This window comes from Vidua chalybeata, chromosome 3, assembly GCF_026979565.1.
Source record: "Vidua chalybeata isolate OUT-0048 chromosome 3, bVidCha1 merged haplotype, whole genome shotgun sequence".
Taxonomy (NCBI): domain Eukaryota; kingdom Metazoa; phylum Chordata; class Aves; order Passeriformes; family Viduidae; genus Vidua; species Vidua chalybeata.
This window is the reverse complement of record NC_071532.1, coordinates 68,419,529-68,707,886: the sequence shown is the minus strand read 5'-3', so window position 1 is coordinate 68,707,886 and position 288,358 is coordinate 68,419,529. Positions and strand designations below refer to the sequence as shown.

The 288,358-nt window shown below is 39.6% G+C and overlaps 4 protein-coding genes and 2 long non-coding RNA genes across 18 annotated transcripts; 3 read left to right on the top strand and 3 right to left on the bottom strand.

Annotated features, from left to right (window-relative positions):
* Positions 1–10,454: 10,454 nt before the first annotated feature.
* LOC128785809 (uncharacterized) lies at positions 10,455–12,968 on the bottom strand. Its single transcript, XR_008430041.1, has 3 exons — positions 12,907–12,968; positions 12,234–12,766; positions 10,455–11,057 (listed from the first exon to the last, which is right to left on the bottom strand). It is a non-coding gene; the product is annotated as an uncharacterized LOC128785809 (long non-coding RNA).
* Positions 10,966–21,478, top strand: LOC128785808 (uncharacterized). 4 transcript variants are annotated; one of them, XM_053938630.1, is made up of 3 exons: positions 10,966–11,120; positions 12,211–12,541; positions 21,271–21,478. In XM_053938630.1, the coding sequence occupies exons 1-3, from the start codon at positions 10,966–10,968 to the stop codon at positions 21,409–21,411; spliced, it is 627 nt and encodes a 208-aa protein (XP_053794605.1). In that variant the 3' UTR covers positions 21,412–21,478. The 4 variants fall into 4 exon arrangements, with proteins under 4 accessions (XP_053794605.1, XP_053794602.1, XP_053794604.1 ...); XM_053938629.1 differs by lacking the exon at positions 21,271–21,478 and adding an exon at positions 11,870–12,012 and having other exon boundaries at positions 11,030–11,120; positions 12,211–12,891; XM_053938628.1 differs by lacking the exon at positions 21,271–21,478 and adding an exon at positions 11,870–12,042 and having other exon boundaries at positions 11,030–11,120; positions 12,211–12,891.
* A 24,494-nt stretch (positions 21,479–45,972) lies between these two features.
* ARMC2 (armadillo repeat containing 2) lies at positions 45,973–117,223 on the top strand. 7 transcript variants are annotated; one of them, XM_053936799.1, is made up of 20 exons: positions 45,973–46,118; positions 46,363–46,415; positions 48,924–49,171; positions 49,783–49,855; positions 52,041–52,212; positions 53,355–53,565; positions 65,871–65,941; positions 69,640–69,732; positions 72,571–72,749; positions 74,037–74,139; positions 76,596–76,816; positions 80,823–80,968; positions 83,160–83,259; positions 95,457–95,772; positions 97,214–97,336; positions 99,112–99,225; positions 100,561–100,693; positions 102,687–102,844; positions 106,942–107,116; positions 116,935–117,223. In XM_053936799.1, the coding sequence occupies exons 3-19, from the start codon at positions 48,954–48,956 to the stop codon at positions 107,073–107,075; spliced, it is 2,565 nt and encodes an 854-aa protein (XP_053792774.1). In that variant the 5' UTR covers positions 45,973–46,118; positions 46,363–46,415; positions 48,924–48,953; the 3' UTR covers positions 107,076–107,116; positions 116,935–117,223. The 7 variants fall into 7 exon arrangements, with proteins under 7 accessions (XP_053792774.1, XP_053792773.1, XP_053792772.1 ...); XM_053936798.1 differs by lacking the exon at positions 116,935–117,223 and adding an exon at positions 114,876–114,961; XM_053936797.1 differs by lacking the exon at positions 116,935–117,223 and adding an exon at positions 112,519–112,605.
* Positions 110,366–188,936, bottom strand: SESN1 (sestrin 1). 4 transcript variants are annotated; one of them, XM_053936804.1, is made up of 10 exons: positions 188,575–188,936; positions 119,959–120,024; positions 118,873–119,073; positions 117,753–117,935; positions 116,337–116,579; positions 114,941–115,088; positions 114,001–114,113; positions 113,567–113,757; positions 113,191–113,335; positions 110,366–111,503 (listed from the first exon to the last, which is right to left on the bottom strand). In XM_053936804.1, the coding sequence occupies exons 1-10, from the start codon at positions 188,836–188,838 to the stop codon at positions 111,417–111,419; spliced, it is 1,641 nt and encodes a 546-aa protein (XP_053792779.1). In that variant the 5' UTR covers positions 188,839–188,936; the 3' UTR covers positions 110,366–111,416. The 4 variants fall into 4 exon arrangements, with proteins under 4 accessions (XP_053792779.1, XP_053792780.1, XP_053792781.1 ...); XM_053936805.1 differs by lacking the exon at positions 188,575–188,936 and adding an exon at positions 127,501–127,599; XM_053936806.1 differs by lacking the exon at positions 188,575–188,936 and adding an exon at positions 125,418–125,480.
* Positions 157,860–173,222, bottom strand: LOC128784907 (uncharacterized). Its single transcript, XR_008429673.1, has 3 exons — positions 173,015–173,222; positions 159,345–159,502; positions 157,860–158,108 (listed from the first exon to the last, which is right to left on the bottom strand). It is a non-coding gene; the product is annotated as an uncharacterized LOC128784907 (long non-coding RNA).
* Positions 188,937–194,878: 5,942 nt separating the features above from the next.
* On the top strand, positions 194,879–213,441 carry CEP57L1 (centrosomal protein 57 like 1). The gene is made up of 11 exons (XM_053938161.1): positions 194,879–194,931; positions 202,385–202,529; positions 204,302–204,481; positions 205,072–205,193; positions 205,612–205,728; positions 205,998–206,075; positions 207,786–207,884; positions 208,608–208,685; positions 208,788–209,017; positions 210,622–210,766; positions 212,941–213,441. The coding sequence occupies exons 2-11, from the start codon at positions 202,388–202,390 to the stop codon at positions 213,154–213,156; spliced, it is 1,407 nt and encodes a 468-aa protein (XP_053794136.1). The 5' UTR covers positions 194,879–194,931; positions 202,385–202,387; the 3' UTR covers positions 213,157–213,441.
* Positions 213,442–288,358: the final 74,917 nt, after the last annotated feature.

Sequence of the window (288,358 nt, the reverse complement as noted above, 5' to 3'; positions counted from 1 at the left end):
GTTTTTCTCTTGTAGAATGTGTTTAGAGAATTGTTTACCTAGAGTGAGCTCTTGGTTGGATCATGGTGGATTGTTTGGGCCTAAGAGCCAATCGGATCCACCTGTGTCTGAACTCTAGCGAACAGGGTCACGAGTTGTGAGTTAGTTAAATATGATAGTTAGAGAAAGTAGCATGTAGTATTTAGTATCCTCTTTTATATAGCGTATTAATGTATTATAACATAATTATAATAAAGCAATCATTTAGCCTTCTGAAATGGAGTTAGACATCATCATTCTTCCCATTAGGTTCACCAACATCTACAACATTACTTAAATAATTTGTGGCTACTACAGCAGGTGATAAATGGATTTTTTTTTTTTTTTCAGATTGGTTCTGTAAGTTTTAGAACTAAAATGTTGAGAAGACTGCTCAAAACCAGCTACACTAGCCAAATTGCTTTTGTTTGAGCTCTGGACACCTTGAGCTCTCATTTCAGTGTAGCCCTCTGCATATTTTCTAGCACTGCAATGGGTCTAGGATTCCATCCTTTTTCTCTCAATGGTTCAAAAATAATAAGAAAACCTAGGGGTGAAAGCAAAATCCTTTTGCAGTTAAATTATGTTGACTAGAAATGTGAATTTAAATCAGAACTAGAATCTATTTCTGTATTGGCTTTTGTATATGGTAGAATTTAGCAGATTTTTTGAGTAAAATTTGTAAATTTTATTCAGAAAAATTTGAGTTAAAAAGTTCCTTCAGTCCAGCAGAAAACAGAAGATCAAGAAGTTGCCATTGTAGAAGTGAGGACTGATTACTCATCGTGGACTGAGTAATCAAGGAGACAGTATATATCTATCTTAAGTAGGTATAGCTTGCCTCCCTAATTGCATTTTGCAGTGGGTATAGAGCCTTAACCTTCTTCCGTATTTCTGATAAGTAGAATGGAATTTTATCCATATCTTCATAGGACAGAACGATAGCAAAAATATTGCAATACAATGAAGTTATTTCAAAATACTTGTTCTCTCAGTACTGGGTGATTCCTTGATAACCATAAATATAAATATTCAGGAGAGAGTAGTGTCAACAAAGGAACATCATATCTTATGCCCTGGGAGTGATTTAAAGTAAGCAATTTTATTAATAGGATTCCAGCAGTAGCCTATACAAGGTTTTACCACTGTCTTTAGATGACACTCTGACATCACAAACACAATATATTATTAATTATAATTGGCTTTTAGCATCCAGGTGTCCCACTTCAGACCAGGGACCTTTCCTCTAGGCACTGTAAAAATTCATTAGAAATGTGTCTTGAAAGATTAAGATGAGTATCTGGCTACATCTTGGCCTTGATTGCAAAAGAGCACTGTCAAGCATCTTAATAATGTATTTACTGATGTTCAATTAGATGCTAGAGAACAAAATTGATCACCACACTTAAAAATATTTGCTGCTGCCTTACAGCAGTGAAAAATGTTACTATTCATCGTGCATATGGCAGAACCCTTGGCTTAACACCAGTTCCTGCAATCATCCTCCACACCTTGTGGAGGAGCTGCCAAGTGCATCCAACCCTGCTTCTCCTCAGCTACAGTTTTCCTTGTATCCCTGAGCAGCTGTGACAGGGAAGGCTGTTGAAGTCTGAGAACAAAAGCCCCCCAAAAAACGATGCCCTTCCTGTCCATCTACAGGTTAACAGATCCAATGGTCTCTGTTGCTTATCAATGATTTTTAGCATGACATTGAACAACTGCTTTACCTTTATTAGTAGATTTGACCAATGAGGATAAAAGAGGGGAAGAGAGGTGCAAGTAAGAGTCAAACTATGATCAGACTATTCTGCATACTCACCTTCATCAACCGGTATCATGTTACCAGTAGTGCCATAGCTATCTCCTCTTATGTTGAATTTTTTCCCTTTTGGCTTTTCTGAAGGTGGGGGAGAAGCCTGTGAAGCAAACTGTTGTTTTCCTTTAGTGCAGTGGGTATTGTTTGTTTGTCTGATATTGGCTTTCTAGCTTTGATTTTGCAATGTTTTTTAAACACACGCGTTGCCATGCCTTTGTGCTGAAGGAAGACAAACCAAAGAAACATGTGCCACACTTAGAAAGTAGTAGTAGAGTTTCACATAGCACCATGAGATTTTTTTTTTTTTTTACATTTTGTTCCCTGTCCCTTTCTTTACAATTCCTAATGTTTTGCATGCTTTTTGAACCAAAGCCAAGCTGTGCATTGATGTTTTTGTGGCAGCATTTATTGGAGCCCCACGAAGCTGTTCTGGAGGGGTAGGAGCCAGGCAAGACCCCTCTGTGTATCACAGGGCATTTATCCACAGCAAGGCTCATCTGCTATTTTCTTGCTCAGTCACTCCGTTTTAAGGCCTCGTCCCTCATCCTCTCCTCATGCTCACAGTAATCTCTGCACTTTTATTCTTGCCCCTTCATGGAACATTTCTGAGCATGCTTGTGGAAGGGCTCTGCTACTGGACTCCTATCACCACAAAAAGTGATCATTTGTTTCTGACCTTTGCTTCTTCTCTTTAGTGTGATGTTTGTCCACGTGAGAAGCTGTCTCTTTGCCCGTGCAGCTTAAGGTTTTTGAGAGCCTCTGGTAAAAGATATCAAACATCTTTTCTTAATTCTTTTTAAGCGTGTCGACCAGATCTCCCCTCCCCATAGAGGGACTTGTGAGGCATTGCCTCCCTTTGCAAAAGCTGCCTGCCTCTTCCCTGTGTCATGCTGGTTTTCTTCAAAATACTTTTTTGATACAGTTAACAGTTTATATACATATATATATATATATATATAACCAGCCAGCTAGATGCCCTTTTCTGATTTCTCTATTTGGGCATAACTTCAGGTTTTTAAAGGATGCTTTTTAACTTGTAGCAACCCGGACCAAGTTGGTTAGCTATGTTCACATTCTTTTTAAGACTTTATAAAACCTCCAAGATATGATTAGCCCTGGGCTGGAATAGAAGTGAAGTGTAAAAGTCTTGGAGAAGTAAATTGCAGGATTTAGAGACTCTTATATCTATGGTCTTCTCAGCTATATGCTGAAGACTCTAAGAAAATCCATGTTTTACTGTCTCTGTGAGTGAGCTTCTCTGTGAATCTTTTAGATGGAGAAAATGGCAAAAAAAATTAAGTTTTGTTCTGGGTTTCTTTATTTCTGGGTGGGCAAACTTGGTCCTACAATCCAAGCGCAAGAGCAGTCACCTCAACTAAGATTTTAGAAGTAATGAGAGTTTAACAGGAGGAAAAATTGGGACTGCCCATCAAAAACTTGGATGCAAGGATGTGTGGGATAAAAGTGGGTAAATAGAAAAAAAGAAAAACACTACAAAGCTTTCCTAATAATAGATTACAGCACACTAGCCAGACATTTACAAAAACACACCAAACCCTACTTTCTACATCAAGGAAGTGAGTTGACCTAATCTGACTGGACTTCAGGAAAACATTTGTTAGTATACTACTTGAAAAAAAAATAAACTGAGGAAAATAGCAGTTGCTAAATTAACTCTTAACATGAATAAAAGCTTGTGAAGTAGTTTGGAAGGGAAAGTCTCAAGCAGCAGAAAGTTTATAGTGAACTTCCTTAAGGAATGATCTCAGACAGATCTTATTAGTTATTTTCACTGACTACTTTAAATTTGGAATGATCAACTGAGGATACAAAGCTGGGGTACTGCCTGCACAAAGTGGGACTGGAATATTGTATAACAACAGGCATGAGAGTCACTTTACATGATACGCTTGACTCAGTACCCTGGAACTCTGCCTATACCAAACTTAGGAAAAGTTCTTCAGTATGGTATTTTCACTATAAAGACCAACCAAGTAGTCAAGTTTCTCAGTTGTTCCACAGGCACAGAAGTAAAATATATCAAATAAAATTGCTATATAAAAATTCTACAATACAAATGCCATGTAGCCAGTTCCAAGGGAAGGCAAAAAAAAAAAAAAAAAAAAAAACCAAAAAAAAAAAAAAACAAAAAACCAAAAAAAAACCAAAAAAAAATTCACCTATTTTTGATTGTTTAATTAGAAACAGTCATAATGGTATCTAACTTCCACAAACATGATGAAAATCCTCCAGATTCTTCTATTTAAAAAAAGCAAAAAAGAAAATTCTTAGTTTTAGATGCTATTCAAGAGTGCCACACAAGTCTTGTACATCTGTTCCTCCTTCAATTTCACAGGCATCACACGTTAACTGGAGATTAACCTACAAGATCAATAGAAACAATATAATGAGACACTAAGTCCATCTCCTCTGTTGTTCCTATAAAAATATTTCAGAATTTGGCCTCTTGCTCCCAGAGCTGTCAAATGAAGCCAGTGTAGGACAGCGAATCAGAAGTGCTGTACAAATTCTGGAAGGCTTACCTGAACTAACACACTGTGATGTGCTGGAGGTAACCTAATCCTAGAGACAGTTCTGTTTCATGAGCCAAGCTAGCTCACCTGCAGTGCCCTGTGCTGTATTGTGTGCGTGTGCCAGCTCACATCCATGGTCGTGCAAAGTGCAGAGATTCCCAAACAAATCTGGACATGCCGGGAAATTCAGGGGAAGCCCGTGGCTTGTATGAAAGTGATGACACCCTTTCATAAAAAAAGCCTTTTGACACCCTTGTCATGCAATACCACTATGATAGTGCAAAGGTCAAGGTCACAAGCTAGGAATGAAGAATGTTTGCTGTCAGTATCCATAAAAAAAGGGTAAGTTGGATGTTTCGGTCAGTCCTTAAGCCTTTTAAGATGTTGAAAGCAGATAGCTTTAATATAAAAATAAATTAATTAAAAATCAAAATATTTGTTGCTTTGTATCTAGGAGGCATAGGAAGGTATTAACAGCACCATAAGAGGCACTAGCAACATCTCATCTGGATCACTGTGCTTACTTCTAACCCTGCAGATTAAAAAAGATTTACTTGAAGTGGAGGTAAAAAGGAGGGTTAGGAGAACGGTCGGTGAAAAGCACTCTTCTCTGTGATAGGTACAGCACAGCTGGTTTGGCTGAACTGAGGCTGAGCAGGTTTTGGCAGTAAACTGAAAAACTCAAGGGAGGACACACGGGAATGGACTTTATACCGGGTGAGAGAAATGCTCTTGAAACTGAAGTCGAAGACCTTGCAGAATGTGAGAGGTTCAGCTGGTCATGATATACATGATCTGAAATCTTTAACCATGAAGAGGAACAGATAAACAGAGGCAAGCTGATGGCAGGGGTAGCTTTAAGATGGAGTCCAGTGTCTCTGCATGTTAAGTTGAAGAGTGCAACACGTCTGCCTGCGATAGAGAGGATCAGGCCCCACAGTAGAGGAGGTCTTCTCCAGTCCTGCCCACTTTGTCAAGGACAAAGCTGGCTATGAAAACTCTGACTTTCAAAATATGTATCAAATTTACCCATTTGTCACCAGCCAGTTTATCACCACCCGCTATCTTATATTCAGTAGTGTTACACAAGAGTGTAAATTAATGTGGAGTGCAATACTCCTAATTATTACAGTTGGGGAGCAAATGGGGCCATGCATATGCAAATATCTAATTAGTCACATTGTGGTTGTCTGTCTGTGGAAATACTCTGTGTGACTATGAAATCATACTCCCTGCTTTGGCTTATACAATGATGTGTGTTGCTGTGAGTCTTGCATAAGGAGAATTAGTCCTTCTGTTTTAATAATACTGCACCATTCTGCTCAATTCTGAGCCCTTAATCTTGCATCACAGTGAAACATTGTAACAGCAACACATAATTGTCTATTTTTACAATTTTCTGTTTTGTAAAATGCTAATTCCTGACCTCTGCTGAATGTGTACAGTGGCCTACCTTGACACAATATTAGATTAATCTTAACTGAAAAGAGTTTCAGTGCAGCTGTAATAGAAAAAAGAGTATGACTTCACCTACCCAGGAATTTCGGGTTTCGGTCTTCTTTTCTCAGAAGAATGTTATCGTTTCACTATGACACATTTGTAGTTTCATAAGTTCTGTTTGCTTTAGCCTGAGATGACCTGGCCTTATTAGTTCCTTCTATACCCTCCAGTTTTGGTGGGGTCCCAAGGGCCTCCTTAGTGGTATTGCAAAAGGAAATCCCCATAAACCACATAAATCCCTAAAAAAAGCTGATGGCAAAACTGACCAGATCTCTGTTCGGGCAGGCAGCGTCCTCCCCTTGCGCAGCGCTGCCACGGGTGTCAATCGCAGCCCTGCAAAGAGACAGAGGACGGCACAGCAGCCCGTAGGTTCTGCTTGCTCTCCATGACTGAAAGGCCACCCTCACCCAGAGCACTTCTTCTGTATTTGCTCAATTTTAAGATACCTCTTTGCTGCAATTTCCAGGGCAACATCATCACTGTGGTGCTTCTGTAATTTACAGATAAAGGGTGACAGAAATGTGGTTTGGAGGACTGGGCACGATATAGGGTTGTGTTCACTAAGGCTGGCAAGATACCTGCCTTTCTGCTCAATTTGTAGGGCTAACTGGTTTCCGAATTATTACTACTTCGTTTTGAGGAGCATCAGCAATGGATCAATAAAAAAATGTGCTTCTGTGGTTTTATAAATACCTCTACCTTTTCTCCAGAATGCAATAATTCCTTATCTTACTGCTTATACACAGCAATTAAAATTCCTCCTAATTACTAACTAATTTTATGATTAATTTCACCTCCTTCCCCCTCTCCCAAAATGCAGACATGTATATTCTTATGTACATACGCATACCTCATCAAAATTATTTCAGCATAAGCATGAATACCACGAACCAAAAGTTTGGCATCCCTGCTACAGTGAAAGATGACTGCCACCTATGGGTAAGAGCTCATGTTAACATATTTAGATAAAATTTTAATATTGTTCTTTTTAGTTAATTCAGTTTGTAATTACCTACAGGAGAGAGTTCTGATTCATTTGCTTATATTTTGTCAACAACAATCACTGAAAATCATCCTCTGAAAGTTAGGTATTAGACCAACTCCCTTACGAAGGAGCATCAGCTTTACGACAAATAAAAAAATGGGGTAAGATGTTCTTATTTTTCTTATTATGAATAAAGACTACATAGAAGTGCTCTAATTCCCTATGCAAAGAAAGAAGACTTATTGCTATGCAGCTAGGTACAGCATATTAGATAAAGCTGTATTTAATGACGACTATAATTTTAAAGTTTAGCCGTCTCAAGGTTTTAATATTTTGCTTGCTGTTTCTTTTACTAAATAGATACAAATAGCTTAGCTGTGCAGTTCCATGAAAACGTGTGTATAATCAGTATGTCATAGTAATTTTCTTTTAAAAATTTTTCATTTTTCATAGTAAAATGAAAGCTAAGTGGGGGAAGGGAGGCAGTAGAAAAATGTATGTCCCGATTACGTAAGCCTCCATTTTTCTGATAATCAATCTGCACAGCATTTACCTTGAAAACTCAAAAGAAAGTACAGACTGGAAAGCCGAATTTATCATATCAAAAATACTTTTTTCTGATTCAGTTTTCAGGTATTTAAAAGCAAACAGCCTGACAAGTCTGTATATCTGACTACCAAAGAGAAAAGCGCTCGATTACGGCTGCTATACTGTGGTAAGCTGCATTAAAATGGACACTACAATCTCTTTCTCAGAAATACCATATGTAAAAATTGCTGGAAGTCTAGCAAATGAATACATGTATTTCAGTTTGGGAAAAAATAATTTTTCTCCAGTAAACAGAAGCTAATTGTAGCCATAATATTTCTCCCTTTTGGGGCTGGGGCACAGTATTTCTGAAGGAAGAGAGACAAACTTAACAAAAGAGAAAATTATATTAAAAGAGAGAGCAACTAATACAAACAAAAAATAAGTGCAATACTGTTTTTTAAAAAAATATCCCTTTTAAAGTGATCTTAGTCATGGGCCTTCTCATTCGTATTGTATTTTGCTAAATATGATAATCGGCCTAGCTAAAAAACCCCAAATCAGTATTACACTAGTGCTCACCTCCTCCATTTTCACTACATAAAATTAATACTAAACCTATATTATAAATTTGCAAAATACTGTAAAAGTGGTCAGTAAATGTTGCTCAAATATCTGAGGTTCACACATCACCATTTCATGCTTGCTTTCTAATGGCATTGGTACCCTTTATAATCTACATAATTCAGACGCCTTCAGTAAAATCTTTGAGCTTCATAGAAAAAAGCCTTCTTCTAGGTAAAGTCACTGCTCCACAGTACTATATTAGTGATGTATTTTCCTGACATATTTTAGGCCAAAAATAGCATTCTTCAATTTACTTCTTTGTGTCCACTTTGGCTACCGAATCAAACGGTCACCGGTCCAGTAACATTCCCCTGTATTTTCAAACCACAGTTTAAACTTAAACCACTCAGTCTCCTTTGATGGGAACTTCATATCAGACAGAAATTATTCCTTAGCACGTATGTTGAATCCAGCTTAAAATAAAACACCAGAACTGCATGAACATCTGTGACAAATGACTTGTCTCAGTCATCCTGCTCTTTCTTATTTAATCTCCCACTGGAGTACAACTTCATAGGTAAACTGTTTTATAGTGCAGACCTCCTCCCACCAACCTACTGCTTGCAAAAGGAATTAAAAAAAATATTTTCTATGTGTCATACCAAAATCTGAACAGATTACATTTTAACCTTTCAAAATAACTAAAAGTAGGAGAATGGAAATAAACAAATAAGCTAGTACCTCAAATTTACAAAAGCAACAAAAAGGCAAAGAAATGTAGAAATGCAATAAAGGATTGTTAAACTAAAAGATCTGCTAATGGACTATGAAACAAACTCTCCTTTCCTGGTGACACATTGCTGAGTTACTACCTGCATAACCTACAAGTAAAAAGGAAGAGAAAATATTTTTAAGTATAGTCAGTATGACGAATTTTGAGATATTCCTATTTCAGTCTCTTTAAAACCAAGACCATCTTAAAAGACAGAGTACTCGACAAGATCTACATGATATTGGAAAACCCAGAAAGGTTTTTCCTGATTTTTTGCTGCCGAGGATCTCTGTGTTTTACAGAGGGAAAAAAAAAATTCCACAAATCAGGCAGTGTTCTTAATTCTCTGATGTGCTTGCTGTTAATTTTATACCCTTACAGAATGACGAGTAAAATTCCACTTTCCAAGTAAAGAAATACAGAACGTCGTACCATAGCTTTTAAAAATGATACTTTCAGTTCTATATAGATGTCTCATCAATTTCACTTGAATGCTGTTTATACTGTATAACACAGATTTTACTTTAAATAATAGTACTTAATGCCCATATGGATTTTTTGTTACCTAAAAGCTTTGCTAAATTGGTCATGGATTTTTTTACCGTGCTATGTATTTTTTCGGTACTTAGTTATATGCCTGCATTTTCCAACAGACATTGAAAATACTACTGCATTCTGGTCTATTCCCCTGTTTTGACACTGAAGTGCATTCAGATACCCATAATGTCCTTATAGAGGCAAGTAAAGAAAACAAAAAAACCCAGGTTACCTTCTGATGTTCTGGAATGAATGGGACTTTATTCTAATGGGAGAAAACCTGTTTGTTCACAATAACTTAGTTTGTAGCTGAGAAAGAGAGCAACAGCCCTGGAATCACCTCACTGAAAATTCCAGAAATGCAAGGAGCTTCACAAAAAGTCTGCAGTTACCTTGTTTTTAAAGTAACCATGCAGAGCTGACAGCTATTAGCAGTAGGAAGGACTTGCATAACAAGGACTTGGAGGAAGGCTTAGTACTATCCATGCCGGAGTGATTTAAAGAGAATGAAGGCACGTATTTCTTTATGATGCATTATGTAACAACAGAGAGGGCAATGTGAGGCATTCAAAAATCTACAGGACCCACACTTGATCTCATTCTTGTTATTTATCAGACAAATATTTAATAGTGCTTCTAGCAGAAGGCTTAGGAAACACCAAGCGTAGGAATGTTAACTGGTATAAATTAGTTTGAAATGTTTTAGGTGACGTAGTCTATGTTTTGTGCATCTTTAGGAAAATGTAATAGGCCCTATAATTCATCTGCTTCAAATTTCTGCAATACATGCAATCTCAGATAAAAATGTCAAAATCAGTGATAGCTGGACCTTCTGGTTTACATTAGTGAAGAGAAAACTGCTGTTGAGCTGACACATTGATAGATTACGAGTTCTGCTGAAGAATAGCTAAAAATGGTGATTCAATCTTGTCGCTACTATGTAAGAAGAATAACAGAAGTGGTGATGATACTCATGATATCATGTCTTTTATCAAACTCCTAAAGGGTATTGGTGCATCGGACACATTCTCTTCCTGAGAGCTTCTGGTTCCAAAAAAATACCTGTGTAAGTAAATGAAACTAAATAGGCCTATTAAAAGCTGGGATCACTTTGTGTCCTAAATTTATTTAAACACTGATATAAATAGCAGATTGTAATAAGACTTTTTTTGCTTGGTGGGGGGGGGGTCCTCTCTCTTTCTCTCTCTCTGTGTTTTTTTTTTTTTTTTTACAGTAGAGATGCTGGTCTTGTAATGACGAAATGGAGAGCTAGGAGGATTATGAAACACAAGTAACATGAAGGGCAAATCTGGCTGAAAGAGAGGGAGAATATTATTCCAATTATTTAAAACTTCACTGTATTTCTTTACTAACTTAAATCAATACAGGTCGCCTGAAATCTATATGGTGATACAGATGCATCCAAGATGCATATAAGATAATGCGGATCATCATCTTCTGCTAGGACAGTAAATAAAAACACTTGTATAATCATCTTTTCTGAACAGCTCCCGAATCTTTAGTTATGCAAAAAAGAACTTTTAAATGAGGCACCTTAAGTGCTTCTGCTATTCTACCCCTGGTCCTCTGTTATCTGAAACTTATGTGGTCGTTAATGCAGAAGTGAAGTCAGGTTTAAACACTGACTTCTGTTCCTCAGTGCTTCATACTTCCCTGTGCTGCTGCAAATCACCATGGAAAGCTCAAGATGGAGGGAACGGGGCCTGGGTGGCTTGTGCCTTCCTCCCACAAAGATCACAAAATGCTCCCGGCGCTTACTTCCGACACATCCAAGGAGTTCTGCAACAACAGAAGGGGAAACAAGGCTTCACAGTCCTCATCTTTCACTGACAGGAAAAACAGGTAAGAAGGAGGAAACAGAAACATGGGGGAGGATGGGGGTAACGATTTCATTTTAGAGGCTCCTCTTTTCCAAAGGGAAATAAACCTTGACACAAACTTCATCACATCACAGAGATGTAGACAGGTAGGCACCTCAGATTTCTGATAACTCGGTGGGATTGTTTCAGGGAAAGATTAAGCATTCATTTGATTTTTAGTTTTACATTTACTGGGGCCTCTATGGCAAGAATTTGCAGCTTCTCCTGCAATAATTAATGTTTCATGTTGCATAGGAATTTCTGATTACATAAAAAAACCCCTCTCCAACAAAACTGTGACTTAAGCTGTGTTCTTAATTTGATGATGAATGGGGAAGAAAAGCAGCAAGGCAGAAAGTTTATCACCCTACACTAAAATGTAGGGGGAACCATAAACCGAAATCAAATTTAAAAAACCAAAAAGGTCTCAGCCTTGTTCCATGTTTTTCCTACAATTCTTACACATGCATTTGCCTTTTGAGTATGCAGGCTGACATCTTTAGGATATTCAGGCAACGCATTAACACACTGTAGATACGGAAAAGAAGTCAGAAATATTTGTAGAGTGTGAAGCAGTAAACAGTATCCAAGAAGAAATGTTTTACGTAATGCTATCATGGCTTGACAGCAAAGTAGATTTGTACCATGTTCTTCAAGCTAGTAAGCTTGGTAACAAGTGAAATGGATTAAATTTTCTGAGTTTGGAATGCAATTGATTTGTTTGTTCCACAGTGCTACGCAGCTCTTAAATGTACGAGCTCCTGCGGATGAAAGTCTGCTTTTAGGACAGGCCCCGCAGTGACAGGCTGCGGCATGGCAGGGAGAAGCCCAGGCAATTCTGGCGGGGCAGCGGCTGGCGATGCAGGACGCAGCAGGTACCCAGCCATCCAGCCAGCCCGCCTTACGTAAGGACTTCATTTTCGTTCGGCTACATCTCGCCGCCGCGCGAGACACGGGAGAGGAGGCTATTCCATCTCCCCGTGCAGCCCCATCCCCTGTGCCAGGCCCAACGACCGCATCCTCGCATGTTTTAATTTTTTAATTTTTTTTTTTTTTCTCTCCTCTCCAAACAGCACATCTACACAGTGGCGTTTACCTATTCGCTCGCGCCGTGGCTGCCACGCAACCTATCTGGGCGGCGGGCTGGCACAGCCCGCGGTCACCGGAGCGATGCCGAAGAGGAAACTCCCGGCCCCTCTTCGGGCGAGGGGCGCGCTGCGGGCCGGCTCCGGGCGGGCAGCTCTCCCTCCTCGGCGGCGGTGGCGGCGGCGGCGGGTGTGCTCCGCTCTGCGGCCAGCGGCGGGCAGCGTCCATTGCAGCTCGGCGGGTCCGCGTCCGGAGTCCGGGGGCTCCGGCAGCCAGCGGGGGCACCCGGCCCCCGCTCCCCTAAACACCGCTGGCCAGGTGCGTTTATTTCTCATCCCGTCCTCTTCCCACAAATCCACCGTCTGCGGCCGCCGAGCCCCAGCAGCAGCCCGGCCAGCCCCCGAGTCACCACCGATCGCTCTCCCCTCTCGCTCTCTCTCTCTCTTTCCCTCTCGTTTCAAGCTCTCCCCGAGGAGGAAACAGCACAGCGGGGCCGCTCGTCCTGCATTTCACCGCGCGGGAGGCGCCGCCGCCGCCGGAACGCTTAAAACAAAGCGGAGAACAGTCACTTTCCACACTGTTCCCTTCCCTCCCCGCGCCGAGTAACGCGGCTGGATAGGGGAGCTCGCCTAGCAGGGATGAAAACCAAGGGGGGGGGGGGTGGTGAAGGCAGGAGAACCCACCCGCCCAGCCCGGAGCCCCCCGGCTGCTCCCCGTTCCCGGCGCATCCCGGCGCACCTGACAGCCCGCCGCGCGCGCTGTATTTCCCTCCCTTAGCGACAGGGGAGGCGCGCGCCGGCCGCGGCCCCGCCATTGGCGGAGCGTAGCGGCGCGGCGCGGCCATTGGCTGCGGCGGCGACCAATGGGGCGCGCTGTATCCGGGAGGCAGCGGCTGCGGAGCTATTTAAATCCTGCCCGGTGATGTCAGCGCGGGGGGAGCGCCGGGCCGGGTGTGTGGGAGCGCCGGCGGCCGCCGCCCCGCCTGTCAGGCCGCGTTAGGCGCGGAGCAGCGCGGCCGCCGCCCCCTCCGCGGGGAGTGGAGCGAGAGGGGCCCGGCGCACCTGCACGGCCGGCCCCGCCTCACAGAGCTGGCAGCGCCCCACTCCCCTCCCCGCTGACCTGCCACGGTGTCGCTCCTGGAGGGTGCGGGTTAATCCCGGGGTGCTGGGCGCGATCTCTGGTTGCGCGAGTGTCGCGCTAAGCCCTCGCTCGCAGAGAAAGCAGAATGGCAACTCTCCGCGCTGAAAACACTTCTGCCAGCTGTTCGGGGGGGAGGTACCCTCCCTGTGCTGTATTTGCACCCAGTGCCTCTCTGTGGCACTGAGCCCCTCCACTCAGGAAGGACACTGAGGGGCTGGAATGAGTCCAGAGAAGGGCAATGAAGCTGGTGAAGAGTCTGGAGCATCAGTCCTGTGAGGAGCAGCTGAGAGAGCTGGGGTTGTTTAGCCTGGAGAAAAAGAGGCTCAGGGAGTCCTTATTGCTCTCTACAGCCACCTGAAAGGAGGGTGTAGGCAGGTGGGATCGGTCTCTTCTCCCAGGCAACCGTGGCAAGATAAGAGGGCACAGCCTCAAGCTGTGCCAGGGGAGGTTCGGAGAACATGAGGAATTTCTTCACAGAAATGGTGATTAGACATTGGAATGGACTGCCAAGGGTCATGGTGGAATCACTGCCCCTGGAATTGTGATGGAAACTTACCCATGATGTGACCAAAATGCAGGCATCTTACTTTACACAAAGGTGTGTCACCCATGATGGGAACACACAGCTACATGATTTTCTCAGTTTGCAGATGGATGTGTGCTGTGACTATAGATTTTTGGCCCATATAACTACAAGCATTTTGGTTGCCCAAAAATGCGAGTTAAACTATGTTGCTGCAGAAGGACTTATGGTGAGGTGACATGTGGAAGTGGTTCCCTAAAAGCAATTCTGTAATATGGTTAAGATAAATGTAGAGGAGGTCACTGAGCTGAATTTTGTTGATACCAAAAAAAAGATCACGAAGAAATTAGGACCAAAAGCCAGGAAGAAGGAGGCTGTCACTGAAAGCATGTTTGTTTCTTTGCTGTGGCAAGGTATGGCAACAAAGGTAGAGGACAGCAGAAGAAGGCTGATCATGGAGGTGACTTCTGTGAGGTTAGGGATGGCATGTCATAACTTGGGGTCCTCAAGATGAGTCTGATATTCTTTTAAGGACACTCTTCCACTGAGAGTCAGATGGAAGAATGCAAGAGCCTCTTTCAGGAACTGACTCTACATGCCTTTTCAGTCCCATTGGCATTTCCTTGTTTTCCCTGTTTGGGAGGCTTCTTGGAATAAAGATTAACTCACTATGCTCAGTGTGTTGTTTATGTATTGTATTTGTCCATTAATGTCACCATACTCCAGATTTTCTGTGAATTACCAACAAGACTCAGGAGTAACATTTAACATTTTTTGTTGTTTTGACTGCACTTTCCCCCCCTGGTTCCCAGCTCTGTTACTTCCAGGGTGTTACCTTCCTCTAAAATATCAAATCAGCATTAGCAAGAGATGAAAAGCTGGGCAGAGGTTTTCATGGTGGCCCTGCTCTTGACACATGCATCTTGCTCAATTGCTTAGAACTAGTGATGAGATCTGATTTAAGAAGAACTTTTTCTGTAATGTGGCCTGTTGCATTTGAGGTTAAAAAAAAATGGTAAGAGGGAAGCATTCACCCCACTCAGCAAGATGGAATGTGGTTAATTTTGTAAAAGAAACTTGGGTATATTGGAGACAAGAACTTCTGGACAGAGCCCTGACCCTGGAACAGTATAAACCTTAAATCTGTTGGCAGGACGGTGGAGTGGAAGAGGTTAATATATGTAAGTGGAAGACAAATGATATTTCTGGACTTCACAGCTATGGCATAAACTTACAGGGGTGGAAAGGAATGTGAAGAGTTCATCTCATCTATCCCATGATTTTACTACCATAAAGCATGATCCAATCTTCCCATCTCTTTCCTGGTCAATACCCAAATTATGCAAATACATTTAGGGATGAAACTTAAAAACCTCCCCACGCATCTGTTTGAGCTCTCTGCTTTCCTAAGCTTAGGACAGTCTAGTTCTCTTTTTATGACCCTGAGAGACTGGAATCTCTGACTCTTCCCCACTTAGTTCCACACATCTGCTTAAGAAAAGTCTGGAGAAAAAGGCCAGTAGTTATGTCAACATTTCCTCATGGTTTTATTTTTTTTTCTTCCTAAACAAGCATGATGAATTAACAAAATTAATGGCAGGTGAAGTTTACAGCCCTGGGAAAGTAGCACACACTGCAGGGGAAGATGGATGGATGGTGATGAAGTGATGACATCAGCTCTAAAGAGAAAGGTAGGGACAGCTGGGTGCAGCTCCACTGAAAAAAGGAAAAGAAAAATCCCAACCTCCAAATTTTAGCATTCTTAAGGAAAGGGATGCTGAATGATGAGCAATAAAATGCTGCTGTAAATTATACTGGACATTACAGTGTGCAGCAGTACCTCAGCTTCAGAGTTTTGAAGGGTGTACAAAGATCACTGCTGGAGCTAGGTAAACAGAGACACGGAGAAACTAGAAGGCATGTGGGTAGCTGAAGCTCAGATGAGGCAGAACTCATCTGGAAATCCTTTCCCAGTCTAGACACTGCTTCTTCCTGGCCAATCTTTAGAAATCATTCCTGCTCCAGACTAGTGATACATAATACTGTCGTTTTTCCTGTTAAGAACACATTTTGCAGAAGGGTCTATAACATGGTGTAGGATTCAGCTGAATTCAGGCTATAAGATGGGGTCACTGCAGCCCTCTGCTTTAAAACATGGCCAATAAAAATCTTACTTTAAATTTTCTGGTCAGGACTAGTGAAGCTTTTCAATTTTTAAATGTGTTTTGTGTGAAAAATCCCTCTGTTAAATAATTAGCAAATGCTCTGAGCATTACTGCATATTTTATATTTCATCTGCCTGGAAGAAATGGACAGTTCACTTGCTATAGATTAACCACAATTTATTTTGTGATACTCTGACTGCTGGAAGAGAGAGACTTCTTATTTCTTCTTATTTCTCTTGCATCCAATTACTCAAGGAATGGGGCTGGACAGAAGAAGGATTTAGCCATACCTTTTCTTCTATTCCCCATCCCAGTGGACATTTGAGTTTACAAAAAAAAATTTGCATAAGCTGTAAATGTGAAAACCAGAGACTGAGTGGTTCAGCAGTATAAAGAATTCCAGTGCTGGATCTTATTTTCTTGGCAGGCAGTGGCTAGGATGGCTTGTTTATTTTACCTTTTACAAAGCCTTATTCCACATTTTAGTGTAAATTTTCCTCAGGCAGAAAAAAAAAATCATTGCTGTTGCATGAATTAGTCTTAGGTACCAATAGACACTAATTGTGTTTAAAAGGAAGAATTCCACATAAAATTCTGTTCAGATTGAACCTTTTTTCTCTCAGAAGTGGTGTTACAAATGACTCTTTTAATGGAATGAAGGATAAGATTACCTTTCGAGTAATTCTGATGGTCAGATCTGTGTTCCTGAGGCTCTTTGAATGGGAGGTTGTGTCAGAATTGTGGCCCTTGGCTCTGCTCTGGGCATTTCTCTACATCTCACTTCTGTTAGGCTACACCAGCAGGCCTTGGTGTGACAGAGTGATAACTGTCACACCTGTTTTCCTAGAAAGTTGTTTTGTCCCATCTTCTTTGAATTCTGAGATCGTTTTATATCCCTAGCACTGCAATGGGCAGCACCATTCCTGAAGGAAAAAATGCTTCAATTTTCATGTGTGTTGGACCTAACAGCCCTCCTGGCAGTCTGCAGGAGCCTTTAGTCTGCCAGAAAATGCAGGTGTGGGTTCCTCAGCCTGAAGGAATTGCTCTAGATTACAGAACATAGACAAACATTGATTAACCAAACATGCCTACAACACACAAAAGCTCTCTAAGAGTATAAGCTAACTTCCTAGTCTTTTCCCATAGTGTAGCACCAATAGCTCAAGTCTCTAAGCAGACCTCTACTTAATTCCACAGGCACTGCTTAGGTGGCTGCTCCAGTTTGGTTTGTAAGCTGTGTTATACAGAAAGTGGTCACCTGTGCGTGCTCTCTCTGCACGCACTGGGGCTCAGTCACGTATTTTGCCCACATCAGTTTCTTCCATGATGTTGCCTGGTTAGCACTTGCAACAAGCATCCTGTGAAGCCTTTGGAAAAGTCTCTTCCAGCTTGCTGGAACACACAGGATGCTGTTGACCATCATGGAGTATAAAGGGGATGTTTGCAGTGGTACTCAGTGGTCTGTTAAGGACCAGGTCCCTAGTCAGGCCAATGAGGATTGCAGGGAAGAATCAAGGGCTTGGATAAAACTAATTCTCCAATCTGGCAATCAGACTGGGGAAATGCGTGTTTCCTTGCAGCCCTGCTGCAGCTTGCGCAATCTCTTCTATCTCCAAAACACTGCTGAGACTGATGCCAATGAAAATAACAGGCAGAAACATTTTTAACATTTATGCTGCTCATTTGCAATTTGAGTATGGTGAGCTCCTGTGTGCTGAAAAGCAGGGAGCAGAATAGAATGGACCAATCTGTTTATGAGGACTGGAGAAGTTATTTACCATCTCTGAGATTTAGAGGATTGTTTTAATGTTATTGATCAGCATTTCCAAAATAATCTTGAACTGTAGCTTTCCTGTTGTGATAAAGCTGAATGACTACGATCTTGATGCTTTCTTTGTTAGTAGGTTGGCTCCAAATATCAAAAGGCATGGGACACCAAAGAAGGCTGTAAGAATGTGTTCAAAATAGCATAAGGAGGAATTCTATGTAGTATTTCCTAGGTACAATGTTCCTAAAGAAATGAAAAATTTTATTCTTTCACAAAACTTACCTCTATGTGTATAACAAAGTCTGTTTTTAAGTATTGGCTTCTTTGAGCAACTACTTTTAGATTTGGGATGAAGTATAATGTGATGTGATATCATGTCAGTGGGCAGTATTAATCTCTGCATAATTTTCCATAAAGGGTATGGAACTTGAGAGAAATGTCCTTTTACAATCCCCTATAATGAAGGGGGAAGCTTGTCAGCTGATTTGCCCAGTATGTGGATTATTTTTGTTTTTAAGAGTTAGCTGTCACATTTCACTGTGGTCTTTCTTCTCCTCACAACCCTGAAAAACAGATTATTCAATCACTAGCATAAAATTTTAAGTCCAGAGATGACTCTTACAGTAAATACCAGTGTGACATTTAATATAAATTCTTGCCTAAAAATATCTGCAATATATCTTAGATCCTATAGGTATGCATATGTATGTATTGGTACTAGAGGATGATGTAGTTGGGGGGTTGAGCACCATGTTCCAAAAAAGCAAAGCCATGTAAACTACTCATCACCTCTTCATCATCTGAGCATATGTAGACACCTACCATTTTTGTGACACTGTTTTAATCCTATGTGGAATGTCTTCATGAAGGCAGCTGCATTTTTAGCATACATGGAAGATTACTGAGCTCATCACAGAGCTATTTCCAGTCAATAATGCAAAACAGCAGAGATGGTTATTGTCCACTTCTTTCCTAATGGATATATATTTAGAGGATAGAGGACTTGGTGAGGAAATCAGACTTTCAGCACCGTCAGACAACAATTCCCACTTATTACATGACAGATTTCACCTTAGTGGCATGAGTGGAATCATGACACATCCTCTTCCATGGTTTTCAGAGTTGATTTATAGTCTCTACCATGCTTGCACGGGACTGTTTTCCTTTCTATAACCACTTAAAATGCCATTCTCCTCTAGTTTCTGTGGAATTCAAGGTTTGTAGTAAGGAAAGGGATAATTTTAACACAAGAACTGAAATTGTGTCTGACTTGTGAGTAGATAGAGAAGAATATCTCTAGTGCTATTTCCATAGGTCTTTAATTTCTAAGATAAAACTATATATCTATTCTCTGGTACCAACTTCTCTTGCATCCTTTAAATAACTGTTCTGTTAGGAGTTTTAAAGCACACAGTGCTTTTCAATTCATTCAATTCAGCATGAGGGAGAAGTGTGTATAAAACTTAAGGACCCAAATGGAATCATCAACCACTCACAAGGCAAGAAAGCATTTACAGCTTCTTGTCCTGGGCAATAATACAGAACACTGACAAGCTACTGGGTTAACTTGTCACACCCAATACAGGAGCCCCTGCAGTGAATCCAGCATTACTTAAGTATGAGCTGTGTCCATGTGTCTGATTGGTGTGTTGTTTTGGTTTTATTTTTCCACAGGAATCATAACTCATTTACACAAAGAATCCCTTGTCCATAATGAATACACATACCAGGATTTATAACAGATAAATTAAATGAGATGTGCTCAGGAGACAGCAAAGCATGCAGTAGTAGAAAGGGAAAGAAGTACCCTTTTCATTCTGCCTGATAAGAATGATCACTCAGAGCAGGATATAATTTTAATTTCTAAGTTATCCAAATGCCCACATCAAAAAAGGAAAACAAAGAGAAAACAGGTCATTATGGGCACATTGGTATCACAAGTGCTTTGGTATCTTGCTTTTGTGTTGCATTCAATATCTGATTGTAAATCATACAGCACTAAAGCACACAGCATTTATAAAGATGTCATTAAAGAATGTGACAGTCTAGGCTGCAGGAGACAGAAAGAAAAAACCTGTTTCCACTTAATCATTTGCCTGAATCTTACATGACTTTTTTCCAGGGCAAGAAAAACAACTGTTAAACAAGTGGCAATTGAGCTGCTGCTCAAAGGAAGGGGTGCAACTCTATATGGCATCATTAAAAAATGAGAGCCAAAGAAGTTGTGATCTGCTGCAGACAGCTGAGGGTGTGTGTTACTCTTCAAATTAATTTAGGTAAATTTAATTTATCAGTAAATTAGCTATGATAAGATGCTGGAGAGGGATAACCATGTTGTAGGTGTGGGTGGGAATAGTAAGCACAGCAAAACAAGCTGGTTAGGTATGTGGAGAAGTTTGTTGCTGGACCATCCTGTGAGATGCTTCATCTAGCTGAAGTATCGTATATAAACTTGTGTCACGTGCTGTTGATCAGGCAGAATCCAAATGCTGAAAAATCTGAGCTGTGGCAGTCTCTGGCTTTGTGTGATTGCCAAAAAAACCCAGTGTGGAACACTTGGTAGCATCCTAACCTCTAGTTTCTACTTGTTACGACTACATGGTGCTGTTTCATGGCAATTTGGAGGTTATTTTAATTACTCTGGAGAAGGAAGACTGAATGGCATATGGCATTGGAATGGACCCAGCAACTGCTGGAAGATGCAAGAGGATTCACAGGGGAGGAGAAGTGCAGAGGGCAATGGAGAGAAGCCAAAGTGAACAAGCATGGAATGCAAAGAATGAACAGAGGGGTACCATCATTTACCATTATGGTATAGTTTAAGATGTTACCTAGGGCTCCTTGGACCTGTGGGAAGCTGAAGAATCCTCTTTGCTTAGCTTGGCAGACCTACTTGTCTATTTATTTTATCTGTGGTATTTCTAGAATACAAGTAATGTGCAAGCTGTACTGCAATGTGGAGATAAGTAATAAAGGCAATTCATCTGCTGGATCTGCAGATACTGATGTCCCTCATAATCTTGTATGTGCCTGGCAGGAGAGGAGGAAGTGTAGTAGAGTCATAGTGCACTTGGTTCCATGGTTCAAACAGCTACAGCTGTCAAACAATAGTGCTTCTTGTTTTGGAGTTAGCTTGGGTTAAAACTCTTCAGGCCTACTTGCCTGGGGCAAGCCTCCAGGCTACAATGCTGCTAGGAATTCACAGCTTAAATCTCCTTGGCAGCAGTTGCCATTTTTCAGCTTTTGTGGCAGTGGAGCAGGTTCCTGGGAATGGTAAAGGAAATCTCAGAAGATGGTTGTGAGACAATCTGGGAGATACCTGTAGGGGTAGGGAGGAAATCTGTGAGAAGCCAGCAGGATGTCATGGGTCTGTGGTAGACCTGCAATGAAGGGGAGGCTTTACTCAGTTTCTTTCCCTTCTCTCAATATGTTCTCATCTTTTCCTCCTCAGGGGTGGCTCCTTGTATTCTTGGGAGATTCAAGCTGTTTTCTGAAGCCCACAACTGTCTACTTCCCACATTATAGCTGTCTTCCTCTATCAAGTCAACTGTACCTTGAAAAAGCCTTCCTGTGGCTTTGCTGTAGCCTCTAATTAATCTCTGCTGAAAAGAAGAGAATGCTGGTGTGGCTCCTGTTACAGAGCAAAGAGAAGGCAGAAGGTGAGTGGGGATTATTTAGGCCAGAACAGCAGGTTCTGTATCCCAAGGCACAGTCCCTTACAGTCTTCTGCCCCTGCTGGGCTGACCACACTCAAGTAGTACAACTAATGTCGGAGGCTCACAGTTCAGTCTTCATTATGTTGCTGTGTAGTTGTCAGGGATTAACTTTTGTTAGGTAAAGCATGAGCAGGCAAGTCTTATTAGGAAAACATGATGGTAGCAGTAGCAGAAGTAACCCAATACAACAACACTTGCCCAGTGACTCAATGTACCCATCATCAAGCAACACTAGAATGAAGAATGAAGCTACAGCTAGTAAAAATCAGCCAACCTGGATGGTGCTCTCCACCTCATGAACCTCATCTTCCTCAACCTAAAGGGCAATAACAGAGCCCTACCTTCAGGGACATCTGTGACCAAGCCTGTGTAGCTGGAACCTGCTAATAATGCTGCTCCTCCCATCTATTGACAATCGCTGGTCCTGTCAGCAAGGAGAGGGGAAGTAGAGATAGCCACTCTTCCATAACTTTGTAGTGTCCTTTGCATTATTAATCACTCTTTCATAGAGGTAATGAATAGTCACAATCCTTCCCACATATCCAGTTATTGCACAATAATTAATGTGCAATTCATCCTGACCTAAACCACAAGATGCCGAAGTCTCTTGAGTCAGTTTAAGACTGTCTTGTAGGTTTCTAAACCAGGATCAATTAATGGTAGGTATTTTTCTGCATGCTCTCTGCGAACTCCTGTCCCAGTTCCTGTCCTTTGCCTTTGAGGTCTGTTTTCCAGTGCAGTGGTGGTCAGGCAGTGATGGCTATTGGATACACCAGGACCATAACTCAGTGGAAAGAGCCCTGATGGACACACCAGCCTCTTTATCTCTACACCTTTGTGTGTAAGTAGAGGTTACGTTTATATAGCTTTGCATCTAGTTTAAATGTGCAATATCCACTTGCTAACTGAATGTGCATGGATGGAATAAAACATTTTCCTCTTCATTCCAGATCTGTTTTCTAGCCAAACTAAAATCTTGGCCAGTTGACATATCTACCTCATGGATAATGTCCACTGTCTCCTGCATAAATAACGCACAGCTGTATGTGTTTCCTGCTAGTTAAACTGACTTAAATGACTAATCATCTCTTCATTCATGTATTGCCTTTGGTCCTCATAACCTTGCAGAGTGTAAAATTGGGTGATTTTCCCACTAAGGTATCCCTAAAATAGTTCAGCCTTCTTGAACAATAGAAAGTTACCTTGACTTTATTAATGGAAGATGAGTTTCCGTTTCAGTGTTTGGAGAAGCTCTTCGTTCTCTTTCCTGATTTTCAAGGAAGCTGGTTCCTATCTTTGCTCAGAATGCTTCCATAGTGGCTTGTCTATTTGAGTTTCAACTCATGCTACAAAATGCTTTCTTCCTCACTAGTCATGAAGTCTGAATAGTCCTTTACAAACAGGTAATGTAGGACATTTTAAATATTATACTTCCAGTCACTCTCCAAAGCTATCTGTCATGATAGGCCTATCATGGCTGGAATTTAGTTGCAGACATTCCGGGATTTATACTCATCAAACGTCTTAGGTTGCAAATGCAAGATGTGGCTGGAGTGTGTATTCTATTGCCACCAGTTAGAACCAGGTGGGATGGTTTTCTTTATCTCTTCCACAACCCATCCTCCCTCTGGGGAGATATCTTCTGTTAATGAGCCATTGAGTCTTACTGATAAAATTACATCATCCCATTGTGAGATGCTCTACCCAGGGGGAGGGACCAAGCCTATATTCCTACCTGGATATAATCTGAGATTTGGAATACCTTTTGGAATTTCCTTTGGAAATCCAAAGGATTTCCTCTGGGAATCCTTTTCCACTGGATTCCCAGAGGAGCAGCCTTTTTTCTACTGAATTCCCTGAGGAAGACCAGGCCCATGTACACCAGCACTGGACCTTCAGAGGAAAACCACACCCTTCTACAGAATCACTGCTTCAACATCTATCACTCCAGGAGGACTGCAGCCACCATTTAATCAGGCTGCTACCAACACCCTGACCAACAAGGTGTCAAGTCATATTCTGTCAGTGTTGTTTTGTAATTCTGCATTTTTCTTTTTCTTTTTATTTTTCCTAATACAGAACTGTTATTCCTACTCCCGTATCTTTGCCTGAGAGCCCCTTAATTTCAAAATTATAATAATTCAGAGGGAGGGGATTTACATTTTCTATTTCAAGAGAGGCTCCTGCCTTCCTTAGCAGACACCTGTCTTTTCAAACCAAGACATCATAGTAGCTACTTCATAAATACCATCTTTTTCTACCTCTGCATCTACCTCTCCTTTTCCTAATAATTAAATTGCAAAATCTTTGTGACTGAGAACGTTGTCATGTTGCTCTCTATTTAGAGAGATGTCTATTACAATTGGCTTATCATTCATGACTGGAATTCTTAGGCAGTAGTGAAACAAAAATTTTAAAAAAAAATTAATTATGTATTCATTCAAAAATACCATGTGTTATAAGGGAGTATTTTAGGATATTTGAGTGGAATATTCTTGAAAATACAAAATGTCAGTGATTCAGGATTCTATCTATAAAATGGTTTCTCTATCACTCCAATTGCCATGGAGTTCTTCTTTTTACCTTGTTTGTAAAGCCAATATTAAACACTTTTCGTGTTTTTCTGGACTCTCACCACAAGACCATAAACTGGATCAACCTTCACTGTGGGAATACAGTGATATTAGGACAGAGCAGTTTCAAAAGCTCAGCAAATGTGTATTCTTTTAGATACTTAAAGTAATAGATTTTTCTAAGCTGTATAATCTCACCAGATTCTTAAAGGACACCATCTGTCTGTACCATCACAAAAGTCCAAGTATGCCCTCCCCCTCCCAAAAAAATGCAAGATGTTTTTTAATCATAACTTTTGAATGTATTTTCACAATTCAAGAAATTTAACAATGTTTCTGAAGATGAAAGAACACCAACAAAACTGAGAAAGCAGATTGTGGGACTTTCCTCCCTAGATCTGATGGGAATGTGGAATTTGAACAATGTTTGTCCTCCTTTGTTCCCCCAACTCAGGAACACCATTCTTCCTGTACTATGGACAAAAATCATAATACAGATCTTTCAATGCACTGTGGGAACAACAGGGCAGGAAACAAAAGTTAAATATTTACAACTGACCGAGTCCTACTCTGTTTGTCTGTACCCTTGATAGCAAAGGAGCCATTCTCTGAATGTTGTGTTCCTGGTCAGAGAGGCTTCCTATGCTCTCGGACACCATCATTCCATCTCCTTTCTCAATAGTACCATTAAACTGTGTGCTGGCATGGATTTCTGTGGAAATCCCTCATGCACATAAATGAGTAGAACAATAATGACAGCAAAGTGCCTCAAGCTGAAGTATCAGGATGCAGTTTCACAATTCGCCTACACTGCTCTTAGTCCATTTTGCCATATCCTTCCCCTGTGCCCTACACCTGCCAGCAGCAAAAGTGGTCCTACAATTACATACAGACTGGTCAGCCACGCTAGACATACAAATCTGGCAAAGCCAGCTGATTTTGGAGAGGGAAGAGTCTGTTTTCTGTTTAGGTGGATCCCTTGCCCCCTACACAGCCCTGTGAGAGTCAGCACCCACACATAACAAGGGGGCAAGGGCAGGGCATAAGGGCAGGACATAAGCTTGTCCGTATCTTTAGCAGCAATGCAGATGACTTAAGGTGGCAAAATCTCCCACTAGAAAAGGCATTGGAACAGACTGATAAAAATGAATTTAGAAATTGCCAGGACTTGACAGTATCTATTCTTCAATTTCAGCATGGTTAAAATATGAAACTGTTCTATTACTTTTTGTGGTGTACCACTTGAATTGGGTGCAGGAATTGAAGGTGAAGGGTTTGGGATATTTTTGGTAAGCATAAGCCAGTATGTCTGATTTCTGCACCAAGAAAATAAACTAAAACTGTAACCAAAACTAGAACTAGTGTATACAGCAGGTGGATAGAATATGAAGAGTCAATATGGCTTTATCACAGGGAAGTTGTACTTCAGAAATCTATTAGAGTCCTTTATGCTGAGTATATGAAAGTAAACAAGGAGCTGAGAGGGGATCCACTTAGGCTTTGAAAATACTGTTGACCAGGTCCCTCAGTAAAAGCTCATTAAAAAAATAAGTTTGATGAAGCAAGAAACAAAATCTGTTGGTTAGTAACTGTTTAAAAGCTGTGCAACAATGGATAAAAATACAAGTGTTTTCACAAAAAAGATTTGTTACAATTCCACTGTTATTAGTTTTCATTAACCAATGAAAAGGTGAAGAATACTATATAGTGATGAGGTTTACTGATGATACTAAGTTCTTTAGGATACTAAAATCAAAAGCCAGGTATAAGGTGTTGCAAGAGAGCAGCATGAATTGCTGAATGAGAAAAGAGCTAACAAAATTAGGTTAATGTAAGCACATCTTAACTTTTCAATACAGACTAATGGTTTCTAAATATCACTAACATTCAAGAAAGAGGCTATAGAATAATTTGGACCAGTTTGATTAAAATAGTTGTAATTCAAAGGTAACCACAAGGAAAGAAACTGAGATTGAGCAGAAAATCATTGTTAAAGCACTCTACTTTTCTCTAGCTCATATTTTTCTAGGTTACACTGAAGATCAAGAGGAATGATCAAAGGTGTGGAACATTTCCATCTGAGGAGATAGTAAATGAAAAGTAAATAGACAAAGATGTTTCTATTTGGATAAAGGGTAATTGAAGGGATACTATGAAGGAAATCTATGAAATGGGGACTGGTATTAGTGCAGATAGAGAGCAATCACATACAACTTCTCATAATAAGAGAATTGAATGGGTGTCTATAAAATTGTCATTTGGCAGATTCAAAGCACAAGGAAGTAATTTTTTTCCATAAAATAGAATTGAATGTAGAATAAACTTGTTGTTACAGTAATACAAATGAGAATGGGTTAAAAAAGGAATCAGAGCCATCTTGGAGACAAGCCTATTGAAGACTATTATGCAGTGGTCTAGAAAGAAATCTCCAGCTTGGAACTGTTGGGAGCTACAGGATATACCCTGGAAAGAATTGATTTGTATGTCTAATGAGCTTTTCATAAGTATCCACAGTTGGCCACTGTGGGGAAGAGGGAACTGAGCTACAAAGACCTCTGGTCTGTCCAAGTACAGACATTTTAATCTCTACTTTCCAAACACAGAAAATTACTTTAATGAGGCTTCTAATATCAGCCGCATAATGTGAGGTTAGCACAGGTAGGCAATATTTTAGACATTACATCTAATTCCATATTGCCTTGATTAACAGCTATGAAATATCCAAAGGGCATTCTTCGGCATCATTCAAGTGGAACTGGTCTTATGACATGGATGCAACAAACCTCTATATGAGACCAGAGCACTTTCTTCTGGTAAACACCATGCCATATGTTTTTATCAGGCACTAATTTGGGGGAGAATTATTTTTTATAAAGTTATTACATTAGAGTGTCCTAGTTATGTCAAAGTATAGAGCTGGGGGCTTCTTCATTTATACAAATGTTGCTAAACATTTAATTTCATATTTTCAGTCTGGTGGATAATAAAAAATGACTACCCACCAAACTTGAAGCATTAAATTGAGGCTGTGTTTTTGGCAGCTCATCGTAGAGGGATTAATATTACTGGAATAGCTTTGTTTCTCAGCAATACCTCCTTAAAAACAGCTTCCTCTGAACACATATTTCTATTTTATTGAGAAAAGGAAATACAGTATTAGAAATCAATGTTTTTAAAGGGTAATTTAAAGAAATCTATCTTGGCAGATGCTGAAATATTTTCAATTTAAAACAAATAGTATTTCTGTCATCCAGTTGGATTTTTTAAATTAGACCATTAGTCCTTGATAAGTTAATTACAAAACAGAAAGAGACTCAACCAATCTAAAAAAGCATATTGATGAAAGTATAGAGCACATGTCCAAAAGCTACTTTTACTGATTTATGGGTGAAATTTCAGTTTTTATATGAAAAAACCTTGTATCCAACGTCTTAAATCATAGGGAAAAATGCTCAATTTTTCACCCTATCACAACTAATGTTTTACATTGGTACACTGATGGACTATTGTTTTACTGTGGTACCATCCATTATAAAAAGTGACAGCATCATAATTGAAATTATTTAAAATATGTTGCATTTAGATAATTCTTTACTTTGCTATAAATATGACTACACAAGGAATGCTGCTACTGGAAATTGCTAGGATGAGCTACCAAAATGGAATTATTGCTCAGTAGGCCATATTCCTCTGGGAGTAGGAAATGAAAAATATCAAAACCTCCTTTGAAATGCAGAAAGGTTAAAGGAATGGAATGAACATTTTTTGTTGTGTCTGAGATGCAGACAAGGGAAGCACGGAGTATGTTGCAACCATGGTTTAAATGTCTCCAGATCCATCAGCTGAATCCTGGTCTCACCAAAATCCCTGACAAGTCTTTCAGCTGAGTGAAGTCACAATTTCACCCCAAAGATTTTGGGGTAAAAGGAAGTAAAAGTCACCAAAAAAATTGTCCTGTGTGATTAGCTTCGTAATCTCTGCCCATGGATGTCCCTGTAACTGTGATGCCTGGCTGCATTTTGTGCTTTTTACAGTAAGAACTTGCCAAGTTGCCCAGTGGGAATCCTTCTGGATTAGTGCTGGGGTCTGAGTCAAAGTCATGGCAGGTATCAGTCTAAGAGTTTAACAAAATGAATAGTGGCAAGCCAGAACCCAAACTAAATGCCATCTATGAGTAACTTACCTGTATAGAAACTGTCCCACAGAGCCAACAGATGTTGCTGTCCTAAAGTGAACAGGCAGATTTAGCATTTTCAGATACTGTAAAATTTTACAGAATTTCACAGAACTGGCCAACTGGTGAAAAAGAACCTGGCCAACTGCAGAAAAATGGCAGAAATAACAAATCTTTGGATGTTGTGTCCATGAAACTGTACAGTATCTGAAAAGGCTAAATTTCCTTGTCCACTTTAGGGCAGCAACATCTTGGGGTAAGAAAATATTTATCATATTATAAATACATTCAACAGAACTGGCCCTAGAATTGAACCTGGAGGAACACTGCTGGTGACTGGTCGCCAGCCAGTTTTAAGCAAGCCCCTTTAATAACAATCCTTAAACTGTTCAAGGCCAGGTGAAATCATAAGAAATTTTAACAAAAAAGCATTCACAGAAGACTTCTGTACTTCAAATACAGGAAAGAAAAAAAAAAAAAAGGAAAATAGTATGGGACACAACAAAACCCCCAAATTTCAATATACTGTCCACTTGTAATTTTAAAAACCCAGAACTTTTGAAAAAACAGGCAATTTCTTTAATTAGATGTGAAGCCTCCTTTATACAAAGCTTTCCATATTACTGCTCACATCAATACTATCTCATAGATAACAGCAACCCATAAATTACAATATTGCTTACTTTCCTAAATGTGGAGCAAAATTTAGGCAGATGCTATGCCTTGGTTGTGTGTATGTGTTGTATGCCTCCATCCCCTCCTTCTGACAAACAGCAATACAAGTACCACTGTAAAGTTTGTAACTTTATGCTGTTACATGAGAATAATCCAGGGACAAATGATCTCCATTATCAGAAAGCATCCAGCTGTGTCCAGCATCATCTCCAGATGTTTAGCCACACCTACACCTCAGTGTATGCTGTAATAGGAGATCTAAGATTCACGAGTCTGGCCATTTCTTTAAAAGCTGTATAGCAATGGTGAACATATTTTACCATGTATACCTGCAATTATGAAAGTAATTAAATAGCACAGGTAAGCCCAAGAAGCCCCTCAAATAAAACCCCCTGGACTCACAATGTTATTGTAATTAGCTGTCTGTCTTTGTAGGTTGTCTGCTTTTTCCATCTGCCCTGTGTGCTAGGAATGACAACCCATAATTTGACAAAAAATATTTTACCTGATTTCTTACTTAGTTGAGGACTTTTTTTTTTTTTTTTTGCAGTTCTTTTTTTTCCTTTGCTTTTAATTACAAATATTCATGGCAGTGAGAGACAAAGTAATGATCTTCACTCCTTCTATTTAAAGAGAAAACCTGTCTGGTGATGTTTTTTTTAATCTTTACCTTACAAAGTGACATAGTCTAAGGACCCTGAAGGACAGGCATGTCAGCTCTGTGGTTTTGGTTTGGGATTGTTCCAGGTTAGATAACTTTTCAAATACCCCTAATTACCACTGTGGAACAGTTTGCATTTTGATATAAATTAAATCCCTGTCTGTAAGTGTGGACTTATAATTTCCACAGAGGAAAAATGGAAGTCAGAAGTTGTATATGAAAAATAAACATAAGCTGCATTGAAAATTGGACTTTGGATCATTATTCAATGGTTCACATTAACATGCATTAGGGAAGTTACTGTGAGCATGGTAGCAGCATTGTGAGTCCAGGTTCCAGTTCTGTCACTTGCTTGTGGCTTTTCAGCAGGAGTTTCTTGTGTTGCTTCATGGTGGAGCAATGTGCAAGGTCAAGTGGGGAGTGTCACTGAAATTCTGTATTAGGGACTGTGCCTGGGTTAGGAGAATGTGGCTGAGTCCATTATCAGGGATTTGACTCCTTTATTTATCATAGTTATTAATGTACCAGCTCAAAAGGTCAAGTGACTCACATGAGAATCTCACTTTTCATTTGAAGAAAAATGTGTCCCTAGCCTTGTGCTTATGGAGAAAAGATAAAAATGTAAATGTGCAAAGGCTTAAGAAGTAGAACGATACTTAAAAAATCATTAAAAGACACACTAAACATGAAGAGTTTTTGATCTGATGTTATGATCTGGGGGATGAATTCATGACCTTTGAGTCAGGGATAGAAAATACTAGAACGGACAATAGAAAAAGAAGTGGAGCAATTTCCCAAAATGCTATTTATTTAAAGAGCAGTTCTCATGTGTTTAAAACTTGAGATAATATTTTATTGTCTGCTGCTGTAGACTATGATCCTTCTGGCTGTTATCTCACTTCAGTCAGTTGCAATTTTACTGACCAATAACTTGACATTTGCTGCAAAGTAGATCCACAAAAGACACATTTGTCCATGCAGCACAGAATTGCTCTTCCACAAGGGCCTCAAGACCTGCTTCAGGGCTGGTGCCTCTCACCAATCAATTAAATACATTTATTTTTATTTTAAAAATGAACCCAGATTTTACATGAGATACAGGAGAGCTGTGTGATACGGTTTGCTGTGCAATAACTATCCATGCTCAGGCTTGAAACAATGTTTTGGTTAGAGTTTGTTCTGAATAGTGAAATGCTGGAACAAAACATGAAATAGTTTAGTGAGCTTTCAGCTACTACAAAGAAGATCTAGTAGAAAGAATAGAGGCTGAAGAACTTGACTGTGAGAACTCTTTGGGTAAAATTTTCACACTTGCTCCTAACTCCAGCTTTTTGCAAGTGCTGAGTCTCTTGGCACATCTCTAACTAGTCTGTTGCTGAAAGCATTCCTGTTCCATCTCTGAGTATCCTGTCAAGAGTTTCCCATAGGCTTGGTGATGGAAGCATGGGGTACAAATCATGGTGTCTGGCACAGTGAAGTGTTTTCATATTAGAACTTGACTTTGCTGGCCGAGTATGAAGAGAGAACTTCTCTATCAAACTTGATGACTTCAAAATTCCCTTTTGATCAACCAGTGGTTAGATTTTGAAGGGAAGGACGTAGCTATTTCAAAAGTGAAGTTTAGTGGTTCTTCATAAATGCCTTCCATTTCACATCCTTTCATGTCAGGCAAAACCTCAATATCTCAGAAGTTTTCAAAAGTTGTTTTCTAAAATTCACATAATTAGAAGATTTTCTTTTAGTGACTATACATCTGTACTTTTCACTTTGAACCACTTATCTGTGGTTCAGCTTAATTTTTTTGGTTCATCTATCACTTGCAGACTGATAACACCCTGGTGTCCAGTCATGGCCAACTGGGTCTTAAATAATGTGAGATGATGTATAAACACACTTAGCAAAATGATGTTCTATCCCAGAGACAACTGTTGTTGAAAATAATCCTAAAGACTGTAAACCTGAGAAAGGAAAAGGATTATTGGTCAATAGACTACCATAAAACACAACAGACTGTCTTTAGCTTGGCAGAAAGTTATCTTTTGTCACATATTTGCAGCCTTGGGGTTGCAGCTGTACAATAAAGATACTTATTTGTTTCTTACATTTATTAATATTATGTTGTTCTACCCGCATCATAGCTGGAGAGTGTTAGAAAGTATTTGAGAGCCTACTGAACAAAACTCCTTCTGCTTTTCCCTTGTGTGGGCTTGATCCAGGAACAGTAACTGGAGAGCTGAAAAGTAGAAAAGAACTGTCTGAAAAAGATGTGTGATAAAAGAAGATAGCTAAGAGAAATACTGGAACTTTTAAACCCCTCCCACTTAGCAATGCTGTTTCTTGCACCTTCAGTTTCATCTGCTTCTCACAGAGTATCTATCCTACCAAATATGCCTACCTTTCAAAATTACCCCAGCTTTGGAATGGAGGTAGCAGCAGCTGCAAGACCCCATAGGGTGTGATTGTCTCCTGTTGATTATGTTTAAACATATGCTAAACTGTAAAGGTCATATTTTCTAGCATGACTCTGGAGTATATTTAATGATAGTCTTGTTACCAACTGACCTCCTGTACCTGACAGAGATGAAACATCTTGAGCAAATTTTCATTGCTTGAATCCATGCCAAATCCTTTTAATTTGTGAAGGACTTGATCACTTTTAAACTGGTGATGTAGTACAAGCAAGATTCAGTTGTTTGATGCCAAGATGCCTGCTTGATTTTTGCAGTAAAGGAACAGAAATTCATAACCACTACGGGAAGAGAAAAAGAAAACCTATCTGTGCAGATCTTTGTTGATAGCCTAATCTGATTCCTCAGTACATCCTGCCTGGACAAGGTTGAGTGATGCTGCAGCAGCCAGCAGTACAACGGCCATGCTACCTCATGCTACATGATGAAAATACATTTTCTGTGTCCATGGCTTATCATCAGAAGCATAACCTCAGCTTTCAAAATAAGGGATATACTTTTTAAAGTGTTCATACTGAGGAAATTAAAGTAAATTAGATCATGTTTTAGTGTTGGTTTTAGCAACTTGTACTTACTCTGCTTCCAGCATATTTAGACTTAAACATACCTGAAAAATCTCACTAAATCTACAGTAGGGCTATTTTCAGGGATTCTTTTATGCTCCATTGGCTATTAACATTTCACAGCATGTCACAACTGGCCATTCTGATTCTATTGAGCCTTGCTGAATGGGAATTTTTGTATTATTTAAGAGCAATTCATGGCACTGCCTATATTCTATATCACCTCCTCAGAAATAGGAATGATGATAGGTGATGTCTCAAAAGATAAGGAATCTTCCACTACATACCCTCTGTCTACAGTGAGTTTTCTAGATGCTGTGCATGTGGTTCACCAGGAAATTTCATCATGGCATGTTACCTACTTTATTTACCATTCCACTTGATACACCTACTAAAAATAGCTGTTCTTAGATGAATGAGTCTTGCACTCTCACATGTGTCAATCTGCAGGATCTAATTCTGTAGCTAATTTTACAAAATTGAAGAGTCATAAGATGAATGGGCTGCATTCACCTACTAAATGGGAAACTGTATCCTCCAGGGATATTTTGATGATTTAAAAATATCTTAGGATACATGTCAATTAAAAGGAAAAAGGAAGAGAAAGGATTCCATACACCCTTTCATGCTTATTTCCTCTTTTTCATTGCTGTTTCCCTTTTATTGCATCTATCCTCAGATAAGCTTTCTGTTACCAAATCAATTTTGCCATTTTATATATTTTCTTTTGTCTTCTTTACTTTTGCATCTTTGTTGTGGTTTAATCTGGCAAACAGCTAAATATCGTATAGTCACTCACTCACTCACTCACTCACTCACTCACTCACACACTCTTCCCCACCTCAGTGGGATGGTGGAGGGAGTTGGATAAGAAAAATAAAATTCATTGGCTGAGATAAAGACGGGTTTCATAGGATAGAAAAGGAAAAAAAATTAAAAGAATATGCAAAACAAATGTTGCACAATGCAGTTGCTCTCTACCCGCTGACTGATACCCAGCCAGTTCCTGAGTAGCAGCTCCTGGCCACCTTTCCCCCTAGTTTATAAACTGAGCATGACACTATGTGGTGTAGAATGTTCTCTTTGCCAGTACAAGTCACCTTGTGCAGTTGTGTCTCCTCCCAGACTCTTGTGCCCTCTGGCCTGCTTGCTGGTAGGATGGCGTGAGAAGCAGAAAAGGCCTTCCTTGACTTCGTGTAGCAACAACTAAAACATCCCCATGTTATCAACATCATTCTCATCCTAAATCCAAGCCACTGCACTGTGACAATTACTAGGAAGAAAATCAACTCCATCCCAGCTGAAACCAGGACAATATTCTAGGTTACACTACTACTATGTGAGAAAATATGTCTTCTTATTTCCAGGCATTTTCTGTATTTTTATTATTAATGACAATGAAATTGGAACCAAGTTCAGCATCAACCAATAGCTGGTTAGTATTTCTGATAAAAATGAGTGGATAACAGTGAAACTGTGAAGGAGAGGGTAATGATTATAAAATTTTGCTCACGTTTTGAGCTTTTGTTGATACTTTAAGTAGAGAAAGTAGATGGCTGAATTTAACAGCTTCTCAGCACTAGAATGGTTTTCTTTACACCATGACTAAAAACTGCACTGATGGGAGGCCACAGAAAAACTTGCAAGACCTAAGCTTTAGGTTTAACATTGGCTTAACATTTAAGCCTGTTTTAACATTGACAATAAATGTTCTGTGCACTGAGACAGAAAGAATGGGACAAATTGTGATTTGCTGGGCACAGGAACAAGGACAGAAGGAAAAATTAGGTCTTTCACCCAGTCTTTCCTTTCTGTCCTCAGAGGCAGGTTGTAGAACACAAGAAAAACAGCAGCTGCAAAAATACTGAGCAGGCCAGCCTTTCTTTAGAGGTGGTGCTGAGCAGGTCAGCAAGGTTGCAAACTGAGGTGGGTTTAGAACAAGTATGAAAAGAGTACATCTGCAACAGTCACAAGGTCATGCAAATACCACTCAAGTATCCATGAATATTTGAACTGCAAGCACTGCCAGAAATTAAACTGGTTTTTCTTTCAATGTAATTCTACAGGTAAAAACATATTTTTGTATGTAGGATCAATCCACACAGGAAAGTGCATGTTCCAAAATAACAAAGAATGCCCTTTTCCTTAGTTTATTTATAATGGAATAGAAGTGTCCACACAGACAGCTTTACATTCATAATTATATTGTAAGATTTTTAGTGGCTCATTTTTTTCAATAAGTCTCAAAATGATTACTTGATGGAAAACCCCCAAACCTTTGAGGAAGAACAGGAACAATATTGATATTGCTGTGTTCTGGAGATGGTACCCTTGTGTGCAAAATCCATTGCCCTCTTTGGGCAAATCTGGACCATCACACAAAGCACTGTCAGCAATGAAGCATTGTGATTAGCAATTTAGGAGAGAAATGTGATGCCATCAGAAAGGAACCCAAAGAAGCAACAAAGATGGTAGCCAGAAAATTATATATCAGCAGTACTATTTCTAAAAATAATGGTTTCCAAACTTTTCCACGAGGCATTAACAGCTCTTTAAGGGATAATCTTTATTGCTTTGTAATGTACAAAGCAATAAACAGCTGCTCAGATTGATTAATAGCCAAAGCAAAGTTGAGGCATGTAATCAATCTAAAAAGCCATTTATTGTGAGTATACTACAAAGCAATAGAGATTATTGCTGTTGCACAACAAACCATAACAGAAAACACACAAACACACACACACACACACACACAGTTGTTTTCTTTCCAAGGCTTGCAGTGCTATGCTGCCTTTTCCCTGAGCTTTTCTCTTTAACGAAGGCAGGCAACTGGCTTTATAGCAAGCAATCTAATGGGAAAGGTAATGCTCTAAGAACTTCAGTGTTATCTAGAGGAGAAATAATATTTCGTTTTTTAGTTCTGTAGCTAGAAATACAAAATTCCACAGGTATTCCCCATGTCCTTGGTAGCGGTACTGCTATTCATATTACCAGGAAAAACAAAAACTTAGCTTACCAGTCAAAAAATCATCTAATTCATGCAAATGCAGTGCTCATTTAGAAATGAAGGCTGTTGACTTTTGTGGGGTATTTTCATGAATGGCTACTAAATCACTTCAATTTTTTTCAGAATAACACTGATTGAAACAACTGGCTTTCAGCTCCAGCTATTTCCAGCAACTTCCCCACCTCATTCTTTTAATATAACTTTAATACAGCTCTTATTATAGTTTGGTTTTTGACTCCTCCATTCTTCCTGGGAGGCTGTTTCAGAATCTTACGTGTCTACTAGTTTTAAACCTTTTTAAAAAATTGCATTCTGATTTTTCCAGGTCAGATAATGCTTATTTGTTCCTGAACATAAATAAAGTATAAATTGCTTTTTATCTTCTTTAAAGAGATGATATGAACAGAGTCTCTCACCCTTCCCTTTGGCAGAAAAAACAAGCTGTGCCACTGTAACTTTGTGGCATGAACTTTACAGGCTTGTCCCTGAATCAGTCTCACCATCCTCCTGTACACTCATCCCAGTCTCAGTCTCTCTCCTGAATGTGGATGCTCTGGAAGGCACTGAGCTACAGAGGGGCTCCCAACACTGCCTCCTCTTGACACACACTCGCCATCTCTACTGGAAATATCCAGTAGACCCAAGGATCAAATCTGCCTTTTCCACATCCCCTTAACATTTGAAGCCAGTGGTTAACTTGCACTTCCAGGCACAACTCGCATATTTCTGTTTCTGAACTGATGACCTTGCAGCTTATGACAGAAATTTGTATTAGTACAGAAGGGCACAAGCTTGCAATTTGCGCCATTAAGTTTCAGTCCATTTTTATTACTCTAGTTCTCAAGGTTATTCAGGTCTTCCTGTATCATATTGCCATCCCTTTCCTTATTAACTATGTCTCCCACTTCCGTGTCATCAGCAAATTTTATTAACAAACTCTGTCTTCCTATTCTAAGGTAATGAATAAAAATATGACTGAAGAGGTATCCTTGAGGAACTCTTGGTAAAATACCACTCAAAGTCAGGCATCACAACAGTAGGAACTGAATTCTCCAATTTCACATTTACAGGAAATACAATTCAGCTCAAAGAAAATTAATTTTTGGATCCTAGTGGATCTAAACTTTCCAAACTGTTGTCTTCAAAAATCTGATACTATTTCATATCTGCAATTACCAAAATTTTAATAACACCTACTTAAAATAATAAAATAAGGATTTTCATAAATGCATGTACATACCTCTTTACAGATATAAAAATTTCGAGTATAAGAATTGTACTCATGATGTAGTGGTCCCTTTGGTTGTTCCTAAGCATTTGACTCTGTGAAAACAACTGTTTTAAAGTTATTATTGCCATAGCAGCCAATTTTTCCATTTATTCAGCCTTATATTTAATTTTTTATCACCTTCATACTATTCCTGCAAGTCACAACTTCCCTGCAGAAGACCATTTCCAGACTTGAGATGACATTCTCCATGAATTCCTTTTCTCTGTGGGTCTGAAATTCCAAATTTCCTCATGTTTCCATTTTCAGCAGCCATACCATTCTTCTTTGAGGAAATGCTGGACCTAGATTCATGACCTTCTTAGCCCTTCTCTACTTTTTATACTATTTTTTTTTTTTTTCCAGCTGGGGAGTTCAGTGTCAGCAAAATCAATTAAAATCTTTCTATAATTATCAGTGATATTTCTTTTGTTCCTGCTGGTATTTATTTGCAAAGGTATTGTCACTGAAGTACATGACCTTTTGTCAAAAATTTTAGAGAAAATTCCCACTTACAGCAGCCAAACTGAAGCTTGTACCTATCTCAGCTGTGTCTAACCCTACACTTGTGCTCAGGAGGCATCCTGACGCTGTGCACACCACTGCTGCTGCTGCTGCTGCTGCTGGCCTTGTTTGAACTAGAAAGTTCTAGTGGCAGAAATTCTGGTGGCATGTGCCACTGACATAGCTGTTTTGGCAGGATGTGTTCACATTTGGCTGTTTTTTAAAGATGCAGTATGTCCTCAGATCATCAGGCTTTTATCAGCAAGAGAAATCGGGTGCTGTGGGAGGTTAACCCAGAGTACCTTGTGCCACATTTTGTAGATTGCTTTCTGGTAATTCTTTGCAGCATGTTGTGGAGCTGCACTGTATACTGTGAAGTACAATGTCCCATCCTAAAGTCTGTGTAAATATTGGTTCAGATTTAAAAATGCTTTTTTGCCTTGTACAATAACCTATTATTATATGCATTGTTTCTCCATATTGCAGATTTCTCACTGCCAGAAACCCAGACTGTATCCAACAGTCTTGTCCATTTAGGACACATGAAAGAATTCTTTCATATCCAAAGAGGAGCTTAAAATATTGGGTACTGTGGACAAGTGGGATATAAAGACAATGAATGATAGCTAACTATTTGCATAAAGATTTGCTGAACTACAAAAACAAATTGTAGTTTCGAGACATATTGTAAACTGTGGATGAGGGAAAATTTCAGGGTTGGATGTGAAGTGTTATCCTCACAGCACATTCACTCTGAGTTAAGAGCTGCTTAAAGCAAAGACAGTGGGGAAATAGGTGGTGCCAGCATTCTGGAAAGCTGTGCCAATCTGGGCATTTTGGCATTATTTGAGGTGCTCAGACTCCAGTAAAATACACAAAATTAAGTATTTCCTGCTGCACAGTCTTTTCATGCTGAGTAATGTACTGGAAATCAGAGATGAACTTGATACAATAAGCTTTGCTGATTGTAGTAGAACAGTAAATAAGGTTTATGTCCAATTCAGTCCCATCTTGTTTTGAATACATAAAATGAAAGCAGTGCTTCTCAGTGGTGATTCCTCTGGAGAACATTTTATATCAATGTTGTTTGTGAGAAAGCCCATGCTCTCCTTCCCATCTATACTGTTGTCATTAATAGAGCTACAAAGCCAACCCTGGCAGCAAAGAAAAGGCAGATCTGGTTGGCAAGGTGTTTGTGCAAACAAAAACGCTATAACTGGAAAAAATAACACCAACCCACAAACCTTTAATTTAGCAGTCTCCTGCAAAACACATGAAGGGTCTCATAGGGTCCCTGCATTTCAGTGGAGTTTCATCCCGTTTCCTGAATTCAGCACAGAGACAGTGAAAATGCTTTGTATATTTCCATAACATTTCCAGATATTAGAGACAAGTGTGTGAGAGACGGTCCAAAGTTTCCTTCATTTGCCTCACGGCCATCGCAAGAACCCTGAAGACCCCTGACAGGAGTTCTGGCCTGGCCGAGGTGGACGCGGACGCTTGCCAAGTGACTGTTAGCAGGTGCATTTGCGGTGCTTCTACAGAACATTGCATTTGAACAGGTTGTGACAAGCGGTGGCTTGTCCCTGCATGCCAGCACCTGCTTCACAGACCAACGGGCTCTTCACAATGGCCCATCAATCTTCCCCATCTTCTGGCCAGATGCCACTCGCTTCGGCTAAAGACTATATAAACTGTAACTTTTTGGGAAGACTTTGGTGCACCCTCATGGACGACGGCGAATCCATGTGGCTGGCCCATTGAGGACCTTGTCTCAGCGGTGGTAGCTATAATTCCCCTTCCCCTCTTTTCTCTCTATTCTTTACTTCCTTTTTCTGTCCCCTCTATCGCATTTGCTGTTGGTACCAAAATAAAGGTGCAGTTGTTGTGATTAAACTGATGGTCCCCTGCCGTTCGCCTTTTTGCACTTTTGGGATTGGTTAACGAACTATCACGACACCCCGTACGAGCAGATCGTGACACAAGTGGATTCTTTAGATAGCTATCACACATGTAGAATATACAGCTGGATAGAGCTTAGAGACCAGCATGGAACCTGCTGGACTTGTGCATAACCACACCTGTAAGGCAAGTTCCAAACAATGAGACAGACATGTTAAGGACCTGCAGCACCTGTGGTCTGCAGGCAGCCTCTGTGTACATGAAAACAGGCTGAGGGAGTTGGGGTTGCTCAGCCAGTAGAAGAGAAGGCTCTGGGGAGACCTTAATAGCACTTTGCAGTACCTAAAGAGGGCTACAAGAAATCTGGAGACGGTCTTTCTAAAAGGGTATGTAATTTCTAACCCCCATGTCTCAAGTGGATAAGGGGGAATGGCTTTAATCTGGAAGAGAACAGGTTTAGATTAGATATTAGGAAGAAACTCTTTACTGTGAGGGTGGTGAGACACTGGAACAGGTTGCTCAGAGAAGTTGTGGATGCCCCACACTGAGAACACACTGGGAGTGTTCAAGGCCAGGTTGGATGGGGCTTGGAGCAATCTGGTCTAGTGGAAGATGCCCCTGCCCATTGCAGGGAGTTGGAACTAGATGATGTTTAAGGTCCCTTCCAACCCAAACCATTCTATGATCCTATGACTTTTTGAACTTTGGCTGAAAACTAATATTTCAGCAATTTTAACGTGCTCTCCCCCCAGATACAATTTAACAGGAGAATCTGTTTGGAGGAAAGGCAAGGAATGCTGATGAGATACCTTGAGAAAGCAAGTAAGATCACCATGTTAATGCACCAGCTCTATTCAGTGAATCCCCTTTCTCTATTAGCTCCTTAATGGGTTCTGTGTCTCAACAGTTTTGACTTTATCCACATCTCTGTGCCCAAAAATCCCTTCCAATTTAGTCAGTTCTTGGTATTCTTCATCACAGGCTTCTGTGAATTTTAAGTGCAGTGTCCAAATTCATTACGCTCCATAATGCATGCACAGCCATCATAAGTTGTGCACAACAAAATGCTCATGAAAGAAACACCTTGGATCACTAAACTGAAGGTTGTGTCTTCTGACAAAAAAAAAAGAAAAAAAAAAAGCCCTTTCTTTTTCAGCCTTCACTGGTTCTTAATTTGCTCTTTAGGCTCTACATTGGATTGCAACCTTCAGTGACCTTCACATTTTTCTTCCAAATTTATTTATTCTTCAAAAAAGGCTGTTTCTCCAATATTTCTTTGCCTGGCTTGAAGAAATTTGGGTCTTAAATTGACAAGGAGCACCAAAGTCATGGGGAGTTCTGTTTGTCTAGCTGTTTCAAAAGGCAGAGTAGAGGAAAATGAAGCATTTCACTAACATGGCAGGGATTTCCAGTCACTGGCAGAGGCAGCAGAAATATCAGTAAATCAATGAAAGCAATCATTTATGTAGGGACAATTGCATAGTGGGTGTGCAGCTGGTAGATTGCTCACAATGCTTAGTTAGCTGGTACAAGAAGTCTTTGCATGCTGTGTGTCAGCACAAACACAGATAAAACTGAAGCATATTTTACTTGGGAAGCTGGAGAAATCTCAGCTTTTGGCTGGAGGGTTGAGCACTGAGCATGGAGGGAATCAACTGCTGGTCAGAGAGAGGGTAAGGGGCAGAGTTTTCAGAATGCAGTGGTCAAACCACACTAAGCAATGCAAGGTAAAGATTGATCATGGCAATTTCCAAAATCTAAAATTTCAGCCAAATCTGAATAAGATTTTAAGAATTTTTTTTTTAAATTTACATCTATCACAGAATATTTAAGGTTTGAAAAAATCTCTGGAGATCACCTAGTCCAACCCCCTTGCTCAAAGCAGTTAACTAGAGAAGGTTGTTCAGGAAGTTTTTCAATCAAATTTTTAATATCACCAAAGATGGAGACCATACAAGCTCTATGAACAACCTGTTTTAGTGCTTGAGATGTTTAGAGATAATCATTCTCATCACAGAAATTTAGTTTTATGGAGTTCCATGTATTTCAATTTGTGCCTTCTTCCTTTTGCTCTTGCACTGTGCACTACCAAGAAGTCTGTCTCCATCTTCTTTGCACCCTTCCTTCAGATACACATGGATAAGTTCTCACCAGAGCCTCCTCTTCTCCAGGCTGAACAGTCCTAGCTCTCTCAGCCTTTCCTCATACTAAAGATGCTTCATTCCCTTAGTCATCTTAGTGGCCCTTCTCTAGACTCCAGTATGTCCCTGTTGTACTGGGGACACCATGACTGGACCCAGCACTGCAGCTGCGGCCTCACTGGTGCTGCACAGAAGGAAAGGATCACTTTTGTCTACCTCCTGGCAGTGCTTTTCCTAATACAGCCCAAGAGGCTGTTGGCCACCTCTGCAGCAAGTGGCACACTGCTGGTTCAACTTATGTCAGCTTGCATCCCCAAGTCCTTTTCTGCCAGGCTTCTTTCCAGCCAGTTGACCCCCAGTATGTACTGGTGCATGGGGTTATTCCTCTCGAGGTGCACGACTTCACATTTCCCTTTTTTATGCTTCTTGAGATCCCTCTTGGCCAGTTCTCCAGCCTGTTGGGGTCCCTCTGAATGGCAGCACAACCATCTGACGTACTAGTCACTCCACCCTGTTTTATGTCATCTGTAAACTTGCTGAGGGCACACTCTGAGGATGAATGGTCCGCAGCTGCATTTTGTGTGGCCAATCTCAACCCTTTGAGCTCTGCAGTTCTGCCAAATTTCAGTGCAGCTCCATATCCATCCTAATAGCCCATGCTTCATCAGTTTGTCTGTCAGAGTGTAATGGGAGACAATCAAAAGCCTTATTTAAGACAAACAGCGTACATTGCTCACCCTTTATCCACCAACTAGTCATCTCATCATATGCCCAGCACTCTTTCCTGTGACAGATTTCCCTGCTACATGTAATGGAGATCTCCATAAACTTGCTTTATTAAGACTTATTAGGCCACTTGATATAGGAGTTGCTTCTAACTGCTATAAAATGAACAGCTCCACCTGCCTTTGTAATGATCTACAAGTGATAGAAAACATTGAGCTTATTTAACAGCACATACCAGATGGTTTATGCAAGGTTGAATATGACAGGAAGATTTTTGTCCAGATTGGGGGTGGGACTGTTGTTTTTATTTTGAAAAAGAGGAAAGGAATACGGACAAATGGGGGCTGCATTGCCACTTGTGTTGCTCAAATTGCACTGGAGGCTGCTTTTACAGGTCAATGAAGACTCAGCAAGCAAAGTGCTTAACATTGTAAACTAATTCTGAATGGCACTGTTATGTTTGGATATTCAGGTAAGTTTCATCTCTAGACAGATTTAAGTTAGTCAGACCAAAACCTGAAACTGGATACCAGCACAAAATCCCTTTCATTATTTTCAAATCAAACAAATTTTTTTTAAAAAAGCAATTTGAATGAATATGACATAATTGAATACTTTTTCATTGAATATTTTTTTCATTAGTGAGGCAGAAATGTTCAGAACACACTGCTTTTACCTTAGCAGTACTTCTGCAAATACTAGCTTACCTAGACCAAGTCAATTTATAGGTTTTGAAGATATTTCCATCCTAAAGCACTGTTACTGCCAACAAGATTTAATTATGTACCTGCATTTAAAAGTGGTGCTGAGAGAGTTCCTTCAATAAAAAGCACAGGATAGAAAGGATTTAAGTGAGAAAGTTATAACAGTTGAGACATAGCAGAGAGATCACAAAAGAAATATTTGCTATAATTGCCAAAGCTCAGAAAATGAATAAAATTTAACTCTTCAATTTGATGACCTAGAAAATAGAGAGGAGAAATAATGTGCATATGAAAAGGATTAAAGAAGAAGCCAAGAAAGGAGGCTTAGTGGGTTTAACTGGGTGGATTTAAAAATTGTTTAAAGAATGATAACAGTAAAAAGAAATTCAAACTGGCTTTACCAGGAAACACAGATCTACACATTTTTTCTGTGAAACTTCCCTTGTATTATTTCAATAACAGAAAGGTTCAGAAGAAAGTAAAGAAAATGAGCTAACTGTGAATGATCTGAAAATAGCATACATACATGCACGCACACACATTCTTTTGGCTTTTAAAGAAGAATATACAGAGAAAAGTGGGTACAATAATAACAAGCTTTTCATTACTTCTGAGGTATTGAACTTGGCTGCCAAAAAAAGAGGACTAGATGTCTAATAATTAGAGATAAAGTAGAAGCTAGCAGAGATAATGGCATGTGTTATGTAAACCAGGTAGCGTTACACACGGAGATCTTTTTACTGCTATCATAAAGTCTGTCAGAATCAAAAAAAGGAACTAGAAGAGGGTATTTTTCTAGAACAGAGGGGCATAACAAAGCTTGTAATAAAAATCAGAAAGACAAATTAAATTTAAAATATCCACAAGGTTCTTATGTAGCAAACATGAAAAAGTAAAAGTTACATTAGCAAGCGATTAGTAAAAGGAACTTCAAACTGGTAAGAGAGAGATATATATTTACATATAAATATATGTAGAGGATGAATTTATTCAGGGAGTGCTTTCAGATATAGCTGAAGTATATAACAAAGGAACAAAGGAAGAAGTTTGGTCAGATGGAGCTGTGTTTGTTATGCTTTTCTATTATTCACAGAGGTAACAACTATCCTCCTACAGCAGTTTTTAGATAAATTTCAAAACGCATTCAGAGATAGCAAACAAAGTCAGCCACAAACAACCCACTTGCCACAAAAGGCCTGTCTTTGTTGTTGTTACATGTCTGGAGATTTTCTGATACAGGCTGTGATCACATTACTCATTGCAGCAGCAGGAGGCATGCGAGGGAGCTGTTCAGGGAGCATCTGGTTCACCTGACCAACAGGACCCAAACCTGGAGGTGGATGCATTTTTGGTGAGACCTTGCCAGGAGGCAGCCTGGGGTAGTCACTGCAAGTGACCCCTTTGTGCCACTCCAACAAAGCCATCTGGCCTGTGGCACCCATGTGTGTGAAGCTCTGCTACAGCCAATGTGAAAATGTCCATCTTTTGGCCCTCCTGAGAACAGGAGGCAAGTGGGAGATGTGACAGCACTTCTGCCCTGCCAGGGAACCAGTAACGTGAGCAATCCAACCTTCACTGCCTGACCAGAGTGACCCAGGCACAGGACAGGAGTTTATGGCTGCGGCTACACCGTGTCTGAGACCCTGGATTTTTACTTTGGAAAACTTTCAATGTCTCCATTTTGGACCCGTAAATCTGAGCTCAGAGAGAAGGTATTACAATGATACTGACACCTGAGGAGTCAGAAATAGCCAGCAATTCATTCAGAGAGTTACAGAGAATGAGAAGGCTGTTGGGAAACAGAGTCTTGCCTTATCAGTGAAACAGGCATCATAGCTTTAAAGGACTGACCCTGAACAAAGGATCACCTGGGCTTTTATCCAATAATCTGGGGTCATCCTGTGAGTGTTCAGCTCTTGCTGTGTCACCTGTCTGTCTATTGACACTTGCTGAGTCTCTTGTCACCTGTCTGCCCACAGGTCCAGTGCCCTTTACAATGCAAGGAATCAGTGCCAGTTCACAGCCTCTTGATTCCAGCCACCGTGGAGACTCAACCACCACTGACCACCAACTCAAGAAACCCACCAACTCAAAGGAAGAGAAAGATTGAGTATGAGAACTAATTAGCACGAGAAGGAAGAAAATCATTAAACCAATAAAAGGTTAAATACTAATAGAAGAATTTGCCAATGAACGGTGATTTGTTTGCTAAACTGTATATTTAGTGTAATTGAAATGGACTGCCCATGGCGGTGGTGGAGTCACTGACCCTTGGAGGTGTTGAAGGAAAGACTGGGTGTGACACTTAGTGCCATGGGTCTAAGTGTCATTGAGTTCATTAGTCATTGAACTCAATGACTCCAAGCTAATCGATTCTGTGATTCCGTAAATTTTTGAGAATCTGACTTGATTTGTGTAACACTTCCACCTTGCACCCTGCACAGAACAAAGAACGTCTCCTGGCTAAACCGGACCCCGTGCTTGCATTTAGCGTCCCTAAATTGTCAACAACAGCAGGTCACCCCGCGTAACTTCTGCCAGCTGTGCCCTGGGCTTGTGCCAGCCGCCACCACGCTGTTCATAAACGTGGGCCAGGACTGGCCACGGGGGAGAGCTCTCCACCAGGAACCCACCGTCCTGCGGGCCAGCGCCGCGGCACAAGCCAGCACGGGCACTGCCCCTGGGATCTGGGCACGCCATCACTTGGACGCGGGCACGCCATCCCTGGGATGTGGGGACGCCATCCCTGGGATCTGGGCACGCCACCCCCGGCATGTGGGGACGCCATCCCTGGGGTGTGAGCACGCCATCCCTGGGATCTGGGCACGCCACCCCCGGCATGTGGGGACGCCATCCCTGGGGTGTGAGCACGCCATCCCTGGGACCTGGGCACGCCACCCACACCAGGCAGCGGCCGCGCCGCGCACGCGCCCGCAGGTGCTCGCGCGTGCGCTTCGGGATGCCCGGGCGGCCCCGCGGGCGCGGCGGCGGCAGCGCGGGGGGCGCGGCCCCGCTCCGGGCCCGGGCCCGGCGGCGCCGCGGTGCGTACGGTTGCTATGGGAACGGCGGGCGGCTGAGCGAGGCTGGGGCCCTGCGGAGGCGCTGGCGGGTCCCGACCGAGTCCTCCGGGCTGCGCCCGGTCCCCCCACCCCCGGCCGTAGTGCTCGTGCCTGGGGGTGCCGCCTGGCCGGGCGGGGGCGAAGGGCCGGACTGTTGCGGTAAGTGGGGCGGGAGGCTTTGGAAAGCGGCCGGAGACCGATAATCCCTGTGCCGCTTCCCGGCATCTTTCCCGTGCTCGGGAGAAAGGCGTGATTGCCAGGTGTGGGTTGGGACAGCGTTTACTCCACAGGTGCTGCTTATTTGGGGAGTTCCTCTGGGACGTGTAGTCCCACGGTTGCGCTGGCAACCTAACTCCGCTGAGACCTCAACCCTCGTAACTTCGTTCTTGTTTCCTTTTGATAGCGGCTTCTCTGCATCAAAATTTCACCGGGGTGAAAGTGCATCAGTTGTGATTGGTAAGTTTCTGTTAATCAGAATTATGTCTAATAATAGCTATAGTTTACATATTCCTGAAAGAAGGATGTAGTGAGGTGAGGGCCTATCTACCGTGCCTGCAGTGAAAGGACAAGAGGAAATGGCCTTAAGCTGAGATGGGGAAGATGGCAGATTAGATATAAGAAAAAGAAAATTCACTGTAAGAATGGCCATGCACTGGAATAGGTTGGCCAGGAAGGTGATGGAGTCACCAACCTTAGACATGTTTAGGAGGCGTCTGGATCTGGCACTAGTTGATGTGGTTTAGGGGTTACAGGGCCAGTGTAGGGCTGGCTGTTGGACTTGATGATCTTAAAGGTCCCTTCCAGCTTCAAAGATTCTGGGATTCTTACTAAACCTGTACCTGTGTGCTGGCTGTTCTAGAGATTTGCTAGGGCGGACAGAACATGGAATCAGATGTCAGAGAGCAGAGTTCATAGCTTGAATACAGGGCTTCTCCTCACTGTACTTAGTGATTGCAAATACACCCACTCTGCACCCTGGCAATTAAATGGCACCAGTCTTGAGATGGGAAAGAGGATGGCAGAGGCAGTGTGAGATGGCAGATGCCATATCTGATGTAGTCAGCCATGCTTCTCTCATCTTGATTGAACTGAGATAAGAGCTGTGAGAGTACAGCTGCCTCACTTCTGGACATTGCTGGGATTAATGTGTGGATCCTGTACTGCTATCTACTTCTTTAAAATCTTCCTGTACAGCAAAGACCAGACTTCTGGAGTGAACAACTGGGGAATAAAGACAAGAGCCCAAGTATGGCTTTTCAGACACTGTTGTGATACTCTTCTACCTCCCAGGAGGCAGTCATAGAGGAGCTCTTGACTTGTGCAAGTTAAAGGCTATTTGGGAAATGGTGATAGTAGAGAGGGACGAGGTCTGTATGCACCAATTATGCTGTCCCCATTGACACTGCAACCTTCCCTCTATCTGTTTCCTGCTGGGACTGGGGAACAAAATTACAGAATCACAGAACAGGCTGAGTTGGAAGGGACTCCAATGATCATGAAGTCCAGCTCCCAGCCCTGCCCAGGACCATTGTCAACTGTATCAGACATAAGGCCTACAGAGAAGACCTTCCAGTTAAGGTCAAAATTCTGGCTCCCAGTATCTGGGGGAATAGGGAATGATAGTCTACCTTGCTTTTTCCAGAGAGAACTGACTGTATACATTTTTCTAAACAGACAGCTGCAGTGGAACTCTTTACTGTTTTTTTAATCACATTTTAATAGAGGGAAGAGTAAGGAGCAGAGAGAACAAAATTCAGTCACAGTGAAGACAAGTACTATATTAATGGTAGTGGGAAATACTAAAAACACTGATAGTCTCAGGCTTCTGATCTGTTCCTGAGATTTTTTTAATTATGTATCATTTAGTGAAAGAGGTTGGTGCAGTTCTCCTTAGCATCCAATTTTATGTTGGATGTGCAACAATGAAAGACACTGCCAGAATGTGCAGGCTCTCAAAGAAAGAAGAAGCAGCTGGAAAAGTTAGACTGCCGAACAGGAGGAATTGAACTAAGAAACTAAGGATAGAAGATTTTCCTTTTTACTCCATAGTTTAGAAATAACCCAGATGATGGTGTCTGGTCTACTGTCAGTTCATTGTCATAAACTGTGTGAGAGAATAGAAGTTACCAGATGGTCTGAGTCACAGTGCAGAAACGTATTTTTGTTTTTAGGTAAGTTTGAAAGCAGAAGAGGAATTTTGCATGGTGTAAGACTCAAGATGAGTTTGCTGTAAAATTACAGGGATGATATCTACAGAGAACTGCATCATGATAGTGGTGGGTTTTGTGTCCAGGGGGTGATGGAGCAAGTCTGTCACTGCCCACCGCATTTCCCAGAAACTACAGCAGGACAGAATGCTGATTGGAAGTTTGGGTTTATAACTTTATATTAGTGTTATCTTTCTTTGCCTTTGCTTGGGGGTGGGTTGGGGAGTCGTTTCTTTCAGAGGAAAAAAATTGATTGCCTGTTCTTCCTTGTCTCTGCTTATCAATTGCTGGTAACTGTGCTTCAGTTACTGATAATGATGCCTCTGACATATTAGGAAGCTGCATTTGGTAAGGTCGATAATATATATTGGGTTTTTCCTAAGTTGGAAAAACCTGTCTCTTTGGAGCATATTATTGAATTCCTGTTTTGGCTGTGGTGTTTCCTAAGTAACTGGGTGTCAAGAAACAGATTTTCTATGGAATTGTAGAGGACCACATTTGGCCCATGAAGCACAGTGATGTATTTTAGCATCCTGTAAAAAAACTGAAGGTAGATCTTCCATGCCACATGCTTTCTGTTTTTGAGTGTTTTCCTACGGAACTGAGGAATAGAGAGAAAATGCATTATCAGTGTACCTTATTTCCCACAATTGCAGCACTGTCTAGGATTTACTGTGGTAGCATAACCAGTGATGAATTAATAGTTTGTAATTTAAAACTAGCATAATACTTTGTGCCATTCACATATATTTTCCAGTGTTCTTCCTGTCCAGTACTTTGCAGAGGAATGCAAGCTTCAAAGACTGAAAATAGAAGAAAAGCAGAAGCATTCTACTGGCTGTCAGCAGCAAAGCCTAAGACCAGTTCTGAGATTGTAAATGAAGCCAGAGATGCTCTACGAACAGTAAAAACTCAAAGACCATTCACACCTACAGATGAACAAAGGAAACTTCTTGGATCTCAATCCTCACAATGTCCTCAAAATAGATGCCCTGTACTTTTTAGGTACTGTGACTTTAAGATTTTTTCGAATATCCTTTAGCAACAAGAGATTTGGTTCTGTAATTATGCTTCCAGTGGTTATTTTCCCTGTGTTCCTAATCTGTATTCCTAATCACATCCTTTGCCTTCTTCTAATGATCTTTACTGTTGGTGTTAATCTAGATGTCCAGGAAGTTTCTCTGGATCAGAGCTACCAGAGGCCGTCATTACACTAGTTTTCTATGTGGAGAATAGTATAAGAAAATAGTCTGTTACTTACTTTTTCTTGAGACAATTGAACACTTCTAATTGAGATAGTCTTCAGCTTTATTCCTAGAACATGTGAAAGCTTGCTTGTTTCCTATAACCTATGTGCTAGATCTTTTTTCAGAGCCTCCTGAGATCTTTCAAATGTGGAATTTTAGGTCCTGCAGTTTGAAATGCTCACTTTCAAAGCTTTTCCTACCTCAAAATTATTTCTAGGTGGAGTTTTGTTACCATGAAGTGCTCTTCTCACTTTTCCTTTCTTCCTTTTCCCCATATTCACTGGCAAAGGGAAGAAGCATGCAATTAAAACAGCTGATCACACAACTCTGGGTCTGCTTTATTCTAACTATGTTTCATTTCTTCATTAGTCTTGATACATCCAGTTTTGATTCATCTGAATCAAGACCGAATTCTGGTGTTCGTCTAAGTCCACTGACTCATGTAAGTACTCTGGAAATAACTCATGCAGTACTGATATAAAAATATGTACCTTGATAGTGTTAGGAAAATAAATTATTTAAAGACATTTGGGAAAAATGGAGGCTTGTTGTAACATTAGTCTGAGACTTTTAAAGTCAGTTTTGTCATTTTTCCCCCAAAAGAAACCCCACAATAATTTAACTACTTAAATATTGCTATATTGCTTTGTGGTTCAAAGTGACATTAACAAGAATCGGAAGACTGATAGTTGAATCAGCTTTCTTGTGTAAGTTTACTAAAATAGGTGAAGTTCATGAGCATGAACATGTGCCAACAGCGTGCCCTTGCTGTTAAGAATGTGGCTGATGGTATCTGGGGCTGCATTAGGAGGAGTGTTGGCAGCAGGTTGAGGGAAATGGTCCTTCCCCTCTACTCCACACTGGTAAGGCCACACCTGGAATGCTGTATGCAGTTCTGGGCTCCACAGTACGAGACTGACACAGAGCTACTGGAGAGAATCTGATGAATGGCCCCAGAGGTGATGAAGGGACAGGGAGAGATGAGAATGTTCAGCCTGGAGAAGACCAAGGGAGGACCTTATCCATGGATGTAAATACCTGAAAGGTGGGTGCAAAGAGCATGGGATGAGCCTCTTTGCAGTGACTGGACCAGTGGCAGAGGGCACAGACTGGGACACAGGCGGTTTTCTCTGAACCTTAGGAAACAGTTTTCCTGCTGTGACAGTGATGAGGCCTCAGCACAGGTTGCCCAGAGATCTTCAAAAGCTTCTTGGGCATAGTCCTGGGCAACTTAGTTTAGGTGGCTGTAGTTGAATATGGGGCTTGGACCTCCAGAGGTCCTTTCCAACCTCTGTGGTTCTGTGAACAGTAACTTGAAGGTAACTAGGTTGCTTTCTATTTGGCTTACATTTCTATAAAATGTCACGATTGTAGTTTATTTCAAAACAGATAGAGGTCCTTTAAGAGCCTCTTTTCTTCCTCTGCGAAAGCTGTGAATTGCTTTCAATTTATAAGTGTATCTGCTCTTTCACAGTTTTTTTATATTTGGTCTTTAAATATAAGATTAAGTCACGACTGTTTGTTTAGTACCTGAGATAACAGAGCATGCTATAGCAATTAAATGTGCTTGCTGTATACATTGCTTTTTCCAGACAGGAACCTTTAGGAAATTCTTTAGGAAATTAGGAGAAATATCCAAGAAATTTTATGCTTTAGTAATTTGGATAAGGCAATGTATTTACATGAATCAAGTTTAAAAATTCTGAGCATACTTCTATTTAGATTATTTATATCTACATTTGGATTTAAGAACTGGTGTTAAATATTCATGTATTTTGTGTGTGAGAGTGGAAAAAAATTAGAGAAAACTACTGACCAGTGCAAAACCTGCTTTTTTTTTTTTTTTTTTTGCTTTATCAATGGATGTAAGTTAATACACTGTAAATTAAGAGTTTGTATTAATCATGGTGGTTGTAAGTAGTCAGTCTCACCTGTTGGCTCCTTATTACTATGGAGAGCTCTGAAGGATTGGCTGGAGACTTGCTAGTGGATTCTTTATTTTAAGGAAATAGGTATTGATTTTAGAGGTCAGTGCTTTTGTGTAGGTCAAGGACACAACAAGTGCTTGGTACTAGAGATCCAGGGACTTGTTCACCTCCTCTAAGATGCACCATACTGACATAAAACTAGGACTTTCATGTTTCTGGATCTGCATGATTTGTCTCAGTGTGACAGAAAGTAGAACATATTTGTAGTGTTTTAGAAATACTGTTTTAATGCCCAAAAGCAAAACAAAGAATAGATATATCTCTAGAATTGTTAGCAATAGTCATTGGCACAATATTTTCTTTGATAAATAAGCTTGCTGCAGATGTAGTTAAATGAGTACTTATGAGGAATAAATAATTCTGAGTTGTTCTACTCAAGCTAGGTTTTGTTTTCTCCACCCCTGAATGTTGGCTTTCTGTGGTGATAATGGTATAGACATCTGGTTTGTTTGGTGGAATGGTATCATTAGATTCAGGATGTGAAAATTTCTTAATGAGCAAGCCAGTGTAACTTCTGTTCTATTTTGAACTTAGCCTTTGTTAGAAGTTATGTGGGTTTCTTTTTTTAAAATTTTTTACTTAAGTGCAAATTAAATTATTTGTGCTTTTGTTTAAAAGTCTTCCTTATTTTTGTCACAGAAACCAGTAGTAATAATTTCTGAAAAAAAAGATGAAGCTTCTTCTGTTTTCCATCCAACACCACCTGCTGATGCTGCAGAGGTTAGAAAAGTCAGCAGTGCTTGCAAAGCCTTATTTAGAGCAACTTCTCTGAAAGATTTATTTTCTGCTAAGGTGGTTCCTCTGGATCAGAGTAAGAATGCTTTGATACATATTATTTGCTAGAAAGATAACTGCATGATGGGTTTTAATATTGGTAATACATTAAAGGACTTGTGTGTCCTTTCAGTGTGAATTCTGGAAGTATTTAAATGGGTTTAAGGCAGTTTTGAAACTGTGGTTTCCCAAAATTATGCTGGCTTGCACTACTGAAAATGAGTTGAAAATTACTCAGGTGCCTCTTCTTCCTATACGTTTCCAAGTAATGGAATTTTACTGAAAGTTGTCATCAGTGAGTAAAATTAACATTAAATGCTGACATGCTTAAAGAGATTATGAGATGCCATCATCTAAGGAGACTCCCTGACAGATTATTGAGCCTAAAAGGAGGACTAAAAAGGAATGATATGTCTTGACAGGCCTCCAGCTACATCATATTTGTTGTTAAGAGTTTCTTTAGTGGAGATTTAATAAAGGTCACCAAATGTGGGATTTAAAAGTAATTTTCTTGAAGATGGGAAATAGCATCTTGGCTTCCTGCATGTTGGCTCATAATAAAGTGTGCTGGGACTCTGTCTTTATTTCAGAAGACTCATTTATAATGACAGTTCTTACATTGTCTGGGATTGTTACTTTACATGATAAACGGAATATCTCACTTTTTACCTGCTAAACTTTACTTCATTTTTATGTATTTATTCTATAAATATATATTTATAGAATGTGTCACTTCATGTGGCCTTAATAAGCTGATGTTACTAATTGAAGAAGTTGAGAAGCTAGTGTATTTGTAACCTGCCTTGGTCTCTTCTTGCCTTTTGGGATCATGCAAATGTTATGTGAGGGGTTTAATTTGTGGAGGTTCTTGTTGTGTGTACATAGAAGCTACTTTTTTCCTGAGTTCCTTCATAATATTCAGGTCCTGAAATACAATCACTTTTTTCTCAAGGTAAAATCCATCTATTTGTAAAAGGGAAATAAAGAAGATGAAATATTAAAACTTTAAACACCAGAAGATTTCAAGAAATACTGTTCATAAGAAGACATTGACTACCTTACTCTTAATAGACTTAAGCTTTCTCACCTTTTAAATTGATACAAGCAAATTTTGATAATGTAACACAACAAGCAGTAATTAATAACACTTGAACAAAATGTTCTCTTTGACCATTTCAGATGAAGTGAAGCTTGATTTTGAAGAGCAAACTACGATGATGAATAATCTTGACAGAAGTAATAATAACTGCTTAGCAGAACAAAAGTTGTACACATCATTTAATGATGAGTGTAAACAATTAATTTGTAATGAACATACCATCAGATCAGGAAGTGAAGACGCCATGGAAGGGACACCAGGAAAATTTTCGCTGCAGCTTCAAGGAGAAAGGTCAGCATCAGTCAAGTATGGTAATGTACATCTTCCATACAATCTTCTTCCTAGATACTCAATTATGCAAGTATAAAAATGCTTAAAATTAATGTAATTTGAAGATAAAATTATGTTTCTTCTTTTAGGAAGTTTCTGCATTCAAAGGAATAATTTGTAAAATATTGTTGGTAGAAATTTGTTCGATATTATTTGTTTGATCATTAACATTTCAAAACCAAGTCTTCTAAACAATGTATGTAAAATCCTCAAGTTTAAATTTGATGTGCTTGCTTTTGTAGTTTAGTCCTGTTATTTTAAGGTCATATATCATCTTCACTTAGCTTGGCAGATGAGTAGAGCCATGCTTTCAGTTCTGGTATGTGATCATACACCAAAACCAGGCTTAAACTCTTTAGCAATAGAAGCAGATTTTTTTGTGACTTGGAATTTTGAGTTCTTTTTCTGACCAAATAGGTGTAAGAGATTAATGCAACTTGCATGCCTGCAGTCTGTTTTTACTGGATCTGGAATATCCTATCCATTCTTTAATTCATAATCAAGTTACTTGTTTTTCTTTTGATTCAGATGTGAATTCTTTCACAGGGAGGAATAGTCCCATGGCACTATGTATAGTTGGTGTTTCAGCTGCTGCATTAGAAGTCAGATGAACAACTGTTTCTTGCTAATAACATTGACAGATCTGGCAATCTCAGCAACAAAGAATGAAAAACACTTCATTTTTAAAACACATCCTTGTAAAACTGGTTCACTATTAAAAATACGTACTTGCCATTAGGTGTCTTCTTTCTAGCATGTTTGTATGCTTAGGGAAAAGCTATTTCCCTGGATATTCTTAAGCACCTTTGATATTAAAGATTATGTTCTTAATTTCATAAAATGAAAGGCCATTCATTTATTGACTTGATGATAGCACTTAATAGTTTAAGAGAATGTTGTCCATTGAGGCTGTTATAGTAAGTGATACATAACAGAGTTATCACAGCCCTCTTTTATATTAAACTTTAAGCAGGATTTTAAAAAAAGACAGATTCTAAAAGAATGAAGACTTGTAGCAAAGAAGAAATTCCATGAGTGTAGAGGAAGAATGAGAAAATAAGAGCAGAATGAAAAATGTAGATTAAAAAAAAAGTTAAGCACCAAAGAGAATACTTTACTGCAATATAATTTTCTCTCTTTAAAATCAGTGATCTAATAACTTCTTAGATAAAAACTAGTTGGATTATCATACTACATAAATTACTGTAGTTTAAATTTTATTTAATAAAGGTGTGGTGTGAAGTACTTCAGTGTTGCAGTGGAAATGGGTAGTTCCTTTTGTGGAATATGTATCCTGCTGTGTTCAGTTCTGCTTTTTGTTTGGGTTGCTGTTTTGGTTGCTGGTGTCCAAGTGTCTCTAACAGGAAAGGATCAGTTGATATTTCGCTAATTCAAAAGAATGACCTTCCTTTTCAGTCATCATTTTAAAACCTGAATGTATAATTGAACAGCTCACCCATTAGGCATGCTTCCTGTCTGTTCAAAATTGTACACTTCTTTTTATAAGAACAAGAGCTCTGCAAATTTTTGGTTTTGCATTTTGTTACTGGTGCTTTTTGCAATCATGAATCTCATACATCAGTTAAATTAGATCTCAAATTACTGGCCTTAACATAATACAAAAAATTGCTTTCCAATATTGTTCTGACTAGTTTTCTCCAAAATGGAAGGGGAATATAACATCCCTTCATCTTTCTGTGTTGAAACCAAGATCTGTATTTTTGAATGGCCCATTTTTACCTCTCCTGTGAGTTGTGGATGATTTCTTGAGTCACAGCTGGTTTTTGCCAATGCTTAGGAAGCGAAGCTTCCTGACACCATTTAGGTGCTCATATGGCTTAGAGCACCACATATATCTGCAGTGCTGCAAGATGCACAAGAATAATACAAAATGCTTTCCCATTAGCCACAGACAAAGGTCTCTCATCTCTATCAGCCCAAGCAGTTCATGCTATCATGTGATGGGATGGGTGTGGATAATCTCAGCTGCTCTCATACGTTCTAACTCCTTGCTATGACCAAAGAGCACATAGGTCCAGTGTTTGTGTATGATACTACCCAAGTCAGGTGGATCTACAGGCAGACCTTGTACTGTGTGCTTCTGTGAGTTCAGAGATGTCATTCTTCATCTGACAAGGCAGTTGAAAGGTACCACAAACCTAGCCTTCCATGTAGTTTGTTGAGTTTGGTCTTCATGATAGTTGTATGTAAAAGGTTCCAGAACCACAGAGGGGCCATTGCAGTGAGAGATTTGGAATTCTTTCTCAGTAGAACATGTTTACTAGATGATTGTAAGGTTAGATTGTATCTGGTTCTGTATCATAAATACTTGAGGCATCTTGTGTAGGGTTACAAGATGTTTCCTATTTAAAGTACATTGCATTCAGGAGTAATAGGATGAAAGCTTAAAATGTCAAATCTTTTATTGTCTAGTGTCCTGTCATTCTCTATATGAAGCAGGTGTCAACCTCAATTCTGAATTGCAGTGACTTAAAATCCTTGCAGGAATTAAGCAAGGGGATTGTAGAAATAGTACACTTCATACAGGGGAAGGCGTGTGGGACTCCTTTTCCCTACAGTTCCTGTACATGTACTGAAATAACTTCCCTAATGAAACTGTTTTCCTGCTAATGAGGGAACAGTAGAGCATGGCAAAATAGCATGGCAGATTCCTGCCATCAGTGCTATTATATTTATTTTAAAGAGAACAGAAGGGAGGTATTCTAGTCCAGCAAGAGACTTGATCACTTTCTATCTCACATTCTTTTGTTGTCCCAAATACTGAAGAAAGGAATGAACAGTGTTCATGAAATCACAGCTGCCTTATAAAGGTACTGGGGGGAAAAAGAAAAGGACCTTTTGAGGAGAAAAAGTAATTTGACATTTTGTTTGCAATTCTGTTTTGCAAATAACAATCTATATGTAATAGAATAGGTATATTAATTGAAACAGATTGAATTTATTGACATGTTGCCTCAGGAAAGCTAGGAACAATTTCTGGCAATCATAAGAAAGCTCAGTTTTGTTTACATCTTCCTCTAACCATTGTGCCTTGCCATCTATTGTGATTGCTATAGAAGTGAAACTTCTAAAATGTTTTCTGCATTCATATATTTCAAGAGAAGTGTCAACAGTGATGGCAGATTTGCTGATGAAGAGCAACAGTTTCCTGGGTGTGAAAGAATGATGATTTTTTTTTTTCCTACTCCAATTTCTCAATATTCTGAAAGCTTAGATGTCATTCCAGGACTTCTTAAAAGCAGAGGTGCCTTGAGTGAGGAAGAGTTTGGAGGCAAACAGTTCATTCCCAAGTGGCCTGTTCTTTTTTTAATAAGTGAGTTTTATAAAGATCCTACAAAAGGATTAGCAGGTACTGTAAAGAAGATATACTGTGCCCTGTTTTCTCTCACAATTGCTCTATTTATTAAATGCCTGTTTTACAGTATCCTTGAAATATATTCATCTTCCATGAGAGTAGTTTCTCTTTTTTGTGCTTTTTTAGAGTTTTGGAATATTTCAATAGAAAATGATAAAAGCAAAGGATTAAATGATAAAATGAATCATATATTCATAGAATAGAGTGGATTGGAGTGGAACGCTAGAAATTACTTCTCTCTGGTTGCTTAAACTACCTTCACATCTGCACTCAAAATACACATTCTTTTTCTCTGCAAAGAAAAGGGTTCCCACAGAGGAGAGAGTTTTTTTTTTCCTGAGGGCAACACCCATTCTGTTTTGTTCTGGATGATTTTTTTGAAATGAGTGACATGGTGTGGCTATTGGTTTGAAGTATGGTGTAGCTGACTCTCCAGACTTTTTTCAGTATTTTTATCTTTTTCTTTTTATTTTTAAATTATGTATATTGACAGCTTTAGGAATTCTCATAAACACAGGGAAACAGGAAATTAACCTGCTCCCAACTAATCTTTATCTATTTCTGCCTCAGTTCCACTGGCTATTTGGACCACTGATTTCAAAAAGAAACAATTGAGTGGTGGGAAATCCTTCACAGGTGGAGCTTTCTACAGTGTTTTCCAGATTGTGACACCTACCCTTTCAGGAAGGTAGAGAGTCCTTAATACCAATTGAATTGCAATTCTGGAATGGGCAAGTGTGCTATGCAAAGGGTAGAGAAGGAATGTCAGTTCAGTCTAGGTAGACCTGTAGTAACAATGGATTTAAATTTATTTTCTGTTTAGAAATGCAATGTTTATTCAAGATTCAAGTTAGGAAGATGATGAGGATGTGGTTTTCAGCCTCAAATATATTTAGGCTAGTGTTTTAGATATTTTTTATGGTTAGAATTAGACTGTCAGTTGTCTGGTTGCCTGAAGATTCTCTGTTACAAATAGATACTGTTAATATTTTCAATATTAGACAGAATATGCAAAGACTGTGAAGAATAAAAAGGATAAGGATAGAGCTTTTTCATCAACCTTGATTATTCTTTTAAGTCGTACAGTTTAACATGTGCATGAGGTTCTCCATCAACAGCCTGCATAAATACAAAATGCTGTATATTTTTATTGCTGGGGTTGTCATACGAAATGAGTGAGCTATTCCCAAGGCTGTGTTTACAGAATTGTTATTTACTCATCTTTAGGATGACTCAGAGAGTTGGTCTATTTGTCAATATATTTTTACAAATTATGTTGTCTTTCTACTAGTTATATTTTCTCATATCAGTGGTATCAGTTATACACTAGATTATAGTTTTCACTCCCTTTGTTTTTTTCTCTTCTTACGATGTTCCTTATAATCCTCTACAGTTCCTGAAATAATTTCAGGACATCTATATTGCTGGTTTTTAAATTATTTTCATGCTTTTCAGAAGTTTGGTGGATGAGAAATAAAACTAACTCAAATTGTGTGTAATTGGCTTAATACTTCATTTTATATCTCTTTTAGCTGTCTGCCAGTAATTTTGTCTCCATTGTTTTTTTGAAAAGGAAAATAGTCTTTAAAAATTGAGCTATTATACTGTTTTTTTTTTTTCTTTGAGGCTTATTTCCAGATTGTGTTTATCTGTCTTGTTTGTTCCTCAGATGACATCACAGAATGGAAGTTTCCGTGGTAGCTGAGCAAAATAGGGACAGATTCTCTTAAGTGGCTCAGTGGAGGTCAATTCTTTGTCTAAAAGAATAGGGTGCTTTTCAAGTGCTAAGTTATGGGTCAGGAAGGAATCAATCGGTTTGTAATAAAAAACATATTCCCTACTATTCAAATAATGAAAGACAATACCAGAAACTAATTCTGATGTCCTTCTGGCAACATAAAATATCTGGATAGTATAATGAAATTGAAATAAAGGGATTAATGAGAAATGCAAATGTTAATTGGTATGTGGAAAAATTAATTTCTGTGAGAGTAAATGACAAAACTAAACACTAATTTTTCTCATTTTGCCAAAAGCTAAAAGCACTTCCTACTAGTTGCTTTGGCAAAAATACTGGAATGTTGCTTATACTTCTTTTCAAAGTCTACAGGGCAATGTCGTGTTGTCAACATCAGTAATTTTGGTTTAGAGTTAGAACTCTTGTTTCTTGGTCACTAAACACAGTGGAGGAATCATGGTAGCAGGGGATTTTGTTCTGAAGCAGTGGCTCCTAAAAGCATTGTGTAAATGAGCCTGCTCTGAGAAGATTCTTTGCAGTTTCTCGCACTTGCTGCAACTCCGCATCTGACTCCTCCCCTTCTTTGCCTTGGGGCCCTTCCACCGCTTTGTCCCTTGCTGCTGACTCGGGGTTTACTCCGATGTCTTTAGTGCCCTAATTCCCAGGATCACCATTAGTTCCTTTAACTTTCCTTGGAGCTGCTATTGTTCTTTTTGAGACAAAGCTGCTGAGTTTGGCTGTGCCTTGATAAACTTGGTCTAGAGCCCTACATATCTTTGCACAGTGCTCCACAGTGCTCCTGCCAAGAGATCTGACGGGCTGTTCATGAGACCACAGTTCTGAACAATATTTTAAAAAGTGCTAACTGGCAGTCAGTAAATGAACAATCCATTGGCTGATACACCTGAGGGTTGTCCAGAGGAGCCTCAGCAGGCTGTAGAAATGGTTTGACAGGAATGTGATGCAGTTTAATAAAGACAAGTGCGAAGTCCTGCATCTGGGCAGGAACAGCCCCAGGCCCTGGGGAGCGATATATATATATATATATATATATATATACACTGGGAGCAATCCAACTGGGAGGCAGCTTTGCAGAAAAAGACCTGGAGGTCCTGGTGTACACCAAGTTGATAGAACAGCTCAGGATAGGAGAGATCTCCGAAGATTGTCTGCTCCATCTCTTTGTGGAAAAGAGAGTAGATGAGATTATCTAGCACCCTGTTCATTTGTGTCTTGAAAACCTCCATTACACCTGGGCTGCTGGGCGAGCTCCAGACTCCCCAGTGCAATAGAGATATTGAAATGACTGGAGGAAATATAGCTACTAAAATGTGAAGGAATCCTTTGTATGAGGAAAGGCTGAGAGATCTGGAACTTTTTAGCGTGGAGAAGAGAAGGCTTGGCAGGGGTTCTTATCAGCATCATTCAATACCTGGAGGGAGGGTGCATTGTGACACCATCACTGATTGTGTGACAAGAGCTCTTTCTTCTTCCCCATGGCAAGCACTCAAAACAGGCAAAACTATTTACCTGTGATGGTTCTTTTTAAGGATTTATTGGTTGTATATACTTCCACAACACCTCCTTGCAGCTTTTCCCTTTGTAGTCCATATAGAATTGTGAATCTTGTGTTGAAAGAAAAGTGCTCAACTGCTTAAATAGCCATATGATCCTTATCAACATAAGGCATGCCATCCTGGACAGTGCTGGCAATAAAAATAAACCCAGATTACAGTGTAGATGTGTAGTTACACTCTGAATATACAGGTGAGTAAAATCTCAAATATTTAACATTCTTTCTAAAGGTCTGTCTGTTTAAGGATTATCCACAATCAAGGGAACTGAACTCTGATCTAGTCTGGAAGAACACCTTTGTGCCTAGTAGTCATTTTGATACATCTGGCTTGCCTGAACAGGCCCCCAAGATCTACTTAGCATTGCTTGAAATCTGTTCTTCCTAACACTTAGTGAAATGTCTTGATTTTTGGGTGTAGATACACCATGTCTGGCTTTCCAATGCACACAACGTATGTTGGTAAAATCAGATGTTCAGTGCTTGTATTTATGTATAAACAGTCTGCATCTACTGCAGTGCGTACACTTTTTTTAGAGCTTTGTGAAAAGTTAGAAATTGCTCTCCTAGACTTTTGCAAACCTGAAAACATTGATATATCAAGGATCCAAAATAAAATTTGTAAAAATTTCAGTCACATTTTTGGTTTTTAAGTAAACTAGAAAAAGGAGTTTTGTGGAAGCTGAAGGTGATGTAATGAAGGAAAATATACTGGGGAGAAACTGAATGACTGTGAGGGGAAAATGGAAGAAAAAAGGCTTGTTTACCTTATCAAAATAAAGACCAAATATAAAAGGGCTCTAAGGTTAAACAGTTTAAACTATTTAGAGCTTAGATTTGCTTCTGAGGAAGTAACTTAAAGAATGGTGGTTCTATAGATATAGAAAGGGCTCTGCAGTTATAGATGTGTAGAAATCATGTGCTCATGATTAGAGTTCTTTGGCTTAATAAAAAGGGCATGTTTAAAAATGGAAAAGAAATCTGTTTCCAGACATCAGATCATGTCTACAGTCTAGGGCTTCCTTACAGCATTTACTCAGGGCATACTATGCAGAGTCTGTGTGTTGGTAGCTCTCTGCCTTTTTAAGAATCTCTTCAGGTTCTGGTTTACATGGAATAGTCCCAATTCCTGTCTCTAATTTAGGAGAGGGTCCATAGATCCAGTTTATGTGGGTGCAAAAGGAGAGGCTCATAACATCTGAATGAGCAAAGTTGTGTGAGACCTTGGAGCTTGCAGAAGGAGATACTGTGGGGCTTATGATGTTTTCCATCCCCACTGTCCTCATCTTTTTCTCATTCCCCTTTATTTCTACTCTTCTCTTTGATAAGTAACCTGTATCTTCTTCATTCCTTATTACACTATTTCAGTTACTGTGCTTCTCTGTTCTTCTCCTACTTTGTTGTCTAGTTTGGATTCCCAAAGCTGTAAGGATATGTAAGATGTTACAGGATCCTTACTGTGAGGAGAGGGTAATGTCAAGAGGGAATGCCTTGAAGCTGGACAATTCAGAAAAGGTGGTCATGTTCTTTTTTTGTTCTAGTTGAGCTTTGCTACCTCGCTGACCACAGGTGCTTGATAGATAAAATTCTGAAGAGAAGAATTCACTTGTTAGTATTAGGCTGTATGTCCCTCTCAACTGGTACCTAAATAATCAGGGGCACCAGCCATACACCTCTACCAATAATTAATAAAAATTAAACAAAGGAGTAAGTCTCTGGCTTGGTGGCTATCTGCAGTGTCATAGGCTATAGCAATACAATGAAACTATTTTTAATTGCCTCCCTATTTTTAATGCACTTAAGGTAGTGTCTGGGAATGTCCCTACCTCTGCTTATCAGTGTCCTGTGCTCTGGCATTTGTTAAGGAAAATATCCCCTTTCCTGGGCCAAAACTGTAGCAGGGGTGATGCTAAGGGTCTAAATCTGTTGGACAGTGTGAGACAAAGTTCAAGCCCCTTGCCAGACGCTGTTTGGCAGGTAGGGAGGTAGCCAGATTCTCAGATGTTTAAGGTGCAGTATGAGGAAGGAGCCCAAGCACTGTTCCTTCATTGGGATCTTACTTTCACATTTGTGATTCAAACCTTGCTGTTGTGTGCAGCTTCTTTGGAGATTACTAGTTCAATTCTTTGCCTCTGGGATACAGTTCATAGAAATGTCATTTGCCCTGGAATACCATGGAAGAGTGAGAGTTTGCAGGTTTACTATTAAAAAGAGGCTCATGGCAAGAACAAGCAGATAAATGTCTAAACATGCAGAGTTTCTTAATAAATGCAGCTTTCACTTAATTATCCATTCTTTCACCAGAAAATACTGAACACATATTGGGTCTGGCTGAGAAGGAGTCGATTTTCCCTGGAGCAGCCCTCACAGTGCTGTGCTTTGCGTTGAAGAGTGCTGTTGATAACACACCAGCAGCTGGCTACTGCTGAGCAGCACTCCACAGCATCAGTGCTGTCTCTCCGACTTCAGCCTGTTACCAGTGGGCTCAGGGTGAGCAAGGTGTTTTGAGGGGACATAACCAGGACAGCTGGTTCTGGTTAGACAGCTGGTGCTGTCTCCTCAGCAATGAGAATTAAGACAAAGAAAGTGAGGGGGCATTTATTATTAAGAGATTTGTCCTCCAGAGCAATCACTGCATACTCAAGCCCTACTTCCTTGGAAATGGCTGGACATTGCCTGCTGGTGAGAAGTTGAGCAAAAATCTTTTGTTTTTCTTTGCTTCTGCAAGTGGCCTTTGCTTTTGCTTTATTAAACTGTTTCTGTCTTGGCCCATGGGATTTTTTGTCTTCTTTCTACCCTTGGTCCTGCTGAGGAGGGGAGTGAAAAGAGTGGTGTGATTGGGCACCCAACATCTGTCCAAGGTCAACCCAGCACACCACACTACTCCAGGACTGGCTCGCTTTCCCTTTGGAAGTCCTCACACTGTGTACATTCAAGAAAGCAGTGCTCTTCATTGAGGCTACTATGATTTCTTTCATATGAGAAAGACAAAAGTGATCCAGTTGCCAAGTTCTTTTTCTTCTGTAAATCATCAGAGCCTCTGTCAGTTGATTTCTTGATGAGGCCCTTGATCAGATTTCTGCCAATTGTTTCCAAGGCAACCACTCTTGACAAGCCAGTTCCCTTCCATAGTAGGTGACTTATTTTTTATAATAGGTTGATTATATTTTAACTGCATTGTTCTTAATAAGATACTTCTATTTAAATTTCAATCCTAAATGAAAATGTAAAGATAACAAACCAAAAGTCTGTGTAACTAAAATGAAGTTGGCAGAGTGGTAAAGATACATAAAGGGATTTAATAATCTCTCACAGAATTCCTAAATTGTACATACTCCCTAAAGATAAGCCTGCCCATGAACCATTCCCATTTATATAGGTATTCAGTGTATTCATTTTCTGAAAATAATGGAAGTTTGGGTGACTTACGAGGATGTTTCTCGAAAGCATAGATGGTTGTACTGCTGGTATTCACAGGTATTTGCTTTGCTACTAATTTAAGTCTCTAAAATGGTTGATACTGGTGTTTAAAAAACAACAGATTCCAGCTGCTGTATAAACCCAGCTTGTTTTCATGCTCAATTGACATGGTGTTACTCTGCATCTCACACATGTGGTGTTTCTGGTAAGTTAACTCATCCTTTGCTTCAGTGGCTTTTTATATTAATCTGCTTTTGCTTCCAACAAAAATCATAGGATTGTGTTTGTTGTGTTTCTTGGATTCATCCTGGATTTACATTTTCAGGGAAGAGGCACAGACAGGATATAGTTACAAAACTCTTTCTCTGAGGAAAGCGAATTCAAACATCCATATACATATAGGCATGTAGTATCCTCATGCCTACACACAATTCTGAAGGTACTGATTTCTGACTATAGCTATGTTTAGTATAAGGTGACTGAAGTTGTTCTCCTGCTTATCCAGTGTCCTTTCAAGTTGTAGTCTTGATTTCAGAGATGGCTTGTATAAAACTTGTATAAACTTGTATAAACATTTCTGAAAATTTTAAAATTTGTAGGACAAGGCATTCACAGAAATAGAATCAAATTTTTGTTTCTACCAATACACTGAACTGTCTGTAATGTGTGCTCTAAACCCCTTCTTTCTTAGAGATATCAGACAATTTTAGAGAGGCAAGCACTTGTCTTTTCTGTTTTATAAAGTATTGCTTCCCCAGAGGAGTAGAAATTGCTGTATGTGAGCTGAAATAATTTCAAGGTAGTTTGTGTAAGCATTTGGATTTTGGAGCACTTAAATCCTCATGCTGTAAAAATAAAGCATTATTCACTGTTAGCCATAATGAAGCAACTGGTCCTCTGTAATGTGATTGCTTGGGAAATTTCTCACTGATCACAGTGAGCTATCCAGTCCCTTATGCAGGGAACTGATTTTGCAAGAGCTTTGTCTTTTATTCTGTCTCCATCTGTTGATAGGATGACTTACATCTTCTGTCTGGACTGACAGACAGGATTTAGGCACCAATCCAGCAAACTATTTAAACAACAGTTTAGTTTTAAGCCTTAGAGTAACTAAATTACCTGGTTAAAAAAAATTGAAATAACATTGCTAACAGACTACAGTCATCTTTAGAATGGAGTTCAGGAGATTAGATTGTATTGATACATGAACTTTAAATGGAATAAGGAGTGTTAAATTAAACATACACTGAGAATAGAAAACATAGAGTAAGAATTTCCTCTTTAGTTCAGGAGAAAAGATTCCAGTTTGATAGCAGAGAGTCTATATCTTGTATATTTCTTTTAGATCAGTGCTGCTTGAGTGTGTAGCTAGGCAAACAGAATAAATAAATTTATTATAGATGTATGTAGTAGTTTCCTCTGTCCAAAGACTGATCATAAAATCAGCAGGAGTTATAGCATTACTTTGTAAAACAATAGAAATGGCAACATACCTGTTTTACTGACAGAACTAGTGACCACTATGCAGTTAGCAATAGTTCACTGGCAGACACAGAAATTCTAATATATACTTTAAAGGTTACTCGGGTGTTTATTTCTTTGAAAGGTCTTCTCATTAAATATAAAAGTATCCATCCTGTCAGAAAAAAATACTGTCCTTGTGAATGGATGAACTTACAGTTTTATGCTAGTTGAGTTTTATATTAATTTAATGAAGCTGATTGTAAAATAGAAATTGTCTCTTTCTGAATTTAGTTTGTTTCATCTTTCATTTTATTGAGCAAGCAGAAATGCTTAGTTTTTGTGTTCCATAATGGTGACCTCTTGTGGTGTGAATATGCCAGTATTTCTGAAGGAGCTTTCTGTAATACAGAGGGGAGGAGGTTGTATTTACATGTAACTTTTAATGAGCAGCTAACTTACTAACTTAGTAAAATAACATCATCTTTTCTAATTAAACATACACTGAGAATAGAAAACATAGATTAAGATGTTCCTCTTTAGTACAGGAGAAAAGATTCCAGTTTGATAGCAGAGAGTCTACATCTTGTATATTTCTTTTAGTTATTAATATGCACAACTCAATGCATGTGAAGGAACAAGCATTTTGAGCACAGTTTTCTGATAATGCTTTTGCGTGTTCATATTGTATCTTTTAGTGACCAGATGGAAGAGCCTGGCAAAAAGTCATCACAGCTGAGGTCTTCAAGCCAGAAGAGAAGAGTAACAGGTACAAGGGATTTCAATCTCCATTCAAAAAATGTGAAATGCAGTCAAATAGAAATAATCTAACTCTTGTGATTTTTTCAGTATTGTTCTTTATTATTCACTGATCAATATACTGTTCTTAGTGAAGAGAAACAATATTCAAGAGATCTTTACTCTAAATATCTGCTGGTATTTTCTATCTTGCTTTCCCCATATCTAGGCTTAAGAATTTGCCAATCCATTAGTACCTTATTTGCCCATCACTTTTTGTAATCTGTCACAGTTGCAGAGAAACTAATAAAATTATGCCAGCATGTATTATCTGAAGAACTAGATTTTGGATTGCTGTGTAGGGATGCATTTTGCTAATTTTACATAACAGATTTTAATAATATTTCCTCATAGCTGGCACATTTCATATATCACAAGTGCATATTTGAGAGTCTGATATGGAAACCTGAAGTTTCTATTGTGCTATTATTGTGCTTTATTACTATTTTTCTAGAACTGAGGAATTCTGTTATTCCAGATCGTTCTGGAAAAGGCTATACTGTACTCTGCTCTCATTTCCTTATGAGGAGCAGAGAGTATTTACCATACCATGAGAGTTTGTACACTTACAAGCCTTTTAATTTTTTTGTGGTATTTTATTGGTGTTACTGAAAATATAAATGTGTTTTTAGGATTGTTTCTTTTTATGTCTACTTTTCTTAACATTATGTAGCATCCTTAGTTTGTGCATGCTTCATCTTTTATCCCACAGTAAAGAGTGGGATAGCACTAGGAATTCTCCATCATTTCTTCTTTGCAATGGTGTTATGAGTGAAGTGTTCATTTACAAATTATTTTTATTTTCTGATATGAATTGTGTTCATAGTTTGACATTTTAGAGAGGAGGTAGACTGTTTTAATATTGATCTATTCGTGGCCACTCAGTATTCAGTGAAAAGGCTAAACATTATAAGTCAGGCAGTACTCAGCTTTTGAAAGCTCAGTGTTGCTAAGGCTCTTGTGTTTACATGCTAAAAACAGCAACCAATAAATGTAGACTGATTAGTGATTTTTTTTTTGACCAGAATGCAAAGCAGCGGTTAAGACCTATGAAAAACTGAGACAACCAACTTGAACTTGCTGCATTCTTTTGCTTGAGTATTTTTTTCTGTTGAATTGTGGTTTGCTCTGTTAGAAAGTTCTAGACAGCTTCTGCAATATTTTAAATATAGCTTGTACCCTCACTTCATCAGCAGCTTAAAAAATCTCCCAGGACTGAGACACGTACAATTTAGTAATGTTGCTTTACTTTATAGTCATGTATTGTCTAGTCCTTCTTACTGCTAGGATTAATGCTGTTTAGTAAAAGCTGATTATCTTCTTTTTAATTTAGGTATAAGAGATACTTTTTTTAAAAAAAATTATGCCATTATGACTTTCAGTTTGCTGTATTCTTCTGATGAATATTAGGCACGTGAAGCAGAGTAGTACAAAAAAGCATCTGTTCTTTTCATTCTGAACTGAAAATTACATGGATTTGGTATTTTTTTTTTTTAAGTGAGAAGTTTGGCTCTATCTGCAAATGCATGCCTGAAGTTTCTATTTCTTGCCTAATGAAGTTAAGTATCTGTGTAGTTAAAAAGTCAGCCCTGTCTTTCAGTTTGAGAGAGGTAGCTACAGGTAGAAAATAAAAGAAATAATTGAGTCAATATGTGGGTTTTGTGGCAGGAAGGAAGAGTGCACACAATTGTAGTGTTCTCATTTCAGCTGTACTTTCACATTATCCAGAGCAGAATTTTCACTTCATTGCAAACACTGCATAGTGTTTTATTAATTAGGCTACTCATCAATTTAAATAAGATTGTCAACTCATTTGATCTAGAAAATAAAGATGCCAAGCAAAATAATAAGAATAATAATATTTGCTAATAACATGTATTTTTATATATATATATATAACAAGTATAGTGTATTACTTATCAAATAGCAGCATTTTTTATAATCATGTGAAATAGGTATATTTGATAGATTAATTGTGTGTAAGATGTAGATAGACAGTTAATATAGACCAAAAAAAAAAAAAAGAGTCTGGATTATTTTCTAAAGGGCAAGCTTCTAAAATAGGAAGTTTTTGATTGTTTTACTGTTCCAAGTAATGCCAGTAGACTGTCACTGTTTTAAGGTCTGAGATACTGTTCTTGTGATGCAAACCTCTTATTATTGGTGTTCTCAGGTAGTATAGTAGTTTGTGTGTTCTTTCATATTTCTTTCATGTTAGGAATTTACATTGCCCTTTAAATGCAAGAGCTAGTAATGAACAACAGGAGATATTTTCAGACAATTCCATCACTTAAACAAATGTGTATAATCCAGTCTTAATGGCTTTCTTAATGTTATTTAGTAGAGTTGTGTGACTTTTATTTCCATATTAAAAAAAACTCAAAGCAAAACCAACTCAACAAACCAGACCCTGTCTTTATAACAACTTTGTTTGCCTGCAAGATAAAGAGCTTATCCCCATCTTGAACTCCAAACACTTGCCTATGTGCACCTTGTAAGCAACTGTTAGATCCTTTACATCTTGAGTTTCACAGAAACTCTGGCTCTCCATCTGTAGTGGCCTAATGGTCAAGGCCAGAATTTTGCCAATTCACAAAATACTAGGTGGAGGTGTAAAGGATGTTCAGCAAGTCAGAATAATTCCCAGTGATACTGCATCCATATGAAAGTGAATCTTGATTTCCATTTTTTAATAAACCGTGTTTTCACCATCTTCCTTGTCCAATCTGAAAACAGATCCCAGTCTTGTTTCCAGAAAAATTCTAGTCCACTGGTTTTTAGGTCCACCAATTTGTGACTTGATGTCTGTGATACTTTTTTTTTTTTTTTGTATTTTCTTTTTGAAGCCAAGTATAAAAAAAGCTTAAATATTTTTAAAAACTCTCTTTGTGAAGTGGGCAAGGTTTCTGATAGTGAAGAGTAGTTTTCTCTGAGTCACAAGGGTACTTGCCTGAGAGCGGCCAAGAACAGTGGGAGTTGGTTGCCTTCAAGATTTCTGACATGTTTTTTGGAGGCAAAATATCTTTCACATATCTATAGTTTACTAATAATGTCACAGATTGCTGTGTGACAAACTGCTGAATGCAATGAAGAATAGGAAAAACCACACATTTTATAGAAGTTTAGTTATGAAGTTCGCAAAACTAATCGCATGAAGTAGTTGGAATTGCTAACAGGATGTAATAACTAACAGGACTTTTCCCTAACTGACCAGTCAGTTAATCGAGCTTAGTGTTGTATCATGCATATGTACTAGATAAAATTCTACAATCCTAGAGGATTGTCTGTAGTATGCATTTTTTTTAAACAATTAATAAGCTGTCACGTGAACACAGAGCTGAGAAATAGTAGGACACCTTGATGTTTAAGTAGTCATTACCTTCCAATTCAGTGATCAAATGAAACATTAATGTCAGCAAACAAAAGCTTTACAGTACAGCTTTACGTATCAAACCACTTATCCATCTAGTTTTGTTTGAAATCTTTGGTTTTGAGAACATGTAAATAAAAAGAAAATCTTTAATTCATAGAATAACCCAGAATATAGCAAAACGTGACATTTTAAGATTTTTTTTCTGACTAATGAATAAAGTATTTGTAGCTATTTATTACTATAGAAAGTGAAACCTTCACTGAATGTGTGCTTTTTTTTTTGAATGTATTTTGAAGGCTTAAAGGAAGAAACAAGAATAAATGAATGGGAAGAGGAAGATTTCTTTTGGCATACAAGGATTCTACCAATTCTGCGTGAACTGGAAAAAGGTGGGTAACACTGCTCTTAGGTGTATTTTCTGTACTGTTTCTTGCAGGAAGCATGTTTACTACAAAATAATAACAGTAATTGGGATATGTGGCCTTTTATGCTTTCATATATTCAGTGACTTCACAGTGTAAAATCGGCCTGGGCAGTCTATGTAGCCCTGCTTGAGCACAGGGGTTGTACCAGATGACTTTCAGAGGTCATTTTCAACCTTACCCATTCTGTGATCCCGTAAAAAAACCCTTTAAAAAAACTGCTTTAGAGAAGATCTTCTCTTGTCTGATTAAATCACCTTATTTTAGACAACATAGCTCTGCCAGCTTAGCAGTCAGTGTTGAGCTAATAATTTTAAGAATAAATTACTGCACAGATTCACTGCTTTAACCATAGACTGTATTGAAGGTCTCAATCCCTTTTAAAAAACTAAGGAAATCTAAATGAAAATTTCCATTTGTGATTAAAGTGTTAGATGTGCCAGAAAAGTATGTAATGACTGAGAATACTGAAGCAAAAATGAGTAAATTAAGTATAGCTTGAAAGGTTAAACTCTAGAATCAATTTTTTATTGAAAAAGTTGCTCAGTTGCCTTCTGTAGGCACTGTATTTATCTGAATGGTAGGAATATAAAAAGTAGATTTGTTTTTACAAGTAGTTCTGTTTTACATGATCTTTAGCAGTGTTTGTGATAGCATGGTACAGATTAGAACTTTTTTTGCATAGTTTTGCAGATGTTCATGAGTATGAAACACCTGTACAGTGCTAAGTGATTCCCAATATATGTAATTGTTTAAAAAAGACAGGATTCTCTTTCCCACATCTGTCACTGATGTATAGAAAACAGTGATCAGGAAATTTAAAAACAGCTATGTAACTTCACATTTTGCTTGCTTAATGCTAAGATTGTCAAATATCAGCCACTGAGTTACGGTTTTGCATGGTGAGATGTTCTTTATTTGCAAGCAAAATAAAATTTAGAGGTAAAATCTAATCATGTCTTTCTCTTGTCATGAATGTAGCTAAGGAAAATCAGTTTTCATGCCCCTTTTCCTCAGTCGTCACTTGATTTGGTTAGTGTACTGGGGTTTTTCTAGCTTTTATAAAAACCTGATTATGGCTTAGTTTTTCTAATAATAGATGACATTATCTAATGATACTTTCTCACCAGTTGGTTGAATGTAGTACTACATACACCTTAAGACTTGAGTTCTGCTACTTCTTGAATATTAACACAAATTGTAACTGAATTGCATCATTGCCTCCTGCAACTGTGTGATATATTGCTTTCTTTAGACTGTTTACTGCATAATTCTTATGAATATTAGAATTCCATAATTGAAATGCTTTGAATGGGTCTGTTGGTAATTTAATGTTTTTTAATTTCATGTGCAGTCATTTGCTTTGTACCTTTTAGCTAATTCCCTCCACATGCACTTTGGTTGCATTTAGTTTTTCATGTATTAATAGAGAAGCCTTTTTCTTCACCTTCCTCATGCAAAAATATTTGCAGAAGCCTTTCCATGCAAAAACAAATCTGAAGTTAACCTGGAACTTATTTATTGCCTAAATTCTTCTGAATATGATGTTCTTGAATTGTTCATAATATGACAAAAGAAACCCTGAAGTCTCTTTTTCTAGAAGAACAAATAATTAATTTTGTTACATTCCAATACTCATGAGGTTAAGCTTTAAAATGCCCCATGGGATGAGTGATGAATAATTTTTGTTGTTAATTTTGGTGAAATGGAGTGTAAGACCTTTCAGTTTTGATTCCTTGCCACTCCTGTTTAACAGCTTACTGGAGCAGAGCATTTAGAATCATGATAAATTTTGTTAAATTTTCTGTCACTATGGGAGTAGAAATGGAATAGTCATTGCTGTTCCTTGAGTGTGATGATTGCAAATTGAGAGCTTCCAATTTCTTCTTTTTCTCAGCCTGAGAGATTGGTCCTTGAATCTGCCTGCAGGTTTGGGGCCTCAGACATATTTTTTGTTGTAATTTCCTGTCCATACATATTTAATCACAAGTGCTTTGCCTCCTTGAATATGACTTTATTAGCTGTGAAGTACACCCTGAGTAAATGTAGAGTTTATACTGCCAGTTCATGTGGATTTACATGGGGCTTTGTAAGCAAAATGTAAGCAAATGTAAGAAAATCTTAAAAAAATCTCACTGTTTAATTTAAAAAAATAGGTGAGACTTTTCATTTTCTTTGTAAAGTAAACGTGTACATGATTCCATTGTGTTGAGATGCAGTTTTTGTAATTCTGTTTTATTTTTGTGTATTTTAAACAGTGTCTCAGGGACTTGGGTGAGGAAGTAAATCACTTTTTTGTCAATAGGACAACATTCCACTCAAATATGTCTTGCACCTTTACATTGAAGAGGTCTAGCAAGTTTCTACATTCACTTTTTTTTAATCCCAGCAAGGTTTGATGTATAAAATTACGTATATGGGGAGAAAAATGCTCCTTAACTATCCCTTTTTCACATCTAAAGTTTTGGTGGAGTGCTTTAAGGAATGTTTTCAGAGACACAGTTTACTAGTAGACATTTGGTCAATCTGATTATTAAGCATCAAAGGTGAGTTTCATTTTAGCTGTAGGTATTATTTTGGCTCAATGATTTCTTGGCTTGAGTCTCCTTTTTTTGTCAAAACAGAATAAAATTATTTCTGGGGATCACGTTATCATGTGAAGATGTTTATTTGGTGCCTTATTTTTGTTGTTGTGCAACCTGTTCTTTGTTTTGTTCTTCTGTGTCTTCATGTATTGAAATGCTCTGGATAAAGTGGCATTGATAATTATTTTTTATTTTTCTCTCCTTTCCTACACCTTTCAAGGAGAAGACAATATAGAACACCTTTGTCTAACTTGTACCAAGCTCCATCAAGCATTGGGTGAGGGAAATATGCTTGGAAAAAGGTTTAAAAGAAGAAACATCCTTCTGAAGACATTATATAAACTTGTAGACATTGATTCAGATCCACTTTCCCTGAAGCTGGCAAAGATTATTTTGGCTGTAAGTGTTTTGAAATGCTCTTTGGTAGAATGTGAAGCTCAAAATCAGGAATTACAACTTGCATTTAATTTTTCATTTCATACTTGTAAACTGTGTCTAAACTAACCCTTTCCTAAGTGCAGTTTACTACCACAGGGATACTAGTCTGCCATCCATCTAGATCAGCACTTGTAGCTTATTTTCTGCAGAGAAATTACATCTTGGAGAGGAAGGAGGGGCACAAAATAGAATAATTGGTGTATGGTGGCAGGAATATTGTATAGGCATGGACAAGACACAGTGTCCTAAACTGGGATATACATGCAAGTATTTAAAAAACCCAATGATTATAAAATGTACACATGGAAATGAAGCTTAGTTGTTGAATAATATCTTGACCTTGTTCTGAAAATACCAAAATGGACAGGTTTTTTTTTTGAAGGTGAGTGAATGTAAATAATCTTTTGCTTTAACATTTCTGGTTAAAATTCTCAGTTAAATTTTGTGCTTTAGAACTTCTTTGTTCATGTTCTACAAAGCATGTATGGACAGTCACTGGTGAAAGGATTGCCCACTAACATTGTGTTGTAGGCATCTGAGTAATGTGTGTGTGTGTTGAGGGAATCATATTCTCCTATACGGTAGTGGAGTTATTTTATTGAGAAGGTACAGTTACATACTCAGATACCACAGAGATGTTAAGTGGTGCTTATTAAAAAGAAAGGTTCCTTTACAGGCATGTTTCTGTGTAATCTTTCAAAAAGCATGAACCTAGAAGAAATTGCCCTTGAAATGCAGAGGAAAGGAAGAGAGATGTCATTGTATTTTACCACCTTTACTTCCCTTTCACATTCTTTCATCATAAGATTGTGTTTTCTGATAGCTGAGAGTAAATTTCATTATGATATGTACTGTTGTACTGGAGGTCTTTGTGGTAGGGCCACAGATGCCAAACCACAGATTTCCATACAGAATTTCTTTGTAAGGGAATTGGAGAAAAAGTCCTGCAAGTTATTGATATACTACCTGTTCATATTAATACATTAAAAGTTAAAAGCAGTTATTTTAAAGCTGGCAGAGTTTGCTAAATAGAGTTTAAAATATCTGAGTTTCAGATTATTTCAATTTCCTTTAATTCTTCATACATCTTCATACATCTTGTTTTAATGTATTGTTAGGATTTCAGCTGTAATTTAATAGTTCTGTGAGAATACAAGTTTGCCATGGTGTCTGAACTTGTAGAATGTTATGGTGCATTTTTGCATGCAGATTTTAGTTGTAATTTTATGTCTTTTAATTTCCTTGCAGATGAAAGTAGATGGAAAAAATCTTCTTAGTGTTTGCAAGCTAATATTTAAAATTTGTAGGAATGAAAAAAATTATTTCATCATTCAAAATGATACATTATTGGGTATGTATTCTTTTTTGTCTGTAAGTTAGATGTTGAAATTCAACAGTTAAAGTTGTTAATCTTTGAAAAAAATATTTTCAGAGTTAACTTTGTCACAGACTAAAAGTTGCCTGCCTAGGTCAAACTAATGTTTGGTCTAGTCCAGTATTCTCTAAGTAGTGATGGGGATGGGGAATGCTGTTCAGGGGGAGCACAGGAGCCTGTGTGTTTTCTGTGATCTGTTTCCCCAGCACTACTCCAGCATCCAGAACTGTTCTATTCTGTTAGGGACATTGGATGGTGCATCCTTACCTAATCCCTTTTTTAGTCTCTGTTTATACATCTTTTGTTAATTCGTTTGCCTTTTTGGATTTTCTGATTCTGTCTCCCTCTACGATGTCATAGAACAATTTCCAGAAATTCTGTGTGCTGTTTTAAATCTATATATTTTTCTTTATCCCCCTGCTTGTAGTTTTGCAGGATACAGTCAACTTACCTTTCACCTTCAGTACTTTTAAAAAGAAAGTCTTACACCTCTGTCTTCTCATTTTCAAGACTGGGGCATCTCAGCCTCTTAGCTCTATTAACAGATATTGTGTTATTCAGTTGTTTTATGAGTCCTTTTCTGTACCTTCTCAAACTCCAGTGGATCCTTCTTGACATTTATGATAGAACAAAACTATCTATAGAATTCAAGCTCTGTCTGCACCAAATTTTATGGAAATGAAATAATGCTGACTCTGGTGTTGGCCATCATCAGGGAGGATCTTGAGAATCGTCATTGTTTTTTAAATATTTTATAGCTGCTGCTGCACATTGAGCCAATGGTTTTGCAGAACTGTCAGCAATGGCTCTAAGATCTTTTGAGTTTGTGTCATGTGCACCCCTCCCACCCCTTGCAAATATGAGAAATATGAAGAAAATGAAAGTGTGCGAATGATACTCAGTATTGGTTGAAAGTCATTCCTTTCATTAAAACTTTAGTATGTTTTATTAATGTAGGCCTTGATCTTGCAAGGAGTTATTGCATGTGAATTAGTTAAGGCATATATGTATATTTGCTTAAATAGTTGAGAGTATTCCTGGTCTTAAAGTTTAATACACAATTGTCAGAAATGAAGACCACTTTCACGTGGTAAGGAAAGGACTCACAGGAAACAGAACAGCTGGGTTAACTCTGGATGCTGAAAAGTACAGTTTTGTAGAGATAGTATCATACACAGCATTTGAACAAGTCACATTTTGCTCTCACATTTCCATCCTCATTCACTTTTCTTTCACTTGCTCTTCTTTCCCTGTATTTTAAAAACTAGTGAAGGAAAGAGCATTGGTAGGTGTTGTTTTATTTGTTTATTCACTCTTTGTCAACACTAATAAATACATATACTTCCACCTTGTCCTGGAAGAAGACGTGACCCTGGCCTATCATCACAACTGCCCAGATCCCTGTTGCTGTCACTGGGTTATAGATTCAATTTCTTTTTCTTCTTCTGTCCCTGTGAACTAGTTATGTGCAGTGCAGCAGCTCCAGTAGAAGAAATAAGTTAATCCTTCATCCCAGAATAGACAGCTACTGTTCAAGACCCTGTTTGATACTGTGCAGAGCAGGAACCTGAAACTGAGTTCTCACATTGCCACAACCCAAGTGATTTAATTGGTGAAGGTGGGAGTTTGGACAAAAGCCTAGAGTGTGTACTTCATTCATATACATATATACGTGGAGAAACTTGCAGCTTCAGTTGAGACAGAAAAAAATTTTTAAATCTCTTCAGCTTAATTATATAGGAAAATGTTTTTCTTCAAGTGGAACTGAATGGAACATAGGAAGCAGAAATAAATACCTCTTTGAATCAGTTACTATAAGTTTAAAAGTATAATATTGGTTAGGATTACTCATTTGTTTAAGATACCCCACTAAATTCAGAATGTCTCAATTTGACTGCAAAAGATACCTTGGCCATGTGTTAACTGTAAATTTTAACATTTCAGATGTCTCTGACAGTGGTTGCACAAAACAAAGCTTCTATGTCAACTTTGCCTACATAAAAAGTAAATCTAAAAATATTATGAGCAGATTTCAAATGTGAGAGCTGAATTAGGCCCCTGTGCCTTCTAGTGCTCCATTTGAGATGCCTTAAGACATTTGATTTTTAAGGAAGTAATGGGAAGTACACAAAATTCCAGGCACACAGAATCACTTTTGCAAATCTTGACTGAGGATTTCAATGATTCCTGCTATGTGTTTTCAGCTTACACTGGCTCTTGAAGTCTAGGAGAACAAAAGTCAGTCTCATTATCTTATTCATCAATAATTGTTTCTTGGTTTCAGTCCAAATATCCAATTTTTCTAGCCCACTTATTAGAAATGTAAGAGTTCAATCTGAGGGTGTTTTCCAGTTGTTAATCTCTTTAATGACTGGACTGTATCAAATAAAAATTTTAATATTAGGCTTTCTGAATAATGATTTTCCTTTTAGATTATTTGTTGCAGGTTCTGTGGAATGAAGATCTACAAACAAACCATGAAGCTCTTGTCTATTGCATGGCAGCTATAAAAGTCATGTCTGAAAAGGAAGTACTTCGTTTTAAAATGATCAGCAAAGGAGCTGTTGAAATGTTTCTGGAATTAATGAAGCAGATTAATAACATAAAAGAACATGACACATATTTCTCCAAGTTGGGCCACTTATTAGTCCAGGTTAGCATTTACTTTTATTTCTAAAAGTATGTACTTCAAGGGCAAATGAAAAATTTAATTAGAGGAGATAAGCTAACCCTGTGTGCTACTGACAGAGTTGTACCTATATTTCAATAGATTTATTTTTAAGAAATTAAATTGTTCAGGACCTAATGTAATTACTACAGATGTTTGTGTGTAGTCAATTTTAAAGGCTTTAGGAATTCTGAAGTTAATAGAAATATTTTTATACCTAATAAACCAGTTTCTCATTACTACTTTATTGTGCTGACAATATTCTGGATACTGTAGTAAACAGATAAAAATGTGTTCTCTATCTAAATTCTTGAAACTGAAATAATAAATACAAACTGGTTTTGCAATACTCTAGGAGATTACAAAAAGCTTATTACAAGAGTAATGGCTTTTTATTAGAAGAATAATATATTTTTAAAATGTATAGGGAAATACAGCTTTGTAATGTAAGGAAAAAGTAGTTGCAAAAGCGAACACTTTTTGTATTTTTTGAAGGCAGCAGGCTCAAAACTGTTTTCACATACAAAGCACCTTGATTAAGTGGTGGCTCTGAAAACTAATCATTGTTCCTAAAACTTTTTAAACCCATATATTTTAGAAACACCGTGGGATGGATATTGTGTTTACCATTTGCCAGGTAGATTCCTGGCATTTGTTTGGAAGTTACTGATGTAATGTTTAGCAAATGGTTGAATTGTAAACTTTCAGGTACTTAATAGGAAAATACATTGAACAACTTTCTGAGGTAGCATTTACACTAGGTTTGTCAGCTAATTATGCCAGATTTCTTTCATTCTCTACTGATTTATAAGCACAGGATTTTATACTTCTTGAAATTATATGAGAAAACAGATAGCCTAAATCATCACATTACTATTGGTGATTTTTATCTGATTTTTTTAGTCTTAGTAATAAAACTAATGAATCAATTTATTTCCAGGATTTTGGCTATCTGCCTGATATTCCTCACAACTTTGCAGGAATGTTTTTCTTCCATTATTTGCCTGTGGATAAATTTAGGTTTTTTTTAATCAAGGGTTTCATTTGCAAATGTCTAAAAGGAAAATGTTGTATTTTATGCTTTCTTTAAAAAATCCCTCATATCTCTGCTTTTTTCAGTACAAATGGAAGTATAGCAAAACTGCTTTGTACTGTTTGAATAGACTGGCTGTTTCCAAGACGTTCTTGAGTGTTTTGTGGAGAAGTCAGTACTGACAGCTGTCTCTTATTGAGATTGCTCTTTCACTTGTTTGTGTTCTCTTCTATAATAGTACAGATACTTCGGTTTTGTTCCTCTTGTGAGAAAAGTAGCGATTCCTACTTCTATGGAATTCCTGTGTGACTTTCTCATATTGGTTCCTTCAACAAATCCATGTGCACTACTTCCTTCATGTGAGTTAATTGATCAGTCATCATAGACAGATGAACAAGTAGTTCTGTTTTAGGGAAGGTTGAAGAAAGTTTCTTCTGTGATCAATGTCTTCAGAATAAAGTTTTTGTAACATACTGCATCTTGTAGCAAGAGATCAAATAGCCAGTGATGTACAGAAATAATGTCTTCAGTTATAGAAAGCAAATTATATTCGAGGAGAAAAACACTTTAAATAGTCACAGTGATCTCTGAAGGAAGCTCAGCTATCTCTTAGCCTTGGTAACTGAGGTATCCCATTTAACTGGGACCAACTCTTCATTCTTTAACTGTATAACTGCACAATCACCAGATGGCAGTGTTATACATAATCTTGCTAGATCCTTTTTGCGGGAATAAAATCCCTATCTAATTTCTTCATTTTCATAGCATTTGTCAGCAGTTAAATTTTCTGTTTGGGTAAATTTGATCTTTCATATGGCAACATAAGGATTTAGCAATCGTGGGGATTGCTAAAGACAATTGTTATGCATTTCTCTGAAACATAGGGTCTGCTTGAAGCAATCACAATATTTCTAGAATTCAGCTGCTGTCTGGCTAGCTTCTATTATTTTTCAAACTGTACTCTTCAAGTTTCAGTTGCACATTAACTGTGTTTTGTGGATATATACTTCTGAGAACTGGTGAATGCTGTTTTCTTGCACATTTAAGTGTATGTTATTTTGCATTGCTTTTCCTTTCCAACCTGTCTTTGTCTGAGGATGGCTCTTGATAGAATTTACTCCTTGAGGATTTTGAACCATCTAACTGTATCAAGCATCAAAAAATTTTACTCTCTTTTTGGAGACCTCTGTACCATCATCTATTGATATATTTTTTTCCATTATCCAATATGTGTCTTTGCTGCAGTGAAAGCTCTTGTCTGGGTTTGAACACTTTTAATATGTGGCTTGTCCTTCATTTCCTTTATTGTGTGTATTGAAGCTTAGCTAGAATTCAACAAATATTATCCTAGGCTGACTGTGAATATCTTGTATGTAAGCACTGACAGGAGTCGCCTGTCTCTATTCCATGTGACAGGAATTTTTCTACCAAAACTTTTGAACAGCAAAGTATTTAATCAGAATATATTTATTAAAATGTATCTCTAGTATTGTGTTTATTTTTGAAGCATCATGACTCGAAAAGGAATGTGCATCTGAATTTTTTTTTTTGCGGTTGTTCAGTTAAAATAATAAAAACCTCCAGGTGTCTTTTTAAAATGAGTGATATGAAGCAAATAGCTTCTGTAGGTTCAGATTATCTGTATTATGAATATCGTATAAATTGCATTTTTAGTGCTGAAGTTAAATCCATTCACATATCACATTATCACATTTTTGCCCTCTATGCCTTGCTTCTCCATTTTGTCATGTTGCATCTCTTGTTGCTCCATTACAGAGCATCATGGGGTTGCTGAAGAATTGTACTCTGTCAAATTTGTTGAAGTAGGACAGCAAATTTGAAAGCTGCTGGAGAATGGACAGACTACATAGAGTCCTATGTGCAAAAGCTGAAACACAGCATCTTAACCTGCTCTTTGTCTAGAGTTTTTCTTTAAAATTAGCAATTACATATCACTGGATAAGCAGTCCAATTTAGTGATAAAATGCTTAATTTCCAGAGTTTTTTGTGATAAGAAACAATTTGAACAGATAGTTTTTGTGCCTTATCAAACTACATCCAAAACCAAATCGAAGTTTATAACTTCACTCTGAATAAGAAAACTTTGAAGAATTCCCATATTCACATAAGATTGAATGACTTCACATTCATTTTGTAGTTAGTTCTGGATTAGATCAAAATTAACTTAAATGTCATTGCCTGTCTGACCTTGTCATTTGAATACTCTTGCCTTGGAAGAGAACCAGACTATTGCAAAATACGCAATAGGTGATGCATTTTGTACATCTACAAGTCTTAGATTATGCTTTTAGCTCCTTGAAATAGAACAGTATCATGTGAAAATATTTGGTTTCTTCAACTAGACTTGAGCACTTAAGCCTTTCATTTTTATGTTGGTCAAACAGTGGATTTCTTTTATTAATATTAACTTTAAATTTTGTAATTGGAATAAATCTGATTGTGTTTTAAAATCAATTCATTTTAGTATGCAGTTTACAGTTATCATGAATATATATATTGATCATGAACATTAAGATCATGAATATATTATTATTTTCAAGATTTAAAGATAAATATGCAATACTAAGATTTATTGAAGAATTATGCAAAAAATTACTTTAACCATCCACAGCATTTCACCTAATTCCAGTTGGTACATGGCTGTATACATTGCAAGATTTTAAAGCATATGTAAGATCATGTGTTCCACATAGAAGGAGGTTACATGCAGGCAAAGACCAGTGTCAGTCTTATATTTTCAGTTATCCCAAATGCACCATCTTGGTGCCTACACATTTCCTGTTATTTATTGGTTTATACATACCTGCAGAATGTTAATGGGGCATGCAGACTGCTTTAGGTGTTAGAAATGAGAGCTGAGCTTTACTGAGTTGTCCCAGCAGTGCGTTGTGCTGTGAGCAGCTGTGGTTAATAAATGTTCAAACGCTCCATGTGCAGCTGACAGCCACTCTGCGGATCCTGGCTAACTGCGCCCTGTCCCGGCGCCAGCTCAGCCCCAGCGGTGCCATCCCCGAGCTCTGCGTGGCGCTGGAGCAGCGCAGCAGCGACAAGGACGTGTGCATCTGGATTGTCAGCGTCCTCAGGTACGTGGGAACGCTCTTCTGTGAGCCGGCAGGTCCCTCTTACAGGCAGGTTCCTCTCAAAGGAGGCAGGACCAAGCACTAAGATAGGAAGATTTACATTGAACTCTTTTTTAAAAAGCTCTGTGTAGCTTTTAATGACATTCTAAGTTAATTGTGTCTCTGTTAATACTTACAGAATTGTTTAATTGTAGCCATACAGACTTGGATTCATCATCCCCATGAAAAATATTTTGTTGTATTGTGTCATTCTTTGATCCCACCAATTCTGATTGAGTTTTTTAAAGTACATTTCTTGTATTTTAAAGCTGTATAAATTATTAGGTATTTACTAATGCTGGTAATAAGCCATGTTTGAAAAAAAATTAACAAGAGAAATTACACGAGGAAGTTTGTATTGTGAAATAAAATACACAAGAGGGAAAATGTGACCAGTGTTCATTGTTTTGAGCTATTACAGAGTGTTTGAGGAGATTAATCCCTGGGATCGGGGCTTGAGTGTGCAGATGAAAGTGCTGAAAGAATCTCAGTTTTATGAGCAGTTCCCAAGTTGTGCTTTTTAGAGGGAGATCAGTATGAGTTAGTCACCACAAAGATCATTTTGTAGTCTGAATAGTTTCTCAGTCAAAAGTCTTCCAGTTACGAAGCATCAGCTTGCAGTATTCAGTGCTAGATGGACTTGCAAACAATGCAAGGATTTGGAAGAAGTTGTGAAATCAGCTGTTGGTAATTTCAGGAATAGTAGGATTATAAGTGCAGTTTGTGAATGATGTGCTGGATGAAGTGTTTGCCATTGCTGCTTTGTTACTGCATTGAGTCATGTTGCCTGTGGCTCTGTGTTCAGTAAGATTCTTTTATGGACTTCTCCTCCTGTTCAGGTGCTCCAAATTATCCATCTTGTTCTTCTTTCTGGATGAGGTTGAGTTGTGCTTTGAACAGTGGCTACGTAAGGAGCTGGCACTCCTTCTTCCCCCCAGCTGAAACCAGGCAAATCTGCTCCTTTGCTGTTTGTGCTACCTGTAAAGCATGTGAATGGCTTCCCCAATTCCATGCTACCTTGTTCACATCTGTCTCTAGTTGTGTTCCTAAAAATGAGCTCTAGCAATGATTACAGCACTTTGAGCATATTTACTTCTTCTGAGGAGGGAGCATTTCTTTTACTTGGAAAATGCCATGAAAAGTGGGATAATGAGTTTGTAATTAAGTGTAATTGATACTTACACTGTAATTCTGAGAAGGACATTTACTTGGTATAGAATTCAATATCAAGAAAAAATAACTTACCTTACTTCAAGTTTCCTACTGCTTAATTTTTTTTCCTTAAGATTAGAACTACATGCTCCAAGAATACAAATTAGCCATAAAAATCAATTTAATTAGCTTCCTGGAAATTGCAGTCACAAAAAAAAAATATACTATGCAGTAAAGAGCTCAGATTTTAATTTTGTTTTGTCTTCTAGTGATACAGAATGATTATTCTCTCAATCAACTTTAGGCAGCTTCTTTGTAGAGAATGTGTTCAATCTATTCAGATTATTAATTCAATAAGATTGTAAATCTTCCTGTAAGAAGTTGTAATTGAACATCAACACAGATCTTTTCTGGCTTTGACTACATAAGAAGTAAGATGTTATCCTAGCTTGTTCTGTTACTGCATTTTTATGGTGTGACAAAAGCATGTCCAATTCCCTGTTTTGGCAATGGTCAAGGTGAGCAGCGTAGGACCGGAGCAGCTGTTAGGAAATGTGCAGAGATAAATCCTGCCTGCATGGAGGCACAGTCTCTGTATTTGCTGGTGAGAGATGTATTCTCTTAGTGCTGTTGCTGGGCTCTACTAGATGTGCACTAGGAAGGGACCCTGATTTCCTCTCGTCTGACTTCCCACATCATCGTGAAATTCCAGTTCTCCCCTTTAGCACTAAGACTTGCTGGTGTTAGCATACTGTGCCCATATGGCAAGCAGGTTGGGAAGCTCCTTATGTTTGCTTCTTCCCATGATTCACTGTGGCAAGGATAGCTAGGCTTCTGTTGTGCTCTTATATAACTGCACATGCCTCTGCTAGAAGTCAGAGTATTGGGGTTCACTTCATTTGTTGGAAAATACAGCTCTGAGAATCAAAAGTGACTTTCTAAATAATGTTTTGTGGAAAAAAGTCCTTTCACTCATTTACATTTTATTTTTCTTTCTTTATAGCAAACTTTCTACCTACAATGACTTCTGTGCAGCTTTAGCGGACTGCTCCAGATGTTACATTGTATTTTTAGCCCTGCTAAACAAATACCAGAAGCAGCAGGTCAGTTTTTCATCTCTTGATTTTTGTATATTAATCCTCTGATGTGTCTGTATTATTGTGTATAAGCTTGTTTTCAGTGTCCTACTTTTATGCATTTACCAAATAAAAATTTTAAATGGTTGACAGCATTTTTAAGTAGTAAATAATTGTAATGAAATAATTTAGATTAAAAATTCAAGGCAATACAGAGGACAGTTGATTAACTTGTCTATCCATGTGTAGGAACAGTCCTTTGAGTACCTATTTTTGGTCCTAGTTTTAAGAAATATTTTTTAAAGCAAAAAGCTATTTGAATATTTAATTGTTGGAAATTGTTGGGCTTCCTCCCGTCTTCCTTACCTGCAAAAGAAGTGTGACTTTTCTAGAGCTAAGCAATGTGAAAACAGAGCAAAATATGTTCTTTACTGTCATGTAAAAAGGGGAGATTTACTCAAACCCTTTGTGTTTAATTAGTCTGTCAGAGCCCCAGGAAAGCCGTGACCCTTGTGCCCAACCAGTCTGTCGTTGTCCCATTATGGGACCCTTCACTAAGCAGTCCCACTGGATCTGTTCCACTGACTTATTCAGGGTCACACACCTAACAGAGGAACTCCTCTTGAGTCTCCTCCTTTACCCACTATGGGCAGAGGTTAGTGCCCTTGGAGGACTCACATTAACAGTTTGCAGAATAACACTCTTTATTAATAGAATTGTGAAAGGTTAAGGTTTAAGACTTGCCAGTGGTAGTATCAGACTGCAAAAAATATATTCAAAGCAATATACTAATTTAAAGCAATGTACTAACATGCTCTAATCCCCAATAAAAGCTGGTCTGAGACAATCATTCAGCATGTAGAGATTACATTTCTTACACAGTAGGTGTCCCTATGAGGGAGAAGACAGATTCCGCTTGTCAACTGATCCCAGAAGTTACAATGGAGTCTTCCCCCATTTCTCCCCATTCTTAACTCATTTTTATACTATTTCTTAATGTTTAGATGGAACTTGAGTGGCTTTGGTCACACCTCTTAATCAGTGAGGGATGGTTGTACTAGGGGGTGGATCTCTCAGGATAGTACCCGAGATAACCTTGGGATGGGGACATGCGTTAGTCCAAGTAGAATGATTTCATAACAGTTGCTGATTCAAGAGCAGAACATTTTCCTTTATCTCCCTTGGTTTTCAGCTGCTATGGGGCTTATCAACTAGAAAGTACCACTGAGTTCCCTCCTCTGCAAGGGTTTCAACACAGTGCCTGGCCATGGTGTCTCCACTCTGCTCCACCCTCTGTTGGGTCCCCCTTAGATTGCATAGTGTGTGGGAGGTCAGATATGCTGACCATATTTCATCCAGGGAGTACAACTGTATTTTTCCTTGTGACTTCAGTACCATTATCTTTTTACTCTGTCATTTTCCCATACTCTCTAACTGTGTAAGATATCAAAATGTATCTCTCCTTTATCAGAGAAAACCACATGCCTGGAGTACTGCATTTGGGATGTTCATGTAGAAATAAATGTTTAGACTTTGTCAAAATGCCTTGTATCAGGAAGTAAAATTCTGAGTATAGTTGCTGCCAACTTTATTAGAACTCCAAGGGTGTTGCTCTATTGTCCTGCTGTATCACAGTGATCTTCCTTACATTTACTGAAGCACCGGGTTCTCAGAGCTTGGTACAGGATCCCGGTCTTACAGATGGATGCATTGGTAAGAGTGGAGTGCCCTGTGTAGGGCAAATTACTCAGCTCTATTGCCAGGTAAGTTTTAAGAAGAATATAATTTTTATCTAAAGCATAGATGTTCAAAGGTGGAACAAGATTTCAAACAGAGAATATTAAATTACATTAAGATGAGTCTTAAAAGTAAGGAACTTTCTTGGCTGGTCCAGCATCTAAACTAGATAGAGATAATTTAGTTTTCCTATACAATTTAACCCAGGGTTAGTAAATCTTGGGGATTTGTTGGAAGGAGGTCTTTTGGGTTGCTATCATTGAAGGTAACTAGATTGGTTATGCTGAACAATATTCTTTCTCCTGCCAAATACAAAAATAATTTGTTCCTTTCCTGTTTACCAGCATCCCTGTTTTCTGTGATAATGTGCATGGAAAAGGAACAAAGATTAAGTTGTTTCTCTTCTTCTAAGTATCTGCTGTAGCATATCTGAATATTTCAAGGTTCAGACTGCTCTTGCATGGTTTAATCTTCAAAGACACTTTAGTAAAATACCATGTAAATACTATGTAAATAACATGAAAAATGTCAAAGGCATTATATTTTCCTAGATTTATAGTTGTTCTTCCTTATGACCATTGTATTAAAAACTCAACAAATTATGGAACCAAGAATAAGGATCTTTAATTAAATAACACCTTTCTCCTAAACTTAATCTGTCATTTTGAGGGTAGCTTTTCTAGGTTCCTGAGATAATAGCTTTGTGTCATAATGAATTGTAGGCTCATATCTACCTCAAATTGTTTGCTCTGATTTAGTATTCAGAATTTAGCTTCTTATTTGTCTATTAAGTGGTCCTGAAATACATCTTTCTTCACAAGGTTAGCATTGCATTTTGTGTTAATTATCAGTTGTTTTATCAAATTACAAATGAGTAAAGGAGTAGCTTGTGTATTAAAAAAAAACCTTAGCTATTACCTTGTGTTGATTATATACGCAATGTCTTCAGAATAATTATTTCTTACTGCAGTTTTGAAACAAACATGCAATTGTCAGTTGTCAGCTTAGTGAAGCCCTGCAGACAGAAAAAGAAGGACATAGATAATGTAATGCACGACATTTTCTGTAGTATATAATAAACTCTTGAGCTGTGTGGAGTGCAAATGTTTTTCCTGAGGTGTAGTTGGTACTGCTAATCTTTTTTTTAAATGCCGACAGCTAATGAGTTACAGTATGAGTTGGTATGTGTTGAAAAGAAATTAAGTAACAGCAGTGTGAGTAAAGTTGTCTGCTGTGGGAAGAATCAAAGGGAAGGAAAAATCATCATTATTAAAGCATTAAAAATCATCAGGACTAAAAACTGATATGTGAAGAAAGGAAGTGTGCGTGTGTTTCTGTGTGTGCGTGTATTTTTCTGAGTTCTCAGGTTGCAGATTTTGTGGGATCAGGTTTTTTACTGGCAGTCATAGCAGCTAGAAACACAGGGGAAGAAATAGAGGAAAACCAGCATTCAGACTTTCTCAAGGGCTGTCATAATTGTGCCTTTAAAGATAATTATTTAATACTGTGAAAGTAAAAATGGGAGCACTGGAAATAGGCTTAATGACTTGCACCCACAGCACATACTGAATTCCACAGTTGCAACCCAAATAATCTCTGTTCTTTGCTCCACTGCAGTTACAGCTCTTTTCCATTTTTTTCTCAGCTCATTTTCTCTCTTGGGTGAAAGAGTCCAAAGGAATGGAAGAGTAATGATTCAACTCTATGAGGCAGACTTTTGGGGAAATTGAGTTGGCAAGACTTGATAATACCATGTGTCATAGTCTTAGGTAGGGAATACAGAAGACTGGAAAAGCTGAATCTTCAGGGCAGGACTGGGGAAGTCAACTGGACTCTTACATGCATCTGAAGTATGTGTTCATGATTGGCTTTGGACCTTACTTGTGTGGAGTAAGAAAAAAATCCTTGGTGGTTGCCACATGCTGTCAAAACTGTCAGAACTGTTTGTGTAGAGCCTCTGTCGTGCAGGATAAGCTTTGCATGATTCTCTTTCTAGTCAGTATTGTAGACTTCTGCCTATCTCAAGAAATATTCTAGCAGGGTTCTGTTCCACTTTCCCACATCATTATCATCCCTAAGCTTTCCAGATAAACTGCATAAAGAGTGACTTTCTCAGGCTGTGGTTAATGTCACAAGTCACAAGTAGGCTATGCTTTTGGAACAGACATTGACTAAATAGGACAGTAGCTTCTGTCAATAAATGGGGCACTACCTGAGCTTAGGTGGCATTTTGGGGCCCTGCCAGCTTCCATGTAATGTTTTATCAGTTAGGAGTCTGTTTTCAATCCTAAAAGCACAAACACAGGGTGCAATACTAAAATTTGTATAGGAGCAATCTTACGCCTGTTGTATAGAAAGATCCCCTTACACTTTAGTGTATCCTAATTTTGAAATTGGGAAGCATTTGTTTAAGAATCTGACATCACTGGATGCAGTAATTGCCTATTCAGCAAAATGATAATTACATTGGATCACACGAGCAGTTCATCCAGCCTGCTCTTGATGCTTGGCAATGGTGAGATTCAGATGTCTGGAGAACAGTAAAAATGGAGCAGGCTTGTATCGTACTTCATGTGTGTACTTACCAAACCTCCAACTCTTTCCAGTTTGGAAACACCCTCAGCCAGCTGTGTATGAAATAAACCTTAGCTGACTTCTTTTCTATGAAATTCTGCAGTCTTTCTTCTACCCCATATGAACTTTAAAATGTTAAAGATTGTTGACAACGAGTTGCATAGCAAACAATTCCTTTTGCCTATTTTGAATTTTGCCTTTACTGTCTTTATTTGATGCCTTCTGGGTCTTGTATTGCAAATGTGGTGAAGCCCATTGTTCATTTCACAATGACCTTGCTTTTCTAAGTGTTTATCCTACCCTCTTCAAGTTACCTCTTTTCCATGCTGAAGAATCCTTGCTTACTTAGCCCTTTCTGATAGAGACTGTTCCATGCCATGGTGTATCCATGTTACTTTTCTTATAACATTTTCCAATCCTGATTCCTGTCTCTGTTTTTGAGAGGAGGAAACCAGAACACAGAATTTAAGATGTGGCCATGTAATAGATTTACGTGCTTGCATAAATCTATTTCCCAATAATTCTCAATACTTTATTTGCTTTCTTGATCTGTAATCATTAAACTCTCTCATTAACTCCAAGATTGTTCTATAGGTGGATATGATTGGTTTAAAGTCTGTAATTTTAAACATGAAAATATGTTTGCTCTGTTCTTTTCCATGGATCCTTTCATGTATAAATTCATGCATTTAAATTTCATCTGCTATTTTATTACCAACTGACTACAATTCTTTTTCAGCTCTTCAGTCAGCCTTCATCTTTGGTACTTTGAATATCATGGTGAAATCCTTCCACATTCTTCCATATCACTGCTGCTGCCCATTTTCTGTGTTTATGGACAAATTGAATACAACAGATCCCAGCACAAAACCTCAGGAATTCCACTGATCATCTTCCACCATTGCAGAAACTGCTAATTTACTTGGTTTTACATCCTCTAATCATTTATCTATACCAGGACATTCTCCCTTACAGCATGATTCCTTAGTTTCATAAGGATTTTGGTGAATGACCTTGTTAAAAGTCTCCTGAAAAGTCACATGAGTGGTATCAGATGGGTCTTTTTTATGCATGTTTGTTAATCCCTTCAAAGAATTCAGTAAATGCATGAGTCAGAAATTAGAAGTCTTAAAGCTGATTGTGTTTATCTGGCTGTCCACTCTTTTTTTTTTTTGTTCTTTTTTTCTTTTGTGGTCTCTTCTAATTTATCTGGTCCAGACACCAGACTTGATTCTCACTTGGTATCTTTTTCATGTTTGTTACAGTTTTAGGAGGTTGTGTAGTGCTGTTAGTAATTAAGCTGTTCAATTAATTAGTTCTTTTAGAACTGTTGGATAATTATCCAGTCCTGGTGATTGGTTACTCTTCGTTTGGTCAGTTTGTTCCTTAAAGTTGTTTGTGATCGCTTCAGTTTTGGACAGATGGCTCTGATGAGCCTTCCCTGGAGAATGCTGTCGCATTGAGATCTCCCAGTTGCTTCTAGAGTGGGCATGAATCAATGCAAAGAGCTCATTTAGCTTCTCTGCAACTACATTTGCTTCTCTCAGTGCTCCTGTTTTATCCTGATCACCAATTAGTTCTTCAGATTCTGGCAAACTTCCCAGTCCTGATAAATTTGAAAAGATTTGTTATTATTTTTGTATCTCTTGCATCAGCTAGAAGAACTGCACTTATTTTCAATTATAATTTGCACACTGCTTTACCTGGTTGATTCAGCAATCAGTTTGTCAGAAACAATTTATTAAATGAAGAGATGTTGTCTTGTCATCCTCTGTAGGGACTTGTCCATATTTATCAGGTTCACTGTGCCTGCGTCTGCCCAGCTTCCTTCCCAAATGCTCTACCAGCTAGTGGCTCCCAAATCAACTTATTGTCTTCTGTGAGCAAGCAGGGTTTTGCTTGTGAGACTTGCTCTTGTCTCCCCCAAAGAAAAAACCTTGTTTCAGGGCTGTTGAATGTCCTTTTTGCTCATGGGAGTGCTGCTGTGGGGAAGGTTGTCACAGGTGAGGCCTCTAAGTGCAGGGAATTTTCCCACTGTGTTTCTGGCTTTATTGATTAGGCAAAGGCTTATCTGCAGGTGGTGATGACTGGTCTTTCTGGCTGGTTTTGGTTGGTTTATGGATAACTCTGTGATGAGCTCCCAGGAACCCACCATCTGTCTGTTTCAGTCAGTCATAGAACATAAATCATGTAGTGCCCAAAAGCATCCACAGGCTCTTCCTTACACAGTGTAGTGCTGCACCTGTGTTTAGTTCAGGTACACATTTGCCTTTTAAATACTTTGAGAGTGTTATTGGTACTCTGCTTAGTGCCATCAGTCTTCTGAGATTCCAAAGGTGGTTTTTTATTTATATTGTATTGGGGGCAATGGTGTGTTCCTGTGTCTACTGCTTGCTTCTAAATAAATGGTTATCCTGTGCTGACCCAAGTGCTCTTTGTGTTTTGGTTACTCACTTTTTCCTCTGTGCCATCCCTCATTTGGACTGAGGACAGCTGTTTGTGTGACAGCATGATACATGGGTCAGAGAACTGACCCAGCTTCCAATAACCCTAAAACTGAAAAGAAGAACCCCAGTCCTTTCCTGGTTATCATCTGCATTACTTTCCTGTTTAGTTTGTTGAACAGCCATACAAATGCTTCCTTGATCCTAAATACTGAGGCAGCAGTGTGGGAGAGGAAAAAACTCTACATGGAAAGGAGATTGAGTGCTGTTTATGCCACCACTTGTGCTGAAATGCTTGTCAAGGTAACCCTACAAAGAACTTGCATTGATAATGTGGTTCTTTTCTCCTACATTTACTAGTACATATTTTCAGCTGTATTCCTCCTCAGTATAGCTCAACATTATAATAGTGCCTAGGACAATTTAAAAAAGGAAATTGATCAGTAATGTAATTGATCATTAAAGAGCAAAAAATACAAGATTTTTCTCTAGTGTTCTGTGTATGTACTTGCATATTCATAACTGATCAGTCATTCTCTCTAAATTTGCTTTTTGTTCCAAGAAGGAAGTAGCAATTCTAGGATAGATATTCTGACAACTCTGAAGGAATTTCCCTGCTGGTAAAGGTGAATAACTACAAAAGGTCACTCCTTCCCTACAGTATGATTTCTCAGTGTGCTGAGCTGGAAAGTGTATGTGCATCTTCCTAAAGCTTTAGTTATGATTTTTTTCTTTTTTGGCTGAAAGAAAAAGCAAAAATATTAAGAAAAGTGCAGAATATTTCATCTGTATACTGAGTGTAAAATTATCAGAAATGCAGTGTTCAAAGTTTGTAATGAACCAGTCTTCATTGGCATGCATCATACCAAAACCTGCTGTTCTGGTGTATCAAAAGATACAAGTAAATGTATGTAATTACTAGATAGGTAAACAATAAAATATCAATAATAATAATGTTACTGCTTAGTGAGACACACTGTTATGAAAATATGTTATTGTACTTTTTTATTTAATTTCTCTAAACGATGCTGAAAGCTTGGGAGCACCTCTAAAAAAAAGCTGAAAGAATTACTAGAGTTGAAATGCCCTGAGGAGATCAATTTATCCATGACAAAGGTCAAACCATTAGCAAGCTGCCTATTAATAGAATCTGCACAAGGAAGATATTTCTGTTAGAAGACCAGTCTTTAATATAGAAAAAAAAAAGGGCTGATAAGAAATAGGGGCTAAAGTTGTTCAAATTTAAAGTAGTAATAAGAATAAAGATTTTAACCAGGGAGATCAGCAGTCATTGGAGCAATACGATGGAGGATATGGTTTTCAACTTTTTTTTTCAATTAATTTAATTTTTGAAAAACACAGCTTTTCATCAAATATTGTTCTGGTGACAATGTGCTTGCTTTTCTTCTTTACCTTTCCCACATCTCCAGGTGTCCACAAATAAACTTAAGCACAAGTTCTTGATTGCTGAAATTCACTAAGTGCAAATGAAGCATTTTCTGAAAAGTTTAGCTGAACGGATCAAATTTTGGGATGTAGAAATTATGGGGTAGGGTCCTATGCTGTGGATACACTGAAGTATGATTGCATTTTATTAATGGTCTCTCCTTCTCCTCAAATGCATTAATATTTGGGGGAAAGGAGGGTCTCTTTACTGACAAGGTACTCCCTGCTGTCACTGTGGCAAAACTTCTCCCTGCTCCTTATTTCACATTACTTAGTCAGGAGGTTCTCTATTTGTTTTTGATACTTCCAGTGTGTTCTGCACCACTGCCCTCTCCCCCTTTTTTTTATTATTTAAATGATGTTCCATATTGTGACAGCTGTCATTTCTGGGGTTGAACAGAATTTTTTCCAGCTAGAATGTCACTTCAAGATGAATCTTTACTGTATTTGGAAGAGATTAGCTCCAGGCTAGTATAGCTACAGGAATTTTGCCTATAAGTAGACTATTAAACCCTGCAAAGAAAACTCCCAAGTTTTCTTTCCAAGGTGAATAATAAAGCAGAAATACAAATTTGGATGTGAAGTGCAAATTAGAATTGAATGAGAAGCAGGGCAGGTGGTAGAATTTTGACTAACTCCACTGAAATCTGTGTAACATGGAGAGGAGATTTCATTTACAGCTGATGATTCAATAGGAACTCAGCTGCTGGCATCTGACCTTTTGGTTTTTTTACTATCCCACTCATTCTGAGGGCCCAGACACCAAATAAAATAACAACAGGTACTTGGCCAGCATTCACAGGTTCTAGATTAGACTGTCCTTCCTTATTGATCTTGTTTTATTTAGAAACTACTGACCTAATTTGCTTTCCTCCCTTACTGATAAGGACACCTGTACAGTCTGTACCTGTGCTCATCATGCTTACACTGAAAGGCAGGTGTACTTTAATTGCCAAGATAAACTGCTGTCAGGTTCTGTGACTCAGCAGGTCCATGGGGTACCTTTGCTAATTGGGCAGTGCAAGGAAGAGAGTTTTACATGTAGGTAAGCAAAAAAAAACTTCCATATCCGTGATGATCAAGTGTTTTTGTGTCAGTTGCCAGAAGAATAAGTGTTAAATGCTGATGGAGTATGTGGTGCCACTACCACCTTAAAACCCAAAATATCACAGTTTCTTCACAGACAGGAGGCAAATAAAAAGATCTCGAGATTTTCTTGATTTGTTTGTTCAAATTTATTTGTGTAGGTGAAGCTGTGTGCTCTTGTATATAGCCTTTCACTCAGGTTTTAGTACACTCTATGTTCATCGTGTCTCACATGAATGCCTCACTGTAAAAAGATGAAATAACTGAGTGTAATTCCTATCTTTAATCTAGTTTGTCTTTAGTGCAATACATGTTTAAACTTCTATATGATATAGATTGATCTGATAAATGTAATTTTTCTGTAAGTGTGAAAGAATGTCTGAAATTCCATATGCACTTAATACTCCAAATATGTGGAAATGCACAGTAATGTCATTTATTGTATTGAGTTTTTGCTATGTGCAGAAAGGCCCATGGGCCTTGCACAGGTTTAGTCTTGCAAGCAGTTTCAAAATATCATGTAGCTTTGCATGTAATTTTTTACACAACCATTCTAAGATGGTATTTCTTACTCTTGCAGTCCTTACCCATGAGCATTTAAAGAAATATAGCAAAAAATATTACAAATCCTTGAGCATTGTACTGCTCAGGAGAAGTTGTACAGCTTTCCTCTTTGACCTTGCTAGTTAAATTTTCACTGGAAGATAATGCAGCTTCAGTACTATTCTATTAAAGCCGGATGTGCTTAGCTAAAAAAGAAGTATTTTATAAGTTTGTTTTGCTGGGCTGTAGGTGGAAAGCACAGCTGAGATCACATTTCTCAAAATATCAGTTGATTGCTGTGCGGTACCTGTTTGTCTCTTTCCTGATTGGGTAGAGCTGTTGCTGGGCTGATACCATTTTGACCAAAATTAGAAAGTCAATATAAACGAGTCAAACTAGATTGCCTGCTTTTTTCAGTTCTCTCTTCTGATTCATCAGTTGTTTGTTTCAAATTTTTACAGCCTTTGTGAGTTGGGTGTTGTGCCAGCAAAGGTGAAAGCTCTTAGTGGGTAGTCATTAAGAATATTCATAAAAAATTGTCGTGATGACATTTAGATCCTAACAAAAACGTGATGCCTACTTAAAAAAAAGTGGAAGTGGATCCTACAGAATGATATTATTAAATACATGAATGTGAAAACAATTTCCTCACAGTCTCCTGACTGCTGCTTCTCATGTTCAGGCATAGCACTCGTCTTCCTGAGAGGATGTTATTGCCAGTGTCTTGTGGCAGAGCCTTAGGACCTGCAATTTACTGATGAAGGCATGTATCAAAGGAGGAGTTGCTGCCTAAACATCTTTTTTCCTTCAGTATTAGCTTGTACACTTCAACAAGTTAGACTGTGCCTGGTTAACTTATGTTACTAATACCAGAGAGGGTTAGAATATGTGTAAATATAATTATGATATTTGAAGAAAAACAGCATAATAATTGTTTAGTAAAATTCTAGGTTAGTGCAAGTACAGCAGGTTAGCAACTAAAGGTAGATGGTTCTCATGTACTTGAAGAAATGCTGTTAATTTACCTGCACCATTAAGCTAAATCTACAGACTTTTTAAAAAATGAGTTGATTTTGATGCAAGTGACAGAGGGAAATGTTTCAAGTAGTTTAAACTTGAGTTACTTTAGACTTTCAGATTTTTTTTTTTTCTTGTCACATGCTGGTGGTAAGAAAAAGATGCCATTCAGTCAGAATCCACTACTCTTGCCACTAAAAGGTTGTATCTCAGTATGTACAAAATGAAGGTCAGGCTAGAAAGTGCTTTAGGAGAGCAATTTGGTGAAATCATGAGATCTCAAGATACCTTACAAAAATAGAAAGTAGGTCTCAGGAATTATAAAAATAAAAGGGTAGGAAGAGCATATAAAATCAGAAAAAAACCCAAGCAGAGTCCAATATGAGGTGCAACTACAAAGGGACACAAAAAGAAACAAAACTTTTTGTAGTAAAGGGAGAATACAACAAGGAAATAACTGCTCTGGTGTTCAGAAGAAGCTGAGCATTACTGGCAGATACTGTGAAAGTGAAGTGTGAAATGCCTCTTTTTTTTTTTTTTTTTTTTTTTTTTTTTTTTTTTTGCTTCTTTTTTCTGAAAGGGTTATGTATGACCAAATGAGTAATCTCTACCTTAGCCTGGATTCTTTTGTCACTAAAAAACAAGCTGAAGCATATTAAATGTCGTCAAACCAGCTGATGAAATTTACCTTCTGGTGTTTACAAAAGGACAGAAAGGGGATCCCAATCTCTGGGATTCTTGAAAAGTTATGAAGAATTGCAAGGTTTTTAAAAGGAGAAAGAGAAGGAACTGAGGAATGACAGACCAGTCAATTTAGATTATATTTCTGGTAAAAATCAGGAACAAATAATTCAGCTATCTGTAAGCAATTAGAATGAACAACAAAATGAATAAAACCTAATTTGGATTTAAAAGTAACAAGTCAAGGGGCAGGAGTTTAACCTCTACAATGGTTACCAGGCCTAGAAAAGGAAAGATTGTGGTCTCTTCCTGTCACAGCTGACACTTTCTTACTTGAAAGATTAGTAAATTCTGGCCGTATGATTATTCTAGTTATATAAAGTGTGGTTTTAAGATGTTTTAAGATTACTGTGGGCTTGGTAAAAATAGATGACCTCTACTAAGTATATCGCATTAGTAATTACTCCAGTGGTATAGTAGTTCTGTCAGATGTTTTTGATTTCTTCTGCAAATCAGGTTATGAAAATTGGTAGCATAAAAAATTATTTCTAGCTGCTGTGTTTGGCATTCCTTCAGTTGTTCTGGATGTGCTGTTATCTGAATTGGGGAGCAAATTAAGTATTATCTTCTTTTTAAGCAGCTGCCACCTTCTGATGTTTTCCATGTAACGTGGTTTGTTTATTTATTTTGTTACAGGATTTGGTTATCCGTATCATCTTCATTCTTGGTAATTTAACAGCAAGGAATGACCAATCCCGGGAGCAATTTTTTAAAGAAAAAGAAAGTGTTGACACCTTGACATCATTATTCCAAACCTACTATGAACTTGATTTGAGTGCACTGACATGGCACCATGATAGAAAAGGAAAAAAACACCTAAAGTATCCGTCAGAAGCAGAAGATGTTCTGATAAAACTGATAAGAGTGCTGGCCAACCTCTCCATTCACCCTAGAGTAGGCGCAGCTCTGGCAGCTGCCCATCCTGTTGTAGGATTACTTGTTACAGTACTAGGTAATAAAATTTATGTTGTGTTTGTTATCTTCGTTCAGCCTGTAAGGAGAGTTTAAGACTTTCCATTGCAAAAACCCCCAAAGTCAATTGGTTGATATTCATAAACTGTTTTATGTAGGAGGCCTGCTTGAGATAGTGGAAGCATTGCTACTTTGTACTGACTTTTCAGTATCTGGGGAAAGATGTTGTAGAAGTCTTTAATTCAGTAATCAGATTTGCAGATAGGATCATTAAAGATAAGAAAACAAATTTTATTTTAAACATTTCACTGAGAGTTAATATATAAGGAAAGTTTGTTCTTATCAGGTGGTATATAGATATGTTTGGTGGTGGCTTGTTTTTTTTTAAAGGTTTGCATTTTTTGTGACTCTTTTGGATTACGTATTGTTTCTCTTCTCTGTACCCATAACTTTCAGCCTCTTCAAAGAATTTTCTCTTACTTTTTTCCTTCTTTTTCAGTCTTCCAACCTTTTATCTCTTTCAGATTGGAAGAGTGTCTCCCTCCAAATGGAGGATTAGGATTGCAGTTCCTTTACCACTTACTGATCCTCTTGTAAATCTAATTACAGACTAGGGCTGGTCTGTTCTGCCCATAACAGAGTTTAACTGTGACAAGATACATGTTAAACAGCTCAGTATATTTTACTGTGTAATGAGAACATTAAATATTATGTTAAGGTAATCAACCTGATTGTACACTGTCTTACCAGTCATGAGGGAAGAGACAAGTCAGACTCACAACTTGGTTCTGTCTCATGGGTTGAAACTGTCTTAATGATTTTGTGAGTGCTTTTGACCTTCAAAGCTTCTTTCTGCTACCCTTTCCTCTTCTGGAGCACTCTAGCAGTCAGTTTACTACAAAATGTTCCGTCTCCCTATGAACTTACCCCTCTTTTATTTCCTTCACTCTTGGCTTCTGAGGCCAGAGACCTCAGACAAATAAGTCTTTCAGACTTTTACACAGGTTAACATTCTGTCAGAAACTCTGTGAGAAAAATCTTTCAAATATTGTTGAAGGGATTTTTTTACCGTTTTTTTTCCTAGATACCTGACAGTTCAGTGGCAGTTCAGTTCAGTCCTTGGCATTTCTCTATGTCTGTCACACAGCCCTGTTTCTGCATCTGGACTCTCTTCAGCGCCATCTTAAAACAGCAAAGAGGATTTGTAAAATGTCTTAACTAATTTAATTTTAAACTTTGTTGCCTAAGTCACAATGACTTCTGTAAATTAATAATGGGAAAGAATGGTTTTGTATTGCCATTCTTGGATCAGGTGTTCCTGTTGGCTTCTGCCATGTTACTGAACAACAGAAGGTTTGACTCTAGTAGTGGCTGTGTAAACTATTACTCAGTTTGCTTCTGGGATCTAATGCATTGCAAAATTAGACACATATGTGTGTTTATCTGCATATGCATAAGTTTTGGGTTTTTTTTATTCTTAGAATACAAGTCAGTCGATGCCTGTGAAGAGCTGGTCATCAATGCTGCAACAACAATCAACAATTTGTCCTACTACCAAGTGGAGAATTCTGCAGTTCAAGACAAGAAGCTACACATTGCTGAAAGTAAGGACGTTTAAACAAGTACTTTTTGTATAGCTTTTAGAAAGTAGAAGCATTTTGACACAACAGAATGTAAAGTCACGTAATATTTTGTGGTATTACATTGCAGGAGTATAAAGTTCATAGGGCTAAATTCTTTCAATAATGATTTCCCATTTTTCTTGAAAACTATGACTTATATGAAAATAGTTGGGTTGTTCATGAAACCCCTTCTTTTCCTCCGTAAAGGAATTTGCTGTACTTTTTTTTTTGTTCAGCAATTTTTGCCAGATTTTTTCAAAATCCATATACCTGAGCCAAAATAATCATGTTGTTTTTTCCTTCTAATCACAGTATGGCAAGAGGTTTTTTCTTCTTGTGAATTTCTATACCTGTAAAATCAGATTTCTGTCTGTTTCTGGCTTGTAAATCCATTGGCAATGTTGTATTGAGTAATTCTCTCCCCTCTGACATTGTGGACTACAATCAGTTATGTGTAGGAACTGTCCTGACTTCTGGGACTATTGTGTTAATGTTGTACAAAAGGTAGAGAGGCTGTGTCTTGCACATCTCTCTGTCTCTATAGACCAGACACTGGGGAGAAACAGAACCTGAAGTTCACACAACAGGTAGAATGAGGAATAAGAAAAAATATCCTGGCTGTCAGCCCAGTGCCTGGACTGGTAGACATCATATTCTCTGTAGGTAACATCTCTGCTGTTCTGTCACGACTTATTTTATCACCTATAAGCCAGCTGCCTCTTGTTGCTCATTGGAAACAAATTACTTCTGTCCTGTTTGTTGGCATGTGGAGTTAGTCCCATCACCTTCCTGAACTGAGGAAAGAGGAAACCTTTTGTTGCAAGACCAGCAGGCTTTCTGCTCCTGCAGGCATTTTGAGAATACTTGCTGTTTGATATGAGTGGTAGTAGACAAAATCCCTTCAGATGTCATTTAAGACAAGTTCAAGGTGTGTTCAGGATTGCAACATCCAGAGGCAGAAGTAATGAGGACAAAGCCAACCTCCCTTCTATATTTTTTTCTCTCTTCTGTCATATGAAGGACTAAGGGTTGACTTACTTGAATCCTCTGTGTGATGGACTGATTTTAGTGTTTTGCTTTGTACTCACAGAAGACTGATAAATGTAACTTATGCAACATCACTCCTCTGCCGTGCACCAAAATCCTCCATGATGGTAGCTCTTTTTAGGAAGGTCTCATTCCTACTGCTGAAGCACACACTGATCATATGTGAAACTGCTAAGCAGAAAAGCAGCAAGGAAGTGAGTGCTTCAGACTGGGACAATATTAAGTAGCTGTTCGGAGAAAATGTGTTTGCTTGTTACAGCAGCACTGAGAGGAAAGAGCTAATATCAGAAAATAATTTGAGCTTTAGGAGACATCCCACCATAAGACCATCTGTTCAGGATTTAAATCAATTCTCTTATAACATTTTTTAAATTATGTCTTCCTGGATTTTCACATGAGCCCACTCAAAACTGCATAGCAAAACTGGCTCCCGTTATTACAACTGTGCTTAGATTGTCTCCATAACTCCTCGTTTGTTCCTTTGCATTTAGTCCTATATTGGAGCTCTTTGTTTTATCTTCAAAGCTGTACACAATTTTGTTCTTGTTCTGCCATCAGCTCACCCCCTTTGCTGCCACCAGACAGACAGACAACTGCCCCCATTTATTACATTTATTGCTGTTGCTGTTTGCATTTTGATATTCATTGATAAAAAAGAGCCACGTATTTGTGATTTACAAATTTTAATTAATTTCTCTGCAAACCAACAGTGCTTTTGAAGCTGTTAATGAGTGACAATATGGATGCAGTTGTGGAGGCTGTCAGAGTCTTTGGCAATCTTTCCCAGCATCATGAGATCCGTGAGTTCATCACGCAGAAAAAGAGTGAGTTACTTTTGCATTTGTAGGAGGTCTATTTTTAAATGTCCATGGTTCTAAAAACAAAAGATTGTTAATAAGTTGTCTCAGTTAAATCAATCTTCCCTGATGTTTTGCAAATTAGGCAAACATTAGAATCCAATAATAGTCATTATAAACAGCATTTTATTTCAGTTTCATTAAAATGGAAATATTGGGGTAGGAAAAATATACCATGGTACTTTCACAAGGTAAATGCTACAAAAACTCTGGTTTTCCCAAAGTTTCAAATTTGAAATTTCCCTTTACTCAAATAGCTTTTCAGATCCTGCAGGTTAGTAGTGATATGATATAAAATTAAAGTCCAGCTGAAATCTCATTTATGTTCATAATCTCCGATTTTTGATTGCCATATTCGACAGCTTGTTAGCACTTTGTAACATGTGGCTAGGATTTGACTGCCTCAGCAAAGACCTCCTGTTTGCCTCGGGGTGAAGTAGGATGCAAGTCTTCTTTGCTTTGGGTATCTGAAGAGCTTTGGGGAAAATGGCAACTCCTAGCTATCCACAGAAGGTGCGTCATCAGCTTAGACACCAGTTCACTGTAAATGTTTTGGTTTTTTTGGTCTGCCTCTTGGTGCTGAAAGTGAGGTGATCATGTCACAGTATGCAACTCTTTGTTCCAAGGGTGGCACATCACGTATTTGAAGGGAGAAGTGACCCTTAGTAGCTGGTTCCTGGTGAACAGTCTCAGTCAAAGGACTAAATTTTCCAACTGGGAGAGACTGGTGTTTTTGTGCCAAGCTCAGGAATTGCTGAGAGGCTTCCTCACAGTGAGGCCAGCCCAGCTCCCTGGCTGGGGCTGGCTCCACAGCTTCGCAGTCAGTGCCAGCAGGTGTTGTGGGATGCTGCTCCCACAGGAGCCCCAGGCTGCTGCACTTGCAGCTGGACTTGGTGCAGTCTGGGACAACCCTGCACTCACAGCGGAAAGAACTTCCCCCTCTGAGTGCCACATGCCAAATCCTTGCAGTTTGTGCTGGGATGGAAAGGGGGGGGTGATACTTTCAAGAAATAAGCTGCAATTCAATTTGGTCAACTTAGCCTCTTCTGATGGGATTTTCACATTCCTTTGGTGTATTTTTATTACTAGAATTTCTGGGTTGTTGTTTTGCAGGAAACTGGTGTTCAGCATGATGTTGCTCTGTCATGCGCCTCCTCTACAAATGTCACAGTAATACGCTACAAGGGTGACTTTTTGGGTAGCGTATTCTGCATTTGACTGCTTTCTAATTAGTGTGTTGTAATGCCACTTGTATGGTTAATCCATCTTCCTAGTAATATTGTTTCCTTCTTTATAATCCAGTATACAAGTTCATGATTGCTTTGCTCGATTCCAAGAACCGAGAGGTGTGTTTTCCTGCCTGTGGAGTTCTGCTCAATCTCACAGTAGATGAGAACAAACGAGCTTTTCTCATGGAAGAAGGAGGAATTGGAAAGTAAGTTCCTCATTGTGCTTGAGAAAAGGTAATTTTGAGTAGTTTGGCCAAAGTTTCAATTGGATGGTTTTTTTCTGGGGCCAGTAGCTTGTAATAAAGATGCCAGCATACTTTAGATACTTAGTATCTAAAGTTCTTGGAGAACCAGCTTTTCATAGGCGCCCAACCCCACAGAAAAGTCTCACAAAGACCCCCTGTGATGTGATTCAGCAGAGGGTACCATAGAAGAAAGCAGCTCAGGTCTGGCTTTTCAGCAGCTGCTTGTGCTTGGCTTAACTGGATCCTAGGTGGGCTACAGTGAACAGCGCAGTCAGTGTGTGTCTGGGGCAAGTGTGAAGGTACTTCAGGAACTGATAAACCACATGGTCCATTGCAATTTTTGTAACCACTTGGTTCTGTAGAGAAAACTACCTGATGTAGCCATGGTTGGCAGGGAACAGCTTCAGAGTCTCCTCTCTCTGGGACTTCAAGTTTAAGGCACTATAACATTGTAAAGGACATTAGACCTTGAAAAACCACCGTGGATGCAACACTTGTGGCTTTGATGTTCAGATAATAGCGGATCCAGCTTAATTGGAGCAACATGAAAGATCATGTTCCTGTGCTTGTAAAACAGTTGGTGCAGCCCAGAGTTATGAAACAATATGCCTCACTTTGAAATGCTTTCCTGTTCATACATAATATAATTACTTTTTTATACACTGTAAACAATGCATAGTCCTCTCGTCCTTCCTTCCCATGTTCTAGTTAACTTTCAATATAAAGCTGGCAAATTGAATAATAAATGTGAGAAATCTCTATTATATAGAATATTCTGTAGCCTATAGAATCATATAAATTCAGAATTTTCTATACCGTGTCTGAAAATTTGTGAGGGAAAGAGCAAAAAACAATAACAGCATAGAATGAATCAAGAGAATTTGGAAGTGATTGTTAAGGAGATCATCCTGACTGTGCCAAACCAGCTCTATAGATTTTTGGAACTGAGGTTATTGTACCAATATATAGTGGCCCAAAGAAAATAGGGAATTAGTCTTTTCAGAGAGTTAAATTAAAAAAAAAAATAGTGCAAGTTCTTTTGGCTTTTCATTAGATGCCTCCTGTTGTGCCACAAGGACTGCCTTCAGGGAGGAGAAAGAAAGCAAACCTCTTTTTGGGTGGTCTTCAATGTAACTGATACTTTCAGCCATACCTGAATATAGTAGTTATCCTTTACTAATCAACAGATTATAAATCTCTCTGTGAAGCGGAGAAGTGAGGGAAGGAGGGGGTCCTAAGGTTGAAGAAGAGAACAGCAGTGAAGGATTACTGTTGGAGAGGTCACCAGGGACACCTTAGTAAAACAGGCATTTCTGAGAGGAGTCCCTTGGGAGTACAGCCCGAGGAGATGCAAGAATGGGTGAGATAGGCAAAATTGTGAGACTTCATTGAATGTGAAAGGTAATTCTTTGATCATGGAAGTAGCAAATTCCTTTGGATTTTTTTTTTTTTTTTTTTTTTTGTATGATGATTTGATGTGTAGTCAGATGGGTATTCTGAAGCTTTTTCTGCATTCCCAACACCTTTTCCAGATGAATCACTCATGCCTGATAAAGTTTGGCTCGGATTGCAATCTCTGCTTTAGTGGTAGCCACAGATTTGGGACACTCACATACTGTAATGAAATTTGATGGAATTTTAGTGACTTTGAAATGGTTACATTTGCAAAGTATGTGAGTGAAATTGATCAGGTGGGTTAGAAAGTTACAGAGGATGGGCAGCTGCAGGCAGGCACACACATGTGTAGACAAAAGGCATGTCCACAGCCTTGAGGAACTACACTAAATGAAAAGGGGGAAGTTACTGAGGAAGAAAGTAGCATCTGAAGTTTATTAATGTAAAATTTTCCTGCAAACTTCCATGGAGCTTGCGTACATTTCTAGACTGCCAGCTTTTGAATAGCTGAGGAGTAAATTCCATGGAACAAACCACTGGCTTTGTTTGGTACTGTCAGGTTGGTTGACTGCTTACAAGACTTTGGGCCGGCAGATTGGCAGCTCTCGTGTTTGATCTGCAAAACCCTGTGGAACTACAGCGAGAACATGGTGAGCATGGCCTCCTGCTTCGGAGGAAACGCCAACGCGCTGCTGGTGCTGCTCACAGCGCTTCTAGGTGAGACTCATAGTCTTGGTCTCTTTTCCTCAATAAAAGAAATGGAAGGAGCAAAATTAAAGCAGGATTAGTTTGGGTGGGAAGTCTGTCCTGCAGCTTTCAGAGGGTGGCCAGTGTGGACTGTCCAGCAGCACAGTGGCCCCTGTGCAGCACACACTGGGCCCCTGGGGATCGTGGCATTTCTGGGGTGCAGCAGGCTGACATTGCTGCCTGGCCACCTTTCTTGGCTCTCCATGGTCTCCTTGTGGGCAAGGACAGCATCCTTACAATTTCTCATCTGCTCCCTAAAGCCAGGAAGGGTGTGCTCATTGCTTCACAAGGCTGAAAGGTTAATGTAAGGACCTTCATTTGCTTACCCAGTGGGATCTTTTCATCCGGGCATTTACTTTTACTTCAAATTTTACATAGTTCAGTGGCTGTGTAATAGTCTTGTAGTCAGTATATGTAATTTTCCTCCTTTCGTTTTTGAGCAATGCTTTGCTTATGATTTTATTTTGGGTAGGTCACTTGCAATTATCTTTAAAAAAATCTTTAAAACATAAATCAAATTGAAGGAAACTAACTATATTTGATATGGTTTTAATTGGGAATTGATTAAAGATGTGTACTTATGTCAGACCCAGACAGAATGTGAGATCTCATGGTCTCTTTTGTTGTAGACAATCAGAAAAGTGGGTGGATTTGTGAGGATTTTTTTCCAGTTTTACAGCAGAATTACTGATATTCACTGCTGTAATAGTTCCTTTTATTACATTGTTTGCTATGATGGACTTTATCTTAATATGTGCAGTAATTCCATCTATTTATCTGAAAATAGCAGCGTTTCAAGGTTATTACTGCACTTCTTAACATTCTATAAGAGATCTACAAACTTTACAGCCACAATCATGCGTGAATTTTCTGGCACACAGCGAGGGGTATATATCTTTTTTTTAGAAAGTACATGCTTATGTTTTCCTCTGCATTTAACACTGCTTATTGAAGCAAATCATTTGACTGCAGAGTTCAGGCTGGATAGGAGTTGTAACTCTCACTGAATAGTATAACTGGAAGTTACACAACTGGAAGTTTGTGTACAATTGCAATTGCAGTTACAGTTGTGATTGTAATGCAGCTGTATTGGTAATTAATTAGGAATAGATTAGAATTAAATCAGAAGACCAGTCTTTCTTCAGAGTCATTCTTCTTTAGTAAGAACAGGAGCTGTAGAAAAAGCACATCTTATTCATTGGATCTGGTTCCTCTGTGTGCAGAGAGCCAGCAAATCTTAGTAATAGCAGCTGGTTAATAATGTCCTACATCTTCCTCCTCTCATTGTGTCCAGTAACAGCCTTGAACTGTCATTGCTCTGATTCTATCATTCAGGAAGCAGGAGGCTGACAGCCAGTGAACTGTACTTGAGCGTCAGCACACCCTCAGGAAGCGGAAAAAGTGGAGCATGGCACAGCAGACACCTCGCTTCACCTGCTGTGCTTGGCCTCCTCCCCTTTATTTTTCCCTCCCCCATCTGGCACAGGATGACAAAAGATACAAGAAGCAAAAGGGAATGGAAGTGGCCTGGAAAGATGTTGTGCCCAAGGGAAAGGCTGGACAAAGGGCACTATTTGTTTTTCTTTTTCCCTGCCTGATCCCAGCAGCCTGGGATGTAGTGGCCCTGCTTTCCAATGACACTTGTCATTCACCTTCTTTCAGCTGCTGGACTTTCATGTCACTCTGCTGGCTCAGAGCTTCTGGAAGCTGCTGTTCCCAGGCCCCTGGCAGCAGCTTTGCCTTGGCCCAGGCCCTCACGAGCAGCGGTGGAGATGAGCTTCTGTCTTGGGAACATTCTTCTGTTTGGTCATTCACTGAAAATAAAGTTTCTCCCTCTCTCTTCAGACATTTTCTTGTGCTGACTTTTACCTTCACTATCAATTCCAGGAGGTTATTTGGGAATCTCAGTCCATGTGAACTCTTACATGACATGACAGAGCTTCCAGGGCTGCCAGCCCCTATCTTGCTGGTGTTTCAAGGATGGGCAGCCCTTGCAGACTACAGGAGTCTGCACTCCAGTCTCCAGTTTCCCCCACAGTATGCAGGCCCACTGTGTTTGTCTTGTTCCTGGGCTTGCAGCCAGCACATATGCTCTTTGGCCAGGACCCAATATTGCTGGTTTTTGAGGAGAGTCGTGGGAAAATTAAATTATCTGAGGATGCACAGCTTGCATGCGGAACACTGATCCTCGCTGATCCCCAGCGTTACTCACGTTCTGCTTTGGGGAATTTACTGTTTCAGTTCAACACTTCAGCTTTGAACTGCTTCTGACCTTTGTTCTTGTAGGCTGGAATTCTCGACCTCAGTGATTCCATAAATATTCAGTTGAATTCTGGGGAGCACAGCTGTCTAATAAAAGGGAGAAATGCCTCTCTGTGTTTGAACAGAGTTAATTTGGGTGGAAAAAAGCAGGAGTAGGCAAAGCAATTCTCCTTGAAAACAAATCCCATAATCCCTTATTTTCCACTTCAGGGTCTCTGGCTTCTCTGCTGCTGAGATTGATTTTAGGTATGTTGGGTTACTGTGCCATTGATAGAACAAGAGCTAGAGGGCACAGGGCAATAAGACAAAATTCCAGTTAAACATTAGGAAAAGAGATTTCCATCATGGTGGAACAGGCTGCTGTCCTAGAAGGTGTTCAGTACTCAATAGTATACAGACTAGAGCAAACTGATACATGGTGACTCTGCTCCAGAGATGTTTTCCAACCTAAATTGTCCTACAACATCATCAAATGATGTTGATGATGTCAGAGGCTGGATTTTGTCTCTGATTACAAGCTTTCTTCCTGCAGGGATATGACATCCTTCTTGAAAGAATGGGTGTTCATTTCCTCTATTTTATTACGGAAAGACTCTAAATGTCATCTCCTTACAAAAGATTCCCTTTTGGAATCTTTCTCACAATCAGGCTCTGTTTAGTTTTGGTAGTTGCAGTGTAGTGGCACAGGAGCCAAGTACTATTTGCAGTTGGTGGTAACTTTGTGTGAGCTGGAGCCCATCTCCACACACAGGAATGTCATTTCCTCCTCCATACCTGTCTCAGCTCAGGCCATCTGATCTGCACAGGCACCTTGGCATGCTTTTGGATGGGAGTAAGTGCTGTTGGAGCATCGCTTTTCTACATAAAGTTTGACTCAAAATGTGGGTAACTGAAGTTTCTGTTCAGCCCCAAGTTGCCTAAACCTGCTGTGACTGTGCAATAAGGTCCCTTACAGAGTTATTTATTTAACACATTGTGAATCTGGTGCTTTTTCATACTGTAGGCCAAGGGTTAAGTATTGCCCTTTTGGAGCAGGATTCTACCTTCATTTTAGGTCTGTTTATGGCCTAAAGCCTATCAACTATCCTTCTGTTAAACTGTGTGAAAACATTTGTTCACATTATCAGTTGTGTTTGTGGATTCCTGATTCAGCAGAATGCTTCTGATTGAAGACTGATTTGTATCTTCTCTAAGAGTTGGTCTCTTTGCCATATCCAATGCTAAGAAAAATGGAGGGGAAAAAAATGACTGATGACTTCCTTTCATCCCTTACATTGTCTTTAATAAAGACTGTCCTGCTGTTTTATTTTTGAAATTTGCAATGAAAGGAGGGCATCAGTAAATACAGTAATTAGCATGGCTCAAGTTCCTTCAGTGTGAGAGCAGATACAGTTTGAAAGAGTCTCTAGATTAGTAGAGCAATTTGAGACAGGAAAAACATAGTTGTAGTTAGATGACTGGATTGCTTACCTCAGCAAAATTGCTGTGGGCAATATTGAACCCTGGCTCCTTTCCAGACTGGCAGTCACAGTAAATGATCAGTCTCAGAGATACTTTTTGTCTCAGAGACACCTGTGAGGTGTGAGAATAAAAGAACTTGCAGTACCATTTTCACTGTTCTACTGACCTTACCATCCTTTATTTTCAATTAAATCTAAGATCCTCAGAGAGTGATGCTTAGCTTATCTCAAGTGCAGTTGTTTTTAAGCCATCAGCATACACAGCTGGTAAGCTGTATGTGTTACAAAATATGTAATTTAGTATATTTTTATTTGGAACTGATGACAGTGTTTCCTTGATTACAGATGAAGAGGTAGAGTTGGAGTGCAGCCTTGACAGAGATATAAAGGAATGCCAAAGAGTATATTGGGAAAGAGAGTTCAAACCTGTGGCAGAAAAACTTCTTGACAGAATTCAAAGCCATCACTCTTCCAGCTGAGTCTATCACTCCATTTTAATCAGTTGGGGCGTTTTTGTCAGGTAAACTGTATATTTCTCATACACCTGTACATTGCCAGTGGTAAGCTTGTTGGAGAGCATGACTGTTTAAAAAAAAAGTCAGAAAAGCCTGGCATTTATGTACTGGATGCTATCTTCTGAAGAGCTTGTATGAAATCTTTGCATGTGTAATTACTTTTTACAATATAACTGAGCTGATGTAGCAGCTGTTCAGTGTGACTTGTCTAGTGATTGCATTGTTTCTTGACTGGAAAAATGAAACAAAAAATATTTGCTGAACTTCTACTTTTTAAAAGGTAAGTTATGAGTGAGTACTTCGACTCTGTGGTATGAAAAATGCTGTGCAAACGAATGTTATGTTACAGGAGTCACATCTCACCTACAGACTTTGACATGCTTTTACCTTAAGGAACTTCTGTGACAGAGTAACCCGGTGCTGTTGGGGCGTTGTCCTGTGTTCCTTCATGAGCTTCACTCTTCAGATTGAACGCTGTCGGTGGTCAGGGAAAGTCACCCCCTTTTCCTTCTGACACTGGGGGCTAGGGTCTAGGGTATCCCAGCTAACCCAGCTGCTGGCTTGATGCTTGTGGGATGTAGGTCCAGCTGTGCTGGTCTTTCTTGAATTGGGACTTCCCATCTTTAGGCAAAACACCCATATCCCTGATGTCAGAGAAGATTTTACCTTCTTTCAGTTGGTCCCATGCTCCCAGGAGCCACCTGTGTGCCTCTTCTTCTCAGATTTCTTAGCCAGCTGTCTCCTCTGAACCTGTCTCTCCATCTGTGGGGCCATAACAAGCCTCTTTCTCCCTGTTCCCCCTGACTGCTGCTGGCTTGTTTATTGCTCAGTTTTCATCCTTGCAGCGTGTAAAAGTCCCCGCTTGTAGCGCATGGATTAGCTCAGCAGGCGCATCACTGGCCTCAAGCACTAACAGCTCAGTTGGCCACAGCAAGCTTTCCAGACCTGACCCATTTCTCTCTTTCCTGACCTCAGATTACTGAGAATAAGCAGCTCTGCAGGGGCTGCCAGGCTCCTGCTCCCACGGGTCAGCAGCATCACGCTGGGCCATGCGCAGCAGGAGCGGCTCCAGCTCCTCTCCCGGGAGAGGCTGGAGGAATTTATTGGGAGGCAGCAATTCGTAGCTCCCTCAGTGGCACTGTTCTCTCCACCTTTGGTAGTGCCCAGACCTCTGCTTCCAGGTGAGGAGAGAGGCTGGGAAGTAGTGCCATGGTAGAAGGGCAGCGAGACTTCTTTCCTAGTTTAGATCCCTGCTTTTATGGGGCAGGGAAAGGGAGATTTTGTGGCCCAGGTTTTGGGAGTGGTGAGGAGGAAACTTCAGTGCAAGTGATATAATTTGCTCCATTCTTTGTGTCTCAGCAGCTCAGGTGTTACTTGTGCCCAGCAAGGCTCAGCCCTGCTTTGGGAGCTGGTGTGGTGGCAGCCTCTGTCACGGCAATCCGTAGGAGAGAAGCGCTCGGCATTCAGTGTGGTTTGGCTCCAACAACAGCTCTGCTCAGCTCAAAAATATCTCAGTTATCATCCCTTCTTTCGCCATTTTAATTTCAGCTGAAGTTGAAGGGAAGATAAATGGCTTCAATGTCCCAATTTTTTTCTGGGAGAAAGAATGGATTTGCTTTGAGAGAGTATTAAAGAAAGGATGATGGGTAAGTAGTCCCTGTGGGGAAGAAGCTGGAGGCATTTGTTCCTGGCATTTGTGTCACAGCAAGGCAGGCAAACATCCAACTGTGCAGGGCAGGGCCGGGGCACTGGAAAAGGCCTCTGTGGCTAAGCCCTGTTAGCAGGACTAATCAGAATTGACAAGGGCTGAATCTGTATCAGAAAGCAGCTGATACTGATGGCTGGCTCAAGTCAAGGTGGTCCTTGGACAGTTAAGATGTGTTCAAATACAACATGAATTATGTCAGTTATTACTGATCAAACTGTAAACAAGAGCCTGAAGCACTGTGTCTGCAGCTGGGCAGAGCTGGGGATCCTGGGGCAGCCACCAGGTGTGAGCTCTGGCCTTTGTACAGGAAGAGACACGTTCAGAGGAGCTGATTGAGAAGAGAGGGTGGCAGAGGACTCTTGAGCACCCTTCCAGTTGAACTATACCAGCCTCTGTCTTTCTCTGGAGAAAAACCTGTGAGCAGTAAGAAGCAGCCCCAGAATGCTGGATTTCAGGTGTGTTCTTATGGCATAATTTACCATTTGGGTATCTCTGCCACAGACCTCAGTGCAGCAGCTCTCTGGTGTCCAGGAGCCCATTCCTGTTCTCCCCTGGGGAGAGCTGCCAGCTCCACAGCTGAGGTACATGAGAAGCTGCTGCACTTCACAGCCAGGGGCTGGGGCTCTGCCTGAGCTGCCCGGGAGTACTGGGCAGGGAGTTGGGATCAGGATTGCCTGTAGGTCGTGGCTTGTGCTCTGATGGCAGCTGTGACCAGATGAAGCCACTCACACACAGATCCACTGCAGTGTCTACTGCTTGAAAAGTGACAGGGCACTTGGATGTGGCTGAGAGCATAGGATGGAAACGGCCAGTTTAGGTTTCTTGGAAAAATTAATGTCTACCTTTGACCTCAGAAAGCACATGGAGACTCAAGCACTGCAGAAACTGTTCACAGACTGGAAAGGCACAGCTCAGCTGTACAATGCCCTTAAGACAGGAAAGTTTTGCTCTGTTTTTGGAACATTAAAAATCCTGTATTTTCAGTTAAGAGGAAGCACCAGATGCTTCCTGTTAGTCACAATTTTTGACAGTTTATTAATCTTTCTCCCCTAGATCTTTTTAGATATTTTAGCTTCTTGGACTGTAAACTTAAAACTGTTCTCAGAAGGTTCTGTAGAAAGAGAAACCAATCTGAGCTGAGACTTCAGGCCAGAGGACAGAAATTAAACTGCTTATGGGCTTGGGAAAATTCATTTCACAGAATCACAGAAAATCATAGAATCAGCTGAGGTGGAAAGGACCCATCAGCATAATCAAGTCCAACTCCTGGCCATGCACCAGACACCCCAAGAATCACACCTTGTGTTTGAGAGCTTTGTCCAAATGGGTGAAAATATCAGCAGTACAGAAGAGGTGTTCCCACTATAGTTAGTGAATCTCTAGCTCTGTTTTTAAACTTCTTCTCCCACCATTTTAGACTCAGTTAAAAAAAATCATGGTTCATGATTTTAACTGTTTTCTCAGTTACTGTTTCAAACATCTTAAATGGTCTTAGAACCAGTAAGAACAGAAGCCTAAAGTTAAACCGCACAGAAACACTAAGAGAAAAAGTTGTTACCTTTATTTCAAAAATACCAGTAATACTGACAAATTTAAAAAGCAATTCACACTCATACAAAAGTATTCATGTGTTCTCCAAAACCACTATATATTAAACGTCAGCATTTTAATCACGTTTTGATTTACTAAAAATAGATGGTTTTTAGCCTAGTTATTTAAGCAACTGCAAAAATCATTAAGACCAGCGTTGGGCATGTAATACAGTAGGACTGTTTGGCAGTCTAGAACAACATTCCCACACCTTTTCCTAGCTCCTTCTTGGTTCATCCATGAAAAGGAGGACAAGAAGGTACTCAACACTTTGTGTAGGTAGATCTCTAAGAGGCTCTGAGGACTCCAGTCCTCAGATTCTCAGAATCCTCCAGATTCTTTCCATAGGAAGACCATTGCACTTTGGAGCTCACAAAATCATGCTGAACAAACATCCTGTTTTTAAGGCTAAACTAGTTGAGAAAATTGACTGCTATCTTTCAAATTATCAGTGTGGACAGAAGAGGTTTAGTTCTGATTAAACAGGGAATCTAAATAACAAGGCTTTTTTGAAACCACACACAATAAAGGCTCAGACAATAGCAGTGCTCACTTTCACTTCTAGCTCAACTGGAACAGCCTGGGTCTGTTCACCCCACCTGCACAAATAGCAGCATCAAGATTTTCTAAAATTATTCTCGTAGGGAAAGCAAATGTCATCAAGTCCCGTTCTTTTCACACTCTGACTCCCACAGTATTTGCCTTAACACAAGATCTATGTATCTATGGTTTGCTATATTGCCACAAGTTCAGAGAATGTCCCGGGCTGTCTAAAGCCAAAATACCATGAGCAGGCAGTACTTCTGCACAACCCTGTCTGTCAACTGCCAAGCGTTCGCTGCCCAGAGGCAGCAATGATATCCCAAACATGGAAATAGCTGAAACTAAAGGAGTTATGGCACAATGGGCATCTTAACTTATAGCTACTGTTGGTCCTGAGGCTTCGTATCTTCCTCTGCCATACTGCAGCTGCAGAACATTCCAACGTCGACAGGCAGCCAGAGACATCAGGTCATATAGCGAGTAATAGCTCTCAGAGCATAAAGTAGTTCGGCTTGCATCCGAGCTTCTACCAGAAGCAAATTTACATGGACCTTCAGGAGAGAGAAGAAGTTCCGCTTTAGCACCGTGCTCACCACCACATGCTGCAACCAAAGGAAGCCTGGGGGCTGTGGGTGTTGTGCTGGTGGAGCAGCAGCAGGGGAGCACTGCCCGTGTCACCTGCCAGACCTCGCTGTGGAGCTCACTGAGAGGAGCAGAGGAATCAATGCCACACTCGGTACTGTGGCACTGGCTCACGGGCACACTTACAAAGGGCCAGGGCCATAGGGAGAGGAAATCATCTTTTATCAGACTTTAGCTGGTTTAGCTGGAAAAAATAGACAAGCTTTCAAGCACACAAGCCCTTCTTCACCAGCACAATATGCACAGGTTTTTCAATTTCAATGAGGCTAATGATTAAAGGCAGAAGGGCAGTGAGTATCTGTGGAGCAGAGGGGGGTGCTAGCAAAGGTAGAGGTGATAAGGACATTTGCCCCTGGGGACAGAGAGAAACACACAGGCAGCTTCCACCTGAACAACACAGAGTGGTTGGCCAAGGTGAAGCACCAGAAAAACTCTCAAGTGTCATAAACCCTCTATCTCTACTGAGACACTGGTGTTCATTAAAGAATTTTAGTTTCCCAGATCATCTCAATACCTTTACTGCATTTGTTTGAGGATGAAATCAGAAATTTGTTGGGAGGAGGGTGTGAAAGTATTTTTTCACTGACAGCAGGTTGCTCTGAGTTTGCTCTGGCATGTGAGCGTTGTGTGTGGTTTCATTTGCATGATACCTGTGAGGATGTATGGTTATTGCGCTCAGTGACACATACGTGAATGAGCCTTGGCTTTTTATGGCTATGGAGATGCAAAGTTTTGGGCTTTAAAGAAGGATTTGTGTGCTTGGAAAGTTCATCTATCGCAATTAGTCTAACCAAAACATAGGCAGTGTTTTACTTGAACAATCTTAAATCATTGTAGTTACAGGACCCTGCTTTAAGGGGTTTATCAAGAACTAGAGCCTTTAGTAATATGAGCATTAATGATTTCTGCATCTTTATGTTTCAGCATTGACTTTAAGTGAGGCCAAGAAATACCTTTCCAAAGAAAAACTGAAGGATATAAACTTAATGGATTCAATATCTGGGAGTTGACAGCAGGAAATGTGACTGGGAGGTGTAATTCAGGCTGTAACCCAGCAGCAGGGCTTTTAGGCTTTGAAAAAAAATGTTTTGGGGCTACCCATTCCAGAAGGACCAGGGGACTGGAAAGACCCTGGGCCAGCCAGAGAGCTGTTCCGGATCTGCTGCCAAGGGATGGATGGATGGATGGATGGATGGATGGATGGATGGATGGATGGATGGATGGATGGATGGATGGATGGATGGATGGATGGATGGATGGATGGATGGATGGATGGATGGATCGTGCACCACTTTTCTGCCTCTCTGGGATACAGGCAGTACTGACTGCAGTTGAGGTGAAGCTGTACCATTCTCATGTCTAACCCCCTGTACTGCTCAGAGCTTGCCCACTCCATGTCAGCTGTTAGCCAGCACACAGGCAGGAGGAAAGTGGAGATTATTTCAGCCTGGGAACACGACACTTCCCACTGTTCCCACTTGACTGTGAACAGAACCCCAGGAGCACCAGCTAAAGCTTAAGCTGTGAGGCTGTGGCTGCCAGGGAGACACTGATCTGGGGCCCGTGGCTGTCCCTCAGCACACACACCAACTGTACCTTCTCAGAGTGTTCAAACTGTCTCCAGAAGCTATCATACATTCTTTTTGTGGTCTTTTCAGGAGTGCAAACCACAGTCTTGATATAAACTTTAAAGCTGCGGTCCAACAACTGATTAATTTCACCATAGTCATAATCATCGTATCTGTTTGGAATTGAAAGAAAAACACTTCCATTTTCTATCAGCAGTTATTTCACTTGCACTGTTTCTAAGTTCCTATGGCAAAACAAATTATTGGGTAAGTGTAACACTAGTGGCCCTCCCCCATAAACAAAAATATATTAAAAAATATATGCATGCTTGCTTAATAAATAGTTCTGGTTCAACCCAAGCAATAAAAGCCAATGTGTTTAGAACAAAAACAGTAAAACTGACCTTATTCCAAACATACAATGAATATAATTCCAAATAGCTCGTCTTAGCATTGAGGTATCCACATCTTTGTGCATGGCCATTGTGTTGTAAGTCAGATTATAAGCAATATGGAACTTCTCATCAAGTAGCTGTCCCACATCTGGATAAAGACGATTAACCAAGGAATAGCCATGGTCTTCCCAGGAATAATCCTTAGAATAAGTAAAAATGCAGAATGGAGCATTTCAGAAATGAACTTGTGAAGACCCAGAGCTTTAGTATAGTTCAAGATCCCAGGGCAGATAATCCAGTGGGGGTGGGGGTTGTTCATTTGCTGGCTTAATTTAAGCCTCACCCATGGGGGCAGTGAGAACACAGCCATTTCCAGGTTTGGTATCTGGCATAGTGAGCAGGTTGTTCCCTAAGCCTCCTGATGGCAGCCCCCAGCCTTTTACCTGAACACGGAAGGTGGGCACGTGCATTCCGTGTCTGGAGAAGTCCTTGTAACCATAGCTCGTATCCTCAAAGTGGCGAGACACATCTCTTGTTGCTGCAGATTCTTCATCTTCTGTTAATGTCAAATAGAATTTCACACAATTTGGAAAGAACAAATTGGAAGTGTATGAGCAGAACACCTGTAGAAGAATGGGTCTCTGTGCTTTTTAATCAAAAAAACATTTTCACTGGACTACCTGTATTAAGATTCTCTGGTACAGCTCTGTGACTGCAGCTATGGTGTTCAGAAGCAACTCCATGAAAAACACTCAGGTTTTTTTCTTACAGACAAGCATCTTTTTTGCCCTTCTGTTGTACTGCAGTCCTATCCCCTGAATCTAGGGGACATTTTCTCCCTAACTCAAGAGGTCTGTAAAACTGTCAGGGGAAAAACCTCATTTGGAACAGAGAGCTTATTAAAAGAGAGACTTTTGAGACTCTCAAGCCAAGTATGTCTTAGAGGAAATTGTATTGAAGAGCCCATTACAACCCTAAACTTTCAATAGATTAAGTATTGTCTCTCAGTCATCTGAAAAGTAATGTTTCATACACTTAAATACCAAAGCATGCCAAGTGTCTTGTTTTTAGAGCATCTTGCATCTCCTGTGAAACTTCTAAAACTCTCAAGAGAGAAAGTCCATTTCTTCTGGAGATTTCTATTAAACACAGTTTTGGTCAGAGAGTGTTTTGGTGTGTCTGTGAGCAGCCACAAATCTTGGCACTACTTTGCTTTTAAGTGTTCCTGAGAGAAAACAAGGCATCCCTAATCATAATTCCTTCAAAGAAATGGTAATGTTTCTGTGACATCTAATAGCACTTCTTTCCCCTTCTGCAGGAATATTTCTACAAATAATTTGGAAAAGTCTTAATAAATACATATACAGACTACATCTGCGCTACCTGAAGAGCACACAAACATGCTTTCTCTCTTCTCTCTTTCAAAACGCGTGGCCATCTCTTCTTGGCTGGCTTCCTCTTCATCTCTGCACTCCTGCAGCTGCTTCATCTTCTCCATAAGAGCTTCAACTTCACAGACAGACTCTGTAGACTAAAAAGAAGAGAAAGACATTTCAATTTCATGCAACAGGAACTGACAATGATGGCAGAAATTGCCAAGCCAGAAAGTTTAAACACAACTGAAGTCCTTTACATCTTTAAATAAAGATTTTTCAAGGAACACAGTTTTTGAAAGAAACCTGTACTGACACAATGGTTTAGATTTAGTCATCATCTTTTCTTAATTAGACCCCTGTGTTTTGAGCATGATTTAAAAATCACAGCATTTTGGAACTAGTTGTTCTTACACTAAAATTAGTTTCTCTTAGTCTAAATGTTCAGCAACTGAAAAACAAGGAGCTGTAACAGAAATTCTGATAGAGGAAGTAACCACAATTTACCACCCAACTGTATTTTTCTCCTCCTCTGCTCACAAAGAAGAAACATTGAAGGAAAAAGGAAGGTGAGTATAAATGCAGATTTAAGGAAGCCTCAAAAGAAAGCCAGTGCAAGATAATTGTCTTTCACAAGAGTTGTTTTAACACCACAAGAATTCAGTAATTGATCTTGTAAACATTCATCAGCACCAACGTAGAGTAAAATTATCTTTAATTTATACAGTTCTGCCCCTTTCCTCCCTGCCTTTTGCAGTTTGGTCCTTCAGAGAGCCAGCAAGCTCCATCAAACAAATTTAAATGCCAACCACACCACTGCAGTAAAATATCACAGGCAAGGATCTTGCAGTGAGAACACCCTCATGGCTGTTCCTAAACCAACACTTAGTTCACATAATTCTTTTCACCAAGGGAAAACAAGTCCAGATCAGCATAACTGCTGCAAGCAGGAGAGAGTGTTTTAAAGAGAGTCTCAAAGTTGTGAATGATCTGGTAAAAATGGTCTGTGTGGTGCATGACAAACACCTCCAGGCAAAGAAGTCAGAGCATGAAATCAAAGGAAGAGCCAACTTTCCACTGCACCGATGAAAAAAGCTTTCCTGGCCACTGCTGCTCAGGACACGTGTCATGAACTAGCTGAGGCTGGGACTCATCACAGTTCACCTTTATGCATGACAGGCAGAAAAAAAAAGACAACAGAGATTGTGTCTGCTTCTCCCTTTGGTAGCTTTCCCTAGCTTCCCAATATCATTTCAGCTCCTCCTAAATGCATTTTTTCAACACCCACACCTGGATTAGGCTCATCAATCCCACTCTCAAAAGAAGGAAAAGAGACAGGCCACGTATTAAGTTTACAAAGAAATGACTACCGTTGGAAGAGATTGTTTGTTCAGACAGACACTTACTGGAATACTTCCAGCTGGGCTGGCATGGATTTCATCCACCCCATGGTAACCATTTGTTATATCACATATGCAATAGTTACTGACAGAGGGGGGCCTGAAGGTGTGACCCCCTTCACAGTCGATCTCTGGGCTGATCCCACAGCCAAACGTGAAGGAAGCAAGGGAGTGGTAGTGTGTAAGGAGAACGACTGCATGGATCAGCTCTGCCAGGGACCAGCTGTTCTCTTCTGTCTTCAGAAGTTGCTTAAAAATAATGCAAGACAAAAGTATTAAAGTAATTCATTTGACCCCACCTTAACGCAGTTTATCAACACATTTCTTTGTCAGGTGAAATTACTTTTCTGACATCCAAACATGCTTCCTAACTCTCTGCTGCCATTAGTGTGCTCGCTGACCTGCCAGACACAGACCTGCGTGGTTACACCACAAAGGACACAATTTCTCTTCCCTCCCTGTCCCTGGGCAATTGAGTAAGTTGGGGTTTCTCTTTTGCACCATGTGGTTTCTATCGAGGCCATACTGACTTGCATTGAAATTTCACACCTCTGATGAAGGTGCAACCACAACTGTTACATGTTTGTTCAAATTGTCTTTACAGCATCTGAAAACCCAGGCAACTCCTTGCAGATCAGCTGTGTAAAAACCTGGCACAGGCTCCCTCCATCTTGTCCCTGTGGGTGGAATGCTCTAGATTCGACAAGAAGCTTCAAACCCCAACTTCCCCTTCAGGCAGGAAAGTGTGGGAGGTTTGGGGCCTTCTGGCAGAGCATGTGCCCTCCCCCACGGCACAGCGTCCTGCCTCAGCTGGACCTGCCACCACCTCTCACCCGGCCAGGCAGCACGGAGGAAGTCCCAGCACCCACGTGCTCCTTGCTACAGGCACGGAGGAGAGCAGAAGGGGTGGAAGAAGCAGCCCCTTAGTGGTTTGTTGGTGCTGCAGTCCTGGCTGTCCCGTACCACCACCACTCCACTGGGCAGCTCTGCCAGCCTGTTCTCTCCATCCCACCTGAAAACTTATCACTTGAACTGGCAGCAAGCAGACAAAAATGTGGTGGTTGGTGTTCTGCCTGGCCTCTGGCAGCATCTCAGAAACACCTGGGGATTCTGGCTACTGAAAGCACACAGCTTGAGGAGGGAGGTGCACACCTGAGCACCTCGTCACTGCACCAACAGAATTCCAAAATGACAGAGAAATTTCAGGGTGTTGTAAATTAAATTTGTTACTCATTTAACAGCAGTTATCCTGTTAGTTTTATACAACAGGGCACAAGTGATACTAGATCATGCAGTGATGTAGCACTGAAATCAAAGTCATACCACAGAACATCTTTCACCCTGTCTGGCTCTGAATCCCAAGAATCTGTGATTACTTTACTGAAAAGAGGGGACATTCACATTACTCCATGAAAGACCTACCTCAATATGTTCCTTGGTGATAAGCCAGGGTCGGTGAGCCAACATTTTGTTCAGTTCTCCTAAATTTTGCAATTTTTGAGGTGCATTTTCCAGACCATTCAACCATTTCGGGTCTCCACCGACATGAAGAAAGTCATTCACGTGGAGGTTAACAAGGTAAGAGCACTGATGTCGTGCTGCAGCCTAGAAGGGAAAACAGTGTGATACAGAAAACAATTACAGAAAGTTAGTGCTTTATGAGAAATACCATGAGGCATAATTTTCTCAAAACATCCAAGAATAAGATTTGCACTGATCAAAGACTCAAGTAAAAAAAGATTTCTGAGATTAACACTTCAGCTTGTTTTGATTATTGTTCTCGCAACACAAATATCCCTTGTTCATATACACCATCGTTATGCTGGCTACAGGTGCAACATGCCTATACCCAGGGAGAAATACAGGCATGGATTTATTGCATGTCCTGAAGCAAGTAATCCATACTGCATCCCACTCCCCAGGGGGAAGAAGCTGTCTCTAGATGCATCTTTACCAGCAACAATCAAAAGCAGGTTTTAGATTGCATGTGGCAAGAGAGACTATGGGCAGCTCCTCAGCAAAGAAAGGCCCAGTATCATTTACTCCAGCCCTTTCTACATCAAATTAAGACACAGCCCAAAACTTTAATTCTACTTCAGCAAGCAAAGATCATTGAACTGGCAGATTAAAAGTTAGAAATCAACCACTTTTGGCAGAAAACTTGCTCAGAATTTACATACTCAGAAATGCACAATGGGACCAGCTACTGAGTTAAAGAGAAGTGTATGTGACAGGACACAGACACAAAAACAAGCTTTCTTGAGAAACAGTTTCTGAGATAGTAAGGAAGCCAATAACAAACAAATTATCTCATTTCTATAGCATGCTTTTCCTCTTTTTCTCACAGTCCTACCAAATCTATGAACATAAAGTGCTGATCTTCTGAAACCATCTGTAAAGCAGACACCAACAAACCTACTCTGCTTTTCCCTTAGCTGCTGGTGAAATGCCTTTCCAGCTAGAAACTGCAAAACACAGCAACAGCTGCTGTCAGACAGGGCTGGAGCCGCGGCCAGCGTGGCAGTTTCTGCCGGGTGCGTACCATTATCCCGATGTAGTGCCGGTAATGGAGCGGGAGCGGGCCATCCATTTGCAGGAGATAGTGCTGAGTTTTTAGAAAGCTTTCGAGATACTGCGGGTGGAAAACCATCACCAAGGTGACGTTGTCCAGTCGGCCCAGCGTGGCAAAAGACTCTGCAAACAGTGTGTGCATCGTGGCGTCCTCCTTTCCCACCTGAATTGTCTGATTGGAGAGAAGGAGCAATGAGCAATATTGTCCAAGTACCACCAATAAAATAGCAAATACATACATTACCACAGAACCCAGAGGCCCCAAGTGCAAGGAATTATACTATAAATCTATTACTGGCGTTAAATCAGTGCACATAAGGCACATTAAATCCCTGTAATACCTCTCATTTAGGAGATCACAAGTGGTTATACCAGCAAAAGGAGATTTTTGGCTTTAGTCTCTCTCTAATACAACACTGACTTCTCATTTTTAACTGTCTCACCTTCACTTTCTTGAATACCCCAGGTTGATCTTAGTTTATTATAACTAAAAGCTAATTGAATCATCATTTTTACTACGGGAAAAAAGGGAAAGAAGCAAAAAGCTGGCTAAGATGACAAGAGAGAAAAAAAAAGGAAATTTAAGAAGACTAAAATTCCTAGAAAACCACAGGCATATTACTAACTTTTCCTCTGCTCCAAATTCTCTTACCAGACAATCAGGAGAGAAGCAGCAGAAATGCTCATCCACAGCACTCTGAAGCTTCTCAAATTCTTCAGAGTGGTAGAGGCAGCTCAAGGAAAAGCAATCCCAGAGCAGAGGGGCAGGTACCTTGTGGACCAGTAGGAAATTACATCCGGATGTTCACAAGGAAACAGTATTGGGTTTCTCTCATACTAGATAGCAGAATGGGAGGGGTCATAACTATTCCAAAGCTCCCCAAGGCTCTCACTGTTCTGTACACTAGAACTGTGGCCAAAGTCTCAGGACTGAATGTGATCACTCCTGAAAATGTTTTGCAGATCAGCAGCTGTCCTGAAACCACTGTGGGCTACTACTAAAATGATGTTCCTTAAAAGCATAAAGTTCACTATGTACTTGAAAACACTACCACACCTCCTTCTCAGGGATGAATCTGCTTGGTCCGTGTCCCAGTGGTCTAGGAATTCTTATTCCAAGTTCCTAGAAAAGAAAATTACACCACCTCAGCATTTAGTTATAAACAGCTTTTTAGCTGTGGTTGCAAGAAAGAAAAGAGTTCTCCGTTCAGAGCTGGGCTTATTTGGGTACTTGTGGTACTCTTGCACGGGCACTTTTACTAGTACTGTTTGTACAAATGCAAATCATTTTTTATACAAGTGCTTTATAATTAGCTGTACTTGTTTACAGCACACTGCCCCACTCCAGCAACAAAAAGTTCAACAACAAAGGCCCTGTCAACCAAAGAAAACACACACAAATTTATATGCATGCACACACACAAACACACTACAGGCTGGTTCACAGAAAATTCTGTATAAAGCATATTTTGGCAGGGTGTCCAGGACAAGGAGTTCCGAACATGCCGGCTGCTGTGTGGTTATGCCACTGATACAAAACGAGGCTGCTGTGTGTGTGTACATCCGCAGTTCGCCAGCACACAACACCCTGTGCATCTGTCAGGAAATGAAACAGCTGTAACCCTAATCAGATTTCTTCTTCCCAACCTCAAAGAGCACTTAAACTGCTGAAAGTACCTGATCTACATTTGCATCTGCTTTCTTTTCAAGATAGGATAAAAAGCTATTCACATTTGCAGGGAAGGAGGGAGGGAGGGGAATTTACTTCATCAGAACAGCAGCAGCCACATCTTTGCACCCGCTTGTGTGGATGTGTTGCCTTGCAGGGAAGGTGGAGGCTGGATAACCCTGACAGTTCACTACTTGTCCTCTCCTTTGGCCAGATGAAGTTTTCTGACAGGCTTATGGCACCGTGGGCCTTTCCTGCAGCCAAGGAGCAAACACATGGAAGACTTGGGTGCATTTGTGTCCTGCCCATTAACATGGTTCCCTTCGGAAGGGGGGGAGCCGTGTGTTCCGGGGCAGTCTCTCTAGCACAGAGCAGCCCACTGAGAAGGCACAGCAGGTTCCAGGGGCCAGGTACCAAAGCAGGACATGGCCTCACTTCACACTTTCACACATGTCCCCCATGCCATTGCTGCAGAGGCTCCTCTGCCGTGTGTGTGGCACTCGCTGCAAACCAGCTCTCCTGAGGGGATTACTCCCCAGTGAGCAGTTTGGCTTCCCCAGGAAAGATGGGAGCCCTGCCAGCTGATGGCATGGCACTCTTACAGATGGAGGGAGAGCTGGGATTAAAGCTGAGGATGGAGCTGAGTGCTAAACACTAGGCATTATATAAACTAATGGTTTAGGCTCCTTACCTGTGCCCTCTTTCCCAATCATCTTTTAGAACGTATGCATTGCCTGTGTTCCATAGCCAAACCCACCCATTTTGTGACCATACCAACTTCTCAAGCAGGTTTAGATGAATAAACACCAAGCACTGAGCCAGTTCAGCCCACACAGACCAGAGGGGCACCTTCACCTGGTCCAGGCCTCAGAGCAGATTATTCCCCAAGAGCTGCCTGCCAAATGCAGTTGTTAACTTTATCACATTTTCCCCACATAGGTAAAGGCTGTTATAAACATTCAATACTTAGTAGTGGTTGCACTCACTACTGCACTTTTTTTCTCTTTAGCTGAGGTTTCTATTTGCACAAGTTTCACTGTACAAGAAGCAATTTTATTAATCAGTTACTGTTTCCTGAACTTTCCCCTAAGATTAAAAAATAACTCCAGAGACCTGGAAACAATGAGTTCAGGCCTAAGTGGCAACTGCCAAACTCTTTAGACTCTGACAGTCTCCTTAAATCCCAAAGACAGATGCCTTCATTTCTCAAGTCTTACTTGGATAAAATAAGATCAAAGGGCATCTCTTAAAAACAGTCTTTTCACTTTTTCCCTTCAGTGTAGCTTTTTCCTGCTGTGTCCCAACACACACAAGCAAATTTTGCCTGTCAGTCAAGCAATGCCACTTGTAGGATGGAATTTATCAACATCTCTTTAAAACTTCAGCAGAGCTTCTTATTTTGGCTATAACTACGCTCGAGAAACATCCTATAGCCAAACAACAGCAAGCAAAAAGAGAGATAATTTAAATTGTAAACAGGATTTAATTTAGCAGATGTCTGCAGTTTGCCAGATCAAGCCCTCCAAGATAAATACCTTGAAGTTCAATTCTTGAACAACTGTTTTTCAGTTTTTCCTTTTCCCAGAACAGTTAGAGGAAGGAAAAAACCTCCAAACCCAGATTTAAGAACCTGAGATGAGCAGACTACTGATGTATTTTGCTTCACAATCTAAAATACATCACAATCAATGCATTTCTATGTATTAAAGCATACAGAGGTCAAACTTAAAATTGCACAGCACATAACAGGTTATATTACTCAACTATCCAAACCCTCACTGCAAAGTGACTTAAGAGATTTTTTAATGATTAAATGAGTTGCTTTGTTTTCCATCAGGAGAGGGATCATCCCCCTGATATCATGGCACCAGCCTAGTACTTGAGAATCTTGGGGTCAAGGCTCTGTTGTGACAGAGACGTAACAAAGGATTTGTGAAGATGAGCCTGTTTCTCATCTGCAAAATGGGGGTTTCTTCCAGAGGGTGCTGAGAACAGAAGCAACTTGCCATGAGATGCATGCTTAACACAGTCATGAGAGCTGTGTAAAATGTGACCCATTAGAAGCCTTTTGAAAACTTGTTCTTCAGTTACAAGCTATGGCAGACCTTTCAAAAACTATTTTTCTCTCTTTTTTGGAAGCAGCATTTAATCAAGTTCTCCTACTACTTCAGAAATAGCTGTGTGCTTCCAGCATCCCAGCATTTCAAATACTCAATAGCACAGTAATAATTCTCCAAACGGTCCTAGTGAATCTCTCCTTTGTCCAGAACGTATGTCTATGCTTCATGATATCCTTCATTAAACCTCCATCTTCCAAATACACTCAACTCAGGGAGCAACACTCTCCCTCTCAAAGGCAAGACCTGCATCCTGACCAGATCCTGACACGCCACTACCTCTCTCTCCTGACCTCACTCCTCATCTCACCTTTCTCTTAAAGCACCATCTCACCTGAAGCACCAACAAGCACTTGGTGAAGCAGTTGTGTCTAGGACAAGCAGCAGCTGGAAAAAAGCCTGTATTCCTTTTGGTTATTCCAAAAGTATAAGCAACTTTCATATGATTCCAGACCACAGAATTGCACACCAAAGTGACCTACTTAGTGACATATTCTCTGCATCGAACTTCTCCTGGCTCCTTTCCTCCTGTTTGTCAACCTCACCACACCACTTTCATTCAGTCTAGAAACTCTGCAGCTGAAAACAGCTCAAAGCTCAGCAGAAAGCCAACCACAACTGAGGCTTTAGGTGCAAATAAATAATAACAATAATAACAATAATGATGATTGTGATGCATCAGACACGCTCCATCTTCAAAGCCAGAACATAAAACTAAGGTGGCTGCAAAGCTGCGCACCAAGGGTGGAACACCTAGAAGCTCAAGCTAATAGAAGGAGGTGGGCCTTGCTGGATGGCAATCCACTTCACTGCTCACCTTCTGGACATACCTTGACAGAAAAGCAAGACTTTAGCCATGTAAGTGCTGTATTGCTGCATTGACAGAGACAACCTCAAAAAACACAGAAAAGCCTCCCCTTCCCCCTTGTGTAATGTAACTTGTATTTCTGTACAGCCACTATTATTATTTCCATGGGAACTATGCTCACCAAGTACCCATCATTTCTCAATATACACATCCCTCACCACTGCCATATCAGCCCAGCATCACATCTCATGCAATTAGATAATGCAAGATTCCTGTAAGGTAGGACAAGCACATTATCTCCCATCAAGGAGAAAAAAATCCCTCAGAAATGAAAAAGCTACACATCTTAGAGAAGCTGCTACAGAGCTGAGTTCTCTGAAGTCACAGGCTAATGCCCTAATTATCAGACTGTGTGCCTGTTCAGAGACTTCTCAGCCAGGAAATGCTTTATGCAAATTTACACCAAGAAAAAGCACTGCAGAGCTGAGACAGAAAAGTTAATGAGACAACTCTGCAAGCTTAATTATATACTTCCCAGTCATCACTTACTCTCACCAGTCTGGCTCAATTAGCACATCCAACTCCACAAGGACAACCAGACCAAAAGCCTGTACTGCCTGCACATACATGCTCAGAGAAGACCACTCTAAAGCCTCAAACATGTAAATTCACACAATGTAGAGCTTTTCTGTATCTTACAGCTGTTGATCCAGCCCAATTATTAGATAGCTTTTTTAAGCCTCTTGACAGGAACATCATTCCTGTCAAATTTATGTAAAAGCCTGAGATAAAAAACTGAACTGCAGTAGTGTAGAAGAGGTTTGTAAACACTTACAGTACAACACACATTACCTCTGCTAGTAATAGAACATCATCTGCTTTGTTTCTGAATCTCTTTAAAAAAAAAAAAAAAAGAAAAGTCACAGTCTAAGCAGACACACAGTATCTGAAATTTCACCTAGAAACACAACTAAGCTACAAGCTGGGTCACAGAGCCTGTGGAACAGGAACATCTATCTAACGTAAGCTACAGTTCTTCCTCCATTGTATGCCTAAAATGCTTTTTTAGATCCTTGTTCATCCCTCACTACTGGCTCCTTGCAGCTAGAGCTCTGCCCCTTATCACAAAACCTCTCACAAAACTCCGTGGTAGTTTTGTCCAATGAATCTGGGGACTGTGACCAAACTGCTAATTTTCACTCATTCAGGACTGATGAGCTATGATCCACAGTGCTCACTCAGACTGCTTCCCTGGTGTTAGCACAGTGAGTCATTTTGCTCCCCTCAAGTACAGTCAGTACCACTATCAAGTCTACCAGATTTGTATCTACCAGAAAGACTTATTTACATACTTACTTACCCCATCTCTAAAGGGCAAGGGGAACATTTTATCATAGACAAGCCACAGGCAAAGTAAAATTATAATTATCAATTTACTTCACTAAACTACATTTGAATTAACATCTTTATCTGAATCATCTATGTCCTGATTAAGCACTAAGTGCTGCTAGATTCAAACAAAATTATATGAAAATCACACCCCATAACACAATATAAAACAATCTAAGGTAATGAACCAGAGAAGGGAAATGAGATTGAGGTGAATTTTTTGGAGTTCATATTTTTTCTAGATAACCAGTCATCATTTTACATAATCTAAGTGCTTTCCTACCCAAGCTTAGGGTTAAGAAAGGCACAATGAGCTGTGAGTTAAAAACTCTTCAACACAATCTCCTGGTAGAATTAACTCCTCCAGCATGCCTGCGCTGAAAATTCAACTTAGTATAATATGATGAGCATTTGAGGCATGGGCATTAAAAACACCCATTTAGGGCTTTATAAGCTTATAGGATGCAATGCCCCTAAGCATATAAGTGTCCAAGAAGGTTGTGAAGCACTTCCAAGGGAGACTTGGCACTTACCAGTCTAAGAGGCTTCATGCTGCTCCTGCTGCTGTGCTCACTGTGAACTGTCTGGCTCCTACTTCCTTTTTAAAGGCCACCGGCAGCAAAACCTCACTGGTGGTGACACTGAGGCTACAAGTGAAGTTTCCTTGTTTAGGACCTTAACAACAAGGACTGGCACAACTGGGCCCACAGGACAAGCTGTCCCCAAACTGATACATACTCAGCTTAAAAACTGTATTTTCAGTTCTGCAAAATGCAGTAGCTACTGTAGTTTCCATACTGGTCAGAAAACATTTAGGAAGGAGGGAATTAAGAACGAAGAATGGTGATTAAATATATTTTTTTTCCTACACACAGAGAAATCCTACATATTTTCTAAATGTGGGGCTATGCAGAGCTGGCCATTTTTCCTATTTTATTTGTTTACTTAATCCTGAAGTAGCTGCAATTGTTGTGGCTTTCCCAAACAAACCATGATCCACATTAAAATGACAGGAAAAAATTATCCTAGAAATGCTCATGTACTTTAAATTTTTGTACTGGTTCCGTTTGCTGGGTATTGCAGACTGTCATTCAGCTGAAGCAATAGACATGTCTCCACTTGTACGGATTTAAAGAACCGGGAACAAGCACTCCCCCTCTGTTACAAAGCGCTTTGTTACACAGACCTAGCGCTCTTCACTGGAATTAGAGCATAGCAAATGCTGAACTGTTCCTCTTTCATATAGAGTGTGTTATTCTTACATGAATTTAAAGATGCAAATGACTTAAATTTCATTATAATTTCTCAGAATGTCTCAAAGTCTTTTGAAGTACCCGATTTTAAAAACATCCCCATCTAGTTTATGTGACTTGATTCAAGACAGAAATCAAGGCAAGGGAGAGTGTGTCCAAGATCACACACCTTGTTCACAACGGAAGGAATAAAAGCAAAGCCCAGACTCCTCTGTCTCCATCTCTAGCACCTCTTTGGTCATTTTCTAGGACTGAGCAGTACAAGCAGGTTCAGCTGCAGTAGTCTCAAGGTGCCTGCCTGTGTGCTACCTTACACTTACTCAGCATCAACAGCTCTTCCTGAAGCGGTTTTGTGACACAACTGCCTAGAGTCCACAACCCAATTTACTTTTGATATGAGCTCACTGAAACTGAGGCTGTTTCAATGATTAGTGCCTAGTTTTTTTTTATATGGCACTTCTGTAATGAAACAGAAAGCATTAAAGGGCAAAGGATTTCGAATGAATGCCTGCAAATTCCCTGCTGTAAACACTATTTACATACCAATAAATTGGTGACACAGAAGGAAACAGTCTAAATGTGACAGTAACCGTTTGCATTACATAGACTGTACTGCTGGATTATGTCAAAGCAAAGCCTATATCCATATATCCATATATATGTATCCATATGTATCCATATGAAGTACTGGGTTACTCTAAATCAGAGAAATACAAAACAGGCTCTGCCGCAACCTACGCCAGTTCTGAGGATTTAAAAGTTTCCTTTAAAAGAAGGATCTTAACTTGGTGACACTAAGAAATTTACAAGAGTGATACAAATCAGCAGGTTTATTCCTGCCCAAAATAATGCTCTTGACTGGCATTTGTTTATAATTACAGCCCTTCTCCATGAGAAACACAGGACCAGCCATACTGTTTTCAAAAGGATAACCCAAATCTATGCAAGAACGATGTAAACGCCTGGCAATTCCGAGGCAAAAACCACCTGAACGATCCCGAGAACTCTGCAGAAGCACCCGGTTACCACACACACCAGCGGAACACAGCCCTCCTGGGAGCAGGGGAGTCGCGGAGGATAGCGACAGCATCTGCACTGTCACCGCAGGCAGCAGCTGCTTATCCCGCGGCTGAAGAGGACCTGCGAACCCCGAACGACACCCTCCGAGCGAAGAGCCCGCAGGGAAACGCCGCTGCTGCCTCCTCAGCCCCGCGGATGATCCGCAGGGGGCTGCCCGGCTCCCGCCCCCCCCTTCCAGCAGGGATTTCTCTGGGGGATGCGCCCGGGGAGAGAGACCCCCGCCCCTGGGGGCCTCAGCGCCGCGGGGACAGGCGGCGGGGGCACCGCGGCCACTCGCGGGTACCTGGTGCTGCCGGCCCGGCCTCGCCACCATCCGGCCGGTGCTGCGGGGCTGGGGCCGGGCTCGCCGCTCTCGCAGCCCCGCTGGGCTCTGCCCCAGCGCCGCCGGGGCGGTCCCAGCCCCGTCCCGCCCGCCCGGTGCAGGGGCGGAGCGGCGGCCGGGGCGCTGCCCCGCCGGGGACCGGAGCTCGCCGCGACCCCGCGGCTGCTCCCTGCGCCCGGGAGTGGCACCAGATGCCACGGGCGGGGGCACAAGAGGCGGCAGCCCCCGTCCAGTCCACCCTGGCCCGGCAGGGCAGCCTCGAGCCCCGGACCCCTCGGCTCCGTTCCGCTCTCCTCCCCGGCACAGAGACGCTCCTGGGACGATGCTTTCCGCTCCCCTCTCCTGTTCCTTATGCAAGAGTTTCTACCTTTTCTTTAAGCAACAAAATAATTACGGCTTTTAAACCGAGAAATCGCAGGAGGTTCGCATTTTGCAGATATTTGTGTGACTAATTGCGCTGCTGCTGCTGCAGAAATCTGGCCGCCTGCCTATTCCCAAGATCATAACAGTCCTGGGCAAACATATGTTTTGCAATCGTATCAGCAAAACACTCGGCCTTTGTTTGCAGCAGGCTGTGCTGTGCCTGCCGACCCCCCAGGACTGTAAACTCTGCCAGATGCCTCGCATCTCCCACCTCTTTTGGTCTGGGATTTTATGTCACCAGTTATTTCAAAAGAAACAGTCCCTGAGCTGACCCATGTGATTTTTACTTCTTTTTTCTTTCACAACATTTTAAGATCTATAAAGCTACATTCTGTTAGATAGTTTTACTTCAAATAAATTGAATTAAACTAAAATATGGTAGACCCCAAGAGGAGATCTTCTGTTGCAGTTTTCATGGGAGAAGGGCCAGGACAGCTCTGAAGCCCTAAACATACTCACCTGGGGGAGGAAGGCTTCTGCCTACAATTCAGGCTGTGTGGTTTTGATCTGTACCAAGTTATCTTAACAACCAAGCAAGGAAATTCCGTGACACTGAACTTTACACTTCTGTTAAATGTAAAACTGAACACTGCAAAATTGCACACAAACTGTTCCTGTTATCAAACCTAGCAGCTAAATGCAGAAAACACTGAGGACAGTGCTCTCAGGGGAACATGGCAACATGATGCAAGTCAGCACTTTGCACATCTCTAATTCCTGAGCCTTAAAGGCTTTCTTTCCTCTCCTGTTTTCAAACACCACCAGGCCTCTGGGTCATGCAATTAATGCTGGAGAACCAAGAGATACTCTACTGCTCAAGGCTCAGCAGCAGTTACAAGATTAAATTACCTAGAGATGTCCAAGTTCCACAGTTCCATTCTTACCTGGGGCCTCGGCTTGAAGCTGCTAAGTTTCTCCAGAAGAAACTGAGTGTCCTTACCTACTTGCACTTTATAAAATGCTCAACAGAATCATGGAGAAAGAATAATGCAATACTGGCAGAGAAGATTCCATTTTGTGAGCTAATAAAATAAACTAATGAAGAACAGTGTTTAATTCCCACTGCTTACTTCCTTACTTCAGGACAAGTTATAACAAAAAGGTGGCATGGGCTCCTCTTTCAGCAGAGGCAGAGAACTGGCTAGCACACAGAAAAACTATTGAAAGGGAGAGAAATTACCTGAAAGCTGAAATGCAAGAAGCCTCCCTGGATGCTTCTTGCTGAAATGCAAGAAGCCTCCCTGGATGACAGACAAATGGTCATCCCCTTCAATGAATTTGTTAATACTCTTGGAAGAAGGGATGGGGGAGGAGGAGAACTCCCTCACTTCCAGAGTGGTTCTATCCCCCCTTGTGGTCATTTGTACTGCCTGGGTATTTGTGAGGAAACCTGTTTATATTAACAGTTGTTCCTATACAAAGAACTTTGGCAGATACAGATTCTTTTCTGGCATCATGCAAGGGAAATTCTCTCTCTTTAAACAACCAACTCAACAACAGAAGGTAGGAAATTGTATCATGTTCTCCGCTTTCTCTGTCAGGAGAGATGGAGGCAGTGACAGCATGTCAGAAAAACTGTGTACAAAGGGGAAGAGGAAGTTGCACAGCCACAGCAAACAAGTAATAATGGACTTAAAAGATCTCCCATATGGCCAGAGTACACAAGCCCTGCTCAGGCCCCAGGTATGCCTCTGCCTTAGCAGAATCCCATCACCCAGTCTGCTGCAAGCCCTTTTTCCACCCCAGCCCTCACACAAGTATTTCCAAAGTGCAACTCCTCCAAACTAAAGAGCTCACACAAACCTGAGCCCCCTGCTCATCTATAAATCAGTACACAATTGCAGACTGAAATTATTCCTATTTGTGAGCTAGTATGACCAGTTACATGAGCAATTTCGTAACAGAATATGGCACAGAGCTCACTTGGGTACTGATGAGTGCAAACTGCAGTGCAGCTGGGGAACACGGGGACAGATCCATGGTCTGGTTTGCATAACTGGAGCGTTCCCCTGGGGAAACACAACAGTATGTTTGACCATGTATCGATGTAATCAAACAGATCTAGTGAAATGCTCCTATGGGAAAACACAACCGATGTTTAACATGAAAATATTGATAGATACCGAGTTCCTTTCACCCAGAAAGAGTGAGATATACTCAAAGCAAACACCACCTACAGCATGGAAGCACACTTTTTCATAGCAAGCATATCCATAGAGGTTGGCAATTAACATCCATGCACTCTAGGTTATCAGAAATGCAATTTTTCCTTATTGCTACATTTAAAGAAAGGCCCTGGGGCAGCTAAAATGAGACCAAACAGCTACAGTGTGCAAAGCCTAATCCTGCAAACAAAAATGTCAGCATTTTGCTGCTTTAAGTTGAAACAGTTCTGTTTCAGCCCAATAGGGCAACTTTTTGAGTTAAGTTCAGCAAAAACATATGACTCCAAAGAACTGGCAAACCTAGATCTTAAATTCTTTCCATAGAAAAGCCATCCAGGCAGGAGCACTCGAAATGCCAGTTATTGCAATGCCCTGGATATCAAATTAGTATCTTGGAGGATGATCAGATGATTCTTTCCCTGGAACATTTACAAGCAAAACCAGGTAATTCTTTGGGGCTCTGAGCTGATTTGTATTAGTTTTACCTCCACCTAATATGGTGCCTTAATGATGTCACCAGGTGTTTCAGCAATGACTAAGCAGCCTCATGCTGGCCACTGTGAACATTTCCCTTTGGATTCCTCTCATTCTTTGCTGTCCACAGCCACTAACCTTTTCATAACAAATTTCTTACGTGTCTTTTAATCTCTTCTATCCCTTGATTATACATTTGTTATTTTTCAAACAGCAAAAATCTTTATCATGATAACAATATGGTACAGGAATCAAACCATTCATTACAGTGATGAAAGAATTTAAATTAAATAGAAGAACGTACCATTGTAGCATGCAAGTAAAAAAAATATGGCCAGTATTTGAAAGCATTCCTCTTGATTTAACCTTAATCTGATTGTCTGATTAAAAAAAAAAAAAACAACATTCTATTATTAGAATTGGTACGCAGTTCTAGGGAGGAGAATAAACTGTATACTTTGCACAATCTAAATTCTTGCTGTATTTGTCAAAAAGGATCAACCCTTTAGGAATGTCACTACACCTGATACCTATATAATAATAACAAAAACAAGTTGATTATTAGAATGGAGGGCTGACACTTGGCCACATCAGGAGATAAGTTTAGCCCAATATACAGAAGCTTTCCTTTTGTAATCTTTAGGATTGTAAGGTTGGCTAAGACCGAACATTTTACCCTATTCATACATTAGATTTATTGTCTTTTCTTCAAACCTTATCTGTCTGCAAATTGCTGTTTTTCTATTTCTAGACCCTGCTTAAATGCTGCTTTCTTAATGGCCACATCTTCAGCATTAATGGACAAATGACTTGCAAGTGATCATGCTGGTTTGTGAGCAATTATAAATCAGGTCATTCATTCCTAGCCCACTGTGTTTCCCACCAAAGACACCATCTTTTCTCTCAGAGCAGCAAGAGGCTGTGGGTCTCCTTTGTTCCACCTGAACTGTTATCACAATTGACTGACTTGAACTCACCAAGCTGCAAGAACTTCAGTGGTTTTATTTGTTTCCTGAACTATTTGGTTCATCACTTAGGACTCTTACTGCCTCCAAAGAGTCCTTCTTCTGGTAATTTCTACCTTTAAGATATCTACAGCTCACTCCCACCTCTAAACCACAAGTTGTTTTGCTTTTAATGTCAGCACAGCTTATCCAAATTTAACATTCTGTTCTGCAGTTATTAGGTAGCAGAAGTACAAAGTTTAATTTAGGGAGCTATAAGAAGTTTAGATCTTGAGATTATTCATGCTTTGGCAAGGACACAAAAACAAAAGTATGGTTTCTAAGACTCCTGTAAATAGGTAGATTAAAGATGCATATCTAGAGTTTAGAAGATTGAAAGAGTGCCTTACCAGATTATCCTTCTCCTTTTTTTATGAGGGTACGCAGCTCTTCCGAGGCTGATAGGGAGCAGCTGACCTATCAAAGTTGTTTGTCTGGCTGGCTGTGGGTTCTGCTGCTGCTGTTCTGAGGTGGCCCCAGACTCACACACCACATAAGAATACTCAGGTTAACAAGTGCCCCCAGATCCAGCTCTCCCAAAATCAAAGTCTGTGTCAGCTAGTTTCAAAGCTGACCTTGGTATCTCACAGGTAACTGCTGAAGTAGAGGGTGTACAGAGAGGGGATTGGCTCTCCAGCTGCAGATTGTCACCACTCCCTGGGGAATGGAACGGCTGCAGGCTGCCAGTCACTCTGCAGTCTCTCAGTACTAAATAAGCATTAAGGTTAAACAAAACGAGTTTAACCTTAATGAAAGAGTGTATTTGGAGTTCAGATAAGAAAAATAAAACTTAGCTCATTTAGGTTTGGCCTAAATAGGTCACCTCTCTTTCCTTTAGTAGCAAACTGCTGGGTCACACCAATGCCAAACATATTTCATAGCTCCTTGAAGCTGGGATACATTCTACCATCTTATACTGATGTCCCTTTTCCCCTAGATGAATACTGAAAAAAGATTAATATGATGTGTCCACTGAGTGAAAATTCACCCATAGGAACTTCCTGCAACTCCTAACCCTCATGACTGATTCAGTGAGACAATTCAGAACCTTACTTGCTATGCTGCCTGGAATGCTGTCTCACCCTGCATCACCACTACCATGTAAAGATGCTCTTGGAAGGCCTGTCCTGCAGGGATGGAAGTGTCCCTATCACTCACTGAGAAATCAACTGCCAACAAACCTTTACACAATGCAAACATATGTCTTCAAAGCAAGGGAAGGTCAGCTGAATAATCTCTGTGAGTTTAAGGCTTCTGTTGTTTTTTTTTTTTTTTTTCTTTTAAATTGCATTTAATCTCAGAAATAGTCTTTAAATGAAAATAATAGAAGAAAAAAACAGCAAAATGTATCTCATTACTAGCTTCAAACAGAAATAAGACACAACAGCAAGCACATGGGAAGAAGAATAGGCCTTTAGGAGTACTGGAGTGTTACACTTGGCTTATTGGAACTGGCTTGAGACCATGACAGCAAGTGACCCAGATCTGCACTGCTGTGAGGTTACAGCCAGTGTGCAGGAAATGCTGTGCAAGTGTCCTATAAAGAAGCTGCATTTAAAACCTGCTCTCATATTCTGGAACATACAGACATGCAACCCAGAAGTACATCTTACCAGAAGCTTTTTGCCATCTTTACTCCTAGGAGCTCAAGGGTGCTTCTTGAAAATTGCTTCATACTCTGACCTGAGGCTCATGCCTGACTTGATTCTGCTGGTACAACATACAAAAAGCTTACTTTTGCAGAGCCTTCACTAAGAAACAAACTAGAAATTTATAAAATGCTTTGTTAAGAAGTCAAGTCAACCCTTAATTTCATATATACTCATAGTGCATTCAAAAACTAAGATATTTTTGTGTGTTTTCTTTTCGTGTGTGTGTCTTGTTGTTTTTTTTTTTTAAATAAATTCAATGTTTTCCCCACAAAACCACAAGTAACAAGAATGGAATATGACAAAATGTCATGCCATTTAGTGTACCTCAAGACTCAGCGATTTATCTGTAGCTTGATTTTACAATGAGATAAATGAAGTGAAATAGTACTAAACTAATAATGTCAATTACTGCTAGAGATTCAGGAACCCTTCTGGCAGTAACTGCACTTTGGGGAACTGTTTTGTGGCTTCTTGCTCTTGCCACTTTCAGGCACATGCTCAGAGTGCCTAACAGCAGCAGCCAGGAAGACAAAAAGAAAAATCAGTTCTTTTATTTTCGGTTTTCACAGTCTAGCTGTGTCCCACATAATGTCTTTTTTTTTTTTTTTTTTTTTTTTTTTTTTTTTTTTTTTTTTTAGTCTGGGAATTCTGGAAAAAATCACAGTTTTTTATTAGGGAAAAAAATCCAAATAAACATAAAGCTGTATTCCCCTTGCACTGTCTGTAATGACCTATCTTGTCAGGAGGTTTGCAAGTTCCTCTACTGAGTCTTTCTCCTTATTTACTTAATATATGGAGCCAAGTACAATACTATCATATAAGATTTATCAACCCCTTTAGAACAATATCTTGGCAAGAAGTTAAGTACAAAAGTAAACAACATCATCATAGAAGAGCAACCCACATCATTGATTCAATGATAGCCATTAAGAAAACAGATCACTCTCTAGGTACTATTCAACAACTGATTGTTATAAGTTAAGGAGATAACACCAGATCTGTCACTTTCATATCAGATCTGTTTCTTTTTGCTTTTGTTCTCAGAGACAAACCATTACGACCTCTGCATGAGGAGACTCAAAAAATACCCAGATGAATCATGCATTTCCTGTCATTTTTGGCAATTTTTATTGCTTTTTTGTTTAAATTCAGACAGCACTGTGATCTTCATTATTCCCATTTTCAGAAGACATGGCCAAGATTTTTGAAACAAATAATTTTTTTGCCTTTGTTTTCTAAATCAGAAGAACTGAGAAGAGCACTGCTTTCCTGCTGATACAAGCCCTGAAAGATCCGGCCTGTCTCCTACTCAGGCATCGATACCATTTGCTACAGTGGGTCTTACAATGTTGCCACTTACAGCAACTGGTAATTTCTTCCTCTTACGGGGAGTTAAGAGGTCACTGACACTCGCTGGGGGTACACAGCAGGCAGCAGAAGCCTCCCAGCCCATCAGGAGCCACCCCTGCCCTGTGACCAGCGCCCGCCACCACCCGCTCTGATGAGCCCAGCAAACTGCAGTGCCTCTGCCAACACGTGCTTCAAGGGCCCGGAACACGTGCCCCTGTTTAACACAGCACCATTTCTGCATCCTTCTAAGTCCTGGAGAACTTCAGAGCTTGGAGAGCTCCCTCAAGGCCCCTGGGACAAACTGGCCTGGCACCAAGCTCCTGTGGGACTATCATCCTCCTACTGCCACCGCCACCTTGGCACTTTTCCACTGGCCACAAAAGCTTTGGATCCCCACAGGACAACTGCAAAGTCACAGGACATTTCTGCAACTGAGCTGCTCAGGACCTGAATAAACCCATATACTCTTCTGGACTTTGTAACATTGCTGTCTGCAATACTGTCATCTAAACCATGCAACTGTTAATACCTTCCCCCACCTACCTTCTCAAAAGCATATTTTGTAGGGCAACTAAGCTGGAACAGGCTTGAGAACAATTCTAGCACTTTCTGTTCAAATACTGTTAAGGTTTTTTTGTTTTTTTTTTTTTTTTTTTTTGGTTTTTTTTTTTTTTTTTTTGTTTGTTTTTTTTAAGTTAACCACAGTACTGGAGCTTAGCCTTAAATCCACTGTTTGTTACAATCATAATTTTAAATCAACCACTTGTTGTTTTGAGAGATGAAAGGCTACCTACCACTGCCTACCTGCCTACTTCCTATACAGCATTTTAAACCCTTGATAGATTCTGTCAGTCTTGGGAAAGGCCAGCAGTGACTGCGTAGCCCCTCAGATTCACACATGCTGAAACCACATACAAAAAACATATAAGCAGCTGTGCTGTAGGAGACACAATGCTCTCAGATTTCTTTATCAAAAGAAGGATCTTGTAATCAAGTATCTGGTAATCAAGCTACCATTGAAGCCTGATTAATAGCAATTTTCAAATGTAAAATAAGTAAATAAAGTACAAGTAAGTAAATGAAAATGCATACAGACCATACTAAACATACACAATTTTATTAAGATAGGAGTAAAACAGGAGCTTTTAAATCTGGATATGAAGCTAATATGCATGCAAACACCTTCTCATTTTGTCAGTGAAGCTACAAATCCATACTTGACCCTCTGCTCCTCACCAGCATGACAACTGCCCTCTGGACACTCAGCAGGGATTCCAAACCAGCAAAACAGAGCAGAAAACTTAGGCAGAACTGGACCACATTTTCCCTACTGATGAATGATCACTGAAGCCTGTAAACTAAAATGTTAGCAAAAAACTCTGGTTCATTTTCTAACTTGCCTATATTACTAACAACAGCAGAGAAGATTACTTTATCAGGGTGTGTTTGTCATTTTCCTGAGATGTCCTCTCTTGAGAGAGACTACCACAAAAATAATTCATTCTATTATTTTTGTAAATGTAAATTTCATTCAAGTAACAAATGATAACTTAATGTGAAATGTGACTTGAAAGAAAATCATATGTCCCATCACACTTCTGAAGTTGGTAGGGTGAGACTAAACCAAATTTGGATTGTAGCAAACAAGGGCCAGAGGCCAACTCTTCAGAGCTGCAGCAAATAAGGAGTTATTTGGCAAAGCATAGGTCTGGAGATGTCAAGGATCACTGCACAATAACTAAAACATACAAAACTGAGACGAGTTCCAGAGAAATAATTCTGGTGAGCCTGGACCAGGGGTTCACAGAGAAACCAGAGTCAGGATTGGCATTAGGATTTGAACCAGCACTGACTGGCAGGGCAGAATTCAGGCTTTGGGCTAAGGAATGAGAGAGAACTCCTTTGCATCATCTCTCTAGATTTAAACTTAAGCCTAGTGGGAGTCATTTTGCTAAGGCAAGGTGTTTGCACGTCCACAGCCAGCAGCTGAAGTGTAGAACTTGTACTAACCAGGATCCAGAAAGGGAGGTTCAAATGTGGCAAATGAGAGGGCCCCCTCTTGTAACAACAAGGGGCTGATTCTTTGCTCTGAAAGAATAAATAAATAAAACCCTGTGTACCTGAATTCACACTGTAAAATCATCTATAGTTTTTCTTTCAGGTACAAGGGCCACATTTTCTACAATGAATTCTTTCTCAGGGCTATAGATCAATAATGCAGCATTACACACACAGGCAGGAACTTTCTTAATAGCTGTCCTGCTCTAATTATTTTGCTGAAATACAATCAAGACATTGCTGGGAGGGAATGTTTTAAACTGGTGTCACTTGAGACTTCAGGTTGTTTCTGGCAACACATTGCCCTGGCTGAGGGAAATGGTCTTGTACAAGCAACCAAAATTAATCATCTGACCACGCCTAAGCTGACCTGAACAGGAAAGAAAGATAACCCCCATATAAGCTTGCACAGCAAGTATGCTAGGAGTGAAAGACTTTGCCCAGTTTCACATGATACAGCAACTGGACAAATTCTCCTAACAGCTCTGAACCTCAAACACAAGCTGCTCTGAAAGCAGAGTGAAGAAATTAGCTAGAGGCAAGTGGGAAGCTGATTTGCAGGGAGAAACTCCATAAAAGAAATGACAGGGTAGGGTTAGAATGTTTCTGCATGGCAATGTGGGCACAGCCCAGGTGGGCAGCATAGATGATGTAAAATCAACAAATTTTGAAAAAAACATGAAATGTAACAGCAGTTCATTCAGAACCATTTTAGTTCACTGGGTACTGCCAGTGACCTCCCAAGTATAATTTGTGTAACAGCTCTGAACCTGCTCCAAAAAATATCAGACACCTGTGTGTATGCATGCAGCCATCACTTTACAGACTGTAACCAGCTACCAGAAGCCCCAAATGACCAAATTCCCTTTTTTCCTTGTCTATGCCATCTTCCAGGAGGGGAGGGGATGGCAGGGGTGGAAGGGACAGGAATGTGTGTGGGTAATGGCAGCCCTATTTATGAAGTCCTAAAAACAGACTAGCTCTCTGCATGGGTACTCACTGATGAAGAAAACCAACCCACAACTGCCTGCTTTGCCTCATAACAAGACAGACGTTCACATAGAACAAAACACACATTTAGATTTTTGGCTCAGTATTCTTGTCTCTGAATTGTTGCTCTGCATATCAACAAATGATCCTTTGTTTTGAAAAAGCCTTACCAGCCACAAGTTTCCCAAGAGAGGGACATCCTCAGGCACTGACAGGCCTGCCTGCTAATAAGTAACCAGCACGTATGGGATAGATGGCACAAATCCAGGTCTGAGTATAGAGGAATCACAAGAACACTGGCCAAGAGAGAGTTTAAGTTAAGAAGGTATCTGCATACAAGAATGACAGAAAAGTACTGGACACAGTTATCCTACAACCCTGCTATGCTGCCTTGCATGCCAGCTTGTTGACATTTATGTGACTATTAAAAAAAAAAAAAGAGAACAACCACAAACAAGTCACTATGCAAAACTTTTTTTCTAAAAGTACAATGTTAAGGAACATTGGACACAGTGGTATCCAAGCTAGTCTTAAAGCAATCAGCCTCACATTGAGAGTTACTAGCTAACAATTCTCAGTCAACAGTAGGTAAAAACATTCAATCCCAAGCACCTAGAGCATGGGAAAGACTGCAGTCTATTTAAAAGTCAGGAATATCAAAAAAGCTGCAGTAGAAACAGAAGTCTGGACTTGGCAAGTAAATGCCTTTTCCACTCCTTTTTAGACAAGCTTCCTTGATGGAAGTTGTCCATTTTAAAGGAGTTGAATTTTTCATTTGAGTATCCTATTAAATTCTTAACTAAGTATGGTTACAATTTTTTTATAAAATACAAGAATATAGTAACTGGTTTTTTTATGAAGTTTGTTGACAGACTAGAGCAACAGCACTTACATTAGTTTCCAAACAGTAAATAAAGCCTTTAAAAGCAAATTTATTTCATGTTTTCTCTGTTAACTAGCAAAGTATCAACTAAATGTTATTGGCATTTATCCTGCTATTTTGGTCACTATCAGATTTGAAGGAATACAGCTGCACCCATTCTCCCCATATATTTTATACCAGTGTCTCCCTAAATGTTTTCTTCCTCTCACCATATAAAATGTCCACCAACTGTTGGAGAAGCTCCCCAGCTCCCCAGTGTTTGACTTAATATGAACTTCCTCATCAGACTGTCTACAGCCTTTAGCCCATGTTCCCAGTAGTCTCAGGGGGCAAAGGGACTGGGCAGTTGCTCAGAAAGCTTGTAACTAACCAAACATTGTTTGGAACATGAAGGCAACTAGAGTCAACAAATTAGATTTGAAGATTTTAAGCAAAGTGCCTGAAGAGACAGCACATATTTTTAGTCTGGTAACAACTTCAACCATTACATAAATGTATTTGTACATCACCCTGGAAAGCCTGTGGTAGAAGGGTGCTTGATCTCCATGGTTTGCTGCTTAAAAACAACAGTTTACATCAAGCAAAGTGCCTCATCTTAGATGCCCTTGAACCAATTTGAAAATTTATTAAAGCAGCATTGCAATTATGTGAAAAGTAGGTGGAGAAAGACCCAGGGAAAAAAAAGCTACAAAGGTTTTCAATTAACTTCCAAGTGGCATTTCCAAGAATCGGCACGTCTGTTCCATACTGTGAAATAGTTTTCCAACTGTTTCCTTTGCCCAGTATTTTTCCAAGCTCACTAGTACAGCCAAGCGCAACTAGGCAACTCAGAAGAGTGCACAGTGAAAGACATTTCAGAAGAACCCTGGGTTCATGACCTATTTTATGTAATGGAAATATGCTTAAATATGATTCTAATGTAGATATAAGAACTCTTCACATTGAGATCATATCGACCTATGTGTGCCTCTCTTATGTGCCAGTAAGGCTTGTACATCATGTTCTTCCCTGATAGGAGGCCCCTTCAACAAAATGAGGCTCAAAATTGAGAACACAAAAGCCAGTTTTCTGCTGCTTTATTGTTTTCAGTCTCTCCTGACCCTACTGCTTCCCAAATTAGCTCAGCTTTTCAACGACATGAGAACTAGAAGGAGCTAGAGCAGTGTACCAAGGTTTCAGCACAATGCCCTAAAACCATAGTCCCCACTTCTCCTCTAAACCTCCACCTGCAAAGTCTTTCACATTATGGAATAGTCTCATCTCTGCTCTGCTATAGGTTGCTGCTATTAAAAAAAAAAAAAAAAATTCTAGCTCATTATTACTTTGCTGATGTCTCTTTATCAAAGCCACTTGAAGACTGAAAATATCTGGTCTGCCCCAGGAAAAACAAAGTCCAGGAGAATTTATCTAAATTTGAGCTTGTTATGAAGCTGAAACTTGCACAAGTTCAATAAATACAGGCTTTGTCTCAGCTATCTGTGTCTGTATTACACAACTTACTTCTGCCTTGGAAGAACTAGGAAGGTAGAGGTTGAAAACTCTCCATGTACACATGTAAAAGTAGAAGAAAACAGGCTGCACTCCACTGGATCCACTGATGAGAGCAAGAATGAGCATCCAGAACCAAGGACTCCTAGGGAAAGGCATCCCTGTACTTCTTGGGCCTAGGGTAGCCCCCCCCCCCCCCCCAGTATGGTGCCTCACCCAGGACAGCAGCCTTGTAAATTGCTGTGTAGTCTATCAGGAACTAGTGGAAACCATCTCTCTCAGACTAAAAGCAGCTTTTAGGGGGTGAAATTTGGTGTGATTCAACTTCATTGAAGTTTCAAATAGTGGAAGTTTAAGATAGGGCAGGGACTTCAAGGAAAACATGGGTTAACCTGAGTCTATGACCAAAATGCAACTAAATCCTTCCCAATGGTCTGAGCTTTGCTGTATAATCTGTTCAGATGGATTCAATTTGTAGAATTGAACTTCCAAGTTTTATTAGTAAGCACAGCTGCTGGCAAACAGAAACAGACAAATCTGATGTGAAAATAAATTGGTAGCCTATCTATTCCTTCCACTGTGGCTACTGTATTTGTTTTCTCTCTTTGGACAAACACTCACCCAAACTTGGGACAATTCCAGCTGGTTACATCAGCAGTTTATACAGCAGTAGCTACAGACAAAAACTAGCCTTCATATTACTTTCTGGACTTTATTAACATTTCCTTCTAAAATCTGCAGCATTAGCCACAACTTTGTATGTTATTAGCTCTATAGCATCTGAAAAAGGAAATTGAGATGCTTTTATTTTTCATCTTCAGAACAAATAAATCAGAGTTCCACAGAGCATCTAATTATCACAGAGATATCAAATTATCATCGACTTTGCAATTAACACTACAGGCCAGTGACAAATGATGCAGGAGTACCTCTTAACACGATTTAACAAAACCAGTCAAGTCCCAAAGCAAAGAGGGAATCAAAGCCTTTCAGATGGCAGGAAATAGTGGCCAGCTGGCAAGAGATTTAATGAATACAACAGCATTCAGCAGCAACTTGAAAACTGTCTGCTTTGGTATGGCTGAGTTATTAAAGAAATCTCCATTTATAAACAGCGTTGATGGGATTTAAACAGCCTATGTAAGAAGGATTAAAAGTCAATTGAAAAGTCTGTACAGATAAGAATGCAAAAAGAAACTGCGTCCTTGAATTCCGTACATAGTGATTAACCTTATCTCTGTCTCCTGGCACTAAGCAGGGGTAAAACAGGCTGCCTTATGCTGGTGAGGTGGGCTTTGCATTAGGGCTATTTAGTGCTTGTAAAGTGCTTTGAGCTCTACTGTCCCTTCACTCTCCCCCTCTCCATTTTCCCAAACTGTATACTAAAAATCACCTTTTGCCATCCCACCAGTTACATTTAGCAGATACCAAAGAGACACATAAATTGCAAGAGTCTTTCCAGGCATGCTATAATGATTAGGTTTTTCCTTGCTTTATGTAATTGATGATCTTGCTATTCCCAGTTAGACTTTTATAACTGTACACTTTCAATATAAACCAGTGTAAATATTGACAATGGAGATTGGCAAGTGGGGATTTCTGGGAGGAGGAGGGAGATGAGAACTTGTTTTTAAGGTTTTTTTTTTTTTTTTCCTCTTGCCTCCAGAACATCCTGTAATATTCTGCTTTACCCAAGACTTACAATGGCTCTTAATTTATGTATCACTTCTTAGAATAAGACAACAGAAAGGAACACAAAACTAGCTCTTTTCATTCCTTAATCCCTCCCCTATCCTTTCTCATCTTCTCATCCTATCCAAAATCCAGCCTATTCTGGTAATGGAAGTTGCCTATTTCTGACGTGCCCTTTGTAAAACGGCCAAAGCCAAAGAGCATTTTAGGTGAAAATGTACAATGCCACGTCTTGTCTTGGTTTCCCTTGCCTGTAACATAGCCTAACATTTGATTTGCTTCCTTTGGTCTTGTCTAGGATACAATAAGAGCTTTATGAAAAAGCTCTGTAAGAATCTGGGCCATTGATTTGGACAAGGACTATTTAGCCATGACACAGCACCAAAGAGAGCTGTTCCACATGCCAGCTCTGGAAGCAGCATTGCCCTTTCAGCACAGGGCTCTTAACAGGAGTGCAGTGCTCGGCAGCAAAGCTGGGCAGCCTCCGGGACCCAGGTTATCTCCTGGCACAGTCCTTCACCTCATTGTACCAGCCTGCCGGAGCTAGTTCAGGTGTGTCCAACGCGGAACCACAAAACATGATGTAAACATATTCCAATTACTTATCTGCGACATTTATCAGCCTGGTTTTTTCCAAGGCATTGCAGAAACCATTTCATGAACATAACCAGAATATTACTTGCAGAAGGGGAAAGCTATTCCACTGGGAAGTAATATTTAAGAAACAAACAAACAAGCCACAGATACTTATGAGTACATTGCCTCCATGCAAATCTGGGGTGGAAATGAAGAACATCAATATACAATTGCCCTAGGAAGATTCAATGAACTTTTATTCAATCAGCTGTGTTTGTATAAACCTGGATAAAAATCCTGTAGGAAATACACTTTTTCATTTAATAAGTATGGTTTTATATCCTTCAGAGTAAGAAGTATATTGTCACTCAAAACACATTTGTGACTATTCATTTTGCAACAATGTTTTCATGATCCAGTCCTCACTCTGGATGACATAACCAGGGGGTCCTCATTGAGGATATAGAAATAAACTTAGCAAAACCAATCCCTCTTAAAAGCTCATCACCCTTTTATGTAGTTCCTACTGAAAAAAGGAGGGTTTTTTGGTACTTTCTTCTGTTTGGGCTGCAAAGTCAGCATAGGTAAGACAGCCAGGTCTCCCTATTTGTTAGGGTTCCTACCATCTTAGTATGACACTAAAAAGGATTGGATTGCCTTTCTGTGAGAGCTCTGAAAGATGAGGTGAACCTTTAAAAAGTGAAAAACCACCTTGCATCTGAATGTAGTCAGGCAGCTGCCTTACTGAAACATCAAGAGTATCAGTCACAGTTCCCCTGCCTCGATGCACGTCCCTAAGAGGATTATGGTCTAAAAAGGTGCAGTTTGGCTCCTTCGCTGTGACCTCATGATGTTATTTGGGCATTTATGAATAGCCAGATCTCTGTGAAGATGAGCTGCTAATAACATGGCATGTACCAATCACACTGCAAAGCAAGTGATCTCACCTAGGCAGCTTGTGTAAACACAGCTCAGCCACAGAAATATGACAAGCTTCTCAGCATGCTTAAGGTTATTCCATGAAAAGTATTTATTCTGTTGCCTGGAAAAACATAAACAGAGCTTTTGGGGGTTCCCCTCCAATTTTTCATGAAGAAAATTTAGATGAAGAATTCCTTCTAAGAAGGGGGGTTTCCTATTGTGGTAATTTAGCATACCATATTCTGAAGATTAACTTTTCTAAACAGCATTTCCAAATCCAGCAGTCTTCCTTTCTCAACTCCTATTTCCATTAGGAAGTGTTCTGCTATTATAGCCAAGAACTGATGGCACTTCCAGTGGCCTATTTGAACAAAGACACACTGCTGGAATTAAGACCACTTCTCCCCATGAATGCATTTTGGAAAAGTACTTTTTAAAGCTTCCTGGACACAACAGTGCAACTGAATTTAAATTCTGAAAGATAAAAAAGTCCAAACCTGTTGAAAGAAGCTATAAATATCTGTTACCTTTGTCCTTAAATCAATAAATATTTCTTACTTGTTGGCAAACTGGTAGGAAAATAAAGTCTTTGGTTATTCATGAGGTCTACCATTAAAAACCAGGAATGGGTAGATTCAGCTGTCTCATGGTCTCATGGAGAAACAGCTAAACACCAGTTCTGTCCAGATTAGAAGAGGGTAAATCCTATTTACCACCATTTAATCTCCCTTATACTACATCTTCCATTATTAATACTTAAAAACAGAATTCTATTTCATATGGAGCAGTGTTAGAGAACAGAAATTCCATCAGAGTAAGTATGAAGGTCACTCTATATGAAATTTATGGTTTGCAAGATATTTACCAAAGAATCCTGTAAGAAAATAAAGTTTATTTTTATATAATGTATTTCATTATTTCAACTAAAGCAGTTGGAAAACTACAGGGGGCAAGCTCTACTTCAGATCAGGCTTAGAAGCTTATCTACTTTTATCAATTGTATGACCTCATGTAAGAAAAGCAAGCACCTCTCCCCACAAGTCTGATTTACTGTTATAACAGCTACAACACTATTTTTATTCAAATAGAAAGAACAAGTTTAGAGTGTTTGCTAAATGTTTTTAGTTGTTTTTTTTTCCTCCCCATCAAAACAGCAAATAATTATTTCCTTAAAGGCTGCACTGCTACAAATACCAGAGCAGAAGAAGAAATAGGGGTCAGACAATTTATTTTAGAGATATATACTCTGCATTAAGTGGGATTTCAAAGAAAAATGGTATGATAAGGAGGTTTAGCCAACAGCTTTGGCTAAATAGCCAAAGTTTTTTTGATGCAACTTTGTAAAATGAGCAGGTATTTATTTTCAAGATATAGTTATTGAACTCTGCCTGGCTTACCTGATGTGTGCAAAAAATTGATGGACAAATGACAGAAAATTACTACAGATTCTTCAGTATTTTAATCTTCATAACCACAAAGAAAAATACACCTTGAAATTTGAAAATCTGTACAGCACATCATGCAGAATATTTCAGAAACAGTCACAAGGAAAAATGTCCCAGCTGTAGAAAAGGGACAGATGGGACCCCTGAAAGCCTACTCAAGACCAGTCTCCTGTTTCAGTAGAATGAAATGCAGCTTTGTCATCCTGACAGATGTTTGCCTAACCTGACAGAAGTGCCATGAGTCCTTAAGTAAAGGAGTGCTTAAGTAACATTATTATTAAGAACTATATTTTACCTGCTACCATTATCTGAATCAATCAGTGAACAAAGAATGACTCTTCAGTGTTATAAAAAATTATCTTCTATTACTGCTGAATAATTTAAAACACCACCAGTTCTCAAAGAATACATTGCTAAGAGACTTTTATTATGTTCCTGCAGTGTGACTCAGCTGCTCAATTGTCTTTTCATCCAGATATAAAGCGAAACAAACTCAAATCTAGAAGCAAAGAGCATCAAATATAATGCATGACAGAATGGAAGTGACAACAGGTATTTCAACTTAAGTGTGGCTCAAAGCATTCAAAGCATTATTGTTTGTTGTTCTCAATTCTTTTATGGCTTCTGTGGATTTGTGACTGAGAAATAGAGGGACAAGGATAAAGAACAGGGTGATTTAAAATTTCTAAGGAACAACTGTTTTGTGATAAACTTTTCAGAGCGGGGGAATGAAGCTCCTAGGAATAGCAGCTGTACACAATCTTACTGCACCTTAGAACAATGCTTTGCAGAGGACGGGGGATTAAAAGAGGTCTATTCCTACTCTATCATAAAATTGGTTGCAGTATGCCATTAGCAAAGGGTGGTTCAAAAGGCTTAGATCCCATCTCTATTCAACCCTACTTTTGAGCCAGCTCTTGCTGATTTTTTTGAGAATTTCTTGTCCTTCTCCAGCAGCCTCACTATTAGTTACTCTGTCAGGGAGAGATTACTTCTTCAGAGACAGATAAGTAATGACCTTGGACAGCAAGTTTGTTACTTCATCTTTGCCTCAGAAGATGGGGACAAAATGTTCTACTTTTTTTCTGTGCAACCCTTGTTACTGAAGAAAACAAGTAGTGGTTGATGTTCTGGTGTCTCCTCCAGACTGAACAAGCCAAGTGATCTCAGCTCCTCATAAGGCATCCCCTCCAGACCCTTCACCGTCCTCATGGCACTCCTCTGGATGCTAATAGCTTCATATCCTTCTTGCATTGTGGTGCCCAACACTGCACACAGGACTCAATATGAGGCCACAGCAGCACAGACTAAAGTGGGACAATCCCCTCCCTTGCCTGGTTGGCCCAGGGAGAGGCTCCTCTCTGTGCTTCCTTAGCAATGGCTTAAGTTCAGATGGAACTTTCCACCTGCACTCTCCTCTATTGTTTCTTTCAGTAGTAATTTACTACAATTATATCCCCATTCCCTGCTCACACGAACTCTGCCAACAGAAAGCAATCCTGTCCTACATCCTGGAAGGCCCATATAGTTTTTTCCTCACACAACAGATGTCATCACATCAAAGAACAGTGATGATTATCAGCAAGCCTCTCAAGGCACACACAAAGGCAAACAAAAACACACAGCTGCTTAACAAGTCTTGTTGAGGACCCTCGGTATACTTACAAAAATTCACACAACAGCAGGACCAATGAGTCTCCACACAAGACTTCTCCCAAATGCATGATGGTCAGATTTCAAAAAACTAGTCACAGGTGATAAAAAGAAGGAATGCGTGGAAACTCTTTTTCAAGTTTTCACAGGTAGAGGTGAAACAGAAGTATGGAAGTCCAAGACCCCAGCCAATGTAAGATGTAGGTAATGGATAGGTAACAGTAGGTTTTTGCAGGAGTTTTACTTAGTCAATGTGAAAGGATATTTCTAACGCTATTACAAAGGAAATTCAGGGTAGAAGGGAAAAGGGCTCAAGGACATTTTAAATGTATGCGACTACAAAAATCAATCCTCCAGGAAAAAAAGGAGGAAACAATGCTGAGTGCAGCTCTGAAAGGCAGTGGTGTAGCTGACAGGAGCACCCTTCCCTCCACTGGAGCCTTGGACTACCCTAATGTGTGAACATTTGCACCTATGTGTATACAATGGCACAGTAAAGAAAGGGAAAGAAGATGGCTGGAAAACTGTATGTCTCTTAACACCCAATGTCCCTTTTCTTTTATCCTACATTTAACCTAGGACTCCCTGTCTCCTTTCAAGAACTCCTTAAAGAAAAACATTTTGCCTGTAGTCATGCGCACACACTCTATTTCCAGCTTTGTCAATCAGTGATAGGTTTTCTTCTCTGTTAAACTGGCTTCTTATTCACCATTATGGCTCAGTTTGAGGCAATGATCAGGCACTTCAGTCTGTATGGAATAATTTCCTATGAAAAGTCTTAGACACTTTTTCCTACTTTAAAAAAAGCTGACAATCTCATTGGAGAGAAGCAAAAAGAAAATATCATGCTAGAGCAGTTACCACAGTGGAAACACAGTCAATGATTATGATGCCTGGGAACTGCAACAACATAATAACAATAAATTAATACCTGGGGAAAAAGACTAAACCCTACTGTTTATTGAATTATAATATGAATTAGTATAGCAATCCATAAAGGAAAAAGAGGCTACATATGTGATCAAATTCAATGTGAAATCCCTTTCTACAAATATCTGATACTTACTATTTATTATTGTCATCTTTAAAGAATTGATCTTATTTACTCAAGCACTGTACTTATCTGAAACTGAAAGCTTACCTTACCATCAAGAAAGGCAATTATTTTCCTGCAGTTGACATCTCAAAGAGTTCTCTTCTGCTTAAAAATGTAGTTGGGCTCCATCCACATGATTTGTTTGCCTTTGCACTATATATGAATAATTCCATAGGAAATATACTTAAGTCCACAAACAAAGCTTTTTTAAAACCAGTTTTCTACAGTTGCACAGCTGAGCTTGCAAATTCATCCAGGTCCAAAAGTCTAAAGTGCACCTCTACAGACCATCAGTGCAAGAAGGTGTCTGAACACAAGCCAGCTTCAGTGCAGAAAGCATATAACTGTGACAGTGTTTCACCATTTCAGAGCTAATAAATTCTGCCTCTTAAAATGAGAAACAGGCCTAATACTTCCTGGAAGACATTCAACCATAATGAAAGTCAAGTTATATCCCAGATGCATACCTGTAATTTCACTCTGTTTGCGTCACTAACGACCATACAAAACTAGAAATGGTATCAGGTTTCAAGCAGCTAAAATGGCTTTGCTGATGCTGCTCAATCCTGGACAATTCATTCTTACTCTGCTGGGGAGTTCAATGACCTAACAGGATTCAAAAGCAGTGAGCAATCCTGCAGATATGCTCAGCAGATAGCTGTACTGTGAGAGGAGACCAGATCTGTTGAGAAGGCAGTCTTTCCATGGCCTTAGCTAGATGCAGTACTTGTAGGTAAACTGCTACTGCTTATTTAAAATGGGTTTGGTTAAACTGCCACAAGTTATGTCCATATCTTTTTAAACACCATTTACAAATGGCTTAAACAAAAAAGAGATAAAACCAAATGAAAAAGAAGCTTTTATAACCCAGTGTACATTTATTTACATCAAGATTCAAACCAGCTTAAACTTTAATGATGGTTAGGTATGGAATAGCATTTGCAAAACAGACTACTGACAAAACTATGCAAACATTGTTCTTGCAGTACTGTCAAGTCAGCTTGGGAACAGCTACTGCTGTGGTTTCCTTGTGAAAGTGTAAGCACATTAGGATCTGATAAGAGACACTGTAGGAGTGTATTATAATAAAGACAGAATTTCAATTCCAATTCTTCATCCTCATAAATTCACTAGTGTAACAAAAGCCCCATATGACATAGGTGCAAGTAATTCTGGGCTTTAAACATGAAAACTACAGGTATGAAGCTAAAGTAGTTGCACTTGATGCTGTCGATCAATACTAGCTGAGCCAACCAAGACTTTAAACTCTGTCCCTTTTCAGCTTCAGAAAAGAAATTTATGAAAAGCTTAGCCTCCAAAATAGAAAATTTAAATATGCATAATCTAAATATCTGCGTGTTCTTTACTTGTAATTCAAAATTAGCATACAGTTCTGTGTAACTGGACTCCAAAGATTCTGCTGGATTACTGATGCCAATTACTTGCTGAAATGCTAATTTCAAACAATAAGTATAAATTAGTTTCTTTTCTGTCCTGTCCCAAGAATCACTCATTCAGCCATTACCTGGACAACCAAAAAGTCTATATATTGAAGAAAGAGTATCCTTTATTTCTCAAATATGGTAGTACACCTTCTAAACCAGAATTTTTACCTGAACTGTAGTAATATGGTTTCGAGAAATGTGTAATCAAAGCATGAAGGGGAAATGGCTCTCTCTGCTTCAGGTATCTTCAGGTACAAAGAGGAAGCTATAGAACTGACAAATCATAAACCTCAATAACAAAGAAACCTGCTTGTTGTATAGTCTGTGTGATAAGAGCTCAAACCAGTAAATTTTGGTGTACTCTGTAATTAATCTTTGGACATACCTCCTATGATAAATACTTATCTTTAATGCATATACTTTTTCAAAACATCACTTGGAGACAATCAATTCAAAACAACCAATGAAGACATTGGTTATGTTATTACAAAAACATATGCTTCATTGCTCAAGGAGTCTAGCACAAAAAATTAAACAGATCTGCAGCAGTCTTTAAAGGAGCCAAGAAAACCTGTGTGATGTGCTGCTCTTCCCCCTTCAAAAAAATAGGAGAGGTAAAGGAAGTTTTATTTGACAAGCTTAGAAATTTAGGTTTGTTTACCTGAGACTCTAGGGAACTAGCACAGCTACACTGCAATTTTCAGCAAGTTCAGCTCTGGCCATAAATTACAGTGGATACAGCCCAGCAGGCATGACTCATTCCTTTTGGAACTGCGCTTTAAAATCTAAAAGGCCCTGCTCATCAGCCTGTTTCCAGGAAAATCATATTTTTTCCACACCTGCCTAATGATGACAAGTAGAATTCCTGGCTTTTGTTTCTGCTCAGGTCCCACCTCCTAAGACCTGATGTGCCCAGCTGTGTCAAAGGCATGTGAGTACAAGTGCCCCCAGTTTACATGTCAGCCTTGTTGACGAGCACTTTCCTTGAGACTCTTTGGTCCTCTGGTCCAGTGTTAGGCCACAGGACTTCACTACTAGACAATAATACTCATCTGGGCAAGCAAAAGGAGAAAATTACAATAAAGACTGGCTATAAATGATTTAATTCTGGATGAGAAGGGGATTTATAGAAAATGAGTGAGGAAGGAACCACTGGTAGGCTTCACTCATCTTTCATTAAAAAAAAGATACATTCTTTTTTACTTAATAAACAGAAATTCATTGCAAAGATTAGAGGCAAAATGCAGAGTGATATCTCAAAAACTTAAATATATTTACAGTTTTGTTGATAGTTTAAATTATTATGATGCAATAATTCTTTTATAATGGAACTTTTATACTCACTTTGAACATTCCTCTTTTCATTTTCAACTTAATCAGACAAAAATTGTCAAACTCTATTACCAAGAAAAGCTGATTTTAAAAACCTGAAATTTAAAGATTCACCTTCTTAAATGTGCCTGCATAAACAAAAAAATCTAAATCATTAATTGTCTTGAAAGATTTCTGTAATTCATCTGATTGTAAAATTGCTTTAGTAAACAATTCAAAGCTGTTTGATAAATACAGGGACTACTACACTATTTAAATGCTAGTCATAAATTGACAAGACTTTCTTCCATAGAAGTGTCTAAAAGGCTGCATTTCAGAAATCTGGTTTTTAAGTTATTGTGTTAAGCATAATGAAATCTGTGAGCATGTGTGAACACAACATGTACTTTTTAAATAAAAGGATTTTCCTGACAAGCTACAAAAGCCATGGCTGACTTCCTGCTCTTTCATTGGACCTAAATAATATTTCAAGGCAAATAAAAAAAAGGGCGAACATTTCTGTTTCTCCAGGAAAACATTAGTACAACCCATCTAACATCCATTTAAAGAGTTAAACTATGAAGGTAAAGGTAATCTGATAATATCTTAGAAATCCTTGTCTGGATCTTCTGTCCCTATTCCACTTAGAAACAATATTATCCTTACTTGCTTATTGTATTTTGTCTATATTGTTAACTTGAATTATTTAGTACAGCTTCTATTCCCACTAGCATATGTAATTAAGACCTAATAGGGTGTTGTAACACAGGCAAAGAAGGTCATATGGCTATATCATGGAACACAGACTTTCATGAAAGAAAAAAAATTGTCAAAACCTCAGAATTTCAGCATCTATTATACCCAAAAATTTTGAAATTCTGAGATGATATAATAAGTGAATGGAAAATAACAAAAAGGCAACATAACAAAGCCATCCTGAATTTCCTTTTTTAACCCTCAAAGTTCAACATCAACACAAGTCAGTCTAGATAGAAGTAAAGAAGCTTAGCCAATTAAAAAAATTACCTATATTTCACCTTAAATATATACAGAATTGACTGAAATGGCTAGTGCTGTTTTCAAGATTTTATGGAGGATGGCAAAGTACCAAAAACTAGAGAAACAAGAAACAATGCTTTCATTCTAAGAAGGAAACAAAAAAGGGACCAGTTCAGCCAGCTGAATTTCAATTCCTAAAAAAAAAAAAAGGAAGGGAGAAAAAATTGGCAAAGCAGTTTCTAAGTGCCTAGACAATTATATGTGGTGGGGTAAAAGGCAAAATTCAGTTTGACACACATGTTGAGGACAGATTCTAAATCCTTTCTAGCTTGCCTTCCCCAACAGATAATAGGTTCAAACAAGGAAAGGCACATGCTGCCGGTAGTCTTTGAAAGTCAGATAGACTTCTCATACACAGCTTAGATATGGTAATTGTTTCTTCCCTGGGGCACCACAACAGACCTAACAGCTCTCTTCAGCACCTTCCCTACCTTCCCTGTTCTGTGGTTCTGTGAAAATGCATTTTAATTTAGCTATCCCGCACATAAGGACAAAGAAAATAATCAACATGCACACTTGGGAAAGTAATTTGGAAAGCACTGTCTCCAGAAGGAACATTGGGAACTGCAGCTTGGGCTCCACTGTGTATTTGTTACTGTGGTTCAGCTGCCTAGAAGGCTAATTTGAGCTAAAATATATAAAAGTAGAAATATCAGGTAAAACAAACAACTCCCTTTCCTGCAAACACTATGGCAACCTGATTGTTTATGATGATTTTCTTGGTGTCAGAATTTACTTGAAAATACTGGAAGGATTTTTAAGGCTCTTGTCCATTTGGTAAAGAAAGGGGAGCCTCTCAGTACACACCTTAAAAACCTCACTATAGGCAAATTAACAGAGGCTGAGAGATTACTTGATATTTTTGCATATAAACATATATATTGTTATATATACACACACCTTTAAGACTCATTAAGATGTCCAAGAAGACAAAAAGATTGGGGAAAAAATTAAGATTTTTTTTTTCAGATTCACAAATTAACTCACAGAAAAGCACAATGAATAGAAACTGGCATTACACAAACATATCTTACAGTGGTACCACTTTCTAGCAGCAAGAAAATGACTCAGAAAGCTCTTAGTACAGAAAATGGACATCATTGCTTCAATTTTTAAGTAAATGTAGATACCTTTCAGAAACTTAACTTATATCCAGCTTCTGGGAGAGAAACAAAACTCTCTGACCTACACACACAAGACTGAATAGATTATCACAATTCTCTAACCTGGCCTAGAAGTCTGAACGCTTCTTTCTCTCAGTTTCTGTGAGATGCTTCCTAGTCTGTGCATTTTGCAGTAGAAGGGACTCAAGACAAAAAGAAGAAACAATTACCATATCTATGCAAAGACAGAGAGAAAGAATACTGAGGTACCTGAAAAAAGGTACCTCAAAGGCAACAGTCATATAAAAATAACTCCTTAGGTTCCACAAAATAAGAAAGGAGCTTTAACACTTGGCAAGTGGAAAACTCAAAGAATCCTATGGAAAGGAAAGATGCAAGGAGAAAAATCAACATATCAGAAAGAAGATGACTGCTATCCATCAGGGAAGAAATGGTGAGCTGCCTCTTGAAAAGGCTCTGGGCTTGAAATATGTGTGAGAGAAATAAAACTCATCTGCTCTCCTAGCCTGGGCTGCCTGACGTGTTTCAAGTTAATAGTACCTCAGGCTTTCTGCTGTGCCTCCATAGGCTCAGACTTGCCTGAAAAAGCAGTTCCAAAGTCAGGGACATTACAAAAAGCAAGCATTTTATTGTTATTGCTGTACTGATTAATCCAAGTCTAAACCTACCCTGTACATTACATACAGTCTTTGTTTACATTTTATTACTGTACAAGTTGTTCCAAAGGAATCTTTCCCTTCCCTACAGTAACAACCAGGGAAAAAAAATTCCAATAATACATTATGTTTCCAAGTGTGGTAATTGTCATAACAATTTAACCTCCAGTCCATCCTAACAACCATTGCTAGAACAAATTCTCCCTTTGGCCAGTAATGCATCAAGTCTCACTCCAAAATACTGTCAAGGCTGCTACTGGATGCTCAGTAGAAGACTTCAGCAATGTAACTAATTCATGCTACCTGTCTGCTAAAGAAAATTTAAAACTGCCAGTTCAGGCAGGATCTTTTCTGTGACAGCAAAATAGCATATTTGACATGTTTATAATTTTCAACTCCCAGGCTTAAAGTCTCAATATTTCCATCACAATATCATCCCAAATAAATAGTAATAATGAAATTTTGTATGTCAGAATAAATTATAAAGTGGCTGGAAAACAGAACCTAAGTTAAATATAATTAGTTTTTTTTTTTTTTTTTAATTAAGACATTAATGTAGAAAGGATTCTTAAAAATTTAATAATGAGAAAGATTTACTCTGTACCAACACATACAGGATTCCAGAGGAGCCAAAACTAGATATTTACTCAGAACAGGAGAACCTTAAGACATTTTTGCTGTTTTGGAAGACATGACAGAATATGTTAAGTTAAAATAAACACAGAATACACTCATACTCTGTATCTTCAGATCAGTATATTAGATAAATAAGTATGTTAAACATTTCCTAGGACTTTCAGATCATTATGAATCAATGAATGATTGACTGAACAGTACATCCAGGCACCCATGGAACAGAGGTGATATGGAAAGATGCCCTTTAAAAAACAGTCCTAGAGCAGCTCAGTCCTGAAGTCCAATTTCTGCCTGAATGAAATTTTGAGTTCCTGGGACAGAAAGATAAAACCTTGTTCTACATGATATGGAAACAACAGAACATGTAAGAATTGAGATATAGGAGGAAATATACATGTATCAGGGATATGCAGGGAAGAAGCAATTACAATATAGCACTCCTTACAGACCTGAATAATGAAGAGCAGGAAAACATCATCAGCAAAGCATATAAGAAAAGGGCAGGCTGACTATGTTAAAGCTCTTCTGGAGCTGAGCCATCTAACAAACACAGGAAACATTCTGAGAGATAAAATGCTCCACAAAGTGTACTGAGACACAGTGTTTGTTTAGGAGATGGGGGATTTCTTTTCAGCATTGTAAGGTAGGTTTGGCTCCTCTTTGCAATGTTGGGTACTTTATAGCTGCTTAAACATCTGGCCAGTTAATATTATGATCTTCTAAAACTTCTAAGATTATCAAAACATCTAAAAATATGATTTTAAATGTTCATAACAGTGGAATTAAACTTCATATAAACATATAAGCTTCATATAAACAGTACTTCCTATACAGAAGAACAATACAGTATCACTTAAGCAAAAGCCTAAATGACAGTACAGCCCATTACATTTAAACAGAAGCATTCTCTTCTGGAGAACTGCATTTAATGTAGATATTTAACATCAACTTATATTTATTGAGCTCCAATTAAATGTTGTAAACATTTTTGTTCGTTTTTAAGCCAGAAATGAAACCTGAAATTCTTTCTTATTGATTACCCAAGGGACACATTAGCAGCAGTACCTCCTTACTGAGCTAGGCTGTACAAGTATTAAAGGAAAGCATCCGTCAGCTGAACAAGCAAACCAGGAGCTGTCTGTTTTGGTCAGTATTTCATTTCCACATGAAAGCTAAGAACATGTGCACCCACCTAGGAAAAACAACTCTAAACCTGGCAAAACACACAGGGTATAGGTTTATTTTTTACCAATACCAACAGTGTATAATTGTTTCTCAGTCAAACTACCTTAACCAGCCAGTAGAAAAACTCCTGGGAGATTAAATACTCAGTCCTCCAGAATCAGATTTGAATTTTCTACTTAACATCAAATTCGTGTTGTGATGCTGTTATTCTGGGAAGCAAACTAACATTTTTTATCTTTTTTTCTATGCCCTGAATCCATGGGCAAAGAAACAGTACTAATAGGCTTGTATTTTAATTGCTGGTACAAAACTATTCAGTCAACCATTTATTGATTCATAAGGCTCTGAAAGTCCTAGGAAATGCTTAACATCTTTCTTTTTATGATTTCCATATGTAAATCAGGTATTAGAATATGGGTTAATTACAAATTAAATTTCCCCTCCTCCCCCCATGCTGAAGAGATACAGTACAGAGCTTTCACTGTAGGATAAAGTTGATGAAAATAATTAAAATAGAACTTGCTGTACAGTTGCTCAGAACCACACTTTCTGTTGCTTTCTGCAGTTTCAGCATTTCCAGAATGTGGAGGAAAGCATAAATAGACTACAACAATGAAACAGAGCTCCACCAGAGATCTGAGACAATGTGTGCAAACACAGGAACTTCCCTTTTTCAACTCTTGGTAGTCCTTGATTCACAGAATATCCTGTATCAAAAAGTTTAGATGATATAAAGTTTGACATGGAAAAGTGGTAAATTTGTCTTTGACTGAAATTTGAGTTTATATTCTCAGAATTTAACTGGACTGTGGTGAGGATTGCATTTTCTATGCAATTGAAAAGAATGTCAACACTCGGGAAGAATTCAGGTTGCATGAATGATTTTGAACACAAAGTGCACCTGCATGAACTCCCACTAAGCTCCAAGCCTGCAAACTTTGGCACTGTGGCATAATGCTGCTGCTGCTGGGGTACAAGGATTTTTACACACAAGTGGAAGTTTCTTTACACTTAACAGACTGTTAGAGTTCAGAAATTCCAGTGAACAGCAACAGTTATATCCATGGTCCAACTGTAATATTTGCCCCCCCTGCCCCGCAACTCCCAGGAAGGGGAAAACCTACCATGTCTTCCCGACTAGACTGCAGATTTGAAGACAGAGCCCGGTTTTACCCTTACACCTCCACTCTCACTACTGATCTGACAGCTTCCTCCAACTCCTAAGCAATGCTGGCAACTACTGCAAAGTTTTTAGAGGCTCTTAACTGCACAAAGGCAAATCCTTTTTTAACACTTGTAGGCTTGACAAATATGAGTGGTAGCCATGGGGAAAAAGAAAATTCCTCTTGTCTAGTTCAAGTGCTCCTGTCAAAAGATCTGCTTCAAAAAAAAAAAAAAAAAAAAAAGGATAGACTCTCTCAAAGGAAAGGTCGTAACAACTCTTTCCAAGGAAATATCTATGCAGGTTTTGCACAAGGTAACGTCTCAGTAATGCAAATCAACATTAATTTAGAAAGATATATGGGTAGGGTATAGCTATAAAACTCTCAAATTAAGTCATAGTAATGACAAGAAAAAAGCACTTCTATTGCTACAGTTTATAGGTGTGGATAAAATGGGGAATAGCTTGTAGTGCAGAAATTTTAGACTAACAGAAATATTTCTGAGTAGTAGCATTATGAAACAGAAAAAAAGAAATACTGAAAACTCTGCAAATAAACAAAAATACGGAAACTCATCTTGATATAGGGTGATTTCCATAATCTATTTGATCTATAAACCAACAGACCAAAACTACTGACCTATGCATTTCTTCCTCCCAAATCAAACCATATTCAGTGTCTTATCCAGCTCTGATTTAGTACCTCAAACATTAGATCAGTCACTCTTACGTACATTTATTCTGTGGCATTTCATTCTTTTCCTTCAGTTGCTCAATACAGAGAGGTTACATACACCTGTCTGCAGAAGTAAAGACAGAGAGGAGGGGGTTTAAGCTACAGTATCTGGAGCTTTTGCAATGATTGAAAAAACTGTTTATATATTTTTGCCTTAGTTTCCACTTGAAGCAGAATGGTATAACTGAGTCCAATCCCTCTGTGTGGAAGGCAATTATTTATCAGCTTCCTTTTGGCAAAGAATTCTTTCACTTCTTATTTTAAAGCACTGAGGGTACCAAGGTGTTTCCTGCTCAGCCATTTATCACAGCAGGCTTATAATTTATTTTAACAAGAAAAATAAGATAAAAAGGATATCACAGAAGTACAATGCCCCAGAGTAAAGGGAATGCAATTCTAATAGCCACCAAGACAGGTTTCTAATACTGAAGATTCTCCTGTCAAAGCAAGCACTGTTAATCCCTGTTGAGTCAGAGCATTGCACAGACTGCTGATATATTCAGGAATTACTGCCCCCTGCTCATTGCCCCCAGTTAGAGTGTCCACACTATTATGAACAATTGACATGTAACACCAGAGATTACCACCAGCTGTATATGCACACAAACCCATTCCTATGCTACTAAAAGGCCACATTTCTTCTGTCAGGTCTCACCTTCTCAGAGGTGTGCACATGCTGTTCCAAAAACTAGTCTGAACAAATGAACACTTTTACCTTCATTTCTAGATTAACATTCTTCATTGTGAGGAACAATTAGCACCAGCTGATGGAGCTATTACTTTGGTTGAGTTTTGAAATCAGTACAAAGTTCACAGTAAATCTGAAGTCACTACAGACTTGATTTTTTTTTTTTTGCCAACACAAGAGGGATGTTCCTACTTTCTCCAGGAAACATGCAAGTAAATTCCAGAATTCACTAGATGTTTGTGCTCTGCCTATTCCCTGAGCTGCATGATAGATCTTGGACAAGTGAGCATAATTGAAGTTAAACATTTCCAGCATTCAAGAATAAAATTTTGACCTTTATCATCTGAAAGAAATCAATTAAAAAAAAAAAAACAAAACACTTCACCTTTCCCTTTAAGGTTTAAAAGAAGAAACTTACACACAGGGGGATTTTGAAATTTTTCCTCTTAAATTTATTATTTGTAAACTTCTGCATCCTCTCAGCACAAAGAATGAATCAGTTCTTCTCTGAGCTTTTCCATTTTCCAAGCCAAACATCTGCACTTGCCTTCCCCCATCTGCTGCTCTTGTTGTTGACTTAGTTTACCACCTCAATCGCAGCAACTTCCTTTTCAGTTTTAATAGACAATAGATTGGTGCTCTCCTGATGAAGTTGCCTTCTGTCTTTTCTATCATTCCATCTTTCCCCTTCACTAACCTGAGGTGACAAGAAGAAACACCACTAGCAAAAGCTCATCTCCTTTGCTTTAAAAGAGAAATTTATTTCGTTTTATTCTCAGTAACTCTCCATCCTAGTTTTTCCAAGATTAAGATATGCAAAAATACTAAGACAAATGCAAAGACAAGCCAAGAGCAAGGCCTCATATATATATATATCTATATGTATATAAAATATGTATGTATATATGTATGTATACATATAAACACTTGTTTTAAAGCAGACTAGGAAGAAGGCCATTTAAAAACAAGACAAACACATTCCTACAAACCACTGTAACTATTGTTAAACATTTACTTGGTTTTGCCTGTGTGCAGTGTTACCCAACAGGCCACTTCCATTGTATTTAATAAAGTAAGTGTAATGAGATGCTACAATAGCCAAAGTTGTCAATTCATGACACATTTTAGTCACATATGTGTTGTCCAGATTAGACAAACCTCTATATGCAAGAATCTTAAATGAAAAATAAAACAAATCTGTAGTATGTGAACCCTACAGGCTGAAGAGTTTGAGTGCAGTAAACAACGCCTACAGCATATTTCTGTAAGTCTCACTGTTTTGGGAGTTGCTAGGAGCCAGAAATGGATCAGCAGATCAGACTGAGGAACAGAACTTTCCCAACTGCAGACTCAGCAGCTTCAAAACCAAACCACCCCACCATTTTATCATATTGATCTACATTAAAATAAAAGACCTAAAAGAATTTTCTTAAACTACAGTAAAAAAAATTTAGTAATTCCTGATATCCTGGCAACTAACATACATGATCAAACTCCGAAGTGTATTTCTTGGGAATTTTTTGTTATTATTAGAATGGTGTATGAGCAACTGGAACTGTAAATCTCATGCCAACAGTTAATTCCATATTGACTTGACTCACACAAGGATGTTAAACCATTTCTACACAGACTTTCAGTTATGCCTTCTGTAGGACCCTCCTTTGCCATTACCAGCACATCGGTGCCTTACAGCAGTATGCAAAGTATAATGAAATTTATTTATTAGGAATCCATATTCCTCTCTAATCCTTTTTCCAGGAAGAGGAATACTATGTGTAATATTTTCTTGTAATTTTTGATTTATTTTTTTAAATTAGAAACAGCAAGGTCAATGTGTTCTTTTTACACTTCCAGGGGAAAAGAACATTTGGGAATGTCTTTGAACATACTTGTTTCCCCATGGGCATTTAATCAATAATCTAGGAACACTCACCTCCAAAATAAATAACTGTATACGCTTCCAAAGTCCCCACTATGTTTTCATTGGGGTTTGAGCCTTTTGCCATCTAAGGACTCCTTTAACAATGCTAAGCCGTTTGCTTCTTTTAAGTATTGGAAACAACTGGTGATCTGACAAAATCCAGGACAACTCTACATATTGAAAAGAAAGAAATTACGAAGTTCAGCTGTTAAAACTGGAGATGTGACACAGCTTAGGTCACTGTGAGGTGACAGCCTCTCTGAATAAACAATAAACACACCAACACGAAACTCTTTCCTATCTGTATCTCAAGATATCTATCACCCAGTGTTTCTAAATTGTTAAAAGTAACTTCTTACTTTATTGATTTGTCCAAGAACTGTAAAATGTTATTTGAGTAACACATTCATCTCTGCAAATAAATACTAGTCCAGACTTTTTGAGTTTGAGAGGGGAACAGAAGCCAAATCTCCTATTTTAAATTCCTTAAAATATAATTTTGACATTTTTTACTTCACTCTTCCTATTTTTATTTATCATCCTCCGCACATGAGGAGGACTCAAAACATTGGGGGAAATGGTTCTCCTGAATGGCCACAGCTATCCCAGCCACTCCAGGGTTTGCTTTTTGTTGCCCACTTCTCATTTCATGTATGTTGAACAGAGGACTAAGAAAAAGCATGCAGCCACTAACAATCCTCCTTGGGACACCTTCAGCAAGGGGCAGCCTGTGAAACAGGTACTTGACTCTCTGTCTCCTCATTTACATCTTTGACACTTGGCCTTCTACTTGCAAGTGCAATCCTCTCCAACAGCATGGCTTACTGTGTTTTTGAGGGAAGGGTACTCTTATTTTTGGGACAAAGGCACAGTCATCCCCTTGGTTAGTGCTAACAACAACAGCAACCAGTATCAGAGGCCCAGAAAACATGGAAAGGTAGAGGTCTCACAGCCCACTTATGGCACTCCCTGCCTGCCTCCAGCAACCTGTCACTCAGAGAGAGCCACAGTTGGGCAGCACATTTTCACACCCTTCCAAAAACCTCTCCCAGTTTCTGTGCAGTTGTCTGAACCAGCATAAGCTACCAGGAGACATACTAGCCTACAAAGTTTCAAAGGTTAGCTGTGCCTTATTTAAGAAAAATGTTTTAAAAAGAAGTAATCTCATTTTGCTTGTAAACTACCACCCAACAAGGATATTGAAAGCATTTTATTCTTTCATATAAGGTGGAAACAGCAAAATACTGTTCGCATTCTCTAATAGGATTTAGAATTTTTTTATATTAATAGATAGCTCTATTGTAATTTCACCATTTTCTGAATAGCAAACACATAGAGCACAGCCTGTAAAATGAGAATTTGCTTCCTCTTACATGCATATCTTGCAGTTGTCAGTCTGAAATGTCATCTGCTATCCAATCACACTTTTTGAAGCTCTCTGCTACCAGCTTCCCATTTTACTAACCAACAATATCAGCAAATATTTTAAGGAGGCTAAGAGACTGTCAATTAAGATAACAAAACAAGAACTCTAAAAATTGCCTCACTAGCTCTTTTATGCCTATGAAGAAAAGGAAGAGATGTATCTTTCCAAAAAAGTGACTAAACAGCAGCAACATTTATGTAAAGGGGAGAGCACAGTTTAACATTTTCATATGCAATAAAGAAGATTATAATAACATAATAACGAAACTCCCTTTCAAATTTAGATCTGAAAGCACAGGTTCATCCTTCAGTCTCACTAAGTCTCAGGATATACAAACATAATGCTGGTAAGCCAAAGAAACCCTAAATTGTTGTATCAGCACTAAGGCACAGACATAAAAGGCTATTTTCAGGACTTCCTACAGCTTACAAAAGGGAAGCAGCCAGAGAAGCCCTTTCTTAAAGCAAGTCTTCAGAAATCTCTGCAGAACTGAACAAGATTTCCTCCTTCACAAAGCTCCCTTAATTACCCTAATTTGAAGATATTCCAATTAATAGCTAGAAAGTGAGCATAAATGGAATGATGCTGCTAGCTCTCCCATTACTATCCAACAGGAAGAAAGTTTTCTTTAAAGAAAAAGTTACTTTTGCTTGTTATCTAGCTGATAACGAACAAAAAAACTAGAAATCAAATATACCATTACCATACCACTCCACCATCTGCAGCTGTGGAATTCCATAATTTTTTTAAAGCTTCTGAGGAAGGCTTTTCTCAGTCACTTTTCTGGGTTTAGATTTTAAACAAACAATTAAAAAGACTTGTGTATTAGGGAATTTAAAGAATATTTTGCTAGTAATTCCTCTATAACTGCGAATGTTATTTCCTCCTTATTTTGCTCCAAAGAGCAAGGAATTTTAATAGGATAATGTGAAAGCTTATAAAACCATCACTGAGGGTGCAAAGATTAAGAAGGGAATGTTTAATATTAATTCAGCAACACCAATAAGGTATCAGAGCTGGTCTTTAAAAAATCTCAACAGTTAATTCTGTATAGATCAGGAAAATAAATGCATTTTCAAAAACTGACTGGCAATTTAAATATTACTAACTACTACCTTTATCCATATTTAAATATAACAGAAGCAAATCCAATTATTCAGGGAGGAGGGAAAAAACTGAACTTGGCTTTCGAGCTTTCTGGTAGTTAGCCTCTCTTTCCTTTAATCTTCCCTCTCATCTATTTCCATTCTCATTCTCCTCTGTATCTTTGCCTCTTCTTCTGAAGGCAGTAACTCCTACAGTCAATATTCCTGTTTGGTACTTGTCCAAATCTTTGTTACTTGATAACAACCACAAGTTCCTGCTTCACAAACTAGCCTTTCACAGCCTTCTGCTTCTGTATGCATCCCATGTGAACTACAACAAAAGTCATATGTGTTTTCCATATAATTTTCTACCTTTTTTTTTTTTTTTGAGAGAGAGAGGAAGTAGGTTAATGAGTTCTGATGTATTCAGTTATGCCAAATACTTACTCAGCTGGAACATTCACTGCAGATGATCAAATCACTCATTCAGTTGTGGTCTGGAGTTATTTTTACATGGGGCATCAAAATAGTTAAACTCTTTAACTTAAAAAAAAATTCCAAGAAAATTCCAGATCTATTTAAACTGATTAACATAATAAAAAAAAGAAACTCCCTAAAACATGATCAGAAATATCAACTTGATATTTACAAAAATAATGAAACACAGTACTGCAAGTGTAAACACTTTACTGAGCAGACATAAAAACAGCTTCAAAAGAATAACTGCCTTTAGTATAAGCTGAGGTCAATACATTATAAAATGTGAAAACAACTTTCAGCTCTAGTTAAGATGCAAGAAAGTTCTCAAATATGATATATAGTCACACAGAAAAAAATGTAAACAACAGATCTAGACAACTCGCACAGGCATAATTTTCTCAGAAGAAAATGAGGAAAAAACAAAAAAAAAAACACCACCAAATAAAACCCCAAAAACTTGAATTCATTCCACTCATCTAAAGTACTACATCTGTTCCAAAGAGGTCAACTTGTTTGTTCTGGTTTATTTGGATATTAAATGCAAGACAAAACATCTCTAGGCAAAATGTAAAAGATTGTATCTTATTTTTGGGAAACAAACAGATTCCAGAGGTGTGTTCCCACCCAGCCAATCCCGAGGCTGTCGTGCAGCTCTGCCACCTCTCTGAGCCCAATCACAGCCATGAAGGGAAACTCGTTTTGCAGTTTGTCTCGGCGGTGCTGATGATGAATGGCTGCTTCAAGGGAAGAGATCAAGCTGCGCGGTAAATCTTCCTATTTGTTCCATCTGCTTTTCTATTTTAAACAGCTGCAGTGATCACCCTGGCACCCTACATTAAGTACATGTGAATTTCGTAATAGAAAACATTTCTGTAAGTGAAAACATGACCTAGGGAGGACAAACCTTTCTCAAACTGAACACTGCAACCTCTGCAAACAGATGCAGAAATTTACTATTATTTTGTATCTGCCTTCCAGAAAAGATATGGCATAATCATAGCTCAATTTTACAGCTTTTACAGGGTTTACTTTGCAGCTATAGCTGGTTTCAAGATGATGGTGTTCTCCACCTTCTGTTCTCCTGCCTAGCTCCACTTTGCAATACAACTTCTAAGATGGCAGAAGTAATATGCAAACAGAGTATGTTTATTAAAATATGCAACTCAAATATACAAAAGCCTAACCTGTAAGCCTTACTTCTCTTGTAACTGTGCTGAGGTTGTACTAATATAAGGTATGCCAATCCAGCCTGGCTCCAAAGGTCACCATTTTAAAGGAATGCTTTCAAGAAAGCCCATTACTGATTTTAAGCTAAAAAGACTGGTAAACATACTGAGACAAGCCATGGGTTTGGGTGTTTTTTTCCTTTGGTTACAAACACCATTCTTGACTGGTCAGATTCCAGTGTGGCCAAATGCTGCTTTCACTTATACTTTCACTGTGTTGTTCTTTGTCTCCTGACATACTGTTCAACACTGCTGTGCTCTGCTAAACAGCTTCCTCACTTCTTACAGCCAGCTTCATTTCAAATGCCAGCAAAATAAAGTTTACTGTCTTGATAAGAATACCTACCTTATCCCCAAACTGAAATGCTTTAGGATTCTAAGGAAGGAGAATGATAGCACATATAGATGTAAAGACTGTAACATGATTCTTTTCCTATTACTGTTTCTCTTCCCCAGCCTTAAATTCAGTTTCTTTGCAAGTTTGAATATGTTTAGCCACTTTGAATTAAAGTGAGTGAAAAGTGAAGTGAAATGGCAACAAAATGAAATTGGAAATCGCAGCACTATAGGCTGCCTTTTCAAAGTCTCACAAGAAATTATAACATCTCTTAGATAATTTCCACCATACTCTATCTATGGATAATTTTCTTCACATTAATATGTCATGCTATAGAAATTTTCTAAAGTGCAATGGTATATAAAATTTAGCAGAAAATATTTCAACTTCAACTAAATATACTTCTATAAATACATCCTATCAGCTTTTCACACAACTCAAAACTATTGCGAAGTTCCATGAGCATTATTTACATTTTACAGATAAGCAAACTTAAATGGGGCTATAACTTGTCCAAGATCACACAGCAAATCAGAGAGTGGCAAGGCCAGGAATAGCACCCATCTCCCAGGCCATTCCTAGAACTGTTAAGCCCATTTCAATATTGCTGAAGCAGGAGAAGGTACATTTTGGGGAGAAATGCCAGAGGAAGATTTCTTAGTAAGGAGTCAGAGAGAACACTCATGTGCCAAGATCTCGAGAGATCAAAGTCTCGATTATATTTCTGTCCCCTCCTTGCAATAAGACAACTTGTTGACAGTGCCTTTCAACAGCAGGACACATGAATGTGAATTTGACACCAAGTTGGCAAAGGCTTCAGAAGTTAATATCTGATCTTAAAGGCTAACTACAGTATCTTTTGATTAGCAGAATTTAAAGCTGACATGTTTATACATTCAATATATAACTTTGCAAATACAATGACTGAACAACAAAATAACCACAATCCCAGCACTAATCTCTTAGGAAGAAATCAAAATTGAGAACTGCCTGTACAGTTTCTATTATTTTCTAAGTTTAATTTTAAAGAAGATTTTAATATTTAAGTAAGTTTTAAGGCTATTAGAGACACTTAGCACTTTAAAGGAGAATTTCAGGAAAGGAATTATAATTTTCTGTATTCAGACAGACCTAAAGTAGACATTTTGAATATTATTCTAATGGTAACACAACACATGGTTAAGCCATGCTACCAAGGCATTTTATTTTGATTCACCAGTAAGGACTGTAAAAATTGTGCAAAAAGCCTCTGCACAACCAGCATGAAGAAAACAGGTCAAAGTAACAAAACAAAACCCTGAACAAAGCAGAAAGATTCTACTTCACTTACCTGCTTTCAGCAGTATCTTAGATCTATGCAGATAATCCTAAATTGTCATACTATGTCAAGAAGCTGCAACACTAAATTGTGACCTCCCTCAGGCTGACAGTTTTTCTTTCATTTGGGATTTCAAACAGTTGAACTTAATTTGCTTTATTTCCTCACCTCCACACCCCCATGTCTTGCCTCAGCAGTACCTCCTTCTGTTATGCTACTGTGCGTCAGCGGGGTGCGTTCCCGCAGCCCCGCATGCTGCATGATGCAAGAATGTGCAATCTGAAACAGCTGTTATTGATACAATCCCAGCAAGGTATCTGCCTTATGGACACACAAAGTTGGGCAGATCCTGTCCGTACAGTCAATACAGAAATCAATATCTTTATGTAGTAAGCACCAGTGGAAATGAACAGATCTTTAAAAACAAATTTTTTATTTCATGACGCAACGTGAAAGTTGGCATCATGTGACAAAAAAAAGAAAAATACTACGATGATGGCAAAGTAGGAAGCAAGAGCAATGAGATGACGATGACACAACAGGGAAGGGAAAAGCTGAAAGGAGTTCAGTTTAAGATACGCTAACTAAGGTAGTCATGAAGCCATCAGACATGAATATGATCTATGCCCAGACAGCTGAGACAGAAAATGGAATCTGAAATTCAGAGACCAGAGATGGTTTACCTCAAAGAAAATTAATAGGGAAAACATTGATGAGTTTGATAGTGTAGAGTAAGTGTAAAAAAAGCTACAACAATAATACCCTGCACATTTAATTAACATGAATATAGAGAATTTGCACAAACACACTAGAGTAAAAAAATCTTAATTAGCCAAGGACTAAAGACATTTATTGAATGAATTTTACCATTCATGTTGCTTTCCTTTTTAAATTCTGCCAATCTAATATTTGCAAGTTCTGCTCTTTCCTTACAATCCCTGGCTGTAAAGCTTAGTGAAGTGACTGGCTGCTAACTGCCAAGTATTCTTGTGCCTTAGCAGGATATAGGCACTTCATTCCAATAACATGATTTTATTTGGCAGCTGGCACAAAACAGACATTAGGGTTATGATTCAGTACTTGGTTGTCTCAACAATCTAATGCTGAATGAACTTTTATCTCCCTAGCATTTGGTAATCAGACTATTAAAAGGTTAAAACAGGCAAAAAGGTTTCTAAAACTTTTTTTTCTACAGAAATCTTCATATCTCACAGGGCACTTTTCAAGGACAAGAACACTAAACAGTCAGCCAGAGGTGCATAAATTCCAAAGCAATATTTATTGTGTTACTATTAGCTACACTTTCTCCTAATACCTCTCTCTACTGCCCCATATAAACACTCACACAAAGCTCTCACCGAAAAATACTGCTCGCTTTGAAAATATTCTCAAAGCTTTATGTTCTTACAACCTTCATAGGTTACAGAATTTTCCTTTCCCAGAGTATAGCAGTGAAGGGGAAATAACACTGAACAAGTGTCAGAATATTCTTCCTAGCTTCACAAGCTACTGTGTTGCTCTCCCTCACCAACCTGAACTTCTCTCTTCCCCACTCCAGAAATGGTAACTAGACTTCCTCTCTTGTTTCAGCTCTGTCTCCGGAGAAGCAAGCAAGCAGCACCCATTACAACCCCTGCTCAGCTCTGAGCACTGCTCCCAGCATGGCTGCACAAAGCTCTGCCTGGCTCCAAACTCACCTGAAACAGTAAGTCCAAAAGCCTCTGTGCTCCAACAGGCTGGTATCTTGAGCCAGAGATGGAACCTGTTAGACTGTCATCTGCTGAAACCCACATCTCAAATTCTTCTACTTCAAGAAGGATGAAAAGTCCTAGAAGAAATCTAGGAATCCTAGAAGAAATGGTTGTATTTGAGCTTGGACTGTGTCCTCATTCCATAAAAGCCTAATGCGAGAATTCAGCACTTGTCTTCCCCTTCACGTTATAGAGTGGTTCTTCCAAAAGGTAAAAAATAAAACTCACAAACCAGCACCTGGACAATGTAAATTTGTAGGTGCTCAAAGCTATTCCTGAATTCTGGTCCAAGTACAGATCTAACTACACTCACTAACACCTCTATAAATCAACCCTTTCCAAACCAGCTGGGTCTAGTAATGCATAAGGGGTCCACAAGAAGCAAGTCACTGTGGGATAGATTAAATTTATAAATGTCCACCATTTAAGTTGGGGATATTCCCAGATTTCCAGCAGGGAGAAATCAAGCAGACCATTACGGAAGCACAGCCTTACCAGCTTCCATTTTGCACAAACTGCTATTTTCCCTGGTTCTACTCCCAAAGTATAATGATCTGCAATAAAAGGACTGACTCCATCTTTTCAAGGACATTGATAACTTAATGTTAAAAGGAAAACTATGGTGTTTCCCTTTGATTTTGTTGCTTGTTTCTGTGTTTTGAAGATTAAAACTTCACAGAAGAGGGAAGGAATCGCCAAAAAGGAAGCCTGCTAACCTGGCAATGGGCCAGCCTTTGGTTTTATGCTAGCTATTCCAGAAACAACAACGAACCAAACAAAAAAAAAACCCAGACTATTTTGAAGTTCCATATTTATAACTCTAGGCTTCTAATGTTCATAAAAGCTTTTACAACTAGGAGGTCACTAAATAGTCACCCCAGGTATTGTATAACTAATTCATGTCATTTGAGGAAGGTAAGGAGAAAACTATTAGCCCAGTCTTGTGGGAAAACAGGGAAGAACTGTCCATCATCAGACACCTTCTTTAATCTACTGCCAATAGATTAAACCAGTGATTGTCTACAGCACCACTTGATGTTTGGCATTTGCTACATTTCCTTTCTTTCCAAAATCCTTTAAGAAAAAGTTTTAAAGATGCTGGAATATATGTTTTAGCATGCAGGCATGCTTTAACACAGATGGAAAAGTAAACATTAATAAGAGCTGTTATCATAATAAGTTCACACAACTGCAAACAATCAATTTACCACCATTGTATGAGTTAAATCTTCACTTCACAGCTACAGCAACCGACAGCATGCTCCCCATTCAATCCATTTTACACAGCAAGTCAGACAAGTCAGTTTTTATAGATGAGCTACTCCAAAGTTAACAGTAATTTAGTTCATGTGCAATCATGGGAAGTTACCCTAAAATCAGAAGGTCTGAGTGTGAAGGGAGGTGTTAGCATCTATCTTGTGAGTTCAGTCACAGAGAAACACTCAGGGGCTCTTCAGGTTGCAGATTTTTATGGTACTGTTCATGAAACTTCTGGCATTTCACAATGCCCATGGCCATCCACTATGCGCAAGATTCAACTGCACACATATCTATGTTTAAAAAAAGGTCTATTAAACAGAGTAGAAGCACAGTGTCACTAAAGAGACATGTACTTCATCTCCTATTGTTTGATATAATTAGGAGATGGGGAAATAAAAAGGCCTCTGCACATTTAATATATGCTGTTATGTCATCTAGTTGCATGTTTGCTTGAGGCTTACTTCATTTGGCCTGAATATAAACTTGGAAGAACTTCAGGTTCTTTTAATGTTAATGATCTAGTTCCTGCATAATACAGTCAAATGAAAAAGCTTGACATGGGAAAACTTAAATAGCAACAAGAATACACAGTTCTCTTCAAGAAGAATTTCAACCTCTATTTCAAGCCTCTATTAAACTCAACCCAATATACAATACTTGTTGACACTGTTTTGCTCTTCCTCCAGACTGTCCTGCTGGTTCTGCAACCCTATTTCAGCCACTTAGTTGCAGTAGTGCAGGTTACTCACATCTCACTGCACTTGGATTTTGAAAGCCAGTTGCAAATCCACTAGAGACCAATTATTTTCTTTCTAGGTGCCAAACTGTTCTGTGAAGTCTTACACAAACACCCATTGATATTTTAAAGAACTGTTCTTCTTTTCCCTTCATGGGAACTTCTAGATGCAAACATTTTTCTCTGAAAATAAAGATAAATAGAATACTCATAAAAAATACCAAGAGACGCCCAATTTTGGTTCAAACCTCCACCAAGAGGTGGCAGTCAGTTATAAAGGAATAATGAACCTACAGTGCCCTCACGTGTGAGGGAATATGAATTAGAAGAAGTCTGGAGATCTAGGAAGGGAGAGAAACGTTCTCAAGCCTTCAGGACCCTCACTGAAGAAAACAATGCTTTCCAGCATGTCGGGATAATTGCCCTCATGCATTAGGACAGACTGGGTACTACAAACACACGCACAAGAAACAAATGACAAAACATCTCCACTTTCAACTGCTTTTTCAGATGCTTGTAAGTTGAAAGTTTCATGTGCATTCTCACAACAGGAACATAATAAAGGCAGTTTAGTTATCTAGTGTAGAAGCCTCTAAATAGTATTTCAAGGAAGTACCACCTTAGTGGAAGGTCAAATTTACAAATACAATAAATACTGTGCAGACAAGTCCAATGATGTTGAATACAACATTTCTTCAAGTGAAGAAGAACCTTTTAGCGAAGATCACACTTCGCTCTATTACCCAGTAACACAAGTTATCTTTTCTACAGTTACATAGAAATTGGGGAGGGTAATACACCTTAACTAGCATTCACAAAACCTGTAGGTCAAGTTGGAAGTCACCTAAGTTAACCAACAGGAAGCCGAAGACAGGAGTGCCTTGTCAGTCTCATCTCTCACTGTGCTAGAGCTTTCTACTCACCACAAAAAGGCAACTGCATCTATTCATGACCACAACCTCAAGCCGAGAGACTGGTGCTCTCACCTCAGCAGTGAGATCACTTAAACAAGATAGAGGCCAAGTCCAAATCATTAATGGGCCCAAGGTGACTTCACCTCATCTCTATTTTAAATAAAGTTAAGCTGTTTAATGATGGTGACACAGCCAGCACTTCCAACTGCATTAGTCCTGCTTTACATGCAATTCTTAACTTGTTCACAGGCCCAGAAATGAGAGCATAAGCTAGTTCAATTCTCTCATCTTGGGAGCCCAGGCATGTAAAAGACATAACTTTGAACCACCTCAGGGAGAAAAGATGCTGAACCCAGAGTCCCCACTCTTTGGAAATGCTCTAACCACTAAGCTATTTCTCAGGAGTGGGAGGGGCAGCTCTGGTTTGTTTTGTGCAAAGCCCATCTGATAGGTCTTCAGTAAACATGCTCCAAGAACACCATGTTCTGCAAGCCCTGAGAGGAGATAGAAGGAAACATTTAATTTCTAGATCCACAATGAGCTTACTTGAGCACAGGCGTGGAACTACTGCCCACTTCCAGACCTGAAACACCCTTAAGCACGGTTGAACATCTCAAGTTCTGCCTAGATGCTCACTGACTTTGGCTAAATGGATAGAAGAATCCTGAGTTCTGAAGTTCTGAGCTGAGTAATAAACACATGCTTCCTGAACTCAGCTCCTGTCTTTAGACTGCGTAATTGTCTTTCAGTGGCTTAGTGAAAACCAGAACCTTTGTCTTGACAAATAATTATAACACAGGACAGAGGAACTGTCCTGTGGCTGTAAGTGCAGAAATCTGAAGTTATCTTATTCCATTTAAAACAAACAAATAAACAAACAAACCCCCCAAACCCAACCGAGCAAAAAAAAACCCTCATCATCTGTACTATAAAAACATTAGGTTTGAAGAGCAAAGCATTCTGATGCTAGCAACTACCAGAAGCTGAGTCTATCTAGATTATTTCAACTTTTAATTTTCAAGTTTTTATTCTTCTGTAGGAAGAAAATTTTCCTGTTAGGGTTACTTTTTCCTATAGTGCCATCTGTTGCAGAACTTCACCTCTTTTATTGTTATTGTGAACGATATATCAATGATAAAGCAGGGACAAACTTGTCAATGAAAATACTGCATAGTAAGTTCTGTCACAATCCTGACATAAATGTATCACAAGTGGTTGAACTATCATTCCTCTGTAGGAGGCTGTAAGAAACAGTAGGTAACAAAGTGTAAGAAACAGTAGAGCATGGCACCTGAAAATACCTCCAAGATACAAGCTAACTCTTTCAGTTGCATAATATAGTAGGGGAGTTCAAAGAATTTGAAGAGTATTTGCATCTAAGAGGCCACAAGCTCCAGCCCCCTCCTTTCACTAAAAATACCACCTATGCATTAGACACTGGTAGTAAATCTCTGGGGACACAAGCAGTTTGTTGGGTCATTGCTACAGCCAGGGTTGAATTAGGCACCTTTCCCACTGGATGAGGCCTTGCCGTACAGCAGGATAAAAGCTAAAATGCAGCCAGGAAGTTTCACCATGCAGGGTCCCTCTGAGCACACACCAGTAACTCCTGTGCACCACAGTCACACAGCAAAGAATATAGTTTCTTCTAACTAGTGAAGACTGCCAAAGAATTCTATTTTCCACCGTCTCTCTTTAACAATTAACAGTACTTGAATAGATTTTAGCCTTGACAATGCAGTAGTTTTACTCTGTTTGGAATAAATAAAAAAAAACCAAACAAATAGCAACATTACCACACAACACATTATTTTACTTAAGATAATACAGTTCAGCAGAAAAAAATTATTTTATTCTAGATATAGCTTAAACATGTTTATTGGTTAATTTTGTTTAACAGGAACTAAGAAGTCCTAAAACCTTAAATGTCAGCCCTCTCTTCCCAACTAGAATCTAATCTTTTGTTGAATCCGTTCTTAGAAAAACTGGTTAGGTGCCATGTGTTAGTTTAAAATTCTTCCCAGATAAGCTCAAAATTAAAGTTAAGAGTTATTCACCAAAGTCTTCTAACAGTTTAATTTCCCCTAAAGTCCTTCATATAGATCCCTTGCTAGATCCTTCAGAAAAAGAAAATAGGCTGATTATGGCTATTATTTTCACTTAGTACCTCTACTAGTATTTTCTGGTTAGAACGGGGAAAGTTTATGCCCCAGCCAGCAACAGAAGACACCATCATACATACTCAGTTCTGATTTCCTTCATAAACCTCAGCTTTTTGACCCCAACTCTTTCAGTTATTAAAACATCACTGTAGTTGGGTAGAGGATTTTTTCCCATTGTTGTTTTGGCTTTGGAGTTTTTTTAATATGTGGGAGTGTATGCCTCCTGTGTTCAGATGTGGTGACTTCGTGCAGTGAGTGCCTTTTTCCTTCTTTCAGTTTTGTTTTTTTAAAAGACATATTGATGCCAAGGTTTCATTAACAATATAGAGGTAATATTACAGAAGTTTCAGCTGGAGATTAATGCCTTACAAAACTGAAATAGTGACAATCATGAATTAAAATAGAAACAGGAATGAAACTTGAATATAGTGGTGATTATTCATAATTAATATACAAAGTGCTGATTCACCTACTACCACAAACTTCTTATCCATGAATGAATGCTTTTCTTCTTCTTTTCCTATAACTGTGTCAATCATCACTGCTTTAAGTCAGTTACAATTACGTTATTTCTAAAGAAAACTGGCAAGATATCATAACCAACAAAAAATACCTAAAAATATGCCCCATCTCAAGAAGTTTTCATGTTACTATTCTGCAAACAGAAATAGCATGAGACAAAAAGGACAAAAGTTTCATTTTTCAAGAGTTTTAGAGTAATACATCCCAATTTACATTGATGTCAGTTCAAACAAATCAAAACCTGCAACAAAACATGAGACATGAAGTCTCCCCCAAGTGTTCCTTCAAATTCATTACATCTTCCTGGAGCAGGTGCACCAGCTTAAGTTCATTCCATGTGGAATTCTGTGAAGCACGTACAAGTGAGGAATGTCTATTGACTGCTGTGGCAACTGGCACACCTGGTGGCCCACACTGAGCCAGTTTAGCCCTGAAAATACTGCAGCTGCATTCATATGACATTACCTTTAACCTCCCAGGCCCTGCTGAAAGGTACATCACTCAAATAGAGACACTGTGCTTCCAGGCTCCATATGGCCCATCCAAAACTTGCTTCCTGCATCTCTCTACTCACAGTGTAACTTCTCAGATTAAGAGACAAGTGTGAGTGTCAGCTTGGCACAGTGATCACACTTATGGCCACTGGAACTCCAGGAAACCTGTAAGAGGAACACATGACTGTTCATAACAAATGGAAGTACTAAGAGAATTTTGAAACAGAGTCCTGCAGCATCTGTCAAGCATCTGTCAAGATGCTTCTGGACAGACCAACCAGCACAAGGGCCTCAACTCTGCAAGCACATGTATGCTTCACTCTACGACACAGGAGCAGCCATTCAGGCAATTTAGGGCTGCTCCCAGGAATAACAGGCAGACAGGATTTTTTTCAGGATAATGTCTGTAGTACACAACATTTTAATGAAGTACCTGCTGGTTTATTTTTAATCTATAATTTTTATATCATGTGATGGTATTAATGTATGTACCCTCAGTAAAGCACTTCCCTCCAAATGTGACAGGAAGTGCCCAAAATACTACTGCTAAGACAATAAACACTTCAGAAAAAAATCAAGGAAAAAATCCCCCAAATCCTACCACAACAATCTAATGAAACAGATGTGTTTAATATCATAGTAAGTTTCATCTGAATAAAGAAAAAACGTTTTCCTCTTGTGGTACAAAAAAAAAAAATGGTGTCCTATTTCAGTAGCACAACACAATTTCCCCCTCTTCAAAAAAAGATCCCAGAAGCTGAACTTTAAAGAAGTCATGTAAACATGTATTTCATCCTAGTTTTCTGAAGTCAACATATTTAGAAGTATTCTAAAACGAAAGAGAAGATAAATACTTAATGTTATGATTAGAGAAATTATTTTAGCATATTTCAGTCTTCACCAAAATTCTTGTTCAACTCACCTCATTAATCTGACTGGATTACCACTACTCAGGTTAAATCCTTCACCCACCTTACAGGGCCTTCAAAGCTTCCTCACTACTTTGGCTTTAATATAAAGCATGTTTGGACTGAGGTAAATAAATTTCACAGCATCTGGACAAAATGTATTTTTTTCCAAACTTGATGAAGTTTTAAGACCTCACGTACTTATTTCTCAATGTGACATCTTGTCAATAAAAATTACCTTTAGGGCCAAGTTAAGTTTTGAGATGAGGCAGAGCAAGTTTCAAACTCCAGTTCAGTACAGATCCCACTCATGCTTGAATGAGATACTCATACATCCAAGGAAAATGCTCTAAGATTTTTACAACTTTAAATGAAAACATGAAATTCCTAATGCTTGAGAAGATCTACTTTGTCTGTTCAACTGCCTTCACAAGTCACTTACCTGAGAGAGGCAAACCAGAGACTGGAATGTGAGACCTTCATATTCATAGTTTTTGGCTATTCTAAATGTATTTTTCTTCCTATTCTTCATAGGACTTTCAGTCATTACTGAGGAAGCCTTTCCCTGCAAGCACTTTGTCAAAAGCAGCACATTTCAAAAAAAGGAGGGTTTTTTTTGAGACATCAATCAACTTTGTAACAACCAAATAAACACTTATATTCTAGCAAATTCTAAATTTCACTCTCAAGAAAACACACCAAATAACTAGTTCCAATATTGTGGTGAGTTGATGCTGGCTGCACACCAGGTCTCCACCAAAGCTGCTCTATCCTTCCCTTCTTCAGCTAGACAGGGAGACAGAATGTAATAAAAGAAGCTCATAGGCCAAGGTAAGGACAGGGAGAGATCACTCACCAGTTACCACCACAGGCAAAACATCCTGATTTGGGGAAATTAATTTAAATTCTTAATAAATCAAAGTAAGATAATCAGAAATAAATTCAAAATTTCAAGCATCTTATCCCCTCTCTACCCCACCTTCCTCCTGGATTTAATGTCCCTCATAATTTTTCCTCAGAGGGAATGGGGTTGTGGTCAGATACAGTCTCTGCTGTTCCTTCCTCCCCTGCTCCAGGGGTCCCTCCCCACAGGAGGCAGTTCTCCACGAACTTCTCCGAAGTGCATCCTTCTTCAGGGCTGCAGCTCTTCATGAACTGCTCCAGTTTGGGTCCCTTCCAGTGGAGCAGAGCATGGACTGCTCCAGCATGGATCCCCCTCAGGGTCACAAATCCTGCCAGCAAAACCTCTGCAGCTCCATTCTCCACAGGGCCACAGGTGCTGCCAGGAGCCTGCTACAGCACAGGTTCCCAGACTTCCTCAGGCATCCACCTGCTCTGGTGTGGGATCCTCCACACCCTGTAGGTGGAGATCTGCTCCACCATAGACCTCCACTAGGACATCCTGCCTCATCATGGTCTGGACCATGGGCTGCAATGGAATCTCAGCTCTGGTCCCTAATCACCACTTTCCCCTCCTTCTTCACTGCCCTTGTCTGCAGAGCTGTTTCTCTCACATATCCCTCCCTTCTCTTACTTCAGTTGCTATTACCCTGGACTTTTTCCCCTTTCTTAAAAGACATTATCCCAGAGGTACCACCACTGTCACAGATGGGCTCAGCCTTGGCCAGTAACAGGCCCATCTTAGAGCCAATTGGACATGTGGGAAATTTTCAGCGGTTTCTCACAGAAGTCACCCCTGTAGCTGCTATGAAACCAAAATCTTCCCATGCAAACCCAATACAAACACAGAGCCAAGGGGGTAAAAAAAATAGAATGCATTCTTTATTAAATAAGCTGCCCCACAAATTTCCTGGACTTCATCTCCACTACAAGAGAGAAATAAAAAAGATCGCAGTAAGAGCCTTCTAGAAATTTAGAATTTGCATCAATAATGAGAGCATTCCCTTTAGGATGCTCTCCTGCAGATGATGTCAGATTTCTAAAGCAGACTCTGTGAAGAGTTATAACCCCATCTAATTACGTGAAGGAAAGCAACTGCTACAAGGACATAATAGCAGTTTCTTTTCTATATTTTCTTATAGTAGCAGAATATTGTTGCAACAGAATATTATACAGCATGCTGCTTCAATTCTTTTTCATTCTATAACATTCAGAATTTTTAAGAACTCACATAACTTCTTAGAAGAAGCTTCCCCTTGCCATTTCGTCTCAGAGTTTAAGACTTCTCAAAGAGCTTAATATTCAGAAATACAAACTATGTAAGAGGTATCATACTATTTTGAAAAGAAAGTAATTTACGGATGTTATTATCCATGTGATGACTGTCTTAGTCTGTTGGAGATGGAGAGCTTGATTTCAATGAGGATCAGAATCTACCGTTGTACCAGATACAGGAATCTAGTCTCAAACTAGGCTATCTAATTATATTATCCCTGGCTTCTATTACATACAGAAGGAGAAGATATTTCACATTATACTATCCCTAGGAAAATCACTTCATTCTATTTCAAAATTAATTATGCTTGGCTTAAGAATTTAGTTAGTCCTTTGTTAGATTGCCTCTTATATTGTATATACATAATAAAAACTTACAGCAGATGCTCTTTCCAGTTTGATTTCCACTTACATTTCTTAGCAGTTTTATACAACAAAGGAGCTCAATGCTTTTTACAAGTCCTGCCTGGTTGGATTGTCCACCCTTATTTTTAAACATATATTCCAGTAGTACTGTAGCAGGATACTCTACCCGGGAAAGTGGTCAAGCAACTTGGACAATGTCCTATTTGCATAGCTATCAGTGGTGGGCTGAGCTCGGGCCACGTGCTGGTTTTGGTGTTGAACCATGCTAAACCAGTCTGGCTAACTGACCCCAAATCAGTATCCTGACAGTGAGGCAAAGATTTGGCAGACAAGCTGCTAAACTGACCTGGCAGACACGGGACTGGCAGCGGTCACTTGATACTATGGAAGTCCAGTCCACTTTCATAAGGTAAGGTTTCTCTAGCATATTCCTTCTTGACCCTCCTCAAGCATTGGTAGGGTGAGTTACATCCACACCTACTTAATTATTCCTTCTTGCAAGCTTTAATATAGTTGCTTTGCAATAGTGTACTGTACTATCCTATATATACACTGCAAGCAGTTCTGGCTTTTATACTATGCAGGGAAGAATTCTGGGGCTAAGATTGGATCCAGCCACACCTGGACCCCTCTCTGAGAAGGAGTTTAGAAAGCAAGGAGTTCCTTTCAGCACCTCGTGGTTCAGCAGCTGGACTTGTCACTCCACCCTCAACAAGTACATAGAGCAAATGTTTAGAAGATTAGTATTCATTTTTCTGCTGAAGTTTTGAAAACACATGATGATAGACGTTTATGTTTGTTTCTGTTACAGAATGAAGAAGGTGTCTCCTTACAGCTGTCTAAAACAGCTACATATGAAAAGAAAAATTTCCCCCATCACACAGGACAGAACCAGACAGGTTATATTAGCAAAGGATAACCTGGGATAAGTTTGCACTAAAGCCACAGACTTCAAACAAAACTTCAAGCTTTGGCCCTCCCACACCAGTATCCCTGCCACAAATTCTCGGATTATATCTTTGAAGACATTTTATTCCTCAGAAGGCATTTTTATTCATGAAGTTATCGTTAAACAGGGAATTTGTGAGTCTGAGTGAGTGTGCAACTGGAGAAATTTTCAGTTTCCCAACACAATCAAGAAGAGGTTTAGAAGATAGTATTAAAATCTGATTTTATTCTCTGTAAAATGCATTAGTTTTTTTGACCTCAGGACATCTTCCCAATTATTTTTTAGCAACTATATTTTGAGGGAACAGACAGCAAGTCATTTAGCTTCCATGTGAGATTTCTATCAGAATTTTGCAATTGCCTTAGCACGTTTTTATGCAAATGCATTTATTGCTACTGGAAATTACTTTATTGCTACTGGATTTAGATTTATTGTTACTGGAAATTACTTTTGAGCCATGTGGCTACACTACCCCAGAGATCTGATATCCAAGAACTGTACCTCCCCCATAAACATGTGGATGCGGAACACACTGCACCACAGACCTTGGGCTCTGAGAGGAGGAACATAGGTGGAAGCCACATGTATGAGAAGCACACCACAGCTTACCAGTACAAAATTAACTTTTGCCTCATGAAGGAGCCATATTTTCCACTGCCATTAGGAGTAATGATCTGCACACTGAATTCAGAGTGTATAAAACCAGCACTTTTCCCAAGTCTTTTCTATCACTATGCACACACATACAGAAAACTCTAAAAAGTAGAAAAAACATAAAACAGTCTATGCTTCAATCTCAGTTATTCATTTAATGCATAAGCTACAAAGACTACCTTTGGAATCTAAAATTAAGATTTTTACATTGTGCATTACAAATGGTATTTTCTGCATTAAAAAACAGCTTTCAATCCTAGTGAAACCTTACTCAAAACTTGAATCCTTTAACAGAAAGGCCTGACACCAAATAATGAAAGAAAAAGAAGCAACATTTGACATTTCCAGTTTACACATACTCTTCTGACAGATTATAGACAATATCAGCCAAGCAGAGTTGCCATGTTCTGAATAGCTAGAAAAGCAGAACACTACAAGCCAAAATATCAATATGCCTTCTAAAAGCCAGACAAATACTTTTCCATTTGGCTTATTTTCCTGCCTCATGGAACAGAACAGTAGCAATAAAAATGTCAGAATTAAGCTTCTCTTACAGAATGCTATTTATACATCAATTTCTAGGTAAATATAAGCAACCATTACAAACATAACTCTTAAAAACAAAATGTAACCTAGGTGAAGTTATAAGGTTTCCAAAACTTTTTCTGTAACACAAGTAGGAAGGACAGAATGGACACAAAGGAAGCTACAGCAAATATCAAAAGCATATCCTGGTAAGGCCTTATCTCATAACATGTTGAGCTCCAGAAAACGTTTTATGCACCACAGTTGCCAAATATTTAGTACTGTTAAAGGGACATAAGCTTGCACTCAGCACTGACTTGAAATTCACAGAAAAAGGAAGTTTTTCTTAAACTTCTTCCTTTGTTCGGTCTTTCTCCTACATAGGTATCAGTGTGAAACTAGTTTAGAACTAAAATTTAAATAAATGGAAAATCCAAACAAGTGGTTTAATCTGAGTGGAATGTGCTGTTGGCAAACAGGGTGCATTTAAAGCTAAAAGTTCTGTAGCACCAGAACACCAGCAACAGGCTCAGCAACAAGCAGCAATGGAAAAAAATCTTTCAGAAAAGAGGCTCTCCTCCTCCCAAAAACAAACACCATCCCCTCTCCCCCCCAAAAAAGAAAACAAAAGCAAAAAAAAAAAAAAAAATGCACACAGGAAAGGCTTCAGAGCTTTAAATAAGTTTGCATTTTCAAATATGTTCCTCCTTTGAATAAATGTCATATTATTCCATGTTTACTCTCTAGGAGTTAAGAAATCCTTGACAAAAATATTTGTCTCTGAAGAAAACTGTTTAAAAACAATTCAATAGCAATCAACAATATCCCAGGGAGAGAAATTTGGTGAATAGGTGATTACATCTTGAGTCTCAAAGCTAAGGCCCACAAAGCCAGTCAGCTATTCAGGCAGACAAAGGACTTGCCAGGAAAGACCTGCAACTAAGAAAACTTTATTACTGACTCCAAAAGGCATAGACTAGTGAAAAAAAGTTACAATTTTACACTAATTTACAGAGAAAAAAAACTAACCACGTGTTTTCAGAAGCAGTTTTCAGTGCTTTTCTACATTACAGTGCCTGAATTGAATGCAAGTTCTTGCAGTTGCACAGAAGGGACACATTATCAGATTACATAAATAGCATCACCTTTGTTTTTAAAATACCAGCCCAGTTTATTTTTGGGTAATACTCTTGCACTAGAACACATCACTGGGTGATACTTTTAACCCAAAATTACATGAAAGAACAAATTTGGTTTCTACATAAAGCTGAAGTAAGGAAAATGGTAAATTGTTTACTAGGTTTAAATGGAACGAAACCAGTTCACCTCCCCAAACCAACTTTTGGCAGTAATTTAACCTAAGCTTTCCAGGAAAAAAAAAAATACAAAGGGAAAAAAAAAAAAGGCAAAGTCACTGAAAAGATCATAAAGGCAGTAAACAAGAAAAAATGCCACCACTTAACTTTTTGGATTTAATTCATTTATGTAGCTTCAAGTGAAGATTTCCATTTTTCCATTGATTTCTTGAGAGAGACCTAAGCTTTTCCCACCCTCCAATCCCCATTAAACTGTAAACAATTTACTGGAATAGAAAACCATACTGACAGCAAACCATATTTTTGGAAATTTAAACACTCGGTATCCACAGGAAAATATAATCAAGCTTTCAAAACCTTTTTTTCTGGCCCACAATGGTATATTCAGTACTTTTCCACTATGTTTATTTCGACAGGAGTAACCCTGACCTGAAGAAAAAGTCAAGAGTAAGATGACAAAACAGCAAGTGTTTCTTCAACGCTCACTTTGCACTTGTCACAGTAAGACAACGTAATTTTCTTTAAAGTAATATGCTTTGGTCAGGCTAACAGAAGATACATTATTTTACATAACCTAGAAATCCATACATTTTTTTTAACTTAATATTGTATGCTAATTTACAAAACATTGCAAAATCTTAGAGCTTTTCACTTTGCTTGAACATCTCCTCAAGATACATAAAATGTCCCCATTCGTGAGCAAAAAGCGCCCAAATGTATGCCAGGAGCCCAAAATGAAGACAGTTATTTACTAATAAACAGGACAAACAAATTATATTATAAAAAACACCAACAAATATAAATAAACTGGCTTCTTGGAAACTTAGAGCAGAACTTCTATGAAAAATCAATGCAGAGAGGGGAAGGATCACTGTTACCCATATACTATTAGGGTTAGAGCAAGAAAAACTATTTCAGATAGAGACCTAAGTGGACACTAGAATATGAGCATAGATCATATTCAGTTATGAGTTGAAATGAACAGCCAACTTCTAAAATTACCTCTAGAAAGAGAAGCAGAATCAAAAGAAAGGTTAAAAAAATCTAAAAAAGCATTCATGTGACTTAGTGACTGCTAGATCAGGAGAACAGATGCTGCTATTTACAAAATGTATTCAAGCTGAAGCATTTCTGGTTCCTACAGATCTCTAGGTATTAGCTCCTATTTAAAAAAAACAAAAGAGACAGGAAACAAATCTTTTTTAACTAAGCCACCAATGTGCATCCTGTAATTGCTTACCTCATTAGTAAACAGCAAGAGATAAGGAAATGTTTGTGCATGATTTCTTCAGTTTTAAAGCATTTCAGTGCAGTCAAAAAATAAATATCAACTAAGATATTACCAGAAGTGTGCTTCACGCTTCACTTATTTTGAAAATAAAAATTTTAGTTATGATGTCCTGAAAATAAATTCAGCAGAATCACATAAATTCATAAATTTACAGATCAAGTAATTTCGAAGAATTATAAGGAAAAGCTGACTAAGCAAAGCTCATTTCCATACACGAAGAGCCGCATACCATTAGCATGGAAAATTATGGAAAGGCTCCAAACACAGAAACAGCATTAGAAGTGCCCCAGATGCCCTACTTCACAACACTTTGAGAACCTCCACTGTTTTCAAGCAACTCCTTATTCCAGCCAAAGATATTCCCAAGGTCAGGCAATTCTGGAGTTGACAAGCTCAGCAAGAGAAAATTTTCCTTCATCTCTCTCAACAGACTGAAGCCTTAAGAAAGAAGGCAAGTAGGCTGATGGAGGGAAGAGTCAGATAAGGCCATGTGAGTTTTATTGAGCATTTAAGTCTTTAAGAAATATGTTCACATGCCTGCTCAGAATATTCCCTGCCATGTCAAGATTAATTCTTTTCCATTAACATCAGCCTCACCCCACACATGTGATACAGACCCATCATCAGAGCACATTTACAATAAATACTGCAGAGGCAGCAGATGCTGTAAATAAGACCAATCATTTTAAAGCATCATGTCAGAATTCTCTCTCAATTTGAGAACAGCAAGAGTATTAAACACCACCAAAAAGCCCATAAGAGACAGATGCTTTCTAAACTAGTGATCTGGTAAAGCACCATGTGGATTTTGAAGGGAGCATCCTACAATTAATAATTAAAGCCATTCCATCCAATGCCTGGGAAGAGACAGAACATACTTTTGCTATGAAGTGAACTCACAAAAAAGGATGTTTTAATTCACTGTAAAGAAGAGCACTATGGGAAACAGAAACCCATTGGGTATTGGGATTGTGCAGAGGGACTAGTCAGCTTCCAGACGGATCAGATTCACCACCACCAGTGAGGATACCATATTTAAATTCTTGGGCTTGAATAGACTATAAATTTCAACTGAGACACCTTTCTATGGTGGCTGACCAACAGTAAGCATTACAGGGGAACATCCTGCAGCAGGACACAGTCAAATTAACTTGGACAAAAATCCTAAACCTAACAGATCTGCCTAGCTAGAGATCTCAAAGTCCACTACACAAAACTACTAGTGTTGTACAGGAAGGCTAAAAAAGACTTTAGACAAAGTTATAAAGTAATTTTTCAAAGATTACCCCCAAGAAGATTAAAGATTTGGAAAGTTAGGCAGTCTTCCATAACACCCCTCATCAGAATAAACCATTTAGGAGCAATGAATGTAATTTTCACCCTTATTAATCTTAACAAGCATGCACCACAGAGCTAAAACACAAAGCAAAGAATGAATTCTCTTGTGAATTCACATTGCTAGAACAAATATAACAATGAAACAAAAAAGAAACTCCTATTTTATCCTTTATGGATGCATACAGGGGAATTACTACCTTTTCTCCTGGCAGAGGCTTTATTTGTCCTACCACAGTGGCAGAGGACAAAATGTCTGCTTTGGCTATGACTAGAAATCTTCCCATCCTTTCTGGATGCTCATTTAATTTAAATGATACAAGTATTTTGCCAGGATTTGGAAAGGAAGGATATTCCCTGCCATGTCCTCTGCCAAACAAGCCTAGATCCCTATCAGTGCCTCAAGGTTTTAAGACAAGAATATGTATTTGGCTCCTCACATGACCCCTTCTCTTCTGTACCATAACAGCCCTTGGCAAACTGTGGAATTCTGATACATTCATCCACTACAGCAGCAGGCCTGAGAAAACAAAGAGATAATCAAAACCGCTCCTTCAAGCCCACCTGATGCTTTTTTGTACGAGACAGGTTTCAGACCACAGGTTTGAGCACTATTCGTCAGGTAAATACAGTCTTAAAGATCAAAGGGAAAGGACTTAGATAGTTCTTGAAGTCCCTCCAAGCAGTTACCAATACAAAACACAGAAAAAGAAGCTGGAAGGAAAAATCATCCAGCTAGCCATGCTCTGCCTTTCCCAGGGAGAGATCAAATAAGCACCTCGCTCCTGTCTGACATTTAAGAACAGTTTAGATCTAGTGATGAACATGACTGAATAGTCTATCCTGATATTGAAATTTTCCCCAAATATCCAAACCAAGTCTTTCTGGCATATAGATCCATTGTTCATTCATTCTAGGTCATGTTTTCTTTGTTCTTGCAGCAAGATTTTCATCCCTTTTCATCCTATTTCTTTGGGGACATATTATCTTCAGCCTCCTTTTAGCCGATCACACCACCACACTAAGTACTTCAAACTTTCTTCACAAAAAAACTCCAAAGGACTAGAAGATATGATACAAGCTCACATTAAAGTAATTTTCAATTATATGATTGCTCTCTAGTATTCTTACTCTTCCTCCCAGCTCGTAATTTATTCAACAAAGTGTAAAAATTTGTTAATCAAGACTTTGCTGGATAGGACCTTGTAGAGCCTGTACCAAGTACTTGTTACCTGACTTTGCTTGCCTTCTGGGGATGGTTTTCCAGCTAATTTTACTCTCTAAAGAGTAGTTTATAGATCACAATTCCCCAGCTTGTTAATAAGGCTATCATGTGAACACTGAGGACACCAGTTTATCAATCTATTAATATAATAGAACTTCTCTGCACCACAAGGCCTGTTACTCCATCACAGAAGCAGCAGCAACGCTGGATTTAAAAGAATATACCCTGGCTAAGTCTGCTTTGGCTGTTGCTCAACTTCTTTTCCTAGGCACTAAAAATGTGTTTCAACACTGATCCAGTATTTTTGCTTTGAGCTACAGTTAAAATCTATCAGCTTCCTCTTCATCCCATCCCATTCAGCCCACACTGAAGAGGTATGCACCAATTCATCTGAGTCTGCTACTTCCCTCCACTATCTTGAAATTGCAATCCACTACATGAGATCACTTCAGCTAGTTGCTTTTAAGCACCCTGGAATTAATTTCACTGACCCTACCAGATTTAAAATGTGTTGCTTATCCAAGCAACCTTCAGGTCTTCCCCCCACCCTAGAGCCTAGGAAGGTACTATTTATGCTTTTATCATGGCTATTTACTACACAGGCCGGATTAACAGTTTCAGAAAACATTTCAATCACCTCAGCATTATCTGTTAATCCACTAATCTGTGGACCTTTTATTTCTTGCTTTCTTCCAATATTCATTTTAGCTATGTCTCCTTATGTTTTTGACCACCCTAGCTTTATTCATACATCTTTCTGCACTTCCTATATGTTTCTTTTGTTTACATCAATGAAAATATCAAGAGACAGCAGAGTTATTTTTTCAATACTAATTTTCCCCTTCAATGCAAGTGTTTGGTATCATTAGACTACTTCTCAAAGAAGTAGACATTGTTTCTTTCTTCCTTATATTTGCCCCATCAAGCTCTGTGTACCAAATTCTCTGCTTTTTGACACTTACGGGTTTTATTCTGCTGTTGTCATCTTTTATCCCATGTAGACTAGCATCTTATTGCACCTGCAGAACCTGCCCTCCATCTATGTATTCTCTTTGTTTATGAAGAGAATTAATTTACACACCTGTGGATAGCAGTATGGTCTGCTGAGTTTTCTCCACTGAATGGTTACAAGAGATTTTAATTAGCAAATCTCATCCTTTCAGTGATTCTTCTCCAGCTACAGACAGACGCCTTGTACTTATATTCCACTCATACATATCTGATTGATCCAACAGAGGCTGGCAGAAGACTTTTAATGAGCATGTGTTTAGACATTCCACTGCTGCTCTTTCCTAATATATTTGTGTTGGTGTGCGGACACCCAGCACACTGGGAGGAATGACGCACTACTCTGCAAGGTCATAGGCACTATGCTATAAATACATGCAAAACACCCCATGAGCAAGAATTTACCAAGAACCTATGATACATATTGGGGGTTTTACCTCAAAAACTACTTGTCAAACATTTTCAAATGCAAACCTTGAAACTGTTTTCACTTGGTTAAAGCATTGCAATTGAAGTATCTTTAAAACATTTTTTAAATTATCTATTGAGATCAAAGTGGCTTTAGGAACTTGCTTTTATTAATGAAAGCAAAAATTAGAAAGAAGAGGACTCATTTGCTGACACTGTCTTTATAATAACCCTTAAATAAACCTCATTTATTCTAAGCAGGAAAACAGATGTATTCTCTCAGGTAAAAAAGTATATGTTATTATACATATATAGACATATAGCCTACAATGAGAAAATTCATTATCCTGAACATAAGTCAAATCAATGGGAATTTATAATTAATTCTATAGATTGTGATACAAGCAATATTATTTATTAATAATATCATTATTAATGCTATTTATTAATAGCAAAGAAGAAAGCTTAGCATTCCACCATATATCACAGGAATTTTTATCCAGGGAAAAAAAAACCAAAACATAACAAAGGCAGGCTTAGAGGGATGCCATGCTGACACAGGCTGCTGCCAAGCCTGCAGCTTACACCAGCCATACAATGCATTCTACCAACCTGCTCCAGACACAAAGCTGCAAAATCACCAGGAGCACCAGTTGCTCATGCCTAAATATTTGCTGACTGCCCAAACAGACAAGAGGGCACTAACTCAAATAGAGAAATAGCAATCAGACCACATGGAAAAATCTAATATTTGATTTCCTCACTGATTTATGCTGGAAGCAAATCAGAAAGACAAATAAAGCACATTTTGCAGTTCTCCATATTGAGGCAGCTGGGGTGGGCAGGAATAAAAAAAAAATATATGAGTCCAGACTCAGAGTTCTAGTCTGGGATGGACCATTCCACAGGAGAGAGAATGAGGGGAGCCCCAGTTCACAGGAGAACTTCTGGGTTCGAAGTTGCCTCTCCTGCCCTGGGCTCTATATCATTTAATAACTTTAGACAGCATAACTGTACATATTGGTGTGGACTTCAGTATTGTTTCAGATCCCAAAACAGGGAGATAAAGTAATACAAGTGCTGATGCTATTCTGAATGGGATTGCACATTTTTATGTTACTAACCTTTGGAAGCGCTGCTGAAAGCCATGAGTTCTGTGGAGTGATAATATTTAATTTAATAGTTTGCTCTATCTGCCATCTTCACTGCAGGGATCTGAACAATATTATTCTTGGTCATTAATCAACAGAAAACCATTTAATGCTTGACAATAGTCCTTAGCATCCAAAACAGAACACTTGCACTGGATTATTTCTCCAGCAAATGTGGATCCAAAGATTACAATGAAAATTTTCATTTATGAGTACAGACACAAGAACTAAGATTTGCCACTCTAAATTAATAAAATACAGAATACTTCTGTCAGATCTATGCTTCTGAAAAGGAAAATTTACAAAAGCAGCTTTTAAAAATTTTCTTAAAATAGTGTTCTATTTGATTTTATTTTGCTTAACTTGCTGGAAAACTTTTACTGCACCCTGTGTGCATACAATTGGTTTCACAGCTATTAAACCTTTCACACCTATGTTTATTAATCAAACCAGCAAGGACCACGGCATTTGAACTTGCATTTGCTGTATGAAGATGGACATTTTCTGCCAGAACTTTTTGGCCTAGTTAAAAAAAAAAAAAAAAAAAAAAAAAGCTAGTAACAAAGTTTCTAAACCACACTAATAGTTGAACATGCCACTAACTTCATAAACATAAAAATCTAAAAGGGAGTCATTCAGTCCTGTATTCTGACCTCACCCCAAAATTTAGGTGAGAGCTCACCATCTGTTTGGCCTTTGAATAGACTCTGATATCTTGAACCTGATAAAACCAAGTCTTCCCTTAGCAGTCTGTTGCAGTAACTCATCATTCTCACTGGTAACAGACTCACTTCTCATACGCACCTTTAACAGGGAAAATGCCAGATTAAGTTTTCAACTCAATATTCAAGTTTGGGGTGGTTGTTTGTTTCACTGGCTTCAGTTTTTAAAGAAAAGCTGTCAAACTTTCCTCTTAGACCATGTGAAACCACCAGCTTTGAGAAAAACTCCACACACAGCCTAAACTGGGTAAAATAAGTTACACTGTATTTATCACACTGCACACTACTGAGAAGTTAGACAAAATAAACAGAGACTTTTTCAGCTCCAATAACCCAGAATGTGTTTCTATATATATGATAACATATAATGGGTTTTATGTTATATATATTTATGCATATAATGTATAAATTATTATATCTATAGTACTTTCATATATTATGTTTCCCTGGATTTCCCTATATTCAACCTGTTAAAGTTCAGGGAGAAAAAGCACAGTAGTGAGAATCAGGCAGCTATCTCCATGCACAGCTCTCTGTATTCATTTGTGATTAAAAGAAATACCTGAATTTCCTTTTCCTACTCTGCAGCTAAAAGTAGCATCTTTAGCAGTGCTGTTGAACCCCTTGATACAAGAACTCCAAGACCTGCGCAAAAACCTGAGGTGAGCAAGACAATCGCAATGCAAGTAACTATAATTAGACTGTAAGAGTGGAAGAGTACAAAGTAACATTTATTTTTGTTAGCATTATGTCAGTAAATGTAATCCTCTATTGGCCAGGCTGCCTATGAGCTATAGAGAAAAAATAGTTTGGGTCCTATCTATGCCAGTGGAGAAACTATCTACCAATAAACAACAAGAAGAGCATTCTGACGGGCTCTGCCTTAACAACAAACTCATATGGCTTTTAAAAGCTCCAAAACTTCCCATTTATATTTTCAATTGGCAACACTAATATCAGTACCCAAATCCTTCCTGCTTTTCTGTTAAAGTTAACCGGGTAATACCACAGCACTGATCATACAGACTGAAACCAGAGTGTTAAAGTTGTCATTTTAGTGCTTCCTTGGGGTTGCCCCAACTTTCCAGCCATTCATTGCCAAATCTTCTCTGGTGGATTCCACTGAAAGACTTCGTGCTTTTTCACAGAATAGTTAGGGTTGGAAGGGACCTCTGGAGATCATCCAGTCCAACCTCACTGCCAAGGTACGGTCACCTAGAGCAGGTGACACAGGAATGCATCCAAGCGTTTTCTGAGTGTCTTCAGTGAGATATTCCCCCCCACCCCCGCCGCCTTTCAATAACGCTTTTCTAAATGTTTCTTTGGGGAGAGAGCTGTAGGGCTGGGGAGCATTTAGCAAGTATTAATTGCAGGAATAAATCTGACAGGGTGGATCGCCTCGTCGCACAGATGAAACCCGAAGGTGCCCTGCGTGGGACGGGGCCGGGAAAGCCCCCGGCCCGGTCCCAAAGCCGAAGGGGCGGTCAGCCGCGCTCACCTGCACCCCGCCGAGGATCGCCTCGCTCTTCTCCCTCACGTCGGGGAAGGGGCACCTCTTGGACAGCATGAGCAGGCGGGCCAGCGCCTCGCCCAGCCCGTCGCGGGCGGCGGGCACCGGCAGCCCGTCGGCGGCCGCCCCGGAGGCGACGCTCTCTGCGCGGCGGAGCACGGCTTGCCCGATGCTGTCCAGGGCGGCATCGCGGGCGGCGGCGTCCCGGCTGCACAGCCCGTCCCAGCGCACTTCGCCCTCCCGCTCCTCCATGGGGCCGCCCGGCCGCTGCTCCCCCGCCGCAGCCACCGCCTCCTCCTCCTCAGCAGCCCCGGCGCGGCCGCCCCATGGCGGGCTCCCGGCAGCCGCCAGCCCGCCCACACAGACGACGACGAGCGCGGCCGCGGCGAGCGCAGAGCCCGCTGCCCGCGCCGCATGGGGGGCAGCGCGGGCCGGTGCCCCCGACAGCCGCCGCCGCCCTCCCGCGCCGGGGCTGCCGAGCGAGCGGCGCCGCTGCGGCTTCGCCTTTCCCGGCCGGGAGAGGGGCGGCCACCACCCCGCGGTGCCGGCGGCTCCTCCTCCCTGACCCGGGCATGGAGGGAAGGGGCGGCCCCGGCCCTGCCTCTCCCGGGGCGGCCCCTCAGCCCTCCCCGCCGGGGCCGCCACCGACCCCCGGCAATCGCCTCACTCGGGGTTGGGGGGAAATAGCCCCGCCCAGCGCGGGGAGCCCGCATGACAGACACGCCGCTCAGCCAATCGCCTTTCAGCGCTCGCAGCCGGGGGGCCCAATCGCGGCGGGGAGCGGCAGTTCCAGGTGGGGCTGCTGGGATGTGTAGTCCGGCCAAAGGGCCGTCCTGCGGCTCTCGCGCGGGCAGACTACGTGTCCCGGCAGGCAGCGCGGCGCGAGGCCGGGATGCTGGCGGGGCAGGGAGAGCGCTCCAGGCTCGCACGCACGGTATTCCCGGCATCCTGTTTGATAGGGGTTTGGGGGGATTGGGATTCTGTGGTCTATCGCAGCAGGCTATGGAGTGCCGATGGCTGGCGGCAGCCGGGGGTGAAGCAGTCCTGGGATATATCCTAAGCAAGCGCGTCAGCGCGAACGGAAGAACTTTCGGTGCTAGCGAAACACAGTCCCGTCATCGCTTGGGATAAAGGAGGGATGGGAGGGGCGGGGAAATCCCCGTAATATTCACATTGAGCAACAGTTCAGCGGTGTTTTTATCCAAATTAATCCCAGGGGATTTTTTAAAATCCCAGTTGTGCAGGAGCTGATGAACCTGGAGAAGAGAAGGCTCGGGGGGAACCTTACCGGACATTTATTTGTGCCTAGAAGGAAGGTGCAGTGAGGATGGAGCCGGGGTGTTCTCGGTGGTGCCCAGTGCCAGTATCAGAAGCGAAGGACTCAAACTGAAACACAGGAGCTTCCCTCTGAACATCAGGAAGCACATTTAGCACATTTTTTACTGTGAGGGTGACCAAGTGCTGGCACAGGTTGCCCAGGGAGGTTGTGGACTTGCAGTCCTTGGGGATACTCAAAAGCTGCCTGGACACGGGGCAGCCTGGGAAGCTGTCTCCGGGTGGTCCTGCTTGAGAGGGGGGGGTTGGGCCAGATGGTCTCCAGAAGTTCCTGCCAAACTCAGCCGTTCTGTGATTAAGTGTAATCTGCCACTTTAAAGAGGCTGGTATTTCTGTTTGCTTTGCTTTTCCTGCAGGGGAAAAAAAAATGCTGTTTATGATAAATTTATATTTTCAGCCAATTCAGTTCCTTGATCCAGTTCACCTCTTGGCAGTGAAGAGGAGAAAATAACAAGGGCAGAACTGTTTGCAGCTGTCACATTGAAGCAATCATGCAACTAAAATTTTGAGTGTACAGAAAGGCAAAAGAATACTTGGGAGTAAATTAGAAACAGGGTATTGGGCCTACATAGGGTCTTGTATAATTATTTTTAACTTCTCACATACACATTTCCCACTCTAAAATTCAGATGTCAAAACTGAAGGTAAATGCAGAACGAGCTTCTCTTATGCCACAGAAAGACACAGAAGCCACTTCTGAGTCCAGGAAAGAGCCTGGGCAGGTTCGCCGACACCATTAATCGTCAGCTCTCTTCTTTGTAAAGAATCTGATTTCTTCATCTGCCATCCCTTTGTCTTCTGGAACAGCTTCTTTAAAACTTGCATTTACCTGTAGCTTTGAAGGAAGACCGGTGTCTTTTTTCCCCATAAAATCCTTTCTGCAAGGAGGCTGCATTGCCATTGTTCAGTAGGGTGGACAGGCCTGGGCTGCTTCATGCAGCTGCTTCCTCCAGGCCCTTGGCACCCTCGTGAACAATGTATCTGCTGAAATCAGCACTACCTGAAATAAATATGAGTCTTGACTTCTCTAAGCACTTGAAGCCTCCACCCACCATAACTGATGGGTTCAAAGAAAATAGTTCTGCCAGTGCTTTTTATGTTGTTGGAGGGTTTTTTGGTTAGTTTCTTCTCTTTTTTACATTAGCTACCACTTCAGCTTCCCATCCCATTCTGTTGTCACTCGTTATGGTCTCCCATTTTCCCATGAATGGGCATGTCACATCTGTTTGCTTTATTTCTATCTAGATTTTGATCTCCAGAAGTTGGCTAGATCTTATTTTCCCATCATGAGTTGTTGGGTGTCTCTGACAATGTCAACATGCATCCAAGATCAGAAGAGTGATCCAGAATCAGAGCTGGAGCTTTGGTGTTTTAGACTTTGGTACAGCTGTATTCACACACTGAATGCCAAGATTGATTGAAAGTCACAGCACTGCCTTTTATCTTTTAGAAGCTGTTTTTTCCACTGGCTCCAAATGAACTCTGGCTACAGGAAACAGATTGTGAAACTGGCTCCAAGGCCTAAACTTCAGATTTCAGCCCTTTGTTTTATAGATTTTAATGTAGTACTTAGGGAATAGCAATGAGGATGGCTTTACTTTTTTTCCAAACCAAATCTCTGCAGTTTTCTGATACCAGGTCAGTTTTTATGCACTGCAAGACATTGTGGAAATCAAGGTCAAAGGCTACCAGTGGAATTAATCAGAGCCCAAAGTTAGGGCAATGTGTTTGTTTGATTTGCGTGTTCACTGACTGCAGTTAATATGCTTGTTTTTGATCCCTAAAGAATGGATAAGAGAGAGGCAGAATTATGAAGGAAACAATCTGGCAACTCATCCAGAATTACAGCAGTTGAGTTTTCAAAATGATAAGCTGAAGAAAAACAAATTTGTGGCTGTTTTAAACCTCAGTATTTCCTTCCTTCATGATTTATCAACTTCCTTTTTTTTTTTTTTAACTAGATAAGGACTTCTATAGCTATATGCAAATGACATCCAACAGCAGAATTATTTTTGAAAATACAATGTCTAGTAATTGTATTCATGTTCTTTCTAAGATATAAGATCTAAAATATATTATATTTACTTTTGAAAGTCGATTCCAGTTTCTGTATGTCACAAAAGAGCACTTTTCTCAAGAATGCATTAGTCAAATACTGGAGAACTAATAATAACACAGTAAAACTTGTGCAGTCTAGAAGGAACTGCTTTTTAAATTAAATTCCTTCAACTGTTTTCCTTTACACCTGGTTTTCTTAATGCTTACTTCATTCCAATTGCTAAATACCTAGGATGGGATGACTCTTCACCCTCCCTTTTTAGATCTGTGTTTTGGCATGTTGCCACAATAAATGGCACTCCAGATTAAAATGCATTTTCCTTCACAGCTACCCTCTGAGAAAACAAAGTTCTGTGACTGCTGTTTTGCCAAGAGACACCAAAAAGCCAGAGGCTGCTCCTCTACTGCCTTTGAACCCAGGCTCAAGTTTGGTGTCAAGTCCAAACCATTTTTTCTGGGAGGAGATGTGACCTTTTTTTTTTTGCTTCTGAGCATGTGTTTGGACATCTAATCTGTTCTGCCCTATTATGTGTTGCAGGTGTACATTTGCACCAAACCCTGCCACCCTGCCTCCTTAGAGGTCACAGATACAGCAGAGATGGGTAAATTAGACATTAGCTTCTTCTTAAGAGACCAAATCTTCCATGCAGAAATTCGGTGGAATAGTTTATGCTGGGGAGTGGGTTGCTTTGAGAAGAGCTGGGCTATGAACTAGAACTAGGCCAGAACTACAGGCCACTTAAAGTCCTGCTGGACGTTGCCAACTCTCTGACTATACTCCATTGTACAAGTGTAACCTGAAACACTGAGAACTAGGAAAACAGTATGGGTAAACTGAAAGTGCAGTTCTGAAAAACTCCTCTGAGCAGCCACCTGAACTCTTGTTATTCTGTTTTTGGATAGAAGTGTTTAGAATTGCCCCAAACTGGGCACCTTGCAACCTGTCTCCTCTTTGTTCCCATTTGTGGTCGAGGAAGTAGGTGGAGCAGCTCTAAGAGAGGTCCTGCTGAGTGGAACCTCTCCAAGCCCAACAAGTCAGGGTCTTCTGTTGCAGGCACAGATGGCTTCAGTGCCTGGCAGGATTTGGTAGAGTGCTCACCTTCAGTACTGTAACCCGGGGATTGAAGAATTGCCTTTTAGCTCAAAGGCATTTACATCAACACCTCTTACCTATCAGGAGAGTGTCCCAGGTGCTCAGGAGGATTCCAAAATGAAAGGGAACCATTCATCACCTCACCTGTTGAATTTGTGCCCTACTGGAGGAGATGGCAAATGAGTGGCACTAGTGTGAACTAGAAGGAAGGAGACACAGGGATCTGTAGGCAATTATTCCTGGTTTCTGATAACTTTTCCCAGGCCAGTGCTGTTTATTCATCCAGGAACTGTTTACTCCAGAAATGCATAAATTAACCCCAGGACTCTGTTTTGATGATTGAACTAGATGAGAGAAACAGCTCCTTGTTTTACTCTGTCTTTCGCCTCAGCTGTCTTGTCCTTGTTCGAGCCTCACATGCTTTTTGGAGCAGGGTCATAACTTCAAACAAAAAGGTGGTGACTCCCTGTTTCCTTCCTGCTCTTCCTCCTCCCAGTCTAGCATGGTGGTCAGGGATGAGGCATGAATGCTCCCCAGGAACTCCCACTTCCTGGCCAATACTCTGACCACTGGGTAGCAGCACAGAGAAGGTGGACACTGTTTCCTCCAGCTGCACTTTAAAAGAAAAAGGAACATTGCTTATTGGGAATTTTATATCTGCTGACAACCCAAAAGGTCCTTTAAGCGCCTTTGGCAGGCTGTTAACACGGACCTTGGTGTTTTCCAGCAATAACACAAAGAAAAATGCTGTGACCAGCAGCCACATGAACTGAAGTCACAAACCAGAAAAGCTACAGGGTCTCTTTATTCATTGTTTTAAAGAACAGATTTTGGCACTCACTGCCAGAAGAGGACTCCAAAGAAGATAAAAGTCCAAAGAAGATAAAAGTGCCAAGCACCAGGGTGGGACTTCACCCACGTCTGTGTTCATAGAGTTTCCTCACCCTGAAACAAAGCTCTTGTTAGCTCCTCACTGAGTGTGCTGCTTGTTTTGGATCTATACCTGCATTTCTTTTTCATGTAAGCCTGTCATTACCACACTCAGCCCCAAGGCTGAAAGGCTCACGTATCCTGAAACATCAGTCCCTTATTAATCCCAACCCTCTGATTTATTAAGGTCACACAGGACAGCAAGAATTGTAGTCAAGAACCTAGAGATCCACTAAATTTCCTTCATATATGCATAACTATTTGCATTCAGAAACTGCATATAGTTAATAGGGAAGAAATGCCTATTAAAAACTTGATAATCAATTGAAGTTAGTTTTCTGCCTGCAGCATTGCACAGGATTTTGTAGCATCTTACTCAGATTTGCTTTTTCTGTATCTCCAAAGCCATGCAAGTTTAAATATACAGATTATATTAAACAAGTAATGCCTTTGACAGTTTAAGTTTCCCCAGGCAACTCAGGGCAGAAGTAGTGATAAAACCATTTCTACATTTTTGAATACTCATTATACCATATGATATACAAACTATTTGGCATTAATACCTAGAATATTGTGCATGTTCAGGATGTGCAATGAGAATGTTAGAATTGCTATGATTATTCTGAGTCATGTAAGCAGGTGATATTTTTAAAAATCATTCAACAAAATAGCTCTCCAAAATAAAATCAAAGAGTTACTTGAGGAGTTGCTTTCTTTTCTTCTGCATATTAAGACACAGCTATTTCAGACAAAATATGATTTTGGAAATAATTTCTTGCCTGGAGTGAAACTTATCTTTTCCTTTTCCTTGCTAACTTTTTTTTCCTCATTCTGTTTCTTAGGCTGCCTGATGTACAAATGCAGAATGGAGTTTTTTGTTCCTTGCCAGGTGTCTAGCTATCGGCACCACAGGAATATATGAAAAAAATGTAGGTGTGGTAGTTGGTAAAAAAAGACAAATCCTGCAAATAATTGCCCTCTTTGTGTTTCTCTGCTCATCCATGTCAAGCTTTTGTGGTTATCTGTCTAAAATCTACCTCCTACTCCCTCTTCAGGCTAGGTTAAAGGATAGTGGATGAAGAGACTGACACTTTCCCTGAGAAGGTATTGGTAAAAACAGAAGTTTACTTTAAAAATAAATTCCAAGGCAACAGTGGGGACACAATCTGTGTGTTTCATCTGCCTAGAGGGCAAGTTGCAACGTTCAAAACCATCTTTCAGTGATGCCATTAAATATTTGAGACATAAAAGGTGAAAACTATCATGCAGTAGAAGTGTTTACTGTGAATGAGTCAACACCTGCAATAATCATCCCCTACCTTCTTATATTTCTTCACTATGATTGTCATTTCAACCTACCCTTATATTTGCCCTGCCCTATCCAAATATGCCTTTTCCTTTTTGCATTTGCCTTTCTAATATCTAATTATTCTGCCTGTGCACAGATACAGTCTTTTATACTGGATTCAGTTACCCTTGAAAACCTTCCCTTTACACAACAGCAAACCTTCCTTTTTTTTTTTTTTTTCTTTTTTTTTTCTTTTTTTTTTTTTTTTGTTCCCCAAACTAAAGAAACTACATATGGAAGACTGTGTGATGGCATCAGCAGGAAATAATAGGGGACAGAAAAAATAGCCTTTTCCATTCTTCATGTAGAGTACTGAGGAGAGCACCTTCGATTTCCACATCAGTCAGTGTACTAAGGACAAGTAGCATCTCTGGATTTTAAGTATAAATGGAATAAACTTCATCTTTAATCTTGGTGTTGGGGGCAAGTAGGTATTTTTACTTTGAAAAAATCCTAGCTTTTTGTGCTAGAAGAGGGAGTAGGATAAAAAGAATACCAAATGGCAAAGGGCAAGGAACAAAGCAATAAGATCATGTAAATCCAATAAAGAGAGAGATGAAGAACAAACCCCAAATATAATAGAAGATAAATGAGAGAAAAGGAACAGAACTGTGGGTGAAGTGAGGAAGTGTATTAGTGATAGTATTTGGGTTTTGTTTGATGCTTATTACAAAAATATTATGTTTAATTACTTTGGCCTGATTAAAGATATATAAATGTAATTATTTTGGTAGCACTGTATTACAGGTTAAATGTTTTCATGCTAAGATAGCAATTATTTCTAGGTAGGAATTTGCAGTCTTGCTCCTCTAAAGTTCAGTTATCATCTGAACCACGTAGAGGTTAAAGCAATTTACACCAACTTGATTTCCCCACGAAGGGTTGATTGTGAGTGTATCATGTACTTTTGGATGAAGGCGCAGTTGGACGAGGAATTTGGTCTGCTCATTGAAGAAAACAGCAAAACTCTAATAATATTTTGACCCAAGTTTGCATGCTTGATACGCTGCCAGGTTAGAATCTATTCCCCAAAAAGTTGTTAAAAAATCACAATTTTTTTATCCACTAGGTTGTTTCTTTGCCTTGCTTACAAAATAATTGTGTAACTCATTCTGCTTTCTTTCTTCCTCTTTTTTTCTTTTTTTGTTTTTTTTTTGTTTTCTTGTTCTCTCTTTTCTCTGTAGCAAACAAGAAGTAGAGAAATATCAGTGTGACTGCTTAGAAATGAAATGCTGACACAGTGAAAAGTCTTAGGAGTTTTGGGCATTTGTTGGGTTGTTTATGGTTTGGGGTTTTTTTGTATTAAAATACCAGGTTTTATCCTACTTGACAGTACATATGGTGTCATGAGAAAACAGAGAATGCCATTTCTTTTCTTCCAAGAATGAAAAACAATGCTTGTATGAAAGTTCTGCATAACACTTGATATTCAGGAACAGATGGGCTTTGCTACAGTAGTATCGAAGAAGAGACTGGAAATTTAACCTTTAATGTGTCCAGTTCTGCGACTGCCAGTGTGTATCTTGCAGTTTGTACAAAAAACTGCCTCCCATGGATTTGGCTGTGTCAGTTTTTCAAAACACTCCCAGGTTCCTTAATTTCTCTAATAAATTTTTGCCATTTTCTCTGGACTTACCTAAAGTGAAAGTTGACAAAACTTAAAAAACATGTTTAAATGCTTTATTGATTCAGTGAGGTTTCACTTCTTATTAGTTCTGCAGCTGCTACCATTTCATGTCTAACCCACTTATATTAAAAGACACATGGGAGTATCAGCTGCTTAGATATGTCCTGAGCATTGTCATGTGTTTCAGGCTGATTAAAGTGGTTGTGTCAGGATGCTAGAGACTGGGTGTTCCCAAAACAACAGTGCAGTTTGCCCACAACATTATTTATTTCTTTTTTTTCCTCTGTGGAAGGGCTGTTCTTTGTCTGCTGGGAATAAGGCTGAGCATTGCAGCATAGCTAGTACAGCTGACCAAGCTTTTCTCCCAGTTCTCAAAGGAAAGTGAAAGGGGAAAAAATACACTAGTTTGGATTGTGTCACAAAAATGGCTTCTCACATAATCATTAGCCAGCAAGACTTGGCTCAAGTAGGCAAGGCAGCAGCCAGAATTTTGGGAACTTCTCAGTATTGCCTGTGTTGGGGCAGTTCTTTAGACCTCCTCTTATGTCAGATAAACACTGAATCAATCTTTGGTTCATCTAAGACTTTGTTTTCCGTTATCAAAAAAAACCACTATAAATTGTGCATGCTCGGTAGGTCAGGCCAGAAGATAGATATCTTTGTATTTCTTTTTGAAAAATGCTTTGATCTGCTTTTTCTTTTTCCTCTTTGAAGGTGTTCTGACATCATCTCTTTCTTTGGTTCTAAAAGGTTGCCCTCACAGCAATTTGAATGAACCAGTGTCCCTGTGAGATAGCAAACATCAGAGAATTTAGTGGAAGTATCCCTTACATTATCACATTATTCATTTAGTGTGTCTTTTGGGAGACTGTTAAGCCAACATTATTCCCTGAGTCTGCTATTGTTTACATGTAGAAAAAGCTTTTCCATATGCTGTTTTACAACATGAGACATAATTGTATGTGTGGCAAAATGTTTCTGGACTTTTCACTTGAGGAGACATTTTTTTGAAACTTTGTAATGGAGTGGCTTGCATTGAAGGGGGAGAAACACAGGGGAAGGGGTGGAGGATGATGAAGAAGTCATAAGTGGTCTTTCTGTAACACTTGGGATTTCAGTTGTGTTCAGTAATTCTCCACTGTTAGTATACTTGCTTGGGCCAGACAGCAGTAACTAAAATGCCAATTGATTTTTACAGCAACCCAGTCCAGTACTCTGGCATTTACTGCAGGCCATATTCAGCAAAAGTAAATAGAAATGGTATAAAGGTAAATGGTATTAGTACTTAGATGACTCTGATGAAATAGGAAATTCTCTGTTTATCTTAAGGTACCAAACTCCACTTTGCTTGCTTTTTTCTGAGGCATGAACATCATCACATATTCAGGGATGGTCCTGATGGGATTGCTCCCCAGCATACTTTGTGCAAGCTCACTCTCAACCTGCATGTGATGCTGAGCCAAGAGGCAGAAGTGGTCCCACGGAAAGGACCAGCCCTTCTCATGCTCACAGCCCCAGGGCTGAGCACTCCAGCTGCAGGAAGGCAAGAGCTGGGCAGGGTATTTGCATTAATGCAGTGCTGTCACAGAGCTAATGTGCTGTGCCTGGCATCATGCACCATGCACAGGGTTGCAACTGTGTGGCACAGAACTCCATGAGCCTCTTAGCTCAGACCTGGAGAAAAACATAGCTGGCTTTCCCAGGATGATGTTTAATCACAGAATATTCTGAGTTGGAAGGGACCCATGGTAAGCCCATGGGTGCAACACAGTTACCCCATGCTTGATGCAGCCAGTATTGGAACCAGTTGCTCTGTATTTTTCTGGGTAAAATAACACTGGATGTCTGAGCATCACTACTGCATCCACAAACACAGGCCGTGCCACTTCCCATTAAAAAACCCAAAGGGCCAGTGTTGACTCCAGATATGACCTGCACAACACAAGTGCTTCACCCTGCTCACCACAGCAGTATAGGCTGCTGAGGTGGGAGTGAGGAATTTCTTGCTTCTTCCCCTCCCCTCTGCATGTAACTGGGGTATTTTGTCAGCCTCTGTTTAATATGCATACCTCTCTCTTGGCTCTTGCCCAAACTCAAAGGAGTGTACTGCTTTCCTCAACCAAGGGCTTGTCTAAACAATGATATTCTGGCTGCTTTAATGAGTGCTGTTCAAGTGCTAAATCCCCCTAAGCCTTGTGGAGTTACATTAGTACAAACATTGCTGTTTGGGAAGCAATATCTGCTTTAAAGCACCTCTCTAGGGCTGTGTACCAGGTGTCCATGGCAGCAGCACCATGGAATAAGAGAGTGGTTTAAGCTTGCTGTATAAGACTTTTTAAAAAGCAAACCTGGTTGTGATGGTTTTATAGAAGCTCAAATACTTGGGGGGAAAGTTGTGGTAGGACAGTTGACGTTCAAGCATGCGTCAAACTATTTAATTATTTCCTGATATGTTTCTTGTTGCAGTGGGCTGGAAGTGGCCAGGACATTTAGCAATGTCTTGCTGGTGTAGAGTGACCTGGTCCTTTTCCTGGTGTGCATCTCTTTGCCTGAGGTCTGCAGTGTTGTAGACGTTCCTCCTGTGCAGTTTGGTTGCTATAAACTCTATTTACCTGCTGAGATATTAGGACTTGTCTACACCAGAGCACCTCTACCAGGGTAATTATGCTGACACAGCCTCAAAGCACTATAGCAACCATGCCCTCAGCTGCTCCACACAGCCTCTGTATCTGAGGAAGCTGTGGTAAAGCAAGGCGTCCCTGACTGTGTCTGCAGCAGAGTTTCTGCAAACACAGGTGTCTCGGTCCTGTGGTGTTTTCTTTCACACCCTTTGCTGAGCCTGTGCTCTTAGGAGCAGCTTGGGGAGCTCCCCCCTCCAGCTGGAGGGTGTTTATTTTCCCATTTAAGTTGTGGGGTTTTTGTGCTGAAGCCCACACTGGATCAGCTGAATCACCACCACCAGGCAGGTGAGCTGGCCTCTACTCTTTCACTTCCCTTTGGTTTCACTTGCAGAACTAAAGGGGTTTTATTTCCCTTTCTGCCAAATAGGTGTCCCCCATGCCCCCCCACCTTTGTATTACTGAGTTTGTCCACAAACTCTCAAATATTCTGCTTCTTTATTCCCTCCTTTTTTCATTATTTGCTTCGGATCACTGCTCTCCTTACAACTGTCCACAGACCCATCTCCTTGGAAACAGCAGAAACTTATTTATGTGAAAGTAATAAGGGAAATAATTGATGTGTAGCTGTGCAGGCATGCAGGGGAGCCATGGTCTACTGGAGGATGTTGGAAAAGCGAGTCTCCGCTTATGCTGACTGCTAGAAGGTTGGATGGTGTGAGGAAAAACCACCTTCTTCCTCTGCTCTTTCCAAAGTTGCCTTTTATTCACAGCGGCGGTAGGAAACTTCTTGCTTGTGCATATGCTCACTTTTATGGACTTTTTTTTGCTAGTCTTTTTCATCACCAGTGTGAAGGGGTTGAATAGCAGCAGGAAAATTTTTAAGTCTTGTTTATCTCTTATTTTCTGGAACTCCATGCTGATGCACCATGCCATGCCAGGACTATCTCCTCTCTTGTCTTGGACCACCTCTGTGGCCACAGGACTTTCTCATCCATGTTTGGAGGTTTCTGCTGCTCCTTCTGCTGCTTTGTGCCTTTCTCTGCCATTGCCCATTGTGCTGTTGGACATGGTTGATAGACCTGGCCAGCTTTATGGTCAGGTATCCCTGGCTGGTCTTTCCCAGTCCTTAAGGACAGAGGTAGGGAGGCCCATAAACAGCTTTTGTGGCCATGAATGTAGTGGGGTCACCAGATGGTGATCCACCTCTTCCAAGTGATGGTGGGGTACCTGACTGACTGCTGCTGCCTACCCAGTGCCAAGAGCTTGTGGCCTGGCCTTGACTAAGATGGCAGCAGGGCCCCACGGAGAAGTCTTTGGAAAAGACCTGTGGCACAAGGGTAGCCTAGATAGACTCCCTCCTTGGGACCAGGGGGGCTGCTCTGAATGGTGAATGTGACCTCAGGGGTGTTAGCACACAAAAGTGGTGATGGCTGAGAGGCCCCAGGTCAAGCAAGCCCTGGTGAAGAGATGCTCATGTGATGACAGTTTCGAGGAAGAAAAAAGGATTTCTGCTTGCCTTCAGTATAGTGCATATCTTGAAGAGGCAGTGTGGCTGGAAGATTTTTTTTTTTGTTTGGTTTTTTATACAGCCTTTGGAACAGGCTGTAAGAGCTGCAAGTGCTCCTAGAAACTTTTTTTGTTATTGGAAACTTCTTCCTTTGTTTGCCACCCAGTATGAATGGCTTCTCCTGGTGTGTGCTTCATCAGCAGGCTCTAGTCTTGGTCTCTTTCTTCCTTGTGTTACTAGATACCTCCTTTGGGTGATTTTCTTGGGGACTAGCATCTGTAAATGGCCTTACCCAAGCAGGAAGACAGTTCCAGTTGCATGCACTGTATTTTAAACACAAGTGATACAAAAATCATAATTCTTATATCACTGAACCTTCAAATAAGCTGTTTTTCTATTAGCTGAAGCTGTATAGACTCTTTGCTTCTTACACTGTACCAAAAGAAATGCTTGATACTACTTTGATACTGCAGGATGATTTCAAACTTGCTTTAACTTCCTAGAGGTTGTATTAGCCTAAAGCACTTTCTGCACATTTCACTGTCCATGTCTTGAGTATCAAGAAATATTTCTATTTGACAGGGTATGAACTGTCTTCAAATGTGCTTCTCATAAAACAAAGAATGTGAAAGGGTGGAACAGAAAGGGAGTGAAGAAACAGGACTTAATACATGTGCCTGATAATGGTGATAATACTGGGGATATTGCTTATTAAATAATCTCCTGTTATCTCAACACTAAATGTGGAGAACTGTGTCTTTATTAAGTAATAATGGCACATTATTTACCATATATAATTTGGTTTTACATCCAAAAAGATAGGAAGAGGAGCACTAAGGAGGCTGCAAATGGAAACAGGCTGTAAAACCTGGAATGTTTGCTCTGCAGGGAGCACTTAGAGTCAAGACACTGAAGTCTGTAAAACAGTTAGTAGAAAATGCTCTTGATGCTTGGGTTTTTAAAGGACAAAAATCAGCATAAGTTATTAGAAAGCACCTAGAAAAATCTTGGAAAATTTTGGTTGGTCAAAGGAAGCTATGTTTTTTAGTGTTATGAAAGATATTGTTTTGGAACTGCATTAAAAGACAGGATTTTTCTGGTGGGGTGTGGGTATTATTATTATTATTATTATTATTATTATTATTATTATTATTATTATTATTATTTTGGTGTACATGATCTGGTTTGATATAAACAGAGCCAGGAACAGCCCAGTGACATACTTCGGAAAAAGAGTCTTTTAAAGAAATAATGTCATTAAATGTCTCTCTTTCTACAGGCTATGGATTCTGAATCAAAGAACAGTTTCATAGGAAGTTTTCTTCAGCCACCAGATTGGAGGCTTCCTGCAGCCTTTGTTTGTATAGAATCAAAGAAGTTGGCAGCTGCTGTTGGTGACAGGCCTTCTCTCCCAAATAACCAAGGTATAGCCAAAATATGTCCTTAAAACAGTCATTTTAATTGTTCCGTGTGAAATCTCTTGAGCAAACTCCCCATCCTATTTGACTGAGTTCAATGACTTGGTGCAGTTATCAGTCTGACATTAAGACAGGATGTATATGTGTCCTGAGGGAGTAGTCTCCCTGAAGTCATATGTCTAGAATGGAAACCTCTGCAAATCTTCTAACATCCTTGTAAACTTTGGCTTTGAAATTTGTTTAACTTAAAATCGTCAGACTTCCTCTGAAAGCAAGGGAGAATGCTTCAAACTCAGTAGAAGTAGTTCATGACTTCAAATACAGTAAAAAAAAAAAGATCATTAGTATGGTACAGTGACCTGAAATTGGCTTTGCATGGTGCCATTTGACTGCTTACAGCTTAAAATAATTTTCTAAGGTTTTTTGGTGGGTTTTTTTTTTTTGTTTGTTTGGTTGGGGTTTTTTTGTTTTTGTTTTTTGGGGGTTCAGACTCACAGGAAAGTTAACAGCATGAAAGTTAGTCCCTATGAAATATGGTTGTCATGTGCCTTAGTGACTACTCTCTGGAGCTCACAAGGCAAATCCGCAGTGGCTTAACATATCTGGAGTGCCTGGGGAATCTTAAGGATACCCATACTTGGACTTACTATCATGGACAACTTTGCTACCTTGCCTGTGAGTGTGCATGTGATCATTGTTCTTCACCTGAAAAATCTGTGATTTCTGTAGTAATCTTATTTCATGCAGAGTTTGGGTGGTTTTGGATTACAGTGATCAGTTTAGTGCTATGTAGCTAAGTGGTTAAGGAAATGTTTGGCATGACAATAGAAAGATGGAAAAGGTGGTCCCACTTCATCCTTCTGCTTTCTGGTATTTCCTTTTTGGTTTGAGTTTTTCTTTGATGTTTGTTTGGTTTTTTCTGTTTTATAGTTTTGTTTGGTTTGGGTTTTTTTGTTTGTTTGTTTGTTTCAATGGATCTGTGATAATATGGTGAAAGTTGTTACAGAGGTAGCAATATTTGATGGTATTCTTTTGATGAGAGAGTTTGGAATAGAGAAACCGTCAATTATAAAATGTGAGAAAAAAAGCTTGACTTGTTGCAGGACATGGCTTAAGCTTCCACAGGTGCGTATGCTTTATGGAGAGCTAGCAGACTTTTTCTTGTAGCTGAAATTGCAGCTTTTATTTTTGGTATAATTTGACACACACTGATTTGAGGCTGAAAGCAAAATCTTCCAGACTTGTTTCCATGGTTTAAAGAATCATCAAATACAAGATACTAGATGTTGAAATATTACCTTTTGAAACAATAAAGTATTTAACAATGTATCCTTTGCTAAATTGTCCTTTGTATCTAATTTCCCCCCCTGTTCTGAGCCTGTTTTCTCTTTTTAATCTGTCCAGGCCAGTTGCCTTACACTAAAACTTATGATCTCACTTGGGTGCCTGTGTTCTCTGCTTCTATTTAAAGAGAAGGCCCAGTGTTTATTATCTTCTATTTGCCATTATTTTTTTGGTGCTTGCTGCCATTTGGAGTCAAAATAGTTCTGCTTATAGGGCCAGAGCTTCATACCTCAGTTATGCAGGAAACACATCCATTTTCTCCCATATATGTTCTGCATATGTTAGTGTACAGCTGGGGAATATAATTAATTTTGGGAGTGACACTAGGAAGAAAATTCAGGTAGTATATTGTAATGTGAAGTGTTTTCTAATAACGATCATCATCATCAAATGGGAACTGTTACTTAAGGTGTAGCTGTTTTGTTGTTTGCTAGCTGTAGTGGCAGCCCTGAAAGCTCTGCAGGAAAAGATCCGCTGCCTAGAGCTGGAGAAGTCACAGGCTGAAGATAAACTGTGCAGCCTCTCCAGAGCAGCTGCTCAGTACAAGAAGATCTTAGAGCACAAATCCTACGAGAAGGATGCAGCACATCAAGAGCTGATGCAACAGAGGAAAGGTATTTCTTTGGAGTGATAAGGTGTAGCCACAGCAACACTAAGACTGTATAATCCAGGGAGTGTTTTGTTTTGAAAAACTGCTAATTAGTGCAACTCCCTTTCATTTTTTGCTTCAGAACTGAGGAGGGACAGGAGCTTGATAATTGTGGATCAAGTTGAGATATTTTTTACATATATCAACTGAGTATTGCATAAGCGATAAAGCAATTTTAAAGACTAAGCATGTTTCAGGTGGTATGTTCAACTCCTACAATAAGCAAGCAGCTGCTTACATAACACTGCTAGCTTGAGAAAAGATAGGAGAAGAGAAGATTCTCCTTTCTCAGATTCTGGTTAGGTATCTGCTGATACAAATCAAAGTAACTGCAGTGCTCATGTCTTTGGAATTCAAATTAGAGACTAGCTTTGAAAAATAATTTTGATTCTCATGTCTTATATATTAAATACATTTTAACCTCATTACTTGTTCAGACTAACAAAACTGTTCTTGCCTGTTTTGAAGACAGAGAATTCCTCAATGATATGACAGTCTAGCTAAATGTGTAGCTCCCTTTGCTGTACTGAATGTCTTCTTTCTTTCTTTCTGTAGATTCATATATGCAGTTAAATGCAGCACAAGCTCGCTGCTCCCTGCTGGAGAAACAGCTGGATTACATGAGAAAGATGGTTTCCAGTGCAGGACTGGAAAAGAAAATTATTTTAGAACAACAGGTGAAGTCCTTTAGCATAAAAACAAAGTAGTGACGTAGTTCAAAAGTATAGAAATGTGCAGGATCTGAAGTTTTTTGTGGTCATTGTTTTTCCTGAGCTCTGCTCAGGCTGCTAGCAAACAGAAGCAATTTAGTGTATGGCTGTTGACAACTGTTCAATGAATTGTATGAAAAGCTCCCTGGGTGGAACTCCTAATGAGCAAAGCTATGCTAATACTTGCACACTTGGTAGACAAAAAAGCTGCTGGAAGCTTAAGCTGTCTTTGTTTGCCTGGTATTTTTCATCACTTTGCAATTTAAAAAATATGGAATTTAAACTAATTAAACACCTTTATTCTGATGTGGGGTAGTTTGGTGTTTTTTTCTGTCTGAAACAATTTCAGTCAGTTGCCAACTCCATTCTTGCTTATTTTCTCCAGGCTCAGCTTCGGAAAGAGGAAGATCAGAACCGGCTGGAACTGTATGCAAAACTTGAAAAGCTTGAAATGCTAGAAAAAGAGTGTCTTAAACTTACTGCTACTCAGAGAATTGCTGAAGTAAGCATGCATGGAATGACAGTCTGAAAGTCTGGTATCATTTTATGGCATACTATTGATAGTACTAAGTTTTGCAAAAGTTACCTCTGTTGAAGCATACCTGACTGAATGCCACCTTGGCTTCGTGTGCATGAGTCTTTTTTCAGTCTGGGCTTTAAAAATTCATACAGTCCAGTTTTATCCCCATATTACAGTTGTGAGCTCCTCCAGACTTCTGGTTCAGCATGACAAATTGAAGTGGGACTCATCATTCTTGCCTTCAAATTCAGGACAAGATCAAACACTTAGAAGAAAAGCTGTGTAAAGAAGAGCATCAGCATAAGCTAATACAAGATAAAACTGCTCAGGTAGACTGAAAAGATTTTATTTTATCTTATGTTTTAGTACTGAAGAAAGCTATTCTCTCTGTTCAAAATGCCCTTCTTGTTTTATTACATTTTTAACTCCTCATGTTTATTACCCAGGCATAACTCCTGGAATACTACCTAGATCAGTTATAAGCTACATATTAGAAAGCTTGCCAGGTGTGTTGTATAGCTCAATGAAGAAAGGTTCTACTTGGGTTTGTATTACTGATACAGTTCATCAACCTCAACACTGCTCTAGGCGACCCAGGTGGAAAATTAATTTCTAGAAGATCTGTAACTGAATCAGGTTCACTTAATTTTCAGTAACTCGAAAGTGGTCACATATGAAACCATATATACCAAGTGAGGTTGGTTATTATGTTTGTTTTCCTCCCTTTGTTAAGATCTGTAGAAATCTACTACATAGGGCTGTACTTGGAAAAACCTTAATCAATGATATGTTGTTCATCAAATGAGATCTTGTATAATTCATTATTCTGTGAAGCCATAATCGGTTTGTTGAGCCAGCATCCATCTGAGAGAGGAATATTTGCCAAAGAGAGCAAAATGATGGAATCTTTTGTTAAAGGGGCAAGGTATTCATATTCCAAACCTCACTTTGTGCATAAGTAGCAGCCAGCTTGAAAGAGAGACCAACTGTGGGGGCTGAAGTGCTGAAGAGTAATATTGGAATAATGTAATCAAAGCTTATGCCTTAATTTAATTCATCACTGCTGTCAGCTCTTACACCTCATCCAAGGATGATGGGTTTTCATCAACCCAGGAAGCTTTAAATAACATGCAAATTTGGAGCCCAGATGTCTGACCATCTCCAGAATCCAGCAGAATGACACAGTTGAAAACTTGTAGGTTTTTTGGTTTCTTGCTTAGACTGCATGCTGCTGCAGGGCAAAAGGCCTAATACAGAGATTTTATCTTCTGAGAAACGTAGTAAGAATGACTCTCCCAGAGCAGACAGTCTAAACATTTGGTCAAGAAAGGACTAAGGTGCAGTAAACTGAGTCCTAAAGTAGTGTTAGTACCATCTTAATACACTACAGGACGGATTTAGGTCTGTTGGATCTGAGCTGGGAAGCACAGGGTGTGGTGTGGTTCACTTCCTCTTGATGACAGAAAAGCCAGAATATTCTCACTTTAGTGGTGGACCTCCAGCATTGTTTAGCTGGAACTGTAACACATGCCAAAACAAAGTCCTTGTCCTGTGTTTAATTGGGGATGATTATCATCCTGTTTATCATGGGCCTTGATAGCAACTTTGGACCACTGAACAGTATGAGGATTGTCCAGCAGGTTTGACCTCAATGTAACACAGACAGGCTTAGTTCTCTCTGTCCTCAGATTGTAAGAGCCAAATGTTCGTATAATTTGGATTTTACGATCAGATCCTCAGCATGTGGCAGGATTGGCTTATCTCGGTTGCTGGTTGTCACAGTGGAAAAATACAGTTTTTGCTGCAACTGAATATGAAAATGAGGAATACTAAGACAGAGCTGCAAGATCTGCCTGATACCCTGCCTTCCTAGTAATCTGTTCAGGTTTTAAGAGTAGCTTATGCCTTCCAAGCAGGACAATTAATAGTGCCCTTAATTGGTTCTTATCCATGCATGAAAGAGAATTAATTTAACCTTGCTATTTCATACTTCTGATATTACGTTAAATGGCTGTTTTCTTTTTTGCTTATTGCCACAGCTTCAAACAGGATTTGATATAAACAGAATTTTGATGTCTTCAGTAGCATCTCAACATGAACCTGAAAAGGAAAACGGGAAGAACAAAAAACCTAGGAAGGTAATGTGGAAATTTTATTAGCATACTGTTGCTGATAGCATATGACTCGCACAGAGACTGGAACTTATGAAAAACGGTGATGTAAGAGGCACTTGATTCTTCTGCTGCACTTTACTCCACTTCTAAAGTGACAAACAGTACTAAATAACTCTTTTTTCCCCTCTTTTTTCTTTCCTTAATTAATTAAAATGGTACTGTGGCTGGTAGGATATCACTGGAAAACCTTCCCTTACCAGCTTGACAGTTACCTCTGTTAAAGTCTTGCTGCCACCCCCCATGTCCTGTCTTAGCTTCCGTTCAGTATATCTGGCAAAATTTGTTTCCAAAGTTGTTTTGGCTCAGCGTCTTAAGGCAGTGTGTTTTAGGGGGATTCCTGAAATCAAGAGAATTGATTTTGCAACACATGTTACAGATCAGTCAAAATTTTGCAACTGTGGTTTTGAAAACTTAAGTAAACAGGTTCAATTCCTTTACTGTTAGCCTAGTTGTTAAACAATCTCCTACATGCATATGGAATAAAATTTACTTGTGTCAGCTATTGGAAAGTCTTATTTGTTCCACATACAGAAGGAGGGAATGGTTTTTTTTTTTAAACCGGAAGAAAACTGAGGTGATGCATTTCACTGTGTATTTACTTGAATTTTACTTATTAAGAAAAAAGTTTAAGATTGTACTCTTGAGTCAGCAGATTGGAATTTCTTGTCTTATATTTTCTTATGGCAGAGAAATGCTACAATGAAGAAAATGCAGCTTTCACAATTACATGTAAAGGCTGGTGAACTACCTTTTGTGGCTGGGAAGGTAGGTGAAAACCACTGTTGTCACTAAAGTGACATCTACAGTTTGAGTAAGGCTGTGTAGTAGTTAATTACTTTTGTAGGCTACTGATCATTCTTCTTTAAGTCTGTCAGCTCCAGCCATTCTGTCAGCGCAAATGTCCAAAGTGTGCTGCACGTTATGAAGCATCGCAATCCGCGTGTCTCATCGCGAGGACAAGGAGGAGCTACAGCTGGGATTTCAGGGCACAGTACAATTTCAAAATCTGTATCCTCTTGTTCCACATCACCCACTGCCACCAGGAGCTTTTCAGACCTTCTGTTGGCCTTTCAAGATGAGCTGGGCCAAATGAGCTCGTGAGTAGCCATCGTTGGTGTTGTGAGTAAACGTGACTTCAGCAGTAGCCCTGAGAAGTGACGGGGTGCTGTAGATGAGCCCAGCCTGTTTTCACTATAGGACTACTTGTTGACAGAATGACCTGAGCAGGCTTGACTAGTAGGATTTTTCTCATTCAAAAAATTCTTTCTATCCTGGTGTTTCACTGGTCTTGTTTTTCTGCCTCCACATCCTGTATTTAAACAAGCTGCTACTGAAGTAGCAGCTACAGCAAATGAAAAGCCTTTCAGACCTGTGCTTCTTAGACATTTTAAACATATTCTGAGATATACAGAATAAATCAAAATTTTTCTCCTGGAGAAGGCTGCAAATCTGTTGCTGATATTGAGTAGGCCTGCAGGATGCAGTCAGTCTGGTTGGTGGAATGGGTTAGTACAGCTCTGGCATGAACAGTCCTGTCACAACATCTCTCCTGTTTTTGTACTCACTCTGTGTTCTTTCCTTACCCGTGTACCTGCTGGGTCTTTGTGCTGAGTCAGTCTGGTGCTCGTACCCTTTGCTTGTTGATAGCAGGAGAACTTGCTGGTCCTGTAAGGGGGTTGTGAAAGAGGGATGGTCTCCTGCCAGAAAAGGGGCAGGGTGTGGAAGAAGCTAACACTTCAGATGGGAGTGTATGTATCTTTCTAGCCATGCAAGTAAATGTGGATTACAACCTGTTGTGTTCTTAGGCATCTTCCCATTAATGCAGGCTTGTGGGACTGTGGGCCAAAGCTCTGTAGCTGGTCGTAGCAGACATGTCAACACGATGAGCTGTGGTTTGAACAGAGGAGGATGTGCTGATTAAACCAGTTAGGATGTTGACGCTGATTTGAAATCCTTGATGTGGTAAAATTTAAACTGGCAAGCAATCTAATGTTCAAAAAGCAATGTCTAGCTTACTCATGGCAGTTCAAGGACAGGTTTTTTTTTTTTTTTATATAGCAACAACCAGTTGCTTCAATGAAACTGTGAAGGAGAAGCCATTAGTCAGAAGTCAGAAAAGAAGTCTGACCTTTGTAAAGGGATTACTTATCTAATAGGGGATCTCTGGCTTCAACTTGTTCAGGTATCTGGGTATCAAAATCTACACAATTTCTTTTACTTAATCTGGTTAGTTTAATTAAACAGCCCACTTTGCTGTAAATCTTTTTGAGTAGAACATTTTAATTTGAATAATTTGTCAGAAAAATTGTAACTTGAATGTACTAGTTTAAAAAATATTTCCATGTATTACACTAAGCCTTCATAGTCTGTGCTAAATTGGCAGGAAGTGAAAATGTACTGCATAGCTGCAGTTCACTTTCAAAAATCTCATTTTGCACACTATTACACATGTAGTTGTTATGCCTGTGGGAAGAAGGAGAACTAAGATGGACATCAGCTAAAAAATTGTAACGAGAAAATCAGACTCACAGGAAAACCTTTTCCCTTTCTCATGTTAATATATTCCAGATCAATGTGTATTGTGTCATAGTGGAAATAATACTAAATTTCTGTACTCTGCACAAAATTACTAGGAACTCCTGCAGGAAGAAATCCTAGAGACTGTATCATGAATACTTAGATTGCCATTCTTCTTTAATAGTGAGCATCAAGATCTGCTGGAGCAGATACAGGAGACTCGAGACTCCCAAGCTCGTGAAGACCTGGAACAGGAGCTGGATTGCCTCGTAAAACAAATGGAGATGAAAGGAAAACAAATATCCAAGCTGAAAAAGCATCAGGCTACTGTAAGAATGAAATGTAAACTCTCTAGCTACTAACATTTTTGGTGAAAGGCTGCCACAACTCTGCCTCCTGTTGTCGTCAGCAAGAATGTCACTGGAATGTTTTAAGCCAAGATGTTCCAATATGGGTGATTATAATTAGACTGCTGGCTCATATTTTTGTACCTCCAATTTCTTCATTTGATCAAGAAAAAGTGCTAGTGCTTACAACTGGCAGTTAGGAATGTATGCTGGTGGGAAAGCTTCCTGCCCTGTGGCAGTTCTGCAGTACAGAGCTGGGTTGCACTGTCTGTCACTTCTGCTCACCATGTTAAGACAAACTGTTGAAATTTCATTTCTTTATAACCTGTCCCTCAGGGGAATGAGAAAATAGAAGCTGTAATTTCTGTACAGACAGGATTAAATGTCTTTTATATTACTGAAGCATCGAAGCTTTTTTGTTAACTAGTCTGTTGACCAGAGCTTCTCCAAAGTCATAGGTGGGCAAGCCTTTCAGTTTTGTTTAACCTTTAAACTGCCCTCATTCTGTCAGTATTTAGTTTAGAGCCATAGATAACAACTTTTCATACATGCCCATATAAAATCCCTCTTTGGTAGTTGAACAGCCTAACTCTTTTGTAGCAATTTAGTTTGGGCATATGATTAAACATTCAACCCATAGTTCTGTCTGATTGTTTCTGTTTTTTCATCTTATGTTTCAAGATAAATACTCACCTGAGAACTTTGCTTATACAGGAAACAAAACAAAACTCAGCATGAGACCTTATGAAAAGAGGAGGATATAGTTAATTTAAATCTGACCAGTTTTAATCATATTCATTTTTGATGGATTTTACTCACTTAAACTTTTTATTGTCTATGTAATTGCAAGCATAGAGATGCTTTATGTCATAGCAGATGTGTCAGACTTGCATATTAGCAATATGGACAAAGGGCATTGACTGCTGAGTCCTCACTGCCTCTCTTGGCAATGTCAGCTGGTGTTTTTGATAAAACTCTTATATTCTTGAAGACCCAACAATTATGGTGTTCTCCTTGCCTCAAAATCTTGCTGTCTTCATCCTCAGGAACCTAAGACACTGGGCAACAACTGCACCTTTGTTTCTTTCTTTTGCATATCTTTATGGCCACAGTTTGCCTTTGTTTTGGGATGATGAAGAGTAGTACATACAATGTGGTGCAACCTTTTTGTCATCTTTGCCTCTTACCAGTGTGCAGATCTTCTGGCAAGTACTCCATGCTCTGGTACAGCCTGGTCAGAGCACACCCCTTAGGGTCTTGCTGTGAATAGTAGTGTGTCTGTATGATTACTGTCCATCATGCCCTGGTTATCAATACAGGCCATTCCTCTAACTCCTTGGCCTGTATTTTTTTTTTTTTTTCTGGTGCTTTTGCACACAGACATTTCCATTTGTATTTTATACAGGCCAATCTTAATATTTCTAATGCATATTTCTTTTTCTAGAACCTGCCATACTAAAAGTGCCATGCTAATCTCTGTGTTTCACAGTTAATAATATGTTCTAGAATGCAATTTAAGTTAATTATTTTTAGAAATGGACTTAAAGCCTAAATTGGCATTTGGAATGCTTCCAGCCTAATTTTATCTTTGAGAAGTGACCTTTTCATGCCAAGTGCAAGTCAAGACTCATTATTTGACATTTTAAAAAACATTCTTTAGCAATTAACCCTATTTATTCTGTTTTCCACTTTTGTTAAGGAGGCTTCAAAATAAGCTGCTTAGATCCAGTAACTGATAATTAACAGTATACATTTTATAGGTTTATTGGTTTATTGGTTTTATAGAGGTTTATTGGGTTTTTTATTAGGGTAGTACAATCTGAAATGGAAAGAAACTGTTGTAAGTATAGATTATTAAGAGATTATATTCCAGCTGTCTCAAGCAAGCGTTTTTATGTTAGGGAGTGATGGGATTCAAGAACCAATTCAAGAACCAGGGAATGTGGGTGAGGTCAGTTTTCTGTGGTGGTTTCTTTATGGGCAAGGTCAATTTTCTATTACAGTGAGACAACTGTGCGAGGTTACTAAGTTTAAACTTTTTTTTAAATGTCTCTTAGTCATCTGTAGTTTGGAGTTCAGTAGAAGTCCAGTCATCTCTACAGCTGTGGGTCTTTAGAGTATATGTAACGTGCTAATTAGTAATTTTTTTTCCCTAGGTGCAGAAATTAAAGAGAAAAACTCAGAAATTGAAGCAAGGGGCAACTCATGTCGAACTAAAGTGTGGTGAACAAAAGGAAGCAAATGAGATTGCAGTCACGGTAAAGGAAAGTATGTCTAAACCTTGTCCTGGGCAGAAGAGCAGAAGTTCTCTTCAGCTGCTAAAAGCTGTGAGGCAACTTCAGCTATATCTGAAAAAAGATGATGTCATCTGAGAAGAATAGTTCTGAAGTTTGTTATGTTAAAAGTTTTTGAAGTTGTCTGACATCTAGTAAATTTTTAGTTGCACAAAAAACCTCTTAAAAATAAACTGGATACAGTAGACATGTACATTCTAAACTGCCTACTCTCCAGTAGGTCAGTTTGTTCACCTTAGAATTAATTTTCATGTAGTGTAGCTATAACTCAACTACACTTCCTTGTAATAAAGTGTTTTAATGGACTAATGAAATGTCATTATTTGTTAACTTGTCAAATAAAATTTTATACTTTTTTTACACTTAAAATAGTATATGATCTTTCATGTCCTATTTCCCCGGCTACCAAGGAGATATTTAGAGCTTGCTTTTCCAGAATGACTTGTGCTAGTGCTTCTGTACAAATAAAAACAAACGTGTTCCTTTCTCTAATAACTGAAGGTTTAGATCACTGTGAATGAGGCAGAAGAGGTATTGTCTCTTTATTTATATATGTTTTCATTATTATTAATATTATTACTTCAGAAGCTCTATTGACAATGTTAGGGACAGCTGGGGTCTAGAAGCACAACCCACGACCTGGTTTAGCCACGAGAGTATGGGAGTGTTCTTGATATGTGCATGGGCGGGGGCACTGCCAAACGCTTGAGTGCTTGTCTTCTCTTTAACAGAACCTGCTTCTAGAACAGTCTACAGTGACTGAGGAGGAGACTGTCATAGAGGAGACCTTCAGCTGTGTACCTGCTACCAATCTTCTTATTTATGGATTATTTCTAGCTTAGAAAAGCACATTGTTTGTTTAAAGCTGCTTAGACAAAATTCGAAGCATGGTATTTTTTCATGGTGGAGATAGCTTTTCTGAGATAGTTTCATGCACTTCTGGATGCTTGAATCTCTGATACTGGTAGGGATAGGGTACATGAATCTCTCTGGCTCCCTCTGTACCTTGACCTGGTGTTTTTGTTGACTACAGAATCCTGGGGAGAGGATGTTATTTTGGAGCTGGAGAAGCAGGGCCCTAGTTCCCCACTTTGGCAGAAGCTGTGGTGGAGGGCTGCAACTTTGGGTCTGTCAACCAGGTACTGGATGGGGCAGTCTTTAAATGATGGCAGCGTTGAATAGTCAGTCTTCAAAATGTGTGTACTGACAGGGGCTATCCAGTCCCAGAAAAAAAAAAAATTGTGTTTGCCCTTGTGTAGGGTGAGTGGCTGGAGGGAAAGGGACACAGTTGAACCTGGTCCTGCTGTTGACTGGGCATTTCTCGTCTCTGCCTGCTTTGGAGAGGGACCAGGAGCTGAAAAAGCTGTCTTGCTCAGACCCAGGAACTGGCATTTGAGAGGGGAAAATAGGAATGGATAATACTTGAGCTTACATTGACTAACTGGTTACATCACTTGTATTTCAACTCACAAGATTTAAATACATTTTAATAATTCTTTTCTGCTTTTTCTTTCTGAAGCTTTTATTTCTGTAATGTGTGTGTTTTCACACACCAAAGCAAAGTAGATGCATTTCAGCATCAGCTGAGAGATTCAAACCAGATACAAAGAAACTGTATCCCAAACCAGTTTTATTGCTTGAAGAAAAGCATAAAATTTATTTTCAGATTGTATCTTGGGAGGGAGGAGTAGGGTAGGAGGTCAGGTTATGTATTTATCTATTAGCATATTCACAGTTCCAGGCAGTTATCAGTCATGTAAAATAAATCTTCAAAGAAATATCTGTCAGACAATAATTGTCTAGAAGCTGCATTGGGAAGGTGAGCTTGTGCACAACTGTGGTGAAGTTCAGCTCCATGAGAATTAGGCAGATCACAGTGAATTTTGCTGGGATCAAATGCTTCATGTCTTTATGCTGCAAAAATGTTCTGGCCTAGAACTCCATAAGCATACATTTGGAGAAAGCACAGTGGTCAGAGCAGGCTTCTTCACAAGAACAATATGTTTTTGGCTTAGTAAGTGCTTACTCTATTCTTTTGCAAATCCCTGTTTTGATTTATATCCTGCATATTTTTGTTTGTCTTCTCAGATGAAACTTTATATATCTCTTTTTTATTAATGGTTTGGATCTAACTCTGCAAGGCAGCAGACAAAAACACACAGTGATCCCAAAAAAAGACTTATTTACTTGAGATCTGGGTTCTTTTGTGCCAAGTTATGCAAAATTGCGGCAACAGGTTTTATTGGTATTTGAATCAAGGGTTGTATTTTATGGTTAGATATCAAGGAAAGCAAACAAAAGATGTAGGTCAAACAGTGTGATTAAAAATACAGACCAACAAATTGCATCCAACAATAGTTCACTTTCCTGTTGCTAATGTATGCTAGCACACTTTAATGGCTCGTTACTTGAGCCTTGCTGGAAAGACTTTGTCCTAGTACAAAAGATGTTCACTTTGAGCATGTGTGTTACAATCTTCTAACTAGCAAAGCTGGAGGTTGGACATAGCTATAAATCCAGTGTGTTCTGGGAATAGAAGCTGGCAAAAACACTCAGAGCTAAATAATCAGGGCAGGATCTTGCTGGTTAACATAACTAAGTGCAGATGTTTATGTGGACTGAAATACATTCCCAGAATAAGAATATTGTACAAACACATGATGATTTTATAGCAGGAAAAAAAGCCAAGGAAATGAGGATAATAAAACAAGCACTCTTATTTTTTGATGAAGCACGTTCTGTTTCTCTCTGCTTGCCTGTACTAAAGTGCCTCCACTGTGTCCCCTACTGGGGCCTGTTGAAGCTTCTGCAAATTGCTTTGGTTGTGGCTCTGGTGCTTACCTGAAAGTCTCCATGGGCTCCCATGTGGGTGCCACAGTCTGTCTTAGATGAGAGGAGAAGGGAAAAGCAAGCATTTGTGAAAGTGTTACTCTGAGGGAACAGCTGAAACAGGTCAGATTAATCTTACCCCAAATGCCTGCTCATTAGTTTTACAGCCATTATCTGTGTTATTTTTACCTGAATTTCACATAGTGGCATCATTTCTTTTCTCTTGATTCCTTCTTATTTATACAGCTGAAGAACTGCCTACTCTTTATTTTCCTTAGCAATTTTTAATTTAGCTGATGTTTCTTGCTTTAGTTTGGACTTCCCAGCCCTGAGTTTGGGCTTCCCAGCTCTGACTTTAGCTGCACCAGTGCTTTTTTTGGGGGGTCACGATTGTGTCAACTGTTCAATTTTGAGGCCTGAATACACACGTGGGAGCCAGGAATATTGGCTTTTTCATTGTGTGTTTACCACAGAATTATGGTTGAAATTGAATGGCATGTCAAAACATAAACTGAATCCATTTCATGTTGTGTATTGTAAGCAAAACTGAAGATCTCCCTGGCAAGTCAAGTGTGCCCTTTCTTAGAGTGAAGAGAAAGCAGCTTCAAACATAATACTGCAATGTATAAACAGAGTGGTTGCATAGGAGACTTTCCTTGGCAATTATGAGATGAAAGCTAAGATGTGTCCAAGGTTGGCATTACACTTCAAGAAAGCTGTAGACTACTTGGAGAATATGTGGAGGAAAAACAGAGGTGAAGAACACTTGACTAAGACACTTGAGACAAAAAAGAAAGGAACTGTATTTACACCTCCACTCTGTTTTCTCTAGGTTATAAATCTTAAGAAACATGGGACATTGCTGTAAAGGTGAAGGGAATAAAGTTCTGCTTGCACTTATGCATAGGACATGTAATAGTGGGCTAAAAGTCAGGCTTTCCAAAGATAGTGTAAGTTAAACACTGACATCTAGGCTAGGAGGTTGTTGGCCATCTGTAATGACCATCCATTTTTAAGAACAGGATAAACAAACCTTAGGGAACAGATTTACTTTTTCCTGCCCAAGAGCAGTGAAAGTAGTAGATAGATCATAAAACCCATTCTGGTCCTAGCTCTTTAGGGCTCTGAAGTCTTCCAGCAGTTTGCCATGTTTTGCTTTTGGATGAGATCTAGGGGGCCTTTTTTAGTGGTCCAGGTTTTCACCTGTGGTTTTAATTTTCATGCATTAATTTTTCTCAAATAGATAAAAACTATATAGTGTATGCTTCTTGTAAGTATATTTATCATAGAACCTTAGAATATCTCAGGATGGAAGTGAGCCATAAGAACCAAAGATTCTAATTCTCTGCTCCTTGCAGGACTACCTAAAGCTAGACCGAATGACCAGAAGTGTCATTTAGATGCTCCTTGAACTCAGGCAGATTTGGTGCCATGACCATTTCCCTGTGAGCTCGGTCCAGGGACAGACCACGCCGTGGCTGGAGTCTTTTCCTAGTGACCAGTGTTGATACATGAGAATTAAAAAAAAACAGTTCTCCTCCAAAAGTTTTCTCAGCTTCCCCTTCTGTGACACAGGCATACTAGGAAGGTGACAGAATTGTAAAGGATGCTTGTCAAGGAACTCCACTGCATAGCTGTGCATTGTACTATGTATTTATAGGATTGACAAGTATCCAGATGGACTTTTTAAAGACTTTCACCAAAAAAAAAAAAAAAAAAAAAAAAAGGTGGAAGACAAGAATTTGCCAAAAAGTCATCTAATTAAATAAATTCTGCTCTTTTAATACAGTCTTTTCATTAAACTTGCTTACTCATAAATTCACCATCTGAGCTGCATTGAGCCTGACGAATGTTTGGATTATACCAGCTTATGTGTAGCATCCTGTTGAACATTTTTTTTCTCCTATTGTTCTGTTGGAATTACAAAGGATATATCTTGTTTCAGAAAAGAAAGAAAGGTAATACTGAAGAAAGGCTTACAGGCAGGTAAATAAAATGCACACTGGTTTAAAAAAACCCCTCTTAGATCTGCCAAGAAGTAACTGAAAATTAAAACCAGAGAAAGTAATACAATTTTTGAAATCCGGGCCCATAAAGGCAGAATAGGAGGAGTCATAATGCTGTTTTCACTGTAGTAAAATAGCATATCCCTTCTTTCATCTGAGTAGTACTGTGGACATGGTTCTGCAATACTTATTTATGTGACAACTCAGTTAAATTCAATGCCTAATAATTCTTTCTGTATTTACCACTTTAGAAAACTTTTTTTTTTTTTTTTTTTTTTTTTCTTTTTATTCAACGTATGCTCCTTTTGCATGTGCCAGAAGCAAATGTCCTTGTTATTCAGGCTGCCGTCATGCAGAGGGAGTTAGAGAGCTGGAAATAGCCCGGAGAAGTGAGCACACGATAGTACTGCTGCTGCTTCAGGTCGGGCTTCCGATGACTGCAAGGACCCAGGAGCTTTCGCTGGCCCAGCAGGATGCACTGTGCATATTTGAAAGTAAAACCAATATGAAACTCCTTCCTGAAAACAGGCATGAAAATGCCAGTATTTGCAGTTCCATTGCACAAAATGAAAATTTTCTCTTCTTCTATTTCTTGAAAAGATGGGAGTCTATGCCAGACCCAATGGGCTGGGCCAAGGTTCTCTTAATTCCCTGAAGTTTTTGTGCTGTTCTAGTACATCTATGTTGCCAGTTAGTTTTATTTTCAGTTTTTAAGTGGGTTTCAAATTTGTAGGTTCCATGAATTCTGCCATTTTCCTGGTATGAGCTGTTTTGGTTTCTTTATGCTTTTAATACTTCCACTGGGTTAACTTAAGGGAAGTACACTTCATGAATAAGTCTAATAGCACAGTGGTGTTTGATGGCTGATTAGCTGTTGTTTTGGTGTTAATCTCTGATGCTAATGATGATATATATGCTCTTTAAGTTTCTTATTATGTCAAGATGCTATTGTTTTTGAATGTGGGATTTGCTGGATATTTCTGATTTTATTCCAGTGTTTTGCAGACAGAATTACTCAGCTAGTCCAGAGTAAATATTTGCACATCCTAAGATGGAAGAGATTTGGTACGCATGGCAGTGTTATTGGACAGTTTTATCCCCTTTATCAAGAGGGAACTAAACCTAGGAGCTGTCATGCATACATCTAGCCCAGCAGCTGTTCATGAAAAACAGTGTGTCAGCAATGGCTTTTTTCCCACCCAAATAAAAAGCTATTAACATTGAGAGCAATTTGTCTCTAGACTTTCATTCTCAGCTGTCTATTTATGATCAGAATTAGCTGCTCAGCAAGATTCACTATTGGGAGTGAAATTCCCTTTTCCTCATTGGGTTGGAAATAAAATTTGTAAGCACTTAGGAAGAAAATAAACCTTTGAGATTACTCTCAGGCTAGGATTCTTCATGCAGTGGGAATGCAATGGCCTTCCAGCTAACACAGGAAGAAGATTCAGAAATTCAAAAGTAACAGCCTCTCTTTTATATACGTAAGCAGAAGAAATTCAGTCACATCAAGGAGGAACACAGCAATGCAGTTCAGAGGGCTGCAAGGACTTCAGTGGCAAGGAAAAGTTCCTGACAGGAAAGAAAAATCCAGTGAATGTAGTGATGCAGGAAGATTCACACCTAGTAGTTACAGTGTGTCACCTACACTCTCTAAAAGTAGTTTTCTCCAGATAAGATGAGCATCCTTTGAAAAGTGAAGTGTAATTATGGAGCATTTAAAAAAGTAAACAGAGGAAGATCAAATTCAATGAGAGAAATCTATAGGTTTATAAGTAATGAGCTAGGCTGCATATATGTGACTTAAAATTCCTTTAGCAAATTGATTTTACTAGGAAGGAAATGTTGCACTGATAAACTTATTTAGGTAATGAGCTCCCTATGAGCAGTGTAGGTAGTGTTGAGCTGCTTGGATTTGAGGAGAACTGGGATGAGAAGGAGAAAGCTTGGAGAGACTTTTTTCTGTATTATCACTGTGATGATGTTTAGATAGAGCAGGACACTACTGGGGACTGAGACATCTCAATGAGGCCTGCAGACTTGGGGAGTATATGTTTAAGCATCACCTTTTGAAAATAGTTTTGAATACTTTCTTATTTATCCAATTTTTTCAGTAATTTTATTTTATCAGTGCTAGTGTCATTGACAGTGAATAAATTTCTGGAATTATATATAATTGATAGCTACAGTTTGTTTTTTTCTCTTTTGTGTTTCATTTTGTTACTAAATTTGCTACAGAACAGTTTATATGCTTTCTAAATGACTAAGAAAAATACTTGGTATGTTCTTAACTCAAATTTTCCAGCATTTGCCTATTTCTCATAGAATGAATGCGGTTGATGATAAATATCCTGATGTGATTCAAGACAATTGGGAAAAATTAAGAAGTGCTTTAGACAGGAATTCAGATATTTTTAACACTGATGTGATTCCCTGTTCAAGAGTTTTAAGAAGAAATTGTGAATAATTATCAGCTTTCCTTTAAAACCACAGTCCTACAGATAATGCATTTGTTTATATGTATTTTCTGAGAAAGGTCAATACTGCAAATGTTGTCATCCTTGGTTTGTATGCTTGAGAAATCTGGAGTGTGGCTTTTAAAGTCAGCAGGAATCCTGGAAATCTGGTGCTCAGATTCCAGAGTCTGGAGCCCTGAATCTGCAGTGGTTGCTCCTCTGGACTTCCTGTGTTTTGGACTGCAGAAACAGGCAGTTCAGAAGGATATTTGTGGGATCGACTTGATAAAGAAGCCAAGATATTGTCTCAATTATGCCAAACCCTGAAACTCATCCTTCCAATTTTCTGCAACAATATTATTTAAAATATTTCTGTTGGTGGGCTGTTTTTGCATAAACTAAGAGAAGAAGGCTCTTGTTTAAAGACTTACGCTGAAGTATCTCTAGGAGTTTCTAGATTTTCGTTCTAAACTGTCTGCTTATGATCAGAATTAGCTGCTCAGCAAGATTCACTATTGGGACTGGGTGTCCAGCAGTATCTGCTTGTGGTCATTCTCAAGTTCTCTTTCCTTTTGAAGGAAGGGAGGGAATTGTTTACATAGAATTACTCATATGAGTGGTACTCAGCAAGCAAAGCAGCATTCCTGTTGCAGTGTGTTTAAAACCTAGGATGTAACCCATGCTGTTACAGAGTAGGAACTGTCTGGAACTGTAGCAGTTTGCAGGATTGTCTCCGGAAAAGTACAACACCCCTATTCTGGGAACTAGGCAGGTCTATGCCTCATCCTTGCAGGTGAGGAGTGGCTGCCCAGGATGGAGGGATGAAAAGGTGCTGTGAGTTGTCCTCCCTGTCTCCTTTCTCCACCAAAAATCTCTAGTGGATGTACCTGTGGATTCGCACAGGGGAGGAAGGCACAGCCCTTGGCCCAAGTGGGACTGTCCAACCAGTGACAATTGATTGGGACAGTGCTAAGGAAAGTACAGCTTTACCTGGGGCAGATAAGGGGTCTGTAGCATTTGGTTAGCAGCTCTGACTAGTCTAACTGGTGGTGCTGGTGTAGCCACTTTTCACTCCTTATACCAAAAGGGTTTCATGATGGGGAGATACAGCTGCACTGCCACAGGAGTATGGCACTACCAGGGCAGGAAGAGCAGGGTTAAACTCTTTGTCCCAAATACAGCCTCTTGAATCTGCCACATTTCTCTTATACAAGCAGGAAAGAAAGAGAGATGATCCATGATCTTGGATACAATGGGTTAATAATATACAGAAAAGGGAGCAAGACCTACAACATTGCAAAGTTCACCAGAGCCACTCTGTGGAATAGACCTTTATTAGTAGTAAAAGCAACTCAGACATGCTCTGGATCATTTTGATCTTCAATATCTGGTTACCTAATATTTGAGGAACAGTTTCATCTTACCATCATAAGTGTCATTCATCTGCTATCTAGATCTGAGCATCATAGATGAAACAAGAGAATGATTAGACAAGACATTAAAAACAAAGCTGAAATAAAGCATGGAACAGAAACACAGATGGCCCGTATTGATTAAACAATGAGATAAAAATTGTATTACATGTAGCTCCAGTAAACCCCAAGAGTTGTGCTGAATTTTAGCAAATTCTATCTTACCTATTGGGATCATTGCACATATAAGCAATACTCACCAATACTGGATAAAGAAGAATCAGCTGATACTTATGTAGACTTTCAAAGGTCTCTGGAAAAGTAGTAGCAGAAAAAGTGCTGCTCTTTGTTATGGTTTGGCCTAAGACAAAAATCAACCAACCAACCAACCAAAGTCCCAGTATTAAGTATACCCATCAAAGAGCTGAGAAAAGGAAATACGACAAAACTTAAAGTAACACAGGGGTTTTGGCTCTTCAAGGATGAAGTAATACTCGTATCCTTCAAAGCCTTGAGCAAGCCTGAGGTGATGTAAAGAAGAAGGAGAAAGTTTTCTTCTAAAAATGGTTGTTATGATGCCAACAGACTCTTCAACACTGTTACCAGGCCAGACTCAGCCATCCCCTGGACACCCTTGTTTCAGAAGCTGGCGATAGCAGCATCGTGCCAGAATCAGATACCAGAGGAGTAGTAACCCTGAAATAGTAACATACTTGAAGTTCTCATGGCATGTGAAGATTTGTGAGGTGTGTGTGCGAGAAGAATGTTGTACATGCCTGAGCAGGACTCTGTTCAGGAAGAAGGATTTGTTAGCTGATGTCCTTTCCTAGAGGATAGGCACTCCTCCAAGGACTGTGGAGGTGCCTTGACCTCCAACAGCTGTTTGTCTTTTGGGGTCTGGCAGAAGGCCCTTTATTAAAAGAGATATGAAAATAATAAAAATCCACACAACATGGGTTTCCCCTGCCATCATATTCCATTCTCTGCTTCAGGATAAAAAGCCCCAGGGAATTAAGTCATGGTGTGGATGAAAAGTAAAGGCCACTGACAGCATTGCTTTCAGACATCTTGCACTCATGTTGCTTAAAGTGTTGATGTTCTCCAGCTGGTCTGATTATGTTTTTTTTGCAGAGTCCTACCACAAGGACAATGGTTTCACTCTGCCCTGCCACAACACTGAAACCAAGGAGCTGAAACCTCAGTTCCAGCTTCTGCTTTCTCACTCTGATATTGACTATAACCTTAAGAATCTCAATAACTCACTGATGAGGTTGGACCTCTTTTCCCTGGTAACTGAAATGTACTTCCCAATGGTAAAAAAAGTCTTTAAAAGCAATAATGAAGGTCCCATTTTATTACAAGTCAGTGTTTTGCATCACGGAAAATAAGATTGTGTTATTTTTGCTCTTGACAGGAAGCAGCAGAAAGGCTCAACTCACACCCACTACGCTCTAATAACTGCTCACATTCATATTTTCATATTTGGCTCTGAGGCTGTGCCTTTGTTCTCTCAGGTCTCACTAGCGTTTTCTGTGTATTTTCTCGAGTTTTCCTGCCTTTGTTTGGTGTCTCCCTGAGCTGTGGTCCTTCCACTAGAGGTCGGCTGCAGCACACCATCACCCAGAAACTCGCCAGCCTCCACAGTTCTCGGAATACCAGAAGGAAAACTCTGAGTTTCATTTTTATTGTCATCCAAAAGGCAAAACCAAACAAAAATCTCCTCTGTGTGCCCAGAGTTCAAAAGAGTTGTGTTAAACAGAAAGAACAGACTGCTTTTAAATGCATGACTTGCCTTACTAACTGCACCTTGAATGAGCACAGGTGATCAGCTGAAAAGGACAAAGGTTTGATTGCATAAACTGATCTGTAACACTTTCCTTAAATTAGCATTTGAGCTATCAGAGATAAGCACAGGCAGACGTGTTTACCCAACTAGGCAATGATGTACACTGCCTTCACTGTAAACTGGCTTAGTTTGTGATTTTAGTTTTTGAACAGGACTTTCAAGTATACCTTCTGGGCTAATGCTATTCTTACCAAAGCCATTGACAAGAAATTTGCTATTAACTTTGGTTGAAAGACAGTGGTTTTGAAAATCCTGGTTTTTTATTTGGAGGTGCCAGAAATAACAGCAGGGAGTTTCATTGTGTCTGCAGGAAAAGAAAAGAAACACAGAACCAGAATGTCTCCTTTTTCCCTTTACCAGTCCACTTATTTTCATCTCTTTTTTTGGCTGATAATATCCAGTATTCCTTTACTCTAGGATTTCATATCCAGCTTAGGAAATTTATATCAGTACCATCTCCTTTTGTGCTTTAGGTTCTGCAAAACTTTAGAAGAATTTTTTTGCAAATAGCAGACGATGAGAACATTTCTAGCTTATGTTGCAGAGGTTTCACAGTCAGAGAGCTGGGGCATGCTAGATGCTGCCAGGACTTTGGAAAAGAAAAACTACAGGATTCAGGATTCCTGACTTAAATGTAATAATGAGGAACTTTCCTTTTTCAGTTGTGTTAATTCTAACTAGTCTTCAGGATGTAGCAAGATACATTTCAGCAATTAAAATCTAAAATGTTTCTTTTGACAAATGGAAGGACGATTTTTAAAATAATTCAGGCCTTATCACACGACAATATTTCTGTACAAACTACAACATTTCTGTACTACAATAGTCAAGAAGCCCTATTCATATCTGCTGAAAATACAAACAGAATGTGTTGCTCTTGCTTTACTATGTATTGCCTCCTGTATAAAAACAGATAGCAATATTCATAAGTTTTGTGGTTACTTTTATGTCAACCAGATTAATCCTAAGTAGATCCCTGGCAGCAAAACCTTTGATGAAACTGCAACAGTAGAAAAAAGGAGATAAACTGATGGACCTTTCTTCTAAAACTGTAGAGGTAATATAAGGGACTAAAGTGAGTTAATTTGAAGTTATTTTAATTTATTTATTGGACACTTCCAGGAAAATTGAAAGCTCTAGAGAAAGGTTGCCTCAGGTTTATGTATCATGTGCTTATGCTTGAATTCATAAAGATCCATTACAAAGATGCTATAGAGATATTTTCCCTCCTCTTTCCCAGTTCAGGAGTTTCAAAAGGCAGCTGAAACACTTGCATAAATATTCAAAAGCTCTGAAGTTCACCCAAGTCAAGTAAAAATCAGCCCTAGAATTTGTGTCAAAGGAATTGCTCAGAACAGCTCTTTTTGTAATGTGACCAAGGTTCAGATCTGTGCTCAAAAGACAAGGAGAGATGCTCTAATAATAAGGTACAAGTTGTTGGGGTACAATGTGTCCCAGGGAGTGGCTACTGAGTGTCTCTATTTTAGTTCTGGCTTCCCAGGTTCTCTTGACTATGGTGATGCAATGTCATTTTGGGACATTTGGAGGATGTGCTACCTGCTACCCAGCCTCCTTGGAAAAATGGCAATGTGTCTTCAGAGATCACCTCTAACACCTCTCATTCATTTGTCCTAATTGCATCTTATTCACTGTGTGTACCCTTCAGGGCTGACCTGCACCTGCCCAGCAAGAGATGCTCATTCACCCCTGCTATGGATGCTTGAAGGAGACTCAGGGTATGACAGGCTGGTCAAGTGTGCTGGGGTCTTGCCACATTTTCCCAGTGAAATTGGAGCAGGTCTGGTATCCTCATCTGTAAAACTGGTAAAACAGGAGTGTTCTGCCTCCAAAACAAGAGGAAAACAAATGCAGTTAAGATGGTGAACTGCTACTATAGAGCTGGATCTATATAAATATCTCATCCAGTGACACTGATATGGTGTCAGAGCATGAGGCTACTGCCTCTCATCCCCTGGGTGAGCCTGAAGCACAATGAAAATAAGAATACCTTGTAGCTCACCTCCCAGTTCTACATAAAATAAATACCTTCTCTGAAGCTGTGGTGGAATTGTGCCCCATGTGCCCTTTTCTATCTATAGTCACATTCCTGACAAATGGAAAGTCCTTGGTGTGCTGTCTCTTTCTTCTTTTATTACTCGTGTGATGTCTCCAGCTCATGTGAGGCTGTTTCAGCCCAGAAATATTGCTGAGCTCCTAAGTTTTCTATTCCCAAAGAACCACTGCTGCAGTCCATCCAAATACTTCTGTGCTCAGGCTTGAAGATCCCTGCTGTCTAGAAAGCGGGTAGTGGGCTTGTCAAAGAGCAGCAGATGATGCTGTGGAGGTGTTCGAGCTGTGGGCAAGCTTTCCTTTGGGACCCTTGCTGGCTGGTAGCTGTTTAGTAGAGAAGCAGTAAAGGATCAGAAATTGTTGATTCCCAACCAGTAAGAAAGTGAATAAAGTAAATAGGGAAATTAATGGAAATGTAATTTCCATAGAGTTTGATATTTAATTTGTGTTTTTATTGAAGGCTTCTTGGTCCCCTGCCTCCCCCCTTTTTAATGTTTTTTTCTTCTGTGTTAAGCAAGGTTCCATTTGTTCAAAACAGATAACAAAGAGTCTTATGAAACTCCTGTTCTTAATATCCTTGGAATTCCTATAATGCTTTGCTAGAAGCTGTATCAAGAAAATTTTATGGATACAAATAACTGCCAAAACATGACTATGTTCTTTAAATTATACTTCTGATCAGAGTGGCAATTAAAAACTCCTGCAAGATGAGATGTGTGTTTTTAAAATTACTTTTGTACTATTATTAAATTTATTTAACCTAGAGTTTGGCAGTTCTCTGTATATTAATATTCTCACTGGTTCCTATTTAACATTCATTATTCCTTTTGTGGGTCTCACAAAGCATTTGAGAGAGGACTTGTCTTAAATTGCAGAATTCAAAAACTGGATATGAAGGCTTTACAGTTGAATTTGGCTTTACAATATTTTAACTAATGTAATGGGTTTGATTTTGATGATACTCAGAAAGATTAGATGTTCATGGCCTTTAAAAAAAATTAGGACAGAAATAAGTTTTCTTTTATGATCCCTCTTTTCAGACCTTTTCCCCATGCCAGATACTTCACAAAGAAACCATTCTTTCAAAACTTGCTACAGCAGGTAGTTTTTCTGGAAAGCTTGGGTACAAGCCATCATCACTAATAGAAGTAAAACTGGCTTTGCTGCTCACTGAGACAATGAAAGAAAAAAGATCATTCTCCTTGTGTTTTCTATAGTGATTTGCTCACCAAATACAGTATATTTGATTTTGATCAGCACTCCTTAATGATGGGGGGTAACAGGAAATGAGAGAGGTCGTCCCTTCCTTCCATAAAGCTTAGAAAAAAATCACTTTTGCATTCTTTCCCATCTGGTGTATTTCCTCCACATGCTATAACAAGCAAATCCATTCTACATTTTCACCTTGGAGAGGGGGCAGCAGAGAACTTTCCCAAATAAAAGAGCAGCAGTCAGGATCAGTGCTGCAGAGGCCAGATGCTCTAAATTGATCTTGACTCACTGCGGGATGGGGTCTGGTGTGCTGACTCATTGGCCTTGTGAATCTTTTGTCTGTATTTGGTGTGAGAGTGATGGAGGATCTCCAGCAACACGCAGCAGCATTGTTTGAAACACATCCTGTGTGGTTAAATTCTACCACTACTTTTCACGCCACTGGACAGCAGAGCTACGATTGTGTCTGGGAGAAGTTCCACCAGATACTTAGAAGGGTAGAAATTATGGATAATGGACAATTAACGTATCAGGCAAGTATTTGTCAGATTTGATAGAGGGGTTCTGTAACTGATTTCTCTTTGGACACCAGCCTTCCCCTTTTTCAAAATTCGGTCTCCTGCCCAGCTGCAGTGTATGGTGATGTGCCAAAGTGTCCTCTGCTCCTTGTGCTCACCAGCTCCAGTACAGCACAAGCAGTGTGCAGGTGCAGAGACTGCACCTCTGTAAAAACAACAAGGGGATGTGCCTGTAGCAGAGCTCAGGTGAGGATTTGGCCACAGGACGTGTGCCCTGGTATTTACTGAAGGGTAATGGTCTTGGGGAATGGGTTAGCATGACTTGTTTATTAGAAGCCATCCAGCAGCTGAGCACCTGGGGACCCGAGAGCAAATGCCTACTTTGTGCAGGGGCAGGTGTGGTAGCAAGTTCCTCCTCTAAAGGAGGAAGTGGCATCTGTGGGCATGGCCTCACAGAGGCTCAGAAGCTACAAGAAATCCCCAGGTTTTGTAGAGGGGTTGAAAAAGCCCAAAAGCCCTCACTGTGGGGGTAGTGAATGAAAAGTAGGACCTACTTCTCTGGTATCTAGGGAAGTTACAGTGTCTGTGTGGCAAGCTCTATGACTAATCCTCTGAATATGAAGCTATCCCTTTGATGCACATGGGCTTTGATTCCCTATTTCTTTATTGTTTGGACTCAGAAGCCCTTCACAGCTGCTGCATTTTGCACAGGAAGGTTACATCCCAGAAGTTTTTGTATCTACAGCCCAATGTTCAATTTGGTTCACTCTACCAATGCCTGCACCAGTGGGCCCTGGTGTTAAGGTATGAAAAAACTGAAAAATCTCCTCATTTTGCTGCTGTTTTTTGAAGAGGAAAGGTCTCAGCTACTGGGGCTGAGGCAGCTCTAATGTTAATGAGAAGGTCTTGAGCCCATGTGCTTGGCCAGCATTAAACATGGCAGTAATACAGGAGCAGGGGAAAGGGAACAGAGAAAGAGAGAAAGCATTTCATCTCACAAATTCCCTCTTTCCTGCTGATTAATCTGTCCCAAGCTTGATACCAACTCTGTGTTAAAAAATATAACCACATTTTTTGTCAGGAAAATTTCCCACCTGCAAAAAAATACTGAAGGTCTTCCTACCTCAGGCTGACCCGGACCAGGAAATATTCAATCAATAAATGAAAACTTCAGGGGAAAAAAAAAAAAGACTCCAAACATTGGGTTGACTCATACAAGCAACATGAAAATTAATAAAAAAAAAAAAAGAAAAAAAAAAGGAACAAAAACAGGTTTGCCCACTGCATCTTTTGTCAAGTGCACTAAATCCACAATTGAGTTGGGAAAGAGTAGCTGATTCAGGGCAATGAAAGGAATGTGACTGATTTAAATTTCAAAACAGTCTAGTCATCAAAGTTATTGGAGAACTAGAATTAGATCCTCCACAAAGTAAAAAAGGTGCTGTCCAGGTTTCTCTCTTTTAAAAGAAAACTTTAGCTGCTAGCCAAAAATGTGCCATCGCTTTTTTCCTCATGTCACTCACATTTTTCAGACAGCATTGTCTGTTGTTTTGGATTGGAAATTTTATGCTTCATCTCATGCTTAGTCCATATACTTACTGTGATATTTAACAGAGATGCACAATTAATGCTATTGATTCAGGAAAACATATTTTAATACTATGTAACCTCATGCTATTTTAAGTAATACAGATGGAAGGACCTCGAGTTTCTCAGATTTAAGAAATTAGACCTTTAGAGTCAATGAGAATAGGATGAGTGAGGATGATCATACTAAGATAGAGAAATTGGTTCACAGATAATCTGTCATTGCAAGGATTATGTAAGGAATTCATTGCTTGACAGTTTGTCATCAAGATTTGCTTGGCTTGAAGGAATTCTTGGAGGCAATACGCTCATGATGTCAATTTACAAATTTACAGAACTGCCAAGGTAGTCCTAAGTTTATCTGTGCCACTTCTATTAGAAGCTTCATTACAATGTCTCATGTTGAGCAGGATAAATTTGCCAAGCACCCATTTGCAAAGATACATTAACAGGATTTTCTCTAATCAGAAAAAACCAAGGCCAAGATTAATGTTAAACCTTTAGCACACTGAAAAGGATTCCAATTTATGCCACCCAAATAAATTTGGTTAGAGAAGACATAAGAATTTTTTTTATCTACTTTATTGTCTGAGACAATGAAATTGATAATGCCAAGTAAATCACTGTCCATAATGATCCACAGTTAATAAATACTGCATGACTTACAGTGGTCTTCTCATATACACTGATTCTAATGCCAGTTTAATTCCACTGATGCTGGTAGAGTAACTCCTGATGCTTGTGAGAAGGCCTTTGAATTGATACCAAGGCAGGTGTAGCTGTTTCCTTGCTTGCTGTTCTTCTCCTTTTTTTTTTACAATGGTGTTGAGTGTGCTCAAAAGAAGTGAGGAAAAAATCCCAAACCAAGTATTTAATTTCCTTTTACAGAATGTTGGATAGAGCATTTAATGTATGCTTGTTCTGGGGATATTGTGTATATGTCACAGTAAAACTTTCCTACAGCTTTGTCTGATGCTACTTCTTTGTTCCACACTATGATTTTACCCCATGCTGCTCTTATGACCTTCTGGAGCCCAGAAATTAGTTTTGCTTTTTATGTCTGGAGGAAAGAGGATGAACTAGGAGGTCAGACATGTCACTAGCCATAGCTGTGCTGAGGTTTTAGTGAAACAGATGTTCTAAATTTCTTTGGAAAATTCCCTTGTTGTGTCCCTTGCCACAATCTTGTCTTTGAATCAGGGGCAGCGCTTTCATACAGCCCAAGGACAAACCACTAAGGACTGAAAAGGAATCAAATATTGTAGAGTTATATGCTGTGATAATTTCACTGCTGGCTGGATTATGAATTTCATCCAGTATGGAACTTCCTTCTCTTTTTATTATAATAAAGTCTATGCATAAAACTGTTTATGTATGTATATATTTAATAAAGCCCAAAAGAAGGAAAAACAATGATATCAATATATTAACAGAAGCGGTAGTGCCATCCTTTTTCATTATTCCATACTGCAGGTTTCCATGATTTTCAGTCCTGTAGGCAGCACCAGTCTTCTTTTAGACAACAGACATAGCCAAATTGTTTGCTTTGGAGAGGTTCAGAAATCTCCTTGAATAGTAAAAAATGTAATTACATTTTTCCTGTCAGGAAAAAGGTATAGCTATACAGGCAGCTTGCAGCTGCCCAGGCTAGAAGGTGACACAGCTATTGCCTGCAGGGAGCACGTGGTGAAGAGAAGAGCCTACTTGTCCCATCTCTTTTTATGTCCCCTGAGGAGTATGTGAGCTAATGGTAAAAAAAATTGACATAAAATCTGCAGAGATCACAGTGAATTTTTTTAAGACAGTCATCCGATTGAAAATGCACCTGTTCACTTGTTCCAGCAAATGTGCCTGGGGATCCTTAAGTATTTCAGGTCCATGGAGAGAAGCTTGACCATGAGTGCTGCTGGCCACTCCTTAAAGGCTGGTTGCCTAAATCCCACACAGAAGATGCTGCCAAAGGAGGCACTGGGGTTTTTGGTGACCTGAGTTCTCAACCACATGTTCAATACACACCAAGGTGAGGTACCACCCAAGTCTTCCAAAGCATGTTCTTCACCAGGAGTGCCCTATCCAGTGCTCTGGATCTCTCCCTGCCAGTTGTGTTCTAATCAATTGCTGAATGATCTGAGGGATTCAGGGTAACCCATTCCTCAGAACCCTATGTCTTGTCCTTACCAACTAAATCTTGTGTTTACCTTGGTCTGTAACAAACCTGAGAAACTTTAGGCATGTAGAAGTGCAATGTCAATAATGACTGCCAGATAAACATTCACTTACATGGGTGCTGCTGGTTGTGCTTAAACTACAACCTCTCCAAGTGTGGGACTATCATACAGCGTAGATGTTCCAGAAAAATCCGAGGCATTCCGCAATTTATGGAAATGCTCGTTTAAGGAGCTCCTAATGACTTCTAAAATGTACTGTTAGATTTAGGTAGACCTTAGGACTTACTGGTTTTTAATCTTGCATGAGGGCATGTGGCCGAAGTGAGATAATTTGTACATTTACTTGACAGATTTGAAAAAATAGCTACAAATGTAATTCCTAAGGCTTATCAAACTTTCAGTCTCCAGACTTTTTTGTGGAACACCCCAAAAAGAGTCGGTATCTCATCCTGATAGAAGTGGTTTGATGTGAGGTATATAGTATTTTGTCTTTTGAGATGTAGAATTTCTGCTACTTAACACTCATCCCAAAATTCTCACGTACAAAACCTGAAGAGGCATGATAGTATTCCACAAGGAGTTTTTTCAGCATTTGGAACTCATATTTATTTCTTATTTATTGAAAACTTGTTTGTGTGTTTTTCTCTACAGAAACATATAGAAGTAAACACAAATGCAGAAGAACTGTAGCTATAACCAAAAAGGAAGTAGGCTTCCAGCTCCCATTTTTCGCTTGTGTAAGACTTCAAACATTCTATCCACCACCCCCCAGGAAAAAACCAAAACAACCCCATCAAAAAAAAAAAACAAAAACAACAAAAACCCTCCCAACAAAACTAACAAAGAAGCAAACGAAACAAAGCAAAAAAAACCCAAAAAACCCAAAAAAACCCAAAAAAACCACCCAAATAAACAACAGCAAAAAAATCAAACTAACCAAACAAAAAAAAACCCCACACCACCTTCATCCAGAAACACGAAAAATCCTCAACTTCTTTGAAAATAAACAAAATGTGGGGGACAGACATGGAATTGGTGATGGAATGGACATGGAATTTTTAAGTATCTTTAGTTTTATTTCTAATATGATCACATTTATCCTTTAAAAATACAATCAGTAAAATTCCTAAATGAAAGCTAATTGGAACTAGAAAATTGTATTTTTCCACTAAAGAAATGTTGAACAGAGTGCTCCAGGATCTTCACATTTTCAAGTCAGAAAAGGTAATTTGAAAACTTTTGCTTTCCCCTGGGATGTGTCAGCTTTCCAGGGAGCAGGCACTGGGACAAAATCTCCTGAATTTTACATAATATAAGTTTGTTTTCATTCCTCTTTTTTTCAGTGGCAGAAGAAATGATGCAAAGATCAGTTCTGATGTTCCATGTAGGCAATCTCTGATCTGGAGACTAGATGTGAAATACTTCAGAGAGCCCTCACAGTGACAGAGCCATTATTGCACAGGGGCCTGTCTTTCCCCTGGTCTAATACATGGATATGGATATATACTCTTGAACTTTAACTAAAGCCTAGATAAATATTTACTAATCTGATTACAGTTTATTTGGCAGTGAATTTAGAAGCAGAGGCAGCAGTATTTCCTTAACAACAGTCTCTAATGTGTTTTGTTTGTTTTGGTTTTTTTTTATATACTGCACAGACTGTCTTTCAAGAACTGGAACAACAGGAAAGCCAATTTACTGGCAACCTACTCGAGACCTACCTAACATGTAGGTAGCATGTGCTATAAACACAAATTGTATGGCATTGTTTCTTAAATACATTATTATTTAATCAATGCCCTTATTCGGAGCAGTACCTGTGTTATGAATCCCTCCACACTGTAAGCTGCGAGCCAGTGTGACAGTTCAGGACAGATTCTATCTGAAACTGAGATTGAGTCAGTGTTGCACCCTCCCTAGCAGACTGCTGGGATGATCAGAGGTGTGGGTTACACTGACAGAAGGCCCTGCAAACCAAAGAATTACATTACGTTAAAACCATTTTCTGTTCCACTTTGAAATTCAGCTTGGAAGAAAGTAGATAAGACATATGTTGGTGTGTAAGTGTTGCTTTATAACCCAAAACCAATTTATTAAGGCCCAGTAAGCCTGAGCAGAATGAGAGGAGAAAACCCAAAACCTGAAGCAAAAAAATAAATCACTCAAATATCCAGGTACTTGCTTTGCTGCTAAGATATTTATAGGCCTAAATAGTACTTAGGAGGCTTGGGTAGTCTCTTTAAAATATGACTCCCAAAGCAAGCACAACAGGGATAAGTCTTAATTTCTTCTTTTGTTTTTTTTTTAGTAAAATATCTCTAGTTTTGTAGTCACATACCCCTTTTGCAAAGTGCAGTAGTCTTGACTGAGATGTTTAGGACTAGGAGCAGGAATTGCCCAAAAAAAAGAGTCAAGATCTTGAAAGTGGAGATATTTCAATGAATGTTTTTTCAGTGAATGGTATTTCAATGAATGTTGTTTAAAAACACAATCAAAAACCTCTTCTGCTATAGTGAAGTAAGCCCAGAATATGCTCAGTTATTTGCCTCAATCAAGTTGGATGTAATTCTTCTATAAAGGGCTTTGATTTAACCTTTAGCAAACTCTGCACCCCATCATTAAGAGCAGTGCAACAGATAGTGTGTTCAGAAGAATAAGGAAAGAACAGAGTGCAGAGAATTGTATCAGAAAATGGAAAGGAATCTGACCAGGCTGATCCAATATGCTGTTCAAATGAAATGAACATTTTTCAGGGGTGCCTCATAAACTTTATGGTAATGAATGGATTCTGATTCAGCATAGGCCTGTGAAGCTGGCAAGCTGTTCTTCCCAGCACGTTTAAATTTGACTAAGATTTCAATGACTAAGGCAAATATCTCTTCCTTTTCTCCATTCTTTCTGTGAATAGAATTTGAGACACCTGGGAAGCAGTGGAGATCCTGTCAGGGCAGATGTTAGGACAGACAGTGGGAAAAGGAAGTCTGCAGTACATCATGCATCATTATTTGGCACTGAAGGGAGAATAAAGGTCATTACACACCAAGAAATAGCAAAACACGAGGAGAACCAGGACCTTGCATTTGCTTGCTAGATTCTTACATGGAGAGTAATTTAAAAAATTACCATGGTTGTACCCTTATACCAAGTGCTTGTTTATACTGGAAGATTAACTTCAGTAATTATACACCAGTGATGTATGTATGTAATTCTCTTTGTGGCACACCTGGTCAAGAAACAGAATCTTTTGAAAATGAACACCACTTCTGCTGACTGCAGTACTGGATTCTTGCCTGGGGTGTTACCAACCTAACTAATGACTCACTGCCAAAGTAGACAATTCTCTCTTAAAGATGCTGATGGATTTTTTAGGAAAAAAAAAAGTCATTGTTAAACTAATCTACTGAACAAGTTCTGATGTCACATCAATTTGGGACACGTGTTGAGGAGTTTTCCTTTTAATTAGTGCTAAAGTCCTTGTGTTGTGTGAGCTTATCTTCAAATCTTGCAAGCGGAACTTAGCCAGGAAGGCTTTAAAAATATGTTGACATTGAATATCAGAATTTAAGACTTTTTTTCCAAACTTTAGCTAAATTAGAAGAAGGAAGGAACGTTCTAGCGTAGTTCAAGAGCTAATCTTCTGCATTGTAGTGCCTTCTTGGTCCTTTTTGTGAATTTATATGACTGAAGGAAAAACTAGGCACAATAAAAAATGCATACAGTATGTCTTACTCTGCGACAACATAAATGAAGCCACAGTGTAGGTCTTACCTGTAAAAAAGTAGTATTTCAGTGATACTTTATTTAGTTGTTTTCTGCTAGTGACAAAACACCATGTTCCAAGGCCAGATCCACTCTTAGGTCGATTATACAGAATTGAAATCTGTGCAGAGCTGGCTGCAGTTTCCTGGGTGTCTCTTTTTCATGGCACAGGTCCACAGCACTCAGTTCATGGAGTTTGCAGAGGTGGAAAACCATGACAACGCTCACACTGGTGAGGATGGATATATTCACACAGAGGACCAGTGAGGGTTTTACATAATATATGATGTGAATATAGAAGACTGAAAGGAGATTGGGAATGGTGCTGCTTGTCACCAGACAGTATATTAAAAAGATAAACGTAAGATATCCACAGGTCAAAAAGACCTATGTTAGTTTTGCACTTTTCAAGGTAGGCCAAGTCCATGACTTGAATTGTTGCTGTACTTCTGCAAGACTAAGTGCTGACTCTATTTCTGGGACCTTTCTTTATCCTTCTAGTTAGTTAGATGATGAATGTTCCACAAATACCTAACTGAACATGTGAAATTGGTTGTCACATATAGTTAATGTCACAATTTTGCACTTTTTCAGGGTCACAGACAACAAAGTCACACTGGAGGGAATAATAACAGAGAAGAGACATTTACTGATGTAGTTCAGTAATATACTGAGGAAACACATCTTCTAGAAACAGGGAGTTGGAAAAGAAAAATGTTATTTTTTTCTGAATATCTTTTAATTAATGTACTGAATTTCTTTTTCCACAGAACTATATTTAACTTCCTACCATTTTAAACTTTTCTCAGTTGTAAATTAAAATCCACAAATTACTTGATGTTCCAGACTTCCTTTTTCTTAAACAGTAAGATCTGAGTAAAGTCAGACTATTTCAGATTTCTAAATAAGACCAGGTGTATTTCTAGAAGGGTGAGGAGGAAGAAGCTTGGAAACCCCATGACTGATTTTTAACTCTGCAGCTCTAAACTTTTCAGATTCACTCTACTTGATTTATAATTTACTGTCAAAAATAGCTCTAATTTAGATAGCAATACAACCAAAAAAACCAAAAGCATCGGTTCTTTAAGGATTTCTCATGGACTGATAGTATTGAAACATTTGTAGCATTGGTTTTTCCTCCTTTCACAGTAATTTTCAAATTATGAAGACTGACTTTTCTGATACTAAGCTATCTGAAAAGAAAGTCTACCCCCTTGATTCACTCTCTGTCCCTATGCCTCCTAGTAAGATTTGTCTTTGAGCAGTCTGTGCTGCTTTTCATTGATCGGAGAGTGAAGGTGAAGGGATGAAGATGATACCAACAGGATTTGGTCTGTGAACAATTAAGCTTCTCTTCACTTTCCTCTCCTAGTTTTTCTTCTGTTTTCTCTGGCTTTATGTTTCTTGATGTGTGTCTTTTGAAGTTGAACCTCACAAAGCATATTTGTTAAACAAAGATGGAAGAGATATGTTTACACCAAATGGCTGGTGTGCTTACTCCTTTCCTTGTAGAATACTCTGAGGTGTGCCAAAGCTTATGGAACTTGAAATCTTCTCCTGGCCTGGGGTTCCCTGCAAGCAAAAACCTGCTATTAATAAACCAAATTACCATAAACCCTGGGACCGGAGGCATGTGGAAATCCCTGTGATACTGACATCTGCTTGTTTTCTCCTTTTTTGGTTTGTCTTAGGCAACGTAACTTGTGAGCAATTCAATGGCAGCAAGCCAATCCTTGGCTGGGCACATGCCTCTGTGTATCAATGTGCTATGCTGCTTGATCTCTGGACCTGTGAAACTGCTCTCCTGGAAAAAAAAGGGTCAGGTACAGACGACTTTTGGTCTGAAAACAGTGATTTGCAATCAGTTTGCTTTGGGTTGCGTAAGATTCCCTTTCAATGTTTCCTGTTGTGCATATGTATGGATGCTAGAGCCATCAAATGTATATATTCTATAAATATCACTCTACTATAAATTTATTTTTTAATTGTTATTTAATCTGAGAAAAAAGTGTCACGCTTTATAATGTAGTTAGGAAAAACAATGAACAAACCAACACTAAAACGTGTATTAAGCAACGTGTAGCATTGTTATTCACTAGGGCTGCTGCATATCCAGAGGGCTCTCCCCTTCCTCTCTATGAATCTGGAGATGTGACTGTATTTTACCATGGCCCATGGAAGCATAAAGGGTTTCTGGCCAAGAAAGACTTCAGTGTTGAAAGGTGAAGATTGGACAAGTTGAGAGGAATGGACCCAGAGAAGCTTGGCAGTGTATTTCTGCCTAGGGGACTCAGCAGTCTCAAGAACAATGATGTGAGTGTCAGGAAGTGGAAAGGGGCAGATAAACCACTTCAAAAGCAGGGAGAAATGGCACTAATTGAGGTCATCTTCACACACTTGAACTGTTTTTTCTCAGTCCTGGAATAACACAGGGCAGCTCTCAGAATAAGAATAGTAGAGGGTGTTATGGAATCTCCTGGGTACCCTTGAGGAGGCTTTAAATAGAAAACCTCTTAAAACTAAAAATATGTAGTTTAGGAAATCTCTTAAGGCCTCTCTTCTGTTTTCATGGGTGTTACAGAGCTGTATAAAAGACTATGTGATTGCCTAGTTCACTAAGCTTCTGCCCTCATCCCAACAGACTTCACTTTCCATTGCTGTATGATCATGCTACCTCTGTGAATCTACCTTTCATTTTTATCATGGGTCTTGTGTACAAGGAAACTCGATTTATTTTATAAAGAAAAAACTTCAGCTAGAGAATGATGAAATCTCAACAGCAACAATACAGTAATTTTCTTCCAAAAGCATCAAAGGGTATATTCTGGAATTGCTCCCATAACCCAGCTATCTAGGCAGGATGCTGTGGAATTCCTGGTAGACATACTGAAGAGCTTTGGGGAATTGAGTGCACCAAACTCAGAGAAGGGTAGAGGAGCCTAAAGAGGACTTGAGTCTTTGTCTTGCATCTTTAATTACACCCTCATTTAATTTGGAGTTTCTCCAAAAATATAAAGTAACAGCGGCAGTCATTGCCAAATGTGGTGATGGAAAGTCTTTGAAGAGTCAACAGGTTTCAGGCTGAGGGAAATGGAGCTCTTCAAATCTATGAAAATTGATTAGTTGTCAAAAGAAGCAGGTGTTTTTAAAAAAGTTGTCAAAAGAAGCAGGTGTTTTTAAAGCAGTACACTGCCTGTTACTTTTTAAAAAGAAAAATATGTATCATAAAAATCTTCATGTTTCAGTAGAAAAAATCCAAAAGTTAACTTTGCAGGATTTGGAAGAAATTTCTCCCATGAGCAATTTATTCTATGTTCTGTTCTTGAGCCTTCTGATGAAGTATTCAGTAATATCCTGTACCATAAACATGATGCTACATCAGGTTACTGGTGGTTTGATACAGGCAGCAACCTCCGTGTTCAGAAAGCTCTCCTCCCCCCCAAAAAAAATATTTGGGCAAATAAACATTTCTAAATGTGCTTCTGAGTATCTCTTCAGCTTTTTAATGGTTTTGAGGTTTATCAAAATGCTTTGGACCCAGAGGAAAGATTCACTTTGGCCTGAGCAATGATTGACATCATGCATAAACATCCAGGGTTTGACCTTGAGCTTCAATGTATGTTAATGACTACAAAGATGAATGCATGTGCTTGCAACTTCACCCCACTGCTGAGGGACATAGCAAACCACCAAGTAGGCTGAATTTACAAAGTAGCCATCTTGGGCAAGCAGATGAAATCCATAATGGAAAACTTTGATTAAAGCCTGCATGCATTTACAGTGTTAAGGTGAGTCAGTACTAATTTAAAAATGAAGTCCATGGATGGATATATAGAAGGCCTGAAGCTCAAGGGCAGTAAGCTATCATTTCCTCATCATAAAAAACAAAACATTGGAAAGATCGCAGAGCTTCATATGTCGTGTAAAAGCCCCATCTGCTGCTGTTTGAGACAACTAGAAATAGCATTTGAGAGGCATGGAAGGTAAATAAAATTATAATTGAATATTTTTCTGTAATGCAGTGGATAAGGAACTAGTCATGTTTAGAGTAAGGGAGACTTTAAAGAGAGTATATACAAAGCTTGTACTTTGTAGTGCACTTTGAAAAAATTCAGATAGCTGGGAATTCCTGTGCTAATAATTAAAGCACAGCATTTCAAATCCTCCCATTTTCTTCAGGTCTAAAAATCTGCGTCAGCTTTCTGCTGTATCCTGTCACAGGGTATTTCCTTTCTCTGGGCTTTGATTTCAGAGGATACAGGTTGGGAAGTTTAATTAGCTAACTTTTGTAACATGGCTTTTAGTCCACAGACAGAAGCTGGGGGTTTGGTACAAGAGGCACCTGTTGTGCTGCTGTTGCCACCAATGCTTCCACATTACTAGCAATAAAAATGAAATGTTGCCAGCATGAATGGATCTCAAATTTTGTTCTGAAACACTATGAAAGACTATAAATAATTTCAATACGAATGATTCATCTAGAGTGGGTACACAGATAACTGACATGAACATTTTTACATAGATATAGATATATACATATATAAAAGATATAGATATAGATAGATATAGATAGATAAAAAGATAGAAATTGTTCTAACTTCCATTTAAATAAAGAATAGTTGATTTTTGCCTTGATTTCTAGCTATATGTGAATTTTGTTGGCTAACGTTACTGTGTTTATTGGTAAGTTTTATGTAGAGGCCCAGAGGGAATATATCCACAAGACTTGTTTGCTTCTAGAAGCTTCCCCCACATCTGACTGAGCCAATGTCATGCAGCTCCAAGATGGACCCACTGCTGGTCAGTGCTGAGTCCCTCAGTGACAGTGGTAGTGCCTCTGGGATAACAGATTTAGGAAGGGAGGAAAAAACCTGTGCAACAGCAATTACAGCCAGAGAGAAGTGAGAGAAAACAGCCCTGCAGACACCAAGGACAGTGGAGAAGGAGGGGGAGGAGGTGCTCCAGGTGCCAGAGCAGAGATTCTCCCACAGCCCCTGGTGCAGACGATGGCGAGGCAGCTGTGCCCCTGCAGCCCATGGAGGTTCATGGTGGAGCACAGATCCATCTGCAGCCCCTGGAGCACCCACACCAGAGCAGGCTGATGCCTGAAAGAGGCTGGGAGCCTGTGGGAAGCCTGTGCTGGAGCAGGCCCCTGGCAGGACCTATGCCTCATGGAGAGAGGAGACCACACTGAAATGGGTTTGCTGGCAAGACTTGTGACTCTGTGGGGGGGACCCATGCTGGGGCAGTTTGTGAAGAACTGCAGCCTGGGGAAAGGACTTGGGTTGGAGAAGTTTGTGGAGGACTGTCTCCTGTGGGAAGGACCCCATGCAGAAGAGCATGAGGAGTCCTGCCACTGAAGAGGAAGGAGTGGCAAAGACAACGTGATGAACTCATTGCAGTTCCCAGTCCCTGTCCCCTTGCCCTGCTTGTCAGGGGAGGTAATCAGGAATGGAGTAGAGCCTAGGAAGAAGGAAGGGGTGAGAGAAAGCTCTTTTAAGATTTGGGGTTTTTTTCATTACCCTACTCTGATTTTTAATGTCAATATTAATTTTCCCTGAGTAAGGCCTGTTTTGCCTATGACAGTAACTAGTGAGATCTCTGGTCCCTATCTCTCCCTATGAGAATTTTGTTATATCATCTCTCTCCTTCCCTGCTGAGGAGTGGAGTGATAGAACAGCTTTGTGGGCACTTGGCATCCAGCCACCACATTGTAAAAAATTTAGGATCCAACACCCAAAAGTAAGACTCTTTGAAAAAATTGCAGTCTTATGGTGAATCAAGCAACAGATAAAAAGTCTCATGCTGTTTAGATACCCAGGAAAAAAAAATAAGGAGAAAAAGGGACTCCTTCCCCGCCAGCTTTACACTGCCCTTTCATGACAATGGATTTGGTAATTGCATCTTGCAGTGCACTGGGGCATTAGTATTCCTATGGGTACAGAATATTAAACAGTAATGATGGAAGCAATTACTGAGGTTAGCCTGGCCTCAGGGTCCCTGCATCAGTATTTTGATGTGGTGGTACAACTTTCCCTGCCCTTTGGCCACAGCCTATTACCCATCTGAGTACAGCTGCCCAGCTGGATGTGTATGCACTGTGATTTCACATGTGGAACCCACCCATGACCTGCAGTGCAGGCCTGCCCCTCGCACCCGATCCCGCAGCTGTGCAACACTGTGGGTCATGCAGAGCAGCCACAGAGCAGCTGATACACACCCAGAAGCCAAGAGCTCCTTGCCTCAGGTCCCTTCTGGATTCCTGCCTCTGTCTTGAGCCCCTTGCCCTTATTCCTATCCTCACAGACCTTGTGATTTTGTGTTGGTTATGTAGGGTTTATTTCCAAGTGCAGGCAGCACTATAATCATAGTAGATGTGACAATGTGGTTAATAAACCATGTCAGCTAACAAAAGAGAATTTTAAACATTTTCTGTTTTCATTAGCAAATGAGACTGCTTAGATGTGTTTCAATATAATTACATTTATTATGGCTTCAGTTCTATTTTCATATTTGATGTTTGATATCTGACGTGCACTAAAGCATTGCAGTTTATTCTTGCAAATTAACCTATTGCAAGGTTTCTTATGCAGACAATTTATAAAAGCCTTATTTGAGACCTTTTTGTTCTTTCTTTTTTTTTGTTGGTTTTAAGTTCTACTTTGAGGAACAGTTATTTAGCTGGAGTTTCACCCTTCTCTTAGTTTGGTGCACTCAATCCCCAGAGCTCTTCAGTATGTCTACCAGGAATTCCACAGCATCTACAGGGCAAAACCAGACAACAAAGGCGGTAATCCAGAAAAATAAGTACTGCAGCAAATAGTTGATAAGTGGCTAACTATGGAAAACCCATAGTTCTTGGATTCCAAAGGACATAAGATACATTTTGCTTATGTTAGTAATAATTCTTTCAAGTCGAATGCCCCAGTGTGATCTTGCTAGTTCAATTACATTTCCTGGTTAAATTTTAGCTATGTGATCCTTAATTTATTTATCTATTGCTTAAGAGTGGTGAATATACATTCTATACATTCAACCTATATATTCTATATTCACCCTTAAAACAAGATTTTTTTTCCTGCAAATGACCACAGAAAGGTAGAACTCTTGATCTCATAGTGGCAGGAAGTAGAAGCAATCAGCTTAATGAGAAGGAAAACATACATGTTTAATACTGATGTGACGTCATGATAAGTCTCCAGACTTTTTGTTTGTGTGTGTGTATAGTCAAAAAAAAAAAAAAAAAAAAAGACTTGCCATTAAAGCAAATATTTTTATAGTAGAAGCAAAGTATTACTATAATAGCTACCATTTCCTGGTGTAGGACTCCAAATTTAGTTGGGTATAATTTTGATAAATGCTAATTATTGTGAATGAAATTACTGATGTTGGATGTCTCTAGCAGGTCGGGGGTTTTTTAATTAGTCAGCTTAGTTGTTGCTTGCTACTTCTCCTGTCCTCACCAGAAACAGGAAAGATGCTGTTCTCCTTGTAACAGCTCTGTGAAGAAGTGTGTAAAGATGAATTTCCTGTCCCACCCATCCAGAGTCACAGGGTTACAAAAGCACATTGTAAAGTACTGGGCAGAGGGGACAGAATAAAGCTGAACAGCTTCTGACACTGAAGTTTGGGGTGCTGTCTTTCCAAACTCTTTTTTTCAGTATAGCTCTGAAGGAGTGGGGAATGGCTGGTGTTGAAATCTAAACATTTATTACTAATAACTGCATGGCTGTGTTCACATTTTCTTATGATCTGTGATTCATTGGTCATAAGTGGCAAAGTCTGAAGCCACACAGCTGTAGCAGTGGCCCACTGCTGTGAGCCAGGTGGCCCAGTTGTACAGGCTGGGACAGGCATAGAGAAGGAGCATCTTTCTGTGCACAGAGTCAGGATTCCTGACACCACTTCCACAGCACAACAGCTGATGGACCATTGTCTTTTCAGCTTCCATGTGATCAATCTTCAACTTTTGAAAATTTTTATTTTCTGGGGTTTCTGTTCTTTTGGAGGCTTCCATCATCAGTAAAAAAGGAGTCCAGCTCTGCAGACCATAGGTGTTTGCTGCCCACATTTTGGGAGCATCATAGGTACACTGGTGCATGTGCTGGGATCTGCATGGTATTTGGAGAAGGAATGGCCTCAGCTGGTAATAAGTGAACCAGGTTACAGAGGTATTTATACTTTAGAGAGGTATATACAGATGAAATCCTACTGAATTTTGATTCAAAAGGTAAATATCTTGCATTAGATATAAAAAATAGATAAAATAACATTTGTTATGGATAAAATAAGCTTTGAGCAAAGACAGGTTTATAGGTTCAGTGTCTGTTACCTTCAAAGCAAAAGACAAAATGCCAGCATATTTTTAGGGGCCAGAATAGGTCAGAGTGGGCACAATTCTGGCCTTGCATGGGTGGCAAGTCAGAAACAAATCCAGTCACAATTTACAATTGATTTTTGAATGATTCCCTAAAGTATTTAAAGGCCTTTGTTATCTGTATGTAAATTATTTATCTGTTTCCTTTTTTATTATTCCCCTTTGTTAGCAGTTATTTGCTGAGGTATTGATAGAAGACCCTGTGTACGTGCAAGAAATTGCTTTGTCACTATTAGAGATGAAATCAGACAAAGAGAAAAAGTCAGGCAGAGAAAAACAGTTCTTTATCCTGGATTCCTTCTGCACTCTCCTGGACCTTGTCACACTCTGCCACTGGCAGATGAAGGTGGAAACAAAGAAGGTATGGTTACCTAGGTTAGTGCTGTTTTAGCTGAGGTGATTTCAGAGATGTTTGTAGGGGAAAAAATTACTCCTTTTAAATAGGCCACCTACCGCAGTTAGAAAAAAATACAGAGAGAAGGAGAGTGCCTGCATTTTTGTTGTGGGAGCTGTTTGCCTGCATGTAGAGATGGGTTTAGTTCCAAAAGTTAAAACCATGCTGCTCCTCAAAGCTTGACAGGAGAAACTCTCTCCCAGTGAAAATACCAAAATTCTGTCAAAATGAGCAGGTGGAATTCACTAATCAAAAAACCACGAAGATCCATCCTTCTGCTAGGTTTTCCACACTTAAATATTTTAACAGCCGTTTTATGAAAGGTAGTGCAATATAAGAAGAGAGACACAGGAAGTGCAAGTTTTGTTCATCACCAGATGTAGGAAAATATCAAAATTGCTCTAGCTCTGCTGATCTTCACAATGATAATGAAATAAGATAGGCAAGGTACGTCAATGTCATTTATGGAGTTATCAGCTGGAGGAGATGATAATTTGTACAGGAAGACAAAGAAGATAAGGACTGAGGTAATGGGGAGACTACAAAAGGAAATGTTGAACTGCTGTCTTAGAGGCAGGTTATTGGTGAAAATTCTTCTTGTTCAGCTCCATACTGCTTGACACTTTTATTAATGATGTCAGTAGAAAACATAAGGAAGTGTTATTAAATCGAGGACATTGCAGTGCTGGCAGATAAAACTGATACGGAAAATAAATGGAATACCTTGCAGGAAGAACTCACAGTTCTAAGGATTAGAGCAGTAGAGAGGAGATAAGCATCAATAACACAAATCTTAAGGTTATGAATAATAATAGAAAATTCTCCTGTGGGCTTTGAGCTTATTACTTGGAAACAACAGAGGAGGAGAAAGAACTGGGTGTAGAGCTAACCATGGGATGATTGTAAACTGCCAACATATCACAACTGTGATGGGCAGGAAAGCCATTATTCCTTACTGTGAGTCAGGCAATGAGTTTATAGATAGAGGGGAAATTGATGCCTGTATGTGGTTCTGCTAAGGCCTTACCTGCATTATTATGTATAATTTGCAGATTTGTGTTCAGGTAAGATCAATTCAGTCTGGAATGGGGGCAAAGATGATATACTGGCATGCTGGGGCGAAATAGAGGACACATTTTACAAAAGCAAATGAAATAGATTGGCTTGTTTATCCGAGTAAAAATGAAGGCTGAGAGAAGATAAGATTTTTCTCCATAAATACACCAGAAAGATAAGCACTGAGAATGGAGGGAAGCTATTAAAGTAAAGGTCAATTTTGGCAGCAGAACAAATGGATCTAATCACTGTGAATAAATTTAATCTTGAAATTAATAGGGGATTTCTAAGAATCAGACAACAAAGTTCTGGAAGGGAAAGAGCAAACAGTAGAAAACTACCAGTTTTAAAGAGGGGCTTGATTCATTTATGGAAAGGATTTGTGGGATGTGATTGCTTGCAATAGCAAAGTTGGGTGTGTAGGATAGATGACATTACAGTCACAGGTTTTTTTTTTTTTTGTCTTAACCCTTTCTCTAACTTTCCTCTTAAAAATTCAGTCTGTATCAAAAAATCAGCAATATATATTTTCAGCAGTTGAAAACCTAGACATCTTTAAGATATGTCAGCCATGACCACTCAACTTAGTTTGAATGGGAAATCTAATTTTTTGTCACAACTCTTTTTCATTGAAATAAGAACTTCTTGAACTATAATCTGACATGTGGAACTTTCTTGATCAAACTAACAAACAAATTAATCTACTTCAGCCAAAAAATTCCATGAAGCAAGGAGGTCTCTTTTCTTGGCAGTTTTTGTTTCTTGTTTGGATACTCCGCTTTCTAATAAAATAGATATTCTAGTTAAGCTACTGCTGGGTGAGCTTTTCCTTCAATTATACACATGCATGCATACAAACACATTTTCTGGTAATTAATAGGAGATAAGGTCACACAGAAACTTTTCACTTACCTTTTTTTTCATGAAACCTGTAGGAACTTAGTGTCTTGAAAATTCTGTCTCTGTATCCGATTTCATTAATACTCACTAATTGCTATAGAAGTCATCTAGAGCAGACACATGGGCAGTCCAGATCACTGCCTGGCTGCATTTCTTTGGGGAGAGGACTAAGGGGACATACTTATCTGAGGTGGTTTACTTACAAATCCCTGAGAAATAGCAGTAAATTGTCATTTTGCAGTATGAGAATGGAGTGGAAAGTTATGACAGACAGTAAAATCTCAGACTAATATGTAAGACCAGTAAGCATAATATTATCTTCATTTTAGAGAAGATTGTTAAGTCAGTCTAAAGAGTAATATAAACCTATATAGCTTATTTAATATGGTACTTGGAGAGGATGTTTTTACATCTTTTGATGTGATGAAATTCGCAGTTCATTTCAGTATGAACTGGTAAAGGCTCAGATTCGGACTGAAACATCAGAAAGGTTAGTGATCTCTTTTCCTGTTATGCAGTCTTAAATATAGTTAATTTATGGATTCCTCTATCTCATAAAATAGCTTTTGTCAGACCTGTCAGAATTACTTCTATTACTTGATCGTATCCCCATTCCTGGAGTGGAAGGTTATTTACAGTTAAAAGTACACATTTATATTGTATGTACTGTTCCTTTCAGCCCCCATAGCTTCTTTTTGTTCCTCAGTGTTTCCCCAGTTCTCAGTTTCTCAGTATTCCTCTTATACCATTTCATCACAAGGGACATCCTTTGGTAGAAAACTAGAGCTAGACAGTGCAGCTTTAGTCTGAATTTTGCTTCTTTTTGGTTTTGTTTGAGACAGATACATTTTTAATATATTTTATTGCTGTCTATTTTCCCCTTTACATGATAACAACAAGCTGATGTGTGTGCTGATGGCTGTTCTGTACAGGCTCTTTATATGTCTATACTGGTTAATTGAGAGCAACATTTATAATAATAACACAGAGCTCTTTGTTTTAAGATCCTAGAGTTGATTTTGGCTGTGTCCTGTGGGATTCTTTATTTATGCACATGGTGTCTTTCATGTATTGTCTCCTCCCCTTTTCTTTTCTTTACTTCGTATGCAGGGAATGACACCTGATTTCAAAAGATTAAGAGCTATGTCTTCTAGGTCCTCTTTGTGTTTTTATCACATTCTCACAGCATAGATTCTCTGTGACCAGATTTTTTGACAGATAAAACACCTGATGTGATGTTAGAAGGAAGCAAGGGAGTATCTTACTCCTTTGCACTCTGTACTGAAAAGCCAAAGCCTTTCTTTCTAACATCTTCTTACACTGTATGAGATGAAGCATCACAGACCAGATCAATATTTCTGTGGTCTTGCGTCTGAAGGAGTGCAGTGATGGATCTCCAGGGAGGGAATACTAAAAGCAGAACAGTGCCCAGCTTCTGACACTTGGTGCTTTAGAAGTTTCCTGAGCTAGTGGTTGCATCTAGACTATGTGTTTGCTGTCTGCTGATGGACTGTTCTCATAATTCATTAGATGGGGAAGGTTGTGTTAGGATGGTGTCATACTGGGGCTATCTAGAATAAATGTTTCTTAAGTTTTGAAATCTCTGTTTCAATAGTAATAATGTGTATGAGCTCTACTTGTCTGTTTAAGCTTCCTCTCTGGCAGTCAGTCCTCTGCCCAATTTTTAATCTAAAATAATGTTATTTATCTCTCTGCCAAAGGCTTTCCTTTCTAAATGAGAACAGTTAGCCTATTTCCCTTTGTTTTCCCTTATGCCATTACAGGCATTTCAACTGGCTGCCCTTTGTGAGTGCTGCCTGTGTCAATTGAATGGGCAATCCTGAGTAATCATCAGCTCTCTGGGTACAACACTTGTTTGCTTTGTATCCATCACACCATTTCAGATGCCAAGAAGTATTTTAAGTTGAATGCAGGGGTCTCACTGAAGTGAATATGGTGGAGGCAGATTTCTAGACGTGGATTGTTTACAGCAGAAGGAAAGTTAATTTTTCAAATGCATCATGTGGTTTTTGTTTTAGGTTATATAAGGCTTTTGCAGTGGAAGAAGGTTTGGGGGAGTTCCATTTGTCCATTAATGAATCATTCTCAAGTCAACCACAAAACATCATGAGAAAATATTCCTTTTCTTAAAAAAAACTCCTTTGAAAACTATAGCACCATCCTAATATCACTAAATTAAGGACTAGAGTGACCAATTCCATTATTGTTCTAAATCTAAAGGGGGAAAGAAATAAAAAGTGCTTCTGAATTTATTACAATTTTCCTTTTATTCTCAGTTTGGCTTCTTTCTGTCATACTCCATGTTGATCAATAATTTTGCTTTTATTGCAGATGTTTTCCACGTAGCTTACCAACAAGCATTCAAAAAACTGCCAATCATATTGGAAAGTTTAGTGTCTGTACAAGCGATCATAAGGCAGGAGAATGATTTAATTTGCAGAATAAGCAAAAATATGTGTATTAAATTATAAAAGAAAATTACTTTAGCCTTCAATTTTTTTTTGTGTACTTTATCCTTTTCTCTTTGTACAGGTGTATACAAACAGTGTGACAGACTGCCAGGTCATGGACATTTCTTCTTTAAAGCTTTCCACAATGTCTGTTTCTTGCCATCAATTCAGTCATGAATTGTACTTTGCAGCATGGTGGCTTGTAATTAAAAATTTACCAGGGAAAAAGAAATAGGTTTTATTTGCTATATATTCCTTTCCCAGCCTGTTTGCACTTGGCTGCAGTCTCTAGCACTCTGCTCTACCATGTAGAACTGAGCATACACACTCACTAAACACAAATGAATGAAATGTTTCCTCGGTCTCTACATTTAGTCATGTTTCAATGATAACAATGCATACGAATATAACAGAATACCCTCCCTTACTCCTCCTTTCTTTAATTAAGCTGCTGAAGTACTACAAAACAGAGAGTGGTTTATGTGAAGTGAGCAGCAGAGGAAATGCCTAATGTTGTTTTCCCTTTCCTTAGCTCTTGTGTCTATCTGGAATAAGGAAGATGTAATTTATCCTGGCCTGTTAGGTCATTCAGATAAATGCTCTTTGGCAGACATTCAGCAAGCCTCCTTGTGTTATTTGATCCAGCCTCCACATTGGATCCAGCCTCCCTTTCTGTCCCTGGACAGAAAGGTTAGCAGCATTTTCTTCCTCACACTGCCCTAGTAATAATGGGGTTTGTCAGACTTAGCCCTCAGAGTGTATCTGTTAATTCTGTTTGTAATCAGTTGGGTGGCAGTCCTGCATAATACTTGGATCAGCATCACTGATGACTGCAGGAACTGTAGTGGGTGTGTATTAGCACATGACATAAAAATAAATGGTGTCACATCAGTGATTTATTCAAAGTCTATGAGTTGAGTTAGCGATGAAGCATAGCTAAAAATACACAAGAGAGGACTGATGGAGGTTGGAGACTTGTGTTCAAAAGGCACAGTGAAATCTTAAAGCCTGTGGTATGCAAAAGGCTAGCAATCACAACCTGACCTTGAAGTATGCATTCTTCTGGTGTGGTGAAACCATGAATTCCCACTACTTTCGTTTGTCCTGTCTTCAAAAAAGAGAAGTATGATCAATGCTATTTACAATGGGAAATCTCCATGCCAGCTTGATGCTATGATGTTGGTTCAAAAGCCACCTTCTAGGGTTACCAACATTATTCTTCCTCATATATGATTTTCCTTTTTTTTAACATCCTGCATTTAATATATGATGTCCAGGAGCTGCCCTTGCTTTATACATGCCAAGTTTTCATAGGGCTCTAGGCAGCATTATCACACAGCTGTTGTGTCTCTTCCAGAGACAGCTGCCTTACAGTGGTGAGCGAAGTGATCTCATGTGCAATATAGAATTCATAAGCAAAGAGAGATTCTTTGGGGCTTGTTGTGCCTTCTCTGTGCTTATATTGACATCCCTTTTGTGTTCCTTAGTACACTTCTTCCATCTCCCCTCAGCTCCCTCTTGCATCCCTGATGTACCCTGTGCTCAATCCCTCACCACCAGGGAGTATCCTCAGCCCATTCCTGAGTGTAGGAAGTGCCCGTGGTTTGCTGTCTAGCCAGGCAAGAAACACTGTGTTTTGCAGCAGGTCTGTAGCTGTGCACGTGCTGACTGCCTGGCTGTGATGCTGGGAACCCAGCTGGCTGCTGCCTCCTGAGAGCTGAGCAAGCCAAACAAAGCAGCGAGGGATCAAACCCTCCTTGCCTTTTCCCTGAGCAGAGAGTTCTCCTCACTAGCTGAATGCTGATTTTGCAAAACTGGAATGAACTTTTTACCCTCAAGACCTCTGTTCTTATGTCAAATGTATTTAAAATTAGTCAGAGGGTTCAAAAGTTGTTGGAGATGAACCAGCTAAGGGAATGAGGCTAAACCATTTCCTGTGTCACACACCACTGGTTTTTTTCTGAGTTTAAAATTGAAAAATAGATGTTATCATGACACTAGATTGTCTCATTTTGGGTCACTCAAAGCTGCAGTGTAAGGAGGGGAGGGAACGACTCCGTATGCACTGCAGCTGTGACTTGCAAGCTTCTGAGCATGAATTGCTGTTTCTAGAGCAGTGTACTACACACTGTCTTTCCTTAAATTGGAGATAATTGTAAAGTACTGCCTCCAGAGACTGTCAACTGCACCAGAACAGACTTGTTCCACCACTACATGGTTTGCATCCTGTCCCAGGACAGTGATTCTGCACTATATGGATGAGATCCACTGGCCCAAACAAATTGATACCCTGACAATCCCCCAGGAAAAAGCCTAGTGCTGTGTGGTCAGAGCTGCCTGCTCATTGCTGAGCAGGAACCTTCACAGCACTGAATGCAGCTTTTGGCAGCACACAGCCCATGTCCCTGGGGGGTGCTGCACTCTGCAGCCACTTGGTGGGCAGCCAGGCATTGAGACCAGCTGTGCAGCCTCCTTGGGCCAGCCAGGGTCTGCTTCATCCAACAGACTGGTTTCCATTCCCTCTCACAGGCATGTCTCCATTTCTCATCAGATCCTGCAGCACTGCAGTCTTCAAGGGGATCTGAGCGACTGGTTGAAAAGAATTGATCTTCCAAACTTTTGGAGCTCTCTCACTGTCTAAATGCAGACTAGTTTCTTTGCCACAGAATGGCAGCAACTCTCTTTTTCATTTTCAGATGTCTCCTCACCTCTGTAAATCATATAGTGACTGCTGCATCCATTCTGAATCAGTTTTTGCTGATTTCCTGTCAGTGGGTATTAGCTAACTTATCAAACACATACAGGAGAGAATCAATACAACCAACAGAGGCAGTGATAAGGTGGTCATGCATCTGTTATTCAAGTAATACATAAAAATGGAACACATCTTGTAAAACCTCCTTACACAGGAAAAGGAGATGGATTCAGGATGTCACAGGCTGTGTCTGCACTGAGGGACCTGCTGATGCTGTTAGTGGTGTGGTTGCCCATCCAAAATAGGGCAAGGTTTGTGGTGATTCCCTTTAGCCTGTGTGAAGGAAAGCTGTTTGTGTGGTGCCAAGGGAGCTGTGTGCTCTGCAGCCCCTGCCATGGCCTGGCTGGTTGATAGCCAACACACATGGGCTGTGCCATGAAGGGCACAGGCTTAACCAGGCCAGACTCAATGTGCAATAAGTCCTCGTGCAGACCAGTCTGTTTGACAGTGGTCTAGGACCTTCAGAATGAATTTGTATTTGTTTCTGTATTTCAAACCTCAGTGCCCAGCTTTACTATATTGCCTTTGTTTATAGGCTGAACTATTTCTCAGGAAGACACTGCTCATGTCTGCCCATTTACTTCTAAGGCAATTGCTGACCCTTGATTTTTAATACGTTTTATATTCCTTGTGCTCAGAAAAATTGTTCTCTGGGCAATAAATCAATTTTCCACAACAGAGCCAAAGCATTCTTTGGTAGACCTATCTGCAAGCTGCCACTAACCCAAGTCAAGTTAGTACTTAGTTAAGAGAAGGAAGTCAATCCTCAAAAACATAGCTTTTTTCCCCCTCTTTGATTTTTCCCTTTCCTGCTATAAATGCAACAATAGTTCTCCTTGAGCTGCAGTGGAATTAGTGTGCTTTTTTAGCACTCCTGGACTTCAAATGGCCTGTGACACTTTTGAAATATGACTTAAACTATTTGGAAAACTACCACTTCTTCCTATTTGAAAAATGGGATTATTTTTATATAAATATGCAAAACTTTCTGAGGCCCCTTCATACCAAGAGCCAATGGGACTTACATAGGAGTTGTGAGGGGATGAGTGTAGTTTTCTTGTTTGTGGGAAGGCAAACTGATTTTCCAGACAAGTAGCCTAGAAAAACAATTATTTGTACGTATTTGAAAAATGTAGCTATCTGTAAATATTCATATTTTATTTGCAGCTGACTGAATGTTGAGAATGTAGTCTGATTTATAAATAGGGTGCTGCCTCTAAGTCTGCTGCTGCTACAGTTTCATTATGCCTGTGCTCAATGAGAAATGTTTTTCTTCTGTGACTTTCAATAATCCCAGTGAATTATTACAGCATAAAACCAGAGTAAAGGAAAACACACAGAATTTCAAATCTGCAATGGTTTAGTAGGAAGAGCTGCCAGTCTTTATGACAGCAAGCACAGAATTGATGTTCACAAAATTTTAGGAGTGATATATTAAGCCTAACAAGTCAGAGCAGTTCAGCAGATGAAAGAAATTTGGAAATTCTGGGAGTGAAATACAGGATTGGCTGCTTTGATGGCATTCAAGACCAGGTTTATGGGGCTTTGGGCAATCTTGTTTAGTGGACAGTGTCCCTGCCCATGGCAGGGCTGTGTAATCTCTAAGGGCCCTTCCAACCAAAGCCATTCTATGGTTCTATATGACTCTGGTTTCATGTTAAAACCCATGGAGAAAACCTTTTGTTAACTACAGGAGAAAATCTAGATGCCTCTCAGGAGTTTCTAAGCATCATCGAGTTTACAATTGAAAACACTGCAAAATTTTGACAAATAATAAGTGGGTCAGAATAAGGCCATTAAATATGATTTTTTTCTTCCTGTAGAACAGAGCTTGGTCTCAATAGTTTTATGCCCACTTACTACTTCCTGGCTTTTACATGAGGTACTGTGTACTGGCAAGACATATGTTTTTTAATATTATTCAGTGCTGATTAGCTGGAAGTTGATCATAGGACACTGTGTGCTAACTGAACCACCTGGTTTGAAGATACAAGTAAAAGAGAATTCAATGTGTCTAGTTTGGCCCAGGCAGACCCATGGTTCCTATTGCTACTTTAATGCTAGTGCAAAGAGGTTTTTTGGTTTTGGGTTTTTGTTGTTTTGTTTTGTCATTATTTCTTTCACCATATATTATGCTTGCACTGAAATTAAAAACACATAACTGTGTGACTTTCTCCAGAACTCACCTTATCTCTGATAACTGATCCACAAGGCCCTGTGTATTTATATCTATTATATATAAGGAATCAATAAAATGCATCTTGTTAGAGAAGTTACATAAAGAAGTTGATCAGTTCAGAAGTAGATTTTCAGTTCACCTTTTGAAAGGTGACTCTTCTCAGCTCCCATGCTTTTCTTCTCTCTTTAGGCTTCCAGAGGCTTTTACTTGACCTCAGCTGGACAAATAGGGACCCCGAGATAGGAGGCTGAACCCTTTCACTCAAAAGAGAGAAGCACTGGGCAGCAGGCTTCAAAGCCCTGTAAGTACCTCAGGATGCTCCCAAGTGATTTTGAGAGGGACTGTTGGGTTTTGGCACGTAGGTGGAGTGGCAGCTTTGAGTTAGCGTTTGTACTTTCTCAGTGGTTACTTTAAGGGGAAGGGTAAGCCAGTGGCAGGTGTGGAAACTCCAGCAGAGGGGACGGGGCTGGGATGTGGCCACATGTCTAGACAGTGGCCTGGCTCCTTCTGCTGCAGTCTCCCTCTGGTCTCCCATGGGCATGGCTGCAAGGCTTGTGATGGATGGAGAGGGGCATGGAAAACAGCAGCAGTCCACAGGCACAGGGCTGACTAAAGCTGTGAGTGCTAATGAACATTGTTCCAAAACTATTTCCAGCCTAGGTGTGGACATAAATTCTGGCTGTAGTTCAGTTGATGGGTGCAGAATTGCTCTGGGCTTTTGCATATGAAGTGTCCAACAGTGGTCCTAGCTAGAGAGGGATACTTTGTGAGAAAGGCTCCTCTAATAAATATTTCAATTTTAGAAGAAGATGTGATAGTTATTTTTAAAATAATAAATGTAAACATACAGTTATGACTATAGATTTTGTCTTTTGCAAATTCTTATTTATCCAGTGTCTAAAGGTGAGAACATAGATCCTGTATTAAACTGCTTGTGATTCTGAATCTTGTGCTGACTGCATTACAGGTTAGGCACAGCCTTTAAGAATTTACCAGGTAGTGAAATCAAACTTCTTTTACACAACTCCCTAATGCCTATTCTGTTTCTAAAATAGCCAGCATAAATTATTTAGTTTAATATACTCCTAAGGTTCTTGCCATCTCAGTAAGCTTTGTGACAGTACAAGGAAATAACTGCAAGCCGCAGGCTCTTTTGGGGAAATACTACAGAATTTGTGAACAAAACTGTATGAACAGACTTCAATAAAATAATTTTAGCTGTCTACAGGGCCTGGCATACTGCTTGAAATGTTTTTTAATGTTTAACCTCCTTAAGATTTTGGAGTTTCATAGTTCAGATGTTTGTAATACTGTACATAATCTAGAGAGGTTTTAAAAATTATATTAATAGAAAATGTTACAAGTGTCTTGGCTTTGCCAGATTTAGAGTGCATGTAAGTCCTACATGATGGTAAGAAGAAAATATTGTCTCTTTATAGGGTAAAGTTCTGAAACTCAAAAGAAGAATTATTGTTGAATATTGCCATAAGTAAGAATATCTGATATAGATGTTTAGTGTATGTCTAATAGATGCTTAATATAGACCTAGTACAGCCATTTCCACACAAATGCATCACAATTTAAACCTAACTCTTGTTCTGAGGCCATCTTTTTCATGTGGATAGTATGAACTTAGAGACTCTTTATTCAGAATATTATTAATACACCTGTAAGCTATTTTGCAAGGTGAGGAAAAGAACATTTGCAGTGGTTTAGTAGGATAACATTACACGTAGTACAAGCCATGCTGATGAGTAGGAAATATGCCACTTGGTTTCTTAATGAGGAGAAAGGATTGATGGTGGGATGCTAAGCAACAACACCAACACTTTTTTGGTACTTCAGCAGAAATATCAGATAAACATCATTGATATGAGTGATAAATTGTAGTGGAAATAATGTGCAGTAGATCAAAGAATGAATGAGCGGGATGTGCTGTAAATTCAATATAGCTTGTAAAACAGTTTGTGAGAAAACATAAGTTCAAACAATTGGACTTGATTATATTTTTCTAACTCTGTGTTCATATGTAAATGTTCACTATTTATTGTTTTTATTCCCAGATAAGTTAATGTTTCTGAGAACTTTCTCTTACACACAATATCTTGAGATTGAGCACAAATGGCAATAAAGAAGAAATTAAAAACAGAAATGGGCTTTTTCTTGTCTATTTTCACTAAGAAACAGACCACATAACCCCATAATCTAGTTTATGTGTGTCCTTTCTACTGGGTGTGAAGCCTGTTGTGAAGCCACCTAGAAGTGTATATTCCACTCTGCCAAAAGCCTGGACAAGAACATGGCATATGGGCAGCATCCAGGTGCCATTTCATGTGCCCAGGTATGGAAAGGTGCATCTGAGCAGCCTGGGGAAACACCTCAGCAAGGAGAGTGCTGTGAGCAGGACAGCTGTTCCAGGAAGCCGTGTTTTGCAAACGGTGTGGGTTTGTGTCACACTGCAGGTACAGACTGCCAGTATCCCAGGTAACAGTGGGTGGGTAAGGCCACACTGAGGGGACCCCAGGCTGCAAGCTGCCTGGGGTTGGAGTAGAGTTTCAGCTGATGACGAAATGAAATCTGACTCAGGGTCACACTGTCGAATCCCCAGTTCTGCAATTAACTCATCATCTCACCTTCTTCCCACTTCTGCTGCCTTATTGTAACTTAAGTATCAGCAACTACCACAAAGTGGCTACTGTATTATTTTGTGGATTTTTCTAAAGATTGTAAAGACACATGTGAGATGAAAGGCATTAAATCTAAAATTGACCTTAGTTCTTAAATGCCACCATCACAATTTTTATCATGCTGGTCGTCACAGTACAGAGGAAGCATAGCTTGTAGATTTGGCCCTAGAAGATGCCAAGAATGTACATACAGAAAGAAGTTCAGCAAAGGTAGAGCTTATCTGGGCTGATGATGCCCTGCACAAAATTACATATTTAAATTATACTTTTCTTAGGCTGTGTCATTGTATGTCCCAGCATGTCCTGAGAGGTCAGCTCACTGGGCACTACTATAGCCTAAGGAGCCTCTTAGATGACGTCCTTGTCATCAGAGAAAAATCCTGCAGCTAATGCCAGGTTTGCATTACATTTGCAAAAGTGTTCCTGGGGGCCAGAGTCCTCAGTCAGTGCATGTTGCTAAGTAAAGGTAAATATATGTCTGTAAAGGGAGTGATAGTCTGAAAGTGCCTTGAGCTGTGTGTTCTGCTAGTCTTCAGGCAATTTTTGGTGGATCGAGAATGTGCACAGAGTCTCCTGCAAAAGCCAGCATACAGAGAAAGAAAATGTTGAAAATATTCTTGCTTCTAATCCCAGCACTATGTGTAAAGGAAAAGCAAACAGATAATCTCATTTTCAGGATGTAAATCCACTTCTTTAATGATTAAGCTTAGGAAATGAGGGTTGTTTACTCTTTAAATTTTATTTATTTAAGATTTAAATGAAACCTCTTAATAAACTGCAGACATGTGACTTGGAAGTTAGGAAAGGAGAGAAAAAGGGCACACAGCAGCTTAGGGGATGACCCTGTATCAACTGCTCCTTTGAAAAAGTACAATTTTTTGACCATGTCACAAGGATCTCCTTCCTCAAAACTTGTGTCTAGCAAGGCGTGCCCCTCTGCTGACTCCCTGTGTGACTCTCTTAGCACCAGCAGACAGATGGGTTTAGAAATAGCCCCCCAGCACACTAGTTTTGCTTTTAGTCATCTTGTTCCCCAGCAATAGAGAGACTCAGCAGGAAACACAGGAAAACACGTGTTAAGGTCCAGGCAGAAGTTTGTGTTGAGGCTGGAAGCTGTAGTTACAAGCCCAGCAAGGTATGAAAGTTGAGAAGGTGCTTGTCACCCCTCCCCTGCTGTTTAACTGCATACCAGTTGCAGGCATGTGGAGCTACACCAGTTTGGGGTAGGACTTATCTGGCTGGTAGTTGCTGGAAAGTTGCCCCATCACAGGCTTATTGTACAGGCTGTTTTCCTTGCTTTATCTGCCTAGTTTTGTTGGGTGTTGTCTAAGCAGCTGTGTTTTTTCTCAAACTGCCCCGAGAAGCTTTTAAGCTTTATATTATGTTATGTATTATCATAAAAAAATTGCACATAGGCCACTCATAGCACATTTATTCTTAGATTTAGAAAGAGTTTTCTCTGGACACAATAAGAGAAGAGATAATAGTAATCCTAGAGCAGATTATTTTAGTAGACTTAAGTTTCTAGGTCCTGCTGTCCCCACCTCAGATTGTTTCAGTCTGTGGCTTCAAGAGTCTCAGTGTCCTCCTACCCTGACCTCATTTGGGAGTCAGGACCAAGGGTGGTGGCTTGCCATAGTAACTCTTGGTAGCCATCCTAGTTTATCAGCAAGGATGGAATTGAACATGATTTATTTGTACCAAGGAGCTGAGTTCAGCTGCAGAACCTATCCATCTGCAGTCCATGCCATGCACTTCCTGCTACTCTTCGAGTCACAAGGACGTCAAGTAAAGAATAAAGCCATGGTGCATTTCAGGAGCGTCCATCTTGTGGCAGAGAAGGCATTCCAGACCACTGACTCTGCTGGAATGATCAAGACAGAGATCTGTGAGCCCTAATGCTGTGCACCCTTATCAGATGCTGGTTTGTGCCTCTTGAACCTGTAACTTGTTGGCAGCAAGAAAATATTTCAATACCCTACAATATTTTGTAGATTTCTACTATTACACTTCTTCAAGGAAGTTAATGTGTAACTTACAGATGTTACACATTGTCCTTTTACACTGTAAAATGAAACATCCAAGAAACAGACACATCCTGGAAAATGTGCGTATACATATGAATGCCCTTTTATTTCTTTAATAGCACTGATTTTTTTTTTTTTAAGTTGCCTGCTCTTCTCCTTTGCTTTGACACTTGCCTGTGTCTCTCCATCAGTGTGTGGCCCAGCCACACTCACTTTCCTATCACTTTATATGCTACTTTTCTGTGCTTCAGATGCAAAGGAAGCCGAGAGCAAAAACCTCACCTACTGAAGGGAGGCAGATGTCAGGGTGCCCAGAGAGCAGTGAATGTGGGGACAGCTGCAGTATGGGGGATAGCTTCAGAATGGGTTTCAGGGACCCCTGCAGCATGGGACCACTGCAGCACACCTTTCACACCTGTGTCAACCTGCCCTGCACATGTTGCTACAGAAACTGGCACTCATGCCAGAAAGGCAGCTGCAAGTTGCTGGAGAAAAGGCTTTAATTAAGAATTGCTCCTGTCCTTTCCACTCCTCTGCTCTTTTTTCATCCCTGCTTTATCAGTTATTACCAGTTAATGTTTCATTTTCTGGTTTTGTTTAACCGAAGCCAAGAAGCACCTTGTAGACAGTAACTGCCAATTAGTTATAATGAAAGCAGAAATTTAGCTTCCAGGTTGCCTGCATTTGGAGGGCTATAGCAGGGGTTAATTCAATTGCTTTCTTATCTCCTGAACTATTCTTGCCATGTGCATTTCTGGTTGCCAGGTGCTTCTGGGGTGAGCAGGCCCTGCTTTTCCTGTCTCTCTCTCCCTTCTTCCCTCTGATAAGGAGCTGCAGCTAGGTGGATGGATGGATGGATGGATGGATGGATGGATGGATGGATGGATGGATGGATGGGTGGATGGATGGAAGGAAGGAAGGAACAAATGAATGAACGAACGAGCTACTGGCTACTGACTCTGGGGGAGAAGCAGAAGATAGTTATAATGTGGATATATTTGGAAATATATATCTGCATTTCCATAAGACTAAAATTAATTAATGTTAATGGGGATTGTTTGAGAATGGCCCATCTGACTGTAGTCACCTGTGTCTGAGAAGATTCCCCTGATCATCAGGAGGTGCTTCAAAGATGACTTCTTTCAGACTCCTGGGCTTGGATGAGATGTTTTGTGTCCTGGAAGACCCTCTTTCTCTCCCCAGGGACTCAGGGGAGGTGCTGACATTGTCAAAATCTGCATTTGGTCAAGTGAATCCTCTTACTTTCCTGATTTTGGCTGTCTTCATGTTACATAGAGTTGAGCTGCAGCAGGATGAAGGAAAGAGTGTGGATAGTAGTCCTCATCCACCCTTACTGGCTTATGTAGGCCCTAGCAGTGTCTCTGAGTAAAAGGCAGAAGCACTGGGTACAGCAGAAATGTTACCTTACAGAAGATAGTAAAGAACTTTCACAGAAACTGCTGCCTTAAAAGTAGGTGTTGGAAGCAGGATGAAAGAGGACAATGTAGAACTGTGGGTTTAGTGCAGTGGTGCCACCCTGTTCTTTCCCTCCTCCAGACCTTTCTTTTGTTCTCAGATTTGGCATATGAAACTAGGTCAAGGCTCTCAGCCATACATATTTTAGAAGTACTAGTCACTCTGTGAGCATGACAAATCATGTTGGGGTGGGGGGTGGCTAGGGTTTGAATTTTTTTCTCCACACAATGTGGAAAATCCATTCTCTTTGGGATTAAACTGTGTTTTAGCTGTTTCTTGAGCAATGACACTGCAAGTCTGTCATCTGTTACTGCACTGATCTAGATCCAGTGGGATGTTCTTCTTTTCTCTCTGAAGAAGTCAGGTGCCACGTCATAGAAGAGTGACAAAGTGTTGGGACTCTTCTGCAAACATGGCTACAGAGAAGTCACCCTTCATGTCCTGCAGTGAGGTGGAGAAGAACAGCATCTGTGGCAGGCAGCTCACAGTCCTTGATTGCCAAAATCAGTGAACATAACGCACACCTGGACTGTATGTGCTTCTGCCCTGGGAGGAAACCCTGCTCGCCCTGCTTGCTCTCACTCTGCTGGTATCATTTACGGGTTGTGATGTAAAGCAGAGGAAATGGGGAGTGTGAATACCAATCTCACCCTGAAAAGGATCTGGTTTCCTCAGGTACAGTTTGTGCTTATCATTCTTGTGCAAAAGTTATTAGGTCACAGCTGGTTAAACAAACCCTGCCTAATCATAATTTCCGTGCTAACAACACAGAGTACTTAACCTTTCAATACTGCTTTCCACCCAAATCAAAGGTCTAATTTTTTGCATTCAATTTTACTTTGTTCTTTTTTCAGTATAAAAGAAAAAGGAAGACATTAAAACCTTGTAAAACTCACTTCAAAAAGACCTGAACTTAATCTCCAAGATTAACTGATGTCTCTTATTTCAGAATGTACTAACTGCATATTGTACTTCATCTACATGTAGATGAAGACAAGAAATGGCATATTGTATATAAAAACAGGAAAATGCGTTATTCATGTAATAAATGTTTTTTTATGTCTTCTGGGTAAAAAGTGGGCTGCCCACTAGTAATTGCACATAATATTTTAAAATAATGATGCAGATTTTTAATGTGTGTCAGTTGCATTGCTCTACCTGTCTCCTGTCCCAGGCAGCAGGAAAAGCTCATTCCTGGAGGGAGAGACCCTGAATGCCCTCAGTGCAGCAGCTCACATATTTGCTTTATAGATTAGATGCTATAAGAAAGTTTCTTCTAAATGTCATTCAAATTCAGCAGGTTTTGAAGACTAAACCTTTACCTTGTACTCTACACATCATAGCTAAATCGTGTTTTGTCTAAAATACACTTGCTTCAAATCTGAGAGACAAATCTTATACTCAAGTAAAAGTTTAAATAAAATAAAACCAAAAAAAAAAAAGGATTTCTGGGAAGTGACAGGCACAAAGAAGCCTCAAAACACTATATACTTCTAGCTCCTTGCAATAACTCCTTCTAACCTCAAACATGCTCTGCTGTCTAAGTATGGGCACACATTCCTTAACTTGTAGATAATGACTCATGCTAACAAAGTGCTGGTCATGTACAAAACGCTTCCAGAGAAGGTCAGTATTTGTTAATGCTAAAAGAAAATTTGTTCTAGGCACTAAGCCATCCATGGCTTTTCACATGCATTACAAAATGGTTTACAACTGGACACAGGGAAAAAAACAATTACACTGACAATTCCAATGCAGTCAGTGTGAGCAACAAATGAAGGGTTTTGGTGCGGCTACAAAAGGCATGCCAAAGGAAGCACGGCATTGCTCTAACACAATTCCCTCCTCACCTTTCTCCTTGGCACCAGCCAGGTCATGGCCACCTCAGCCTGAAAAAAAGGCTGCATTTACTGCTCTGCTTAGGGTTAGGGTTATGCTTAAGGTTAGGGTTAAGAAACTCACAAAGCCTAGAGCTCCAGGGTCACTGGAACCACAATAGACATGCCAAGAGAAGCACAGCACTGCCCCAACATTGTTCCCTCCACATCTTTCTCCTTGGAGCCAGGCACAGTAAAAGGCTGCTTTCACTGCTCCACTAAGGTTTAGGGTTAAGAAATCCACAAAGCCTAGAGCTCCAGGAATACTGGAACTTTAAAAGCAGAAGTTGCTTCTACAGATGCTCATCATGCTCAGTGGCCAGCGCAAGGAAGGGTAGGGCCAGGGAGCTCACTTCTTCTCTCAGGAGGCAATAATTACTATGCTGAATCTCAGGAATCACCATAAGAAATCTCTTGTGTGTAGGACTGGGACATGCTGAGGCCAGGGCTCCCCCACAGCTGTCCAGTTCCAGGATGATGCACAAGCTGTTCCACGCAGAGAAACTGCATCCCTGACTTCCAGCCCTCCTGCAACCCAGTCCTGCTCCATCCTGGAGTTGTTCCCTCAACAGAGTTCATAAATTAGTTAAAGACCGTGGGCTCCCAGGATTGGACTGGGTTTCTTCCACTCTGGTAGTAATGCATGGGAGATAGCTCTGGGATACAGATACCTGGAGACCAGAATGGAGCAAATTTGATACGAGCTTTTTATGCAAACACACAAATTTTCTGTGACGGATTCAGACTTGTCAATTTAAAATGCTTTGGCCTAACTGGGACATACCCACTGACCATTGTTTCTTTCCTGACCCATTGCATGACAACAGTGTTTTCCAGTGCCTATGTGCACAGATTTCACCCTCACTGTGTCATCCTGCACTTTCACTTCCTTTCTCGTGGTTTCTGGGGACAAGGCTTTTTAAAAGGCAATGCTCCATTTTCTGCTTTCAGAAGGATGTCTCTGATGGCAATCTTTCAAATTTCTATTCTTGACTGCTCAAAGCTGAGACAAGTGGGAGGGTTAAGAAGAATTGTGCTACAATTCATCTAACAGGCTTCCCAATTTTCCATTTATTAAAGTACTGTATTTAACATTGTTTATGGAATCTGAATTACAGGGGCGGGTCACATGACTGAGAAGAATGCACTTGGAATACATCATCAGCATCAGCAAACAGGCTGAACAGATCTTGAAAGAGGGGAAAAAACAACTGTATTGAAGTAGAAGGTAACCTTTGAGCCTTTAGAGAAAAGCAAAAGTACTTAGCTAATAACAAGCAAAAATAACAAGAAGGGCAGAAATTAAAAAAAAAAATGGAAAGTAAAAGAGGAGGACAGAAGGAAAATGCATGGACAAGGCAGAAAATTTTCTTATTTTTCATCTTTTCAGTCACTCTGGAATATACTTGCATCCTTATGGCTCACAAAATTCTTTGTAGAGAAGAATTGTATTGATACTCTCAGTCCTCAGCTTCAGTCGGCCCTATTCTGCCTTTAAGGTTGCTTCCACAGTATCAGAAAAAATCTCAGCAAGTTAAGTGATACAACCAGATCATCAACCCTCAGCAAATGTTTGCATGCCTTTTAGCCATCCTGCAACCAGCTAGTACTTGAGTCAAGCATTTCTGCCACATTCTACTGGAAGTCACAAGGAAATGTTTTCTTTGCTTAATATCATCTCATAAGATGCGCAATGAGACAAGACATGCGACAGGCTATTGTGAAATTGCAGCCTTACACCAGGATCGTTCGGAGCATGGCACAGGAAAAAAGGGCATATTTTTTGACTGTAGTGGGAACTCACACACAGAAGAGATGGGGATAAAATTGCACAGAAGTGAAATCCTTTGCTTTATTACTGCTTTCCTCAAGTGGAATGCATCAACAGCATCTCTGCTTGGTCACTGTGAAAAGTGCTATTACAGAAATCTGCCTTTCCACTCATTTTACTTTAAAAATTGTTCCTAGTATTTGTTTTCCATCACAAACAGTTTGAATCTCTCCCCATTGCTTGAACCAAATCTTTATGTAGTTTCTGGTAGACTTAGATGCCCCTAGGAGCCATTCCTCACAAACACATCCAGAATGGAATTACTTGGTGAAGTACAGCCTGGAAGTACCTTTCCTCTTGGTTTTAGACAGTGACCTTTGCACCAAGTAGTTCTTGACATGAAAGAGCTGGTCCTTTGGTGGACTATGGGGTCTCTGCTTTCTCCAGAAGTCTGGAGATACCAGCAGGTCCTCAAAGGGCATCTGCCACTAGGGCTTCTTTTGAAACCACTCAAGATTTATGAGACAACACTGTTCCCTTTGCTTCTTATCAGCTGGCCAGGAGTGGGTGAAGGCACAGCTCAGATCTAGGTCACCTATGTTCAAAGAGATTTCATTGCAAATATTAAGAGGAGTCCTACACAGAATCTGTACAGTCCCAAACAAACTGAGCTGTCAGAGATACCAGCTAGCTCTGAGCTAACAAAGCCTGACCAGTCAGTGTGCTCCTCCACAGCATGGCCATGGCTGCAGGACGTCCTCCAGAAGAAAGTACATCACCACCAGTTCTGCATGAGCAGCTCTTCAGGCTGCACAGGTACAGCTGAGGAGGAAGGCAAGGTCTCTGAAAGTCTGCTGTCAGAGCTTCACCAGTAATAGCAAATCTCATAACTGTCAGCACAGGGGCCTTTGTGTTACAAACACGAATGGGTTTCAAGTTTTTAGCACCATGGTTCTAAAACACGTATGCCCATGCATAAAAATTGTCTAGCCCTAGCACACTAGAAAAATGCTAGGTACAGGTTTATTATCAACAAAAATGCTATTTTCTGCCTGAAGAAAGATCAGATATGATGCAAATGGTAAAAAGGGCTTTTGGACAGAAAGGTGGGAGATTTTTTTCACTTCTGTTCTTTAAAAAAACAAAGACAGAAAAAAGATAATCCTAGTTTACTTCCCTCCTGTGTCACAGAATCATCTTGTCTTTATGTCTTTGGACATAAGTACAAGGCTACTGTCTCACTGTACTTGTATGTTGTAATTTAAATTAATTGCATTGTTGAGAGTAACTGGAAAAAAATCCTCCACCCATTAGGAATATCCTCCAAGGAAAATGCATGTGTGCCTAAAAAAAATAGAGATGACTCTTTGTAAATAAGAACAACATTCAATTAGTTATGGGATTCCCATCTAATATGATGAGGAAAAGGCAACTCAGAGGCTACATTGATATCTGATATGTGATACACTCTGCTCTGACTTTGAAAGTAGGCCAGGTATGAGAAAAGAGAGGAGCATCTGTTATCAATCCTTGGGAAAAAAAAAAAAAAAAATTCCAGAATACTTGTCCTGCCAAGATGCTGGACTACTTCTACTTCCACGGAATAGCTCCCACGTCTTTACCTAGCTACTGTCAATCATTTATGGTTGGTCATACCTCAGAGGCATCAGGACATCTTAATCATCAAAGCTCCAAATTTTGCATGCCAGTATAAATCTGGTTTCTCAATTATGCTAAGTAGGTACTACGTGTCATTGGACCTAAATCAAGGTAGAAAATTGTATTCCTGTAAGTTATTGTTTGGGAAAGGCAATATTAGAGGTTAAATCATAATATCTAGCATTGGATAATTAGCAGAATGGCACTAAAATTAAGAAATATTAAGTGAGAACAATTACTTAAAGCTGCCTATTAGCTTGGAACATACTAGTATTGTCAGCAAGACTCATCTTTACCTTCCCTAGCAAGATACCAGCTTCTTTTGCCAGTGTCATTCAAGGTGCCTTTGAGCACATAGGTGTGTATTTTGGCATTATGTAACTCCATTTGATGCTATATCTGAGAAAACCACTCCACCTAAATATCTTGCACACAACCATGACAGACATGTTGATCAATCAAAACTGCTACCAGGTGGTAAGAGAGCTCAGAAGGGTAATTAACCAAAACTGAAAGTTAGTAGAAATGCCAACGTCTGTCATGCAGAATAATTCCATTTTGGTGACATCAGTATGATTACATTCTGTCTCAGATTTTTATTATTCTTTATCTAACCTTCTGTAGAGAATGCTTTCTAGAACTCCTGATGGAGAATCAAGTTAATAAGCTGTGATTATGGGCATTTTTTGAATTAGCTGTTAGTGGTTACGTTCTTTGCCCCATGATAGGGAAGGAGTAAGCAGAGCAGAGGACATTGCTCTCTGAGGAGCTCAAGGCAAATGGAGGAAGGAAGAGTGCCTCTGAGGTTAGGCTTTACTCACCCTGCAGCTTTGAGCATCCAGGAGCTGTGGGAGTCGTAGCTGTGAAGCAAATGCTCTCTGAATCACAGAATTACTCAATAGAGGCACATGGTGCACCCTGTCTGTAACACTCTCGTAGGCTGAAACATACCCTGAGGACTAAAATGTCTCTCGAAAAGGAATCAAAATGTTTGTATTAAAAAAGGAAGTAAGGTGACTTCAAAATTCTCCAAATGCTTTATAACAAAATTACCTGCACTTCATTTTAACCCAACATGGTGGCAACTAAGAGGGATAGTGGCAGACTTGATTAAAACAAAAAGACACAAATATTAGTGACCTAGATACATATTTGAAAGTGCCTCTGACTGTGGACATTTACAGCAAAACATATGTCTGAGAGGAATGCTCACAGAGAGGAATGTTACTGTAGCTAATCGACTGGATAATAATTCAGAAGCTCTATTGCCTCCTATTCCTGATACTAAGATAATTTCCTATACGAAGTGGGAGAGCCACTAAAGCTTTCCAAAGTTTTCAGAAGTGCCTGTGAAACTTTGAAAACTAAATGACAGCATTCTTGGAGTCCAGAGCTAGGTTTAGCAGGAGCACGCCGCACTGATTTTCATGAGACCTGGACTCACACAGAAATGCAGGGGACATCAGTACCCGACTAAACCATCAAAGTGCCCGTAGAATACAGTTGTACAAATGCTTCCAAGACCCAGCTGACTCATGCTTGGATTGCATTGTGCTGTGCAATGCCACACATAAAGCTTTTCTTGCACTCTATATGCGTCTTGTAAATATATTACTCAACCAAGCTTAGACATGACTTTGTCATTTCATTGCAGCCTCTTTGTCACTCTCAATCCTTCTGTATTTCATTCTCATGCTTTTTTTTAAAAAAAGTCCCTGTTTGACCAGTTCTTGCAAGATAAAAAGCAATCTACACTGCAACATTTTCTGTAGCTGCACATCCTACTTTGAAAGGCAATTCTGAGGCAAGGATCTTGTTCTTTGTTTTTGTCAAACACACGCAAGTGCTTTTAAAAGTGACCTGGAGTTTGTATCAGTTGCAGGACTAGCAAGAAAATTACAGGGGCAAATAACAGCTTCTGGGATTGAACTTGAAGAGAAGTTCAAATGAGGTTAAATGTGATTTAGTGTCGCACTAAGCCCAGGTGTGAAGAAAATGGAAACTGCACTGGCAACAAGGAACAAGAAAGATGAGGTATCTGATATTTGCATTCTGTCTAACTTCCTGTTAACACACAATTCCTTATTTGAGGAAAACATTTCCCTCACAAATTGCCTTTGTAGTACTTTAAGCAGGGAAAAATAGAAATAAAAGCACTAGGTAGTTTTATCTCCTTGCAAATCTCCAGAAAAGTCCTCAGTCTTCAAATACATGCAACTCCACTGGATAGCACAAGTGTGATCACACTGGGTCAGAGCAAAGGTCCATCAGCTCAGAGTCCTGCCTCCCACAGTGATCAAAAGCAGGCTCTTGAGAAGATTACAAAAATCTCCAGAACAAGCATATGATGGTATTTCCCACTGATGTTCTCACGGCCTCCTCAGGCATTTCCTCAACCAGACATGATTGCTGAAAGTTTAATCTTGGTAGATTTTTCTTCCACAAGCCTGCGCAGGCTCCCTCTGAGTCCTATGAACTTTTACCACCCGCCACACAATGCAGCAAGAAATCCCACAGCCTAATTACAGGCTTTGTGCAAGAAACACCTTGTTATTGTTGCTGTGTTGTTGTTGTTGTTGTTGACAGCTGGTTACCCTGCTGTTCACCTTTGCACCTTAGACTGGAAAAGACTGCGAGCAAACACTCCTTGTTTATCCCCTGACCTTGACTGACAATTTTACAGGGCTCCCAGCTGTACCTCTTGTTGCATCCAGCAACCTTTCACCATCCATGTAGCTCCTTTGGGCACCTTTCAGAGTTCTCTCTCCTTCCTCAGGTGGCGACCAGAACTGTGTAGGCTTGTCAACACAGATTTATCCAGTGGTGAAGTGGTGTTCTTTTTTATTTTTTTTTTTTATTTTTTTTTTTTTTTTTTTTTACCTAAAGGGAATCAATTTGCTTTTCTTTTTATCACCACCGAGCTGAAATTTTGACAGAATTATCTGTTGTAATTCTGAGATTTTGGTATTGCACAGTGAATGCATTGACATGTAATGATCAAGTCAGAGGCTGTAATTTTATACACTGGGGTTGGTTTCTTTCCCCAAGGGGCATCATTTTACCAACACACTGAACTCCTCCTTTGAAAGAAAGTTCAACTTTCTGAAGTATGCCTTCTTGCTTTAATAATCTGTTTAATCCTACTGTTTAGCAATGCCAGCATCCTCTCACCCTTTCTTAAGGCTTTCTTCACATGTGGTATGCATTTCTTGAATGCTTCCAGTATGTCCTCAAAGGGTCTCCATGCCATCTGCAAGGACTGAATTCCCAGCTATGCCTTCTGATTTTTTTTGAGCAAGTATTCTCCTTTATGTAGTCTCTTATTTTGAAGATGGTATAAGTAGGTAAGTTCTCTATCTGCTTATAAAGGATATTTTGATAGAGGAGATTCTAAAATTGGACATAGATCCCACAGAAAAACAAAAATATTAACTCATAAGTCAACCTCTGTGGCAGCCACCAACCTCCCTGATGTAGTAAACTATGAATCAGAACTTAAAGGTGATAAAATGCTCAGGTAATAGGACAACTGTACTCAACATGATATGTTGAGATCTCTCAGTGAGGCATGTAAGGATCTTCAGCACTTTTAGTTAAATGAAATTAATGTTTTTCAGTGAAAGGAATATGTCTACACTTACAAGGCACATGTCATGATCTTGGAATAGACACCATGGACAAAATTTAAATTCATCTTTCCTACATTTTTTCTTTCTTTGTGATCAACTGAAAAATGCACCTCTTTATCAAAAAAGGTGCCAGTCCCATCCCCAACAAGTTGTAATTCCTACCATAATTGATGCCTGATTGCAGCATCAAACTGTAGAAAGACCACTTCTCTGTAAATGGTTAACAGCTGGCATACCCTGCTGAGATCCAGTGGATTCTGGAAGCTGTGAGAATTTTCTGTGTGTCTTGAAGTTCAGTCCCTGCAATCTCAAGAAGAGTAAATTTATCAGGTAAGGTGTCAGAAACTGCACATAAAAATATGTCAGTTTTGTAAACTTGTTTTTCCTCCACAGGTTTTGTACTTCAGGACTTTCTCAATTTTTCATCCTCCCCTGTGATGCAGAAGCATCTGTTTAGAACCCCCTCAACATTAAAAAAAGCAGGCTTTAAGAATAGAGATTGTGGCAGGTGGAGAATTATGCAGATGCAGTAAAGTCAGGGAGGAAAAGGCATAGTAATGGATATTTGCATGCAACTCAAAAGACTGGTTCTTTCATTGGCCTTTCCCATTAAAAAGTTAAATATGATAAAATCCAAGTAAGGCTGGTAGTAAATCATACTATCATATTAAGATTGGATTTGTCAGACACAAGCAGAATCATATCCAGAGATGGCATTTTGCTTACTCCAAAGACCTAAACTAGATACTATTTTATTAGGCATGAGAGGGACAACATTTCCAACAGTTTTTAATGAAATACTATTTCGGCTCAATCCTGCAAGCTGCAGAATATTTTCCTACTGAGGCTCAAAGTTTTTTATTCCCTCTAAGCTTAGGAAAAACTCCTCAAAGCAATGGGTCTCTGCAAGTCATTATCCTTACAAGAGCACCTGCTCTTACTTGGTGCTTGTAGGAAGTGTGCGCACAGGGCTTGACGGCCTCCCAAGACAGCCCTGGCAGAAGTGATTTAGCTCAGAACTACCTGTTATAGAAACTCAGTGTTCTCTCTGTCAGACTGAAGGGCCTGCCATCATTCAAGGAAGTTAAATGGTCTGATTTGGAGCAGAGGGAAATCATTCCTCAGCAGCAGCAACCAAAAAGATCTCTTGGTTATGAGCAATGGAGTAAAACTCTGTACAAGATGTGTTACAGAGACAGCAGAGCACTGCCCATATTTTCTGTTTTAAAAGTGTAGTAGCTAGGCACACATTAGATGCATTCCTCCTACGTCTGGTTATGTGGTTTCTCACTGATCATTGAGCTCAGCCTTTTTGAGTGTTTCAAAGCTCATTATGCATGCTAATTTACGTGAGCTTTCTCAGTCATACACAAATGAAGTTACTGATATGCACTTGATTGCACAATGAGCACACACCACAGAACAGGAAGGGCTTTTTGTCAGAGAAAATAAACCCACTTCAAACATCAAACATTCATAAGCACAGTAGTAAAATTGAAGCTGTAACAAGTATTTATGATTCATTGACTCCTTTCTTCCTTCCAAAATGAAAATTCAGGAAGATAAATTCAGAACTGATAATAAAAATCTTACTCACATAAAAAGAAAAAATACATAAAGACCAAGCTGGTCTTTTATATATTTTAAGCAATTATTGAAGACTTTATTGTTTTTATCAAATTGTTGTGATAGATTTTTCATTTTTTAACAGATGCCAGGACAAAAAGAAAGCTGTACAGAGAAACTTTTTACTCCTGAATTGTATGTGAGCAGCACCAAATGTACAGATATGTGAAGAGGAGCATTTCCTAGTGACAGGAAAACTTTCCAGACATGCAGCACTCACACCCACAGAGAAGATTGTATGCATAAAATGCCATGTTTTGAAATTCCAGCTCATTATACTGTGAGAATACTCTAGGGGCTGAAAAGCAAAATGCCAAAAGAGTACTTCAATACTTGGGACAGGATTATCTGACACGACCTTGGTTGCCTAATTATCATACATCAAGTTTAATTGGGCTCCTGCAATCTCAGGCACCTCCAAATGGACTTTCATCTCACTCACAATGAACACATTTTAGCTGAAGGTGTCTTTGTGAGAGTGTTCTGCAGAGGTGTCCAGTGACAGCAGAGGTACTGAGCTGTGGTGAGGTGCTGGTAGTTACTCACCACCTCCCTGTTAACTGCTAAAGAAAAGGCAGGCAAATCCCAGTCCTGCAGTTGTTTGACTTGAATAACAAGCCAAAGTTCTTAGGGAAACCAGTCCTATCTGTCTCCATGCAGGATGACACACACCTCAGCTGTTTCACCCTTTGGAAAGGAAAAGAAACGACACATTTACTATAGCAACCCCAGCCTGTCATTTCAAATCTTCTGGTAAAGAGAAAGTCATTGCAGGCTGATCAGATGGTTTAACAGGCGCGTGCTAAAGCTGGAAGAACAGTTTTTGGACCATGTTTTCTATTCTCTGCAGGAGCAGACCTCCCAGGCCTGGTGGGTGCATTGCTTTTCTGTGAGATCATGACAGATCTGTGATGCTGTGGACATGTTGTGGAAACACAACAGCCTTCCTCAAGTAAAATGCAGAAGGAAAAAGAAAATAAAAAGGATGAAATTTCATCTTGACTTTATTCTTCACTTGATATCAATCTCCTTTTCCCCCTTTCTCATTATCAGTATTTTACACTCTTTTGCACCTGCTTAAGCACTCAGTATGGGTCACTTTTCAATCCTCTTGGTCACTCCCCAGTCTAGGGTCAGAGGCTCTGGATTTAAGACACAAAAGCAGTTTTGGGAATTTCCTAATTGAGCAAAAGCCAGGATATATGAAACCACATGGTAAAATGTATCCACCATTTCTAGACTTAGGTGAGGAACTCTGAGAGCAGCTTGCAGACAAGACAAGGGCACAAATAAAATCTTTCAGATGAATATCCCTAAGTAAACCCACCAAAGTAGTAAATATTTTTGCTTCTTGGGCCACAGCTGCTCCCAGAGACTAAATAAGACCTTGCTGGGATGGCACTGGGGATCCCAGAGCAAATTCAGTCACTGGGTTTTGTTGAGGCTCTGAGTACCACTCCCAGCTGTCTAGTGTCCATCTAGTGTCACAGCTTCTGGTTAAGAAACTGCTTCCCCAGTGTCTCTCACAATTGCTTTCTTCAGTGTTGGCATTTACTCAGACACAGCCAGCCTTCCCCCACAGTCCTTTCCCCCAGCTCCCACATGCCAGGGCCCACCAGGTACCACATCCTTCCTGTTCCCTGCCTTATTTCTGCAGAAATAAGTCAAGACGTCAAAAAGGGCCTGGCCAAAAATTTCAGTATGCACAGGGACAAGGAAAATACTCTACAAACTGGTGGGCTGGAAAAATTTTGGAAAATAGGAAATATTTGGGTGGCTTGATTTTAGTTAATTCACATGTGACATTTAACCTAAAGGACCCTTGTTTCCATTTACTTTCATTTCTACCTAAAAATCAAGAGCACCAAATCTCTGTCCCTCCCTTTGTTCCCTTTGCCTGGCAGCCCGATCCCAGTGTTCCCTTTTTCCCAATCTGGAAATGAAACTCAAGATACTTTTAGCAAGCAGGTAATGTAAGAGCAGATCTTTATTTTAATGCTTTAAGGGGCAGTTGAGGAAAGATGTCCACAAAAGCCCATACCACAGGGATGAGTACATTTTTATAGGATTTAGGAAATTAACATAATAGATAAAAAACACTAATTAGGAGGACAAATGCTAATGCAATTCCTCCCCATGTCAAGCCCCTTCTCTGGAGTCCCCTCCTTGGCACTAGCAGCACAAAGTGCTGCTTGGCACTTTGTCCATGAAATGTATCTTGAAGAGTTATTCTCAGCCTTGGCTCCCAGGAAGAACCAAGATAGAACTGGGGCCTTGTAGCCGGTGGGGCTTGGAGCTCTGGAATGTGTTTTGTCTTTCTGCCTAGGGAAAGGCCATGGAAAATTACTGGGAAAGCGAGTTACTAATACAATAGGCTAGGAAGCTACAAATATATGTGCAAAGAATACAGAGAAAATATTAAAGGGAAAAAAGAAAAAACCCAAACAGCATCACTGGGACCAGCCATCACCGGTGAACTGTGCAAAGCAGCAATCCCCTGCCCAGCCCCACTGTTCTCAGACGCTGCTTTGGGGTTTTTGCTACACTTTAGCCTGATGCCCTGTGCCCACCATGACCCCCAGCTACTTCTGCTTCTGCCACTGATTCAGGGTTAGTGCTACAATTCAGTTTGCAGTCCCCAGGGGTCTGCTCACCTCTGCTGTTCCAGCCACTGTTCTGAGGTTCCTGTTACAGTCTATTTAACCACCTGGAGTGCCACTGAGACCAGCTGCTCCCCATGAGTTTGCAAAGGGAGCCACGTTCTCTTTCTCCCTCACCGACTGAGCCGCCATTACTGCGGGGCGTGAGGCGGCTGAGCTCAGGCCACAGCGCCCCCTGCAGGCGCGGGGAATCCTCACAGCCGCCTTGCCCGGCCGGGAGCCCGCAGCGCCCCTGCTGGCTGTGACCGGAACTGCACCAAAGGAGGGCGGGGACTGGCTTTGTGGTTCTGTTTGTGGTGCTGCCGTTGTTGCTGTTTGTTTGCCTTGTTATACATGTGTACACCAGTAAAGAACTATTACTCCCTTTCCTATGTATTTAGCTGAAAGCCCCATAAATTCACAGTTGTAATAATTTGGAGGAAAGGGGGTCATATTGTCCATTTCAGGAAGGTTACCGCCTTCCTTGGCAGACACCTGTCTTTCAAACCAAGACAGGAGAGAGAAATGTTGGGACAGTGCCATGCTACCCTTGGTGTGCCTTTTGTAGTTCCAGTCTGCCTGAAGGTCTAAGCTTTATGGATTTTTAAACCCTAACCCTAAGTGGAGCCCTTTGCTAAGGCTGAGGTGCTCAGCACCTGGGTGGTTCCACGGAGCAAGGTATGAAGGGAGCAATGTTGGGGCAGTGCTGTGCTTCCCTTGGCATGCCTTTTGTAGTTCCAGTGTCCCTGGAGCTCTGGGCTTTGTAACCCTAACCCTAAGTGAAGCAGTAAAAGCAGCCTTTTGCTGAGGCTGAGGTGGTCATTACATGGCTGGTGCCAAGGAGCAATTTGTGGAGGGAGCAATGTTGGGGCAGTGCTATGCTCTTTCACAGCAGACAATTTTCTAAATGTACTGGATCCAAAAATCCTGCTTTTCCCTCCTCCAAATCCCCACCCATCTCCTTTCACAGATAAGAGTTCTCTAATTCCCTCTCTGTGCTCTGTGCTGACCTTTGTGTCATGCCACCAATGCAGCAGTTTAAAATGCTGCTTGATTAAAGCAATAAACTGCAACAAGGGATATGGCTTGCTAATGCCTCCTCCGTTTCCAAGAGCACAATGATTGTCTGCCTTGGTACTCAGAAGCACTGAGCAAGCCATCATCAGATATCAAGGAGAGCAGGGATAGGAGCTGGACAGAGCTTCTTGCTCTGTTTGATCAACAGCGGTAGACATGTTCTCATCAGTGACCAAATTTCTGTCTTTAAAGTGCTTGACCCCTCAGTTGCTTCCCTTTGCTTTTAGTTTTGTGTTATTATAAACTTAGAGAGACTGAACTATGTGGTAAGGCAGGACCAGCAAAGAAGAGACAGACAATCCTGACCCAATTGTAGGTCAAGTGAGGCTGATGCAGTGAGCTGAGACTTAACCACATTCTGCATGGATTGGGGACAGGGGCAGGGGAAGACAAAGGAAAGTCAAGGTCCAAGGTCAGTAAATACTAACAGTCATTTTGAGAGAGAATGTGTGAAATATCCACGTCTCAGAGATTTTAGTGCAGGCGTACTGTGCCCAGACATGAAAGCCGCAGTCAGACAGCTATGGAAGAGGAGGTTTTGATAAGTGAAGTTCAGCAGGGACCCATGGGGGCTGTCAGGAGGGAAGGTCTGGCAGATGTGAGTGACCCCAGAGGCTCTGCAATGTCACCTCTGTCATGTGGCGCCAAGTGTGGGTCCTGGGAGAGCCCAAAGCAACAGTAAAACCTGCCCCTGTCCAGAGAGTTCGTGTCACAGCACTAGGCATAGAGTCACCCACAAATAATATTAACCTTGATATTCTATTGGAAAATTCTGTATTTTAGAGAAGAATGGCAAGAGAATTACTTTAGTTTAGGCTGCTACTTTTTGCTAGCAAGTTGCTGTATAAACTGCATAAAGTAAAAGCTAAGTATTAAGCTTGATTCTAGTTTCAAAAGCTTCTGGAAAGTTCCAAAATCCACATGATCCATGATGTGCAGAAGAAAATGAATCAGGACATGACTCTAGTGACATCTGAAATAGCCAGACGAGTAGCTCTCCCCTCTGGTCAGGAAAATTAGGATACTCTCTCTGGGGAATGTGGGAGCTCAGTAAATTTTCTTGGGAAAAGTAGCCTTGCTGCATAATGGCAGCAAAGCCTTGTCCTGTGTGTCAATGCATTTGCTCTCAGCTCCCCGCTGGAGTTTGCAGGCAGGCTGAATTGGACTGATAGGAAATTACTTCTCTACTCCTTTTGTGTTGTAGTGTTAATACTTTAGGCCTAGGAGAGCAATTTAAATGTCAGAATTTTTAGTATTTTAGGTATGTCATGTTGGTACAATTACTGCATGGATGTGGACAATTTGAGTATTCATGGACACAAATAGTAAAACAAAGAAAAAGAGGAAATAAAAGGTAAGAAAAATGTGACCTACTGTCACTCCTTGTGGTTACAGGAAGCAATAATTAGTGTACATAAATGCTCAGTTCCAAACAAAAGCCATATTCTTTTCTCAATATTTACAGAGAACTCCAATATACAACTGTGGGCCAGACCATTATTGACAGAACTGGTCTGTAATGAAATTGCATTTTGGCTTGGATACCAGAATGAATTTGATATTGCTGCTCAACACAGGCTTTGCAATCTGTTTGCAATGACATTTACTTTTTGTTGTAAACATTTTAGGAAAGTGGAGAAGCACTAAGCTGTAAAGCATAGCCAGTGTCAAATCCCAGGGATTACTGAAGAATCGATACTCTGTGATAGTGATACCCACCGATGTGTGGTTTTATTCTGGATTTTTTTTTTTTTGTTTGTTTGTTTGTTTTGTTTTCTCTCTCTGTCCCTGCAGAGCTCTGGAAACACAGGGTAAAGCAAGAAAATTTCTCAGTTGTACACCCACAGATAGTCAAAACAGTTGTTCAAAGATTGATGGATAACCACCAAGAATCAGATACAGAGGTAAATACTCTGCATTTCTAGCTAAGCAACAGCTAAATCATGTTTACAGCTTTATTTCTTAAAGCTCTTGTCAATCAGTGACCTAAAAGAGAAACACATTTCTTAAGATTATGAGCTTAGATGTAGATTATGTTGGTTTGTAATAGCAGCATTGGCATCAAACTTATGCAGTGCCCAGCTGCCTTCTGACAGGTTTATTTCAGCTCTCAGGACTGTAATTATGTGAAGATGAGTTAGGGCTTGAGACTTATATGCAACTGCAATGCAGGGTTGCAGGACTTTATTCAGAGAGTCAGTAGTGGGAACTCTTCTTCCTGAGTCATTGCTAAATCAGGGGTCAGTCATGATGTTAGGAAGCAGAATTCGTTTCTTTCAGGGAAATTTGAAAAAAAAAATATGAAAATATGACCACTTCTGGTAAAAAAAACAAACCACATTTTTCAGTGAGAGAAGGGATGTTGGGGCCCAGCTGCAATCCAGACAGTTTCTTTAATTTAATTTCTTTACTGAAAATTCTCTTTTAGCTTTAATTGGAAAAAACAACATTATACAGTTAGAGCTAGAACCAGTCAAAAAAAAATGACAAATCTGTTTTCCATTAGTTCAGTGAAATTGTAGGTTGGGCACAAACTTTTATATTGAATGATTTCATTTTGCTTCATTTTGGTATTGCAGAAGCACTTTATTTACAATAAAGTGACCATATTTCATTTTGATGCATGTTGTATATAGCAACCATTGTGACTCAGGCCACCCACGGGGTTTCTTATTTTGTTTGCCTGGGTTATTTTTAAAAAAGTAATTTACAGCAGTGTTTCACTGTACTGGGCTATGACATCACAGCCAGAGAGTGCAGCAACTTTGAGCCCCATTCCATGATTTATGGAAATATTCTTTAGCAGCATCATAATTTATTTTACCAAAACTAAAAAGTATGTTCAGAGTATTGATCCTACTCTCTGAGAACAGGAGAAGGTGGTTTCTCTGGGTAGGAGGCAGTTGCTAAGTAAAAATTAAAGCCAAGCTGTCTGGCTGGGAAGTTGCTGAAAGGGAGCTGGGCTGCACAAGCACAGTCACTGTGCATCTCCCTGCTTTCCTTCAGGAGCTGCACGCAGTGGAAGAAGGGGGCAGCCCAAGCGACACAGCTCTGACACAGGCTGCCAGTGGTGTCCCACTGTACAGACACGTGGTGACAGCCTTTGAGAAGGAAGGCTCAGAGGCTCTGGGGCTGTTGCTTAGTCATGCCAGAAGGACATGATGAAGCTATCAGCAACTATCTTTGGTGAAACAAAGATAACCTGAAGGCAGAGGTAGTGGCCTGCTGCTCCATGGTTCATGTGCACAATGGATTTTACACTGATAGCCTTCTAACTTGAACTTCTACTCCTGGGTCTCTTTTTTCACAAGGCATTTTCCCAGAGCACTTCAATCCTGTGCATTGGCTGAGACAGAAAACAGAAGTGGGTCAGGCACTGCAGGGTCAGTACGAGACATTCTGCAATATGGCTGCAGAACCAACTGTTCTGGAGCTCTAAGCTGGACTTCGCAGCTTCAGTTGTGTGTTTTAGGATAGCTACTACGTGTGGGTGGAATTTTGAAAAGAAGTAAACCCAGCCAATAAATCAGAAATGCTGTCTTGTGGAATTGTGACATCCATGTAATCTGTTAGCTGACTTGGAGGCAGGGCTCCATTAACACAAACTCCACTGCTACAGGCATGTCAGCTTCTACAGAAACCTGCGGTAGGGACAAGACTGCTTGGGTTCCAAGGATGTTTGCACAGCAGAGTTAGAACACCTGCACTTTTATTTCATTCCTGGGCTCCTACTCTAATCTGGCCTCATTACTGACTACATGATTTCAGGTTTTCTCCAGGATTCTTATCAGGGTTTTGTTGTGGTGGTTTTTTTTTTGTTTTTTTTTTTTTTCCTGCATTTTCTCATGCTTTTCCCCTTTTTTTTTTTTTTTTTTTTTTTTTCCTCCTACGTCTTTTTCTGTAGAGTGTCTGTTTGGCAACATTCTTTCTTGCCTGATTTACTGTCCTGTTCCATATGTTTGAAAAGGCTCAAGTGAGAGAGAAATAAGAAATGCATGTGAGGTTTCAGCTGTATGGAAAGATACAGGAGTCATTTGGACTTTCCTGTAGCCTGTGGGCAGTGGAGTCTCCCCACACTCCTTCCACTTTGCCAGCCCACCACCACCAAATCCCTGTGTCACCTCTTGTGTTGTACTCAAAGGAAGTGGCCCATGGTCACCAGCTGCCTAATGTCACTGGGCTCTGCTTCAGCCTCAGAAGAGACATCCTCCTCCCAGTTCCACTTCTCACTATCCTAAAGCAATCAACAGAGGCCACTGCAGGTCTGAAGAGCAAGCTCAGATGCTCCATGGAGCTGTTAGAAGATGCAAGAAATGATCAGGCATGATCAGCTAAAATGGGATGGCATATAGCTGAAAAACTAAAAAGCATCGAAAGAACATATATGAACCCGTGGGTTGTTCTGTTATCTCCAGTAGTGTCTTAGGATTCAACAAGCTTTTTGCTGATTTTGGAAAAAAAGAAACCCTAATCAGAGGAAAGCTAGTGCTGCTCTAAATAAAGATCACCAGAATTTTAAAGCAGGGCTAAGTCTCTTAGTAATGTTCATTATAAGATAAAACAACAACAACAAACAATCAAACAAAATCAAACAAAAAACCCAAATAAAATAAAATAAAAATCCAATCAACCAACCAAAAAAAAAAACCACAGAAAATTTCAGCAAGAACCCAGTGTAGCTATTAACATTTACTGCTTAGGTCTGGCATGCAGAGGTGCCAGGCAACCTTGAAAGCAGACTGTGCTGTTGGCTGAGCCCACAGTCTGCAGTTGTGCCTCTTTCTTATCTGAGTAGCATAATATGCTAGGAATGACTTCTAGCTTCCCTGCATTGTGTTCATCTGCTTGAGAGTGCTGTTCAGTGGTATGAGAATGCCCAAACATTTATACCTAGCAATGACCTACCTATGTGAAACTTCAATACTGTCATTTAAATGTTTCAGTTCTATCACATACCTTCCTACTTTTGCTAATCTGTGTGCCCTTTCTGAGGGCAGCTTGATTGCCAAATATCAACAAATGGAACACACAATTGTTTTTATCATATATTAAATAGTCTGTATGTACAAGCTTATCAGAAAGAGCATATTTGTTCTGGTAAATGCATTATCTCACAGCTTGCTGAAAGAAGCTTGGTCACAGTTGTTCCAGTGCTCTCTCTGGAGGCAGGGGACATTATGCTATGGGAGGCCAGGCTCACTGATGTAGCAGAACCAGGCACAGGATCTTCTCCAAAAATTGGATTTCCTAATCCTGCTCCCCAGTCTTTCTGCTCCTCTGTCTTTGGCACACATTTCATTCTGTCAATTCCTACTGGTGAGGAGATCTTTCCTGATGACCAGAAACAGACATTTTAAGATCATGTATGAAACTTACACATTTCACAGAATCACAGAATTACAGAATGGGTAAGGTTGGAAAGAACCACAGTGGGTTATCTGGTCCAACCTCCCAGCTCAAGCAGTTGTTACCTTCAAATATTGGTCATGAACCTCCTATTGCTTCCAGGGAGTCAATGTTTCTATTCAACAAACAGAGAAGAACAAACCTGATTATTTCATATCATCAAAGGATTATTTTCACCAAGCCACTCATTTAGGAAAATATTCTTGCTCTAATTAAATAGGTATCACAGAGCATATTCTGAGCTCTGGATCGTTTACTCCTAGGCTGTGGTATTTGCTCATCTCTAGCTTTGCTCATTCACTTTCCCTGCTGTGATAGATTGTGGGGCTGTGCCATGGGATGATTATGGAAATAACTGCTCTCAGAGCCCAGCTCAGTGACTGAGAGGAAGAAAATCTTGGTCTCAAAAAGCATGTTAGTAAAGTAAGGGATGAATATGAATCTCTAGTGCAGAACCTTTTTGCGACTTGTGTCCATCTAAAAGTACAAAATAAGAGGGGGTACTCAATCAGTGTTTCTGTTCTGTTGTATAACTTACCACAAGTATAGCACTCAAAGGAATAAATTGCTGCAGTGTACCAGGTGGATGAATGTGTGAATCATTTGTCTCCTGCTGCTAGAAGCATCTTGTAAAAATGTCTGGTGGAAAAATAATGTACCTTCTCTGAGAGAGATGTAGGAACAGGTACCACATTACAGAGAGTGATGGAAGCTCTTTTTAGTTACAGCAGAGGGAATATTTTGGATATACCTCAGTTTGTAATATTCTGCATTATTTTTTCTTGGAAACTTTATGTCTGCTGCATAATTGTATTGCTCACTCTAACAATGTCTTTGTTTTCAAGTAGTGCACTGATTTCTTTGTGGCTGCATATGCTATTACTTTGCAAAAATAAGATATCCCAATATAGTCTAAAAAAAACTGAACTGACTGGGACCTGTGTCAGATCCTCAGAGTTTTGATTTGATGGTACATGAGCTCATTAATGTCAATAGTGACTCTAGGAATATTGTGATTACTTTTGCAGTCCTAAGAGTGAATCCAGTTTTAACCAGAGAGCCTGATTTTTCACTGTGGTGCTGCTACTTCCATTAAATACATACATCCCAGGACTGCCAATAGATTGCCTGCAAATGACACAATTAAAATTCCACTTTTTTAGTGCCTGGAGGCAAGAAGAATATTGCTCTGTCTTCCTGATACATTGATTCTAGGAAAATAGTAAAGAAGAAAGACCATCTGGTTGTAGTTGAGAGACTTTTGAAATCTTCTGAACGTCGCTTTCCCATATGTGCACACTCCATCTCTTACAGGTTTGGTTTGTAATTGCAGGGAAAGTCAGATGTCTATTGCCTTAGCACTGAGCAATGAGTGCTTGAAATCAGCAGTGAAAGAACATTTTTCTAAAGCAAGGAAATACATCTGTGTGTCAGTAAACAAAGACAAGGACAATGTGCTGGTTGAGCTTGCTGCTGCTGTTACTGTGTTCTGCCTGGGACATGGGTTGGGGGAAGAGCTGGAGGTGATCCATTACTAGACTCTGTTAATTCATGACTTCCTGTCACGAATCTTTGTGTGTTTATGCTCCAAGTGCAAAAATGTTGGGCCCTTAGAACCTGAATAACAACATGTATTTGAATTGGATTGGGTCTTAAAAACTCTGCTTTTGAGCTGTTCTGAATGAAACCACCACCATGCTTTCTACACATTGGAGAGGTTGAACTTGGATCTGAGGAAGTATAAATGTGAACACACATTCAGTCATAATGTCAATGTTTTCTGGGCAGGGGAAAGAGACTGTGGTGTTTCAGTGACCCTGATAAATGTGTTGATAGGAGTTTCATCTTCTTCTTGTGCAAGCTGGTCACATAAAATAATGGGGGCAGAATCCTTTCTCACACTAGTAGTTATTTAGAATAAAAAAATATATACAGCTTTATGTTTTGAAAAAGGGCCCCCAAAACTGATCTTCTGGGAATTATAAACTAAAGCCTGGAAGGTTATTTCCAAGCTGCAACTTCCAGATCAATTTCTTTTATAGTCAAATGTATTCCTCTTCAGCAAAGTTCAATTTGTACTGAAATTATGGTAGTAAGCCAGTGAATACAAATGAGATCAAATGGATAATGGCAATATACTTCTCTCCAAAGCAAATATGTCTCCAGCTCTCTCCAGCAGAGAAGCTTGCAAAGCAGGGTATAACTGCAGTGCCATCAGGGTGAGAAGGGCCTTCAGCACCCCAAATGGAGGTGGGAGGTGGGCACAGCCAGAATGAAACAAGGAAGCAGTGGAAATGGAAGTGAAGGCTGCAGGGAGACCTTGGTGTCCCTGCTTGGAAGGGACAGTGTGCAGATGCAGTGGACATGAAGAGTGGAGAGCTCACATGCAGCAGAGGGCTCTGTTTGAGCAGAGCCATGGGAACTTGGTGGGCTGCTGCACACCACGGCTTGCAGGGTGCATAAGAAGGATCAGCAGGGAAGAAGAGGAGTGAGGATTGTGTTCTGTGTAAGGGGTTCATTCCCTGCATAAAGCTTGTGAGGGAGTGTGCAGATGCACTACTGGCAGCCTAGGAGTCAAGGTCAGAGGAGGGAGGAATGTTAGAGAAGATTAATGACGGCGGTGGGGAATGTGTGACAGTCTGCCTGGTCAAGAGAACAAATTAGATGGATTTGTCTATAGAGGGACAGGGAAAAGTGCTTTTAATTTGATATCTTGGTGTTAATCTAGAAATGTACTAGAAGGGGAAAACAACATTGTGAAAGTTGAGGCAGTTCCTGGGTAGCATTAATGATAATATCTTAAGAGCAAATGCTAAAAGAGCCAACTCTGGTAAATCCCTACTTCTGCTGCTCACAAACAAGGAAAACCATGTGGGGTTGTATTGACTGTGAAATGATTTCAGGATCAGGAGAAAGGTTGCAAAATTATGCTGCAGACTTAGGACTTGGGACTTCAGGAGAGTGGACTGTGACTTATTTAGGGAATTGATAGGCAGAATCCCTGAAACACTGCCAAGAGAGGAAAAGTGCAGAGAAAAACTGGTCGATTTTTAAATAAAACTGAGAAGATTTTGTAACCAGCTACCCTGTTATGCAAGAAGACCAGGGAGTTTAGCAGAAATTTGGCCTTGTTTGCCTTAGCAAGGAGCTTCTTGAGGAACTGAAATACAAAAAGGGAGATTGTAAATAGTAGAAATGTGGGAGGGCCACAGAGCTGGAATATTGGAGTTCAGACCCAAAGTGGTGAAATTAGGAAGGTCAAAGCCCAGCTGGAGATAAAATTAATATGGGGCACAAAGGCTAAGAAGGGAAGTGGACACTGAATGGTAGACCTTCTCTGCAGAGACACTTCTGCCAGGAGGGCCAGAACCTACAGCAGTCCTCCAGAACCTCTGTAAGAGTTTTCAGAACCTCTGTAAGAGTTTTCAGCAGGAAGTCATAGAATCATAGAATGTTAAGGGGTTAGAAGGGACCTTAAACACCATCTAGTCCCAGTCCCCACTGCCATGAGCAGGGACATCCTCCACTAGACCAGGTTGCTCAAGGCCTTATCCAACCTGGCCTTGAACACTGCCAGGGATGGGGCATCCACAGCTTCTCTGGGCAAGTCTACTTGGTACAATGAAGAAGAAAACCTTCTGACTATACTTTTCATGAATCCACCAATTTTGTTTTCACTGAGGACACTGTAATTAGGGTCGACCAAGTATATGAATATAGTGTGAACCTGAATCCCCATTTGGTGTAATAGTATTCACTACTATTAAGAGGGCTTCATTTTGGAGGGGTTCACTGCTTGCTTTTTGGGATTAAATTTTTTCAATTTTTTCCCATTCACATTTCCTGTTTCCCCAGAGATGCAGTAATAGAAATTTATTGCCAAAGGCTGCACTGCTTTATACTGCAAAGTTTGAGCATTTGAAAGTTAAAAAGTGATATAAAGTGTTGCATGCTTTTGCAATTGTATTTACTTCCAAACCATGTTGCTTCCTGGGGAAATAATCCTTTTGGGTCTACTCTTAACAATGTCTTCTTTAGCAGGAACAGCTGCAGTTCATGCAGGATGACAATACCAGGCTTAGCAAGCTGGTGAGTAAGCGAAAGGCTCTGAACCGTTGGAAGCAAAACCCTCGGAAGGCACAGCTCTCTGCTAAGCTCAGAGATGCTGCAAAGATACTTCCTTAACATTTCATCTGTTACCATGTCTAATTTTTTGCAAAACTCGTGGTCAGATTGGAGAGGCTCATGAGCTTATAGGAGCTCTTGGTAACTGCAAATTTTAGGTAAAAATTCTAATTTTTTTTCCCCACTGTCTTATGGGTATAATGGTAGTTGGTCTCCAAATGGGAAGAATGTGAAACAAATCTCTCATGCTTGCTTGAAGCAAGAGTTTAGGAAGTATGTGTAGCCTATAGTATTCCTAATTCTATCATTGACTCAGAAGATGGATTATGACACTGCATCAAAATTTCCTATTTCATAACTGGCCAGAAGGTATGAAAGGGAAGACAGGCAGACATGAAGTGAAAATGAACTAGATTGTTGTCTGGGAAGTGGTGGCATTTGTTTTCTTTTTTTTTTTAATTGGTATCTGCTTAAATGAAGCAGAACACGGCATGAGGTTTATCAATTTAATTAAAGAAATACAAGATTAAGGACAAAAATTACTAAATTAAACTGAAGATGGATGGAAAGAAAAGCGCCTCACTGCTGTAAATGAAGATTATTAGGATTGGACAAACAGGTTATTGATTGTTATAGTGGCTAATTAGCTGCACATGTCAAACTAAGGAAAGCAGAATGGATCGTATTTATTAACTTTAAATGGGTGAAAAAAAATGGGCTTTGTGTTCTTGTAATTTTAAACCCTAATAAAATGAACGTACATAGACTTAGTTCAGCTGTATCAGGGAGATGCTAAATCATCAGAATATTTTACTAAATAGCTCAGTCAAAAATTGATTGAATTATTGCAAATTGGTGGATTTAAATAAGAAATGAGAGCCATAGTCACAGGATTTAAAAGGAAAGTCTGAAACTGAGAAAAATTATTGGGAGAAATTGGCTTTTTTAAAGTTAGAAACTAGCTCACCTCACTCTGGCGGAGCTTTCTTGTGTTTGACTTTGGAATGGTCCCGAAGATCTAAGAATTTGTATTTCACTGTTCCCTACTCCAAGTGCAGAGGATCCTGGACCCTTCTTTTTCCAGTTCAAATGGCTGGGAAAGGAGGGAGGGCTGCTGAATCTGTGCCTGACATAGTAAGATGTATGTATACACACATTTATGTTTCTGTTTAAAAGAAACAAAAAAACCTTGCCTGGAAGGAGAATAAGCTTCCTCACAGACATTTTTGCTTTAGAGACAATGAAGGGATAAACAGGTGGACAAGTCCTTCTAATGCACGAGAGATCAGTTTTGCATTTCTCTGAGCTTATTTGCACACAAGAATTTGAATTGCTGAAATGTAAATATAATTACAGATGTGCAACTGTACCCATAGGAAACATCATCCTACATTTTCCCCTTTAGGAGACCCCTCTTGTCCATCCTCTTCCCGTCTCTGCTTTATAAAAAGTCCAGCTTTTGTTAGAAAATAGGAACAATTCAATCCCAGTTTACTCAAAACTCTCTGAGAAATTCACCTTTCCAGAAACCCACTTCTCTATAAAAGAGAGAAAACGACTGCTCCCATATTGTTTCTGTTATGTGCTTTCTACTTACAGGAAGCTCTTCAAAACAAAAATAAGTGTCTGAATGCTGCTTCATTTGAGAGGCAGCTCATGTCTGTAAGGAAAGCTCTTGCAAAATCTCAAGCAGACACTGTCAAGTTAAAGAAACGGCTGTGTAAACTGGTATCTGAATTCTCCTCTCCATCTCACTTGCTTTAATGAGCAATTTGCCTGCTGTTATTCTGTGAGAGAAATGGATTAAAAACTAACTACATAATACAGCTACTGGAGCTGGATGTGCATTTTATGGCACTGAAATAATGTATTTGTCTGGGGGTTCTCACCATCTCAGGCAGAGAAAACTAAGGAAAAAAACGTAGCATCTTGGAAGAAGTTTGAGTCACATATCCAAATGACACCTACAGGCACTACATTTACATCTGTCATCAACAGTGCTGGATGTATGTTTTAGTAGTGCAAAAGACACTATTAATCTTTTATTCCAGAGATTAAAAAAAAAATTACAGACCTTGAGATTATTAGTCTTCTACCCAATCATTAAATTTCAAGGGAACATTCAGGATGTTGCCATTAAAACCATAATAAATTAATGACATGGTTTTTTGATTCGGTTTTTTTTTCAATCTGAACACCTTCATGGATATATCACTATGCCAGCAAGCTGCCTTTCACTTCTACACATGGCTGCACATGCTGAAATGCCCCATTCCTCAAAGTCAGACTGAAAAGCACACCCTTCACTTGCAATATACTTAATGCCAGGCAACATTACTGTGTGGAAAATAAGTCTTGTCAAACCAACCTCATTTTATTCCACTGATAAAATTACCAGTTAGATAGATAAACATTATGCTAGAGATGTAATATATATTTGGAACGGCTGTGTGGGTTAGCTGCACATAAATTTTGTATTTTAAATTTCAGTATTACACCATATCAATAAAAATGCTAAATGGATTGAGATTTTTTGACATATAAAAATGCAGCATTTTCATTAAATTTAGTTAGTTTCTGATGGGTTTCTACAAGGGTTGGTAGCAGAGCTATCAGTATTCGTTTTTGTCAGTGGCTTGGAAATAAATATAAAATTACAGATTATAAAAATAACCAATGACATATTTGAGGAGGAATGTTAGTGAATTTGATAAGGCACATACAGTGAATAATGATTCAGTGGGCAGAGCAGGAGGACAGAATCACACAGGTAACTCAGTAACTTGATTCTCCCTCTGAGAAGTATTTCAGTGCCTGCTTTGATGAAGAACCAGAGAAAGTAGGATTTGTGCAGAGCTGGGTGACTGCATCCCTGGACAGGACAGGAAATTTAACAGACAGATGACTGGCTGTGTAGTGTGGCACTGGAAAAGATGGATACTGCAACCTTTTAGTTTATAAAAAGGAGAGCAGTGCAGGTACAGTGAAAAAGTTTGTAGCTCTCTGTACAACACAGAAATACTGCTGCCAGCTCCAGAGTGTACTACGTAAAACAGATGAGAAAAAAAATGAGTGAAGGGTTCCAAAAGTTATTTGAGGGCTGCAGTAAATTCTTTCTAGCAGAGTGTTCAATCTGTTTAGCTTATCTGAAAGAAGTGTGGCATGCCTACAATCTACAGATAATTATGTTGAGAGAGAAGATCAGACATTAAAAAGTACTTCGGGAAAGGTGAAACTTCAAAGTTGAGACCTGAAAAATTGAAAAAGGGGAACTTAGAAACAATGTTTTCAAAATGTGATTAAGCAATGACAATATGGCAAATGGAGTATCATCAAAAACAAATGGCTTTTTGGGAAACATGGATTAGCCAAACCAACTTCCTCATTTCAGTACAAGGGTAATGAAGGTAAAGGTGATATTAAAAATTCACATCTGGTAGATTGATTGAACCATTCTGAGCTTATCAGTCTATGAAACTCCAACCTTAGTAAAGCTGAGAGAGCTCCCCAGTGAAAAATGTTTGGGCTGTGACTGCTTTAAATTCTGCATGCTCAGATTTTTCAGCAGAGTGGAATTAATAAATTGGTTTTCTTCACTGACAAGCTGTCAATTTACTTCCACAAGACCCACTTCATCCATCATCTTTCTAGCAACAATTCTTGTTGGTTTTGTTTTCTTTTGGTTTCTTAACATCGGCTTCTGGTTCTTTCCTTTCTTTCTAATTCCTTCCTTACTATTATGATGATGTAATTTACCAACAGCAAGCTTCCAACCTTGCCTGTACAGGAGGGTTTGTCCTGATATGGGTGGCTTGTGATACCATTGCATTTGATTGAAGTGCAGAGTCCAACATGTAGCCATACTGTCCGTCTCTACAAACTATGCACAAACACCAACGTTTGAAAAAGCTGTTCCCTTTTCCCCCCCTCTTTCCTTTTTTATACATTGTTTTAAAAACAAGTTTCTCATGCAGAACTGAGACTGGTTGCAGAAAGCAAATTACAACAGAATGAGGAAATTGGAAGCAACTGAACTTTTTATTTGCAATTGAATGAGTTCTCCACATGAATGTTGTTTTGAGGCTTATCTCTCTTAAGAAGCAATGATACAAATACAGCATTCTGTTGCTAACTCACCCTACCCTTCCCTTGTGCTCCCTGTTTTCACAACCCAGATTTTATTGTGGGTTTAGGTCTGAGTAGGTTTTTTAGATATTAGGATAATTCAGATTTGTTTGCCAACATTTCATTATCTTCAGTACTAATGAAGACAATGTGGGACTGAGTCTCTCTTCATTCAGCTCAGCTGGGCATGACATCTGAGGATTGATCATCGGGGTTTAAAAGGAAATCAAAAAGGTGGGTGTGGGAACTGGGATAAAGTAATTAACTCTGAAGTGTTTATAATTGCATGTTTTAGAAACAAAAGCTGTTGGAAGTAGTATAGAGGAAGTTACAAACAGTAAGAACTTCCAAGAGACAAGTAATCTGGGCAATGAAAACCAAAAACATGGAGAAGCTGTTTGAAGAGAAAGAAGAAAAAGAGCAGAGCTTGCCTCTTTGAGGCAAGCTGAAAAACCTTCTAAAACATACTGTCTTCAACAAAAAAGGGGACAAGAAAGAAATGCAGCAGATACACTCATAATGCTGAGTTTAAAAAAGGAAATATTAGCATTTCTGAAGAGATGTCTCAAGTTTTAACACTGTCTGACCACATATCTGAGTGTGTCCCTTCAAGTGTCTGAACTTCAGAGCTTCTCTGTAGTCATGGAAGTGTGCTGGATATGTCTTGGCACTGTGCTAGCTGCAGTCTGCTGGGGGCTTTAGGGTCATGGTCCACTTGTTGGTGGCATCTTATGCATCAAGCAAAACATTAGCAGTTGGGCAAGGGAGGGGATTGTCCTGCTCTGCTCTGCTCTGCACTGGGGTGGCCTCACCTCAAGTGCTGGGGTGGGGGTTTGGGCACCACAATATAAGAAAGACTCTAAGCTATGGGAGAGTGTCCAAAGGAAGCTACAAAGATGAAGGGCCTTGAGGTGAAGCCATATGAGGAGCAGCTGAGGCCACTTTGTCTCCTCAGCCTGGAGAAGAAGAGACTGCGGGGAGACCTCATTGAAGTCCATAACTTCCTCATGAGGAGAAGAGGAGGGACAGACACTGATCTTTTCTTTCTGGTGACCAGTAACAGGACACGAGGGAATAGCCTGAAGTTGTGTCAGAGGTTTAGGTTTGATATCAGGAAAAGGTTTTTCACCCATAGGGTGGCTGGGTACTGGAATAGGCTTC

Excerpts from the sequence above, each read along its gene's own strand:
- LOC128785808 (XM_053938627.1), top strand. The coding sequence starts at position 10,966 with ATGGAGGGAACGGGGCCTGGGTGGCTTGTGCCTTCCTCCCACAAAGAT. Across the intron at positions 11,121-12,210 it reads TTCACTGACAGGAAAAACAG|CACATCTACACAGTGGCGTT; the intron begins GTAAGAAGGAGG and ends CTCTCCAAACAG.
- ARMC2 (XM_053936799.1), top strand. The coding sequence starts at position 48,954 with ATGCAAGCTTCAAAGACTGAAAATAGAAGAAAAGCAGAAGCATTCTAC. Across the intron at positions 69,733-72,570 it reads TCTGCGTGAACTGGAAAAAG|GAGAAGACAATATAGAACAC; the intron begins GTGGGTAACACT and ends ACACCTTTCAAG. Across the intron at positions 97,337-99,111 it reads GAAGCTACACATTGCTGAAA|TGCTTTTGAAGCTGTTAATG; the intron begins GTAAGGACGTTT and ends GCAAACCAACAG.
- SESN1 (XM_053936804.1), bottom strand. The coding sequence starts at position 188,838 with ATGGAGGAGCGGGAGGGCGAAGTGCGCTGGGACGGGCTGTGCAGCCGG. Across the intron at positions 116,580-117,752 it reads TCACCAAGGAACATATTGAG|CAACTTCTGAAGACAGAAGA; the intron begins GTAGGTCTTTCA and ends ATTATTTTTAAG. Across the intron at positions 111,504-113,190 it reads AGTTTGAACACTCTGAGAAG|GTCCATGTAAATTTGCTTCT; the intron begins GTACAGTTGGTG and ends TCTCTCCTGAAG.
- CEP57L1 (XM_053938161.1), top strand. The coding sequence starts at position 202,388 with ATGGATTCTGAATCAAAGAACAGTTTCATAGGAAGTTTTCTTCAGCCA. Across the intron at positions 209,018-210,621 it reads GAGCTGGGCCAAATGAGCTC|TGAGCATCAAGATCTGCTGG; the intron begins GTGAGTAGCCAT and ends CTTCTTTAATAG. Across the intron at positions 210,767-212,940 it reads TGAAAAAGCATCAGGCTACT|GTGCAGAAATTAAAGAGAAA; the intron begins GTAAGAATGAAA and ends TTTTTTCCCTAG.